General features: G+C 40.8%; 3 protein-coding genes and 1 long non-coding RNA gene across 8 annotated transcripts in view; 2 read left to right on the top strand and 2 right to left on the bottom strand.

The window, feature by feature from the left end:
- ZMIZ1 (zinc finger MIZ-type containing 1) overlaps nt 1–29965 on the top strand; it is a 322545-nt gene extending 292580 nt beyond the window's left edge. For 2 of the 5 annotated variants that reach the window (XM_042862784.1, XM_042862783.1), the window contains 13 exons: nt 945–1235; nt 3448–3630; nt 5920–6094; nt 7350–7536; nt 10828–11038; nt 12238–12343; nt 12891–13051; nt 13377–13444; nt 15306–15374; nt 15908–16155; nt 18984–19147; nt 24016–24264; nt 27946–29965. In XM_042862784.1, the coding sequence (XP_042718718.1) occupies nt 945–1235; nt 3448–3630; nt 5920–6094; nt 7350–7536; nt 10828–11038; nt 12238–12343; nt 12891–13051; nt 13377–13444; nt 15306–15374; nt 15908–16155; nt 18984–19147; nt 24016–24264; nt 27946–28053 (2220 nt within the window). In that variant the 3' untranslated portion in view covers nt 28054–29965. The remainder of the gene's footprint in view (nt 1–944; nt 1236–3447; nt 3631–5919; nt 6095–7349; nt 7537–10827; nt 11039–12237; nt 12344–12890; nt 13052–13376; nt 13445–15305; nt 15375–15907; nt 16156–18983; nt 19148–24015; nt 24265–27945) is intronic. The other 3 variants (XM_042862787.1, XM_042862785.1, XM_042862786.1) reach the window with 3 other exon arrangements.
- A 10086-nt stretch (nt 29966–40051) lies between these two features.
- On the top strand, nt 40052–47631 carry PPIF (peptidylprolyl isomerase F). Its single transcript, XM_042863379.1, has 6 exons — nt 40052–40237; nt 41447–41477; nt 42417–42505; nt 45253–45349; nt 45787–45862; nt 46290–47631. The coding sequence occupies exons 1-6, from the start codon at nt 40052–40054 to the stop codon at nt 46423–46425; spliced, it is 615 nt and encodes a 204-aa protein (XP_042719313.1). The 3' UTR covers nt 46426–47631.
- Nucleotides 47632–69736: 22105 nt separating this feature from the next.
- ZCCHC24 (zinc finger CCHC-type containing 24) lies at nt 69737–171650 on the bottom strand. Its single transcript, XM_042863347.1, has 4 exons — nt 171360–171650; nt 154040–154240; nt 81159–81323; nt 69737–71203 (listed from the first exon to the last, which is right to left on the bottom strand). The coding sequence occupies exons 1-4, from the start codon at nt 171597–171599 to the stop codon at nt 71090–71092; spliced, it is 720 nt and encodes a 239-aa protein (XP_042719281.1). The 5' UTR covers nt 171600–171650; the 3' UTR covers nt 69737–71089.
- Nucleotides 147727–150431, bottom strand: LOC122175586. The gene is made up of 2 exons (XR_006177443.1): nt 150316–150431; nt 147727–148299 (listed from the first exon to the last, which is right to left on the bottom strand). It is a non-coding gene; the product is annotated as an uncharacterized LOC122175586 (long non-coding RNA).
- Nucleotides 171651–215144: the final 43494 nt, after the last annotated feature.

Below are 215144 nucleotides of genomic sequence, written 5' to 3'. Positions count from 1 at the left end.
CTGGGGGTCCTGATGGACGAGAGACTGAATATGAGCCAGCAGTGCGCTCTGGCAGCTCGAAAGGCAAATGGGATCCTGGGCTCCATGAGGAGAGGGGTGGTCAGCAGGGACAGGGAGGTGATTGTCCCTCTCTACTCGGCTCTTGTGAGGCCCCATCTGGAGTACTGTGTCCAGGTGTGGAGCCCTCAGTACAAGAAAGACATGGAGATTTTGGAAAGGGTCCAGAGGAGGGCGACTAAGATGATCAGGGGGCTGGAGCACCTCCCCTATGAGGACAGGCTGAGGGAGTTGGGGCTTGTTCAGCCTGGAGAAGAGAAGGCTGTGGGGTGACCTCATTGCAGCCTATCAATACCTGAAGGGAACCTACACCCAGGAGAGAAGTAAACTCTTCAAAAGGGCTGACAACAGCAGGACTAGGGGAAATGGTTTTAAGTTGAAGGAGGGAAGATTTAGGTTGGATGTTAGGGGGAAGTTCTTTACTAGGAGAGTGGTTAGGCCCTGGAACGGGCTGCCCAGGGAGGTTGTGGATGCCCCGTCCTTGGACGTGTTTAAGGCCAGGTTGGACGGGGTCCTGGGCAACCTGATCTGAATGTGTATGTTTGGTGGCCCTGCTAGGCAGGGGGGTTGGAACTACATGATCCTTGAGGTCCCTTCCAACCCGGGTGATTCTGTGATTCTAACCATTATAGACTAGCATTTTGAAACTGTTGCTCATTGTAGACGTGCCTGTCTGTCTCTCTTATGTCTTTTATGATTCTAAGTGAGCTTTTATTATAAATAACATCACCACCTATCAAAAACTGGAGAACGTTAAAGGAAAATGCGACATAACACATCCCTTTCTTTTCCCCCTCTCCCCCCAAAAGCATGTTCAGCCCCCTCTTCCCATTTTAAATGCATGTCGCATTTTATTCTTTTTTTTTTTTCTTCTTCTTCCGTTGAAGGTTTGTTCCTCTTTCCAGATGGGTCCAACTCAGGCTTACAACAACCAGTTTATGAACCAGCCTGGTCCTCGTGGCCCTGCTTCAATGCCAGGCAACATGAACCCAGCAAGCATGGGAGCAGGAATGACACCTTCCAGCATGAGTGGGCCACCCATGTCCATGAACCAACCTAGGCCTCCTGGAATGAGTCCCTTCAGCACCCATGGGCAGAGGATGCCTCAGCAAGCCTACCCAGGCCCACGGCCTCAGTCTTTGCCTATACAGGGCATAAAGAGACCGTACCCCGGAGAGGTAGGAAGTTCTCTAGTTTATTTTATTTAGTATAAAGCATTATTTTGGCTGAAGGTTGCTATATGCTAAATAATGTATGATACACATCACTCTACAATAACTATATCTTTGTTCCAAACTTGACAGGAAAACTGCTTGTAAAATATGAGTGACAGCAGCTATTGATTTTTAGCTTCTGAAGTACTCAGATTGGTCCTTGATATGTTAGTCAAAATTATAGTCATTAAAATCAAGAAAGGCCCCAAACCATCTGAGTCTTCAAAATGTCACTTTGAGGTTCTCATGCTAGGTGGTAGAGTCATAGACCTTAAGCAGACTTCCTTCACAAGTGTGGATTTATTTCGCTTGACAGCTTCAAAGACATGCTGAAGGGTGACATACTTCATTTGAGCCCAGAACGTATGTGGTCTGCATTTTCTTGAATGGTTTTATTGTTCTAAGGAAGTACAGGGCAGACATTGTATAAACACCAATAGTAGTAACATTTATTTTGAAGACCAAATGCTTTCCAAACTTCTTTAGGTTTGATTTTCATGAGTGCTTAGATGAATATAAATCATGCTGAGCTCGTGTCCCTCTGTGTCAGCACTTACCTAATATAAGTTTATTTGGAGTGTAGTATTTCTAAGTTCTCATGCTGTTATGTGAGACCTGAGTGGCTTCATATGCAAAATTATTTTGCCATTGTGATTTGTATTGTAACTTCAGGCAGTATAATTAGGGTCAAAATGATACAGAGATTAAGACAACTAAAGGTGCAGGCAGATGTGCTTTTGGATTTTAAAATGCACAATGGCATTTTACTATTAAAATTGGTGAGAATTAGGCAGTAGGTGCTTTTGAGAATTCTATCCATTACCTGTCCGCATCTGTATGTGCCTAAATGTCTTTATAAATCTAGCCACCAGTTACTGGCTTCAGATATAATTTCCTGGTGAAATTATGTATAAAACAGAGACTATAGTAATAGCTATAACTCAGCTGTAAGGCTTTCAATATTATTATTTTTCCCCAAGTGTAATAACAATAGTAAGAGTTTATAGAAAACATACAGCAAAGAGTACTATGGCATGCACATATTATAGCAAGCATTATTTCTAGAGCTGCATTTATGTATTCAAGACTAGTTTTTTCCTAATGCATAAACTGCTTTTTAAAAAATCTGGAATAAAAAAAATAATAATAAAAGAAAGAAAAGGAGGAATTGTTTCTCTGGAAAGGTCTTTCACTCTGTAGAGTGAATGCTACCATTTACTCTAAAACTATAAAAGTAAAAAATACTTCAGACTTCATGTTATAGGGAAGGCTGTGGCTTCTGTTTTTCTGTTTCAGAAGCAACTTTGTAGTCATAACTGAATATGATCACGTTCCCAATAAGTTAATACTGATCAGAGCCTAACTGTTGCATGCTTGCTAGTCTGAGAGTGTGCAAATTCTGTCGCTGCTATTTGTATTTTGGTTTTTGAGAGCTTAGTTTATGGAGACTTCTTATTAATCAATCATCAAATTGGCATTTTATTACCTTTGAAGTTACAGTTTTCATTATTTTGATTCCAGAGATGGGCACAGTACTCACAAGAGTTAGCAAGGTGTTTGTGACAAATACCAACTCATATTTAGCTCGGGTACAGCTCAGCACTGTCACTCAGGGCCAGGGTGGCAGCTGTGTTGAGCAGTAAGAATGTGTTATTCTGTGCACATTCCAGAGTTACTATATTATTAAGGTACTTTTTCTTTCTGTGCTTCCATTCTCCATCTGGAAAAGGAAACACAAGGATGGTGCTGGTAGTGCCTGTAAAAACAGAGATATTGTGAACATTTCACATTTTTACAATTCTAGGTTTCTTTTTGAAACCAGAATTTCCTTTTGAACCATAAGGGTAGCATAAACAGAGGATTGCGGGGACTTAACAACACCATAAGGGTTGAGTGTGTGTGTGTGTGTGTGTGTGTGTTGAGATGCAGGGGAAAATGTACGTATTTGATCTTATCAGTGCATGGGACTTTCACTCTTCTGAGTGAATATTCACTTCCAAGCATCAGGGCCCTCGTTTAGGCATGAGTGACGCTAAATGAAGGAATATTCACTTGGAGATTTGATTTTGTTCTGTTTTGAATCTACCACGTAATATATACTAACAATCAATTCAGGACAGTTGCTTGCCAGAAATAGATCTTTGTTTTGTTTTCTTTCATCTCTATTGTGAAATAGCCAAATTATGGAAACCAGCAGTACGGACCAAATAGCCAGTTTCCAAACCAGCCTGGTCAGTATCCCACTCCCAATCCTCCAAGACCCCTTACATCTCCCAACTATCCTGGACAGAGGATGCCAAGCCAGCAGAATACAGGACAGTACCCTCCTCCAACAGTCAACATGGGGCAGTATTACAAGGTAAGCATTTTTAGGTTATCAGTTCTCGTTCCGGTAGACATTTGTGGATGAAGTCATATTTATGGCTTCTTAGCTACTGCTTTTACATCATTGAAGGAAAGACAGAAAAAAATACAGTGCTTATACTCATGTTCTAGATATCACAGGAACAAGTTTATCAGCCAAGTTGGATTATAGTTTCAAACCGGTTCATAAAGAAAACTGAATGTTACTGCGACTCATTAGGAGCTCTTGGTTTCACTTTAAATATAGCTTGTAAAAATAAGTACATAATGGATACAGCTGTAAAATTTTCACCTGTTTATTGACAAACTACAAGAATACAGCTTTGGAAATTTGTAATAAACAAATTCCACATTGCAGCATCCCAATTTCGGACCTGCAGTGGTCATTGTGAGGTTAAACCAGACCAAAATTAAAAGCCGTTCCAGCTGTAGAATTCATGTTCAGTACTGAAGTTCGCATGACTTTTGCCCACTTCTCCCTGTTTTCTCTGTTGTTGGGTTGTTTTTCTTGTTAGTTCTGGGGTTTTTTGTTGTTGTTGTTGTTTTCCTGTGCTGTTTGTTTGGGGCAAGAAGTAGAATTGTTTGCGTGTTGTATATTTTTTTATGGAATTATCCCAATTGCTTCTGATTATCCATGTTGAGTTTTACTGAAGACCTTCTGAAGTTTGACGTCTCTTGCACACGGATACTTCAGTGAATATAAAAATAGAGAGGACTGTGGATGGTCTGATCTGCTCTTAAAACATTAGCTCTAGGTTACTTTCTCATTTTGGAGATTGGAAGGTGCAAATTTGCCTTGGATTGGAATTTCTTGTGTGAATCACACAGAAAACACACCGCTGAAAAAGGAGCCAAAAAAAAAAACCCAAACCCTTTTCTATAGAGTATCTGCTCTACGTGCAGCCAAGCTGTCCACTGCAGCATGACCCATGAAATCCTGTTGCATCATAGCAGCTTTTGCAGAAGAACACAACAAGGTGACAGATCCACAACCACTGCAGTTCCAGTGCGGTCAATTATGCCAAAATAACAGCAGAAGATTCCTTTGAAGTTTTGAAGTGACAGATTTAAAATATATATTTTACATTTGTTTATTTTGGCTGGGTTTGAAGTTTTTTTTTTTTTATGGAATAGTTCTGATGGGGGATTTGTGCTCTTTCCAATGCATTTTGTATTCAAATATGGACCGTTCATGGAAACAGTTAGAAAATAACTTGTCAAGAAGGGAGATTATCTCTGGCTAGGGAAAAAATAAAAATTCCATAGATGCAGCCTAAACCTTTGGACTGTAATGGCTGTGGAGACAGGAACTGTATGTTTTAATGAAAAGAAAAAAAAAGAACGCACGCACACAGAAATGTAGGATGGAAAAGTAAAGACTTAGAATATAACTCTCTTCTTGGGTACATCAGAGTACCTTACTTAGCAGCATGGCATTTAGATGTGGAATCAGATTTGAAGTGCTCATATTTTGGCTGCTTGTAAGGATGTTCATCTTGTGATGCTCTGTTATGTGTGTACTTAAGGTACACTAACTATTAAAGGAGGGTGCCAGGCAGTTGCAGTTTTGTTTAGTATCATCATCTTGCACATTATTCTTACTGGTTTATTCTGTTACCTCTACCCTTCCCCTTAATTGCAAGAAACAAAACCAATGGTGTTTTAATACTAGAACTACTATATATAATTAACCATCTGTTTTCTTTTAGCTAGTCTCATTTAGCAGCAGACAGAGAACAGAGTCAAACTGTAGATGCATAGAATAAAATAGATCCCCTGAGCCTCAGAGCTTTTGTTCTGAGTAGGTGAATTGGACAGGAATGAAAAAAAAGGGTAGATGGAAGGGAAAGGGTCACAGACATTCTAATTCTGTGTCCTTGGATTTTGTTTTTCGTGTAGGCTTTTGAGCACTGGGGCCTTTTTGGAAGGAAACTAAAGAGGTGCAAAGGGCTGGATGGGCTGGAGTGGTGTGGAGAAACTGAAATGGTTGTGGAAAGAGAGCGTTCGGTGGAACGCAGTAAGCGTGTTAGCAGCCTTGGTTTTTGTCTGGTCATTGCCTGAATGAAACTGGCTGGTCTGCTGGATCCAGATCCTGCTTACTTCTTCTGGTCTGCCTCTTCCCTGAAGGCCTCATGGAACATCCTGTGGTTTCTCTCCCTTCTGGAGACAGAAGAGGCTTCCCTCTTTGTTTGTAGTCGCTGATGTTTAATAACAGTACAATTCACAGAGCTTATTATTGTTACTTTCAGACTGCAATAACAATGTGATGTTATTTATTTTCTAGCCATCAAGGCCTGTACCTGTGGCAAATTACCCTCATTCACCTGTTCCAGGAAATCCCACGCCACCTATGACTCCAGGGAGCAATATTCCTCCATACCTGTCACCTAACCAGGATGTCAAACCACCATTCCCACCTGACATTAAGCCAAATATCAGTGCTTTACCACCACCTCCAAGTGAGTAGTAGCAACCAGAATACTCCTCCTGTCATTTATTGTCCCTTCATTCTTTGCCACATACATTTCAGTCTGGAAACCAGGTTTGATTGCTGCTCTGGGAGAGGCTCAGATTGCTAAGTTATAATAGGTGGCATGGCCCTGCTGCGCAGCACAGACTCTACAGAGTGAGGAAAAAGGAAAAGAAAAGATTACTGTCCCCTCCTAAAATAGAGCATCCCAAGAAGTTCTTCAGTGCTAAAGTATTCTTTACACATTTCTTCAAAGTATTCCTTTGATACGCTTCCTGATGATAAAACATTTAATTTCGAGTTGTGTTATGTGTGCTTGGTAGGCTTGTTGATTGTATGAACTTTTATTGTGGTATATTTTGTTCAAGGGCAAAGCCATTCATTGAACATAACAGCAGAATGGCATATGATGTGAATATTTATAGTGTTGTCTCTATTGTGATCCATACAGGCTTAAGAATATTCAGTAGTGTGCCAAAAATTGATATATGTTCCTTTCAAAGTCACTCAACCTCACAGCTACATTTGGCTGGGAATAGGGAAGGAATAACAAGATCTCTCTGGCTCTATAATAGCACAAGATGTTTGATGTTTTGCTGTGACTGATGAACAGTAGGAGATATTACTTACTAGGGAATTGGGAGAATCTTTGTTTCCTAAAAAGGACTTCTGCTGCATTAGCACTTTGCAGCTAGTCTTTGGAATTCAGGATAGCTGAAAAATGAAGTAGAAGAAAGTGATTGCAGTATTGTTTGGGCAAAAACATAGTATTTAAAGGCATTTGGCCTGCACTGTTTAGCTGTAAATTACCACAAAATCTTGTGTTACTAGATCAAGTAGCAATTGTGTGCTAGTATATTTGATCTTGGGAAAGGTTCAGCTGAAATTAATTGGGTAATGTTTTTCCCTGTTCAAAGCAGAAGAAATAGCTAAACATCATTGCTGTTGGCCATAATCAAGAGTTGTCAGTCTTTTTGCTGAGAGAGTAAGGCTGGACACCAAACCGAGGCAGTGATAAAAACACAAGTTCTTGCCACATTGTTGCCCAGAATAAAAGGAGAATAAAAGAGTCGGGTTTTCCATTGTTATCAGCTTGAGCCTTTTCACTTGCATTGACTAGATCCTGTAGCTACTTGTGTCTTTCTTTTGTGCGTGTATGAACATGCAAAGTTAAACCCAGTAGCAGATCGCTGTGCCATTTGTTACTATTCTGTATAAATATACACATTATTATTGCACTGCAGATGCTAAAGGGAAAGTTCATGCTTTCTCTCCCTCTTCGATCCCAGCCAACCACAATGATGAGCTGCGTCTGACATTTCCCGTGAGGGATGGTGTTGTGTTGGAGCCCTTCCGGCTGGAACACAACCTGGCAGTCAGTAACCATGTCTTTCACTTACGGCCAACTGTTCATCAAACGCTGATGTGGAGGTAAGCTGAGTCTTGTTGTGAAGAAGTCTTGCACTAGCGATGGAGAATTGGCAGGCCGTGTGAACTTCATTTAGGTTTGCCATTTCACTTCAAAAATTGTGGCCTAACTAGGAAAAGTCCCCTTTATGCTCAAAGATGGTATCACCTGCTGATTTCCAAAGGCAGCGTGTTCTAAAATACTTCCTGATGGATGTTGCATTTCCTTGCTGGTAGCACACTCTGAAAAGTCGTTGTAACCATTTCATCATTTCTGCTCTGGGTAGAATGAGTGCGGGATGTGCGTGACCAACATTGGTTCAAACTTTGATGTAGCAGACTCTGAAGCACTAGGTGCTCTGTGACCTGTGAAATATTTGTTGCAGGTATAGCTAAAATTAAATGGCTGAATATCTGATAATTAAAAATAACATGCTAAAGAAGAACCCAGTTTAGATGTCTGATAGCATCAGTTGGAGAGAAAACTGCTTAAATCCTCCAAAGTTTTGAAATTGATTTCATACATCCCCTCTTTTCTGTGAATCCCCAAATAAGGATGGATCAGAAATACAGAACATAGCTTCCCATACATAAAGTCTTCTGTTTTTCAATTACAGCAAATGCTACTTTCCTGTACAGAAAAATAGTTTTCCTAGGTGATAGGAATTTAATTTGGATTTGCATGAGTGATTCCAGCTTATGTGCTGCTTTCAACATTTAGATCAGCTTACAATCAGAGCCAGATTTCTTTTTCTATGTTTTCAAATCCTGCCAAATAACTCTGTCTCCTGTTTTTCTCGGACAGTATTTCAGTGTTATCCTGTTTTCTGATTGCATTGTGTGAAGCTCTGTGCACTGTGGAGCTTGGATAGCCGCTCACTGTCTTGTACAGAGATTGTTTTACAGGTGTAGCAGCTGAGGTGGTAAAACACTGCATCTTCAGCACATTTTCGGTTATGCCTTCCTTACTTTCAGCTTCTTCAGAGCCTGGATCAAATATACCCTGGCCTAAATGGGACTAATAACTTGTAGTTTCAGCTTTTTCCACCTGGGGACCTTCTTCCCATTTACTGAAATTTGTTTGAGACTTCTGTTTTTACGGCATGGACAAAGCACAAGGTGTTCCGGGGTAGCAGAGAGATGTGCTGGGTTCTCTGCCGCCAGGATGGACTCTGGCTCTAAAGCTGGGACTGGTCATAGGATATAAGAGTGGTTTGCTGCCACAGTGCCCAAACTTGAGGTAGCCTGGGGGTTAGAAGTGAGAGAGATTTCAGACAGACCACATCCAATAATTAACACCTAACTTTGAGGTCAGTTATTGCTTACTTGAATTTCATTATCGTGGAGTACTGGAAGCAGAGGGAGTTTTGGCAGTTATTTGCTGGTTCTTATTAATAAGTAATCACTACTGGGGATTGTGCTGGCTCATTCAGTAGATTTATAGTGCTGCACTGAGGCATGAGGCTGTTTCTTAATATCTGTTCTTTCTTTCTGTTCGTTCTTTCTTCATTAGCTCACCAAACACACAGCCTTTATTTAAACTCATTTTAATGAAGACTCGTAGGTAAACTGTGCTCAGGTCTACTGTTTTGAAAAGCTTGTCAGTGGTGGGGAGAACGGATGGTCCTGTAACAAAGTCATTGCAAATGTACCTCAGGGCTGGATGGATTCCAAAAAAATGAATTAGCCACATGTGTGGAAAGATTTTGTTTTTATAGAGATGATGGCATTGAGCCAGTTCTGAATATTTTTCTGCCAGTTAAAATACTCAGCAGAACCTCTCACATGTACACCCATAACGAACTGTTTTTGTCCCCATTGGGAACTTTTCATGGTTATGAGAAACAGAAGATTAAAAGCAAGAAATTGAAGCTGGCTTGAAGCTGGCTCAATCTTAGCACTACTTAGTTATTAGCAGAGACCTGCTGGGGGGCTGTGTGCTAAGAACACGAAGGTCTCCTAATCTCTGTTCTCACCCTGAGACTTTCAGCAGACCTGGCCAGAGTTCTCAGGAATGCACATAATCCATTCGGGTTTTATATTAGAGGCACTGAAGCTTGCTTCCCTCTGGATTTCAGTGGTTGCTGTATGTTCTCATGAGATGAGAATTTCCGGTAGATCTTGAAGAGATCTTTCAAAACTTATGAGTAAAATACTAGAAAAAAAACATCTAGGAACACTTGATATAGAAGGATTATGCTGAATGGTCACTTAATTTGTATTCTGTGCTTTTCTTCACTAAAAACAAAACAAAAAAACTTTTTTATCCAATACTAAATCTAGATGTTTTGAAATCTGGAGAAGACAGTATTAAGTCACAATTCAAATCTCTATTTCTGATAAGGAAAATGACAGTTAAGATGATGATCTGAATGAGCTGTTCCTTGTGGATCTTACAAAGATGTATTCTTCCACACAAGATGAAGAAATGAGCACCTGAGTTTTCAAGCATAAAAAATAAACATTGGGCAGAATGTTTTAGTTATCACAAACAGCAGAATTCCAGCATTTTGGTTCAGTTCCTTATGTTCTTTTATATTTCTTCTTCATATTGCTCTTTTCTAGCACATTGACATTTGTGTGCAACACTTGGAAGTCATAATCTCTACCAATTTAATTTTTATTAATTTAGTTTTAGCTACTCCCTTTTTTTGTAGGTGTTATAAACCTAATTTTGAGGTGCAGAATAGCATGTGATATTTATTAATAGAGGGAGGAAGGGAATCCTACTCTGAAAGAAATTGTAACTTGGGTAAGTTTAATCCACAGCTGTGATAATTTGGAATCAAAGACATACAGGCAGTGAGAAACAGAGGTCATTTTCTGTTAGTCGATTTACCTGTTCTAAGGCTGGAATAGCTGTATCTGTACTACGTCTGACAAGCACTTGTTCAAAACCTTGTTCAAATGCCCTGAAATAGTGAAAGATCTGGAATCTTCTAACACAGTCTGCTGCAGTGTATAACTTTCTTGTTCTTTACTTTTCACCCAGACATGAAAAACCTATTGTCTTAACATTTCTTTTTTTTGGGGGGGATCATTTCACAGTCTGTTTTTGCAAAGTGGTTTGAGATGTTTCCTTGGAAAGTCCTTTATAAGTGTAAAATATTAACAACTCTGTGGCATGCTTGCATCATTAATTCATCATGACTTTCTTCTGTTAAGGGTTTTTGTGATGAAAGTATGCTGTATCTTTTATTGGGAATAATTCTAGAAGAATAGTCTGGTCAAGAAAAAATGTTCCTAGCAACAAAAAAGACCTCCCTCTGCAATGTGCAAGAAAAGTTAAAGGAAGATTTATTGGTTGTTGTACAGGTCTGACTTGGAATTACAGTTCAAGTGCTATCACCATGAAGACAGACAAATGAACACAAACTGGCCAGCTTCAGTCCAGGTCAGCGTTAATGCAACCCCACTTACCATCGAACGTGGTGACAACAAGACATCTCATAAACCTCTGCACCTAAAGCATGTCTGCCAGCCAGGAAGAAACACGATTCAAATTACAGTCACAGCATGTTGTTGTGTAAGTACATCGAGCTTGTGGCTGCAGCTGCTGATGCTGACTTTGCTATTTAGTACAGTTTGCAAATGTCGCCTTGGCTGAAAAAGCCTTCCTCTCTTTTTTTTTTCCCTCGAATTTTTTTGGTAGGACGCTTGTTTAATGGTGTTGACACAGGCAGAGTACTAATGCTGATTTTTTTTTTTGCGCTGCAGAATTATTGCAGACTGTAGCAGTGTCCCTTCAGTGAGTTTGAAAGGACTTGGGGGCCTAGGGGAGGAACAGTTTGCTCTCCAAGCTCTTTAGTGTGTGCCTGAGTTACAAAGTGGCTGAAGGATTTTAAGGGAGTAGATTGTTGTGGTGTGGACTGTTATCCAGTACTAATTTCATTTACGTAGAGGATTAAACTGCAATTGATTTGTCGTGATAACTTCAGCACTGTCATTGTTGGTAGTGATTTTCAGATGAAAAATTCATATCCCGTGAAACCGTCCCCCTTTCTCCTTTTGCATGGTTTAGTTGCTTTCAGATACAAGTATTATATTTTTAATGCAGACTGTTCCGCACATTACAGTCTGAGCTTTTAATTGCTCTGTTGTTACTGACAAGAAAGCAAACTGCTACCTCTCCCAAGGTCACAGTGTGAGGCGTTTTAATGGGGAGCCATTGACACATTTTGCTTTACCTCACATTGAAGTATCTGTGCCTAATACCATTTATCTGTTGGCTAAAAGCCGGGGCAGCATCCTGCAAATCCACAGCAGGCTCTTACGACTCTGTGTGGGAAGGAGGATTCAGTGAGTTGCAGACAGATCAATGGCAAATTGTGCAACTTATAACATAGTGTGATGGCAGGCAGATAGTCTAGATTATGTCAAAGAATCCAGGGTCGTAGGAATAAACCCAAGTGTCAGAGATGAATATATCAGCCCTCCATATTCTGAATATTAAAGAGAAAGAAAATGCAGAACATCTTTTCTTCTTTTTCTTTATTTTCTAAAGCTATTGTATGCTGTGCTCCTGGGGAACTGAACAAGATACTGTACAGCATTCAATATATCCCTATGGGAGTGCGTGCACTCAGCAGAGCAGCACCAGCTTTCATATTTATGCATTAGATGCCTTCTGAAGCTATGCATCCAAGGGAAGAATGCAGCTCTGTTCAGCAGCGTATGTGCCATGTGTGCTTGGTTCTCGTGGTAACAAAGCGTGTTCTCTTTCAGTCACACTTGTTCGTGTTGCAGTTAGTACACCGGCCGTCAGTTCGCTCTGTACTTCAAGGTCTACTAAAGAAACGCCTCCTCCCAGCAGAACATTGTATCACCAAGAGTGAGTTTTGTTTTTTGTGGGTGATGACTTTCTTTAAATGCCTATGTTAAATTGTGATTAACTATTTCTACACCAGATTTGCTTGCCTACTGAAAACTTTAAATTACACTTAAGAATTTCCAGAATATTCTGTGCATAGATTAAAACCTTGGGATACTCAAATTTTGAAGTCTGTTTCGGTGGGGTAACAAAATACCAAGAACACAAACTTAGTCCCTAATGGTGGCTCTTCTGTCCTGGGATAGTCTGCATTTCCCCCGTATTTGTTTTTCTCCTATTCCAAAGAGTTGCATTAAAAGATTCTTCTCCTTTTTTCATTTAGGGCTGCTTTAAGTGCATGTGTAGCACTTGCTATAGTTGAGACAGAGGCTGATATCCATGTGTGTGATAGTTTGTCTGTACAGCACAAGATTATGCAGCATACACTCATGTGGATAAATTGTCTGTTAGAGTAGCCTGTAAAGGATGAATTGTTGGTCCTTCAAATTTCTACATTAGGATTTAAAGAGTACATGTATTTTCTCATGCATGCCTTCTTCCTAAACAGTAAAGAGGAACTTCAGTAGTGTAGCAGCTTCCTCTGGCAATGCAACACTAAATGGGGAAGATGGAGTAGAGCAAACAGCCATTAAAGTGTCTCTGAAGTGTCCGATCACATTCCGGCGGATTCAGCTCCCAGCAAGGGGTCATGATTGCAAGCACGTACAAGTGAGTAAATGCCAATGACATTACAGTGTTCCTTCCACCATGTGTAGTAACACATTATTGTAAGAGAGAGCTTAACAGATTTCCTTTTTGTCTATCAATATAAGAAGTTAAATACATATATGTATTTCTGTTGAATGTAGAGACAAGTACACTACTTGGTTTAGAAGTTAGTTCTAGTAGGGTTTTATTCATGGCAGTTTTACTTTTGTCTGACTCAGTTAATACAGTATTTTCCTTTGATTTTTCTCTTTTGTTGTTGTTTTCTTTTTTCTTTCTTTCTTTCTTTCTTTCTTTCTTTCTTCCTTTCTTTCTTTCTGATACATAGTGCTTTGATCTGGAATCTTACTTACAACTGAACTGTGAAAGAGGAACTTGGAGGTGTCCAGTATGCAAGTAAGTGCAACTATGCTATGTGAAATGCTGCTATAGGTGATTTAACCAAATTTCAGTAATATTGAAGGTAATGAAGAAAAGATAATTTATTTGGAAGGGAGAGAAAGGAAGTGCTAGAAAATGAGATATATAAATACATAACATTTACCTAAAGTCCAGTGAGAGTTCTTCAGTATTGCATGAATTGGGGGAACACCCTGGATTTTTTAGAAATTCAAAAACAGTTAACAGGACATTTTCTCACAAAGTGTATCGTCTGCTAGCTCTCATCAGGATATCATTGTATTGTGTAGAGTTCAAAAGAAGCTCAAATATTTGTAGTGATAAGACAGATATCTACATGAAACTGGTGAACTGGGAGTTGATTTTCCTCTAGACTATGAAGTATAAACAAGGAGCTGATAGCAACATACCATGATAAAAGAATAGATAGTCTATTCTGGAGTTACTTTTGTAATTTTCATGTTGTAATGCTCAAATTAGTAAACTTCAAATATTTAAATATTAAAATTCTCAATATCCAGTTGAGTTTGGTGGTTTAAGGATGCCAAATAACTGTCTTGGGCATTGTGCTTTGAGTCACGTAGGAATGCAGTTAACGCCAGTGTTCAAGGAGAATGGGAATTTTGGAGGCTGCAGCATTTGCCAGTAGGATCCTCCAGGGTCAATGTCAAGTGCAAATGAAGGCAAAAGCAGAAAGTAGAAAGGATTCCAGTTCAGAATAAGGCTGATTTTAAAAAGCTGAAATGTTTCCAAGAAGCTGCTACTACGAAAGTTGGGAGAAATTGCTTACAGAAAAAGGAAAATACCTCAGTATATTTTCAACCTTATGTCTTGACCAGAGCACTTGCATACTGCAGAAGAAACAGAAGATAACGCTTTAAAGTGGTCACATTTAACTGAGCAAAAAAAGACTCACAGAATGTCTGCAAGCCCATTCAATGTCTGTAACCTGCTGTGCTTAGTGCACATGGTTATGACTTGGTTACAGCCTCAGCTGAGAGCCAGTGCTCTTAAGCTTGGGCATCTGTAGCTGTAGCAATTTGCAAGCACCTCTGCCCATCTGTGTCAGCCAATGTTATCTATTGAATAGATGTGGCCATTGTCCATTTTATCTGCTTCTGTGAACGTCACAGACTTGAGATAAGCTTGACCATCTGTGATTCATAGCTATCCTAAAGCTCAGATGATTTCTCTGAATTACCTCAAGCTTTTTAATCTTTTGAGTTTGGCTAAAAATAAGAATTGGATGTCTTAAAAGATAGCAGTTACTTCATAGTTTATGTATTGATATATTCAGGCTAAAATTTGTATCCTCTTTCTCTAAGTATGAGCACCTACATTCTGATCTTAGAGCCGATGTAACTCAGTCATTACTGTTACTGTTTTGTTCTGTCCCCATGTGTGCTCTGTAAAACAGTTATAATATGCAGTTATTTTGAAGGCATATTACTGCGTAGCTCAAGAAAACAGCACAGATGCAGTTTTTAAAAATTAGTAGTTATAGATGATGGCCACAGGAGAGATCTGTGCTTGAAGAGACTTTATATCTGAAATACAGTTCAATAAAATCAACAATCAACAAAGATGTGAACAGTTAGTGGGCATACACAGATCTACATATGTATGTACGCAAGTATCCTTATTTTACCTATTTGATTTTAAAAACTATTATCTTGGTAAAGCAGATGTAGAGCTGAAGCTGTTTCTCCCAAGTCATTATAAGTTACTTGTAAGAGATAGTTGGTAGATCTTAGACTGCTGATTCCATCACTAACCTATCCTTCTTTTAAATATATGAAGATATATTCTAATATGAAGGAGTTGGATTTTTGTTTGTTTTTTTTTTTTCCTTTTCTAGTAAAACTGCTCTGCTGGAGGGCTTGGAGGTTGACCAGTACATGTGGGGTATTCTCAACGCTATACAGAAGTAAGTGAATTGATATTTCTGATATCCAAGATTAAGTAACTGGGACATCTTTCATTGAGTGCTGAGACAGTCATGCCAAATAAGGTGTTAATGATTGAACTTGAGTATTCTGTTTCATGGCTTCTTGGTAAAGCTAGTAATGTCAGTGAGCATAGCTAATAATAGTGTGTCTCTTTCTGCCTGCTTAATAGATCTTGTTTGGGTCATCTCCTGATGACAACCTCATCAATGAAGCAGAAGGAAGAATGAGAATGGAGGATGAAATGTTTTCTCGTGTTTAGAAGGAGACCTTCTGATTCATATGTAGATACATTTGGATTTCACTGTGAGGATATAAACAGAAATGTGCTCTCACAGTTGCCATTTCTAAAATTCGCTTTCAGCACACACTTGAGGAGTGAAAGATTTTGAGGTTGTATATACTAGAACACTTAAAAACATTTGTTACCATCAGTTTCTTAGGGAAATATCAGCAGAATTGACAGGAAACCGAAGAGCAATTGATGTGCTAAAATTCTCGTGTTATTTTACAGCTCAGAGTTTGAAGAAGTTACCATTGATCCAACATGCAGTTGGAGGCCAGTCCCTATAAAGTCAGATATTCACATCAAAGATGACCCAGATGGCATTCCCTCCAAAAGATTTAAGACCATGAGTCCAAGCCAGATGATCATGCCAAATGTGATGGAGATGATTGCAGCTTTGGGTCCTGGACCATCACCTTACCCATCCCTCCCACCTCCTCCAGGAGGCAACAACTCCACCGAATATGGAAACCAAGGTAGCTTTTACATCTTTGTTTGTGCAAATTGTTACTTTCAATGTCAGTGAGTCAGTCGGATTCCTTTGTTACGCAGGTTTGTCACTGCGCCTTCTCATGGACATTCAAAAGGAAATCAAAATACGTGTGGCTTCAGTTCTGAAATTCTGCACGAGACTTTTCATATAAGATTCATCTGGTTAGAGGAAATATCTTTTAGTAAGGCAATTGGTGACTGCCACATTTATTGCCATGCAGCTCTCTCTAAATCATTGAGCACTGTGTGTTCCCTTATGCATTCATGGCCTGCCACAATGTACATCTTTCCTCATTTTTTCTGTCTGTTTTCCTTCTGTTCCCTCTCATTCTAATAAAAGCTCGTCCTGCTACATTACTTACTACGTAGCAAACCTGAGTCATTAATCCTGCCACTTGAGCAGGCGGCTGACATTTCATGGATCAATCAAACTTTTAGCTGCTTTGCAAACACCTTTGCATTGGATTATGACTTCTGAGATCCTCTGTCCATGCATTGCCAGTTTGAGAAAGATAGAACTAAATCCAAGCAGTGGAAATACCTTTTCAAATGACTGGGATACTCTGAATAACTAAATTATACTGACAATTCTAAAAATATGAAACCAGAGACTGTTCTTTTTGCAAGAAATAAGATATGACTCAGTTCAGCTCAGAGAAAAGACCAACTGTTCACACCATCAGAATCCTCAAATTGATTACAAGGTGATATATGTGCTTTTTGCAGGCATTTGAAGAAAAATGTATCTTGCATGCAAAATATGGTTCATTTGCTCCAATGACTGCAAAACTGATGACAGATGATAAAACTTTCCAGGTTTTCAAACAGATGAATGATTACTATAACAAAGCCAAGAGCACTGAATCACAAATTTTTCAGTTGCTAAGTAGGAGTGAAACGCAGTCAGAACATGAGAACAGAGCCATCTTTTCTTTATCATCTTTCTAGCTCCTTTACTCAGGAATGGACACAGTAGTCATGTAAGCTGGGTTTTAGTGTTTCTTTAGTGATTGTTGCCTGGACTGTTATTTCCCTCCCTTCCGCTGAGATCCTGTAGCAGAGTTAGGCATTGCTGCTCAGAGCTTCTGCTCATCATGTGAAATCCATTTTGTTATACCTCTGCTGCAACACACGTATCAGTGCAAGGAACCAGATTATCCTAAATGACTTTACAGGTGTATCCCTCAGTGGGTGGCTTAACTCTTGCCCCAGAGAAGGGTGTATTTCTGCATGGCTGTAAATGCCTGGGCATCATGTTTTTATTCTCTATCAGTGTGTGCAATGAAACTTAGCCTTTATTATTAAGTGATGTCCTCTGATTGACAACATTCTAGAAAAAAAGTAGTAGTGTTATTACTGTGGTTTTTATTTGCAATTATACTGAAGTATAGTTTGTAAATGCAGCAAGTACTTGATAATACAAGAGCTTATTAAATTTTTCCTGAGAAGTGAGGCAAGAGCAGTTACATTCTGGGAGAATTATCCAGTTTGCAGATTAGCAAAATGGGAATTAGTAAGGCTCTGTGGTATTTACATGGTAGATCAAAGACCTGACTTCTCTGAGAAATACTCTTACATGGCTAATGACTTCTATTCCTCTGAGATTAAGCTTCTGCTTATGAAACTGTGCTGAAGAGCAAATGTTGCAGCTACTTTGGTTTGTTGAACTCCCTTCTTGACTTCTTCCATTTAAAGCTGCTGTATTCCAAGTTCTCTGTTCAAGTTCCAAAACTATTCTATTGTTTCTGAGTTCAGTATCATGCAGTTAGGTCACATATAAAAAAATAGCTCAATGGCTTCAGTCCAGTCTTAATTCTTCAGAGCAGATAAACCAACAGAGTTGGTATCTCAAATGAAAGTGCTAACAGAGGGATCAGAACGGAAAAGAATTGTGAAAATAAGTCCCCTGTACTATGATGCATGCATACTGCAGAATTATAGTAACGTTCACAGGGCTGAGGTGAAAGGGATCAAAACACACTTGTCCTGAAATTCAGCAGAGGGCCCCAGGTTTGCTGCTAAATAGTAGATGTGTGAGGGTTAAAACCTGATACTGAATTGTTATGGAATTTTGATGCTCTGGAGAACATCCTTTCCATCCAAAGTTACATTTCATAGATTTGCTGATTTTTCATTTGTGAATGCGTGTTTCCACATCTGAAACACAGGATGCGAGCAGGCAACTTGTAGCTCTGAAAATGAGGGTAGGTGTTTCCAGAAAGGGAAAATTGGAGTCGAATGCATGTTATTAGGTTTCATGGGAACAAGGAGAATTACATCATAAGCCTCAATTAGACATGGAGGCCTCTTCTGCATTATCTCAACAGAAGTTGCCTATTTATACTGAGAAAGAAGAGGTCAATTAACTTTGTCAGAAACTAATGCAAAGCTACAGTCCTCCTTAGTGCGTGGAAATGTAGATAAAAATAACACAGGTGTCCTATATATAATTTGTGCTTGGGCAGTTTCACTCTGATTCTTCTGACTTTTTGTCTTGCTTAAGTTTAATTAGTGACTTAACAGCAGCTTTTCTAGGTGTCAGGAGGTTGCAGTTATTTTCAGAATGTACACGAATTACTACAGTCAATTCTAATATTCCCACCAGTAGCCAATACAAGAAAACCAAATGCCATTTTTCCTCCCTATTCATTCAGCTGCCTCTGCAATGGGGAGCGCAACATTGCTATGTTCCCCATCCTATGCAAGGGAGATATATAGCCCTGCACAGCTTTAGCAAGACTCTAAAAGATCAGTGTCAGGAAAAATAAATAAATAAATAAATTATTTTGTATTGTATCTGCTTGTCTTTCAGGTAACAGTTACCAAGGTCATGGCAATTTTGATTTTCCACACGGGAATCCTGGTGGAACATCTATGAATGATTTCATGCATGGGCCACAGCTGTCACATCCCCCAGACATGCCGAGCAGCATGGCAGCTCTCGACAAACCTCTCAGTCACCCTATGCAGGAATCTGTAAGTAATGATGCTGCAGATGTAGATCTTTCTTTGCAGGACTAAGATGCTCCAGTCAGGCGAATGGACTTTCCTTGTGATTTGATTTTCCTTGTTTTGGATTCCTAACTTTGGCAGCATCTGAAATAGAGCAGCCCTGAGAAATGTTGTCAGAAATGTCAGTTTTAGTTTCTGGCCTTTTCAAGTTTGTGGAGAAATGTTTTAAGGTTTTTTTTTTTAAAAAATTGTCGTTTAAGCTTGTTTATCTGAAAGAAACAACCTGGCTCAGTGTACCTGTGTTAATCATTGTGCTTTCCTCTGACACCTGGGAAAAACTAGCCAGCAGTATCCGTGAATGTCCATCTTCAGCAGACAGCTTGTTATAGCAAGACATTGACTGATTCAGAGCAGGGACAGTGTCTTCCCTGACTTTGTTTCTGAGGTCAAAGTTTGCACCAAAGCATTTTGTGAGGGATGCTATCCAAGTAGAATAAAACGTACCTTTAAGCTGTTGGGAATAGGATAAGCCTGTAGATTTCAAGGAGAGATACTGCAGCTGGTCTGAGGCTGCACCAATGTAATAGATTTAAAAAACAGGTTCCTCAGATCTCAGGTGGAAAGGCAGAACTGCTCATTAGAAAAGCAGCTTGCTCGGTGAACCAAGTTTTATATGCAGAACTTTACATCCAGATGATGCAGTACTGCAGCAACAAGATGATAGAAAAGTTACCAGCAGTGTTTAGCTCTTAGGCATGGCTAGTCATCTGTTTTAACTCTGTGTGGTATATGTGTGTGTATATATCCTTTTATATTCAATTAAGTTACAGGGCAGGGACTTTATGATGTGCTGTTACTGCACAGGAAGGACGTTTAACTTGACAAGTCATCTGTGCTGTGACTTCATTGAGCACTAGAAAGTACTATTTCAGAATGTAATGAGGATATGTGGTAGCAGATGCTTAGGAAAAGCCTACTCAGACAGTGTCTCCTCTAGCTGGCAGTGGATTTTCCGAGGAGGATGGTGAGAAATAGGAAGGGAGCGGAGAGAGCGTTCTTAGTATAGCTTGGACAGATCCCAAGTGAAAAAAATGTCTGCAAAGAAAGAGTCCAGGAACTGTAATGACTTTATCACTTCACAGGCTAATAAAGGATAGAACAAGCACGCTGTAAATTTAATTTTACTTTGGCAAATTTTACATATCAGTTTAATGAGCAACCTGAGTATCTGAATCTGAACCAACTGTACAGCATAAGAATGTAGTGGTGAGGGGAAGTTCTACCATCCTGAAGCACTCACACACAGCTACTGTCCTTTGAACCAAAGCCGCGGGGAATTCTTCTGCACCTCCCCTTCTGTGACACCTACATTTCCACTCCATCGGTTAACCGCTTTACCTTTACTGCAAAGGTTGCCCTAGTAAAATCTCTGAAGTGTCAGGGTATGAAGCGGTTGAATATGAAAGTGAAGAATCTGTGGTTTTCTGAAAATTGGAGTCCTTACAGATAAGAGCAGTTAAAAGTTGCTCGAGGCTGTGCATACTGCAGAACTGTAAGAGAGTATTTGGGCAACCGTTAATAGACTTTTGATTCTCTGGGTCAGTTTGTAGCAGATCTAATGCTTGCTTATGATAGCTAGCAATTAAAGTAAACCTTTGCCTTGCTTCTCCCAATTCTATTATGATATGCAAGCTGTGCTATTTTGAGAAAAGAAAGTGGCACTAAAGCAGACTCCACCTGGCTTATGTCAGTGGGTGATTTGCCTTAATAAGGATCAGTTTTCACATCTCTTTGCACAATAGAATTAGATTGACCTCGCCAATTTGGCCATACAGTTTTTAGGCCACTTCTGTGAACTGATAGTACTCTAGCAGAACTTTGTCAATATCATGATATCTATGCTTCCCTCCTCTGTTTTTCCTATCTTCATTCTTCTCTCTCAGAAAGGAACTGGTTTTTGGTAACAGACACACAGGAAAGACAGCTTTAAAACTGCTGCTTTTAGAGAAATGCATGCTATTAGGATATGGTATTGATATAATTGAAAACAAATATGGGGGAGGTTTTGATTTGTGACAGTCCACCTGTTGAGTTTGCAAGGATGCATGTGATGGCAAAGGAAAAAAGGATGGGAAATGTGGCAGAGAACGGCCAGGCAGGATGGCATCTTTCCATGGTTCTGCCACTTAGCACAGCTCCAAGAGTTGGTGAGTCTGTAACCTCTGTAGTGGAGAGATATATAAACAATTGACTTAACCTAATGATCTTTTTTTTCACTATCAATTTTCTCCTGAGATCAAAGGAATATCATTCTGCAGTTGGCAAGCTCTGTTGCTGTTCATCTCAGCACTCCTAGAGGTCACTCTTAGACTGACTCATAAAGAATTGTGGTTTTATGCTATTAAACAGAAGATGTAGTTGTGTCAGCTATAAACTTTACTTTTACAGATTGTAAATGTTTTAAGAGTGCCACAGTTTACACTCCTAAAAACAACTCTGAATTACCTTGCTATGTAAGCAGTGGCAACTTTGTTGACTAAGTATTCCTAATGTAACTTAGTGCTTTTGAAATAAAACCAGTGCAAGTTGCAGATGTGAGTTGGAGACCCATGTGTCGTATCGTTTAGAGTGTTTTTACACCAGTGGTAATTAATTCATCATTACTCAGCTGAATAAAGACAGAAAAATAGTCCTGAGCATTTACTCTGTCCCAGGTAGGCCTTGATGAATGCCATCAGGTGGATTTTGAAGCTGTGTTGGCTATTTAAGATAATGATAACCCTCATCTTATAATGAGCAATGGGTCCCTGTCCAACAGTTATCTCTGCTCAAGATACTGCCTTATCAACAAAACATTTATATAATGTTAGTATATGGAAACATAATGTATAAAATTTCTAACCTGCTTATCTGTTCTGAAATATATCTGAAAACATATGAATGCCTCTTTTTTTAAAATAATTACTTCTATAAGCACACCAGTGTGACCCTTGCCATGTGCATTTGGGGGATAAATCTGAGAGAATTTTCAAGATGATCCGATTTTGTTTTATTTTCTGGAAACAACTTTCCCGCTTCAGCAACACTGTCTTTAATTGCTCTTTACTTTTTGTTATTATTAAGCTTTCTTACTTTGCACAGTTTCTGTTGCACGTGTTCTCAGTGAACGAAGACGGAAACGATACTATTTGGACAGGCATCTACTTTCACTTGGACTGTTGCAAAGTCTTAGGCTGCAGATTCATTTACATTAAACTGTGGTCTACGGGCTGATTTTGTACAAGTTTACCTCTAAGGTAACAACAATAATGTTACATAATACCTTCCAGGTAGTCAAATTATGACGCTAATGGAAAGAAGAGTGTGCAACAGTACTTTGTAATAGTTATTTTAAAGTCTCATATAGGAAGGAGACACAGAAACACTTTACACATAGAATCCTTCTGATTTCCACCAACATTCCTACTGCCAAACTATTGAAAAGGACTTCCATGTAGCTGAGTTTGAGTGTCCCATTGTATCACTGTTCAGATGTCAGTTTTCATGCGAGTGGAAAAATGTTTCTCTATAAAATGCTTGTTTCTGTGATATTTTTTTCCTTAATATCTTGGAATATTTTAATTAATTTTGTAATAACCTCCCTTTTGCTTTCCAAAAGTGAAGATTAAGGTTAAAATAGCCTTGTAGTTTACTGTGTTATGAAAGGGTCAATGCTGACATGTGACATAGCATTTTGCCAGTTTCTGTTGGCTTGGCTGGATGAATTTCATGCTGTTGTTGTACATATCTGTTCTTTTGTTTCAGCTCCACTGTGTGGCAATGTAGCATTTCTCAAAAAATGTTTACATTTTTTGCTTCTCCATATACCCAATTAACATGAAACAATCTTAAGGCATTCACACTCATTTTTCTCACGGCACCATGGTCAAGTCCCAAAGAGTCCACTAGCATTAAAGATGACATGTAGCATGGGTTTGTGCATTTTTGTTGCTTCTCTGTAATGTGAGAGAGATTTTTACCTCCATTCTTCCATAATAGGGTTTAGAAGATGCATGTGGTTTGGTAGGTTATTCCCCATTGAAATCCTAGAAAATACAAAGTTTTTGGTAGAGAACTTGCCCATGTGAAAATAAAAATGCATTCTGTTGCATGATCTTTGCTTAATTTAAAATAATGTGTTGTACTTCACAGGGTGTCTCCAGGTATGCGGCCACGTCCGGCAGCTCTATGGGTGGCTGAGGAGCTTGGTTTTTTCAACCATCAGCTAAGAAAATCCCTTAAAAGGGATGCTGTATTCTGAAAAGATGGATGAAAATAGAATAGAGGAAGGCGTAGGAAGGGCTGGCATTTGCCAGATGTTTGTAACAAGCTGAAACAAGAATAGGTAGCAATGTCAGGGAAGCTGCCCAATAAGGAATCTGAGTAGAACTTAAGTATTTTCTCAGTTAATCATTTTGCTGGCACAGGGATTATTATTCAACAAATTCTCCATTCATTCTTGAAATTTTTCAAGGGCAGTGCATCTGCCTGGCTCATGCTGAGCAGCACCATCAGCCCCCCTCAACTCCATAGGCTGCTTGATTTGCACCTTCAGCCACAGCTTCCCACATTACAGCAAAGCAAATGCAGCAGCACAAACCCAGTGTGTTTATTTCCCTTTGCAAGTGACCTCCAAAAAGCCAAACATTTCCTCCAGCATTGGGATATGGAGCTTTCTTTTCCAATTACGCTTTTTTTTCTCTTTTTTTTTTCTTTTTTTTTTTTTTTTTTTTTTTTGGTCTTTTTAATTCATTTTTGTTGTTTCCTTTTAACATGCGGTTACAGAGTCAGGCACCGCGAGCACTGTACCTTGTGGCCTCACTTTCTTTTCCTGCTTTTTTCCTCCTCCGCAGATCCCTCATCCCGGCAGCACTGATCAGTCCCATACTTCCATGCAGCAAGGTTTGCACGTCCCTCACCCCAGCAGCCAGTCAGGGCAGCCATTACATCACAGCGGGCCTCCCAGCCAGCAGTCCCGGCAGCCGCCCCCGGCCGCTTCTGGCAACCATCCACACAGTGACCTGACCTTTAATCCCTCCTCAGCCTTAGAGGGTCAGGCTGGTGGACAGGGAGCACCTGACATGCCGGAGCCCTCGCTGGATGTAAGTCTGTGTCATACTATCATCTGCCTGCCATAGCGTGTGCTTGACATGGCGGCGGGAGGGCGGGGTGGGTTCGGGGACGGGGAGCCGCTTCCACAGCACATGCCATCGTCTCATGCTTGGGTACATGGGCGTAGTCACTGCAGCTGAGGTGACAGGGCGCTCCTGGCTTGCTGTGGAAACTCTTCTGTTTTAAGCCATATGACGTGCCAGCCGTGTCCTCCTCATAGCAGGCAGGCAGGTTTCTCTTGAGACAACAGGTCAAGTGTCTGCACAGAAGAGAGATCTCCCATCCCCTCGCTGCCTGATGAAGGCACTCGTGTGCACGAGCCCAGGCCCTGGAGCCGCTGCAGCCTCCAGATTAGAAGGAGGCGGCTGCACATGGGCCGGGCTTGGGCCACATGGTGCCCGTTGAGCTGTGTGCTGGCTCAGCTTCGGCATTGCAGTGCCTGGCAGTGGCGTCCATCCCTGGCTCTGGGCCCTGCCACCGCACTCAGTAGCACATGTCCTGCTCCATACCATGCAAGTGCTTCAAATGAACAGCAAGGACATCTTCTGCCTCCTTAGCCAGGGTTGAGAGCAGCATGTGACTAAACGAAGATGAGCCTAGTGTTAAAGACAGAAGTAATGTCTGCAGCCACCCACTGCTAGTGCTGGGAGTGAGCTACCTGAGGCATCCCTCTGGTCAACCACTCACCTTCCAAAGGTCATGTTTCTTAGCACTAGAGTTGAATTTTTGTTTAAGTCATGCATTCCTGTACTTGTATCTTCTGTCTGGTCCAAAGTCTGCCGCACAATGTATTTTTCTGAGAGAAGTGTTCACTCTGTGCCTCAGGTTTATACCTGTCCGTGCTGTTGTTGTGTGCGTGCCTGTTCCCTGTCTCATGACAGCACTGTGCCATCAGGCAGCCTCGCAGGGGAAGGCAGGCTCCAGGCACTGGGAGAAGCCCTCAGTAAGCAGTGCCTGTGCTGGAGCCAGGCTGTGTCTGTCACACAGCAAGGCCATGGCACATCTCTCAGGAGCTGCAGGTCATGTGGCAACTGGAGGTCTGAGCCCTTAAGGATGCCATATGAGTAATATCAGTAGGTGAAATAAAAATATCGTTTTTTCTTCAAGTATTTAAGTAACCCTGTACACTGTAATGGGTCAGGCAATTGTTCCTTAGTGAAAAGAAAATAGATGTTATAGTACTGTGAGTATCGCTGGTGGAGGCATTTGGTGCAACGCTGAAACTGAAATTGCTGTAGCTTAGTGAAGCAAGCGCTGCACAGTGTGGAGAGCATAGAGCTTAGAAATATCTGTGAGCTCAGTCATGCTCAGATGAATGATGTCAGCAGGTTTAGTTACTGGTGACTTGTGGAACCAGGCAGAGCAAGGCACCATGCAGCACTGTCTGTGAGCTGGAACCAAGCTGGGGAATGCACTGTGGGCAGCTGGGCCCACTGCCTGCTGGCATAGACGGGGTCATTCATTAGTGCCAGTGCAGTGCTTAACCAGGCAGAAGGGTACACCTCCTATAGAAGGAGATGACCCACACTCACACCACACACAGCAGAGGCACGGGGCGCAGATGCCTGGTGAGAGCACTACAGGATCACTTCAGGAGCACTGGGTGTACTCTTAAAGTTCTGACAAGTCCAACACACCCTCACAGTGCCTGCCCATCTCAGCCCTCCATCCTTCCCTCCTGGCTCAGCACTGCACCCAGCTGAGTCCTTGGATTTGCCTCTTGCTGCAAGGGGCTGCCATGAGGATTCCCACATACCAGCGGCCAAGCTACAGTGCCAGCTCCTGGCTTGTGGGCCATGTGTTGCACAGGCCTGCATGCAGGGAGACACCCCAGCATTCAGAAATGCTCTTCTTGTTTTCAGAATTTCCTCCCCTTTACCCTTTTTCTCCTTGAGACTGTGTCAAAATATACCTTAACTAGCAAAAACTGGACGATTCTCTTTTGAGGAGTCTTAGAAATATCCTAGTCTTGAATTTTCACTTCATCATGTGAAATACACCTTCAAAATTCAGAAGGCAGAATTGTTAAAGAGCGTATTATTTTAAACTTTCACCTTTCTAAAAAAAAAAAAAAAAAAGAAAAACAAAAACAGCAATCCTCTGTATAAAAGAGTGAGTCTCAGACACATTACGTTAATTTTTTAAGAATTGAGTTGGACTATCTGTGGGATACATTCAACCATTTGTTACTTTCTAAACATATGGTGAGGCCGCAGTTTTCTTTTAGTCCCATACTAGATACTCGGAAAACTATGCTAGCAGGTGAAATGCATTTAAAAGCTGTATATCTTTAGTCTAGCAGTATGACAACAGCAGTTAAAACAGCAGTGTATAAAAGGAGGAGGTGTTTTATGAAAAACATTCCCTCAGGGATGTTTTGTTTATGCAAACTTTTCTTTCTTTTTTTTTCTTTTTTTTTTTTTTTAATAATGCTTAGGAAGTAATAAACTTCCTTCTTCATTTCATGTATAGCTTATTTAAAAATATCTTTGTCCATTTGAGCATAAGAAGCATATAAATATAGTACTTGTATGCTAAACGTGATGCAGTCAAGATTTTACTTTCGTAGTATTTGAAAACACAAAACAATTTAAAATGCATTTCTTGTACTTATGTTTTTTCTAATTATTCCATGTTTTTCTGTCTTGGCCTCAATGCTGAATATAAAGGGAGCTTATTACAAACTCTTCCCTGTCAGTTGATAAATACTTTTACTTTTTACCAAGACTTGGTAAGTTGCAGAATAAGCCAGAAAACATTGCCTCTTACAAAACCCTCAGTAGCTGAGGTGTGCTTGTGACTTGTCAGATCAAAAAGAATCTGAGTGATGCCTGGGAAAAAAAATAGTTCTATTTGAAGTACAGTGTTAGTGAAAACATAAGTTAAAAAACTTTTTATCTTGATACATTTAAAACCTTGTGAAGATCAGTGCATTTTCTGTTGGTTGGAGTGTTATGCCCCTGACCCTTTAAAATACCTTGAAATGCACATAAGGTGAAGTTGAATAAGCACTTCCAATTACCATCAGCTGTCACTGCCACAGAGAGAAAAGGAGGTCAGCTGCCTGCCTTGTCACTCCCCACCCCCTACTCCTCCTTAGGACTTTCAGTGCGTTTTTTAATTTTGATTTGGGGGCTTTTTTTGGTCTGGGTTAGTTTCAAAATCTGGTGAGTTCCAATCCAGCTCACTGCCCAGCCTGTGTGTCCATGCATGAGGAAGGGGTGGACACAGCAGCCTCGCTCCATAGGGATGCAGGCCTAAAGCAGTCACCACGCTGCTGCCTGCCAGTCACATACACCAGGCTTTGTTGATCCACTTTAAGGATCAAATAAGTCTTACATGACTGCATGGTTCAAGTTTACATTCGGTGTTCTACATGAAACTAACCTACGTAACTGGCATTTATCAAGAAGGTCTTATCAGCATCACTAGGCAGGAATTAAACTTTGTTTATTGATAAGCTTTGTGATGGGGAAGTTGAGTAATAGAGGCTTTCACAAACAAGTGGCTACTGCATCACCTTAGGGTGTTAGGCAGCATTACTGCTGTCAGATTCATTTCAATATATGTATATGAAAGCCAGTTTCCTGGAATGTATGGTGTTTTAATCCCTTTTCTCACAATTGTATTTCTGTTATCTGTAATTTTCCTTTTATCTTTGTATCTTATAGCTGCTTCCAGAACTCACAAATCCAGATGAGCTGCTTTCGTACCTGGATCCTCCTGATTTGCCAAGCAATAGCAATGATGACCTTCTGTCTCTCTTTGAGAACAATTGAACCCACATGTATTCCCCCACCCCTTTCACTTGTTCACACGTGTGGCTGCACAGCGAGGAATCTTAACACTCCTTTTCCACAAAAGAAGAAAAAAACACCTCACGAGTTGATCCAGTGGTGCACTCCCTGCTTTCTTCATCTCAGAACTGCTTTTGTCAGCTTCAAAAACTGTGAAAGTGCCGGGAGAAAAAATACACAAAAAACTGCAGTAATCTCAGAGTCCGCCATGCTATGCGTCACAACAAAACACAGACAGTTGTGCAGCTATTGGAAACCCCGTTTGTTGTTCATCCTATAGAGAGAGAGTTCTGTGATAAACATAGTGTGAAGTATCTTGGCAAAAACAAATCTTGGCAAGGGAAGAAAAGGCAACAAAATGGAACTGTCTTTAATTGACCTGTCTCAGAGTGTCCTTCCAACGCATGTTCTTCCATTTTTTTGAAACCATCTCCCTCCACCCTGCTTCTCCTCTGTCCCTCTCCTAGCACAAGTTTGTGTTGGAGTAATTTTTCTGGCCACACACAAAACAAAAAACAAAAACACAAAGCTCCAGAAAGCACAAGTTGTACAGTAAAATGGCAAAGGTAGGGAAGAAATACGAGCCCATCAAGAGGGTGACAGCAGTTTAGTAAACACGTTTGTCAGTAATGGAGTCCTGAGCATCTCCAGGCCGCAGCCACATGTGTTTGGACTTAGAAAAGTTCAGGAATCTTAAACACTTCTTTGCAAAGGATTCCTCTGTTCAAACACACACATTGGAAGCACATGGAAAAAATAAAAAATACTTTCAATGTTTAGGGTTTTTCTGTGGTTTGGTTTCAAATCATTACCGTTTGTGGCTGCGTTGACACCCAACTGTCAAGATTGTTGTAAGTGGTCTTTTTGCCATTTAATTCATACAGAATGGAAAAGAGAGGGAGGGGGGAATGCAAACCAAAACTCTCAATTATTAACCTACAGCCTTTGCTTCCTGAGCGTTTGCATCACTGTGTGTGTTGCACAACACATAATAAGACAAGCTAGGTCAAAGGCAGATAGGAAATTGTTGCAGGATGAGGGAGAGTAACATCACGATCTGCATAATTATTTTTCATAATCAGCTTGAAGAGGGGCATTGAAATTGGATAGACATAGCTTCTTTTTTATTTTGCTTTGCGTTCTGTTTTCATGACTGTTACAAATAATTCAAGCTTTCTTTTCTCCTCCTTCGGTTTCTTTTTTTAAACCTTAGGTACCAGGAAGAAATTGTTCTCATGAAGGAAAGGGCATGGGGAGGAAAAATGACTTGGTAGATTGCTGCTGCCCTCAAGAGACCCTAATGCCACAATCACTGTCTTGCCCCTGTGATCCGTGCTTCTCGTGTGGTTGCTTCTCCTGCATGAGCTTCCTATTGCTTCTGTGCCCATTTCTGTGCTCTTTGTCTCTCTCTCTCTCTTTTATAAATTATGTACAGTAGCTGTGTAAGAAGTGCATGTGTGCCAACTTTGCCCTCGTGGTGCAACATTTCAGCTTTTGCCCACTGTGGAGTTATTGGTTAATTTCTTTTTATTACTAAAGCAAATTTGACCTACTCCTTTCCTCATCCCAAACCCAATCCAGTAACTTTTATTTGCTCGCCACAACACATTTTAAACTTAAGTGCCAGACAAATTTTGTTTGTTCCCATCTGTTTGACTAGAGTTTCCTAGCCCTCTGTGTTCAGTTTGCAAGCTGTAAATGGCATGCTATGTGCTTACAACTCTGGATTTGCTTTCCTCACCAAAGTCATGTTTGTAAATTCTTTGCAGTTCTTGTTTTATTTTGCTCTTTGTTAACATTTCCCACTACTGCTGTACATGCGTCGTGATATATATATGCTAGTCAGCAGCACCTTGCTGTAGATATTAAAGGAAATGGCGGTTTAGTTCTTTTATTTTCCAGTAGAAGTATTGAATCTGTCAAACATATTATGTAGAGATGGTCCCACACTTATATTTTTCCTGTTTCAAGTTTTTTTAAGAAAGGCGCTGTTCATTATGCAAAATCAATTATTTTAAGAATTGCTATTGTAAATATCTTTGTGAATATTTTAGTATCGTCTTTGATAATATTCAACATTTTCATGATCTGATTATACTTTTGCTGGTGTTTTTAAATACCTTGTCTGAAAAAAAATATATGGGTCCTTTTTTAACAAAAAAAAAAAAAAAAAACAACAACAAAAAATTGAGGGTTCTTTAACAGAATAAGGGAGGTTTTTTTTTTTCCCTCTTCCCGCCCCTCTCCCTCCCCCCCCCCCCCAACCTGTTTTCTTTTGAAAATTTAGCCCAAACTTCATATCCATTTACCTGATGAATGAAATGATATGTCAGACAGTACCTGGACAATCAGGGCCCAGCTCTGTCATGGAAACACAGTAAGAAGTGATTGCCTAGGGCAAAAATCCCATCACCCAACCAACCGATGTTCCCTGCCCATGTGGTGCCTGTGGGCTGGTGACAGCAGAAGTTTTGTCCCTTTGCCCCAGTGAGCAGGACACCTAGGAGCAGCTGTCTGAACGGGTGAAGAAGCACTAAGGCAAGCAGCGAGTACGTAAGGTACCGTATTTATATCACTGTGCTGGTGTTCCAGCCTGCAGAGCTGGGCACACTAACACGAAGGGATGCTGGTGGGTGGGGAGGGAAACAGTATAGTACATTTTATTCTGCTTAGAAATGTCTTTTTTCTTATGTAGGCTTGACAACCTGTAGAGGATCTCTGCAGAATATTAAAGATACCTTGGTATAATACACGGTAACACGGTTGTGGTGTGGTGCTGCTGCCATGCCAACACTAGGAAAGACCATTCTTCAGTTACAGATGTGTTTTGTAGCCATTTTACTGTAGTAGTTTTCCCCTGTATTTTTGCTGCATTGTTCATATATGTATTGAAGTCATTTTCAGGGGTGATGAATGATAAACTGACGTTATGCCCTTAGGGTTTTGTTTTGTTTCATTTCGGGGGAAGTTTCTTAAGCCATAGGTTTTGGAATAAAGAACATTTCTCAGTACTAGATGGAATGGCTTGCTCAGATTTTTTAATTGATTCTATTTAATCCACTCCTCATTGTTTCCTGAGCAGCTAAGTTAGTCACCTGAAATTGCTTTTCTCTTAAACACAGCGTTAGTATTTTAAACCAGGTATGTTAAGAATTGACTTTTTGCTAACTGGTAGTATTTAAAATGTATCATCTGAAAGTACCTGCTGGAAAGAATAAAGGGAAAAAAAAAAACAAACCCACATAGATATTAGCAATATGTTTGGAGCAGTGTTTGCACCTGCTTTGTACAGTAATAGAGCATTAAAGTGGATGGTTGACATGTCGGAGCTTAGAGAAGCGTTTGGTTTCTAAGCAGAACTTATGAGAGAAAACATGATTTTTACCCATCTCCCAAATGTTGGACATACGAGACAGTTTTAAAACTATGTCAGCTAAAATCAGGTACTGTATAGTAGATTCAGTATGGAAATGCTTCTACATGAAAATTTAGTTATTTTTTTATCTGTTCACTGCCGTATTAAATTTTAGAGAAAAAGCCTAGCAAATAGGGTAATCACAGTCATTTCTTTTAAAGCTTAATTATTGTATGAAATTCCAGTAGTATTTTTATTCTTCTTTTTTTGTTTGTTTACTTTTTAATTGTTTCCCTATGGAAGTTCATCTGGGAAAGAACCCACAGAAATCTACAGTTCTGCTGGCAAGACATTATTATAGGACTGACAGATACACGCCAATGTCTGCAGCGGAGACTCAAGGGACATCTGTACATATGTAAATGACAAATAGAGACATGTTAACAGAAATGCATTCATTTTCCTTGGAATGTGCATTGTTTTTATTTCGCAGGAAAAAAAAAAAAAGCTTGAAGCTCCATCTTATGTGGAAAATGAATCCTGTTTGTTAGCGTTTGTGGAGTCTCGGCATTCGTTTCACTTTCACTTCTGTAATATACTCTGATCCTTCGTTTTGTTTTGTTTTATCTACTTGTAATATTTAGCTTACGTGTACTAGTCTATCACCTGTGTATTTTTAGGGTGCTACAGAAATAATGAAGAAAAATAAGGGGATTACAAAAAAAGTAAATTGTAACCAAATTCATACTTTGTACAATTTTTGATATCGCGATCAGAGGGGAATTAAAAAAAAAAAAAATACAATCTGACGTAACACGCAAAAATGGCCATTGTCTTTGTTTGTACATTGTATGTACAGTACAATGCAATCATTTCATACTTTAAACTGGTCAGAAAAAATAATTGTGATTTTTAGTCTTGCAAAACTGTATGTAGTTAGATGATGTGACAACCTAATATTTATCTAATAAATATGTATTCAGATGAAACCTGTATATTAGGTGTTCATGTGGTTATTTTGTATTTAAAGATCAAATTATTTGACTATTGCTAGACATTTATATACTCTGTTGTAACACTGAGGTATTCTCATTTGCTCATGTTAATTCCTTTTCCTAAATAAATTTGCAAAATTAAGGTCTGGCTAATTGGCAGCTGCTTTGTAAATTGTCAGTTTCTTTTTGGAACACCCTACTTGCCCTTCTCTCTGGGCTCATGTGTTCATCTGAAGGCTATGTGTGCAGGATGGCACTTCCTGGGAACCTTTCTGGTTTGCTCCAGGAAGGGAAAAAGGTGCAAACCAGAATGGAAGAGACCCAGGCTAGGAGATAGGGAGCACAGATTCACTGATAGGCACAGGATCATGTTGAAGAAAAGACCCTGACATGAAATTGTATTGATGACTTGCAGTTCAGCACAGATAGTCCCGCATACCACCAAAAAACAGAACAATTTCTTTGAAATGAAATGTTTCCATGACATGAATAAGACAAAAAGAGGCTTATCTCTTGTGCTGACCTGTGTTCTGAAATGCAAGGCGACTGTAATCCTTGCAGGGAGATGTTAGTGGAGGGACTGACCATCCAACAGCACGGGAGACTGTTAGCTTTCTTTTTGTTTTAAATTCTCACAAGTCTCATTATTTTTCTTTTAATTGCAGTCTGTCATTTAGGGGAAATCAGTAATGGGAGATAACTAAAATGATTTTTTTTTTTTAATGTATTCCCACTTAAAGCTGAAGGTTGGTTTCAGAATGCAGTTCTGAGGCCTGCTTAATCTCTCAGCACCCTGAGCTGCTGGCAGACCGAGCCATGACTCCGTGAGCATGCACAGGGCACTGGCAGCAGCAGTGGCACACACAGCTCCATTCCTGGCAGAGTCCCACACCTGTCACTAGCCACAGTCACACACAGGGCACTTTGTTGAAGGCTAAGGATTTGTTTCTGTAGAGAATTCCTGAGTACCTTCTGGATATTGCATTTGCAGAAGTGTTCAGCTTAAACCCACCTTTCAAATATATTCTATAGATAGGAACAACCTAACCATTTCACACTGTGAGTATCTACACGTTGTAAGTCAGATACAGCAATTACCTCTTAAGGACAGAAGCCCCTGCTGTTGACTGAAATACACATAAGTAATTATGGATAAATATAAAAATTCATTTTCTCAAAATTGGAAAAAAAAAGTTTCTGCCTCAGTTCTGCCTTCTTTGCTAGCATTATCAGTTAAAATGGTAATTCGGGATAAAGTAATAAAACTGACTTACAATGCAATCAATGCATTTACCTATCCTAACCAATAATTAATCAACATTTTGGTGTTTTGTTTTCTTGGAAGCTCCTCAGAAGGGCCAGTCAGCCAGTGTACAGACCTGCCTCAGCACTCAGGATGGAGGTATTTCTGCATGAAGCATGTGAGTGATGTCCTTCAGTGCTGGTTGTTCTTCATGCTCACTTGGAAGTCAGAAGGCTATGGCAGTTCTCCAGATGGAGCTTCTCCCAGATGTTGACACCAGGATATGTATGATGCATGCATCCAGTACATGCTGGAGTCTTCTGTTCTGTGTCAGTGTGGCCCTGCAATGTTTGCTCTCCTGTGGTTGCAGGCAGCCACATATGGGAGTATCTCTTATGCCTCCTGTGCTTGTCATGCTGCCTCATTGTTGAACAACTTCAGAACACTCTCAGGTCCCTACATTTTTTCTCTACTCTTCCTAGTCAGTATGGAATTCTGAATACATATTATTTGTGTTTGTTGCATTATGTTCCCAGACACCTGATTGTGCCTTTTATAGGAGCAAGAGACAAACTACAGAAATGGAGGTGGCACCATCTGCTTGTTTGCTGACTGGACAGTGGGAGTGGGACTCCTGCACATAAGTGCTGTGTCAATAGAGCTGCTTTCTTTTCTTTAAAGAAGGAAGCTAGATAACATAGAAAAAGTGGTACAACTCTTACTTAATATAAATATTCTCATATGTTACTGCTCTTTGTTTATTACTTCCTAAAACTCTTCTAACATATTTGATGTTTGTGTACCTAGTTTTTTATTTGTTTTTATTTATTTTTACCTAGAACCCACTTCCCTCTTATCTGCTTCAATTCCAAGTCTGCCCAAATCCTTTTGCACTGTGAATTTCCAATTGTGAATGACTACCTTTCCTTTTCATAGTTTGAGTTAAAACTAGTGTGTCACCTTCTGACAGTTTTCCTTTGTCTGTATCACTGAAGTCCTACCAGTTCCATGTGGGATGTTACTCCTGATGTCAGTCATTGTGCCAATGCCCAGCTCACACTTCTCTCTAAAAGGAACGAAGGTCAGAGCTCTGCACCTTCTGCAGAGGTGTCTTGTGTCTGTCAGTGTACAGCATTTTCCAGGGGAATGTAAGAACAGCCTACAAGGAACCTAACCAATTAAACATTTCTATTTAAAAAGCAAGCAGACAGCGATTACAGCATGACTCCTACAGGGCGTTAGCAAACAGCCTGGCAGGGAGGGACTTACTGGTTTGCCTGCTCTATGGCTTATCTGCATTTTCAGGAGCTCCTTACCTAAATTGGTTTCTGTTCTTTAATTCCATCTTTGTGTTTAAAATATTCTATTGTCAATGTATGTGGGCTAGACAAGATAAAGCTGTTTCCCTTCATTTATAGAATATGTCTACTAGTTTTGTCCAGTATGTTTCCAGTCAGTGATCTCACTGTATTCTTGATAGATACAGTAATGCACACGAACTGAGATTCTCTAGAAATGCTAGTATATACCCATTTTTAAATACTCTCTCTATGCATTTTCGTTTTTTGTTCTACTGAATGCCCTAAGAGTTTCAGGATTACCAATTTTATTTTTTTTCTGTAAGTCCAAATTTTTGAATTGATTGAATATTACAATCTAGACATTGCTGTTTGCCCAGAGTTGTGTTATAGTGCTGTTCTGGGGATCCTGTTAAACTATTCTGGAAAATTTGGTTTCAGTTGTCACTGTGCTCCCATATCAACATATTGATTACTGTGAACTGATCGAAAGATACTTTTTTGTGTTTGTTTTTTTTTCATATTGAGCTGGTCAAATGCTAGAAAAAGCCAAATATTTTCAAAGTGCTCCAATTGTTAGGATTGTCATCTTTTTTTTTTTTTTTTTCTCTTTCATTTGGTTTCTAAAAACTATTGAAGTACCCCATGCTTAAGTAATGAAATTCTGGAGCTGAGGTTTTAAAGCATAAGTAAATTGAAAGCAATTTTCACCATCTATTCGTATATTTCAAATTTATAATAGATGCTTATTTTTCCTTGATTGTTGTTTCTGTATTTCTCAGAATGCACCTTCTGTATGTTCTTAAACATGCAAAATCAACAGATTTTGGACTTTCCATGTGCATCTCTCACCAGCTGTCCAACTTACACTGCTTCACAATAAATCATACTTTGCTTACAGATTTCCTTTCTAAATTATGAATGATGTTCCTCTGTGAGGAAGCATTACTTTCATATTGCCCCTACCAAACTGATGGCAAAATTTAGAGGAGCGACACTGGGATAGGATCAAAAGTGTAGGAAAGCTGGACTCCTGTCTCCATTGGCTGCTAATAAAAATTCTTACCTTGAGATTTTTAGTATTTCACCAAACATTTCATTATCCAAAAATGACTTCTTCAGTTGTAAATGCGACAGACGTTAATTTTCACTTGACAACAGACTAGCTGAGTTTGGTGGGACACCGCATATTCAGGTGATTGTCATATGTAATTATGTCATCTAAGTCATCAATTTCCACACTAGGTAATGCACTAATGCTTATGGTAAGCAATCCTTTCTGTAGAGAAACTGCAAAAAAAAAGTAGAAAGGAATCAGAACAACAGCACTGGGAAGATGGTCCCTGAATTGTTAACTGGAAAACTTGGGGGAATCTTTAACCATTACATGAGTGGAGCTACATTTCTGGATGTTCTTTGTTAAAAACGATGCCTAACACCATATTTTTAGCGTTCAACTTCTGTTGTGAAGTTATACAACCAAAACCCAGGTGTCTCAAAATTACGATTATTGTTAGAATCAGTTTAGTGCTGGCAGAATAGTTGGTACAGAGGAAGCTCTTAGCTCAAAGAGCCATCATTCAGATTGACACGCATGACAAATTTAAGGAACATTCAAGGCTCTTCCAGACAGATGATTAAAGCGGGGCACTTATGGAACAGAGTAGAGGAGAAGAAGGGCCATGAAGATATGACACAATAAGGAAAATAATTAGGCAGAAAGCTGCTAAATACTCTGAAGAGGAAAAGAACAGAAAGGAGGTCAATTTGAACCAAAGAACTGTGAGCAAATTATTCCAGAAATTCAAGTACTGCAGTGGGGAAGGAGCATTAAAACCCTTAGGTGGGGGACTGTTGTGCTGCCGGTGAGGAGCTGCCTGGGACTGTGGGTATGGCACCTTGCTGCCTGTACCTCTGTAAAAACTCCAACCATGTCCCACTTGAGTGACAGCTAAAATTCACTTCTAAAACACACCTCAGCCTAGAATGTCACATTACCACCCCAATAGTCTTAAAATGTTAAGCGTGATGTTCTTTCCCTTTGTTTCATCTGGTTACACCTTTCTAGTGTTCTTGGCAGAGATTGTAGGATGTATCAGTACTCCTCTGGTTTTGGTTTTACACCATGTAACTGAGATGGGATACAGGCAGCGGAGTCATACAGTGAGAGGAAAGGTTCTGCAGGAGCTGGTCGAGGTGGGTGAGCCAACAGTTGGTTTCCAGCTGCACCAGTGCTGTGACGGCCTCCCAGACCAGCCTGGGAGATATGATGGTGCTGACCTCCACTCCCTGCAAAAAAGCCACTGCAGGATGTATTTCCTGAGCAATTCCATTTTCAGTAGTAGCAGCCCAGGCCCCCGCCTCATCCTACTTGTTCAAAATAAAGTAGCATAACAAACCAGTTCTGAAAGTAGTTCAGACACTTACCTTATTACCTGCTCCTCAAACCAGAGAGGTTTGACCTCTCTGTAGGTTGCAGCTCCTGTGTTACAGCTGAAATGTCTGTGTTTTGGAACACAGGCGGACTCCCATAATATTTGCCATCCCTTAGTAGCTTCATCCACAGCTATGCAAAGCACCTGCACACCCATCTACAGAGTGGCTGTCCTGGACCTTCTGATGCCTTCCCGCTTGGAAAGAGCTGCATTTCTTTTGCATTCACTTGTAATGTTCCTCATGCCTTGCCAGCCTGCTGTGAACTCTCCATAAATGTTCCTTAAGCACTCAGGTGGTACATGAGCAGTCAGGCACCTGAGCACCACATGACCCCATGTGTGAGCACTGTGCTTCCATACATTATGCAGGGTGGCTGAGTAATGAATTCCAGGTAAGCAAGGTCACTCCTAATGTCTGAAAGGAAAATGCTAATCATAGCTGTAAGGAGTGTGAGAGGACTAAGGTTTTTCTTGTATGACAATTTGTCGGTAATTAATATGAAGTCATGTGGAGAAACTCCCCTCTCATGTACATGGTGTGCTGCAGAGAAGTTCATGTTTCCTAAGATGAAACCTTCATCAGAGGAAACATTTCTCATCTATACATGTAACTGAGTGGCTACTCTTTGCCCTTCATGCATTTGTATGATCTAATTTCTCATTGCAATCACTCAGTATAATGGAAGGGTCTTTCACCATCTCTCTGGCTCTAGTATCCATTTACAAATAAATGCACATAGCAGATAACAGCATGAAATTCCTTCCCTCCTCTCAGCTTATCTTCCAGCTTAGCCAAAACCTTGAAGAAAGAAACTGATTGTGATGGGACTCTCACTCATCATCAGCACCGGGCTGCTTCTGGCTGTGCCAAAGCCTCTCCTACCCGCTGGCCTTTTCCCACAAGGCTCAGGGCCCTGAGCAGATCTTCACACAGGTCTGTTCATTACTCTTCTAAAACCATTTCACATCACACAGCTAGCTCTCAGCCTCGTGTTCTCGTGATCCAGGGTGGTCTTTTGGCAGATTTTTTACAGCGCTTTTTTTCTGCCTTTCTTGGAAAATGATTCCCCTGTAACTCCTGAGTTCTTAACATCCCATCTGTACAAGTTTCAATTCACTGATTGTGAAGAGGTAGAACATGACAGGTGGTTTAGTGGCTTTGTTCCATGATCCTCGAGATAATAATTTAGCCTGTCTTCCCAAGTAGAACACTACTGAGAAAGAAAGCAAGTTGTTCTGCTTCTCACAAAGCGCTAAGTGTGCGGGAGTGCATTGCTTGGCCTATCAAGACTCCCAAGAACTCTGAGCAAAACAGCTCAGAGTGTGAAATAAGGACCATGCTTTTCATTGCTCATCTTTTGTCTTGCTAATTAAATAACAAGCCTGAACTGTCTCTTATTACGGGTATGCACAAAACCTAACACCCAAGTGCTCATTCTGGTTTGTGCTTCTAGTGGCTCCTGCAATTAAAACAACATTAGACAGAGCGTTGGATTTTTTTACGGTCACCAGAGATTGATGGCTAGGTGAACTGAACTATTTTCCAAAATGGACTTGTGGCTGAGAGCATAAAAGGCAATTAGAAATGCATGTTGATTGGGCTACTGTTAAACAAATCCACAATAAATCACCTTATGGCAACTGGTACTCATCGTACAAAAACCAGATGATGTGCAGTAGTTCTTCCCTGTGTGCCAGGAACGCGTGCTTCCTTGAGCAGGACTGCAGGAAACCATTCCCTGCTCAGCTGCTCCTCCTGTCACTGCCCTGGTGCTGCAGAGAAGCTCTCCTGCCTCACCAGCAGCGTTCGGCCTGGCACAGGCGCTTGCCAATCTTGGAGACAGGTATATCCTTCTTGTCTGTTATAGATACAGCTCATGGATACAGTTTCTAAAGCTCATATTGTATCTATCATTTTCCTCCGTAATCTCCCTTAAAGCCCACGGCACTGAACACAGTGACGCTGGGCACATTTCAGCCTTGAGAAAAGAAGACTGAGAGGGGACCTGATCCAGGTCTATAAATATCTAAGGTGTGGGGGGGCAGAATGGTGAGGCCAGACTCTTTTCAGTGGTGAGTGGAGACAGGACAAGGGGAAATGGCCGGAAACTGCAGCATAGGAAGTTCCGCACAAATGTGCGCAAGAACTTCTTTACAGTGAGGTGACGGAGCACTGGAACAGGCTGCCCAGGGAGGCGGTGGAGTCTCCTTCTCTGGAGATGTTCAAGACCTGCCTGGATGCCTACCTGTGCGACCTGCTGTAGGGAACCTGGTTTGGCAGGGGGGTTGGACACAATGATCTCTGGAGGTCCCTTCCAACCCCTACAATTCTGTGATTCTGTGATTCTGTGATCTGAGAGTCATGCACATCGCTGTTCACACCCCTTGCTCTATCTATTGCTTAGAATAGGTTGCTCCTTCGTTACATTTGCATTCACTGTAAGTATCAGCTAGCATTTCTCATAACCAAGGCAGACGTGGTCTAAACACGCAACCCCCCAACCAGCCCCGGATCACAGCCCGCTGCCGGACGACGGCACGGCGGCTGCGCGCGGACAGCCAATAGCCGCGGAGGCGCCAGCGGCGCTGCCGAACCGATAAAAGGCGGGGCGGGAACACCGGCTTCCTACGGCTGTGCTGCCGCTCGCGTGCCGATGTTGGCGTTGAGCGCCGCCCGCCGCCTGGTGCGCCCGCCCAGGGAGCTGCTGGGGCCGGGGCTTGCCTGCATGCGAGCGGCCGGAGCCCGCGGCTGCAGCTCGGACGGAGCGGGCCCCCGCAACCCGCTGGTGTACCTGGACGTGGGCGCTGACAACCAGCCGCTGGGGCGCGTGGTGCTGGAGGTAGGCGGGGCAGGGAGCGCGGTGGCGGCCGGCATGGCGGGCCGCAAGGTCACGGGAGGGCGGGAAGGCGGCGGGAGCTCGGATCCGAGCGCGGGGAGGGGGCGAGGGGCGGTTTGCAGTCAGGGTGGGCGGCTGCTCCGGGCTCCGCTTCCACACCGCGAATCGCGGTGCCCGTCCCGTGCCCCTGCTGTCGCTTCTCGTGCGCCTTTTGCGCTGGGTTCTCAGCGTCAGGCTCCGTGTGCTTCCGCCCCGTCTCAGTTCTCCCTGTTAAGCAAACCGGTGGGTTTGTGCGGCTCGGACCAGGCTGGAAGCGAGCTCGACAGCCAGCCCGCATCGCCGTCAGAGCGCGGGGCTCAGCGGCGCACATCAGGCCCGTGCGTGCCGCTGCGGGCTGTGCTGCGTGGCGGAGAAGCGGCGGCGAGCCCGAGGACGTGCTAAGGGCACAGCTGGGCTTGGCCTTGCGGTGAGCGTGGGGTGGCTTTGCCCCCCGTGTCCCTACGTGCTTACAGATTACAGATTAGTGTGGTTCGTAAGGATGTCTCCGAAACGATTTGGTGTTTGGTTGGAGCCCAGCTCCTTGTTCATCCAGGAAAACGTCGATGTATGTGTTAATTGCACACATATGTTTGAGATGGTCTGAGGTAGAAGTACTGCTATGCAAGTTCCTTCTTCATCAGTAAGGTTTAGTAAATGTCTAGATGATATTACATGCCCTGTATGCCATCTTGATCTGATGCTGCTTTTTCTAGGTGGCATATAGTGCTTGTATTTAGGATTAGTAAAAAGAGGTGTAGCAATCACTGAAGTTCCTGACTGTCATAAGTCAGATTTGTTAAGCAATTTCTGTTCTTCTTTTTCCTTTCTGTAAGGTTTCACAGATGGCACTGTGCTAGGGAGAGCTTACTGCTCTGGTTATACCAATGGGGCTTTTGTCCCTGGGGTCTGTCATAGGTTCCCCCCTGATGTTTGTTTTCAGATATTGTTTAAGTCAGTCATCATTAACTTGCCCAAATTTGCATAGCGAAGGATGGCATTCATTACTGGCCATTGCTTGCCCACACTGAGTAAGCATTAGATTTTTTGGGTGGCTTGTGTTTTCCAATACCTTGTGTTTGGGCAAAAGAGCTTAGCTGAGCCAGCTTGTCACACAGAGGTTTTTCTGTGTGTATGTAGACAAGTCACCTAATTTCTATTTTTTTTTTCTTACAGCTGAAAGCAGATGTTGTTCCAAAGACAGCAGGTAAGGCAGCATCTTGTGATTTTCATGCTTGAAATGATAGGAAGAAGAATGTTCTGTTGCTTCGTGGAAACCATTTCCATCATCCTTCTCCATTTGTTAAATAGGAAAACGTGCACTGAACTTCATCAGACAGTGCTATGAGTGGGGATATAATCTGCTGCTATTTCAAATAGTTGTAGTGCAATAGTGCAATGACTATTTTATAGTTATAAAATAAAACAGTACACTCCATGTTAGGCTGTCGGTGAATAAATGTTTCAAGACAAATTGCTTCCTATTAAAATCAAACCACAAAAAGGAAAGGGTAGATGTGAGGGATGGTGTCCCTTGCATTTTGATTCTCAGCCATTATACAGGGGTTTGTCTTCCTTGCCACTAGTTGACTGTAGAATCACAGAATGGCTCGGGTTGAAAGCAACCTCAAAGATCATCAAATTCCAGCGCCACTGCCACAGGCAGGGTTGTCAACTGCTAGGTCACTTATCCATGTGCACTAAATCAGCATGTCTAGGTTACAAAGTTCATGTGTTTTCCCAGGTGCTTCCAACCTCATCTGCTTATTTCATGGTTCTGAAAACTTTTTTCAGTTTCCAGTGGATTAATCATTCAAAAAAAAAAAAAAAAGTGCCATCTACACAATTAATGTAGAGGGCAAAGGCATAAGATGCAAGAAATGAAACGTTTGATTCCAGAGTGATGGGGCTTAGGACTATACTTAAGGTACAGCAGTGTGGGGGGAGGACTATGTTTGTACCCTGCGCTGAGGCAGACTTCAGCTTTGTATCTGTAGCTATACAGCAGAGGATTTTTGAGGATGAAAATGATCATTTCAATGATGCTGCCTTTCTGGTTCATGAACTTTGGAACTAGTTAACTGTGTTTGATTCTATGTTATATCATATATGGGAAACATAATGTTTTATGCTTTGGTTTTTCTAGAGAACTTTAGAGCACTTTGTACTGGTGAAAAAGGATTTGGTTATAAAGGATCCACCTTTCACAGAGTTATTCCTTCATTTATGTGCCAGGTAATGTTTACCAATGGTTTTACTTTTGCTTCTAATATTATCTGTATGCTATTGATGTATTTTTAGAACCAGTGATACCAGTAGTAACATTTTAAGTGTCCCTGCTCTCACTTTTGCTTATTGCATTTCTGATCTTGCTGTGGCAGCTGCTTGGCATATGTTTTGTACAAGTAGATGCAAATTCACTTGTGTAGATTCACTTTAAAGGAGAAAAAGCAACTTGGCTTAAGGCTTCATGCTTTTATAGCAGTGTACTTAAGGCGGGGCACACTTGGTGACTGGCACTTGTTTGGGAGAACTGTTTATGGGTAGAATGACAAGCAGTCTTACCTGAAGCCAGTTCAGAGAATAGGTGGCCAATCTTAATGGCTTAATTTGTTTACAGTAAACATTGTGCTTCAGGGTTAAAAATAGGGAGGGAAGGATGGAGCAAGAAAGCGTTGGGGTAAATTTGGGGTGGCAGCATCTAAAGTAGGTTGTGTTTTGATTTAAAAGACACCTTTCAAAATTCTGAAATAAAGCCTATATTAACTTTTTTTTTAAAAAAAAAAAAGCCTTTTTGGAAGCCCTTTTCTTGCTGTGTTCTGCTGCTATAGTGCAGTGGATTGTATAAATCCTGGTAAAAGCTCCATTTCAACACTATTGTGTTGTAGAATGGCTTTGAAAACAACTGGAAATCAAATGGGCTTTCTGTATTAATTGATGGCTGTGGTAGTCCCTCATTCTTGTTTGGGGTGGTCTTTTTTTTGTTTGTTTGTTTTTGTTTTTTTGTAACAAGCAGTTCTTTGAACAAGAAGTCCTCATCTTATGACCCATTTATACCTAAGAAGCTGGACAGATCTGCTGTAAAAAATGTAATATCTTGCCTTTAAAATGTGAATTCAGCTTTTGAAGTGCCGATAAACTGACAAGATTTAGCAGTCTTGCTGGGGTCATAAATAAAACAGAAATCCTACCCTCAGTTGTACCACTGATTTGTGAAGTCAGTATAATCTGGTCTTACTTGTCTACTTTGTTTGTCTGCACAAATGGACCTGAAATGAGGACATAGCTGGCTGATAATACTGTGAGATGGTGACTTAACATCTGGGAAGTACTTGGTAGTCACTACAGAAGTGAAATATTGTCAAGGGTTGCAATTATTTTCAAGAGGAACCAATCCGTAGGCCTTCGCACTTACTGAGATGGGGTGGTGATGTGAGTCAGGCAGTCACTATGCCTAATTAGAGTCAGTCACGTCCAGGTGATGGCTATGACTTGTAATTAAGATGCCTCCTTACTGCACATGATATGCAAAGCATACTTCTGGGATTGCATACAAGGTTGCTGTTGGAAGAGATTGCTCAAGGTGAGAGCACGGAGATGAGTATCACGTGCAATGTTTGTTGCATGACTGCTGTGTGCCAGTACAGTGGTTTCTGGGAGCGGAGCCAGTGAGTTGTGCACAGTGCTCAGGAGCTGCCTTTCGAGCTGGGATTGTTCAGTCTGGAGAAGAGGAGGCTCAGGGGAGACTTCATTGCACTCTACAACCTCCTGAAGGGAGGTTGTGGTGAAGAGGGATTTGGCCTCTTCTCCCAGGCTACGAGCAGTACACGGGGTAATGGCCGCAAGTTGTATCAGAGGAGGTTTAGGTTGGACATGAGGAAAAACTTTTTCTCTCAGAGAGTGGCCAGGCACTGGAATGGCTGCCCAGAGAGGTTGTGGAGTCGCTGTCCCTGGCAGTGTTCAAGAGGCATCTGAACAACATGCTGTGTGATGTGGTTTAGTGCTAGTGGTGGCAATGGTGATGAGGAGACGGTTGGACTGGATGATCTTGTAGGTCGTTTCCAACCTTGTGATTCTATGATTCTGTGATTTGGGAGTTGCTGTGGTAAGGTTCTGGTTTAGGCTTTTAGTTTTCACGTGTAATCTAAGGGAGGTGGCCACATCCATGCCAGCAAGCACATGCAGCTGAGGAAGCATGGAGTACCTTGGATGTAGCATAGGATAATGATGTAGGTGAGAACCTACAGTGATGGTTTCTGCTATCCTGAAGGAAAACATATGGTATAGAGGTCTGATTTGTAGCTTGTTTTTGTGAGGAATGGCCTGTTCTATTGTATCTTCACAAAAATAAATACGAAAGTTCTGGATTATGACTTCCAGGGATTCTGAATGTTTTTCAGTTATCTGTCAGTTTGCACGTAGCCATCCAGTTCTGTGATACAAAGTCAGCACTGACAGGTGCATGTGTCTGCCTGCTGAGGGGGAGCCCAGGTGGCTGCATGCTGCTGCTTTGCCAGCTCTCAGCCCTTATGTGAGAAAAGCAGTTAATGGTGAACAGTGATGACAGATCTTAGGAGTAAGAATTTTTTTTTTAAAGGGGAATGGGGACAAAATTCTCCTTGTGTGCTTGTGGCTATGCATTTTGGTGTAATGTATTTGCCTGAGGGCCTTTTAATTCTTAGAAGTACTACTGATTTTCTTTCAGTATGTTTGGGAATAAGAATGGTAATGCAGGAAGATTGTTTTAGGAGTTAGGGATGCCAGTCGGAAATTATTAATGATATCTAGAGCAGAAATTTGCTTTTAGTTTATTTCTTCTTCATCAAGTTACATGATTTTAAATCTGCACATGAACATACTTAGGAAAATTTGATGTTTTTATTACTTCTACATTAGAGCAGGTGAGTATATTTTGACAGCAGTACTTCTGGTGTAATATAGCACTTGTGTACTAGTAATGTTAAAACCTATTTCTTTTTCAGGGTGGTGACTTTACAAACCATAATGGAACTGGAGGAAAATCAATTTATGGCAGTAGATTTCCAGATGAAAACTTTCTACTGAAGCATGTAGGACCTGGTAAATAAACATTTTTTAAAATAAACATCAATCTGGGACTTCTGTCTACTATAATACAAGCACATCCTTTTAAACTTAAATAAAATCCAGAAAAAAAGGGAAACCTAGATATCTGACTTAAATGTTAAGTATCTTCTTTGGATGGTTACCTCCTTAGTACAAGGAACTACTGCTACAGTTGAACCATAGTAGAAGTTAGCTGATATTAATTACACTTAAGGCTTGCTCAAATATTACTACAGTTCTTGCTGTGGAAGGAAGAGAGGTTGGGCTGGTGGGAATAGCTAAAGACAAGAGGCTGACGTTAGAAATCATTTAGAAATCATTTGGAGACCATCACGTATGTCTTCTGTCCATTATTAGTCTAAACTTGTAGAGGGGAATGTTTTTTCTATGACAGGCTTCTTATACTGATCTAAAACCTGCTTCTGTTCCAGGTGTTCTCTCAATGGCCAATGCAGGACCCAATACAAATGGATCTCAATTCTTCATCTGCACTGCAAAAACAGACTGGTATGTTTTTAGCCTAGCATATTAACCTAATGAATCGATGCCTGAATCCATAGGTGTTGTAGTTATTTTGGCTGTGGTTTAGTTTATCCATTATGGAAAATAAACAGCTTTGTGTAACTTGAGTGCTCAGTCTGGCCTACCTCACTGTTATCCTTCACATATTGTAGTTGGAAATACAGCAGCCGTTCTTTCTTCTGTGCTGTGGAGTAGACTGAAAGCTTTAAGTAAGAATCTCAGCAAGATAAGGCCTTGGTCTCTTGTAACATGTCTAAAGCCCTTAGCTTGAATGGTTTTCTTGTTACTAGAGGTGCAGTTGTTTCTTTCCTGTAATCAGAGTAGATCAGTAGGTGACAGCTATGAAGATCTGCTTACATCCTTTCACTGAGCTGTATGTTGCAGAGTAAACACGCCTTTATTTCTCTTCCAGGCTGGATGGAAAACACGTTGTTTTTGGGCACGTAAAGGAAGGAATGGATGTTGTGAAAAAAATTGAGAGCTTTGGTTCCAAGAATGGGAAGACCTCCAAAAAGATTGTTATTACTGACTGTGGCCAACTGTCATAGCCTTTTGCTCTGCTGTTAAGGACAACTTCAATGCTGTGAAGAATGAATCATAAACATTTCTGATCCCATGAGTAGCAATATGAAGCCATATTTTCTATTTAACTTGGTCCCACTTTTATACTTGTATCAAATAATATGGATTAAAAGTGTAAAATGTGTGTGAATTGAGCTATTGTGGTAGTCACTGCCGTGCTGACTTGGCAGAGTCCTACTGTGTTCTGAAAGAAGTGGCACAGTAACTGAGAGTCTGCCTGTCCTGCTGTTAACATTATTAGTATGTGAGTGCTTCAGGTACTAGAGTTGGTGGTGGGGCTGACAATTCAGTACTCTGTAACTGAGGGGTAAATAAAAGCTAAATTGTGAAATACCATGTTTCCTTCAGTTCCAGTAACCCTTTTCTGTTGTCTCACCATCATTCAGAAAAATGGTACTAACAGTTATCAGGGATAACTGCAGCAGTTATGTCAAGTATTTTCTTTGTGTCTTAAGTTGATCCAGTAGAGCTATTAATGTATGGTTGTTGGTTTTTTAATTAATGTTAGATCTATTTTTGTAGTCTGATCACTGTTTAAAAATGCTTGCTTCAGTGGAGCAGTGTGTATTTTGGGTTGAGTAGCAGCCTGCTTCCAGAGCTTTACCTCTACAATAAGACCACAAATGAGCCAGAATATCATGGGACAGTGAACTTGCTTGAAGAACAGCTCTTTTCTGAGGCCCAATCATGTAATGAATGCAGCACAGCCCTCAAGAGACGGGCTATTTTTGCACTTGGAGAGCATAAACAAGAGTGCAGTGAGCTTATTAGAATGAGCAGTGGGCTCTACTGCTATTTTTCTGTTATTCTGGTCCTGCGAGGTCAGCCTGCCCCGATATCTCTTTTTGTTGTGGCTTCTTCTCATCCATCAGCAGAGTCAGAATTGGTCACCATGGAATTGCATGGCCAGTGGGTACAGCAAAATTGTTGTGGTTGATGCGTGAGAAGGAAAGAATTTAGCTGATCAGATTCAGTTTCATTTGTAGAAACTGGTGTGTTTTTATGTGGAATCCTTGAGCAGTAACAAATGTTGGAACCTCGCAGTACTGCTTCTAGAATTGCTAAAGTTGTAAGCTTTCCATGCTTGGGGGGAAAAAGCACTTGGCTGGTTTTATGTGATCATCTTCTGCTGAAGAAAAAAATAAAATGTGATAGCTCTGTTCAACTATGAATTTACTTCCACTGCATTCTGCTACCCTTGTGGGTTTTAAAGTAATTTGCACTGCAGTTTTTTCCTATTTGGAGCTGCATTCTTATGTATACATGGGAGGAGTGCAATCTTACAGAAAAGTGTGACTTATGAGCTTCCCTTCATTAGAGCTGTTTCATCTTTGTATCGTTTTTGATTTGTACTGTTTTGGTTTCCTATATAATAACAATTGTGTTCTCAATTTGTATATAAAAAATTTAAATATAGTTCTCCTATAAAAAGGAAAAATACTAAGTTTCTTTCTTAAATAAGATTGTGTACTCTTACTAGAAGTAGAAAAATGTGATGCTGAATTTTGGTATGTGTATGTGGGCTTGGTTTAGAAAAGAATCATAGAATCTTTCTGTTTAGAAGGGACCTTTAGAACTGCCTCCTAGTCCAAATCCTCTGCAGTGAACTCTGCACTCTGCAGTGTGGCGTCCTGCCTACAGCTGGATCAGGTGCTTAGAACTCCATCCAGCCTTACCTCGGATGTTTCTAAGCACAGGGCCTCCTACCTCCCCTCTGGGCAATTTGTTGCTGTGCCTCACCACTCCTATAAAGAACTATTCAGTCTAAATCTCCCCTCTTTTAGTTTGAAGCCATTTTGCCCTCAATCTAGCAGGCGCTAGAGCTTTCCGGGCTGCTTTTTCGTGGGAGCCCTCAGATGCCGCCGGTAGCCTGGGAAGTAGTGGTTTCTCCCTTTGCTGCCCCATCTCTGGATTGGTGTGCAGGTGGCAACTGGAGTAGGCTCTGGAGGCCGCTTTTTTACAACAAAGGCCTCTGCCTCGCAGCGTTGTTAGGGACAGAGAAAAGCTTTAAAGATGTGTTTCAACTGTGAGAGGATACGATGCCCGAAGTGACTTTTGGAATCGACTGATGTTAAATCCCCACCGACTGCGTATTTCCCTTGTGTTCTAATGCGGGAGAAGGCGGGAGGCGAAGCGCGATGTGACCGCGGGGTGGCGCTGCTGCCCGCCGGCGGGGTCGGGCGGTTCGGAGGCGGGCGCGGGGTGGAGGGGGCGCGGGGAGCAGTGCCCGGAGCCAGGGAGTGCCAACAGACGTGCGCCAAAAGCGAGTTTGTGTTGCGGAGTTTTTTCAAGTAACTCACAAATGTTTTTGTTTAGTCTCGTGTTTTAATTATGTCCCGGACTCAGCTTACATAGGTGGCTTTCATTGGTGCTGGGCTGGGGCTGTGTGCCTGCGTTTGTAACGTTCAACTACTGGGAAGAAGTGGCATCGGAGGTAACAAATACCGTTCCCTGCTGCAATGCATGCACCGCCTGTGACAATGTATCCGCAGTTAGAGCATGGAGGATGTGAATTATTGAAATGTACACAGATCACTCAATGTAGCCTTTTCAGTGACAACGGATGCTATGCTGCAGGCTGAAGGCTTGTGGCTGCACAGACCTTTCCTCCTGGCTCTGAAGCAGTCAGGTCTGGGGGAGTGTGGTGTTGTCCATTGATAGCTTCTGTCTGCAGTGTCGGCAGTGATGATGGAAATGAAATGCTGCTGATGGTTTTGACCTGAGTTCAGTGCAAGTGTATCAGAGGTCAGTGCTGGCTGAGTTGCTTGTTTTTTGTTAAGAGGTTCAGCAAACAAAAACTTAGAATTAGGTCATCATTGGGACTGATGAAGTTAGAGAATGGAGGAAAGCCCAGCAGCGCAGTGACCCCTCCCTCCAGAAGGCAGCAGCACGCTCAGGTCACCAGTGCTCTGTAGGAGAGCAGTGTAAACGGGCAGGGAACTGGGCTTCAAGCCAGCAGCCATATCCCCAGCTGTGCATCCCCACTGGGTGGACAGCTAGCTCCCCACCTGGTTTGGTAACATGCCCTTTGCTTTACTGGGCATGAGCCCACTGCTGTTGAGCGGCACTTTGAAGCCCAGTTCTGCTGCGGAGCACTGGGACCACGCATTGGGCTCCTGCTGTGCTGCCTGGCACTGGGCACTGTGTCTCTTCTGGCATTCCTTGGCTCCAGCTGAGGGAGGGCAGTGCTGGGTGGATCCAGAGGCTGCAGTGTGGCTCTGGTGATCATTGACTGTAACCACCCAAAAGACAGCTTGGATGAACTATCACTTATTTTTTTACTAGCCAGAACAACAAAGGAAAAAGAGCATGTACCAGAAGGAAAAAAATGACTGTGTCTTTAAAACAGGGTCAGGGAGAAGTTAAAAATGTGCAGATACAGGGCTTTGTGGGGGGGAAGACTCTGTCACCATTCTCATTTTCACTCACCTCCTACTTACATCTGGGAAGGTGGGCAGAGCAGCTGCTGAAATTACCAGGTGGAAATCACTTTTAGCAGTCGCAAGTACCGGTGCTTTTCCTGCTCACTCTGGTCTCACCCCCAGCACATTCTCATGATGTGGGGCCAAATGCCACCCATCTGTCTGTCCATCCATCCATCTATCTGTCTGTCCATCCTTTCTTCTGCCCCATCCGTCTGAGCCATGCCCGGCAACCAGGAGCTGCTCCCCTGGGATCTGAGGCATGAGGAGGCAGCAGCTGCACGGTTCAGCTCTGCTGCAGCCATAAATTTTGCATTAGCACTAAACAGTGCTCGTTCCAAGTGATGCAGTGCCTTGGATTCTTTTTCTGCCTGCCAAAAGTCAGTGTTTGGTTGGGATTTTATTTTTTTGGAAGAAGCTTTGCTATTAACTTGATGGTTGCCAAGGCCAAACAAAGTGCAAAGTGTCCTTGGAGAAAGCTACGTGATTCTGTGCATTAAAATCCGGGGGATGCCAACACACGAGCTCAGCCTTGCAATGTCACGTGGCTTGCTTGTGCTGCCAGCACCCTATAAAAGCTTTGCTGAATTTTTAAAGAATATTCCCATGCTTAAACTGTAGAGGTTGAAGCTCTGCCTTCTTTGTTCCGCTTGCCGCATGGGACTGCCCAGCCATGGCTGGCCCAGCAGGGCCAAGGGGCAGCACCCAGCTGGGAGCTGTGGCCTGTACTGCACACTCTTGCCATTGCTCCATGCTGACCCTAACCCTTGGTGCATCGAGCTGCTGCATGCAAACCTCAGTGGGCACTGGGGGGGCAGTATCTCCTGACTCCAAGCAGGAAAAAAGCCCAAGCAGCTCTCTGCTGAATGCTTCCATTTGCTTGCAGAGTGATCAGGATTGCACAGAGCTTGAGAGCTCAACACAGCAGGGGGAGAAGAGGAGATGGCTGCAGGACCAGCCTTTCAGTGGTGGCTGCTGCTCTAACACAGTGCCCAAGGGGTCAGGGCAAAACTGCTCGCTTTTCCAGCAACTGTCATCTGGTTTCCCTCACAGCTGCTCTGAGTTGTGCTGCCCTGGATTTGAAAAACAGGGTTTGTGCAACAGACACAGGAACATACAGTGAAGGTAAATAAAATGCTCCTTTTAGATGCAAGGATGATTTCATTTCCGGGGTGAGCTGGAGGATTACTTGTGGTTAGAAACAGAAAGCATAGAAATTATTTTGGAACAGTAGTGGAGGTAATTACATCTTCCTCTTCTCCACCTTTCCAGCACTGCTCCCTTCATGATGAAATGAAAGGAAATGTTTTTTTCTTTTCCTCTTCACAATACTGTGAAAAAATTTTCCAGAGCCCGTCCTGATCCAACAGCTTCCAGCAGACTATGGCCCTGCTTGGGGTCCTGCTGCTTGCAGACCCCATGCTGCCCCACACTTTACAGCCAGAATGTCACAAGCATGATGTTCAATGTGTGCAGCCAGCTCTTCTCCATCAGTTGCAGTCCCATTCCTGTAGCACTTCCTGCAGCACTGTCCAGCTGCAGTTGATGGCTTCACTCCCGCTTATTTGCTGCCCCAGCTCCCACAGGTGATCCTGAAGGTACTGAGGAGCGGCAGAGTAAGGGAGGGATGTCGTCCCAGCTGTCGCAGCAGCATCCTGCAGCTGGCAGCAGGTTTACCTATTCTTTGCACTTTCTGTTTTCTTTGCTTTCTAAACTGAAAAAGCTCTCAGTGGGACTTTGCAGCTGCAGATGTTATTATCCCAGCCAGGAGAACTCAGTTCCTTTTCTTCTTCTTTTCAGGCATTTGGAGCACCAGCCCGTGCCAGCTTCCTCTGCCCAGAAGCTGTCTCAGTTTCTCAGGAATGAAGCTGAATGGAGTTTTTCAATGGCTTCAGTAGCAGCTTGCAGATAACAGAAGTTTGTTCCATGCTGTTCTTTGTGAGCAGAACCCCTGACAGAGTAGCCTTAACTCTATCAAGGAGTCAAAGAGTTAAAATAATATTGCCCCAGTGTGTCATTGCTGACTAAGGTCCTGGGTTTAACAAGACCCTAAATTGTTCATGTTCTAATGATGTAATTTGTTATCCCAAATTTCCCCTTATTTTGTCATCAGAGTGCCCGTCTCTAAGGTTGTAACTTTAACACAAATTCTCCACTCAAAATCAGCAACAAATGTGTGTCTGGGTGATAAACTGGTAGCAGCTCTGGTCTCACCTGCTTGATGCAGTCCTGTGGTCACTGCCTTTCCACTGAGCTGGATGCAGAGGCCTGCCCTGCTCTGCACTGGGGTCACTGGTGGGCCACCAAATTCAGCCAGGTATGTGGGATATGTTGGAAGAAGGCAGTGGTCCCCAAGGGAAAAAGCAGGAAAAACTTCAGTGATCTTCAGGTTGATACAGATGTTATCTAATGAGTGATATTTTTCTTATATTCCAATCCAGTGTGATTCATTAGGGCAAGAGTATTTCCTGCTGGGAATACACTTAATTTATGACCAGTTATTTCTTTTCTTGCTTTTTTTTTCTTTTTTCTTTTTTCTTTTTTTTTTTTTTTTTGTGTGTGTGTGTGTGTGTGTGTGTGGTCTTGTAGCCAGGTTTCTCAGAGCTGGAGGACCAACACCAAGGTGGCTTGGCTTCATTGCCTCCAGAAGACCATCAGCAAAAGTGAGCACAGCTGACATGGAAAAATGGAAAATGGAGGGAAAAGGCTATAGAGCAAAGTGAATAAAAGCAAGAATATAAGCTAAGTCCTTTGCTTTTGGATACTTTCCAACAACCTCTAATACGCATTAGTGAGATACTAGCATTCTGCCTTGCAGGATGAACTATATGATATTACATCTTAGCCCTGCACATTTTCAAGCTCCTTGCCCTTTATTACAGACACTGGTTTATTAAAACTAGACATGGACCTAGATCAAACTCTGGCAGAAACTGAATGAATGTCTGCCTCCAAAGCCTGCAGCTAGCTACAACTGCTCTCTAATGTGCTTAAAATAATGCTTAACCCAATGAAACACCCAAGAGCTTCTCATCCCTTCTCTCTTTGCTCTCCCTGAACAACGCTCCATATGCCCGGATGTGTGGGAGCTGACAGCATGCAAAACTCCCTGCCCGCTAATGCTCCTGGTGTGGTGGGCAGTGTCTGAGGAGCCACATTCCATCCTATGAAGCATGATCAATGATGTATCTGAAAGGGTACTGCATCTGACTTGTTTTGAAGTCTGTTCATGTGACCCGTTCTGCTTCCAGGACTAGCTGGCAGTTAATTTCCTCTTGCTTTTTTCCAAAACGTCCTTCCCATGTCCTTTTGTTTTATGGTCTTCACTAAGGAATGTTGTCCTCTGGATCATTTTTATTGGCTTTACTTTTTAATAATCAGCATTTGTGTTTTAATGCAGTGGGATTTTTTTTGGTAACAAAATTCATAGTTTAGAAAGAAATCAAAGCAGTCTTTCATTTCCTCAGATAGATCTGAAATGTGATTACTTTTGTAAGTTGTAAATAAAGAGCTGGTAACTGACACTTAATGGGATGCACTCCCAGCATGTTTTCAGCATCCACTGATAGGAAAACTGCTGAGTTGGTGCATCAGGCCACTTCGTCCTGCTCTTTTCACTCCCAGGTCCATCTAAGCTGCTTCCCTGATGATTTCTGCCAGAGGGTTTTTTTATCCCCATAATCTGCTCTGGCAGTTCAGCACAGGGAGATTCATGGGGGCATTAACTCCTATTGGACAACAAAAAGCTGTAAGAGCCATCTTCCTGCTGACAGTGAGTGAGGGCCCAGCAGAAGGAGTGAGTTTGGAGACAATTTTGGTAACGGAAAAAGAATTCTAGTATTTAAAATCAACCTGACTGACAGTCAGGTTGGAAGCAAGTCTAAGTCCCTGAGGCTATACACTCCTCACCCCAGTGGGGCCCTCCCCTGGGCTGCCTGTCCTGCTCCTGGGCTGGGCTGTGTTGGAGGGATCCTTGGAATGGCCAGGCTGTGAGGCAGCAAGACCTCGAGGAACTCAGCTGTGCGTGGCCGCTCCCTGTGAGCTCACACTGTCGGGCTGCCAGCAGTGCTGGGGCTGGCTTCCCTCACACCATCACAGCAGGGAGGGTCCAGGGAGGCTCCCAGCCCAAGTCTGCAAGGGCCCAGAGGTACTGAGGCATGCACAGGCTGACGTGGTCCTTGCACGCATGGCTCACTCAGTGCTCCCAGAAAGCGTACAGAGCAAAGCAGCAGCAGCAGCAGCAGCAGCAGAGCATCCAAACTTGTGACTCCAAATCCTGTACTTAGCTCCAGCCCAGCCACTGGAGGAAAGCAGCCCTCCTGAAGTAGTTATCACATGGGCAATGAGGGGTGGGAGATCAGTGGTGTGTCACAGGGACTAGGACTAAAGAAGGGCTGAAAGTGAAGGGACTGAGTGACTGAATTACGCTGTGTGAGTGGAATGTGGGAGAAAATGCCAGGTACACAACTAACTCACCGTATGAAAGCACTAAAAGAAACAACACCTGTAAATTGAGGCGTGCAAATTCATTTAGGAAATGAGAACCAATGCCTGAGCAGTGAGGGTGATGAGTATTGGACCAAGCTACCAATTTATGTGAGTCTTCCAGTCCAGATGAAAGCATGCCAGAGGAGTTACAAGCCTGAGAGCAACTGGCTGAAACTCAGTGCCTTGTAGCATGCAGGCTGTCAGGCTGGATGCTTTAATGTTCCTTTTTGGCCTCAGACTATATTAAAAATGAAGAAACCAAAAGCCCCTTTCCTGATCTGAATCTTGCCTTGCCAGCACTCCTTATCATTTCTTTCTACTCTTGTTCTCAATCGGATCTTGGAGGAGTTACTTTCTCTGTCCTATTAGAAGTCTCTTTTTCTCACTCTGCTTTTAGTAGATAAAAACTGGGGATTTTGAAGGTCCTGAAGGAAGTCAAACTCCCAGCTTCAACTGAATTCAAAGGGAACTGAGTGCCAAATTCAGAGCTCTTGTGAAAGTTCCAACCCAGAGCCCTGAAATTCAGAGTAGCTTTTGAAAACCTATAAAAAGCAAGCTTGCTGATAGTGGGCTGTCTCAAGTTTTATTCCTTACTCTTATGCATTTTTTGATGAGGGTGCTCTATAAATATGCACAATGATGATGCGAAATAGAGTAAATGTCTGGCTGTTGTGTATGAATTTTCTGCAGTGAAAATCACCAAAGTTATTTTACTGGCTGGTTATCTCAAAGCAGCAAGTATCCAGACGGTTGTCTCCAACTGTTGTTATTAAATTCAGCAGGAAATCCATCCTGTCCAAAAGAATTATGAGTTTCCATTGCTCCTGGAGATGTCCAGAGATGTTAGTGTGTGTGTGCTCGTGTTGCACAAGCAGCCAGCAGTGTGTGGGGCTGGGTTTTGATCTCATCCTGGGCTGGGGGAGCTGGGTTGGAGCTGTAAAACTGATGTCAGTGTCTAGCCTGGGGGTTTATTTAAGAAAGCAAGCCTTCCAAAACACCCTGATCACTCCAGCTATAAATATGTTTCACATCACAGGGCAGCATTTGAAATTAGTGGTTCAGCATCCCGTAACGGGGCCCAGACGCCGTCAGTGGCAGCCTTTGCCATTAAGGACTTGGTGTTTGTCAGCTATTTCTGCTCAGAGGTGTGTGAGATACCACAGTTTCCCCTTTTTCTTAAAAGAGGAAATAACTGTGGTGGCAATCTGGTCTTTGTCACTGCTGTAGATGCTAAACCACAGAGTCCCGGTCCCTTATGTATCCCATAAGGCCCATAGGGGGTGGGACTCATCTACCAACAGGTCAGGAAGCAGAACCCTGAATGGGGGACCTGCCCTGGCCAGGGGCCTGGAGCAGGTCCTCTCATAAGCAGCCATCTGGATGGCTGGAGAGGTGCTGCTGCTGCTGCAGTGGCAGCCCCCAATTGACACAGCTCCTAAATCCCCCCCTGCTCTCTGTGGCACAAGACAGTCTGAAGATATCTGTGGCTGTCCCCTCACACATTGTTCCTTGCCCAGTTGACAGAGCACAGGATGGTGGAAGTGACATGCTCAGCCCTAGAACAACCTCGCAGCATAGCTTTATTTTTCAGGTCATTTTGATTGCACAAAATGGAAGCTGCTGTCCTGGATAAACTAGGAAGCCTGTTGGTGTAACCACACTGCTCAACTATCAGCCTCTGTTTGTTTCACAGACTGAGACTAGATCTAACATGATTAGAAAAGTTCAAATTTGTCTTTAAAACTTTGATTCATCTCAAAAATCATTGTGTTCTTGGCAAAATACATAAGTAAGCATCTTTAGAATATCTGCACCAGTCCTACATTTAACTCACTGTAATACCACAGCCACGTAGAGCCACCTGGCAAAAGTCTCCTAGAGAAACACGGCAGCACAGAAACATGATGCTGTAGCCTTGAGAAAACAGCAAGAGGGCACTGACACTGTTCAGATGTTTGATTTTATAGAAGATACCTCTGGACATGAACAAAATCAGTCTTGGTGAGCATGTATACACATAACAGGGTGCATTGCCAGCAACGCGACATGTCATATACTGCAGTGAATAAATGCTGTTGTTGGAAGCATGGAGTGTAGGCCCTTTAGAACTTCCAAGGGCCACTCTGGATCCACACCAGCCTGTTCCACCTCAGCCAGAAGGCAGCCTTCAGAGTGGCAGGTGGCATTTCTCCAGTTCCACTGTGGGAGCACAGCAGTGTGCTCAGGACACAGCCAGCCTGTCAGGCTGTCATGCGCCTATGCCAGCAACAGCACACTGGCAACCACTGTTATGGCAATGCCTTGCACAGTGCTTTCTTCCCCTCGTGTCAAGTGTGTATAGTTAGGAGTCTCTGCATGGGAACTGTTGAGTCACGGTCTGAACCAGTGATTGAGCACCTGGGGAAAGGTCAGCCCTGGGAGCACAGGTGAAGGTAATTCAGCTGAGTGACTGTAAGGGGGTGGAGCCTGGCTGCACCTCTCCTAGCCCTCATTTAAGGGCTGACTGGCACTAGGAGTTTTCTGACTGCCCCTAAGGAGTTTTCCCTGTGAGCCTTGATCTTCAGAGAAGGGTGAGCACTTTTCCTTTGTAACGCCTTTTCATTGTGCTGGTCCCCTTTGTCATTACATCTCCTGTATCACCATTCTACTGTGTTGATTTTTCCGTTACAGTCACCAAGCTTTTAAGTCACTTTCTCTACTTTCCCCAGTTAGTGTAGCCTTAATTCAGAAAGTTTTCCAAGGCTTTATATGTACAGAACAAAGCTTTTTCATCAGCTTTAGTACATTTACAACTTTTCATGGAAAAAGTAAAAAGCAGGAATGTGTTGTCCAGCTTTTTCTGGGGCATAGTGCCCTTACTGCCTTCTCTCACTCTGGAAACTGCACGCTGTGTGCACTTCCCATTTCAGCCCTTCCTAGTGGAGCAGGGCTTTGGCAACTAGTAATGATACTGACACACTGCTGTTCAAAAGAGCAGCACTGAAACCTCATACATGCTAAAAACTCTTCCAGTGATGAGTTCAAGATGGAGAAAGTTCCTTACACGTTGCAGAGTGCCATACAGGAAGAATTTGAAGAGCTGACCCTTTATATTTCCTATCTTTCCAGTGCTGTGTTTTACTATCTAATGGCTTACTGCTGACAACTCTTGGTTAAGCAAGGATTGGGATAGCCAAGGCAAACTAAAAACAAAGATAATATGAAGCATATGGCAATTAAATGCTAAGAAAATTAAGTCAGAGCACTGTGAGAGACCACAGTCCCTGACAGCACTGACCTGGGTAGGGGTGGGCACTGAGGACCGCATGGTGGAAAAGAAAAAGAGCAGCGGTTCATCCAAGGCCTTTTGCAACTCACTTTGGACTCCTTGTGCTCTGAGTATGATTAATCCACAGCCTGGGTAATCTGTGCAAGAACTGGTGATGGCTGCTTGGTTTTTCTAACAAAGCTGCATTGCTTTAGTAAAACATTGTGCACCGTATGTGTTACCAGTGGTGCTTCTATGTCAGAGCAGCACAGGAGGATGGTGAGTATTTTGCACTGTTGACTACCTCTTCTTTCCACACTGCAGACATGCCTTGAATTTGCTCAGTTTGTGATGTTTCCCACCCTGCTCAGCCCATGATGGGAAGTGCAGACTGCCTTTCCATACCAAACTGCCTGCAAGGGGAGCTCAGTGCAGGTGTATGTGGGAAGTGAGCGGGAATTGGGCCCAGATGTTGCAAGATGCCTCCAGCTCCCAGCCAAGCTGCTGGGGGCTGTCAGCACAGCTTGCTGATCACTGGGGAAGTTTATGGGGGAGCCAAACTCCAGAGCAGGCAGCCACACATGGCAGCTTGGCCCAGCTCAGCTCCCACCAGGCTTCATCATGCTGCTCAGCCACGAGTGTGTGCAACTTTCTGACAGCTCCTCTTGAGCGGCTTTTCTCCAAAATAACCATCCTTGCTCTCTCTCATTGGCAGCATGACCCTGGAACAAGTGTATCACAGTTTTGGCATGTTTAGGACATGCTACCATAGTACAGCACTATTATGTGGCAAGAACAACATATGTTTTGGAAGGGAGTTCAGTTTATCTTAGCTGCTCCAAATTTACTTGACCTGTTTAATCCGGCTTTCACACTACATCATCTCAGTTGCTGGGATTGCTTTTAGGTCATGTCCCTTGCAACATGTGCAGCCAGTTGGCCTTTCATCTGTATGTTTAATTGTCCAAAATGGTTTCCATGTGATTAACACAACACCCCCCCTCTCCCCCACTGGTGGTGGGCCATGGATAGGCCAGATTGTGCTGTCCTCCCTTCAGTTGTCAAGTGGGGGGGGGGGGCGCTATGAGGAAGGAATTGTGCTCAGTTGGTGAGCTGGAGAACTTCCTTCCTCAGGGACATCATCAGATTGCTCCCTGTCTGGAGAGTACAGACTTCATCACTGGGGGGAGAAGGAGGAAGGAGGTATTTGCTGTCACCATTACTTCTCCAAGGGAGAGCAGCTCCACTCTGCTCTTGCCTCATCTCCTGCCAACAGCAACAGCCATCGCCCTGCCCATCAGCCATTCCATCCATCCAGCTGAATCACACTGGAGGCATGAAGCAGTGTTGGGTGCTGAAACCTTACAAGGCTTGCAGTTGCAGAATACACCCATGTGCCCAGCCTGGAAACTGGCTCCCACCCTGCAGAGAGAGACAGGCCCCCTCAGTTGGGCATTCGTAGTGGACCAGCTGGGGCCGTGGCTGGGGGCTGCAAAAGTATCCACGTTTACCAGCTCCAGTCTTGCAGACCTGTCTGCTAACTCCCTCCAGGACTTTTCTCTCACAAGGCAACCAAATGTGTTAAGAAAAGAAATTGAGAAGATCATTTTCACACCTGGCTTACTGACTGCAGTACATTTTTCTTCCTTCACTGCAAAACCACTGCACTGGCCACTTGTCTTCCCTAACCTTTCAATATTAATGTGGCAAAGTGCTTTCTGTCCTGGAATGTTTTCAGTCTGTCAGAATGTTTTCAGCTAGAGCTGGCCGAAGAAATGGACTGCTTCAAAAAGGATTTGAAAAACTAAGTCCATCTCTGATAGAAAGGTCTCCTGGAGCAGGAGAGTGCCCTGATGTGTACCTCAAGTTAACATGGAGATATCCATAGAACTCATGGAAGAAATCAAAGCCAGCGCCTTAGGCTGTAACCCAGTTGCAGGTGGCGGTGCTTAGAGACTAACAGGGCAATCAGGCCCTCAGGCCCCATGTTCTGAAAATCTTCCCTTTTGGTTCTCTGCTGAACTAAAGATAGGGGCTTTGTGAGGAACAGATGAGCAGTTGTAAGCGTGACTTGACTGTAGAGGTCCTGTGTTCCTTCCTGTGAGCGCAGTGAAATGGTTGTGGTCAGACACCTGCTTCCTTTCCATCTGGAAACGACTGCATTTAAGCACTGGTTAAACCCTGCCTAGTTGGACAACCTGTTTCTTTGTAATCTTCCAGCAAACTTCAGGCCCTTCCTAATGCTTAGAAATGAACAAACAAAATCCTAGCAAATTACTCAACAACAGACCAAATCATTTTATTTAGGCAGGGTAGCATCAGGGAACTTGTTATGCTACTGATGGTGTGGGGTCAGGGCTGCAATGGAGTTACTTAAGAGCTATGCTGAGGACATTGAGAGGGGTCAGCACTTTGTTGGAATGCAAACTGATTCTTTTGAGAAACCAGGAGTGGCACATAGCAAGTCAGAGGACTTCAGGAATAAAAAACTCAAAGAAGACCAATGACTGTGAAGTACTAGCAACAGGGGGAGCTGAGAGCAGTAGGAGAAAAAAGGGAGGTAGGAGGCAACTAGATACTTAAAGATAGCAGTTCCAATGATTTCATGTGCAGTCATTTGCAAACTAAGATGAAGGACTTTGCTGAGGCTGGTCAATTTTGTATTCTAAACATGTGTCTTAATTTAGTGACCAAGAAGATTTTAAACAGCTGGGTTTTTCAGAAGATCAGTTTAGTTATAGGGATTTATTTTATTTTATTTTTGACTTGGAGAACAGGAAACAGCTTTGGAGTGAACTAATAGCAGATTTTTGTTTGTTTGTTTTTGTTTTTCTTTGTGTATCCCTGAAAGGGATTAGCAGCATGCTAGAGACCAAGCAGTACCTCAGTTTAAAAAAAAAAAAAAAGCACTTTTTAACTCTTAAGAAAACAATAATATCTGCCAGGAGCAAAAATGAAGTTTATGTGCCCATTACTGTAAAGTTAAATGCTACCAGCTGTATTGTCTACCTTTTCAAAAGGAACGTAGGTGACAAATTTCCCCTACTTTTCATATTTAAAAATCTGTTTTGAAATCTGCCAGGTTTTCTGGTAAGGTGTTGAAGAAAAGATCAGGTTTATGAAGTGTATTAAATTCTCATTTAAAAAAAAAAAAAAAAAAAAAAAATCTAAGCTATATTTCAAATGTAGAGTCCTCGAGGGAGAAAATCACACATACCTTAGACTGAACTTCACCTTTCCTGGGACTGTAGAGCCTTTTGAGCCCTTCTTTCTTCTTGTACTAAATTCCTGTGAGGAGGCACACAGGGCTCAACATAGGAAGGAAATTGGGGGAGAAAAAGTTCACTTTCTTCTTTTGGCTTCACTCATCTCACAAAAGCCTCCAGATGTAACTCCTTTTGTCTGAATATTTCTGTCTGCTTCAGACTGACATTTCCTCTCCTAGCAGAGAGATGGGCAGACATATTTATGGCAGAAAAGATAAATTGTGAGGCATTTCTCCATCCAGGTCTGCATTTGCTTGCACATCTTGTGCTTTCCCTGCAGCCAAACGTGCTTTCATGCATACAGGAGTACTTCAGGATGCCAAGCAGCATGAGGGGCTGCCTGGACATGGAGATGTACCCCTGGGTTCAAGGATATTGTTTAAGACTTGTGGAGGTGAAATATGGCCATAAGCTAGCCAGCATGCATGGGATCTCCCCAATTGGGCAGAATGATATTGCCCAGTGTGGATGAAAGCCACCACTTGGTTACCTCCCATCAAGCTGTGGCATAGCACACGGCACAGCCATGGCCAGGAGGAACACCCAAGCCCCCTTTCTTTGCAGGGCTGGTGAGTACCTCGTGCTCATGGCTTCAAGCCAGGCCTTTCCCAGTTCTTGGCACTGCTGAATAGCAGCTGCAGGGGTCCAGAGGCCAGCGCTAGATATTTCCACTCATTTGTTTTTTAAGCCTACGACCTCATCCTTACAAGCTCCATTTACTACACCTTTAGGATCCTATGAGGTGGGCAAACACCTCTTAGAAATTTTACTTGGCTCAGTAAATTCCTCCGGGTCCCTAGTGAGCCATACGGTGAGTTGACCCTGCCCCACTACTGGGAGACCCAGAGCAAGTGGCACATCTAGCATGGGGGAATGCAGTGTGTGGACAGGCTTAAAATACCCCAATTAGCTGTGTTTAAGGTTTAGCTTTTCCAACAAAAGTATCTGCAATTAATTAAAAAAAAAAAAAAAAAAAAAAAAAAAAAACCACAACAACCCCCACCCACCAAATGAGTTACATTTGTGCATTATTTGGTTGTATACTACGAATTATGGTGGGATTGTGATTAGTGCCCTGTCTGTTAATCCAATTGAGCCTGATTGTGAGTGACTTACAGGGTTTTCTTCCAGAACTTGAATGCTGGAGAACCAGAGGGCATTTTGTTAGGAACTGAACAGCTAGACTTAGTATTGTGCCACACAGGCAGACTTGCCTATACAGGAACTAACTGCATGCATATTCTTTCATGATGAAGCAGAACAGATCCTTTCAGGCCAGATCAGTGATCAGATGTGCACTGGCTCTAGTGTCTTTTTTCCTACAATAGCTATTAAAACCAGGCAATTAAATGTCTGTTGGCACAGTCTTTGCTCCTGTGCTTTGGGACTTCCTGAGCCAGGGCCGCAGCTCTGTAGTTAATAACCCTTTAAGGATTTTAATTTTTTTAATGTGATTTTTCTAATCATTTTTGAGCTCATTTCTTCTTTTGAATTAGAACATCCCATGGCTGTGAATTTCTATCTCCTGTGTGAAAATTATGTTTTAATGTTATCTCAGATAATTTTAGCCAAAATTCCCTGTTTCTGGTAGGGAAGCACTCTAGAAGCAATGAGTACTTCCTCTCTTCTTCATGTCATTTATTGTTACAGGCCATGACATCACATTTGTGATCTCTTTTTCCAGGAAGAGAAGGCCCAGTGCACACAGCCTCTTTCCTTTCACTGGTCCTAATTTTTTCAGTTCTGCTTCACCTTTTCAGTGTTTGTGAATGCAAAATTAATCAGTAATGGAGTGATAAAGGCCATGTGATGATGTTTTCTCTTTGGTTTGTTGTCCTGAATTCCAAATCTTACACTTGCCTCTACTTGCCTCTTTTTTTTTTTTTTTTTTTTTAATGAGTATGGTTACTCAGTAAATTATGCAAAACAACTTATTCCTAACAAATACTAGCAAACTAAAACCTACTATTGAATATGCACAATGTGGGGAGTCTTTGCAGTTGTGCATAATTTGTGTTTACCACTGCTGAATTACAGGAACCAACATTTCAGCCCATCACGAAGCACCAAGTTGCTGGCTGGCTCTGTGCAGCCTGGGTTGCAGCTCCAACACCTCCCAGCAGGATGGGCCTGCTCAGTCCCAACCCTGGAGAGCGTCCCAGTAAACGCTGACTGAGGTAGGTGTTTCCTGATACGTTCTGTTATTAAAGCTTTTCCTAAAGTTTGTTGAAGCATTGTGAGAGGCTTTGTTCGAATGAAATTTTGCAGTTGTGGTGGGTTGTATCAAAGCCTGTGTGCCTGTTTTTTGCCTGAAGAGGTGAGGATGAGGAGGATATAGAGGATGAGTGATGTCACTGGTTCCAGTAAGAGCAAATTGCTGTGTGAGCAGGTGTGTCTTACAGCTGATGCTGCTGAGGGGAGAGTTTGCAAATAGTATCTCCTAGTTCAGGGGGTGAATGATAGAGAAAAGCAAGACTGAGTGTGGTGTTCCCTTTGTTCAGGACCCCAAATAAACCACATGCTACACGCTTCTCAGGAATGAGGATTCTGTATGTCCTTCTAGGTAGGTGTTCCACTTCTGAGTGGGAAGACCTGAATGTCAGCTGTCAGTGACTGGTGTTCTGGTCTCAGGCTCCTCTTTTGTCAGTGCCTCCTGTGTGCATCTTCTTGAGAGGGATGAAGACAAAAGAGGGCCTACCTTGTGTAGCTGTTGATGCACTGGAAAGCCAAGATGCGACTGGGTATGTGATGTGTTTTGGCTGACTTAATACTTGTAATCTTTGTGCACTGTTTGTTTTTCAATAAAGAACAATGAAACATTTTTACTTCAAAGTATGGATGTTATGTGAAATCTCTGTGATGCATTCTCTATTATTTTTCCTAAAGCGGGAACTTCTTAGTTCCTCTGTTATGAGCATTGTCTTTTGACTTCGTTCATATATAACAGGAAGGCAAATCACCTGGGAATTAAGAGTAAAGGAAAAGTAGTTTGATAATTTATGTTGCTACTATATTGTTTGTGTTAATCTATTTTTGTTTTCAATATGAAAAAGTTACTTCTGAGGGATAACGTGGAGGATGTGGTAACAGAGATTTGGCATTTTGCTGTTTGTCTGCTGAGCGTTTTCTCTGGTATCAGTGGAGCACTGAACTTGGCATGCTGGCATTAGGAGAGCCCCTGGTTCTAGTGGAGGGAGGTATTGCAGTTAGCTTGGCTTTGTGGCTATAGTTGCATATGGGAACAGAGATCTTGGCAATTTTTATACTGAAGAACAGTGTGTTTTGTGCTTAAAACAATAATTTACTACTAATTTACTGTCTTCTATGGGGTTCAACTAGGAGCATGTCTTTCATCATCAGATGGAAATTGCTTTTTTCAGGGCTTCAAATCTGTGTGGTTCCTTGTCCAGTCTCTCCCTTGCACACACATGCATGCACATGTATATGTTTTGACTCTCATGCAAACCGAATGAGGAGAGCTCTCAAATCTTCCTAGCAATCAGGTTTGCTATGCAATGTATGTCATGTCACTATGTTACAGTGCTCCAAATGTCTGAGATGCACCATATTTGTATGAGCCTAGAACAATGTGCTCATCAGTCTACTAAAAATACTTTCTGTCTAAATGAACAGGATCCCTCGTGTTAGAGGCCATATACCTAAACTACTAAGAGTAACAACCTCATTTTAATGTACTGCAAGAAAACCACACCACTCTTGCTGTGTTTTTTGTTTTTTTTTTTGTTTTTTTTTTTTTTTTTGCATTATTTTAATACAGCATTAAAATGCTAGAATACTAGAGAAAAGCTGTATACTATCCAGCAAATAAGGCACATGTCGGAATGCCATTTTATGGACAATCCACAACAGAGGTTTTACAGTCTCTTTAGCAATGTAGTCGCTCAGTGAGCTAGCTGTCATCTTGATTGCTGAAGCAGAACTGGTACCTCCGAGGCTGTTGTCCATAGGTTCTGTTTTTGTTTTAGCTGTACAAGTTTCTTAACAGTTACAGAAAATGAAATTGTACAAATAGCCAACTGAATCTGACAAGGTCAGTGGGCACAGCTAAACAAATGTAATAGTAATTAGGTTAATTTTTTTTAAAGCTGAAGAAATTCATAAGATACAGTGTTAGTTTTAGCACTAGTACACAATGCAGTGAGTGCTGTACTAAACAATCTTTTAAAGGAAACAAGAATCCAGTACAGGTTTGGGCAGACCTCCCATTTTAGCATGGTAAAATATCAAACTAAAAACCCAATCCTTCATAATATAATCAAACTACATGAAATGTAAAGTGTAAAAATGCTTCAAATACGTGCACATGCATATTCTATATTGCTATGAGTTCTAATTAAAATAAACATAAATCCTTACAATCATCTACTTCAATGCATTTCTCTTCCATCCTTTGATTAATATTATTGCTGTAGCCAGTACTGCATAGCTGAGCTCACAGTCTGCAAAGATTTGTGAAAGTTGAGTTGTCAGACAGCGTCCCAATCAACTCTTTTCCCCTCTCACCATGAAAAAGGACAAGAACTACCATTTGAAACTCGACGCTTGTGCTTCAGAGTCTCTGAAAGCTGAGTCTCTGTGGTGCTTTCAGCATCTTCTGTCTTTCACAAGGTCATAAAGTGACACTATACTGTTATTTGCTCTCACTTGCTATACATCTAGTGATAGCTTTTTCTAGCAATCCTTCCCCAAATACACATAAATAAAATGTATAAGCATTTTCATATAAGTCAAAGCACTTGAATAATATATTGGTTACTTAATACTGATATTTTCATCCAAGGATAACAAAAACAATATGGCTTAAAGAATTGCAAGTTTTTTTTGTCAGAATTATGTACCAACTTTCATATAATATTTTATGTAGACAATATTTCCTTCTTAATGTAGTTCTGTTGCATACTTTATACAGACAAAAGCATTGTAAAAAAAAAAAAAAAAAAAAAAAAGTAAATTACTTCCATAAATATTTTCTTGAGGATACATCCCTAGTTCTGCAAAATACTTAAGAAGACTTTTACCTCTGTTAGTATCCTAGTTGAGAGGAAGGCCCTTCTGAAAGCTTCCAAGTTGTAAAAACTTTTTCCCAAAGAACAAACAATACTTTTACTAAAAAGGCCCTCAAATATATACAAAAAAGTTACTGCAAAGAGTTTCCAGATAAGATAACGATTCAGTATTACAAGAAATATTTGTAACCATTCAAAAATTTTAACATCTAGAAAGGTTTCCAAAATACACACATAGTATTAAAAAAAAAATTGAAAGAAACTCTATGTCAAGTATAACTCAAGATAAATACACATCTGCAAGTAAAACTGTAAAATACTTCATACAGGGTAAACATTTATATCAATCATCTATAGCTAGTAACTGCACACGATTGTCCCTTTGAAATTCATCCTAGAAACACAAACCATCATCCCTATGTCTAAGATCTTGACCAGCCCTCTGAGCACTTCAGCAAAATAGCAACATTAATGGACAGCAGTGGTTTTGCGGATAGGAAGGAGATGTGATGAAGCCTGATCTGGAGCAGAGTGATATCTTAGGGGATGATTTTGTGTGGGGATAGTTCCATCACATTTTGAAACGTTGGCAAAGGCAAATGGAAAATGTACGTCAGTTCACTTAAATCATAAACATGTGTTTTTGAAATCATTGCAATCTATTCAGTGGATAACTCTTAGCATCCACACTAGAGAAAAAAATGGTATTCCATTTGACTGCAGGACATAGAGAACTAACCTGTGAATGCTGACATTTCCAAAAGCTTCTTACTATTTTAAAAGTAGTTTTATTTGGGAAATAATGGCTAGATCTTGTCAGGTATGCAACCCATGTTTAATCTAAATGTCACGTTATACAAAAGGTAAAATATAGAGAGCACTTCTTAACAAAAGGCTTCTTTCAGACAGCTGTAAATTCACATTTTTAGTTTACAAATTGTGTCCCATATAATGGGGAATTTAAAATACACTTATTTTCAGAAATAATATATACTCTTGTGTATTTATTTGAAATTAAGAGGCAACAGGAAGGCCTCAATTTTTTCTTGTGTGGCATCATTTTATGCCAGCCATAGCAGCAATAGAAACTGGCTAAAAGGGGGCCATCCTTTAAGCTACAGGGATTTCTTCCATTGTCATGAAAGGAAATATTTGTAACAACTTCAGAGGAGCTGCATCAAGTTAAAACAGCTAAAGCCTGTACTACTTATTTTGGATTCCCAATAATTTTCTCCAGTGCAGGGCCAATGCCAAAGAAAAACTTCATGTGAAATGTTCAGACCAACTAAAGAAATAATATGAGATATATTTTTCAAGAAACAAATGAACCAAAAAAAGTCTGAAGGAGGAGGAAAATGTAAGAAAATCATCCCCAAAAAAACTGCTGCATGCTGGATGGACCTATGGATCTGTAGGTAGGCAGATAATAGCAAGCATTTGATGAGGTTTAAAACTGGGCTTGACAGATAAAGACAGAGAGAGAAATTTATTTCAGGTACGTCCCTGAGAATACTCTATTTAGGGAGACCTGCACTGATTTAAATTTCTTTACTGGAACAGCTTTGTTTCTGATAGCTGCTTAAAAATCCCTTTGAGGAATACTAGCTAATGGACTAAATGTAGAGCTATTTAAAGAGAACATCAAAAAGTATTCCTAAAAATACAAGTGGTAAATAAACTCATCCTCTTCCCACTCAAAGTATGACTTCTAGGGTTGTATTTTTTCAGTTTGGAAGGAGTTTAGCCTATGGGTAAATTACCTTTTTTTTTTTTTTTTTAATTAAAAAAAAGATAAAATTATAGGCAATTTGTTTTCTATTTTTTTGATGTGAAATTGATATTAAGAAGTTTTCTTTCTGTGCCAATGACCACAAGATATTGTCTGGTTCTTAGAGCTGCGTGTTCTTCCAGCAAGACACCAAGCATACAGAAAAGCATGGAGCAGATGCTCCTATGAGCAAACATTGGCAGAAGGGATGGAGGAACCTCATTCATGCTTCCTCAGCCACCAGCTTGCTAGAGAGAGGCCCTGAGCAGGACAAGAAAAACAGGGTTGCCCTGCATTCTAGGGGAAGTTTGAGTTGAGCCCCGCAGACACAAGGACAAGGACACCTGTCTGGGTTCCCAGTGCTCTCCTGTCCCACCCCTTGCCTCTCAACTCCAGCAGAGACAGTGAGATCAGCACGCTGCTTCCAGCCCCACGGGGCTGCAGTCCAAGTTCGGCAGGACAAAGTAGGGCAGTGTCTGGCTTCTAGCTTCTCCCCACATTTTTTTAATCTGTTCTTCCCCAGCATAAGTGCAGGGAAAAATAGATTTTCCTCCTAGATATTTTAGATATGCTTAATATTTCTTACATACTTTGTCTTCTACCTGGAAAAATGTGACATAAATATGGAACTCTTTTAACTCTACTTTTAGGAACTGTTACTCTACATGGAGAGTTGTTAAGTATGTTGAAGTTGATCACGTATATTTTTAGGAAGTTTATTTTAAAATAAAACCTAAAAGCACCACCATGAAACACTGAATCTGGATAAACAGTTTTTAAGAGAACACTGTCATGAGAATAGCAATGATTGCATATAATGGCATTGGCAGTTGGCCTTTGTTCAGTATCTGCTGGTATGCTCTATGTTGATGTAGCTATACCATGGGATGTGCTATTCTACTGATTTAGTGGTTATCAAAAAGCAGGAATTATTTAAAAACAAAATGCTTGGTAGCAACACTAGGGAGAAAAATAATTCTCTTATTTTTCACCTGATGGTGTTCATCTACTTGTCCTTTAGTTGGATATGAAACACCAAGGATATTTCTGTTCATGTTCTGTTAAGCGCTCAAAAAGGAAAAAAAAAAAAAAAAATTGGATTTAATGTGTTATTCTTTCAGTAAAAGCATGCATGCTGGAAACTAATCATCAAGATTAACAAGCTTTAAAATCCACCCTCAAAATCACCTGTGTATTTTATTCTCTTATAGGCAATTTAGTATCTTTGTTTTTCTCTAAGGTATTTTTTTCTGAATGTGTGCAAAAGAATGCATTTCTATTTGAAAAAGCTGAAACTGTATATCTTGACTGACGTAACTGAGATCTCTTATTAGTGTTAACATTCAATAATATTATTCTTCAGCTACTCTAGTTTATAGAATTACCACCTTGGCAAAACTAGTTTCAAAGTGATTAATTTTCTTTAAGATTTTAGAATTACATAGCATTTTTCATCCAGTGATGTCAAAACGCTAATAGATACTGAGTATGCCTCACAACACTGCTGTGAGGTAGGTGCACTGAAGTACGATTACCCCCCTTTTGCAGCTGGGGGAACTGAAGTCCAAGAAGGATCTCGTGACTTGCCCACAGCCAGGGAGCTAATGCAGGAGTCATGGTCAGAATCAACAAATCCCAAGGCTTTTTCATCAGACTGACCAGTGGGCTGTGTCACTTGGGCTACACATAAATAATGCAGTTTGTGAGATATGTATATTACCCTACCACCAGAATAAGCAGAAACTATTCTGCCCTGTTTAGAACAAAGCAGAGAAATGGTCGAAGTTTCACCTTAGAACAAATTCTAAAGACCTTCACATTTCCTACAGGAATGCTCACTGAGTTTTCAGTTCGCTTTACAAGAGCTTGACTGTACTTATTGGTTATGTTTTGGTATTACTTGGCACAAAACCCTCTCTGTATTAGTACTGTGGAATTAATCCTCAAAACAGATTTAATTCACATCAAGTTATTTAGGATTTTAAATATTTCCACTAAGTATTCACACAAATCAATCTCTAAAGGAAACCTCACAAAAATAGAAATGTTTTTTTTAAAAAAAAAAAAAAACAAACCCAAACCTAAAACCACACAAACCATTATCCCTGTAAGTTTTCTCAGTGAATTGCTTGTTTTGTCCTTATGCCCGTGTATTCTTATACAGACATATAAATAGGATACTGTCTCGAGGTACTTTCAGCTCATCCCTGATGAGATACTACTTTGCAACAGGATCACCCTGCCCAAAGTTCCACCTGAAATGGGACAACCAAATATAACTCCTACATTTCTCCTAAGGTAAATAGGTGTTTCAGGAAGACAGGAAAGTGGGAATATTATAAAGAGTGTTCTTCATACCTCATAACACCTTATGGCTAAAAAGTTTTACATTGTAACAAATTTGTACAGTAGAAAACAGGACATAAAAAATATTTCCAGAAAGTGGCTTTAAAACTATTATAAATAGTAAGTTTGGCTAATCGTTCAATTATGGATTTGGAGGACAATTTTAAGCATTCTTATCCCCCTTTATTCACAGTAAATTTAGTGTGCTTGCAGCCTAATGAATAGCGCATACACATGCAAAACCTCTTGTAGCAGAATTATATGACAAGAGAAAGATCTGTTAGTCACACAACCAAGCCAATTTTATCTCCTCCAAAAACCTCTTGGAATCCTTCCCGATGCTATGGGTCCCATTATGGCATTCCCTTTCTGTACAACCACACCCTCAAACAATTATTCACTTTTTTTTGCCTCAAAATTGCAAAAAATGATTTTGCCTAAGCCCTGCCTGAGTGACACTAACAAATAGAAAAGTCCAAGAAAGCAGCAACACAAAACTCTCAGACTTTCTAAAACTGGGAAAACAATTATTTTCCTTCTTTTATGCTGTGGCTTGTTTAATCTCCTTTTGTCTTGTCATATAATAGGAATAATATTCCTGTCGTGGGTGAGTGCTTTTAATTAGTGGCCCCACAGTTATTTCACCTCTGCAAAACCCATTTATCACATATAGTCCTTGTGAATATTATATCTTGCCTAAAGAATAGTACTTCATTTCACCTGACCATGATATAGGGTCTGTGTAAACAATCAGCAGAACCTGCAACTGTGGTTCTGTTGTGAACACTATCAGTAATGCTTATACGTGTGTACATATATATATGTAAGCTTACATATATATGTATGTATACAAATTCATCATAGTCCTGTAAATACCTGTTGCATGTGTGTGCATACACAGGAGAAATGTTACATTCCGTTAAAGGTAAGGCATACTGTTAGGTTATAGATAGGCAATATTGGCAATTATTTTAGCTTTTATCTTGATGTGTTGTGTTGCTCTTGATCGTGTGCTGTCAGAGGATCCTTAAGGATGAGGGGGACGGGAAGAGGCCACTTGGAAGGTTTATTGCACACGGCGGCAGTAGTAGCCCAAAACTTTGCACTTCTCACACAGGTGCTGGGGATGTTCTTTGCTCTGGTCTGAAACGTCCAGGCCATCCGGCTTTTCCAGGGGTCTCTGCAGAGAAGGGTGGGAACAAGAGTTGATTCAAGGCTTTGTCACTGCTGTTAATCTCTACTACATGTGCTGAGCATACTTCTATGCTTAACCAGCTTTCTCCTCACAGTTACAAAAATCCTGCTGTCTGAGCAGACAAAATGTTTTCAACTCTTTGCTTTATAGTGGCATAAAGTTGCCTCGCAATCTTGAATGTTGTTCTTCATAAAGGTTCTGTTTACCTTGCTGTAGGTAAACTAATGAAAGCCCGAATGGGGAGTATGTTTATGTGATTACACAGCAATTTATTCCCTTGGCTCTAGTAACTGAGACATCCCAAAAGCATTAGCACTTCAAGCATGGGAATCCCACTGCCCAGAATGCCAGAAGGGTTAACAACACTGCGATTAGCTGCTGCTACAGGAAAACTGTTTTACCTATGCACAGATATCACATAAGTTACTGAGGTCTCAATCCCATATTTATGAGGCTGATGTTTGTTTGTTTGTTTGTTTTTTAAGTAGAAGAGCTGCAAAGCTATTAGTAAAAACAAAAACAAAAACAACAACAAAGAACCAGAAAAACAATCTCTGCTGTGAACCTGACTGATAATTTGGATATATTGCTAAAGAACACTTGTGGAATCACAGGGCTGGCAGTATATTTAACTAAAAAAGGGAACAAAGCTGCTTTGAGTTTAATAATCCATGTGCTTTAATTTTCTATGACACGTAAGAAATTTTGCAGTCACTTGGAAAATATTAAGTATTTTAGTAGGGATATTGCTGTTTGGAAAATCTGATCAGAAGAAGTGATAGAGCTGTGAGGTAGAACATAACACTGATGTGCACAGTTTGTTTTATACTAACAAAATGCTGTAACATAATTTCTCAGCTTTCTTGGAATGTACCTGAAAAATGATTTAAATACTCAATGCCTTACTAAGAAGAAGACTGCGGACGTTCTGTGGAACTGTGGTAGAGACAGTGATGTGAATGATGTGATGTGAAATCTCAAAATAAGCCATAAGCATCTCACTGTTCTACAGGGATAGCAGACTACTGCTTATCTTTCTTGTAACAAAGAAAGGATGAAAAAAAAAAATTATGGCCATTTATCTTTTGTACCTTCCCTAAATACTACAGGCCTGTCATCATCTTTAAAACCTGGTACACCTGGTCTTCTAAGTTTCCTGGTTATTTATTTCTAAATTCTGCATGTCAAAGCCACCCATCTGAGTGTGAGTGAATAAGAAGTATTGAGCTTTCTGAAACCTATTTTTTTTTTCTCTTAGTGTTACTCTGTAAGAGCTGCTCACACCCTATAGAATGGAAGACTTTCCCAGTGTTCAGTGGTTACAGTCAGGCAAAATGTACTCTTTTACTAAAAAAATAGTCTGCAACTTCTTGCTATAATCAGTTGTATTGGATTATAAGTACAACACTTGTTCATTATGTTGCACAGCTAGTAGAAAGAATGTATGGGAGCAACTCAATAGTGATTGCCAATGTCTTGTCACCAGTTCAGGATTCCTACCCACAGCACGCTGCCAAAATTTTTCTCTGTCCCGGGTTAGAGGCTATGTGACCTTCTGAGCTTAAATTTGTTTATAATTTAATTTCAGGCTGTTTTCCCTTTCTTGGAGAGGGGGTGCTTGAACCTGTATTGGTTGTGTATGAGGAAGGAAGATTTTGGATCTATCGGCAACCTCGATTGAGACTGCAACTCAAATGCTGGTGCATTCTGGGCTTCTGCCACAGCAGAGACAAGTTGAATAAACTTATTGGGTCAGAAAAACTGCCTTTATGCCTGTTCCACAGCCTATTCCACCAACATCTGCCCATAAATTTTCTTCAACAGTTTGCATTACATAAATCTTCCTCAAAGATGATGTCCAGGTTTAGGAGCTCCAAGATTTAATTTATTCTCCACAATGGAGAATTTTAGAGCTTTGAAATGTTGCACTTAAAACAGTCTATTTGACTCAGCTCTGATTGCTTCTACATGTTAGCTGTGTTCTGATTAAAGAGAAAAAAATACAGCAGTTATCATGTTTATTGATATAAGCCAGATTTTTTTAATACACATGGCCTTGGGAATCATTTTTCCTGGAAATAGTGCAAAGGACACTGGGAGTGTCTTGAAGTGCCAAGACTTTTTTGGACTGTTTTCAGAAACAATAGCTCTCCGTGGTTTGCTTTCCCCCTGCGTTGATTGAGCTCAGCTTTTTGGCCCACAAAACACTTCGATTTCAGAGATGTTATTGTTACCTCTGTGTTACGACACAGAGGCTGGGGAGAGACGGGTTACAAGGCAGGAAGCTGGGTTTCCAAGGGCTGGCTGAAAGGAGCTGAGCTGAGCCCAAACACTGCTTTTGCTGAGGGCTGAAGCCTCAAAATGGTGGTGGGCTTGCACAGTTTGTGCCTAAAATGAAGCCCCAGTTTATCTCTGTGGGTTTCCTGCAAGCCAAAAATCCCTGCAAGAGCCCTGAGAAGCAGCTGTTTTCCTCCCGTTCTTACTGCTGATGTTCTAATCGTGTGGAGGCCTTTGAGGCAGTAATCTTGCAGACTTGCAACTTTAATGCTATGCTAAAAAGGATATTAGATAGCTAAAGGTTTGCAGGTGATGAAGTGAGATTTCGTTTGTACAGGCAGCTGAGGCTGACTCAGGAGCACCCTCACCAGCTTTGGAGGGTGAAAGCAGAAGGTGGAGAGTGCTGAACAGTTGTGCGGCTGCACACTATGGGTAATTTGGGGAGTTGTCTGAATGCTGCAGAAGATTCACTCAGCTGAGGAGGCTCTCTAATCCTCCAGCCCTGTGCTGCCAGGAGCCCAACAGCAGGAAGGCTCAGTACACTCAGAGCAGGCCTGGGAAAGAGGACTGGCTGCTTGGCTGAAGGAACAGTGCCTTTCCTTAGAAAGAGGAGAAATGCAGCCTGTAAAAGAGCAGAAAGTCCTGCTGTATTTCTCTGGGAAAGGTATTCTTTCTTCTGTAAAAGGGAGAGCTTAATGTTTTGGTTTTCTTTTTTTTTTTTTGTAATGCAAGTAAACAGGATTTGATGGTCTACTTTCTGTAAATACTATGGGGAAGGGCATTTCTCAACGTCTTGAGTTTTTGCATCTTTTTCTTTAGCATTCTTTGGTAGTTGATGGCTGGAAATGACCTTATGCAGCTCCACCAGGAAGGCATTTGACAGCAGTGACTAAAGCCATTGCCCAAGGTGAATAAAACTGAACTAAATTTAAATTAGCAATTCCTGTCCTGCAAACTAACTTAAGACTGTGAAGTATTGCTTCCCCAGTCTACATGTACTGATTAAACTCTGTATTCCATAAATCCTTTTTTCAAAATAAAGAACAAAACATACTCAAAGTGACTCATATATATGTAATGTCTTAGATGTTAGTGGAAATGTCACAAGGACACCCTTTAGAGAAATTATTCTTAGTGGAAGCAAAATGGGTGCTTATATTTGTATTTAGAAGTTTGAATTTATTTTTTTTTTTCCCCTTTAGAGTGGAACAATTTGATTCTACCTCTGGTAGATAAACCATATCAAAATTTAAATGCAAGAAAACAAGTATAAGTATATTTCTGGACTCATTACATCAGGCCTTAATGGAGCAAATGAGATGAATAGATAACATTAGATCTGTGCGTAAAAATTGATTCTACAGCTAGAGGTGGCAGGATACTGATAAAGGGCAACAATCTTCAGGTGCATTAGCTTCTATGCTTCTCTCAAGGCACAGACACTCTCAAGAATTTGTACACTGTTAGTACAATAAAAGATTATGGATTATGGATATGAAAGGATTAAATGTAATGTGTTCTTGAGTGGCAGAGCTTTGCTCTCCTGCCTGTATGGCATGAATAAGGACTTCAGTTGTGGCTGTGAAACAAAAAGACTGCAATGAGAAGGCTGCAGATCCATGGCATGAAGATGTGAGAGCAGGCAGCCTCTGTTAGCGGCATGCCTCTGGAACAGGCCAGCTAGGAATGAAAGAGAGCCACCTGAAATGAAGAGCAGAAATCTCTCTCGGGTTCAGAGAAGCAGCAGTCTGGGATGACCTGTTTTCCAACTGCTAAGGCACACAGAGGTGGAAATGCAATGATTCCCCTCCAGCTGCTGGGGAGGAATTAAATCCAAATAGGAGAGAGAATACTTGCAGGCCTCAATCTGCTCACTAGTGTGTTGGGCTTTAGAGTGATCAGAGCCAATCCTCCCCAAGCTGAGGGAAGAGAAACTGCACCTGGACAGGGGAATTATGATGGAATCACTGCACTGCCTGTGGAAGTAATAGCTTGGATAACATGAAGAATGTATTTACATACCAAATTATTTTCAGTCTAGCGATAAATTCCTGACAGCTGGAAGTAAGTCATGTCCAAGAGGACAAGTCAGTCACCAGATGGCTGGTTCTACACCAGTGCAACAGCTGTCATCACAAACAGCCCTGGAGTCAGCCACGAAGTCAGAGGAGAAGCCTTGATAAGAGGCCAGCCAGGAAGCAGGCACAGATGCTGCTGCTAGAGCAGTCAGGGGAAGAAAATGAAAATTCAGAGCTTGGCGTCTGGGCTGTTACAATGCCAAGAACACTGGTGAAAGGCTAAAATGACTGGCTCCACACTGGAGCAGTATAAGGAAGAGTACGGACAACTATATGGAATCCAAATTTCAGGAAATAATAAGAGGTAGAATTAAGTTCCATCTGAGGCTTTTTTTTTTTTTTTTTTTGTTATTGTTTTGTTTTGTTTAGGGTAGATAATGTGACTAGGCAGGAAACCTCTTTTGAAAGAGCAATCCAGTAACTTGTTCTGGGCAGTTCTTTGCTCTCCTGTTTCTCAGCAACGCTTGAACTCAACAGGCCTCAAGGTCTTGGGAATTCCTGTAAGTATTTCCACCAGGAACTTAGTCATGAAGACAAAAATGCATGCAGTTTTTTTGGAACAGCTGTAGCAGTTTTACAGCTCAGGTGTGAAAGACACCTGATTTTTCCACTCTGAATTAGTTGGTATCAAGGCAGCAGACACTTGTGTTACTACTTGTCATGCATGCTGTGCCATCCCTCTCAAACACAAAGATTTAGAACCGTGTTTGTAGAGCACTCTGAAGTATATACACAACTGTAAAATTGCTGAGAAGACTTTTCCTGCTGCAGGGAGATTAAAAGCTCATTCTCACAGATAGGGTATGTGGAATAAAAGAACAGAGCTGAAGAGACTTTTCTTGTGGGGAATTGGCACAGAATCTTTTCACTCCAGGAAAAAGCCTCCAGGAACCAAGAGCAGGTGAACTTAGAGGAACTGGAGGAATACTGGAGGATGAGGAAGTATCCTTGAAGATATGTCTTATAATAAGATAAGACATATAATAAGATAAGACTGTGTCTTATCCTAAATCCATACCTTCCTGTGGGCACTCTCTACTGCCTAGGATGGTGTGTGAAATGGAGGATGTTGATCTGACCTGATACAAGTTCTTATGACAGAATCATTGTGACAAATCTTTCATGCAGTATACACGTATGGAAATGGAGATGCTGTAATATGCCCTCACCAGGGAAATGTGATAACTGTATTTTTAGAAATGGTCTGGACTGTTTGCAGTTAGGTAATTTTTGTAATTCTGAAGGCTCTTGTAACTCAGCATAAGGTTAGTTAATGTTGAGGAAATCACAATGATTAGCATCTGTCAACAAAATGACCCTCTTCTAATAATGTAAAGATAGTATTGTGACCTAATTGTTTACCAAATGGTAGGGTAAGGAGTAAGAAAAGGATGCTGAGTTAAAATATATTGCAGAGGGCTTGTATTGACCAAATTGTTTTGGACAAGAAATAATTTAATCTGCTAGAAGTAATACTGTTTGAAGTAGAATTGAGGTTGAATTTCTGACTGGCCAGTTCATCTGGGTTTTGTTAATTTAAATTAAATATATATATATACTAATATCATGTAGCATGATAACTGCAAAGAAAGAAAAAACATTACAAAACAGCAGTATCAATTTATTTCTTGAATGGAGTTTTATCTGTACAGGTACTGAGTGTAAAAACAGCTTCTAGAGAGAGACAGTGTCTTTATTATATTGGGCTGAAAAAGATGTTCATTGGAAGATCCAGACGAGTGGAAGTACTGTCTAAACCCTTATAATGAAGTCATTAGGAGCACAGAATTAACTAAGAACTTCCACTGATGCACTGAGAGGGGAAAAAAATGTTTGCTTAGAAATGCATAGGAACTCCGTTCATGAAAGAGAACTCTCCTTTGGTATATGTCAACAGAATAATGAAAATGAAGGAAAAGCAAGAAATGTATACAGAAAATGATAAAGGAGTGTAGGTAGTTCTAATAGTTTATTATAATACAACTAAATCTTACATCCACAGTATGTGTCAATGTTTTAACCTTCAAACTCAAAACACTGGACTTTTTAATTAGAACAATCAATCACTATGCTTTTATAAAATACATGGCATTACCATAAAAGTATTGCTGACTGAGTACAGCGCATTTCTAAAAAGCTGCAGAACAGCAACCCGTAGACATGTATTAAGATATGTTTAAAGTCTGGTGTGGGGCTGGATGCTTAGGGCTGGATCCTTTGCTGCTAGCTCCGTGCATGAACTGGTGTTTTCTTTACTGTCTGGCTATAACTGGTATGTTTAATTAGAAATACAAGGCACTGGAAGAATGAAAAAGAATAGAAAGAACAGCAATAGTGAAACTGAGATATAGAATCAGACAGAGGTAAGGCAAGATCAGAAACAACAGAATGAGAAATCTTTCAACTTGAGGTTGTAAGTTTGCATTTTGGGGGAAAAAGCAGTATTGACTGGCTGCAGGTTCTTTGCGTCTGGAAGCTTAGCTGAAATGCATAGTCCAGACTTGAAGGTCTCACCTAGCACCAACTACTACTGAGACATGGATACATGGATTGGTAAGAAGAGTAAAGCCTTTTCACATCCCAGATTATGGTCTAAGGGGATGATGTGGAAACACAGTGATGGAGTTCAGCTGTGTAAACCTGCATTGCACATGCTGTGATTGTTCATATACATGATTCTAAGGAAGAAGCACTGTGTACTCCAGCCCTTCCACACAGTCTTTGATGTCTGTGCTATGCAGTTCACAGACTCCTCTAGCCCTGCCAAGAGGGGCAGCTCTCCTCCTTTACTACACAACATTTTTATTCCCCAGTATATAATGTATTTTGTGGATGGGATACTTCCAGAGCAAGTTCTTGTGACTCTTTGAACACTGACAAAAATAATGGAGGTCATTTAGAAGAACAAACAAAGTACATATTTATAACTTTGTGTTGTAAATCAGTGTTCTTGTAATTCCTTTCACCATCAAGACTCTCCTTCTTTATGTGTAATAAATGCTCAGCCTGGATTTTGGTGCAGTTGTCTAAGCAAGCTGTCTAAGCAGGAACAAGGAATCAGAGACTTCTGAAGCTTTGAACTAGTGTCTCATCAGTTAATTTAGGTTTCTAAAGATAACCTCTTGTTTTCAGATTTGGAATCAGAGTGGTGCTAACCTAGAGATGGAGGGGGATTAGGGTTAGGTTACATCATCTGAACTGTCCAGCAGAAACAGTGACATTCACTGACTTGGCCATTAGTTCATTCTGCAGTAGAAGTAGTTCAGTGTTATTTAAATGAACAAATAACCCCACAAAAAACTATCATCTCGAGTGAATTAAGTGGATCAAGTCTAAAGCAAGCCCTCTGCCATAAACATGTCAGATTTCAAAAACTCTAATTTACATTTCTTCAAGGTACTACGTAGTATAAATCGATATTTTAGCTGAATATGGGAACGCAGAATAACCTTAGCCAAAACTTGCCCTTAGAATTAGATGAATATACATGTGTATAAAAGGAAGAAATAGAGTTGATTACGTTTTCCTGGTTGGTATAATGCTAATAAGCTTGTTTCTATCTCCATTGCTGCTTGTTGCAATGAATTTCAGTACTTCTATCTTTTCATCAAAATAAAATCACAATATTACTTAGGATTCTTTTTTATTAACATGCTTCCTCTCCCCAAAATCACATGAAATGGTATGAAGTGTTCCTTTTCACCTATTGCAAATAGTCCCAAATAATCCATCTGTGATTTGAGCACGGGTTATGAGTGGGCAGCAGACAACCTGACCCGTGCAGAGCTCTATTTATTGCTGAGATTCAGGTAGGATAAACTGCATCTGAAGCAAATTACACCACCCAAACTCTTAAAATAATTCCTACTTATTCATCCATAACAATTTACAGCAATATTGCAAAATCACACTTAAATTTTTCTGTAATGCTTCTTTCATTTGCTCAGTATAAGCCATCTTGAAGAAAAGTGCTGTGTGGCTTAAGACAGATGCACTCACAGATGTCTCCCTTTTGACTGTGCTGAAATTGGCAGCATTAGATCCTAGGTGTTGCTCCAATAGCAGTTGAAGTTGTAAAATCATTCCCTAGAAGCGAGCCTGCAATTGTATCTTTCTGGTTACGCTAAGCAAGCTTTCACAGAATTACAGAATTGTAGGGATTGGAAGGGACCTCCAAAGATCATCTAGTCCAACTCCCCTGCAAAGCAGGCCTCCTAGTGCAGGTTGCGAAGGGAGGCGTCCAGGAAGGTCTTGAATATCTCCAGAGAAGTAGAATCCACAACCCTCCTGAGCAGCCTTGTTCCAGTGCTTACTCTGAAGAAGTTCCTTCACATGTGGGTGCAGACCTTCCTATGCTCCAGTTTATGGTCATTTCCCCTTGTCCTGTCCCCACAGACCGTTGGAAAGAAGTTGGCCATGTCTGTTTGACTCTCACACTTATAAACATTTATAAACATTAATAAGATCACCTCTCAGTCTTCTTTTCTCAAAGACCCGGTTTGCTCAGCCTTTCCTCGTAGGGGAGGAGCTCTATATACTTTCTAGTATATATTGGCTAATTTATTTATTTATTTATTTATTTGGTGGAGCTGCTAAAAATTACTTTCTGCATGAAAATCCAACTTCAACAAAATCAGTCTGTAGCCTGGTTTGTCAGCAAAATGAGGAGTATGAGCTTAGTTGTTCTGAGCAATTGATCTGTCTCTCATTAACTACCGTTGTACTAGATGATGGTTTGCAACCACTTTTGACAGGATACAAACAAGAACTAACTCAGTCTTCCCATTGTAAATTGCAAATACAGGGGCTGGAAGTGCAGGAGATGCAACTGCACTCCACAGGGGGCAGGAATGAAGGCTGTGGCTAGCAGCATTGCAGATATGGATTTCTTATTAGAGCTACTATTTACACCTCACTGTGTCAGCTTATTGAGAGACTTTCTCTTGAAGTTCCTAGCCTGGGCACCACCAAGTACTATGGAAAAAAAGAAACGCCTCTTTACACAGGCTGTCTTGCTTTACTGTTTAAGTTATTTAGTAAGTAGGGGTCCTCTTAATATTCCTTCTATTTTATTGCTAGTACTACGTATGTACAAATATGTATCTCCTTACCCAAGTCCAGTCTTATTTAAATGGATGAACAAAAAAATTATACTTTGGAAATAACTTCACTGACACTTGTGCAATAAAGCAGTTAATTGGTGTAAATATGAAGAGAGTCAGAAGTATCAAGACGCCCATTGCTACTGCTGAACTTGTTTTCTCTATTATCTAATGGCTCCATCTCAGATTATATGGTCCCAAAGTCGGTTTTTATAATAAAGATAAGTAAAGGCTTTGTTTTGGAGGTATTTTTACTGAAAGGGTATTCAAATTTTGTGAAATTTTAAGTAGTTCACTTCCCCAGGACTCTGAGAACAGCAGCTCATTTGTGAAAGGTTGTGTTTTCTTTTTTATTATTATTTTAATTTTATTCTGTGGCATGCTGTAGTCCATGCCAAGTCCTGTTTAGGTCACAGCCAAGCTTCACAAATTCAAGAAAATTCCAAGTTCCAAGACTGTATGCCACCATGTTGGTTCTCCTACCTGTTTGTGAGGATAAACGTTAATGTGGCACTTGATGCACTCTTGACCCATGTTAGCCCAGGAGTTTCCGCTCATCCATTTTCTCTTGCATTTGGGGCACTTATATTCACCGAAGCAGCGTTTCTTGCCCTGGTATGGGGTCAGGCCTTCTCCCTTGGGACGAGCCTAAAGAAAGCAAAAAAATGAGTAGCAATGAGTGATCAATGCATTTTAATAAAAGAGCAGTAAAACAATGTCTTTGTACAGGAAACTATGAGAACAAGATACTGGAGACAGGCAGCATGAAAGTCATATCTTAATGAATAGTTTGTATGTTGAAGCTCAAGTTTAACTTCAAAGAGGTACTTCTGAGAAGTGTAGAAAAATTCAAGAATGCTTGCAATGCTTCTGGCACTGAACTCAGCATTTAGAATTTTTTGTGCACGTTTGCAATTAATATTTTTATTACGAATTTCATTATAACCAAATAATATATTGAATAAGTATTGTTATGATTATACATAGCATCTGGAGAAGTAGCTCAGTAGGCTTTTGTGGCTAGGTCCTTATCTTCTCCAAGGGATGCTTTCAGTAAGGAAGCTTTGCAAGTAAGAATTACATAGCCTTAAATATTGAAATGCAGGTGATACACTAGTATGGGGGTACACATTGCTATATGTGACAGTCAAACTGAGGTTAAGTATGAAGGAAAGATAAGATTTTGATCAAAGGAAATCATTAATTTCATGAACTTCATTAGGATTTCTGCTCACTGTAAACAATGTTTCACTGATCTTCTGTTTTGAAGGAAACAGTAAAGGATTCCCAAATGTAATGAACTGCCGTGATGTAGAAATATTAAATATTGCCTAAAGAAAGCCTGCTTACCCAGGGAAGCTATTAGAGTTGGCAATGACCTTATGTAAATAGCTTTTCTTTAGCAGCAGAAATATGGCGATATACATAATAACGCTAATACTGCAAGGTGACAATGAGTATTGCATGCAGCTGTCCTGGGAAGAGCTGTATGCATGAAGCTCCTTTCCCAGAGACTCTAGCAGATGTTGAAATGCTGCCCGCATATTCACTCTATTTTGTTTATTGTTGTCTAGAGGGAGAGACTTCCCCTGTGCTATGGCAGGATGGTACGATCACCTATCAAAGGATGCTTTGTTATTTGTTCATATGTCATGCTGCTGAGGCTTTTTTTTTTTAAGTTCCCAGATTAAGTTTACAAAAGTTAAATGGCCCATCGTGCTGAGAAAGGGGTTGTTTTGTTTTGGGAGCTTGTACGATTTCTCAGTGTGTAGGTCCAAATTGCTTTCTATGTGAAAACACTGGTTGGAAAAGCAGGTGGTTGGCAGAAGACCTGAGCTTGGCAGGCACGCTGGGACTCCAGCTCCCATGGCTGCTGGTGTTCACTGCACTACCTCCGGTGTTGCGCGTGGGAACAGAGCATCAAGCACTGAATCCTGCACCCCGGCCGATGGGAGACAAGCAGGGGGCACCCAAAACCTTCTCTGGCATGCTGGCCCTATTTTTATTTTTCAGTGTCAGTGAACAACATTTTCTGTTTTTTTTTTTTTTTGGTGCTTTTTCCTCAGCATAATTACTCTTCAAAAAATCGGATGTGGTAGCACAAACAGCAAACGCTTCTAATAGTTTTTCATGACCTGATGTGCCACTGTAAGTGTTCTGGCTCATGGTGAAGATGAAGCTGATGCTAAGACATACATTTACACTGCACAAAAAAGTGCTCAGTATAATGGGAAACATTTGTACTTTCATGCCTAAATGAGTGCTGGCAGACACCCAGGGTTTAATCCTCCAATCCATGGTGTTCCTTGATAAAGATGGAGATTGCAATTGAATGTAGGGCAGGAAAATGTCAATTTATGGAGCCGTCCTTATTCAGGACACTTAATTTGGCACTGCCTCTGAGGAATTTGCTGCACAGCTCAAGTCAGTGTAAGAAGGAGCCACATGCTCTCTTCATTTACAAATTCTCATGGAACTGAATAGGAGCCCTGTGTACAAAGAGCTCCCATGATTGTGAGATGTTTCCCCTCCTCCTGAGGTGTCATGGATTGCTTTGTTTGTAGTTTTGACTGAGGCTATGCTACTGAAGAGTGGAAGAGAGTTATTTCCAATTCTCAGTTTCAGCGACACAGTACTTAAACTCTTCCTCTGGTCATAGCTGGAAAGGCAGCTTCATTACCCCTACTAAGCAGCAGTCCTTTCAGAAAAAGTACAGGTCACTGAGCATGTTATTTCCAAAAGCAATAGCGTAGACTTTGGAGACAGAGCATGTCTGAGAAGTCCTACACATGTTTATAAACAGTATTAGAACATAAAACTCCCACTTTTGTATGCTGTGCCAACCATAAACAGTGTTAAAACATCAGATTCCCCAGGCAATATGTTAGCTAGCCACTCCCTGCAGGCAGGGCATCTCTGAGATGGCTGCCTGGAGCAGGATGGGGAGCACAGGTTTCTGCAGCTGAAGCAGCTGGCTGCAGAGACAGAACAGAGTTGCTGTGCCCTCCCAAACTCATTGCAGGGCACTGGAGGTGCTTGTCTGTGATGTCCTCTATGTGTATAGCTAGGCTCCAGCACTGGAGGCTTGCCAGATTAGAAGTCATTTCTCTGATTTGCTCAGTCAGTGGGAAGCAGAACCAGGAAAAGAAGGCAGGAGAGGGAACTCCAGAGGTAATTTCCTGTTATAATTGCTTAACTAAACTTCTGATTTATTTTTACTTTAACTTTTCAGCTGTCACACCTTCCTTCTTATTCAGAGACTTTAATTAGTTTGCTGGCAAACTACAACTTTCTCTGTAGGTGTTTTGCTACTCAGTTTTATGGATGTTTATACTTCACCCTAACAGATTTTATTTTCTTTCTCATATCCTCAGTTTCCCAGACTATGCCTGACAGGGAAGTTGTTTTCTCAAACAAACAAGCTCATTATCAAGAAATGCCATTTGGAATCACTGAAAGCAGTGAAAGTAACTCTCCAACTCGCTTCACCCTTCGGGTTCAAACAAAACAGACGTGACAGTTTCTGGTGAAAGGCACAATAGATCTTGCAAAAGCCCTTCCGAGGCCCTCTCTCCACAGCAGTCAGAAAAATGGAAGGGTCTTGTCCTTAGTCTCATTAGATAGAGATGCATTACCTCAATCTTCCAGACAAAAGGCTACAACAAATGATAGCATCTTTGCAGCTTTATCTAAGCACGTACCTGAAAGTCGGTGCGTGAGCTTGCCTCAATGAGATTTAACCTATGTATAAACCCAGCAATTTTTTCTTTGTGGCACAGCAGTGAAAATTACTTCAATGTTCCATCTTTTACTGACACCCAACTACCTCTACTTTTCATCTTCCTCCATTCTTCAGCCAAAACCACAAATTGGCTATAATAAGATTTTAAAACTTTTAAAGTTGAGCTTTTCTGTTAGTAACTGGCCAGCTGAGCTCTCACACATAACCTATTGGACTGTGCATCTCATGGAAGAATCTGCCAAATCACTTGGCGGTGTTGGCCATAATAAAGGATTCTGCTTTCCCCAGACAGTTCTCTCCAAGTATCAGTTTGCAGAGTCAGCAACAAAACAAAACAAAATCTCCACATGTCCAGCTTAGAACTAGACTGATTATAAACAACAGCTTGCAGAGATTTCCTTCGAAGTGGAATGGAGAAGTTCAGTTTGTTTAATACTCTTCTTCCCTACATCATCCCCTGGGTTTGTGTTGCACAGCTGAAAGATGTACAATGCAGGAGGATGATGAAGTCAGCGTGACACTGGTAGGTGGGTCTCCTTCCTAGAAGAACATTGTAAGTATCTGCTTATAAGGATGATTCAACAGAGCACAAAAGCAAGAACAGAAAACAATAGCTTGATGCACTGCCTTCTCCCAAGTGATATGCAGGAGTGAGAGGGCTGGAGTTGTATTTTGAAATATGAGCTTTCTGACACTCGATTTTAAGTCAGTAAAACTAGGAGGCAGCATTACTCAAGTACTTCTAGCGCGCATATTTTACATTGTTCTGCCAACAATGCTGGGAAACATAAAATGATTATGGTAAAGGATACCCCAAATGCTCAGTCGTAAAATGAAAGCATTATGACTGATTTGACATATGGAGTGTCCTGGCCCTCTGCTTCTGTAGAGCATTGGAAAAGTTACTTCAGTACTTTGGCTTTATTCATATTTGTGTAGGCTGTGTAGGGAATGAAGATACACTTGATTATCTATGGAAGTCTTCAGCAGAAGTAATGCCAAAATGGCACAAAATGAACCTATCTAATGAATGATAAGCATTATTTCTTTGTCTTTCCTGACCTTTGCAATAATTCAAATTTGAAATTCAGCATGAAACCTGGACTGATGCAGAGGCTGTGTGTTTAGGAAATGAGTTCTAATATAGCTGCTCTTATTTTGCTTGCTGCCCGTAAGCCATTTTGCTGGTGTATGATATTGCTGATGTGAGGCACTTCTGAGGTATCTCAACTTCTGAGACTTCTGAGGTATTCAAGTGCTGTAGCTACATCTTTAATTAGTATGCACAATATAGGAACAGGATCTGGGGATACAGAAACAAAATTAATTCTTTCAACCTTCTTGTCCCTGGTATAATTTGGGTATTATTGATATGATGAGAACTGGCAGGTTAAAGGGGGACTCTTCATTACAGCATTATTACTAAAAGCTTTTATTCAGCTTTTATGGAGCTGCTAGATATAACAGATATCCAAACTAAGGATTTATGACACACAAAATTGTAGCTGAGCAAGACATGAATGAAAAATAAACTTGCAAACATAACAGAGGAGGTTAGTGTGTATTTTGCCTAGGATTTTCCTGGGGGCTTGACATGTCACAAGGCCTGGGGTTACATCATGTTCTGCCTGGGAGGCTGTTATACGGCTGCTGCCATCACTGGAAGAATCAGTTATTTATACCACTGCATTCATAGAAACAAGCTCATTCTTTGCTGCAGTCAGGGTTCACCTGTTATCACTAATCTGAAATTTCCTCTTGCATGCACATCAGTTCTGCTCTTAAAATACAATCAAGGCAGGATGTGGCTTTGTACTGAGGTTCTTTATAATAAAACAATTACAAAAGTCAGTCATCTGATAAAATTAGTAGGATTTTTTGTCACTCCTTCTCTAGGGCAGTATGCTTACTGTCTCCTTCCTGCTCACTGCCAGTGTGCTGAGATGGGAAAAAGGGGATGATGAGCTGCTGATGCCTGACCTCCTAAAGAAACACAAAATTAGAAAGACCAGACTGCTTAGGCTATCTGTCTGCCTCCAAGGGTCTCCAGATACTGTGCTCTTGCTAGTAGTCTATTCTGTCATTTTCCTAGAAAATATTTTCACAGCTTACTGCGTATATTCAATATTTCTCCTTTCTTTATTTCATCTGCATACCTGTATCTCTATTAAGCATAATCACAGTCCTCTGCTTTTTAGGTTCTGGTACATTTTAGAATCATTTAGACTCCTCACATACCTAACACCTTCTCCTCTCCAGACTGTGCCTCCGCCAGCTGAGAGAGACATATTTAGCTATTTTGATCATCTTTTCTGGCAATATTTCCTCTTTGTTAATGATGTTTTTCTAGGATTTGGTTCCATGCAGTCAGTGTCTTTCTGTCAGGGTGGTGTTCAGAATGAAGTGCAGTTCTCCAGGAATGGAGCATTAAAAGACACAAGTTTGTATAGTGCACAGACAAAAATAATGTTCATTTTTGTTTGACTTGAACAAGTATCCAACTACAAACATTTTCATTCTCTAAGCCTTACCTTTTTGGGGAAACAAATATTTAAGAGTATATTGATTAAGCTGTGTTGATGAACTTTTTACATGTATATTTTGAAATGGCAGGAGATCGATTTTATGTTTGTCATTTTAGTATATGAGTATGTGTCTTCTGGTAGCTTTGGAAAATCAGTGTTGTCAATATATCACCAACTTTGATCTCATTCCCACAATGATAATCCAAGGGTAATATTTGGCATAATGTGTTACTAATAACACACACACTGATGATTATAGCAATAGGTGTGATTGTCATGGATATGCCAATCAACATTTAAAAATCCAAGAAGCCAGCTTGGCAAACATTTAAATCAAAATGTGGTTATACAGATTTTTTAGAATATTAGCCATGCTTTTGGACAAATCCTTTCTTCTGTTACAAAATGCCTAGTTGAGCTGATTATTGGAACCATCCTTGGGCTGAAGATGCATAATACTCTTTTCTTTACATCAGTTTGAGGCACGGTGCCTACAGAACTGCCAAAAAATAGTTACTTATCTGATCTGTCAATTACAAAACATCTGAGGACATGATAATGTGGATTTCAGTCATGGAATCACAATGTGCCTCCACTTCCTTTGTGGGGGGGAGAAGACATCTTACAGTTCCCCAGCTCTCTGCACTTTTTGCGATGTCATATAATCACTTTGTGTGTAGGCTTCTCCGGAAGTAATGCCTCCTATTTATTTCCGTGGAAGCTACAACAGATACAAAGAACACAATAACACTTTTTCATAGAACAAAGTCTCAGCTGCAAAACACTATTTTTCAGCATAGTCACCATCATTAGCTATGCATTTTATGCAAGAGATGAACAAGAGTCTCCATGTCATGGTCAGAAAAATATGTACCAGCAGAGGTGACCCACTCTCACTGTTGCCACTGCTGAAGTGCACCACCCACCCCCTTGCTGTGCTCACATCCACATTCAGCAAGCACAGTGAATGTCAATAGGTGCCATTTTTTTCTGCATGGAGGAATTCGATAACACAGCTTTGCTTCATATGCACTTCCATGTCAGAAGCCATTCTATCACACAGCCCCTCTGCTGTCACATGGCAACAGAATGTAATGGAATATTGGTGGGGAGGTTCAGCCTCTACTACCATATCACCAAGATTTGTCTCTGACACTGTGGGCCAACATCATAAAATAGGAGGCCTTATCTTTGGAGCAGCCCTTGTAGTACATATGGTACTGAAGCATATCTAGGTGCTTCTATAACATACTATGCAAACAGTACAATACTTTTGCTCAATATTTTTAATAGAAGAACTTCAGGGTTCATAGTTATTGTGCATAAATGTTACGTGTTAATGAATCCTCTTTGTGGAGTCTTAAAAAATAAATCTCCCATTGCATTCATAATTCTAACTTACTACAGAATTTTCTTGCTAAATATTCACATGAATTTTATATGCTTTAGAATTTGAAACTCAGCTATATAATGTATTATATACAGAGCAACAGGCAATTATGATGTGTTCAATGTATTTAGTAAAGTTTAAGAGCTGTAGATCTCAACTAACTCTATTCCAGTCTTCTGCTGAGGAAGGCTGCAAATAATTATCACTGTTAACTTCCAGGACTTATTTTACCTGTGGATGCTACTCTTCGCTTGTTAAATGACTGTGAAAGATCTCCAAAACTATCTGTACTTGCAGCCAATCACAGGTTTAATACATTTGTTCCCTTAGGACCTAGAAAACAATGGAATTACTTGAGCATATGAATAGCTGCTTACTGAATTTACTATTGAAAGTATTGCATAACTCACTCAGATCCTAGAATTTCAAGAATAGGGAAAGAATAGATCTCTGGAATCTTATGTGTGTGAAGATAACAGTCAAAATGTGAACTAAGTATTAACATAAACAAGGGGGCAAACATACTGGAAAGAATTCTCATAGGAAACAGTGTCAACTTTTGTGAAAACTAGTTTGTTTTTTTTTTTCAATGTATCAGTATTTAAGTATTTAAGTATTTTTAGTATTAAGTATTAATATTAATACTTTTAAAGTATTAAGTATTAATAATTAAGTATTCATTAATTAATAATTAAGTATCAATATTAAGTATTAATAATTAAGTATTAATAATTAAGTATTTTTTAGTATTTAAGTCTTGTATGTTATATAGAAAATTGAATTTGCATACCAAATCAGGCATGCGAAGAGTTAAAATTGCACTCGCATGCTGGGATGCAATGAGGCACTTCTTTTCAGTGTTACAAGATCATATTCCTCCAAACAGCTTGAGATAAAAGGAAGTGGTTGAAATCTCTCTTTCCCCTTCTCTGATACAAAATTGGCCATGTTGAATTAATTATGAAGAAACTAGGAATGTATTCATTTTAATAGCTTCCTGATGTGTGGACTCTTTTGTCTCTCTTCCTCTGTTGCTTGAAAACATACAACAGCAATACCCTCCTGCTCCTCACTTCCTCCCTCCCCTTTTCCTCTGCTAACATACTATGTTAAATATGCTAACTTTTTTTTCAGTAGTTGAAATCAGTTTTGGAGCAGTAAGAGTCACACCCTTGCTATAATCAAGATTTACTTTTTCTAAGCTAAGGCCAAGACTTGTTCTTGTAGAAGCTGCTTAATGGGTCTACCTTGGATAGCTTCATGTGGGTTTTGGATTTCTCCCAAGGCTAATGTGGCACAGCTGAGGCACTACTCTAGTGATGAGCTGACATGTCTAGAGATGACTACCTCCTGTCCTTTAAAAAGCAAGGAAGGAGCCATAGTCGCCCCTTTGCTTCTCCTCATAGGTTGTGGGATCCTTCCAAAAGCAAGACAGAGATGAAGGCTAATGTCACTGGAGGTAATTTTATTTTTATTTAAGTTAGGTGCTTTTGAAGCCCTGCTCAAAATGAGGAAGCTTTATGCTTTGTAAGCGTTCTGAAGTGTGCTTGTGCAAGGCCTTTGCCTGAAGAGAATATTTGGACTGAATTATGCAGTTGCTATGCAGCTGTAGCTCTCCTTTAGATCTTGTGGTGATATTAACTGTCCAGCTAAAGAAAATGGGTGAGCAGACTCTGTGAAGGCTAGATTAGTGTGCTACTACTTGGTAGAAGAAAATTTTCAACACAGGATCTGAACAGGGCATTTTCCCGATTATGTGGTGACCGTATTCAGCTACTTCCTGTTTCGTACTTCAGCTGAGAATGAGACTTTTTTACATAAAACTGCTTGCAGAATGACTGTTACCTTTACTCTCTGTACTGTTTGTGAAAGCTGTGCAGGACTCTTAATTGCATTCTTGGCAACTCCCCTGTTTAGTTCCTTGGCAAACATATTTAGTCCTTATTCTTTATGAAGTACTGTAGCCTAATCTTATAGTAGAGTGGCTTAATGTAGCTTCGGTGTGAATTCACACAGAGAGTAGAGATGGAGCGATTTTAGTAGTTAAGAAAACTGTAGGCATTGATGAGAGGTAGAATTCTCTGCTGTTACAACTGCTGTGTAACTATCCACATCTTTGGGTGCCTTTCTTTTGCATATCTGGTAGCGTTGTGGCTTTCCTCTGTTTGTCTGCAGAGTATTTGGGAGGGGCTTTACTACCACAGGGATTTTAAGAAGTAACCTCACCTTAGAAAACTGCAACCTTTTGCTGGTTCATTAGCAACAAAGTTAGCTGATCTCTAGGGATGTTAGGAGAGATGACTGCTTTTTTCCTCTGAGGGAGAATGATTTGTAGAACTCAGATGGTATTAATTACAGTACATTATGGAATTAGAATAAATAATGAATTTATTTCAACTGGAAGATTTGCCATCATTCATAAATCTAAAAATAACGTGAACTTTTTCCAGTTTCCAAACAAAACTGTATAATCCCAAAACATTACCTGTTTTACTTCTAACAAATTTGTATCCCGCAATAAAGGTGAATCTGATATGACAGATAATGAAACATCCTTTAGAGAAATTTTAAATAAGCACACCGAGTTCCCATTCAATTTCCCAAATAATCTCTGTACTGGGCAGTGGCAGAAGGACGAGCACTCTGCTCCCTGCAGGGTGGGCTGGAGTTGCAGGGGAAGGTATTACGCTGGGAGAATACATGGGACAGAGATGAGAAGGAGAACAGAGAATATTTTAATTCAGTACTCTTGAACAATGCGCTATAAAATGAGACTAGTGGTTTTACCACTCAGGAAGCTGCTTACTTTGCTGTGGTTTGTCTTTACACTACTTGTTGTACCCTCTGAACTGATAACACTCTTGTCTTTTCTTGTTCCTTACATATGTGCATGAATCGTAACAATGATGGATTTTTTTATTAGTCTGAATTAGAAATGCTTTTGCTCCTGTAAAGTTTTTATCTCTTCAAAACAGCTCTTGGAAAGCAGAGGAAATATTGTTAAGATGATAAGGACAAGTTTCAGTGGAAAGGATGTTTCTAGAAGAACTCTGCCTTCTTCCTTCCTACTGCTCTGAAAGGGACAGACTCTTTTTAACTACCCACCAAATCCTGAAGGATTTGGGACCTGGCTCATGGCATACTCTGTACCTACATAGGAATGGGTGTAGATGAAGTAAGAAAAATCCAGCAGGAGAGCTGGAGTCATGAAGAAAAGATTGTGACCTTGTGGTTAAGGCGCAAGTCTGGGTCTCTGTAAGCCTGGGTTTAATTTCTGGCTTGACTACAGGCTCTTTGCAAGTTTGCAGACAAGTTACTTGATCTTCTTCAATTCTTTCTCTAGAGTACGGACAATACTATAGCATAGTTCATGTTGTATGAGGATATTTAATGTTTGTTGCTACAGCAATGAACAGAAATCTGAGTTACGCTAGTCTCGGTTTGGGTTTAGAGCAAGGATTGACATAGGCCTATTACCACTGAACCTGACCTCACACCCTGGGCCAATTTTTTTTAAAAGTTCTGCTCAACAGATGTTTTCTCTTTCATTTGTCTTGTTTTCCCTACAACCAGCTTGGTTAACATAGTCAGAAATGACATTTTTTTTAACTGCAGGTAAATTTCCTCTGATGCAACAGTATTTAAAAGGTAAACAATAACTACATGGCAGAAGGTAAGGCAAGTTACTACAAGGATTTCTAGCTAGGCAATTCTTCATGCAAAAGATAAAATATGTAACATTTTTAGAAATCTTCCCGTTGCCATAAAAACAATGGTCTGCACCACATCTAACCTCCCCACCCTAAAGCAGTGCGGTGGAGGCTCCCAGGACGCTAACATGCTGAGCCGGCTGTGGCCTGCCCTTCTCCAAGATGAAATACCATAGCAAGAGTGTCATTGCTTGTAGCTGGAATGGGCCTTCTGCTTGAAATATTAAGAAACAGGGAAAGGAAATAAAGACCATATGAGCAACCACCCTCCCTTTCTCCACCTCAGCCCCCATCCCTCCCCACCATTCTGTCATCCCTAAGATGACATGCAGAAACATCAGTTGAATCTGTTGGCCTGCTTTAAATTACAGCATACTTCTTGAGACTGGAAAAAGACTATGAGTGCCCAAATGTGAAACAAGATTTCAGCTGCTTATGTCTAAACTGCATGAACGTTTACTATGCTTAATAAATAATGTGAAATAGACTTTTCTCTCTTGTTGCCATGTCTTTACACTAGAAATATTCTGCCCAATTACATGAGCGTGTTGCACATAATGAAGTCTTAGCAACCCATCTCTTCATGCCCAGAGTCCATGTGGAAATCTGTACACCTCAAGATCCCACAAATCCCAGCTACCTGACCTACTTTGTGTGCATGACATCACTTGGGTGCCTCATTTGCTTTCTCGTTTGCTTTGAACTCTGCACACATGCAGTTGCATGGGAAGAAGTCCTTGCCTGTGTTTTCTTCTATTGTAGGCTCAGTCTCTCCGTTATGACAGAGCAGGATTTTACTTCAACTTAAAGGAATTGGATAAATCTCAGTTTCAATCATAATGGTTTGCAGAGAAAACTTACAGGCATAAACATCTACACTTTAGATGACCCAATATACCATATTCTTTGGTGCGAAGATTGTAATTATTCCATAAAAATATGCATCTCTTTATTTCTTCTACCCTTCCCAGTCCATCCTGTTTCTGCGGTTGTATTTGTATTTTCCACTGTACTCCTTCATTGATTTTTTCACTTTGTGCAAAACTAGCTTGAATCATCCAAAACAGAAATAGTATGTGCTGTGCTACCAAACTGCACTAACTGCTGATAAACACTGTTAACCATTCTGTGATGGTCATAGCTGATGTTAGTAGATCTACAAGAACTGTGAGCATTTTAGTGAAAGTATTATGGGTGGGAGCTGGAGCAAATCATTTCCCTCTGCGATATCTGACTTGGTCACATGCAGAAATATGAGAAACCTTGAAAGTGAGGAAGAATGGCACACAATCAATATGTATACTGTTAGAATTCTGAATGTAGCTCCAACTGTGTTTCAAGAACTTTGAGATTACGATAACTGTTGCTGTTAAATACTTCATCTGGAAAAGTTGTTCTAACCAGAATGTAGTCAAAATAGTGAAACAAAACAGTAACTGATGGGGTTTTCATCCCTATTTCCTTTCACAAAAGTAGATGAAATTTCCATTATGCTCTTTTGCATTCACTAGCTCTTTGCTTATACCTATAATATTCTATCTTTTACAGGCTTGTATTTCTACACCGTACGATTTTTCGTATATTTAAATATTTTAATGTCAGACAGTCATGAGGAGCATTTCCTTATCACGAGAACCTGAAATCTCACTTCCTGAAAGTCATTGCCTTCCCATCTGAGTACAGAGAAGTAGTTGTCACCATAGGAATCTAATGCTGAATCACTCTAATATTGGCAGTGATGTTGGTTATACCCCATATGTTTTGCTAGCACTGACCTCAAGCAGCATCACGAGGATGGGCTGGGAGGTGAGCAGGCCTTCCAAAATAATTATACTTTCTCTTAGCATTGTGATGTCATTCTCTAAGCAGGTGCTGTTTTTGTTCTCCAAGTAACGTATATCAGAGGTAAAGCTGGTAAGGAGTAGCACAAGTTATTTCACTATGCATGCACAGAATGTTCCTCCCCCCGTTGCTGTCCATTAGATGAGAATAAATTAGTTATTTTTGTTGCTATTTGGAACATTGGTGACCAGCAGCAGAATGTATCTATTTGAAACTCTCATGTCCTCAGAATACGATATCTAAAGTAAGAGCTAATCTTTGTTTCCATTTCCATGTTAGAACTTCAGAATGGAGAAAAAAAAAGTTTGTTATTTTGGTGAACAAAAAAGAACAAGATCCTTGACTACAGTATCTTTTTACTCTTCACCCTTATTTAAAGCAGATAGCAGCGGTAAGAGTGAGAATTCACTACAAGTCTAATTTAAAAACTCTACTTCCTTGTGCATAGTCCCAAGCCCAGTACGTACTCCACTATATTTTATTTCGACTGATTCAGGTGTGAGGAAGTAAACATAATTGGTGCTGATTTTGCTGTGGCTGGCTTGTTGCTAACTGTGCAAAGTAATGTCTTTGGAAGTATGTGGATTTGGTGTGTCTCTATTCCTGATCTATTTCCTCCCTCCCTTTAGACTCACTTCTGTAGTTCAGCAGTGCCTTTAGATAACAGATTAGCAGAAGAGAAAAGGAAAGATAGCACTGTTCAAAGCAAATGCTTTCACCATAGCGCAATTTGTGTCATCCTGAAGTTAAACAATGTTCTGAGGCCATCCCAATTCCTAAAGGAGTAATTGTGGGCTAGACTTTCTGCACCTTCCAGATTTTGACTATAACTTTCATGGACTTCTCATCCTTTCAGATCCAGAAGCAAATCTCACCCTAGCTCCCAGAAAGTAAATACAATTTATTCAAGGAAAAAAAAAAAGTATGCATCACAGCACCGGGTGTATCTTTTGGTAGTGAACTCAATGTGCCAGAAACCACATGTGGAGAACAGTTGCAGTGTTCTTCTTCCCTTCATGCTCTAGGAGTATTTTTTTTTCCTAAAGTTCTAGTTCTATTTTAAAGATTATCCACATTGCCCTGTTCAGAATATCTGATTCCACTTTTGTCAGAGCAGACAGTTTTAATACCCACAGGCATGTAAAGGGAAAAGCTTGTTATCAAACAATAAAAAGGATTAATACATGCTTTAATAAAAACCTTATGAAAGGAGAGGGTCCACCAAAGGACTGTAGGGCACAGAAAGCATGAAAAGGCTTTGTCCTGTGATCGGTGCTTTCATGAGAACACGTCTGTTACCAAGGCTATCTTCAAATTCTCTAAAGTGTAATGCAGTCTTCCCAACACAGACAGTAAACAGGCCACTGCAAAACATCTGTACTTGGTACTGTCTCTCTCTATTGTTTGCTCAAGTCTAAGAAACTATTCATTTTTGAAAGGGTATTGTGCAAGAGGAATCTGGTATAAGATGTTTGCCATAGCATTTGTCCTGGAAGGCTACTGGAGAGGTGGGATGAAGATGTGTGGAGGGGAGACAGACAGTTCTTTCTCCTTTTTCTTACTTTTTGCCCTTTATTTCACCCTGATGCTGTTTCCATAGAGAAATGCCAGTCTTAAAATAGAGGGGAAGATCTTGGAGGGGAAGAAAAAATTCCTAAGCATTGAAAAACATTACTAGTATTTGTTTTATTTTTCATATTAAGGTATTCCTTTCTGTTACATAAAATTATTTCAGCAGTTAATGATAGAAAGGAAAAAAAAAAAAACATTATGGAATGACAAAAATAGAAGATGAATAGTAACAAGTGCATCCCACCTGTCTTACTATAAGGTCTCTGAATCTAAGGGTGTTTTCTTCCCCAGCCAAGGAGTGTCATGAAAGCTGTGCTGTTTTGGTAAGTCACAGATTCAGATGTTTGCACAGAGATTGGCACAGCCACAAATGTTTTCTAGTCCCTTGATTTATTTATTTTTCCCAGTCTTTCCAAGGACCAGTTAATTTTATCCTCTCTGTGCGTTGCAGTGGGACGTTCAGTTCAGTTTGTGTCTAGCAAAGAGAGGCTCATTATCTTTTGCAGACTCAAAACAAACCCTTGATTTTAAAATGTGACAAAAACAGAGGCAAGTGCCCCTTTCCGGTGCCTCGGGCTGAGCCAGCACATGGGCTCCTTGCTCCGTGATCCCCAGTGCAGCTGTCCCTTTGTGCACTGGGACACAAGGAGATGGGCTCAGGAAGAAGCAGTCAGGCTGACAGGTGTGCCATGGTACAAGGACTTGGCGGGGTAGGCCTCACGTCTCCACACACATGGGTCTTGTATTTGCTTTCCTCTGTGGCCTCATCATGCAGCCTCCCTTTCTGCACTGTCTCATGGCCAGCTCTGGCCAGAATAATCTCCTTTCTCATTATTCTCTAACACTGGTATTTGTCAAGTTGATGGGAACAATGAGAGCATTCATTTAGTCGGGAGGCAGGCAAAAGGGGGTCAGGAAAAAGCCCTTCAAGGGGAAAGAAATAGTTCTGTCAAACTTTGAGCTCCACTGGAGCTCCGTTTGTCTTGAGGTTTGACTGGGTGGGAGACAGACTGCCTTGCACTGGCTATGTCTTCATCTGGGGTCACAGGGCAAACTCAGGTTTTATTGTTTAGGTTTTATTTTATAGGTTTTGTTTTTTAGCTGCATCTTTAATCATAGAGCCCTCCTGTTCAGCTGTGTTCCTTCATGCTTTGCATAATTAAAATTCTAAGAAAGGGGTTTTACCTACATGCTTGTTTATACACATATGCAGTTATTCTAATATCAGAGACTTCAATCTCCTCCCCAACACCCAGTAATACGCGGCCCTTGCTGGTAGTGAAGGACAGCTTGAGTTCTAATAACAGTACCAATGAGAGGTCTCAAGATAAAGTAAGGAAAGTGTGTTCTTCCTGAACATCCTAGTAATTGCTGTGGGATGGGGAGGATCAGTAGAAATTTGCCTGGAAACAAATATGTTAACTTAATGCCTAAAGAAGGCCTCTAGCCCTGTTTTACAGTTTGCTCTCAAACAGTTAGCAGACTTCTCACAAATAGCACTGGCTCTTTGGCACTTGTTGAATGTAAATAGATAGCTAAAGATATCAGTGTGTTTTTAAGAGTATTTCACACTATTGAAAATAGATCCAATGACTTTATAAATGTTGTGTTACCTACAAGCTGAGAATGAGCATTGAGCTCACTTAAAAATCACTCCAAGCAGCACCGCATGCAGAGACAGTTAACCATGGGGCATTCATGTCACAAATACCGCTGCAGTGGAGACCTGGAAAGGTTTAATAGTTTCAGATAATCCTATCTTTTGTCTTTGCACTCTAATGAGGCTGTGTTAAAGTGCTGTCATATCTTGCTGCAGAAGTATTGTGTTTTAGAGGGAAGTTAAATGAATTTTGTGGGCCATTAATAACGGCCTGTGCGGTTTGCTGCTTGCTCCAATTCCAAAGCATTCAATACAGAGTAAATCTATTGGTATGAAAACGCAGCTACCTCTGGGATTGAGAGCAGTGCTAATTTGTGCTTTGCATTTTGTCAGCTTTTCATAATAAGAAATCATTTATCTAAAAAAAACCACCACTGACGTATACTCAGTATCTATGATCTTCAGGAAGATAAGCTGTTTCTAATACCTATTGTGTTAATCACAATAAGATTTGAATCAGTTTTGAGAAGCTGAGACAGCGTTATCATAATTCATAGTTATTATAAATATAAAAGATTAGCAGTAATAAGAAAAGGATATAGAAAGATAAGGATGTTTTCATCACGCATTTAGCTTCCATGCACAAACAGCAAGAGGAAGAGTATACTGTTTACACTTAACACAATGTGTACAGTTCATTCTGCAAGCACAGGGAATTTTTCTTACCATGGTGAATGGTGCAGTTCAATCTGATACAACACTGTTTCTGGGTAGATCCTGAGAGAAACTTTACTTAGATAGCTTCATATAACTTTTAGAGAGCACACAAAAACTGACAGAGAAGACTCAGAGATGGTGGGATTGTGGCTCAGATGACCACTTCTGGGTTGACATAGCTGATGTTGGAGGAGAAACTGTATTCTAAGCAATACCAGTTATCATGCAAGAATAGTTGCAAGTCTATGTATGTTGTATTAATTCCTTGCTTTTTCTGTGTTTCAGTTATTGTGTAATGGGTGAAATCGTTGTGGGAATAGCAAGCCTAAATGCATTAAAACTTCGGAGAAATTTAAATGTTTAAGAGCAGCCTACAGAGTTTACTTCATTTACTGTCATTGATAATAAAGCCGTAACGTTTTCCTTACTGTAGATATGTGAAAACATCCCAGGGCGACTAAGCACAGTGAATCCTTGTTATTCTCTTTAAGTTTATGATCCAATAGCTTATGCAGCATCCAAGGGTCAATGTGTGTTAACTGAGAATAGGTGGAACTTATTATGCCTGTCTTATTGTTTCTCACAGGATTTATCCAGGTTATTTAACACACTGTTCTATTACATAAACATGTAAAGCTTAAAACGTGTATTTTCTGTAAATAGGAGTGGGTAGGGAAGTCCAAAAGAACTAACCCAAACATGTCTGTAAATGAGTGTCTAAGCCAGGATTGTCCCCCAGTTAATTTGTATCTGTTCCACCCTGCCGTTATTGCCAGATTAGTTATCGTTAGCGACTAAACTTGTCAAGCCAGAAGTGGCTTAAGAAAAAAAATAACAAATCAAAACACCAAAAACAAACAAACAAAAACAACTTTGATGCAAGAAAGCTGTAACCACACAAGGACTATCTTTCAGTTCTCTTATGAAACAGATGTTTCATTGCTCCATATAGAGGAAATTGAGATCAGCTGATTACCTCACAGATTGGCCTGAAAAAGTGAGCATGTAACTTGCAGCCAGTAACTGTGAGAAGAGTTTTAGAAGTGTGCTGTTTTACTTGGGAAAGGGGCAGTGGTGAATAACCAGCTTGGAGTGGTACTTGGCAAGAAGGTTCTGATGACAATATGTTTTTGAAGGCACCGTGAAACAAATACATGTTCTGAAAAAGGAGATATGCGCAACAAATTCCAGGGCAGGAGAACAGCTGCAGAAATGTTTTATGTCTTTGTTTGATCTCCAAATTTAAACTGAGCTGCTTTGTTTCATGGTGCCTGCAAACAACAGAGTTTCTTCTAATGCAACAATTCATGCGTGTCTGTGGAAAAGCTGCAACTATTTGCAGCCATCTGAGTGTGTAGGTGGATGAGTATTTAACAGGTCTTTAATCGAAGAGAAGAAGGTATTTAAAATAATTAGTTGGGATTTTAAAGTGGTAGGTGCAGAAAGGCTCAGCGTGCTGGACACTGTCATGCGTGGTGTGTAAAGCAGCAGAAGATGGAGGGCTAGGAGAGCTGATGTCTGATACCCACATCCAACTGTCACTAGGACAACTTGCAAATATGTCTGTCTAGGGTTCAGGTCCTGTTGCATCATCAGGTATGCATGCATGATGCAGGAGTGGGTGCTGTTGCCCTGGTGCTGCTGGTTTGCAGGCTGTAGGAGGCATGCTGCTTAGAGTGCAGGTGTGTATAGGTTCTGCTCAGGTGGTTGAGAGCCATTGTAGGCCTTGAGGACTGTTTAAAAAAACTGTGTGGTTTTCTGAGCAACGTGTGCATAACTTGCATAATTTTGCAGCTCTCTGCATAGGATGCTTCTCTGGAAAATGCTATCATTGGTCATATTCACTGGAATCTCTTGGGGGACTTTGAAGGATGCATTCAACATTGTGTAAGAGGAACAGTTCTGAAAATGTGAGGCAGTGCTATTAAGCAAAGCCAGTTTTGTAAACTGGAAGAAGACATTGCTTTCAACCAGAACTGCTGAGTGGGGTGGTTTAGGATTTGCAGCCCCCACCCTTTTTCTCTCAAGTAATTAGCTCAGCTAAAGCGGGTTATAGTACGGGTGTTTAAATAAAAGCAAAAAGTAGTGCCCTCTGCTATGGATTAACAAAGAACAGAACTAAAATGGCACACGGAGCTCCTGCCAGGCAGCAAGAGGTTTTTAGAGGGCAGTTCCAAATGTCCCCTGGAAGCAGTGCTAGAGATGCCTGGGCTGCAGCCAGCAGCGCCCAAGTCGTGCACGGAACAGCTGGCAGGAGCAGGGCTGGGAGGGTGGGGAGCGCGGTGCTCCCGCAGCTGGGGAAAGGTCATTGCTGTGTGCTCTGGTGGAGAGGAAGGACAAAAGGGAAGAGCTGAACCTTCCCAGAAAAAGGGCATGTAAATAAAGGGTGGGGAATTACTTTTTTTCTGTCCAGGAAATAGAGAGTAACTCCTCACAAACATGTTTAACCAAATAAATAAAAATCTTTGGAGCACAGAGTTTTGCATGATTTGAGTACGGTAATTATTTTCTTGCCATTTGGGTAGAGATTAATATCCCCATAAGCAAAGGATATATTCACTCTCTTAAATGATGACAGCTGAACAGACCTGTCTACTGAAAGCAAGGTAGTTTGCAGAAGCATTGAGCACCCCACGTGCACTGACTTTCTGTGGTGTCCCTGAGATTCCTGGACAGTGCAGTACCATGGCACAGCACATAATAGGAGGAAAGGGCCTGTTACCCTTTTTTGGCCAGTATGAAGATCAACTTCCCCAAGCACATTTGCTTTCTGCACTCCAAAGTACTGGACATGTAAACATGTTACAGAAAACAAAGCAGCTGGCTGAACCCAGGTTAAGGAAAGGTCGTTCAGGTGGCACCAGCTAAATCAAGGCCCTTAATCCCTACCAATCCTGGTCCTTGACTACAGAAGCAGTGATCTGAACACTATTTTCTTCCATATTACATATAATTTCTCCAGCTACTTTGTTTCTGTGGTTCTTCCTGCACACACTGCAATTTCTGCTAACAATCAGATTTCGGAAGGAATATTCTGAAAGTCTGCATTGCAGACCATATGTCTGATGAAAAAATACTGTAGACAGTGGAAATTTAGTCAAATGAATGAAAATATAAAAGATCATATGTTTTATACTGAGGAAGAGAAGGTCCAAATTGCTGATGGGCATTAAAGACAGGTATGGACTGGGAGCCCTATCTCCTCTTAGTGGAACAATGAGAGCAATAAAATCAGTGCTTTCAACCTTGCCTATATGCGCATCTTTCTTGATCAGCTCTCTTTCAAGAAACAGGAGAGTGAATAAGTTGAGATGGCCATCAGATAGTTTACGCTTATTAGTAATTTATTAACAGAATTCTCTACTCTTTCTTTTTTTCCCTGCTATGGCACTCATGCTCTTCCTTACTCTTTTTTCTTCTTTCTTCTGAGCTCCCCAGATCAAAAAAGACAGGGTCTGCAGCATCTCCCCTATGAGGAAAGGCTGAGTAACATGGATCTATTCAGTCCAGGGAAAAAGAGACTGAGGGGAGATCTGATGGGTGTTTGTAAATATCTAAAGGGAGGTGGGAGGCAAATGGATGAGGCCAGGCTCTTCTTGGTGGTGCGTAGCAAGGAGTAATGGCCTAAAACTTGAACGTAGAAAGTTCCATACAAACATGAAGAACTTCTTTGTTGTGAGAGTGACAGAGCATTGCAAGACGTTGCCCAGAGAGGTTGCGGAGTCTCCTGTGGAGATACTGAAGACCTGTCTGAATGCGACCTATTGTAGGGTACCTGCTCTATCAGAGATGTGGACTCAATGATCTCTTGTTGTTCCTTCCAACCCTGGCAATTCTGTGTTTCTCCAGGATCTTAATGTTTGAAGATTTCAAAAGAAAAGAATGTACAAGTGTAAAATGTTAGTCACTGCTCTCCACAGAAAAACAACAGTGTTTTGTGTGTTATCACTACACAACGCTTTTTTTCTGCAGTTATTCCTCTCCACCCTGACTGCTAGCTCCTTTTAGTTACATTATGATAAACAGACTTCTCTCTGTGGGGCTCAGTGGTTAGTAATAACTCAACCCCATGAGGCAGAATTATAACTTTATAGTCCATGTGATCTGTCATAAGTGGTGATATGTAGGACTGCTCTTTAAGTAGTTGCAGGAAATGCAGCTTACAGACCTATTTTTTTAAACCTATTGTAGAAACAGACACACAAACTGTAACAATTAATGAAAAACTCTTAGAAATTTGACTGTGTAGACTTGCAAATGATTCTTGAACTCAAAATTGCACCAGTAAACTGTTTTCAATTAATGATTTATTAGTTCCATTTAACATTGAACAGAAGATCCCAGCTGAGTGTAGAAATTCTAGTAGATGGGAAAATATTGCACATGGGTTTTGGATTCTTCTGAATTTCAAACCTAAAATGAGTGTAGATTTTAGCTTTGTTCATAATAATAACCTGCAGGGAACTTGAAATTTTGCCTTTTTATCTCTCTCACAACATCAATAGCAATCATTTTCCCAGACTTGACCAAAAAAAAGCACTGCAGTATTCATGACTGATTGAAAAAGAAGTTGCCCCATATGGGGATCAAAGGCTGACATTAACCCTTATTAATCATATCACTAATACATATTAAAAGACCACAGGAGCTGAAGTGTTCTCCAGTAAGTCCTGATTAAAAGAGAGCAAGAAGTTATACATCCAACAGATACACAAAAACTGGAAGAAAGTATCCTATCAAATCTGTTATCTCAGCACTGGGCCCAAAGCACTTTCACACAGTATGTTATGACCTATCATCATTTAACAATTTCTTCCATGCTTCTTCAGTGGAAATTTTGTTTTAGACAGGATTTTTCATTTTTAAATAAATTGTAAATATATATGCTTCACTATGCATTTACTTGCAACCAAGCACAGAATGTACATGCCTTGTGCACATGGATGTTTGTGGTCATCCTTAATTCCTGAGCACCTTTAATTCTAAAGTTAGGATCCCCCCCACCTCCCTGCCTCCTGCTCCTGCCTCTTAAAAGCGGTTTCTGCCCTCAAGGACAAGTGCTACTGAGATAGTTTGTGAACTGCACAGTGTAACTGTAGGCAGTATTAGGTAATACAGAGGTGAAAAAGCTTGAAGGTGAGAACCTGATGGACCAAATACTCAAAAGATGCTTAGAATGCTCCAAGAACTCAATGCAAGTATCTTTAGGATCTTGTCTGTGATCCACCCCGTACCTTCTAATTTGTGGATGGATGTAGAAGACAACGTTACTCTTGAATTTCTAGGGACACTAATTGTGCTATATTCTTGAAATAGCACAATCTTCCTGAAAGATGGAGTCATTCTACTCAGGTAGACAGTATTGCACTCTATGTCTGATATTGATGAGTAAAGAGGTGAGGAGGATATAAGCAAAGGCTTTATGATCTTCTGCAAAAAGGAGCTGAACCAGAGTATTTGGAGAGAGGAAATAAAATACTGCTTGATAATTATGACACGTTTGTCTCTGGGAGGAATGCTGTAATAGTCATATAAGCAACTAAATTTGAGCATTGTTGAGATTGCACTAGTACTAAAACTTTTTCCAAAACTCTGCTTTGGTTGCCAGCATCAGCTTCTGCTCTAGTTCAACTTCAAGCAGCTGTTTTTCATCCATGAATTCAATTCACTGCGTTGAGCTTGGGCTCACTGTATTGTAGTGATGCAGTTGCAGGCAGTAAAAACTAGCTAGTGCTGTGTGTCACATACACATATTGCTAACATTTAAATGCAACTGTCCAACCTAGTAAATGTGACCATACAGACACTAATTCTTGTGGGATGACATAGAAATGATTCAGGGAAGGGAAATACTATTTCTGTTCAAAAAGCTATTCTAACAAGTCACTCTGTTTGCCTGCTACCTTTTTTTTTTGGTGCAACAGCTGTATCTCATGGCCAGTAGTGTCAAATACTAAAGAGGTGCAGGATGAAGGGAATGGATGTGTTCTCTCTTCATTGCCAGAAGGAGGTCATCCGTCAGTGCCATTACAGTGGTTTCATTTGTGTTCTGGCTTGCATCCAGGCTGTGCTGGGACTGCTTCAGTTAGCTAAGTAGACTCCCTTAGCTCTTCTAAGATGTATATTCCTTGCCACAGGCAAAGCATTCCTGCAAAGAACTGTATTTTTATCTATGTTTTTGTGAATATCTGTCAGCCAGACAAGAAGCTGTCGAAGATGTTCACGCAGGGAAACTAGACTGATTTGAACACAGGCTGTACAATTAACCGATCTTTTAATAACTGTTAGAAGATTTAGGTATGTTCCACACTGTTTAAGTTGCTCGTGCATTGTCTTAACCCTCCCCTACATCTGCTTCCGCCTTCTCAGTGTCAGCCTAATCAATTCTACAGACATTTGGGATCAACAACATCTGGCAAAAAAGGCAATAAAGCTTCCCTAGTATTACTGTGAAGCTAGAGGCCAGATCTGGGATTTTTTAAAACATGTTTTTACTACTGGCCACAAAATGGCTTAATGCCTAGATCTTGCAGTAGGAGTTCCTCCAGTAAACCCATTTAATGATTCATCCTCATCTCTCTTAAAAGAAACGTAAGTATACAATGCAATTGTATGCAATACACTCCCTGCATTTCACTCAAAGTGGAGGAACAAGATCCCACCAATTGCAGTTATCCATCTCATTAGTCTTAGGCTTAACAGCATACTTTTCACCAGCTTGCAGGTAACATTGTAAAGTATTCTATTTATTGAGCCTGTCTAAGCATGCTCCTTGCTTATTTGTCTTCTATGCTTGACATTGTCATCTTTCATGATTATTGTTGATGTCTGCAGCTCAGAGCAGATACACATGTATTTTACTATAATTTTCTAACATTTCTCTTGTATTAGTTGGATTGTCTTTGAATCTATGGTCACAGCTATGAACGGAGAAGTTTTCTGCATAGGTCCAAAGAGGAGAAAAAAAGAAAAATTCTCTACTGCTCTTTGAAGAAGGAAATAAATTGGCAGGGTCCTAAGTAGAAATTTCTACTAATTTCTCACTAACCTTAGTAAGAGCTTCCTGTGCTGTTGGTGAGACTTTGACAATCAGCCTCTGGGGACAAGTTGTGCCAGTCCGCACGGCAGCTTCTTCACACTGGGGTGCAGACTGGGACAAAGCAGTCTGCACCAGGGGCCTCTTTATCCTCTTGACCATGCTAGTGCTAGCCTTTTCAAACTGATAGAACTGGGCAGGTTTTGCTCAGCAGATAAACCATTGCTTGTTTGGAGTCAAAACTGAAAAGCGGAGTGCCAAACTCATGCAGTGCCACTTGTCTGACTGCATGGATAGCTAGAGGGGCTGAACTTTATGGCACCTCCCTGTTTTATTCCCATCTTCTAGCTGTAGCATTGCATTCACATGTACCTATTTTTTCCTGGAAATGAAACTGGAGGTCTAAGAATATGTATTATTATTTATACGTGAAATGCATCACTTGTTTTACTTCACTTTGGAGCATTTCCCTCATATCGTCAGTATGCACTAAGGATATTCAGCAAAAGTAACAGTGATGTAAAGATGAAGCCCTAAATTTCACTTTCAACAATTTTGGTTAGTATCACCACTCATTGGAAGATGTTAATGAAAGTGAAATGGAGTAAGAGAATATATTTAAATGCAGTGTAGAAATCTTGGCTTGTGTGTAGTCTGTAACACTGGACAAATGCACACAGCTCAAAAATTGTCCGTTGAAATTAAGTCTACGAAGAACAAGAACCTGACAGCCCTGGGAGCAGTGTCTTCAGTGCTGGAACTGGCACGGTTAATCTGGAGTAAAGTTTATTTCACATTGCTGGAAGGAGCAGGCCCCTCAACATCCTTCAGTTTTGAGATGACTTGAGTTCCTTGCAATTGCCAACGCAGCACCTGCACTAGACACAAGTTTCTAAAAACTAGGTCATAATCACACGTGCAACTGTTGATTGCACAAAACAGGCAGGCTATAAAGCTGTCCTGTTTTATCTGCTTTAAGTGCTGGCATGCAATGTCAGGAAACCCAGCAAATACAGGACCACCTGTGGAGTCCTTGTTACAGCATGATCCTGTTAAGTTAATACTCTCAAGCCTCTCTGCTGACTAATACAGGCAAACATTACAGCTAGCCAGGGGTTTAATAAGAGAGATGCTTTTACCTAGGGTACATGCCAACCCTAAGATTACTATGGAAAGCAAGCCTAAAAGCAAGCAAGAGGTTAAAAAAGAAAACGTCTGGCTTTTTCAACAGCTGGCTTCCATTGTGAAAGGGTCATGTAGTGCCAAGGAAAACAGAAAATAGGAAGGCACACAGATTTGTTAGTTTGAAGTAATTGACCACATGGTGTCCAATGGTTTGTGTTCTCATGTTCTCTAGAGCGAAGTCCCATGGGAGCTGAGGCAAGGGTTCCAGTTCCTAGCACTCTATTGTTTACCCTGATGGTTTCCAGATGCTGGAGACAAGGACAGTGAAATCTCTGGGATGCTGCCAAAGAATGAAAAAGACTAAAGAAAACACTGGGAATATTTTTTCATTTTATTTTTAAAGAGACAGCTCTTCTTTTCACTAAGATTATCTTAATTTATGATTTCCCTGCTCTCAAATACGCATGTACGTGCTTTTTCTTTCCCGTTCTTCCCTCTCTGTTTCTCTTTTTGTATGTAAACAGCTCTGCAACACAATTAATGAAGGGATAGCAATATTGACATATATTTTCCCTTGTCATCCTTAGCTCATTTAGCTGCAACACTGAGGATGTACAAAAATGATTAGAAAACCCCAGCAAAAACTCCATAGCAGGCACATCACCAAGAGAGTGTTAGCAGTGATGGGAAAGCCTCAGAAGGCTGTGAGTTCAAGTTTGCTTTGGCATGGCTGTAAGAAATTTGCAGAATTCTACAAAGCCTTTCCAAACATCAGAACCACTGAAATTAGGGAAGGGGAGTGGGGAGCAAGGCCAGGAGAGCAGCAGGCACTTTCATCAGCAAGGCCAGAGCACAGAAAAGACCAGGGGAATGTTAAATTCTGAGGAGAGTCCTCCTGGTAATTAATTTTCATCTCTCAGTAAGATGAGGTCCAAGAACAGGACTTTCCTTGTGCCGGAAAGTGTTTGGAGACTGGTCTTCCAGTCAAGCCTGGCTGCCAATGCTCTGAGTTGCAGCGAGCTTCTGCATTGCACTTATGTGTGCGTATGCACTTGTGGTTGGACAGAAGCTGTGGATATCAAGGAAATGTTGTCTGGGTTCCATGTTAGCAATATCAGGTCATACCTCTTATTTTGCAGTAAAGAAGAACCTCAGGATATATGCTGCAGCTGTGTATTTGCTGCATTGTTTGTATCCCCTGAAAGGGATGGTAAGTGTAAAGGAAGGAGTGTCTGCAGGAAAACAACTCCTTTAAAGTAGACTTTGTGTAGATGTTATCTTGCTAATGCAAGACCTTAGGAAAACCAGTCCTTCACAGAGAAGGTCCTGAAACAGTGTAAAAGCTTGATTCTGAATTCAGTGGTAAGTTAACATTCCACCCAAAACATTGTTCAATACACCTTGCTGTTCAAAACAGAAGGCAAAATCTACTGGCCAGCTTTCAGTCTCTTTGATACTGCCATTCTCTGCTTATTCAGACTCTTCCAAAGAACCTTTTATGAGAACTAAGGATACTGAGATCTGATGTTCTGGGCTGAAGCTTTGAAACTGCACACTGTGTTTCTTTTTTCTCCATCCTGTTTTCTGAACATACTGAAATGGACCTTCCATCTCTTTCCATTCTGATTTGTTATTATCTGGATGTAAGGCTAATACAAATACTTTGTTCAGAGACGAGTATTTGCTTGTTTCTCGTGCATTTCGTAGATTTTAATGCTAGAAGAAGTGGAGAATCTCTATAACAGAAACTACTGTGTTTCTGTAATACCTACAGTAGAAAGAATTTCTCTTTCCTTTCTCTTACTGCATGTGTTAACAACAGCACAGTGGAGCTGAATCCTGATGACAATAAAATAAGAAGTGGTTTAAGAATACTATTTCTCAGCAGATATTATAAGCAGGACTTCCAACATGAGAGATACTTTGGCAAATGACACGGGGGACATGTCTATGTGTTGGCATGTAGGCACCCAGTCATTTTGCGAGTCAAACAGGCTGTGCTGATGGAAACCTCATTACTCACGCTTTGTAAATCTACTGACAAATAGGCTAAGGCACTTGATGAGTAAGTTTATACCTCTATCTGTCTGTTGAGTGATAAAATCATTAACTGTCCTATTTTGTCGCAGAGCTGTGGTCCTTCCCAGCTCTGCAGTTAGATCAGAGCAGGCCATGTGCTTGAGCAGTACACCTTCCTTTTGGATTCTACTGTGGTGAGGTATGGCACCAAGCTTCTCCTTTTCCATTTTCCCTCCATTTTTTAAAATAATGAAATCTAAGCTGCATTTGAAAACAAAAGAATCCCTGTGATCCTCTAACTGATTCCTTTCCTTATATCCAAATGAAATGCAATAAATGAACTGCAAGTCTATTTCTCTCTCCATAACTGTGAAGAAGTGTTAGGATTGAGATTACCTAGTATCTCTATTGTGTCCTGATGGAACCTATTAACAGAACCACTCAGGGCATTCTCAATCAAGATGTTGTTTTGCAGGTCCAACAGTGGCTGCCAGAGATGGTACCAAAGCAAGCCATGGGGCAACCAGTACTGCCACCCCAGAGACTTGCTGCCCTGGGGCGCTGAGGGCCAGAGCATCCTTTGGCACCTCTTTCTGCCCTTGCTTCTCTGAAGTGTAGTCTGGGGGGACTATTGAGACAGAGCCCAGCTGACAAACAGTGGTGTTATGATGTACTAACCAAGTGGCAGCACTAGCTTGTAATTCATTTATGTTGGAAACATCACAAGTGACTGAACTATGCGTGCTTCTTGTTTTGGGTGGAGCTGGTGAATAATGTGCCTGTCAGATGCTGAGCTAAAATCTTTACATTTCCACGCCTTGCTTTCTAATTTGAAAGACACAGACAAAATCAAATGACTTACTGTCAAATGAGAACTTGAATATTGAATGGCTTGCAACCCTGCAGAGAGACTCCATCAGTTTCAGTGTACCTTGCCTCTCTATTTTCTGTCTTAGTGAACGACTGCATAGCTGGAACTTGTTCTTAGTCTGCTTTCAGAGACAAAAACGTGCTGGAGGACAAAGCTTAAAAGGATATTTAATGTGTGATGATTTTTCTTATTTCTTTATGTGACACTGGATTTGGTGAAGGTGTTTGAGGGCTAATCCTTAGCTTGTCAAAACAGATGTAACTGAATAAATGCATCCTGGTGAATTCATAGTGATTGTGAATCTAGCTCCTGTGAGTTTAGTTTCCCTCTTAAACTCAATAGAATAAATTAACTGTATGGAAAGATGTTTGCTGCGGTCTTCTATACAGAAGTATTGCAGTTTTGATTGGCTTTTAGGTACTACGTGAGGAGTATGTTACCAAGTTTTTTGTACCTTCTGCTTTTCCAGGCAACCTGAATTAGAATTTGGAAAGCTTGTCAGAAATTAGTATACTTGGGGCTTCTGGTCTTTGCCAAGCTAGTATGAATATCTAACATGCTGTGTTAAAGCTTAGTGGCAATATGGAAACCTTTCAATTCCATTGCACTTTCAACAGCTGCCAAGCTGGCACTACAGTGTACGAGTTTTGAATCAACCTGGTGTGTTTTTTTCCAGGCAGACTTTTTTCCTTACTGTAAAAACGGATTGCTCTTTTACTCCTATTTTAGAATAACATTTCACTTACGGTTTGTAAAATGCGGCTGGAAGGAGATCTAGGACAAGTGCAGTGCCTTGAAAAAGATGAAATAATTTCTCACTAAGCATGTTTTTCTTATTTATCTATATAAACATTTTTGTTATTGGAAAGATAAGGCATATATTTGCCTTGTCTTTATGTATACTACTGAAACAAGTGAAGTTTTTGAATAATAAATATAAAAGAGGGTATCCAGATCTTTATAAGCAGGTAATGCTTTGGAGTGTATCTGGATTTTGATGTTAAGTTTCAGATACCATGGAGAAGTTTTGTTTTCACAAAGTATACCTCATCAGTGCATTTTTTTAGGTGCTAAGCATTCTAAATTAGTATTTTATTTTTTGATCTGCACTCCTACAATTTTTCAAGTGATTAAGAGTAACACAGTGAGAACCAAATTCAGTAAGTAGTGAAAGTGAAAAAAAAAGTGAAGCTAATGTTTTGTTTTGTATTTTTGCCACAGTATTGTAGCTTACACTGTAAACTTGTGAGGGTTTGAACTCTATCCTGTGCTCTGAATCAGAACTGGAAATAGAGCTCTGATCAAGTCAAGAAATTTTAAATGGAACATACGTATTTGTTAGGGGACAGAAGTAGAGATAGATGCCTTCAACATTGGTCTGCAACTTCAGCATGCTAAAAATGTGCTTGCTGCAAGCAGCTGATACTCTTCAAATATGTCTGATCTAGCAGATGTCTTAGTTAGGGAGCTATGACCTCGAACACTGGCTTATGTAGAGAGGTTGGCTTCCAGAGAGGAGCTCCCAAAGAGACAGTCAGAGAGAGAAAATAAGGAAGGAAAATGATTTTATTTGTTGCATCCGGTTAACCGGTAACAAAACAAACAGAAAAACAAACTCAATTATATCCTGGATTTCAAGAGCTTCAATTCTAAACTTGGTTTGACCCGGTTACTTTGGGCTGTCTTTAGAAAATGAAATGCTGCCTTTCTTCCTAGGTTTAAAAACTGTTTCCGGCCGGGGATTTATGGCTAGTGGTGGGCCTCAAAGGACCGCATAATGTTCAGTGACTAAAGCAGATATAGCTGCAAACACAACCCAAAAAAGAAGATTATCAATAGATTTCTACAGTGTTTCTTTCTATCTCATGTAGAGGACCCCAAGGAGTTTTCTCCCCTCTTTTTTTTCCTTGTTTCAGCTTAGTGAATTGTGTTTGGGGACTGCATGTTGTGGTCAAAATGTCAACAGTTAAAATGCATACATTTCTAAGCTGCTTGCATGGCTCTGAAATATTCTACACTGAGATATTATCTTGTTCTCATCCAAAATGTAGAAGTTGGCTATTTCTGCTGGAACTATTTAATGCTTTTTGAGGCTCATGCCTAAAATAAGCGCTGTTGGATTCTGGCAGTGGTTTATATTGTATGCCTTCTGAGCTGTGCGTTTCCTTGTCAGAATGTGTGAATAGATTACGGTACTGGCAAATCATGCTGCTAGTAATCCACAGGCAAATCAGATAAGGGAACACTGAATGGCCCTTGTGGTTTCCAGGCAGGCTTTGCTGGCGGCAGAAAGAGTTTTGCTGCAGAATTCAGTGGGAGTAAGATGCAGCTTCCATAGGGAGGGGCAATGATGTTTTTTCACTCGCAGTCAGTATCTGGTTTGAGGAGTACTGAATATAAGGCATTACAAGATAAGAAACATTAACTTATTTTCTAGTTGGACCATTATAGCTGATGGAAAACTTAGAAATTCTATCAACATTTCATATTTACAGTTATTGTATTTTCCTTGAAGCACTGTTCACATATAACTTTGAATTCCTAACTCTTCTATGTCCTCGCACATTGGAATAAATCCGGGAGAAGAGTTCAAGCCTTGCAGCTCTTCCACAGATCTATGCCTGTAATCTTGTTAGCACTTTACTTGTATCTTTCTTTCATTCTCTTTTTGAATGCATTCTTTATCATTTCCAGCAAGCCCATGTCCAAAAAAACCCACTTACTCAGAAGACAGTTTTCATCTTCTTATGGTAGGTTCTTTTCTACCTACATTTTTTTTTTTTTTTTTTTAATGTAAAGATCAAAATATGGCTGAAGGAAAACTTGCTTTAAGGAAACAAAACTTGACAGGGCTAAAACAGGACTTGAAGGGAAGATGATTTAATTCCACTATGACACTTGGGATGAGTCGTTGCCTCCTTATTTCTCTCTCTTTCTTGTGGACCACTGATCGATTTAATAGGAATATGGTAAGGCAAACTAAGTTCATTATTTTAAACTTAGTATAGGAATGTGAGTCAAATAGAATAAAAGAAAAGTGTAAAGAGATAATTAAAAGGAATAATGGATTAATTTCCATTACTGTACAAGAAAAACTTTCTTGGAACTGATTAAGGAGAACTGCAGGATATGGCAAAGAATTTTTAAAAAGCTGCATCTGGTACTTGATACCTAAAGCTGTAAGCACACGATCATGACAACATGATACAGGTGTTTGTGTGCATTTTCTGTCACAGGTCTAATCACCTAACACAAAATCTTATCCAAACAAGTTCTGAGACCCATATTTTAGTTAGAAAGTACATGAAAAAAAAGCACAAACACAACAGCGTCATGATATTAACTAAATTTTAGTGGATCGCGGTCATAGGTCTCTGACAGCAAACGTGATTTGATAGAATCTGAACTGCTTTTTTCTTAGAGAAAAGAAAAATATTCTTATCTCAACCCTGTTTCATTTCTCTCTGTGAGCTATGTATGTGGGGAAAAGTTCAGACCTTGTTACTTTTCCTAACACTCAGACTATTTTAGATCAGACAAAAGAGAAAAGAGTCACTGCTGAATGAGACTCTGTTTCCATTACTTAAGATGGTTCTCATTTTGCTGTAGAAATACGTGTGAAAGAAAAAGAAGCAGCTGCGCCAAAGAGCCCAGTAACCCAGAAGTTTCCTGTCCTATTCTTTCCTATGGAGAATGCTGGGATTTGGAAGCTCTCAAGACAAACATGCATCTATATTCCCATATAAGACTACAGCACAGCTGCCAAGATTGCAAGATACCACAGAATCTGTAGTTGCCTCTGAGACCAACTGTGCTAGGAATGGATAATCCTGCCTTTTATTTATAAATAAAAATATATTTTTAAAAAATTCCCTGTTATCCATTACAGTCAAATGTGTGCTAGGATAAACAGAAGTGAAAATGGTTAATTCCTAGGGCCTAGGACTATTTCATCTGGATGGGATTTTGTGACAGTTTTTCCTATAGCGCCTTATAATTCTTGTTCACATGCACCAGAAACACCGTGAGAAACAAGCACTGACTGGTTATGGGTAGACGTGTTTTTCTTTCTGGGATGCGCACTATAGAGTTGCATAAAACTGGAAATAAACAGCTGTCTATCACTCGGAACAAAGATGCTGAGTTCACTTCAGATGCAATTAAAATCAGGGCTGAAATACTGCTTGTGGTCAACGGTTCTAGGAAAGCTATAATGTTACTGATGTAACGTGGACTTTCCCAGCTGCTGTGGAAGTTAGAGACTATATACATATAGCTTTGCTCTCATCCAGTTTGAGAACTGACAAATATCCCATTTTTGCCTGCACAGTACCCTGATGCTGACTGTGGGTAGCCTTCTGTTGCAGCCACTGCTTCTCCTTGGGAGCATTGCTCTCCAGAAACAAGGTTGTACATGAGCCAACCAATTTACTTTCCCCCGTTATCTTAGCTCTAAAGCTATGGAAAGATAACGGTGACTACAGGAAGACTGTTTTAAAGTGATACGTTCCATTTTGCCACGGAGGCTGGGATGCTGCTCTCTGGATATGACAAGGAAGAAAACCTTATATGCATGGTTGACCAGAAGAATTCCTTGAATGTGGCTGAATGTGACTTGCCAAGGAAATAGGTTATTATTTTCTCCTCTCTGCTTCCTCTGATGGCACTTTTTTTCACTATGTGGGAATGGTGAAAATAAAAGATAGTAGAAGAAAGGAATGAAAGTGAAAGATCAAAGCTTTTGATTCAGTCAGACTTAGTGATCACTTTATTAACATTGTATTTACAATTCAAGGTTTAAAAAAAAAGTCAAAGTGCAGATTTGTAAGCGTGCTTGCTGGATACATTGATGTAAACTGAGTTATTCTATTGTGACCTGCTGCTGATATTTCTACATGAGAACAACCCATTGTCACCAGTAGGGTCCAGTTCGACAACCACCTCTTGGGGAGAAGTGGGATTAAATATCACCCTATTAATATCTGATGCTTGTCTTTATAGGTTTTTGTTGGCAATAGAAGTGTAGCGTTTGGGTTTCTAGAGTATACGTAGCTTGATAGAAGATTGCTCAGATTCTGCAACACAACAGCACTCCTTCAGAAGTCAGCTAGGTTTTTTACAGGGGGAAAAATAACTTTATGGTCCAATCTCACAGTTGGTTTTAAGCAACTTGACCTGTAGTCAAATTGAAATTTCCCTCCAAGTTTAAGGAAAATCTTCAGAGGCACAAGGATGTTGCTTTGAATTCATGTCTTTAAAAATGTTTTTATGTTTTGTCACTTACTGTAAGCTCAGAGCTGTAACCATGTCTTGGTATTTGACTCTATTATAAAATTCAGTCATTTTCCCTTAATGGAATATCTAATAGTTTTTAATGGAATGTCTAACAGTTGTTTATTGGTAAGCAAGCATCAGCCTTCACTCATTATTGTGGCAAACATATGCGGGCAGAAGGGCTTACTCTTCCAGTATGAGGCAAAGAATAAAGAACTTTATATTGGCTTGAGAGCATTTGTACTAGTTCAAGTATAACAACAGAAAATCCCTTCTACGACGTCTCCAAGAACCAGGCATGAATCTGATAGAGACATCTGTGCCTGGAAAATGTGCTATGTGCTGGCCAACTTGTCTATGCAGGGTGAAATATGGGGTAAGTGAAAGTACTTCCCTGGTAAAGCGAGTAGTAGTAAAGCTACACAGAAACGAGAAAGAGGCTTCTCCTCTGCTCAGTGATACCTCCTGCCAAGGCACGCCAGGGTAAGAAAAGAGATGAGCAGAAACATTCTAAGATGAAAGGAAAATAAGAAGGAAAGAGAAGAAAATCGAGTGGTAAGAGAGAGACCACAGAAAGCACCATGGAAAAAAAGATCAAAAAAGATCTATTCTTCAGCAATCAGGTGCTCTTACATTTCTTAGAATATGTTGCTAGCTCACCATGGCAAGTCTGCAAGCCAGTTAGCACCCTGTCTTGAAATAAATTAGGTGAAATAAAGGGGGAGATCAAGGCATTTTAGTAAGGGCAAAACTGATCTAATTAAGTAAAGGTCTGCAGAGATTTTTCCTTTCATTTTTAAATGACTTTGGTCATAAGGCCAAAAATGGGAAAACAAAGGCTGCTCAGCCTTGCTCTTGTCCCTGAAAAAATCATGGGGTGAGTTCTCCTGGAAACCATTTCTGGGCACATGAAGAAAGTAATGGGGAACAATCAGCGTGGTTTTACTGAAGGTAAATTATGCCTGATTGCCTCCTATGATAGAATAACTGGATTTATGGATGCAGAGAGAGCAAGGGCAATTTGCTTTGACTTAGAAAAGCTGTTGATAGCATCTTTCACAGCACTCTTGTATTGGAATTAGGATGATATTGTCTGGATAATGCGGTTAGAAAAAACCAGGTCAGATGACTGAGCCCAAGGGAAGTGGTTTGCGGGTCATACTCTACATGGATGGCATTAATGAGTGGGATGACACGTATCTGTCCTTGAGCTTCTTTACCAGTGATGTGGCTGAGATGATGGAGAGCTTGCTTATAAGTCTGCAGGTGATGCCCAGCTTGTGGGAGCAGTCAGTCTGCTCAAGGGCAGGGCTGCTGTTCAGAGATTGGATGGAGGAATGCGCTGATGGGACTGAATGAAACTCAGCAGGGACAAAGATGAAGTCCTGACCCGCGGCAGAAGAGGCCCTGCCAAAGAGAAGGTCTGGGCATTGACCAGCCATGGAGCAGCTCTGTGGGAAGGAAGCCATTTGCCATTCCATGCTCCCTGTCCCCATCCCCCACTCTACTTTTTCCCAGCTTGATTTCCACGCTATCTCAAAAATGTTACAGGAGATTAAAGCAATCTAGAGATAGGTAGCAATAAAAAGTAGAGATGCAGAAGACTGTTATGAAGGCCAAATAAATTTCAGAACTCTTTAGACACATTAAGTGAATACACAGCAGAAGTGTAGAGTGGGTAAGCTGGAAGTTCTCCTAGCTCTCTTTCACAGAAGATGATGTTAAATCAGAAAAAGATTTTAAAGAAATACATCTTATGCAACTATCCAATCTTTAGCACTCACTGAAACCAAGAACGAAACAGCATTCAAAACCCAAATTAGGAGTTTATTAACAAGAGTGAGAATGGTGAGTTAGGCATGGTAAAAACTCTCCTGCAATTAATAAAGACCATTATTCCTGAGGACATGTGACAAATACAACTCATAAAATGTATCTTTGTCACACTGTTTTAAGATTTCACATCCATTAATAGCGTCTTTGAATACTTGCTGAATTATCTGGACTGTCACTGCCCTTTACTAGGAGTGATCTATTTTTTTTAGGCTGCTCCTTTCGGAGCTTAAGTAGTCTGAGTAAAGGTGCTGGATATGGACAGGCTTCTGGCAGCGCTGGCAGAACTTGCACTGCAGTTGTGAAATAGGCTGAGGAAGGTGATGACTATGGAAAGGGATGGAGGAATGTATCAAGTAACACAGTGCAAGAGTGTAGTTGTTCACAAAAATGGGGTTGTGGAGAACGTAGTGAAAACCAAGATGCTGGTAGGAAGAGGACACTGACAAAGATGCTACTGTTGGAGGAAGGGCAGAAGGGGGTGTAATCACAATAATGGAGAGAGAGCTGAAGTTAACTAAGGTGGCACTGAGCTTCAGGCATGCTGCTATTTTAGTCCATCTTCTGGAACTGCAGGGTTACTTACTGGAAATCTAGTCTGAAAAGGCATTCTTTGTGTAATACTCTAAGTAGGAAGCCACCCCAAGGGATGTGAATTACCAAATACTGTGACGCAGTAGTGTAGAACATAAACCCAAACAAATCAGGGTTCTCAAAGGCCTATAGCTAAATATTTATTTCAAAGTCAATTTAAAAACAGAATTTTCATCCAGCAAGAGCATACAGTAATCCAGCAGGTCTCACGTGGCTCTGTTATTTCTTCATGCCACATTTCCAGCCCTAACAGATTTTAATGTTAAAAGACTTGGTGTTTACAGTGGGATGGGTCCTGTCTGCTTTAGGTAACAAAAAGGGCACTTTTCACTGTATTTAACAGTGCAGCAGCAGTACTTACCTATTCAACACAAGTTACAAAAATTAATAGCAACTCTAACTTGAGCCTACTAGAAAAGAGACATGAAGCAGGCAGGATTTATGATTTACACTAAATTTACATTTATCATTTAATTCTTCAACAAGCCTCAAGTTAAGGTTCCATGGAATTCATTCAGTAAGAATGTGGCAAACTTACATTTTCTGAATTTGAAAGACAGTCTTACCACAAATTAATTTGTTGCTGATAAACAAGTTTTGAAACATTTGAGTTTCTTAAGAGAAGTCTGGGAACACTCATTCCTCTTACTGAATCCTTTTCCATTCATTAATAACCACAAGGATACAGACGCAACCATTTTTTTGAGCTTGTGGTCCTCCTTCATGATAGAAGTCTCAGTATTTATCTACATCTATGGTCACCTATAAAACTTTGGTCTATCCATTATTTCTTCAATCCTCACAGAAACAGTTAAATGTAGTGCTGTCACAACCCAACAGATGAATTAAAAGTATTCAGGTACCAGAGTAAGGAACAGTAACATATGCTTCTATTTGTGTGGTTTGCTATTTTTACACTTGCAGCTTTTTTGCTCTAAAGGGCTGGTTTTGGGGGGGATAGAAGTTCAAGCATGAGCAGATTTCATGACTTTAACTGTGAAAGTCTGTTATCTATTTTCTACATCACAAAAGGTATAGAGAGCATCTCAGTGAGATCCAAGAATGGCTATGAGGTTTGGTCACATGAGTAATGTGTTTAACTGGATGCCGAGCAAAGTCAGCTCTAGGTGCCACAGTTGGTAGGTTTCAGAAATTTTACTTCTAAATAAAGATTCTAAAAGGTATATCTGGTTGGATAGCAGATGGAAAAGTTACACAGAGGCTACTTTAGAGAGGTTAGCAACATGATACCTGTTTTACACAGGTGAAGTTGAAGTATGGATGGATGAACATGGATGAGCATGCCTTATGTCTCACAGCCAGGCAGGTCAGGGTGGAGAACTCAGGTCTCCTGGCTCCGGGATCATTCTCGATTTCAGGCACTGCATGTATCCTGTTAAAAGACAGACATGCAAGTGCCTTTCCTGACAAACTGGTTCCTATGGATATGTTGTAATTATTGATGCAGTCCCAAGACAGGGGCAATTTAGTGCAGAATGATGTTTCTCTAAGCCTTTTAGACTTGGGGCCTGTTTTATTTCTGATGAAGCAATCACTTTTCTCTTCCTGTTAGGACCACTTCCATGCAGTCCCTCAAACTGCTAAATCATCCCCTCACACGCGTACACACTGGTAATATTTATTAAATGAAACACTTATGTCAACAATCAATGCTTGGCAGCCAAGGAGACATGACAGGAAATATCTTTAGTATCAAAAGGGTTGTTACACAGCAGGATGCATGCACTGCTTGAAAGTGGAATCTTATGGCTGGTTAGCTGGGTCTTTACTGATATGTATCTAGAGAAAAGACTTAGATTACAGATAAGGGGCCAATTGGTGTGTTAACATCGCAATCTATCCTACTTGTTAAAGCTGTGCAGGTTGTTATAATATTCTTTGAAACTACAAGGTTCAGATATAAAATCAGCAGCAACTGCAAAAGCACACATACTGTTTTGCTCCCTAATAAATGTTAAGTCAGTGTGAGAAATGGGAGTTGTATTGCTTGAACACAAAGAATAAGACACAGATGTGGCCTGCCTATAAACCAGAAGGACTGCAAGCTTGAAAGCAAGACAACTGTTGTGAGAAACTGTGGGACTCAAGTGTCCTCAAGTTCCCTAGTGTTCCTTTGGAAATTTTAGTGAAGTACAGGAAGTTTATTCCATGTAGCATCATTCTGAGCATTAGCCTTCCTAGAGGCTCGGGAAGGGGCACTGGGGGTGGGGAGTGAGGAGTGCTCATTTGCCTATGAACTAAAAAGCTACAGGGTTTGGATTAAGGTCTGTTTTTCAGTCTTTTTCTCAAGAGAAAAAGAAAAGGTGACAAACCACCTCATTACCACGCTTACAAATGGCTGTAGTTAAATGTCCCTTTGGAAACAGCCTTGTGCGGTTAACTAACAGAATTTCCTGTTCAGAAATTCATGTTTCCAGGAAGCCACAAAGCAGAGACCAACAGAAAAGAGAAGGCTGTTTTACATGTATCATGGCTTGGGTTTCCACTAGGAAAGTGAACTTTCCCCAGTTAAATGATTAGCTTGAACTAAAAAGCAAAACAGAAAAACCCAATTTATTTGGAATTTTACCCTTGGATGTGAAACTGTTATGTCTCCAGTTCTGTTGAGCACTTCACTCAAGCCTGAGTTTCTGTTCTGCATTCCCTGTGTGATCACAGTGCAAGCTTTTCCACACATCATCTTCTGCTTGGTTTGCCTCCTCCTTGTTCCACTGGGATCAAGAATTACTATTTTGCTCAAAGGGAAGAACGTCAATGATTATGCACAAGATGAATTCAGAACCTGCTTACTGGAGGTGCACACCTTAAAGAAAAACATCCTGTAATTGTAAATCCCAGGACTGGCTTTTTTCTTGAGGTTGATTTGGAAGTTGCAGAAGAAATCTCTGGTATTCTGCTCCAAACTCACTAGACTGGGCTTTGCTTATCAGGGAATACAAATATTTAATAGCATCCTGACTTTATAATCAAAGGCATGTGAGGAAAACTCCTGGCACAAAAGATTCAGAGATGTGTAAATAATTAGAAGAGGGCTCAGGATAAATATATCTCTCTTTATATATACATTGAATTCAGAAATACTGAATGCTATAATCTTATGAGCATCCAGGTCCATGGTTTGGATTCTGTCTCCTTTACAGCTGCAAGTCCAGATATGGGCTGGGCTTAGAAAGAAAAGTTTCCTCATGCGGGTTCAAAGATTCTCTGGTCTGGAGTTGGAGATCCAAGTTAATTCCAAGAATAACTTGCATTTACATTTTTCCTCTTGTCTTCCAAGGGCCTAACTATATTGCTCTTGGCTTATGGAAGGAGTATGGACATCAAAGGTGATCTTCTACAGTAATACATTTTATAACAGTTTATACCAGACCTTACGCAAAAACAGAGAAGAAAAATGTCCTTTGCATAGTTTGAAATGACGTTCTGGAGTTTAGAGAGAATTCTCTGAAGTGGGCTGTACTTCAGCATGGCAGTCTGATGCTGTTTTCTGCTCCAGGCTACAATGAGTATTGAATGAAAATTAGGTTATGTTATCCCTATTCTTATTTACTGTATTTGATGGGTTTCAAACACTATTTTCTAAAGCTAGAACTATAGCATAAAAGTTAGGACAAAATCCAGAAACAACAGCGATGTTACCAGCCGCTGCTTTCTCTCAACATATCTATTTTGATTTGTTTCTTTCTTCTAACTTTTAGCTCAGCCAGGCTGAGGTGATAGTGGTGAAGTGTAGTGAGACTGCAGATTTATTTTTCTTAGCTGCTAAGATATGGTGGATATATAGTAGGCAGAATATCCATTCTTCCGTGCATGTCTCAAAGGGCCTGCTCATAGAAATGTTTATGTAGAAACCACAACTCTCTGAGGAAAACAAAGTTAGGGAGAAAAATTTCTGTCCACTTGCAAGAATTTGGTATTACCTCTGGCATCAGACTGTTGCAGAAAGAGCTGTGGTTTTTTTTTGTTTTTTAATGTTAGAAGCTGGGGAAAACCACACATTGAAAGTACATAGCCCTATATTAAACAGGATTTTAGTTTGGCCACAGAATCAGAGTGACATTCTGTTGAAATATATCCAAAATATCTATATGCAATTGGAATACATAGGTCGCTCTGAAAGTAATGCTTCTTATTTATTTCCATTGAAACTATAACAAAGAGCACAGTAGTACTATTTGAGAGATAAATTCTCAACTACAAAACACTGTTTTTCAACAGTCACCGCCATTTGCTGTGCATTTTCACCATTAATGAAGTAGATCCTGCATCCCATGCTTGTAAGTATCTGCATCAATAGAGGTGACCCACTGTCACTGTTGCCACTGCTAAAGTGCACCACCCACTCTTCACTGTGCTCACATCACTGTTTGGTCTCAGTCAACATTCAGCAAACATAAGTGAATGTCAATGGATGCCTTTTTTTTTTTCTCCACATGGAGGAATTCAGTGACACACTTTTGCATTATGTGCACTTCCATGTCAGATGACAATCTGTCTGACTGCCCTTCTTCTAACGTCTGTCACACAGTAAGAACATGTAATGGGATACTGGTGTGAGGGTTCAACCTCTACTGCCATACCCCAAAGTTTTATCATGGTAGAAGAACACTGGCATAATGGCTTTACTGCAGATACAGAAGGGTTGCACACGTTATAACAGCTGGCATTTTGGAACGCAGCCTACAGAACAGACTGGAATGGTGAGTCACCTCAAATTTTATTCAGTCATTCTACATGCCTGTGCATCCATGGCAGGTTGTTTGCTGTTTCTCATTTCCTCTGCTACAGAAAAAGCTCCCTGTTCACTTTGGTAGTAAATTTACATAATTTCACTTCCAAAGCAATAGAAGAAGGCTATAATAAGTATTATTGCTTTGATGGAAATAAGTAAGAGGCATTATTTTCAGAGCAACCTACATATATTCTCAGTGTAAACTCAATTACAGCCCTCTTCTACATTCTCTTGAATTCTCCCCTTTGAGAATTCTACTTCTCAGAGTCTGGCAGCACACAGACACATATTTCCACACACAAGACAAAGAAAAGGCCCAATAATAAAGGCCAAATTCGGACTAGAAGTTCAATTTCAAGCAAGTCAGTGGTTTATTCTATAAAGCTCTTGTTCTTCCTCTGTGAGAACTTGTGTAAATAACTTGAGTGGATGTTCAGTCCTTGCAGATAACTTTAAAAAATTTCAAGACAGTAACATTCCTTCAGGTCATGGCACAAAACATAAACAAGTCTAACCAAAATATTGGTAGAAGACCTAGCGAGAAGGATAGACTTCCTATCAGCATGTAGGGCTGAGTCTTGATCCTTTTTCTGGCTTCTAGAATCATTATAATGAGAAAGAGAACCCGAATCTTCTCTTATAAGGAAAAAACATTGCAGAGCACTTTTCTCTGGAGCTGGTTCTAACCCAGAATCACTTGTGTGGGTGAGACGTGAAGAATTCCTTCAAACTTTATTTGGATTGCAAGGCATCTGCAGAGAATTACTGTTCATATCCCTAGACCACCAGTTCAGTGTATGGATAGCTTCAAATGTTGGCTTTTTTAGGGCTTTCTGCCCCTGATTTAATGCTGTACCATCATCTCTTCACCAAGGAAATGGTTTCCCCATTTGTGATATGGTAGCTTTTGCCAGTTTTGGAAATTCCAGCTTGAAAAAGGCACATCAGTGTCTATAACATGCTGTTACAATTATGTCTAACCAAAACTCATTTGCATTATCTAGTCACAGGGAAGTCACTATGATGTGCAATTGAGCTTTGTGACTTGCCTGGTTTTTTGCATGGCTTTTTGCTTTTTCACAATGAAAGCTTCAAGGGCAGAATCAAAACTGTTTGATAGCTTCTTGTGCTATATGACATGGGATAGATGTTTATGTAGCCAAGTACATGTAAACATGCATTTCTTGCATAAGCAAGGTATTGAGCTGCCTTACAATGTCATGTTCAGCTGCATCTTTGAAAGCATGCTTCCTTTTCTGGTGAGGACACAAGCTGTGGAAAGAATTCTCTCCCTGGCAGCAGAGAAATCCCCAGTAGAGCCACTCTCCTTTGTGCAGCTTGCTCCGTGCAAGATAAATTGAACATCCACTCAGGTTATTTATACAAGTTCTCCCAGAGGAGGAACAAGAGCTTTACAGGCTAAACTGCTGCGCAGCACTGTGCCGTGTTACAATCGAGTTCACTGTGGGACTGCTGGTGTTTACTTTTGGTGTGATGGAGGTATTCACAGGAGGAGGGAGCAACACAGCCATGTGCTGCCAACTGCTTGACGCCCTGCTGCTGGCCTGCCCCGATGATTTGTGCAGCTGCTGGATGGGTCTGGTTTCAGGGGCCATGAGCTGCAGTAGCAGGTGGGACTCCCAGCAGTGGGACCAGACATGGGACAAAGCAGAAAGATCTGTCTCTTTGCAGGGTGGCAAAGGGACTGACAAGGGAGCACTTTGTGAGCTTTGCTTTCCCAGAAAGGCAAATCCCTAGGATCCCTGCAAAACCACCTGCCACTTCCAGGGTAACAGGATCCTTTGTAAAAACACTGGACAACAAGTACAAAGTTGGAAGAACAACTGTGTTGCACTGCTCAACCTCTAAGGTAATTACTGCAGTAATTTTTCTGTGTATTAGAAGGTCTTTGTTCAGGTCTGTGTACATAACATATCCTTTCCACTCATCAACTCTGACAATGCAGTTCTTGCCATGGTAGGGCTTAGTATCGCCTCCCACATTATTGTGGCATAAAAACAGGTAGGATGCTCTTTGTATTTATTGCTATTCTGGGGATCCTTCTTGAGGGTTTGCTATCAGTGCTTGTACAATTTTAAGTAATTTGTAACTTAAAGTCACAATACCCACACCGACAATAATAACTACAGTTCTGCTATTGAGCTCTGTGGAAGTTCACTCTGTATTACCCTTCTCCCCTGCCAGCATTTGATACGTTTTGCCAGTAGGAAGATATCAGATGTAATTTGCAAAGAACAGAGATTTCTGTGATATTCATTTTAAATAATGCTTTTATACTAAAGTGTGTTCATGGGGCAGAATGTCCTAGGGCTAAACCTTTGTGACTGGGGAATGGGACTGGAGGGGCTGCCTGCCTGGGACTGCGGGACCTGGCTTCTCACTTATGCCTTACTGTTCTACATGTCACCAAACATCTGTAAGATGGGGTAGTGTCTGTGGCTCTCAGACGAAAAGCCATGTGCCTCAGTTCTGCTGGAATCAATGGGACCCTGGCACGCATTTCAGGGTTTGTCACCCCAGGCTTATACTTAAACATATGTTGGTACCAAGTTACCAAGTTTTTTGTTTGTTTGTTTGTTTGTTTGTTTGTTTTTAACTATATCTCATCATTCATTTCATGGTTGGGCTGTAGACCTTCAAGTATGGTATATTCCTTCCAACCTGCAGATTCTGACTGTTTCTTTTGGAAGAGGAAATGTTACTGGAAGGAAGTCTGTGCTCAGAAGGAGAAAGTTGGAAACAATTTTTTTAGACCATGTTCTCAAAGTGACCATACTAGATCCCCTATCCCCCAAGCCATGGTAGCAGTAAACCATTGGACACTACTAAATGCCAGGTCTTCCTGGCCTCTTGTGTGCCATATCTAATTTTCCCAGAGCCTCGGCTCTGATATGCTTGATCTCTGATATCAGAAAGCTTGTCCATCTGCACATTTTCTCTAGAGACTAAACCATGATAAATAGATGTGTTTCAGGATTTTCTCAAAGAAAATAAAATACCCATCCTATAAGTATTTTAATTTTGCAACTATACCTGTTCCCAACATCACTTGCTTAGACCAAGATGAACAGCACAGTGATTTGTCTGTGTTGTGTGATCTGAACATTAATAACATGAAAAAATAGCATGTAAAAATTCTATCTATTCAGTATTCCTGATCCCTCAAAGCTCATTTCAAATTTTGTAGAAACCCAATGGACTTTTCAGTGCCTTCAGGCAGGCTTATGAGGCTGCCTTTGCATGAGTCTTGTATTTCAGTCGTGAGATGATGCATTTGGGATACCAAGATCTGGATCACATTCTTTCTGGCTAATCATGACACTATCCTGATTTCTATCTTTCTTTGGAGTAAGTCCTTGTCTCTAGGAGTCCACAGACAGGTCTTAAATGTTTCTAGTATAGTCCTTGCAGGAGAATGTACAGCTAAGGTAGAGACGAATAGAAACGAAGGAGCTCTGGAGAACCAGACCACTGTCTAGTCACCAAAAACTGAACCTTTAAGTTCCTCTCAGATTCTGGTTTTCATTTGGGGTTTGTTCTGAATATGAACTGAAAGAAGAGATGGTGAACTTGTACTGGAGAGAGATGCTGTGGATTAATGACAGCCAGCCAGCCAGCTCCTTAAACTGACTGTTGTACGAGTCATCATTACTCCCAAATGCTGTTAATCTCATGGCTACTACTGCATTGCTGGCTTTTGAGAGACCATATGGGATGGTAGACTTGGTTCTCTGCTTTCATGACTTACAGAACTCTTTGCCCAGTCATGCTTGGGGAGAAGTTCTCTCTTGCTCTTCAATTTTCTAGTGTCACAAGTCACATCACTGTATTTAGGAGACAGGGTGTTGAGCACTGCAGGAAAGGACTAAGAGGAAAGAATGTTTTGGGGAGCAAAATGGTTTTGTGAAACAGCCCAGCCAGTCTGATGACAATACTGCCATCAGCAGAAAAAAAAACAGCTCCCGGACCTCTGGCAAATTGGAAAGCCAGACTTAACCATGCTGCTTCTTACAAGTGACAGAGCCACAGGAGTGGATTTCTGTTGAGAACAAATCCCACCATAAAAGAACAACGATGAAAGGCCATAAGGGGGGAAAATAAATTCCAGAGTGGGTCGATGTGCTTACGCAAGACAATTTACACAATCACAGCATTGTACCAAGAAACAAAGATATGGCCTTAGGGAAGCTGCAGCCATTTTGTAAGTAATAGTTTTAAAAATGTTTGTGCTGATTGTACCAAGAAATGTCTGTAGGGGCAGGGGCCCCAGTGGGGAGCTGCAGGCAGCCCCGTGGGGAGCAGCCTGACCTGGCTCCCTGCAAAGACTGGCCCCTCGAGAACACAACTGGCTTTGAGCCGAGCTGCAGGCCCCAGCTGTGCTCTGCAGCCTAGCACTGGCCTTTGCCGGAACGCTTTTGGGCTGAATGTGTTCTTAAAGACGCATGGGGACAGGAGGTTTCACAGCAAGAGCTTTCATCCTTGCTTTTTGTTATTGTCTATGTCTCCGGTGTGTTTGGAGCTCAGCGTGCTCAGCTGTGTTTTTAGAGCAAGTTCCTCCAGCATGGCTTCTTTGTTCCTGTTCTGCTTCAATCTGTTTGTATTTAGGCCTCCCCATCAGGGTGAGAAAACTCCAGAAGTGTCAGTAAAGCGTTGGGCTTGGTTTGTGTTTCAAGCTAAGAATCCAGTAAATGATTTTTAAAAAATAATAATTAAAAAAAAGTATTGGTAATCAAGTGTCATGGGAAAAGCTGTTTTTGCAGCTAAGAGCATAAATTATTAATGATTAATTCAGGAATTTGGTAGCTGACTTTCTTTTTTTTTTTTCTTTTTCTTTTTTTTTTTTCTTTTTCTTTTTTTTTTTTCTTTTTTTTTTTCTGAGAGCAATAGCTCGGCAGGGTCATCAAAGAAGTGTGCCTTACTGGATGAGCAGGTCTGAGAGAGATGCATTGAGTTTCCAAAACGCAGGTGAACAGGATTTCAGGGCAAGGAAAACCCACTTAGATGAGGTGACTGACTGCAAGATCTGCTGTTGCTCAGAGTTGCTTTTCTGCCTATGTTAATATAGATTAAGATGCAAGAAAATGGAGTTCTATACAGTAACAAATCAAACCTGGGAAAATGATCCCAAATGAGATCTAGGTGAGATTTAGGTTTATGTGGCAACCTGAAATTAATTGTTACTTCAGTGCTGCCAGCTGTAGCAATTGCCTTTGGGTGCCTGCGCAGTTCTTTGACAGCTTTGCTCAGGAAATAGCTATAAGGCACCAATTAGCCTCTGCACCATCTAGAATGCAGAGCTCAGTGCACAGCTCAGGAGGGAGAGCTCTGCACCCGTGGTGCTCCTGTCCCTGTCTGCTTCAGTTTGTTCTGCATTACCGGAGTAATGGTCTGAGGAAACATTTTTTCTCCAATGTGTTTTTTAAATAATGTGGTAGACAGGTATCCTTACGTGTGCCTCTGTGAGGTTATTCTGATCTGTTACTACCTTACAGAATACTCTTGGCTGTTATTGTAACCAGCAATTACACACAGTTGTTTCCTTTCATTTTTTGTTTTTCACTTGAATGTGAATTTTGCAGGATCAAAGGCTTCATACTCAGATTTCTCTGTATGAAGGAAATGTTTCCATCTCATTCTGGCAGTTGCTGTGCCTTATGGCTACAAAAGCAGTTCTCTTTCAATTCTGAAAAACAATTATAAGAAAAGCAAACCACTGATTAGGCTATGGAATTGACTTCAGTATTGAATATGGATGCTTCATTACCAAGTCATTTAAAACAGGACAGCAAGTGAGGGGAAATTCTACATTAGTGACAGCAGGCACTAACCTAGGTGATCTAGCAGGCATTCTCTGACACGGTTTCCAGAAGTCTACTGCACAGCAGATTAGCAATAAACCCTGGAAGCTTTTTTACCAGCTAAGCCATTCATGTGGAACACAGTATGTTGAAACAGATTATGCAGGTTGTTTGAAAGTTATGCTTCTAATAGTTTACATTTGTAATTCTGTAATAGGAATTCCTTCAAGTTTGTGTATAAATAATGGAAAAAGTGAATTAAGAAACACTAACAAGTGTTTAACTTGCTTTTGAGAAATCTTTTCCAAAACTTGATGTTTACACGACAGTTAGCACTGTCCTAATGCCAGAAGATATTGAAAGGAACAGAGACAAACAGTGCTGTCATTTACACTCCATGAAAAGTCATTTGATAGCTCAGAAAGATTTCTCGGTTTCTCTGGCGACTTGTTTCTAGTGTAAGCTTGCCATCTCTATATGCTGCTCACATACTTAGTCAAGCACAAAGCAGCATTGGAGAAAAAAAAAAAAAAGATGAACTGCAGGGCCAAATCCATTATGATGAAGCTTCATTGCACTTGGTGGAGTTAAGCAGAGAATTTTTTGTGGAGTCTTAGGAACAATAAAAATGATGAAATATTAAAATGAAGCCTTAATAGAGAATTAGAGCTGAGAGGAGTAACAGTTGTTTATCTGGAAGTCATTTTCACTCCAAATATAAGGAAAATGGTAAATGGAAAGTCCTTTCCAAAGCCTTGGAAGTTGTGAATGCACAGTCTCTCATCTTCTCTGACTAGGAAGCTTATCTTTCACATAGGCTTCCAGAAAGTTATCTCCCTATAAAGATATGCTGTTATCTCCTGGTTTTGATCAGATCACTTATGCAGATACATGTAATGGCTCAGTTTAAAAAGTGAGTCCTTGCCAAAACTGTCTGTGTTGTCAAAGTAAAATGAAACTTAACATCACACGTGTTTAAAAAAAAAAATTATCACTGATGAAGACAATGACATGAATAACCTACTAGAACAGATGCACACAACATCACATAATAATAAAGGTGTCCTTATTCCATGTGGAGTGATATCACAGATGTGTCTGAACACTCTTGATGATTTAGCGCCTTTTTCTGTGAGATAAAGCTGTGCCAGATCAAGGCAGAAAGCGATCCAGGCAGCTGAACTATTAAATGCTTTCACAAATGCTATAAGTAAATTATTTCATACAAAGTTGTCAACAGTTTGCGGTCTGGTTCGGCCCAGTTCCATGACTAGCGGGGCGGAGGGATTTCACAAAATCTGTGCCTCTGAAAAAGGGAAACAGGGGACCCCAAAATAATTTAAAACAGTGGCAACAATCTGAGGAGAAACAAACTAATTTACTAAATATATTATCAGAATGCAGGATAACGCGCTATAATACAGTATAATTAGAATTGAAACTAATAAATCAAATATAATGAGAGAGTGTCCAAAAGGTGGAAAGGCCTCACCATAACACTGAGGTGAGATGCGCAGTCTGGTTGAGCAGCAGGGAGGAGAGCCTGATGAAGAAGAGCATATCAGGTGACCTTGCCAGGGGTTGTATCTCCTCTCTGACCGCAAAGGCCCCTGGGGTAAGTAGCTCTACTTCTCTTCCAGACAGGTGCCCAGAACTGGAGTATTAACACCTTAGCTCCCAGTGCACTACATGAGTTATGATGTGGAATACCGATAACCAAAAATCATAAAACCATGACAAAAGTGTTCTGTTCTTTACGATATTTCTTCTTCATTCCAAAGGGCAACAGGTGCTTCATGATCAAAGATCTCTAGTTAAAAAGATGCTTAGGATCTACAACAAACACTGGCAGTTTTTCTATTGTTTTTGTTTCCTCCAGTTTCATTGTGTATTTTATCAAGATTATCTCTGCATGTAGTATAACTTCTTTCCATGTAGTCTGAATGATTTGATTTTTTAAAGTAACAATTAAAGAATGTTTTGTTTCAGCCATCCAGGGCCAGTAATTAACTTGATAGTCTCCACTTTAACCTGGGCTACATTATTTGCCTTTACTAACCCTACCTGATGAAGGGCAGAATGTGTGGCAGTTCAGAGGCTAGGTTCAGGTAAGCGTTCTTTACCAAAAACTTTCTAAGCCAGCTGAAGTGAATTGGATATACCCGTGTAAAAGATTCCTTCAGCCTTTTAGTATCACCTGTACAGTGATTGTATGGAATAACCTGACAGTAACTTTTCCTGTACTACTCAGCACCTCTGATTCCTGTCCCTCTACAATTCATCTTAGCAAAGGTCTACAAATATGCAGCAAGATGAGACAAAGCCAAGACTTTTGTCTGAGCTCAGTAAAAGGTTAGCTGCAATCTGATTCAAATAGAAACTTTTGCAAACATAATATTTTATCTGATTCCGTGAAAACAACTGTGTCTTGATGGCTAATCTCATTGCTGTAATTGAAAAGAGTAAACTGTGCTACTTCCACAGTTGAAATCTAATGACCCATGACAACAGTACAAACTGTTGATTAGGTCTCTGGTCAAGATTGAGGCATATAACTTAAGATGACATAATCTACTCTAGCTGGCTTCGTATTCCTCCCTAAATTCTGATTGCTGGTGACATCATGCACCACTCTGGTCACCTCTACAAGAGGTAATAACAACTGCACTTGTCTATAAGGCCTATACCAGTTAGGGATAGTTGAAAAAGAAATTACAGTATTATCACTGAAACTACAAGTCATCTGAAATCTCAGTTTTTACATCTTCCTTCAAATATATTTCTGCTGGAAATAGCAGTAAGTAAATCGTATAAGGATGACATCTGTAGAAAACTTGGCAGTACTGGAATTGAGATGTATCACAATGGCACTAAGGGACACGTTTAGTGATAGGACATGGTGAGTCAGATTAACGGTTGGACTTGATGACCTTGAATGTCTTTTCCAACCTACATTCCATGCAGACTGTTTTCTCTGCCCGCCCCGATGGTAAACAGTCTATGCATTCCTCATCATGGGTTCATCCTCCTCTGCCTAGGTGGTTTACTTGTCTTGCTTCAGATTAAAATTTGCTGATACCACACTATGCAACTTCTCCCTCTCATATTCCTTTATATTCCTTTCCAGTTCAGCCCATCACAGGCCTGGCCATTTGGAATATAACAGTATACTGAAAATAACTGCTTTGGTGAGTCCATCTGAAGCCTGACACAGCAATCCGTGTTCTATGGTAACTGCCTCCCTAGACATACAATCATACAGAAACTACACAGTGCTATTTTAAGCATTAAGTCAGAGGGACAAGGAAGGATAAAATGTAGTCCTCCCCTTGATCTACTGAGTTTGTCATGGTGTGCACCTTTCTTCTATTAACAAGTATTTAATAGTCTGAGACTCTAAGACAAGCGTGGCTTTCTGCTCACTGCAATTTGCAAATTTTATTGTAAGCTATTAAAAAAAAAAAAAAAAAAAAAAGACTTGCAGGCTTGGGTGGTGTCTTTTTCTTCTTCCCTCAATTTCCCCAAAATGGTACTAAAAATAAGACTTTGTTTCACCCTTCCCTTACTCAGGATTGTTGGATCTGAACAGGATCTAGCTGTGCATCTTTATTTGATCAATACAGGAAGAGATAGTACCAGCACAGGAGCCTATATTTATCATCTGAGAAACAGCTGTAGTTAAAGCAAGAATTAATTGTGAACTACAGGAAATTTCAGTGGTCTGGAGTATGGTTATCACCTGTCTCCAGAATGTAATCTGAGACCATATATGTTAGGTCCTAATATCCATGCATATGTGTTTGGGTGAGAATGATTAGGTGAGGACAATGATCTGTGCTACCCTGAAGAAAGACAGAAAGGCTGATTCCCTTCTAATCCCAACTCCAGAAAAAAAAAACCCTCAAAACTAAATACTAAATCTCCCAAACTTAAAATTTTGTGGGGGGGTTTTATGTGTTTTGTTGTTGTTGTTGTTGTTGTTATGATTTGTTTTTTATGATTGCTCTCAAGAATTGTTAGGAAAGATGAGAGAGAAATCAGGCAGGCATGCTGGTACAAACACCACTGCATTCAGAGTAACGCTGCAAATAGCCACAAGCAGGTTAGTTAAGAAGTCTGTCAACAGCGTCATTAAAAACCTGGGGAGAGGAAGTGTGGTCATAATGTTTTGGGGTGGTTTTTTTTGCTTGCTGACCATATTGAAGATCTTCTCCTTTGTCAAATGAAGTGAGACTTCCTGTTCATCTGTGTAGAAGCAAAGATTCTTGGCAAGAGAGTCAGAGACCCTTCCCTATTAATCTTTGTGGAAAGTAAAAGTTCCTAAGGAGAAAGGTCTGATATTAATATTTTTGTTCATTATTTGCAAGAAACTGACTATCATACTAGATTTTGCAGAATTGTTTGGAAAGACAGAGTCCCTACTCAAATTCATTTACTCTGTAAATGTTAACATGGAGGATGGGAAAACTGTGCAGAATTACTTTTGTTTTGCAGATCCATGGAGTACATGGTATCACCTCTTACAGTCTCCTGAGAAAAAGAAGATGGTATTATGCTTTTTTCAGTATTGACTTCATGGACAGCACATTTTTCTCCCTAATTACAGTTTATCTCTTACAAGATTGAAATTTCATTGTGCACTTTCCATTTCTTCCTGTGAGTTTGATGAAGAAAGTTTAAACTAAATGTGTGGCTGTGCATTTACAGCAGTAAAGGAAGGAGGCATGAGTTAAAAAAACATGAGGACCTGCAAATAACATCTGAACATAGATATAGTATGAGAAAGAACATGAATCTTCCAGGCTCTAGCTGAAGATCAAATGAATCGAGAGAAGTTGCATTTTCCATTAGTATTTTCATACAGCTCTGCCTCCAGGCTTCAGGCAGGACCAGAAAGAAACAAAAGTGCCAAAATATCATGAGAAAGGCTGCTCTTGCAAAATTTCTGGCCTGACCAGTATAGGAAAATCTCATGAAAGACTGTTCTCGTCTGCTTTCCAGCCCTGCTTGGCATGCCCACTTGGAAGTTTTGAACCATATTTGAATTATCTGGTTTCCCATGTGAATAGTGTTCTGTAAAACTGTGGTATGACAGTCATACAGACTTGACACACCAGACCTTTGCAGACCAGCAGTGATTTAAGCACTTTTCAGTCCATCTCTGGCAATTAGCATCTATTAGCAAGCAGAGTTCTAGAGCCTGTTGAAGAAGCAGCTGTACAAACTAATAGGAAAACACAACAGCCAACAGAGTTTAGACCCCAATAGTTAAGACAGGATTTTGTAACAGGTCCTCATCTGTAGGATAGATAGTATCACTAACACAAAAGCATACAACTAATCAGTGTTCAACCTAGATTTTTTAAACGTGAGTCCAGAGCGTAAATCACAAGACAATCTTCTCACATTCAACAGAATGTGTTGTACAGTGCAAGATGTCTTAATGCAAACCAAAATATCTGAAAAGAATATTCTGTAGAAAACTGTCTGGGATTCAGTCTGTCACCTTAGTCAGTTCACATTTAGCCTAATTCACTCCAAGCACAACAGCCTACATGTTCTGCTGTGCCTGCAGCAGACAGTAAGCAGAACCAATTTCAAAATCATTATGAACAGTGACTTTGCTTATTAAAAGAGAAAAATCTAGCTCCTGGGTTCTGCAACTTGTAGAGTTAATGATAACCTAAAGAAGAAAAATACATGTTTTTGAGAATTCATGACTGTAAAGTTGAACCCTAGGACTGCCACATGAAAGGAGAATGTTAGAAGAGTTTGCTGGCTCAGCCAGCCTCCATGGAAGACAGATTCTCCAGGAATTTCTCCATGACTTCAGTATCAGTCACTGAAAGCCGTGTTTTTTTTTTCCTCACTGTAGAGCCCATTATTTTAGGTTCTGTAATCTAACTGGAGTAGTAATATGATTCCCATTGAACAAATCGCTTCCTCAACACAACAAGAAAGATATTTGCCTTTGAAGAATCACAGACATAGTCCAGTCACTCTTTATATGGTAGATACAACACAAAACCCATAGGTTTTATCCAACATATATTTTACAGTTGGGACATGTTGCCAGTAGTAATGTACTAGAATGCAGTTCCAAGGACACACATATTTACCAAGGAAGACTTAGCTATGATTTTGAAAGGCATGAATTCCCTGGGGACAATGTGTGGGGTACTGCAGTGTCTTAGGGCAAACTGGGAGAGCCAAGGAATATACTTCTGTTTGTGCTGATGAGATGCTCCATGCAAAGTCCATTAGTCAGAACAAATACGGCTCTGTTTTGCATGATGCGAATGGATTGTAAGGGCACATTACTGCCTCCTTGTAAAAAAGGATGTTCTTTGTGACCAAAATTCCTCAGCATGCTGCACACTGCAGCTAAACTGGGGAGGTCCACACACAATATCTCTGTTGTATTTCTGTGGCAAATATGTGGCAGTGTAAAAGACAATAACAGATGAAACAATCTGAATTGCTGAATAGTAAATGGGATTATCTTTTTTTTTTTTAACTCATAATTTTTTCTTAATTGACTGAACAGAATTGAACTGCCTATGCTCCAATACGTAAGGCAGTTTCCAAGACCAGCTTCTGGAGTAGAAGCATTTAAAAGTTATCCACAGCAGCCTGAAATTGCTGTGACAGAGTCTGCAAAGCACTGCCAGTAAATCTTGAATGCGGGGTATATGAGACCAGAGTCTGCTATAGGAAACTTGAGCTGTTTAGAGAGGTTTTGAACTTTTATTTGCCTTATTACTTTTGTATAAAATAGCTGTCTCCTACTGTTGACATTTCCAGGCCCTGTGGGATGAGTGACCCTTGTTACTGTGTAGCAGAACGGGGCCTAGCAGAGAGAATCCAGGACAAGTGGCAGTGGTATAAATCACTAATAGTCTTGTTCTTGCTCCACTCCCAGATTAAAGAGGACATTGGCTGCAACTTGTTAAAAAAACGATGTGTGATCTTGTGGTCTTAGCTTTTGTTACCTGACCGGTGTGCTCCTCAGGGCACCACTACGTTCTCCCTTTCATCTGGTTCCCATGAATTGTAATTTTCCTCCCAAGAAAAAGAGACAAGTAAGGTCTATCTTCGATGGCAAAACAGCAAATGGTTGTCTTCCAGAATCTCTGCTTGCTGTTTGTTAACCAGTCCCAAGTGCTTTTAGTACATATTCTCTGAACTAGCAGGATTTTGGTTGAAGAATATTTTCCACAGACCCGTCACACTATTATCCACCCACTGCATTGGTTTTCTTTCCAGAAATACACTGCCAACTGAAACTGCATGATCAGTACCAGAACAAATTGCTATTTGAATACTCACTGCCACCCAAAGGGCACAATTCTTTAACAGGCAGGACTGCCACTTGTTCTGATGTTGCTGCATTTCAAGCCCGGGTGGGGAGCTCCAGGCCAACCTCTTAGCAGGATGGGGCAGCATGCAGCTCCAATTTGAACTTATATTATGCCATGTCACAGCCAGTCATACTATGAAAGAGAGACGGGCATCTGTAGAAATAATATACATCACCGAGTTTGGTTGGCTGAGATCAATTGCACCACAAGAATTCCTCAGGCAAACTTTGGGTACATAGGGAGATACTGTGTCTTACAGATATCTTTTGAAATACACAGCTTTTTAGTTTCAAAGCACTCCCTAGAAGATATACAGTTTGTTACAGGCAAGGCTTTCTTCATCTTCCTGCACCAGTACAAGGAAACGCAACCAGTCTGAAAGCAACACCTTGTTTGCGCTAGTTGTTGTGAGAGACTGTACCACTGGGCAGACCCTACCCCATTTTGTGCATAGGACATCTTTAAAAGTATTGGTGGGGACAATTTAGATTTCATTCTTGGGTGTTGGCAACTATCTTCATTGAATTTTTAACCTCTTTTGTCTGACAAAGAAATATAAGAAAACCTGAGGTGTAAGGCCCAGGAAGGATGGTTGGAGGTTGAAATCTGACATCATACAGCCACTGAAGATTTTGACTACTTCAACCCTTATAGATCTCGATCCTATCAGTTAAAATTGTGTAAGATTTATGGAAATGTATCCTAAAGATGCAGTTCTATTTTCCTGGGGCACTTACTTCAAAGGAAGAGAATGCTTTTGTTTTTCTCCCAGTAACAAGAGCATGTTATATGTAATTCAAGGCAGGTAATCACAGTATGATCTTTTTATTTTATTTTCTTATGATAACATAAACATAGTATTAACTAAACAGAAATTATGGTTGGATTTGATCTTCATATTTGCTAAATGCCCAGAACTGCTACCTAAAGCACAAAACAAAACAAAAAAGTAAAAGTAGAATAGTATTTCTAATGCATATCTAATGCTTTTGGTGGTACCAATATTAACATTCATGTCTACAGATCTCCAGTTCCTTGTTTTGCATAGCGGAGTTATGGGGACATGTGAGGACAAATCTGAGACTAGGGCATGCAGGGAGAGCATTTCAGCCCCTTCCTCATTTGTGTTCTTATAGGAACATAAAGTGAGGTGAGAGGAAGACGATTATTGTAACCAACTATTTGCATGATGTATCTGGCAAATGCTATCGTAGTATGGTAAAATCCAAGAGGCCCAGCTTTTGATGAGAATTTTAAACAAATGAGAATACTGCTGCTTTGTAACAAATGTCCTATTTGTTCATTTGACTTCAACAAGCATCCTCTGCATGGCACTGCTACATCTGTTGTGCAACAACTAAGATGCAGTGCAGAAAAACAGTGTATCATGTGCTTTGTCAAATGTTAACATACCCCACGCACTTTCCAAAAAGATGAAAGGAACTGTACAGCTCCTGTTGAGCCACAGCCTGAACCAGTGATTGAGCACCTGGGGAAAGGATCAGGCCAGCACTGGGAGCACAGGTGAAGGTAATTCAGCTGTGTGACTGTAAGAGGTGGAGCCTGGCTGCACCTCTCCTAGCCCTCATTTAAGGGCTGACTGCCAGTGGGGAAGGGTCTCCAGTTGGTGATCACTCCTTTGTGGAGTTTTTCCTGCTTGCCTATAGATCTTCAGAGAAGGGTAATTATTTTTCTTTTTTCTTTGTAATGCCTTTCCGTGGTGCTAGCCCCTTTGTCATTATGTTTCCTGTATCACCCTTCCACCATGTTGATTTTTTTTTGATTGTTACAGGAACTCACAAGATTCATGGGCAGAGGCACATTGATGCCTCTTTTTTGATGAAATAGGTGGAAAGGATGTGTTCTTGTAATAAGCCTAAAAGGTGGGTGGGAGAATGTACCTTAGCGCTGACTAGCTCCTCTAGACAGTGGTTATTCATTAGTGAGCTTCAATCCTGAGACTGGTATCTTTAGTGACACCCTAAAGAAAAATAACCCATAGCCACGGAGTGTTTTCTGTTGAAAATATTCCCTTGCTGTTGATGACTGTGGTACTGAAAAATGTCCTCTAAAAAGGAAAAATGATGAGAAATGATCTTGTGGTAAAACACATGTAAACTCCTGGACAACGTTTTCCCTTGGACTAAAGCAAAGCTGTGAGGCTGACTTGATCAAGAGATTCCAAAAGCAGTGAAAGCCAGTTAGATAACCTTTCTTCAAAATACGTTGATTTTTTTTTTTTTTTTGTAATGTTCCAAAAGCAATGTGAGTTTATTTTTCATTGTTTTCACTCATTTGATAACACTAAAGTTCTACTCTGAGTCTTTTTGCTTTTTTCTTATTTCTGCTGTTCTTATCAGTGCTTAACAATCTCATTATTTTCTGCCAAGTAGAGATTTGAAGTGCTTTCTTTCACCTAGAACTTCTTTATGCTGAGGTTGCTAATGTTTTTCTCTTTTTTTGGTCTATATAGTAAAACCTTTATGACATAAAGTTAATTGTTTGTGATTGTATATTACTGTGCAACAAGGAAATTTATTAGAATTTTGACTGTGCTGATACAGTTTGTTGCTTTATTTTACAAGTATGGGACTAAGTTATGCATTTAGAAATTAGGATTGGTTTTATCTTATGAAAAATGCTAGGACTGCATTGAGAATTACTCATAATGATGACTAGTAACAGGAAATTTTTAGAACCTAATATTTGTCAGCTTGAATCATCCTGTCTCCCAAATTCACTATTCCCTGAATCAATCCCATATTTGAACTAGCTATAAAGAGATGTTTTCCATGCCATCAGAAACAGTTCTGGTATGAGCTGAATCTGTGTGTAAAAATCTACTGTTTACAAAATGTGGATGGTGAAACAACAGCACTCTTGTCTCAGTTTGATAGCACTGTGTGAAGCAGTAGCTAAAACTAAAACAATGACTAAAGAAAGATGAATATGTGTGCAGGGGTGGGGTTTTCAACATATATGATAATAACGAAGAGGTCAGGTAACTGATGTCATCACCTGAACCATGGGATCTGTTGCACACAGCTATATTCTACCATGGCTGAGTGTGAAATTAGATGCAAAACATTCTTTAGTTTAGATCTTGGAACAACTCTGTTAGCTTTGGAGAAACAAGCAAGTTATCTGCTTCCAAGGACCTAAGTGATCAGTGAAATGCTGGAAGTAGACAGCACAGCAATCACAGGACAGCTCTGTAGCACTGCTTGTGCATCCAAGCTGCAATGCTTAGTGCTCACTTCTGGTGCTAAGTGGCTGAGATGCAGGTAGTCCAAATGGTATCTTTGGTCATGCTTCAGAAAGAAGCTGACAGCTTTCTAGTGAGGAAGAATCTCTTAGAATGAGAAGTACTTGATGTACATGGAAACGTGAAGAGAAGTGCAATGCATGGTCTTCAGAATTGTGCCATTTCTGACTCAAGGTTAGCGTATCCATTGTACAGTTTGAGTTCTTTCCATCACATGAACATGACAGCTAACTAAAGTTGGAATGCCGTGCTAGACAGAATTCATAGATAGTAATATTGCCCAGCTTCTATTGTTTGTTAGGCAAACAGATCATCCCATCATACAAACAGATGCATCCCCACAAACTTGAACAGAAACAAGCTCATTTGTCTGAGAGTGCTGATGCTGTTAAGCATGCCTGTCTTCAGCTTTAAGGCCCAACACAGAAAATAGTGCTGAAAGTTTAGGAGTGGTTGTAAGGCAAAAAGCAACAGGGGCAGAGGAGAGGGTGTAAAGTTTTTTCCAAATCCTAGTCCTGTCACTGTTTGAGATGGAGAAATAATTGCAAAGTGTCACCAATGAAAAAAACTGCAGGGCAAAGCACAGTTTATCTGAAGAAACTGACAAAAAGACTTATGTCGGTGCAGGTGTTATGACTTACAATGGAATTTCGGTTTTAGTTTTTCATATTTTCTCTTCCATTTGAATAAGATATAGAGAGAGGAATTTGAAGTCACAACTGTACTTGTGTGATTACTTCACTCTACATCACTATTTCTTTCTTTTAACCCAGTGTATTCAGATCTTCATTGTCCCCAGCACATGAAATGCAGTGATGGTCTTATGAGAAATTTCTGTTTCAATTACTCAGCAAAATTCTGTCAATTTATTTGTTTCATCTGAGGGTTCTTTTTGCAGAGAGTACTTAGTATTTGGGAGAATAAACAGTTTTCTACCTGATCACACGTATCGTTTTAATGTTTCGTTTTTTTCTCTTACAGGACATGTATTTGTATTAAAGTAGCTCTAAAGGAGCTACTTCCAGAACTAGGAATTGCACACTGCTAGGCATGCTATCCTGATTCTCTTTGAAAAGGTTCAGCTATGTGTGAAGGAACACTGGTTCTGTAGTCTGTGGGATGTTTATCTGACTAGTCCACATAGTTTGCCCCAACAGGAAAGTCAGGGAGGGATTAAAAGGAAAATCAGCTCCAAGGAGCTTTGTCTTCCTAAGATATACAGTATGTTTGTACTTAGTGTCCAAATTTGGTCATTTATCTTAGCTAGAAATGTCATTAGAAGGAATTGGGTTTCTGAAAAGCAGTATGGAGTACATCAGTTTTATAAAGAGACAGTAAAAATCTACTGCTGGATATTCAGCTGCTGGCTGACAGTATGGAGTCAGACTGAAAAGCAATGTAGGCTTTTTCAAGATCTTCAAATTGTTTTTCTGGATCTACAAAGTTAACTCTTGTGGCTCAATGTACTTTGGTCACGTTCCTCACTGCAATGTAGCAAAAGACCAAAGTGTGCTAAAAATGTCCAGAGATGAAACAACTATGTCTTGGTTTGCAAAAAGTGATAGGCAGGTAAACATTTTTAATAGGGAGTGGCTTGCAGTGAATGAAATGACAGCCATTGGAGATTAAAAGGGAAAAATATAGGAAAATATTTTTAACTTAGAAAACTAGATAAGGCTTGTGTCTCGGATAACTGCATACAAGAAGTACCAAAGGTGTGTTTTCTACTTGTGTTGTCAGCTTCAATGTACTAAATATCTGTTCTTCAGACTTAATTTTCCTGTATAAATGAAAGGTGTCTTGGAAAGGAGACTGGGTCAAAATCTTGATACTCCAGAAAAGGAGCAAAGACTTTAACTGTAGGAGCTGAATAGGGAGAGGAATTGATTGTGAAAGAATCTCAAGAATGGATGTGAGATAAAGAGAAGGTAAGACATGATGCAGAGTGTGTGGTCAGCCAGGTCAGACCCTAAGTACATCCACCAACAACTCTGGAAGCTGGAGGAAGACAACAGCCTGTTTCTGAAGGTTTACCATCCAAAGTCGCTTGTCTGTCTCCAGCTCCTACTGAAATGAGTAGGGCTTCTTCATAGCTATAGATGGGAGTCAGAATGAGGCCCTATCTAACAAAACTTAGGATGGTGCTGTATACTGACCACTGCTTTCAAACAGCAGGCAGTCTTCAGCCAGCAGCTGTCTTTTCACACATCCCTGGCTCTTATCTCTACTAGTTTCTGCTTTTGGCCCTTATCAGCCATCCTACATACGAGGGGCCTGTAGGAGGGAAGACTATGAGGTAGAAAGAAAAGGCACAATAGGAAGTGTTTATGAAAAGTGATGCTTTCATAAGATAGTGCTCTTCCCCCTCAGAAAGGTGGGCAAGGCCCAAGGATTTATAGCAAGGTGTTTGCATCTTTCATGGAAGGGTCGTACAGCCTATTCCTAGCAAGAGCAGTGACAATTCCAACTCTACTACCCATCCCTGCTCTGTTTCCTATGCACAACAGTCATGTTGAATCTCTGCATACAGCCACCAGATGAACTGACAAAACAACACAGGCTTTAAGGCAAGCTCTGCAGGCTGCACCCAGCTCTAACCATCCATCATCACAAAAAATCACCAGTGTGAACCAGTGTCCAGATAAGGCCTGCTCATGAAGAACTAACAGCTTGATAACCTGGGCTGACAGCGTAACAGTGATCTGGTACTAAAGTGCTGTAGCTGCAGAGCAGCTCCCTTTGTGGGAGGCAAAAACATCCAATAGCTCTGCTCATTCTGGCAGGTATCTCCTGGAGCCTGTGCTAATGCTGAACTTCTGCTTCTGATGAATATGTCCAGCAGTAATTCTGTCTCCTGATGGGCAGATTTATCTCCATCATAACTGGTATAATCATGAGCTTTGCCATTGTCCTCCATGGAAAACATTCAGAAATGTGAAGCTGTCACGATGGAAAACCACAAGTCTACAGAACGCTCTATTAGGTCATCTCACCTCGCATGGTTACAGAACTTGTGGATCAGAACTAGGTTAGACTGGTGGCCTGGAGCAGAGGGAGATGTCTATGCTTGCAGGCAGTGCAGTCAGGTCCTGGGAGAAGTGCAGCTGTGGGAGAGGGCCACTTCTGTTGGACACTCTGCTTTCTGGCACAGTGGGAACAGAGCAGCACTCACTAGTAGGTGGGAAAAAAAGCTTTCCTGAGGCATTGTTTCTCATGCTCCCTGGAGTTAAGCTTACCAGAATGCTTCCATTCTGAGTGCAAGGTATATTGTATATCTGATCTCATGTTAGAGAAGGCAGTTACTAAATAGGGATGCTACATGTTATGAACAAGACTCGCCCTGGAAAGAGACTAATAGCACAAACCACAGGCATATACCTTGAGAAGCTCAGATGCAAAATTAAAGGAAACTGGTGTAGAAGTGACTAAAGAGACTGAGAGGAAGATTTCCTTCATGGAGAGTCTGTAAATCTTTCACCTATAGGTCTGGGAAGTACCTGTGAAGGAGTGAACTCTGCTGCAGCAGTAGATCTACCTACAGAAGCTTATCTTGACCTTGCTAACCAATAAATAGCATAGTTGTTGAAACACAAAGGCAAAAGTAACAAGAAAGCAACTTGTGGTTTGTTTTAAATTAAATGCAGTTGAAGTAAGGAAAGCCACACAACCTGTGCCTATGAAAACACCCCTCCAAGTCAAAGCACACTACAAAGCACCCTTATGTTACTAGAAATACAGCAGTCTCTGCTTTCATTTCAATTATTCACTCGTCAGAAAATAACTGGGAACATTCCTTTGGATTAGTCACATAAAAATCTCAGGTAATATTGATTTTTAAGCTGTTCCCTTAAAAATGAAAAAAAAAAGTTTTCCATTTGGCCGCTTAGCCCAATGCTCTTTGTGCACAAAATGTCTGTCCTTTCTCAAGCCGAAGGTGTAACAAATTTCAATGGTTCCAGAAATGTAAAACAGTAAAGAAAAAAAAAAAATGCAGGGCTACAGTTGTAGAGGAGTAACACGATCTTCCAAAGTACCAAAAACTAATGCTAGAAATTCACCTTATGGCATACTGAATTTCTGTAAGTGGAACTTGGACACTGTGCTTCTGCCTGGGACTGGGATTACTGCTGAAAGAAGGTGGCCCAGAGCTATGGCATTGGGAAGGGAGCTGGCAAAGGGAACTGGAGGCTGCAAAAAGAAATACCATGAGGAATTCTTAGTCTAGGGAAGGACTGGACTGCTTGGTCCAAAGGGGTTAGGGATAAGGAGAAAGCCTAAAGCTACTGTTGGATTTGTGCTGGATGGAGCTGCCAAAGAGACTGAGGGCTGTGGAAAGAATTGTCCCCTGCGGAATTCTTGATCTTGGAAAGGTCTTGGGCATCATGTGTTCAGCTGAGCCCAGGACTAGGATTAGGCTGAGAGGAAGCTCAGAGTTACAGCTGTGAGATGTGGCAGATAGCCTTCCAAAATAAATAAGGGGTCAATGTTATGATTCTCCTTCCAGCTTTATCAAGTCTCTTGATGGAATGGGACCCTGAAACAGTACAGTGAAAGAATAGAACAATATAATAATTTGCTTCCCATTGCTTTCTCATTTCTGACTCAAGAGCTGCACTTTGTCATACTCACTGTAATTTTTCAGTAGCAGAACTGAATTTGGGGCATACTAGACCTCCTTACTGCTCTGAGTAACTAGTAACCACTCAGTTTCTCAATTTCTTCTTACTTTTCCAACAAAAATCTTGATTTGCTGTCAATTTTACCTCCAAACTATTCCCTTCCCCCTGCTGCCCTCTGGTCTCTGCAAACATGCTGAAATCTAAAGTTTCAGCGATTCTAGGAATCTCTCCTGATTCTTTTTTTCCCCAATCCCTGAGAAACCTGATCTGCCAGATGGGTGGGAGAGCTTATTGTTTTTTTTGTCTGACATCTGGATTTCATTAGCAGACTCATGCGTGCTGAATCAGGAATGGGAGCTCAGAAGAAAGCAGATGAGAGTTAGAATTGTATTAATGCTTTAAAAAAAAAAAAAAAAAAAAGCCCAGTTCCTTCCTTAAGTTTGCAAACAAACAAAAAATGTGAGTGACATGAGCTCAGTGTAAGCAATACAACCCTTATTAGCTGTACCTGTTTACGTTAATGCTGGATGTAAAAAGAATCCCTTTCAACAGTTGTGTGTTAGCAACACTACTTTTCAGGTTTATGAGTTTATGACAGTCTCCTGTGTTCTGTTTAAATAGACTCACTGTAGTACACAAGAAAAATAGTTTGCCACAAACAAACCAGGTAAGATTTGCTGCAACAGGGACTGCTGAAAATGACAGCAGCAGGAGGGAGGATTTATTTATTTAAATTTTAACAGGCAGCAGCGAAGTGTTAGAAGTGTCCCAAAGGTCAGGGTGTTATTAATTACTATAGCTCTCATTACTGAATAACAGAAGTAATAATATACACAGACACTGTCTGTGAGTCCGGTATGCGGTGCTGTGCTAACAGTGCTGAATGGTTGTTAGATCTATTTTGCTAAGGTTGATGGTTTGAAAGTATGTAGTATCTCTTCAGTGCATCTTTTCTCTCCTTCTTCAAGGCACAGGGAACCCCAATTCTCAGGTTGAGCACCCTGCCTATGGGCACAAAATGGAGATGAGGGGATTCAGGTAGTATTTGTGATTGCATTGCAGAGGGAAAGAGGGAGAGAAATTTTCATCATGTTGTAGAAGTTCAAAGAAGCCTAGTGTAAGGAATAAAACAAAATTATAACATGAGGGCAAGCTTAAAAGGCAGAATTACTCCTTTGTATGTTGTTAACACAGGTGTCTGCTCCCCTTTAGGACCTCAACTGGTTCAGCTGCTCCCTTCAGGTAGAACTGCCTACATGACATCACACAGGATACAGCTGCGTAATGTTCTCATATTAGTAGAAAGCAGATAGAAGCATTTGGTCACTAACACCAAAAAGACCAGCATGTACTGAAATCAGAGCACAGTTACTCTCATTTCAACACGCTCCAGCCTCCTTCAGAAGATACAGCTATCTCCTGTTCTGAGAAGGTGATCTGCCTGTGACAGGTGACATGCAGGTGGATGCATGCTTGTCTGTCACAGTCATGTAACAATATCAGGCTGGGAGTAAGGCTGTAGTTTTATGTGATGAGCCACCGTTTTCAAGGAAGCCTGAAAAATGATGGTCATGATTCTCCATTTTCCCTTGCTTCCTGTAAACATTTTTGACTTTCTGGAAAATAACATTTTTTCCCCACCATTTCTTTGAAATGAGTCTTTTACCTCCACTTTGTTTTTCCTTCTCTAATTTTCTCAGCTGTGTAACCTGGAGTTTAGGAGTAAGAATAACATTCTCTCTGCTCTCATGAGCTCATGTAAGACCCACTGGGGCTGTGTGGGGACCGTGTGCTTGGGCTTCCTGGTAGCTGCAGGTGGTGTGGGCATGCTCACCCAGGTGGAGGTATTGATTTCCCTGGGCTGTTGCAGAGATTTATCTACAGCTGTGCACCTGAAACATGGGTTCAAGTTAGAATGGATTTGAAACAAGTATTTTGTACGTGAAAGCCTTGAGCCTGGGAAATTATTCTAAATTCACGGCCAGAATTGCAGCCTGAGACCACATCGAAGTCTGGATGGAAACGTGCTCCTTCTATGCAGAATGAAAAAAGAATGTTTTTATGACTCAGTAACACATATCTCTAGAGGCTCTGTTCTAACCCCATGCAAATTTCCCTGCAGCCAGAGAATGAGGTAGAGATAGAAACAGAGTAGTGAGTATCCTATGGAAAATCAGTCTCAGACCTGAGGATGAACTAGAAATCAAGATTATGTCACTTCCAGTATGTCTGCTGTTGCTTTTAAAATACCCAAATGTTTCAACTTAAGTGTCTGTCCGTGGGCTTTATTGCCTTATTAATAATTTGGCACCGACTGGGCCCTGACATGAAAGGCTTATTCTAATTACAAAGAACTTTCTAGCCTTTCAGCCCTGCAAGGGAAATTTCTAAGAAAAAGGTTCCTTTTTTTTTTTTTAAGGAAAAAAAACAGGCTTTTGCAGACTTTAGAAATGTCTCCTTAAAGAACAGCTCTCTCTTAGTAATGACTAAGTAATGACTTTGGACAGGTACACTCTAGGCTGGGTAAGGATCTGACTGGTGGGCCGGGCCCAAAGAGTGGTGGTGAATGGAGCTAAATCCAGCTGGTGACCAGTCACAAGTGGTGTTTCCCAGGGGTCGGTGCTGGGGCCTGTCCTCTTCAGTATCTTTATTGATGACCTGGATGAGGGCATTGAGTGCTCCCTCAGTAAGATTGCAGATGACACCAAATTGGCTGGAAGTGTGGATCTGCCTGGGGGTAGCGAGGCCCTACAGAGGGATCTGGACAGGCTGGAGAGCTGGGCTGAAGCCGGCGGGATGAGTTTCAACATGGCCAAATGCTGGGTCCTGCACTTCGGCCACAACAACCCCAGGTAATGCTACAGGCCTGGGGCAGAGTGGCTGGAAGACTGTGTAGAGGAAATGGACCTGGGGGTATTGATTGATGCTGGGCTGAACATGAGCCAGCAGTGTGTCCACGTGGACAAGAAGGCCAATGGCATCCTGGCTTGCATCAGAAAGTGTTGTCAGCAGGAATAGGGCAGTGATTGTCCTCCTGTACTCAGCTCTGGTGAGGCCACACCTTGAGTACCATGTCCACTTTTGGGCCCCTCACTGCAAGAAAGACATTGAGGCCCTGGAGTGGGTTCAAAGAAGGGCAAAAAACTGGTGAGGGGTCTGGAGCACAGGCTTATGAGGAGCAGCTGAAGGAGCTGAGATTGTTCAGTCTGGAAAGGAGGAGGCTCAGGGGAGACTTTATTGCTCTCTATAACTGCCTGAAGGGAGGTTGTAGTGAGCTGTGGGTCAGCCTCTTCTCTTGTGTAACTGGTGATAGGACCAGAGGGAATGGCTTCAAGCTGTGCCAGGGGAGATTCAGGCTGGACGTTAGGAAATACTGCTTCTCTGAAGGAGTGGTCAGGCACTGGAATGGGCTGCCCAGGGAGGTGGTAGAGTCACCAACCTGGAGGTTTTCAAGGAATGTTTGGACATTGTGATGAGGGATGTGGTTTAGTGAGAACTATTGGTGATACATGGATGATTGGACTGTGTGATCCTGTGGGTCTTTTTGTACCTTGACGATTCTAAGATTCTAACACTAGCGATTTTGGGTATGAAATATAAGACTCTCAGGAACCAAGTTTACAGTAATTTATCATTAAATTTGTCTATTACTTTATTACAAGGTGTATTTTCCTAATAAAAAATAAATGTGAATATTTAAGATATTTAGTATTTGTTCTGGTGAGCCGTAAAGTGGTGCAGGGAAGTAGACTAGGAGTTACAGCAGGACTTGTGCCCAAGGTCTGCTCTCAGTTCTGTCAGTTTGGCATTTGGGAAAGATATTAGGTTTCTGAGACTCACCTTGCACATCTGTACAACATAAATACATTGAATTTCTGACGGTAAACTCAAGTCAGAGCTAACAGTTCCAGAGTATAAACAGAAAACATTCTTATGCAAGTAACAGCTTAATGGTACTAATTTTAGGGAACCAACAAGTTTTTTTTATACTACTAAAGCACTAGGAATGGCCCTTATGGGTGAAAAAGTAAATTTATTTTTAATTTACTTTTCTGTATACAGAATTCTGAATACAGTTTCTGCTCTCATTTGAATTTGCAAGCAAATCAGCATGATAGACTGACAGGTCTCCAAAGTCCTCAGGTTTGGAGTTTCAGCAAATGTACAAACACTGACTGTCCTTTCACAGGTTTGCACAGAGTAACATTGCTTTAAAAATGAACCTACAATCATTTTTAATGCTATCTGCTCCAAATGCCATTAATATATGGCTAAAACTTGTGACTTACTGTGCAAGCAACAAATGGTACCTGTATCAAAATGTGCTCTTCTGCGAGGGCACAGAAACTGGAGAGCTACTCCAGTGTAGACATAGCTTCTTTACAAACTAAATGCAAAGCAAGCCCTTGTACCCTAGAGTCACTGACAAGATGAAATGCTTTGATCTCCAGCACATGCAGTGATTTCTCAAGTCTTCCTCTGTACCCCTAGGATTGCTGACTGTAAGTAAACTCAGACCATCACCCAGGCAGACTGTTTGATCAGATGCATCCTGAGCTTGCTGTAGGTGAAGCTGGCATCCATGAACCAGTATGGCACAATGATTTATGTTCCTGATGCATGCAGTGCTGGATCCATGCACCTGGGAAAATTTGTTTTCATCCTGAAGTAGACCTCTTTATAGCTGTAAAATAGGCCAGCCATACTTAAACATGTAAGGTTCCTTTTACCTTTGTTGACATAAGCCAGATAGAGAACAACAGCACCGACATCTGTGGTTAGACATCATTAGGGAAATGGAAGAGGGATTTATTTCTATTTAGTATCTTAATTTCTTCTGTGAATTAAGGGGGTGGAGACAAGCCATTTTACTCTCTGGTCAATCTTTCTCCACCTCTACACCCAGAAAGTCTCATTTTCCTGACATCACCCCAGCTTCTCCTCCACTTGAAGCCATTACTTGGGTATGAGGATTAACAGAAAATGTGTTTCCCTTTTTGAAAAACTGTGAGATTCTGTTAAAACTGAGAAGGAGATCTGAAATGTTGATACATTTGGTGGATGCAAAAAAAAAAAAAAAAAAAAAAAAAAAAAAAATTTGTTTCAAACTGGCAGTGTCAAGAATGTTCATTTGAGTAAATGGTAACTGTAACACATTACAGGACAAAGAATGTTTCCTCTATATTACCACAAACTGTTATGCTTTTTCAGCTGAGCCCTTCTTTGAAACAGACATTTTCCTTGAAAAAAAATCTTTTTTAAAAAGAAAAATGAAGCTGTAGTTCTCGGAAAATGTTTGTGTGTGAGCATTTTGCTGCTGTTTCCAAGGGGTGCAGTCTTTTGTTTTTTATGTGTTGTTGCAATAAATGCACATTTGCTTCAGCTTTTATTTTTTAGCAGTATTGTATTTTGCACAGAAGTATTTGATTTAAAAGCACAGAGAGGAAGAATTGTGGTAAATGGGTGATATAGATATCTGGAAGGACGATCAGTGATCTCTTATTGCACAACCTGAAAATGTGTTTAATTATCGTAAAGCAGAATCACAGAATCATTGAGGAAAGGACCTTAGGAGATCATCAAATTCAACCTCCTCCTCCAAGCAGGACCAGCACTGAGTTCAGATCTGGTTTTCTAGGGCTTTCTCTCTAGGCAGGTTTTGAAAACTTCCAAACCTGGATGGAAATTCTGCAAGCTGTACTTCACACTGAAGAAAAATACTCTCATGAAATGAGAAAAAATTATTCGCTCAGTCTTCCATTACTACTTCATTATCAGTGCAAAATAGGAGTTTATAGAATACTGTGGTTTTAACCTAGTAGTCTTCTCCGTGCCTTATCTACCACAAATCAGTTTGTGGAGGGCTGGATACCAGACGTTATGTTCTCTCTCAAGAGGAATGCTCATAGTATTTGTTTCCAAGCTAAGCACTTAATTATGTTTCAACAGGAGTTTTGCTGCAAGTGAAGCAAGTAACAAATCATTAGTAAACAGAATTCAGATTTAGACCAATGCAATAGCTATATGCAGTCTACTTCAAAGAAGCTGGTAAATCTCCCAGTGGCTTGCACAGTATTTGAGTCACAGAATCATAGAATTATTAAGATTAGAAGAGACTGCTAGGATCATCTAGTTTAACCATCAACCCATCACCACATGCTGTGCACCTAAACCATGTCACTTGGAGTCTGGACTGTTGTGTGCAGGTTTTAAATGTAAATTGTGCATGTTCAAGATAATGAGTTGTATTATTAATATGCAGATCTATAATAACAGAAGAATAAGGTTGGGAGATACTTTGGGAGATTGTCTCACAGAATCACAGAGGTTGGAAGAGGACTCGAGATCACTGAGTCCAACCCCCTGCTAAAGCAGGTACCCTATAATAGGTCACCCAGGTAAGCATCCAGATGGGTCTTAAATATCTCCATAGAAGATGACTCCATTGCCCCCCTGGGCAGCCTGTCCCAGTGCTCTGTCAACCTTACCACAAAGAAGTTCCTCTTCATTTCTGTACAGAACTTTCTGTGTTCAAATTTTAGGCTGTTACACCTTGCCCAATTGCTACACACCACCGAGAAGAGCTTGGCTTCATCCATTTGCCTCCCATGTCCCTTTAGATATTTATAAACATTCCTCAGATCCCATCTCAGCTTACTTTTCCCCAGATTGAACAGGTCCATGTTACTCGGACTTTCCTGATAGGGGAGATGATCCAGGTCCTTTATCATCCCCCCCCCGCCCCCCTACACACACACAAAACAAAAAAGCTTAAACTTAGTAATAAAGACTGGGCCACAGCAATAATGGCTTAAGAATGGTACATAAGGAAGGTTTGGTTTTGGGTGGTTTCCCAGAGTTTGGGAAATGCAATATCAAGCAGTCTGATAGACAGGAAAGGGGCTGACCCCAGTTCTCTTGATATTTCTGCTCTCTTTTTCACCAACTGCTCTTATTTTGGTATTTTAGGGCTCGGTATTTCCTATTGAAGCAACGGCTTTATCAAACAACAGCCACAGTCTCATACCCAGCACTTGGGAGTGTTCTCTCCAGGTAGGCAGGACTGTGGGGATCCCCCTACTCATGTGCAGCTGGCTGAGTCTTCACCTTCCCGATAAACAGTTTGAAGGCATGGCATGCACTGAGTTTTCAGGATTTCCAAAGCAGAGAGTAATGTGCTTCTTTTGATGTTTCAGACTATTAAGCACTGTAAACTTCCAGCGATAGAGTGAATGTTACTAAATTACAGTTCACCAGACTTTCATTACAAATTTCTGCAAGTCTTCATAGTAAAAGTAGAAAAGATCTGAGAAATTGTGTCCAGCTAATCTCACAGGCAGAGAAACTCGGCAGGGCTAAGTCCAAGCATATGAGACAAAGAATAAGCATATGAGAATTTATTGCAACTAGCAATAAATTTTGTAATGTATTTGACTCCTTTAACTTTTGGGGCTTTTTGAAATACAGTCTTCCACTGTAAAAATAGATTTCAAGAGGCTTGTGGGTTTTTGTTTGGTCGGTCAGTTGGTTTTCAATTGAGACTTCTAAGCTAAAAACCAGAAAGGTGAAATCTTTATCTTTGCAAAGATGGTAGCCTATTCCCCACTGCCATCTCAGCCAGACCTCGGTACCTGGGGAAAGGACAGCTGTGGGCTCCTTGAACTTTGAGGACGTTTGGTTGCCTTTTCCAACTGTAAGGCGCAAGACAAAGGAGATTTGTGCTTAGGGTACAAGAGCTGTTGTAAACGTGCAGCCCAGAGCTGCCTGTTGGGCAGCAGTGCTGAGCCAGCTGTACTGCCAGGAGCTGCTCTGCCTGAGCACAAGAGGAGCAGCTTTTGGGGCAGGGCGATCCAGCACAACAGGCTGTAGGCTGGGGAAAAAGGATTGCACTCAACTTGATGCTGATTTGTTCCACATCCTGCATGAAATCACAAAGGTAAATCTGTGCAAACTCTGGCAGTCACAGCAGTTACCTGCTACTCCCATTGACTTGAATATGTCTTCTCAAGGTACTTCTGTTCTGCAGGATCTGCTTTGCAGATCAGTGTTGCCAAAGGAACGGCTCTCATTGGATTCATTAATTTGAATCATGCCATACCTTTTATTCAGAGCTAAAAACACAGCACAAAATGAGACTAATATTGTTTCTCATTACATATAGTAATATGTCTGTACTCTTATGAGTTTGCACATGCATTTTCCTCTATAGGTATAGTGCAAAATTTGGAAATACACTACATAATGGTTCTGTATCTCAGAGAGGTATGGGTAAGATGATATCATTTAAGACATGGAAACGCAAAATTAGTTTAGAGAAAATGCAAGTATCCTTGCATGCTACTAAAGATTGAAAGTGCTGCATTTTTTGTGTACATTCTAATTACAGCAGGTTTTGCAAATGTAGACAAATTCATGGTGATGAATTGCAGTCAACATTGCTCCCACTTCATGTCATTTCTAAAACGAAGTCCACGATTTCTACCACTAAACATCACAGAAACTGTTCAAAGAATAGTTAATTCTTACCTACTGAAGAACTAAAAGTTTTCTCCATTTCAGTTTCCAAGCAGATCGTTTTGGACAGGATATCAGACAAACTGCAGATAGCTGACTACAGCTGACCTTTTCGGTGAGAACTGTCCAGCCTCCTAGAGCACCACCATCACTTAGAATAGAAATCTGAAGCAATGTACATGTTTCCACTGGTATGGTGTGCTGTTAACTTTTACAGCAACCAAAAAAGAACGCTCATCTTTATGGTGTTTGTAACAAGCAGAATTAAGGGAGGATGTAAAATCTCAAAGTTGTTACACAATTTCTTTGTTATGCAGGAAAAACTCCATAAAACACTCCATTCCAAAATCTGCTTCGTATTAGGCAATTACACGAAAAGAAAATAAAAATACCACAATTTATTGATTTGCATTTTGTCCAAATCAGATTACTTTATCTCTTTTCTGTTTCCAAATCTAAGTACAAAAATGCAAAACGGCATCCCTTTTCTTGTAGGATTTGCAAAGCAACTTCCATTTTTGACAGCATTAGAAAAGCTAGGCATCAAAATCTAAGTCATTAAGTGTGTGTAATGTTTAAATTAAGAAATCAATTACCATCTAAAGCTGCGGTGGCAAATGATGCCTCTCTATTAAAGGTTTGGTTCCACTGTTGCTAGTCCCTTCTTGAGAACAATTTTTTCAAAGTTTTGAATGTAGCTCATGCATACCAGTTCACCCCTGTAGATCTATTCTCAAATTTAGAGAAAATAAGGGAAATGCTTACATTTCTGTGTTCAGAAACCACTAGACCACAAAACATTGCATGTGCTAGATACCGGCAACAAAGAGCTGATTTCATATCACCTGCCCCTTAAGTAGGATTTGAAAACTAACTTTGGTCTGTAGAAGCAGCCAGGTGCATGCACAGCATACGCACTGATGAGATGCGATCTGGGTGCTGTGTGTGCACGTTGGCCGTACGTGTTGGAAACGGAATAGAACAAGAGCTCAGAGATGGGAGCTGCGGGGCCGGGTGCCTCTGTGAGGGGCTGAGGAGGCTTGGCTCAGCTGGCCCCACAGGACGCATGCTGAGAGAGGATACGGTTGCAGTCTATTAATACATCCTGAGATAAACACCAGGGAGGGAGATGAGTTATTTCAGCGGAGGACAATGTTGGCATGAGAACAAATGACTGTGAAGAGGCCACAAGTTACATTTACCCTGGAAGCTGGAAGATTTTGAGTTGTGAGAGGACTTAAATTCTGGAGCAGCTTCCCTCAAGAGCAGCAAAATGTTGAATCTCTTCCCAACTAAAACTCCACTGGTTTACGCAAGGCAGTGCGTGATATGGCTGCTTGTAACTGGAGGAGGATGGGTGCAGCAGATGCCTGGCAGTCCTGCAGCCCTTTTCTCAATACTGGCTTGTCAGCCAGCCATGGAGTATGCTCTGTAGGAAGTCATTTCATTTCCCAGTTCACGTAGAAATTGAAGACATTGCTAGTGAAATCTTAATATATGGAAAAATAATTGTGCACCCAGGATGTGCAATTTAAGTAAATCAATATTTCTACAATATTTCTACAATCTTAATTAGTTTTCATTTCCTAGAATTTTTGTGGGTGCATCTTCAACTTTTATTATGTTTTCTTGAATCTCCAATGCACAAACTGTAAGAATACCTGTGAAATACACGGTGCATTTCTGCTCCAACACTGACACGTCTGATTGTGACCGTCGGTGTGAGCTGCAGCTTGGACATGCTGATCACTGAGGGACATTTACATCCATCTGACTGCCTGTGCAGCAGGGCAGCCATCTCCCACAGCTCAACACTACGTCATTGTGAAGCACACTTAGGAGTTGGAGTTCTAAACCCTTGTTAAGCAACACACGCTATTACACAATCCTATCTCTATATAAGTGCTGCAGCACACTAAACTAAGCACATTAAACAAAGAAGTATACAAACCAAAGTATTTTTGACCTTATAGTAAGGGAAATTTCATGTTTTCCTCAAGAGAATTGCCTTACTGAACATATATTGAAATAATGTAAAGTAAAAATATTTTCAGGTGCCACACCTAGGTCTACAAATGCAGTTTGAAGCTCCACAGCTGTCATTAGAATTAATGAAAGATATACAGCTGAATTCCATGAAGAAAACAATTTAGCCCACGCATAGCAGCAGTTGGAATACACTCAGTTAAAGCTCATTTGACATTAGACTTGATTTCACACTGACCTTGCTCAGCTGGCAAATGCTTTTCTGACTGTGTTTTGGCTTATGTGTGTTTGATATCTCCAACTGCCACAAGCTGTAGTTAATTCTATGCAGATTAATTCTGCTGAAAGTCACACATTAAGGGGGTAGGAGGTTAAAACCATAGTAAAGCAGATGACAGTAATGTCCTCATCTCTATTTCTAGAATATTGGCAGCACTTGAATTTCCTTGGGACACTACATAGATACAGTTGGGGTTGTGGAAGTTTAAGCCAGAAACACAAGTACATCCAGCTGAAACTGGAGAAGCCTTGCACATTGTGGCTTGAATCCTCAGGAAACAAAAAAACCTGCAGATCAGTAAGAGCTTTTAGTGCACACAGGTTTATATCTCTTTTCTATGGAAATAAGTATTGCCAGCTTTGCCACTACAAAAAAAAGTTCTTGGAATCTAAGACCGTCACATCTTGCCAAGTATAGCAAACCACTTTTATGAGACAAGAGGCGTTTTGCACCAGGTTCACTTGGAGCTTGCATTACTGCAGCACCAATTCGAAGTTCCCTTCCAGTGTAACAATTTCTTCTCCTTTAGCATATGTAACTTGTTATATTTTTTTATTAAGTGCCATTGCCAAAATGGCTATATGGTGTGCTGCTTGAAAATTTAATTTACACAGTCTCTGTGATGGAAAATAACGTAGTAGCCATTTTTAAAGTTTCCAAATTCTACTTTTTCATGTGCCTGTATGAGTATCCTTTATAATGCTTAATAGACAAATTAAATAGGTTTTTTTTTTTTTTTTTCCATCGGCATTGTGATAAAGAAAAGATTAAAAGAACACATGGCTAGCTGGGCACTTTGTCAAGACATTTGTTCAGTGTTACTCTAAAGAACAGTTTCAGCCAAATTTTGTGTCAGTAAATGAAGGAATGTTCAAAGTTAAAACAAAAATTTCTCCAGAATACTGTATATTCCTTACCTGTGGGCAGTCTTTGATGTAGTGTCCCTTGTTAAAGCAGAGGTGGCACAGGTAGTTGGGAGGTGGCCTCTTGCTGGGTTTTCTGGCTTCTGAAGAAAGGGATAGGTCAGAAAAATGCTCAGTAAGGGAGCTTAACCCATCCACTATGTTGTTAAGAGAGCCATAAGGAGATGCACTCTTATAGAGACTGCTGCTCAGAGCCTGCAAAAGAAAAGAAAATTTTACATGAAATGTAACACTGTTCCTAGACTGATCTGGGGAGGGGAAGGATAAAATTAACATTAAAAAAATGTGGGATTTTTTCATTAAGAATGTGGATTCTGTGCATTTGAGGGGAGCAATACAGTGGTTATCAGTAAAGAGGTTTCTTGAGGGCAGCGTGATAGAGATGATCATTCCACTGCTGGGAGCATATTGAGCCACGGTTCTTTCATCCACGGCCTTGCCTCTAAGCAGTGATTGCTTTCTTGTGTTTGATTGTGCCACAGTCATGTTCTAGTCAGAATATGTTGGCAAAAAGAGAAAGAACAAAGCAGAGAATGGACCATTTCTGTGAACAGAACTATTTATAAGAACAATACTGAAGTTGGAGAAAGGAAAAAAACACGAGAAAAATGCAAAGTAATTTTTAATTTCCAGTCAAGTTAACGTGACAGTCAACACAGAGTCCTGCTTTCAACCAATAGCAAGGAACATTCAGACCTACATCTACAGACCTACATCTGTCTTGGATTTTCTAAGGGTTATTTAAACACTTCTTAATGAATGGTAAAGACCTAGTTTTTGTACTAGGTCTTTAGGTCAATACTAGGTCAATATGACCTTCGCTCCCTCTATCTATGGATGACAATCGTTTCCACTCTGAATTGGAAAGGATCTTTCTCAGGACTGATAGACCTCACACCAGTGCCGTAACCATGTAGTTCTACTGGCATCAGAGTTCTTGCTACTTTATGGGAAAGTAAGGTAAGAAGACATCCAATCTGTGCCTCTACAGAGGCCTTGTTTTTCATTACTATTAAATCAAAATATTTCAATGGACTCTTTACATGTGTTATATAGATATATTGAAGACATACAGAAATTACTTGTGATAACTTGCAAATAAATTTGAAATGGGATTATATTTATCTCAGAGGTCTCAAAAATTTGGGATATCTGTACACTGAGTGTGCTTTCTTTGTAACAGTCACTTACTGAAAGAATCTTTCAGAAGCCCTAGGCACCACTCACTGGTCAGACGTGGCTTATTGAGTCTCACCAGCCCCCTTACAAAGGCAAAGCTGGTGCATAGGAGTAAGATCAACCCAAGGGGCCACAGAGTGAGAGTCCAAAGCCCCAGACTTTGCCCTGGCCTTCCCACTGACCTTCTCTCTGCCCCAGGGGAAGTAATTACAACTTTCCCTCCCTTTTAGTCTGGGACATGCATAGCAGGTTTTCTGTTTACAAAACTGTGAGTGATCTCATGGAGGACTTAAACTAGCAGAGTGCTGATGTAGTTTTGTGCTATCTGTTCTAGTTCTATCTGCCTAGAGGAGAGTCAGCCACTTTGTTTCGGGGGTTAAACCTGTATATTTCAAAAGGAAAAGCTATTGGAAGAACTAATGAAAAGGTTTTAGCTGCTTTAGTCATCAAGTAAGCAAAGATACCTCCAAATACCTCCAACAGTCACTGGAATTTTTTTCTGAGATTTATTGGACACTGGTGGAATGGGAAATTCTTGGCATCAAGCTGCTAAAAGGAAGAGGAAGTACTATGGATGCCAAAATACTATTAATTAGGGTCTTCAAAAAGTTCTTGTCTCCCTAGGAGCCACTTTCTATAACATACGCTTGGAAAATACAAAATCTCTCTTTTTAAGAGTCTCTCTTGCCAAGAGATTCTTAAGCTACTTCACATGCATTAAACCAATTAGTACCTTTGCAAATCCCCTATTACCTGATTTTTACAGAAATGTGTGTATACCCACAGAATATGTAAAATTCCAAATTCTTTACCTTTAACAGAAATGTGTAACGGAATGTACAACTTCTGACCCTAAGTAGGCTGCTGGTTCTGACCCCAGGGCTAACCCAGTGCCAAAACATGCCTACCTGCTGCCTAAATTGGGTTTTGAATGGGACATATGACTCACAGAGGTGACTATTTTCCTTTCTACATATCTTTCACGCTGAGCTATTACAACCACTGTAAGGGAGATATTCAGCACTGTGAAAAATGTGTTAGTTAATTCTATCCAACACCAGTGCTTCTTGGTATCTTTCAGGTCAATGGGGGAACGGACAGGTTGTAAAGACCATGGTTCTGTCTCCTCTATCAGCAAATCTTCTTTGCAAATCATGGTATCCACAAGCCTTGTGAAAGGCCAGGACTCCCTCAGACCAATGGCTTTACTAATATAAAATCATAATCTTAGCAGACAGCCGTGGCTTTATGGCCTATGTGTGACAGCAGGCTGAGAAAGTGACCATATGGCTCTGCTGGCAGGGCACTGGTGTAATATTTGCTAAAGGTGGACATGCCAAAATGTCACCATGAAACACTCTTCTGTAGTCACCATGAAGCCCAGCGTTAAGACAAGGAAAAGCCACAAATATAACAACCAGCAGGCTACAACAGAAGAGAAGATGGATACTCTCAACATCACTGAGGCTTCAAAGAATAACTTTTTTGTTAAGGAAAATTCCTAGAAAATCCCAAAATTCTCTGTCTCTTCTAGTACAGAATCAGGCAAATTAACTCAACAGTTCCTGCCAATCTGACCTGGAAAATGGTCTGACATCAGTTTAACTCTGAGTCAATATGAAAAACACATCAATCTAGCACTTGAAAGATATTATAAAGAGCAATCAGTGCAAACGGTGCTACGTTTCCCTCACTGTGGAAATCTCCAGTTCTTCAAGAGAAAAAGCCATGCCAAAAAGCCCAGTTATATAATAAGGGTGATGGGAGAAAATTCATCCTGGGCCCTGGAATGAAATAGCAAAAGCCCAGGAACATATAATAAGGATGATGGAACCAAATGGTCCTGTAGTCAGTTTTGTCTTTGCCTTTGACAGTGAATGTTGCAAAGGTACATAAACCAGCATGGTTTTTTTTGTCTGGGACATTTAATGTAGCAAATTAGCAATTCAATCCTTACTGAGTTTTTGCTCTGTTGCAAAATAGAATTTCAAGAAAGGTTTTGAACAAAAGCTTTGAGTTAGTTTCACACTCAAAATGTCCAGGGGAAGATCAGGGTGACAAGCAGAATGTCAATGGTCTTAAAAAGATGACAATATAAAGAGAAACAGAGGGGAAGAGGGAATTGCATTCTGACTCATTTTGACCTCGAGCATACTGGTACACATCTGCAAGGTGCCAGGGAGACTGCTCCTCTGTTGGGTTCCACCAAGAGCAGTGATTACTTTGTGTTCACAGTATGCCCTAGCAAAGTCAACCTGCCTTAAGCTGGAAGACTCCCAGACTCGAAGGAGAAGTCCTTGAGAGTAGCCCTGCAGAGAAGGACCTGGTGGTCCTAATGGATGAAAAACTTAACGTGAGCCAGCATGTGCCCTTGCAGCTCAGAAAGCAAATGGTATCCTGCACTCTATCAGAAGACGGGTGGCCAGCAGGGACAAGGAGGTGATTGTCCTCCTCTACTCTGCTCTTGTGAGGCCCCATCTGGAATACTGTGTCCAGGTCTGGAGCTCTCATTACGAGACAGACAGAGAGCTGTTGGAGCAGGTCCAGAGGAGAGCCACAAAGATGATCAGGGGACTGGAGCACCTTCCCTGTGAAGACAGGCTGAGGGAGCTGGGCTTGTTCAGCCTGGAGAAAAGAAGGCTGCGGGGTGACCTCATTGCAACCTTTCAGTACCTAAAGGGAGCCTACAAACAGGAGGGGAGTCAACTCCCTGAAAGGGTTGATAACAGCAGGGCAAGGGGAAATGGTTTTAAGTTAAGGGAGAGAAAATTTAGGTTGAAAGTTCTTTACAGAGAGAGTGGTGAGGTACTGGAACAGTCTGCCCAGAGAAGTTGTGGATGCCCCATCCCTAGAGGCGTTCAAGGCCAGGTTGGATGAGGCCCTGGGCAACCTGGTTTAGTATTAAATGGGGAGCTTGGTGGCCCTGCATGTGGCAGGGAGGCTAGAGTCATGATCCTTGAGGTCCCTTCCAACCCTGGCCATTCTGTGATTCTGTGAAGAACTCAAACCACAAATAATAATTCCCACTGGGAGTCTCATTTTGAGCTACAATAGGGTTTGAGCTTGACAGTGAAAGGGTTAGTGCTCTTAAAGATCCCAAAGACTACACTGCATGTCCTAATTACAAGGCTCATCAGGTCAGCTGCAATGAATTCAGAATTTCCTTATCTTGATATGCTGGGAGGGCAGAGAAATTATGTAAAACTTGCTTAGTGGGAAGTTCTGGCTGATAATGTAAGTTTGATTGGTTTTGTTGTTTGTTTGTTTGTTTGTTTGTTCTTTTTCTTACTGTGACTCTTGTTGACTTAGCTGAATGGGAACCAAACTGAAAATCTGGTGGTCTGTTTTTGAAAGATAACCTTTCTGCTTGGTAGGTCTTCAAGTTCTGTTGGTGGTGCTGTGAAGTAAGGCTTCCTTTGTTATTTCTTTGCTAAGTGTTTCCAGTTGAAGAATATGCAATCAGTAAGGTTGTGGTGTGGTCCTGACTGATAGAGGCAGCTATTGTCTTGTATGGTTTCTTTGCTCTTGTTGCCAGTTGGGTAACATATGTGAGTTCTGCTATCCAGCTCATGTCTAAGAAATTCCTGATTCTGTGAAGGATCTGGCAAATGCTCTTGATTCCCTCACCTAGTCCCTTCCTTTCGAAGACAGCTTTGGGGATTAATGTGCCAAAGGGCAAGTAATGAGACACTGGAACAGAATTTCTCTCTTCAACTTCTTTTTTAGTGATGTCATGTTAGAAGTAAAATTGTACTCTTTGGAATGTAATGTTGCGTGGCACACTGTAACAAATGGATGATAAGCTTTCTTTTCTTTTCCAAGTTCTCCCTGGTACATCAATTGCTTTACTTGTAAAAGTATTTTTTAACTGAGGTTGGAGAACATAGAAACTATACTAGCATCTCAATTAGGATAATATTTAATTTTGCCCTGAGGCAATCTGGACAAAATTAGAGGGATTACCTATTTTTCAGAACCCTAACTTACAGTTAATATTAATAAGTGATAACAACCTGTTTATGTGGGAACAGTACCTTCTTATTAGGATTTACAGAAGTTGAGAGGCAAAGGTTTTAGACGTGGAACTGAGTATGTAGAGGCATGTCTGGGAAACTGAGTTTCTGCCTGGAGTTCAGTCTGTGGCGGCTGGGCCCTGAAAGCAGTGGCCGAGCATATCTAGTCATTAGTTACCCGCAGTCGAAATGACCTGTGCTGGTGGAAGTGTTCAAAAGGTTGTATTTGGCAGCACATTTGTTTGGTGCCCTTGGAGTTATTTGGATTTGTTTTTGTTTCAGAATTGCTTCAAAGGTATGATTTGTGATAGCGGTTCTCTCCACATTTTTATTAATTGCATATAATGATGGGAGAGCCTGTAAGACTCTAATATTCCTATAATGGCATCAGTTCTTCTATAGCATGAAACGGTCTGTAATTGAAAAGCAATGATCAGGAATTTTTGATGGCTTATTTTTCTTTGGTATTTTGCCAGCATACTAAACAAAATTGAAAATAAATCAGCCTTAACTTCCAGATTTAGGTTTAAGTCAGTAAGTCCCGTGGCTGCTTGACATTGGTTGGAAAAAGTTTTGTTGCCCTATCATCAGTGTGAAAAAGTAAGGATTTTCATATACTGTAAACTATAAACATTCTCTAGTCTGTGAAGTGTCTGTGATGGTAACCAGATGAGCTATGCTAATTATTAGCCCTGCACTGAAATGTCAAAAGGTGCTGAAGTTGTTTATCAGCTTGGATTTTCATGAAGATAAGAACTGAGTGCATCCCTGTGTTGTGTCATGCATGAAACAGTAGGACAGACAAGTCATTACCCTCACTAGGTTGCTATTTTTATGTGAAAGGAGGAAGATTGAAGCTATCAAAACAGTAATTCAGTGGCCTGTATGTGCCAATAAACACAACTTCATCTGCCCTTCATCTGTTTTCCCTGATAGTCATGGAAGGCTTGTTCCTGATGTGAGACTTATCTGTGAAGGTAGGACAGAGGTACCTGAAAACAGGCACATCTGGAGAACAGCACCTAAAATATGTGACCTTTTTGTGCTCCAGTTCTTTGATTTTTATTTTTGTACCACTGCAGAAAGCATTGAACACAAAATCCACGCTTACGGCCAATCCAAAAGCCTTCTGAAAACAGGATTAAATGACAAAGCTGTAGTAAACTTAGCTGAACCAGAATTAGCCAGAGAAATTAATTAAGAAAATTAATTACCAAGGCTGAACTGGAAAACCTCAGAAACTGCTTCTGAATGGCTTATACCTGCTGTAGTTCTACCAATTGTAGACGCTTTTACAGAGAATAGCTTATGTGGTGCCCTTCACCTTTTATGTGGTGAAATTTTATCATTGGGCAAGAGCAAGAAAAGCTCATCTCTCATTGAAGAAAACATTTGTCTGGAGGAAGGGAAAAGACCACAGCTTCTGTGGTCTTTAGGCTGACTTTAAGAAAATGTGAATTACTCAGGTTCCTCACTTAACATAGGTAAACATGGATTAGCCAAGGCTATCTTAATTCATCCTTCTTCCATAGGGGGATTTAGATAAACACTTTCTTGTATTAAACTGCTAACACTAATGCCTGCTTGTAAATATTCTCAAATAGAGAGCACTAGGATTCTCTTTTCACAGAAATGTTATCTTAGAGAGATAGCAGTGAATGTGGCATGACTTGATAGTAGTGAAGCAAGGTGGTAGGACAACAAATCTTCAATCTAATGCCTTGATCTACCTAACCTAGTTCTTCTAGAGCTGTTGGCTTGGTTGGCTGCAGCTTCTCAGATTGTAACTGATACCACCTCTGAAATTGCATAACAGCATATGGGTGCAACATGCTTTTCTGAATGGCTTATATACCTTTGTTTCGTGGAGTGATTGAAGAACAGCATGTGGCACCATCTCCCCTTATTTAAAATCTGCCAACCTCTAGAGCCTTGAGCTAAGGCTTACAAAGTCTCCCCTTTCAAGACATCCACAGATCCATAGCTCTTAAAAAGTGCAGCTCCTTGTCTGTTGGGGGGCGTGGAGGTAATAAAACTGACAGTTACTCTGCTCAATCACTGACTTCAGGTAGGGCTCTTGGCTCTCTGTTAGGAGTGTGATCCCTCCCGCTTCAGCTCAGGCAAAGGCTTGGTGTAGATATCAGTAGAAGCACTTGTATGGGGACCTCACAAATATACTTTAATGGAAAGATGGGAAAGGAGAGGCTTGATTTCTTCTGGACAGAGGTGCCCAGACTAGGAGGAATGCTCTAAATCTCGTACCAAGCTCTGCAGGAATCCTTTTCATCAGCTGAAGGTGAAACAACTGCCCGCTTATGTTAAGGAGAAGCTCTAACACACAAGCAGTATATTAGGGACAAGGGAGACCATTCACACTGCAAATTGCTTTAACACATTTCCCCAGGAGCTCTCACTTCCCAGTCTGTCCCTGGGCTGCCTGCAGCTGGGTCCCCAGGTTGCAGAGCACTAAATTCTGACCTCCCCAGAACCAGTGGCTCTGGGGGCAGGGAACACCCCACCAGGCACCCTGATCCCAGCCCCTTATCACGTTGTTGAAAAACAAGCACGTTTTGGGGGTGTCAGCATGGAGTCCTTGGGCTTTGTGGACGTTATAAAGCGTAAAGTGAGGGGAGAAGCGGATGGACGGATTTTGACCCCTGCGCTTTAATACCCATAGCCACATTCTGTTAACATCTCTGTTTCCTGCAGGAAATCTTGTCTCAATCTGACCTACAGTTTGAAAAACAAGAGTCAGGTTTCCTTTCATTTGATGGGTCTTTTGACACTCCAAACATAAGAAAAATAACACCCGGAAATAGATATGTGCCTGTTTAAGACACACTTAGGAAAGCGTTTACCTCCTGCAAAGCTCTTACGTGATGAAAGGTTTTGTGAAGAAATGTTCAATTTGGGTTACATAGAACGTTAAGCCTGAGACTCTTTTGTTTATATCATTTACATTCAGTAATGCCTTCTTGGCACAGAAACCTCTGCAATAGCTGCCAAAGTTAAAAAGAAGCAAAGCTAAGGTCTCTGTCAGAGGTAGAAACAATACATCATCTGCCCAGAATGGGCCCCTCACAATGTGCTTGGGGACTCAGTTCCTGCATTCATGAGGAGACAGAAACTTTTATTAAATTGAGTATAGTGAAGTAAATAAATCGTTTCCATCTATCAAATGACAGGCTGGAATTTCATCTCATGACTCCAGCTTTTGGATAGTTTTATCTTCATCTACAGCAACACTGAATCAGTCGTGATACAGCACAACTTCAAGTGCGACCTGAGCAAGTCCACTTAAAACTCCACAGTCTACTTCAGATAAGTTATAACAATTGAGTAACCTGGTTTCAAAGTGGACTGAAGGACTTTTTTTTTCCAGTTTGGGTCTGTCAGTGGAATGAATGTATTGTTCTATTTAATTCAGTTGCAATGCATGTTGGAGAAAGGTGGCTGTAAGAACACCTCCGTATTTCAAGGACCACTGATGCTCAAACACTGTTCTCCTCCAAATCCTTACAAATCCCCTTTTTTCAAGATACAACTCTTGTACAGTAGGTTATTTGCTCCCCATTCAACCGCAGGTATTCTCAGCCCTTATGAATACACGCATGTAGGTGTCTGGCAGGCTGGCTTAGTGCAAAGAAATGCAGGCTCTTCCTCCCAAACTTTTCCTACTCCCCTGCTACTACTTCAAACAAGTTTAGAAATCTGGGGCTCCAAGGTTGGCAAGAGAAGCCTATGGGAGCAAGATGATCCCTCAAAAATGTTTGCTTGGTTGGCAGTTAGCTGGATGAGCTGTAAATATAGATGGCCAGATTCCAGAGATCCTTCTAGAGCATTGCACTTGTGTTCATTCAAAAGAGACACCGAATCCTGCCCTGTGTTAGGAGTAGGTGTGGGTGGTCTTACATAACAGGAACATAAACATCTGCTTTGGATATGAGAGCAAGAGCCATGGACCACATAGAATTTCTGTGGACCATGTGGGTATTTGCTTATCATCAAACTAAATCTTGAGAGACAGAAAGTATATTTGTTAAGATGCAGGTTTGGGAATACCATGCAGCAGTTCTCAGTGGATACGAAAGTATCAAGAAAGAGGCCTAGAGGATGTTCCTTAAGCACCTCCCACTTCAAGAGCTGGACTTGCATGCTCACAGCAAAACCCATGACAGAAAGTAATGGGCTAGGTTTGTGATATGTTGGAGCTTGGTAACTTAAAATCCACCAAAACTCAAACAACTGTGCTGGCCAGGCCAGTCAGCAAAGGGCACAGATAAAAGCCAGTCCTCTTAACTTTTCTGAAGGGAATCTCTCTGTAATTTTAGGTTCTGGTTTTTGTAGATCACAGATTGTTTGCAACATTTCCTACAGGTCATTTTTTATTCCCAGGAAAAAAACTGATCCGTGTTGTGACACTTATGAAATACTGTCTGTCTGAGTTATGTCAGAATTGTTGAGAGACTTGAATAGCTTTGTAAAACTTAATCAGTTCCTTTGCTCCATTATAACTTCTCTGGAACCCAGACAGAAACCAAAGTAAACCACAGTGAAGTGAAGACTGAGATTCTTTCCATTAAATTTAATCATTTCATCGTGGCTTTCTAAAAGAGGAAAAAGGGCAGCGCAAGAGAGCCACAAAATGGGCACTGGGCAGCTGGCAAATTCCATGGGAAAAGGAAATTGGGGAGAGGTGCAAGCACCAGCAGTTACATTTCACCAAACCACTTGGAACCTTTCAGATGATACCTGCTATTGCTTTTTAGGAGCATTTATAGCTATATATATATGTAGTTTTGTTTAAGGAAAAAAAAATCTGCTTTGTTTTCTATGTAAATACATCTTATCAATTATGAATGATCAGCTTTGCAATATCTGTGCCTGGAGCTTTGTGCATCTGTATTGAGTAAGAATTTAAGTGGCCCGCTTAGACTTGGAATTAGAAAACTTCTCTTTGCCTCTGTCCTCCCCTGTGGCTGTCAATTATATGAACTCTTCTGAACTTTTTAACTTGAAAACCAACACCATTGCTAAAGGTTACATGCTATCCTGCAGTTCCATGAAATACCATAAAAAAAATATTGGAAGTCATGTTACCTTGGCTTTTGACTAAAATCATAGTTTTGTACACTCTTTCTATTCATTCAATAAATTTCTTAAGTAAACTCATTGGTTCAAGTCAGATTTGACTGTCTGATGGTTTGTATGGTTCACAGAGGAGGGTTTTCCTTTTCCGAGTAACCGAGTCTATGCCTACAGAGTAAAAGAGGAAGGGATGAGAAACATTACCCTAAAGGGTTAGTCACCCCTTTGTTTCGGTACTTTGGCATAGAAGACACTGTAAAATAACTGAAAACTTCACTGACAAAATAGAATTTTAGTACGATTTTTGTATGCTTTTGCCTCTGACTTTTTTGGTGGGTTTCTTGTTTGTTTGTTTGCTTGTTTTTTCCCCTCTGTGTATTTCCTGGCAAGTTTTTCAAGACATGGGTGTATTTCTGAGACAAAAAGTGAGTGCCTATGCTGTTTTCAGTTAAGAGTTTGCACATATACGACATCCCAGGGGATTTCTAGGGTTTGGCTATGATTTTCTACTAACTGGGAAGAATTGCCTTATTTTCAATATCTAGCTTAAAAAAAAAAAAAAAAACTGTTAGTAAACAAGGAGGCCCATATCTCTGCTTGACGTGATATATGTTTAGCAACTGAAATTTTAGCTCTTGCCAGCTTTTCAAACAGAGTTCAGCCTTTGATATAGTGCTGTGTGGCTAAGTAGTTCTGGTTTCAAGAAGTTAAAGCCCAACTGTAAGTCACATCTGAACTAATTAACACTTAAAGGCAGAGCAGATGTGCTACAGAGCTTTAGCTGCATTGATTTCAGGTGTGGGGATGGTAAGGGGGTAATAAAAGAGGCTCTGGCTGCTGGACTGACTATAGCACATCACTAGCAGGTTGCTTCTGTGAGGCTTCTGCTGTCCTTCCATTGTTTTTTCCTCAGGTTTCCTTACCTGAGCAACTCTGCTTCAATTATTTGCAGTTTAATATAAAGAAAAACAACAAAAATTCTAAATCTTGTTAAAGGCCACAACTAGAGTGTACAAATGGAAGAGGTTGATAGATAAAATTGCTTGGCTTTCTCATAATCTCTTAGACAGAGTGTAGATTTTAATTTCAGATTCCATTCATATAAAACCTTCATGGATCTTGATAATATATTTTGTGCTGGTTTTAGTTCTCCTTCCTGTCCTAAGCAAAAGAGTGTTTTCCAAAGATAGCAGCAGCAAAGCAGGAGGCTGTGGCTGCAGTAGGAATGGCGGGGTGGGGGGGCAGGGAACACACGATTCTGGACTTCAGATCCCTCTTGGTACTCACCTGAACTTTGAATTTTACAGCATACACCAAACTGGAGTTGAAAATACAGTAGTTGCATTCTGGGCTCAAAGCCTCAGATCTAACAGCTGAGGGTGTGAAATCTGCACTTTCTGTGCTGAGGCAGTGCTTTCTAAATGGTTTTGGAGCCAGCTGCAGGGGAGGACAGAGGCTGATGTACTAAAGACTCCAAAAGTCTGCTGGCTCAGAAGTCCAGGTCTTGCTGCAATCCCTTGCAAGAATTCATGCAAAGAAGAAATGCCTAAAACAGTGTTGTGGGGCATGTATATAGAAGTATAAAAAAGTTCTAAAAGCTTGAATCATATGCGTACACTGACAGCAAAAGTTTGCAGGGAGCTTCTCAAGTTTAAATGTTACTGGTTTGGATTTTTGCTTTAACCTAAAATTATTCTCACTAGCAAGAGCAGCCAGGTATCTTAGGAGTGATGGATTGAAAAACAACAATTATTTTGGCTTGACTGCTTCAATTATCTGAGAGCATTATGCTGGTTTTTCTTACTTCTTTGCAGTTAGATGTATGACTAGGAAGGAGAAGGAAAAGATTATTGGTTTTGTCTTCATTTTATTTTCTTTCTTTTTAAATACCTCTTGCAAAACCGCAGAAAAGCCTTTCTACCTGAGGAGAAGACAGCAGGGACAACACATCTGAACTGCCAATTAACTTCTTGAAAGTCTGAACAGAGCTGACTGTGACTTTGTGTAGTTGTAGGATATCTGTGAGGTTCAGCCAGCCTGAGTTAGAGAGCAGAAGTTCCCTCAACACAAGAATTGCTGAGCTATTTCATTCCCAATAAAATTGGTAGAAGGATAAAGCCACTGAGGTGTTAGCACTTGCACAGAATGATAAAACCACAGAGTATCCTGAGTTGGAATGGATCCATAAATATCAGGTCCAACTCCTATGGTTTCACTGGAGGTGATAAAAAATACTGAGAAAAATAAAGATAAGGAGACCAATGAAATCATAATCACTAGTATTACAGGATTTTTTTCAAGAGGACTTTACAACAGGCAGTCGTGGTGGGGTGTTTAATTATTCTGTAATACAGTCTACTTTTTTCTCTTTCAAATATGTGAAATTCACTGTACTTGAATTGCTTATGTCAGGCTGCTAACGTTTTTAGGATAATGCATTGAAGATTCTAGATCTTATTTGCAGACTTAGCTTCCTGTATGTATGCTTTAAGTATTTAAATAATTCTTTCTCTGTTTACATTTAAAAATAAAGAGCCAAATATCCAAGTTTGCGTGATAGTATCATCTATGACTCCAGATGAGAGGGCTGGTTGAGGCCAGCAGTCAGCCTGCCTTATTGCCTTTCTCCAGGTAAGAGAACCTTGCTGCAGGAACGGTCCTGTGCGGTGTACTTGATGCTTTGTGGTGCTGCCCACTGTCTGACTGTGCTGAGGTCTAATCCTACTTTCACTGGAAGAATAATAAATACGGGAACCAAACTGCTTTTAAGGAATTTATTTTTAACATGCCTTCATGATCTGTACTGCTCCACACTTAAGAAGGCTTAAATAAGAGGAGATAGCTGTTGTTGTTTAGTCTGCAGCAGAGAAACAAGAGATCCTGGCTGAGCACACTAAGGGCTGTGTGTGACCACAGATATGCTCTGTGGTATGGTGACCAAGGATAGACCAGAAAACAGGAGCAATCACAAGTGGTGCAGAGCTTTCAGTGATTTCTGCTAATCCTTATCTCTGCTATATTTGCCCTAAGATCTCTGTGGCTACAGGCAGCTTCTCACAAGGTGTTTTGTCTCTGGTTTTTTATTCGTAACTGCTCTCAGAGATCTGACAGTTCATTTAATGGGACAGAAGTCTGATATTGTAGGGTGATCTCCCATCCTCTCAGTAGCGGACTGAGACTACAGAGAACTTTTTTTTAATCTTACTGTTACCCTTCAAATTAACCCACCAAGGCTAAAGAACAAATTTTACTTTGAGAAGTATCAAAGCAGCGTGCTGTGCCCAGAAGTCTATGGAAAACAGTGAACAGGATGGTCTGATATAAACTGTTCTTTTTTGTTTTTTTGGTTTTTTTTTTTCAGTAGAAATGCAGAAATGCCAGCTTCTTTCCATAAATGTTGCTGTTCTTGCAAGTGTTTTTTTTTTTTTCTGTGGGGGGGGGGAGTGAGAGGGAGGGGGTAGAGTGGTCTTTAATGTGTGTGTGTGTGACAATGACATATATAACCTTTCTCTTTTCTTCTCTGGGAGGCTGCCTGATAAGCAGCACTGATCCCAGTGCTTCTGTTCCACTCAGGTTTGAGTGTTTTTTGCCATACTAAACATTCCTTTTTTTTTTTTTTTTTTTTTTTTTTTCCCCTTCCAAATTTTCCTTCCTTCCTTTGTGATCTGCACTTTAATGTAACCAAGTGAACTAGCTCATGTTTTCTCATTCCCAATTAGTTCCCCTCTTGACAGTAAGGAATGGGTCTGGAAGTCCCTGAGTCAAAAGCATGAACTACTTCTCAAAAACAGTGATTATTTTCTAATTCAAAACATGCAGTTATTTTTGCTCAAGTACAAAATGCTTAAGGTCTGGAAAGCGGCTGCTGTAGAGGTTTCTGGAAGGAATTCCCCTCTTGGAAAGACATTCAAAATATTGTACGTGGGCAAAGAATTCATTAGGACTCATGCTCCTTCTCATGTAAATATTGGCCAGTGCTAGAATTAGCACTCTGTGTCGGAAGGAACACGTTTCATTATACTATGGTAACTTTGAGTTACTTGTGGCTGGCTCCTCTCGATTGAAGTCAGCACTGATTTAGTAGGAAACCCACTGTGAGAGTAGGAAAATGCCATAGGACCCTATTGTACCATTATTTTGGGTTTCTCAATTATACCACTCAGTGACACAAAGCCACAGTTACCTGGCTGTGTCTCAAATGCCCTAAGTCCCATGCACCCAGCCCCACCACAAAACCTCAGATACGTGGCTCTGACGGATGGTGTTAGAATGAGGGTGGAGTTCAGTTCAGTAACCAATTAAATGCATCTTAATGTTCTAACATGCTTTCTCTTCATATCTGGGACAACAAATGCTGCAGTAAAGTTTTATTTAAAGCAGGTCTGTTTTTCAAAATGGGTCTTACATATGGAATAAAACATTCATTGTCACTTTACTGTTTAAACCTTTATTATTGCTTTTTTTCTGGGTACAATGGGCTTTTATGTACCAAACAGCTGTGTTCATCATGTTTATTTAGAAGGCATCCATTGTAGTGGAAAAAGTCTGGAGGACAAAAATCTTGGTGAAGTGCAAGACTACTCTGTGGGTGCTGGCTTATTTATTTATTTGTTTCTGTCCAGCTCTTTGGTCAGCATGCAGGTCACATACACAGGCACTGCCATGCAGACTTGCAAACCCAATATAACAGCAGCCTCTTACAAGTGCTGTTTCTCATCCTAAGCAATCTCCTCCAGAAATTTTCAATCGCAAGGCAGCATACAAGACGCCTAACTATTTTATATCCTATGATCCTACCATTTCTCAATCTGTTGCTATTTTGGCCACTCATTAGGTCACTTTCCAAATATTGTGTACAGCTATGTGTCAATCATTGTCACAGCCCAGCTCCTGGCTAAGCCAATCCAGGACAAAACTGGGAGGAAAAAAATGCCAGCCAAAGCAAGCACTGTGCAGAAAACAGTCAACGATTTAACTGTGGAAGGCTACGTGTCTTCCAAAGATAGCATAAGCCCACTTGATGCACAAGTAGCACACAGCACTGTTGCTCCCCAAAATAGTTCTACACACTCAAAATACTCAGTTTATGCCGACTGGCACCTGCAAATAAACAGATGTTAGAATTTCAAGAACTGAGAGATGACACTGTAGGAAACTCTTGGGTGGCTCCTGCCTAAAAGCAGCCTAACTTGGTTTCTGGAAAGAGCAAAACATCTAGCATATGGACAGAACTTTTCCTATTGAGTAAGATCATCCGTAACACTTTCTAAACCTGTCAATGGAAGCAGCTGTATAAGCAGGCAGCATTAGCTGGGGGAGCTGAAAGCATTCCCACTTCCTTCAGAGCACGCTCGGTGGGTGCTGCTGTGCCCTAGGAGGTGGCCATGCCCCTTCCCTCATCCCCAAGCATGAGCTGCATTAATACACAGCTCAGGTTAAGCCTGGAACCAAAGACATGACCTGTGCAAGATCCCTTCCCTCAGAGGGTAATGAGTTGTGGCACAGTGTGGCCCAGGTGGCAGCTCCCTACAGCAGGGCCAGTGGGTGGCACAGGTTTGGCTGCTGCCTGCAGGGTGACCTGGGTAAATCCTGAGGAGCCAGGGAGACAGTGCTCCAAAGGGGAGTGGTAAAGGGGTGTGAGGGGAAAAATGGAGAGAGATGTGAGCCAAGAGGAAAGGGAGAGAGTGTGACAAAAGGATTAACTCCTATTTGTGAAAAGTGCAAGTAGAAACAGGAGAATGAAGTCAGGAGAAACTTCAGGAAAAATTCTGGAAGCTGTTTTGGGGACTTTGTGCACGTGCCCTTCATCTGCTTTTGAGGGTGATTCTTTGTTTCGGGGTTGTTTTTTTCTGCCTTCTTTCTCCCCAGAAGAAGGAGCCAGAATAAGCACAACATACCCTGAGTGCACCAGCCCCAGGACTGGGCAGTGGACATATAGCTGAACCTGGCTCTTGTGACTACCTGGGGAGCACAAAGCTCTTGGTTCACATGGAGTAGCAAAACCTATCTGGTAACAGGGGGCTGTGGTATGCTGCCTATTCCAGCAAAATCTATGTGCTGCAAAGGATGTGTTTTCCTACATCAAGTATTCTGTGTTATATGCTTGCTAAGGGTGCATCAGGCTGACTGGATTGTGAATTATATGCTCTCAAAAATAGTTTGTTTCAGTTGTCTCAATAGTTGTCTCAGACTGGATGTGTTTGCAAGATTCTTAAGCAAGAAATGATTTCTAATTAAGGATAAAAGAATGTGTATACAGCTTGAGTGCCTCACTCCTAACAGCTGTAATATGGTGACTGGTGGGGAATTTGAGTGGTTTTCATTGAACAGCCCCATCACTGATGGATTAGAAATAGGTATTTTGTCTGAGAACACTTCTGAAGCCTGTACTGGGAAGACTCAGAAACACCCCTCTCTGGGCAGTGCTCCGGAGGTTGGGCACAGCACTGCAAACCCTCACCCAGTGCAGCCACCACAGAACGCCCGAGGCAAGAGCCCTCCCCAAGGCACAGCTCTGCTGTTTGGAGGGTTTTAGCTGCCATGCACCAGTGGAGACCCCCATTGCAGAAGTGCTTGACCCCAACAACTTCCTGTGGCAAGGCGCTCCACAGCGGATTGTCTCTGCCTGCCCCAGAGTTATTTAATTTCCTTCCCTTGGGTCCCAATAGCCCAGTCTCGCCCGACAAAACGCACGCTCAACTTTTTTGCTTTTGTCACGTCCCTTCTTACACTTTCTTAGCCTATAAAGATAGATACAAAAGTGATTGACTATTGCCAGAGAGAAGAAAGTGATTTAAATATCACTTTTAAATAGAGGGGGCACGTCTCGCTGTTAGTAAGGACGAGGTGTTTTCCGTGCGCCCGTCCCTCCACCTCCTCCGCACTTCTGGCAGCGGGGCGGTCGGATCCCGGTAACCATTTACCACACTGTCAACACGGGTTAGCGGGACAGCGGCGTGGGGCAGCGTCCCCGCGGTCCCCCGTGGGGCGGAAGGCGGCCGAGGGCTCGGCATCATGGCGGTTGGGGCACTCACCTCGCTGCGCTGGAGCTGGAAGAAGCTGTTGAGATAGCTGGAGCTGAGCGAGGAGCCCAGCTCCGGGGGGCTCTTGGTGTAGCCGAGGTCGGGGTGCTGCGAGGAGGAGGGCTCGGGGCGGAAGGCATCGAAGGCGCTGGCCTGGTGCGTGTCTTGCAGCGAGAGATAGACCCAGTTGAGGAGCTGGGCGGGCTGGTACACGGACGCGGCGCTGGTGTCGATGGCTGACAACAAGCTCATCTTTCCCCCGAGCGGCGGCCGCCTCCGAGCTGCCGCTCCCGCTCCGGCCGCGTCCCCGTCCTCGCGCGGGCCGCCTCCTCCCGCCGCCCAGAGGACGGGCCGGGGGCTCGCCGCTCCCCGCTCGCTGCCCTACGGCCCGCGGAGCCCGCCCAGCCCCAGCGCTCCGCGCCGCACAGGCATCGCTGCCGCCGCCCGCGGGCCGCGCAGGAAACTTTCCGCGCTCTGCTCCGGGCCCCGCTATCTGTCTTTATTCCCACTCCCGCAGGCACGGCCGGGGAGGAGCCGCCGGCGCTCCCATACGCCTCCCGCCCGCCGCGGGGTGCGGGGCCGGGCGGGGCTCTGATCCGGCCGCCTCCGCGCCCGCCCCGGCCCGGTGTCCCCGCACGGGGCGCGCCGGCGGGCGGGCTCGCTCGGCCCGGGGCTTCCTTTTCCTCTTTCCTGCGATAGCTGCCTCGCACGCGGCCGGCCCGGGGCTGCTCGCTCGGGGCCGTTGCGGAGCGGGCGAGCCCCGCTCGGTGCCCCGGCGTCCCGCCCCCGCTCTTCGCTGGGATCCGCGGCGCGAGGTGCCCGCTCGTTCACCCCCTGCCAGAGGCGCAGTTTACAGAAGCTCCCTGGCTGCGAGCGGTGCCAGGCCCTGCTGATGGCCAGGGTTTCCCAAATAAGGCGGCGAGCGTGCCGTGTTCCGCTGGAACCCCGCTAGGCTGCTCTGGCCCCGGGCCGCGCCGAGGTAACGCCGCGGCCTTTTAAGGAGTCGGCAGCACGAGGGGGTGATGGACGATCGTGCTCTTTGGAAGGAGCCTCAGCGGTCTTGTTCCCAGCAGAACAAGAGGAAAACGAAGAAGAAAAAAAAATCCAACACTTTCGTATCTTAGATAAAACAAAAATCTGACCTTTGAAACTTCAAAGTTGGCATCCAGGTTTGCCATAATGAGTCACACGTCTCTGCTACACTGGAAGAAAAACCGCTGTACTGAATGCAGTAGGAATTGCAGGCTGGTGTGTGCACAGCAGGTAACTCATCAGCTGCAAACCTGACAGGTAGATGCACCTTTCTGCTGAAAGCAGAAGTGCAGTCAGCTGCACAGCTGCCCACTTTTTGGAGTGTGAGAGAAGGTGAGGTTTGCAAAGCTGCAAAGCCAGGTCAGGTTTGAAATAACTAGATGCAACTTAGGAGATGCATTAAAGGAGATGCAACTCCTTTAATGGTGCTAATATGTATATTTATTTTAAAAGAGAAAGTTCTTGCAGTGTGGATCCAATCTACTCATTTATGAGCTCTTGGTTCACAGGCACCTCTGGGAGTTTCTGAATGTGTTTGTGTCAGTCCAAGAAGGAACAGGCTGTGCTGGGCAGTGCAGAGGGTCTCAGTTGTCTGTGGCACACATGGTGGGGTCACAGAGCCTGAATCAAACTGCACTCAAATTCGAACAATTGCTTAGGGTATTATTCAAACAAAAAAAGTTTGAACTAGGTTTAAGGACTTAATAAATTATGGATGAGGATTGTAATGTGTTTGCTGGTAAACGGAAAAAGAACAAGAAATAAAGCTTGTGTTTGTGGAGCCCGCGTTTCTGGTAGGAGGTGATGGTCATGTCAGGGCAAGGCTCTGGGTTTGCAGTTGTGAACTTCTGTGGGCGTACTAATTCCTTCCTTAATGACACTCTGCATTTTTATCACTTCCTTCTTTTACCTGATAAATTAGTTCCACTGCTCACTCCCATAGTGTGTGGACAGTGATACAGTGAAGCTCAAGGTTGCTCTGAGCAAGCAGGAAACAGAATGTAGCAGGGTTCCTGTAGTGATGTGGAGTGGCGGAGGTGCTACAAAGTTTCACGAGTGCTTTGGGCATATTTGCAATTCCCCCCGGACAGCAGGCCAGCTGGATTCTGGCTATGTGGGGGGTTGAGCGTATTGAGTAAGTGCTTTGTTCATCCAAGCGTCAAGAAAGGGAATGACTGCAAATGCCTCTGCTGTGAGTGGTTCAATCCTGCAGTGCTCGAACTGAGGGATGTGGCTGCCATCCTGGCCTGCTGCTGTAGCCTCTTCTGGAACATAATTTCTATGGAATTCTTTCCCTCTGAATTAGAGATTGCTCGTAGCTCAGCAAAATGCCGCTGCCACATTTGCAGATGTCCAGTGATCATCAAGATGATGACTTTTTTTTCCTTGTAAGTCTCCTCCTTGTTCACCTTTAGAAGTCATAGATTGAAGAGAAGGGGATGAGCACAGTGGTCACTGCAGCAGACGTGTTGCAGTTGAGAAAAAAATGCTGTGAAGTTCAGTTTTGTCAGTTTTTCTCTGAAAGGTGTGAGGGGAAACTAACCCATGAGACAGCCCAATGGCTGCAAGATGCTTTCAGCTCAGTTCCTACTGATCATGGCAGGCTGGAATGTAAGCAACATCACCTGCATGGACTGTGCATCAGCTGCATGGTGCTAAAGCAGTAGCTTGTTTATCCTCCTGGTCTTACTTGTGTGTGGTGTTAATGAAGTCAGAAAACAACCAGAACTGTAACATGAAACTTTAAATGGCTTGCATGGCTTATGTGACTTGGTAATAGTCTTGAAAGAGGTCAAAATCAAATGTACAGAGAGAATCCAGCCTGTTTATCCCAGTTCTGTTCCCCAAGCAGCAGGTCACTGTGCAGTTTATTAGTGTCATGTAGCTGCTCACCTCAGCAAGCTGGGCTTCTTGCAGCTGCTCTCTGCCTGAGGAATTTTTGCAAGAGGAGGAACAGAATTGTCAACTTCTGGCCAGGAATCACATCATTAATCCAAGCAGTCATGTTCCTGCTTTCAGTGTTCATACCTTTAGAAGGTGACAGCCATTAACTTACACTGTGCTTCATAAGTGTGTTTATGTTAGGATTTATTTGTTTGTTTAATGATATTCTGCTTTGTTGCTTTGTTTTGTTTTGTTTTGTTTTTCCAAAAAATGCATGCACCCTACTAGAAAATTTCCTAGGTTCTCATCCTTTTAAAAACATCTTGGCCTGATTTGCTGTCATCTTAGTTTAGCTCCTAACTAGGTGGGGTTCCAAGGAAAAGATGGAAGTAATGTCTAAATGTGGCAGTGAGAGTGGAGAGCTTTGAGCCTATCACTGAACCCAGGAACACACAGTGCAATGGGCCCCTCAGCTGTAGCACAGCAGGAATATTCTAAGTGAAGTTTTTTCTCTACCGCAGAGATTCTTATGAAATAAATTAGCCATGCTATGGAAATAGTACGTAAGCACCCTTCGGATTATGAGAAGGCATTTCAGTTTTACAGTTGTAATAACAGTACATCTTCATGTGATGTTGCTCAGATCTGGATGTCAGACACTTGTGCTTGCTATGTAGGTAGGGCGGTTCTGCTGCCAGAAATGAAGCACAGCATAAACCGAGCATTGTAAAAGTTAGTCTAGAAAATGTAACCTAGCGTTATGTACAGAAGTCAAAATGCATGTTTTCTTCCCCTAAGCAGACACGATGTAAAAGTGCTCTTCCTTCTAGAGCTTTGACATAGAAAGTTCTGGAAATGAATGAATATGAATTTAAAGCTTATCATCTGTAGCCTTTTAGTAAATACGTACCATATGCAATACTGACTTGCGGTGGGTAGTGTGCCAAGCACAGCTCCTAAGGCTGCCTAAAACCACAAAGTGGGTAATTGCTGTAACAGACCCTCACTGAGCACGTGGTTCTGCACCTGGCCAGCTTATGGTTTCAAGTCTTGGGGCCTCCCCACTTGCTCTAGGTTAGCATATCTGTGCATTGCTGAATAATTGCATGAAAACTGTAGTTAATATGAGTAGTTGTATGAGGAATACTGCTTTCAGTGGTTTGGGGTTTTTTGAAGAAGGAGGTGTTTTTGTTTTGGTTTGGTTTTGCATTGTTCTACAAAGGTCTCTGCTGACTCTTCAGCTGCTGGACAGACTTCTGAAGTGTTCTGTTTATTTCACATCAAGAGACAGGAGGCCTTGTGTCTACTGCTGGTCTAAGAGTTTGGCATCCCTAACCAAAGCAGTAGCTGAGGCGTGGTATCCCCGTACTTAGCCCATCCTATCCCCTTGCTCTCACTTGCTCCGGGAATCCTATGGAGCCGGGAAAGGCAGCAGAGTAGAGGGGAGGGAGGGGACACAGGCGCAGCAGTATGCCCTGTGCCCTGCCTGAGGGACCTCAGTGGGTACTGGCATCCCCAGCCAGGGAGCAACACATTATTCTGCCAGTGCATATAAATGGTTCTGAGTTTGCCCACTGTGGAAGAACAAGGCTAAAGAAAAGAGAGCAATGGCAGGAAGGAGAAGAAAACAGCTGAGATAAAGACGAATGAAATCAGCACTAAATAATAAGAGAAGAGGGAGCAAGTGGGGCCTATGAACAGAGTGCTGTGATGGGATTGGAGCTGCAATTTGGTTTTTGGTAGCGGACTGCCTGTTGTGGAGTAGTGTCTGCTTTAGGTCAGCTCGGCTCTGGGAGCAGTGTTTTGTCCATGGCCTATGAGCCTGGTGGCACCACAGTTGTCTCTCAAACTGTCCCTGCCTCCTGCTTTAATGCTGCACACTCACTGGTTTCTTCTCAGTGCCTTCTTTACATACTCAGCCCTATTGGAAATTTAGCTTTTTCTGTGTTATCCCAGATTTCCACCAGGTTGGGTAACAGAACAAGGGTTCAGTTTTTTCACTGGAGTGTGTGCATATCTGCAACTTCTGTGGCTGAGGTGATTCTAGACTGGGCATTTCTGGTGTTTAGCCCTACCCCTGTTCCAGGAAAGTTTGTTTCCTGGTTACTTTGAGTTGACACAGTATTTATATCAGAATCGGAAAGTCTCCAAGGAGATCTCAGGCACTTCTTTACGTAAAACAAATGAACTGCAGATGTTTGAACACAAGAGATTTTGTTTTCATGTTCCAGAATGTGGTTCTTTGTTTCAAGTAAGGTTTCTCTCTCTTTGCCTTAGTCAGCATACTTCACATACCTGTCAAATTTTCTGAGATGTTCTAGAAAATGTCTTACCTACATCGCCTGGCTCTCCGTTGTCTGGTGCTGGCAATACCTGTGTACAGCTCTGAGTAGGCAGAAGCTGCTACTCAACACCATCTCATCAAGGGCCCAAAGTCATCAGCTTTTACATCTGATGGCATATTGGGTCTTGAATTTGTTCTGCTATAGGGTTTCATGAGGACAATTATGTTGCTGCAGGCATAAATATGACTAAGCTGCTCTGGTGTAGAACTTTATGTTCATTTATCAGTTATATGTAAAAATAATTGTATTCTTCATTTCCTCTATGCCATCCTAGGTGAGAAAGATGAAGATATAGTGGAGATTACAGTAAAGAAGTATAGGTAATTAAGTTGTAAGGAGAAACATACCCCACTCTATTGATGTAAAGTTGGAATATTTTGAGCAAAACTGTTCTGGAAAGTTTTGGATTTGAATTCTGTTTCTGGTTTGTTATTATCATTGTTTCCTTGTGTATTTTTGTTTGTTTGTTTATTTTATTTTGCCTACTAACTTGAAATTTATTTTTTAATCCCTGAGTGGATTTAAACACCTCTGCAAAGCTTTACAATGCACCTGCTGAGATGAAGCTGGCACCAAGCCACACATACTGACCTGACCCTTTCCCATCCACATTTAGTCAGGTGAGTAACTTTCCCCACATAAAGGGTTGAACAAGCCTCCTAGTGTCTGTCTTACACTCAGCTGTTAATTTGAAGGTGTTAACATGCACCATCTGGTCCTGCAAGGATGGGATTAGTCAAGCATATCATTACCACTAATAACTTGTTGAATGAAAAGTAAAAATGAAAGCTGAGGAAATCTGCTAGGGTGTAACTGCTCCTAAATTAACTTTCCAGCATTTCTGTCTTATGGAATGTCCTATTTGCCAGGAAATGTGAAGAACCAATGAACAGATGACACACAAAAAAGTGTGGGTTTTTTTTTCCTGCTGTCACTCTGGACTGCTCCTTGTTCCCTGTCCCTTGTCTCTGCCAGCCCACAGGACAGAGCTGGCTGTGCAGCTGCAGAAGTCCTTTTCCAGCCAACATGCCCACATTGTGACCTTTGCCACAGAACCAAAGTCTCTGTGGAGAGAACAATCATCCTTGTTCATGCTTTTGGAGATGCTTCTATCAAAACCGAATTGCTCAGGTAAGTAAGGATATTGAGAAATTGGGGGAATATTTTGTTATAATCCTAATACTCACCTTAAAGACCGTGACAAAAGGTCTTGTATGTTTTTACACTGAGAAAATAGAAATGAGAGATTCCTGATTTTCAATCTTTTTGTGATGGCTTTCCTCTATACTAATTGTCTACTCTGTCCCGAGGGAAAACATCTTTCAGGAAGGTGGCTTTAACTCATGTGCACCGATTATCAGCACCGACGTACTGATAATGTTAAAGTGCTACAGGTTCCTGCCATTGCCAAATTCCAGCTTTCTTAATGGCACAGTTATATATTGCATGGGCAAAAAACGTTTTCCATCCTTCAGCCAAGATTTTAATAAAGAAATGCTTTTGACATCTATAGTCTGCTTTCAGGCAATCGCTGTTGTGTTTTGAATGAAGGAGAAGATGGTGAGTGAGATGTCAGTGGCTGTTAAATGGCCTGTGTTCATTCCTTCCCTTAAAAATAATGTTAGAAATTGGTTTTTATATAGTGTTGAGAAGGAGGGAACTGTCGAGCACAGATTACTTCAAGTATGAAATGCCCATTCTGTTTTATGTAGTCGGGAAGTAGAGGTACGAGCTGTTGTCCCTCATTAACAAGAGCCAGAGGGGCTGCGGAGAAACTTAATGCTCTAGCTAATTTCTGGAGTAATATTCTACATGCTACTCATTTTCCATCCAGCATGAACATGTGCATTCTGACTCTATTTACACGAAAGCACAGCAAAGTGTGGATGACACACCTCCACACTGAGGCCCGGCGCAGGAAGGGCTCTTGCTTTTCAGCCAGATTCTTTCTAGGTCACCAGTGCTTTGAATGAAGATGTCAGGATCCTGCATCTGTTCTCGTATCTTGCCAGATGTCTCAAGGTGAGATAAGAGGCTTCATGCAGCGAAGGAAAAAAATTTATCTGTATTGTGGTTTTTCTGTGAGTCAGCTAAAAAAAAAAAATAAATAAATCAGGCCTCCCTTGGCAAACTGAATGAAATGAAGAGGTTTCACTTGGCTGGAATTTACCTATATTTAGTAAAGAATTCAACAATATACTAGAAAGAATATCCTCTGTTTAACTTCTTTTAAACCTTTTCTTTTGCTGATCTGAAAATATGAGTGTGCTGCAAATATTGCCAAAATTATGATTGTCTTCAAAATCTTCTGAGAAGAACTGACAGTGGCAGCTAATATCTCCAGTAGAATGTTGTGGTTTGGCTTTGATTTGTGGTTAGCTGTGGCTAGAGTGGCAGCTGGAGGTACAATTTGCAGAAGTACTTCCAAAATCATGATTCATTTCCAGTTGTAGTTGGACAGATTGAACTGGGTTCAGGCTTGGTTTGATTCCCTCTTCTAAAATACCTGTATCTTGTACTGTTTCTGCATTTCAAAGGTTCTCTTGTTCTCTCCGCTGTCATAGTTATGCTATTGTAATTCTTTCATAAAGAATGGCTCTAGAAGGCCAATAAATAAATAATTCATGGTATACCCCCTAAATGTCTGCTTTCTGGATAGCTTGAAGGCTGTATGTTAGCAGGAGGCTTGGGTTACTCTGGGACATTTTTTAACTGACAGTCACACTTTTAAAATGAATAATTGTGTTTGATCATAATAGCAGCCAGTCTGCAAGGACTCATAAATTCCACTGAGTTACCAGAGATATAGTTTAGTCTCCTTGGAATCCATAATGCATTTTTAATCGGACTATTATGGTCTATGGTACCTGCATATTCCATTGAAAGTTTGAAAAACTTTCTATTATAATTCAATAGAAACCTAAAGAGTCATATATCCTTCTTGGGTTTCTTGAGCTTATTTTCTTGGCTTGTGGTAACTCCCAGAGAATGGAGAAAGGGCTTTACTTTTTTGACCTGCTTCTTCAGTCATTTGTTTTCCCTCACTGAACTTTCCTTTAACAGTAATAAACTCTTTGTTCCCTCTCTTGCTCTGTAACAATTTGAATGCTTGTTGTTTTGAAAGCCTTTTGGGGGGAGTAACACTCCAACCAACACTCCAACCAACACTCCAACTGGGTGGGTTAACGCATAAGGTTATGTCTGCTCAAGAAAGTACTGTGAATATTTCTAAAGGAAGGTCAATAGGTCTGATATCCACACTACTCATTTCAGGGATTTCTTTTCAACAGGATGAATCTAGTTTAGCTGGTTGGACTGAACGCCCTGTAGTAGTCAGAACACATTTGAGCCCAGGCTCGTGATTAGGGCATGTTGTGTGTGCTCTGACATGTGAACAAAAACCAGGGAGAATAATCACAAGATTTACAACGGAAATGTTAAAAAATTGTGTAAAAAATGCTACAATCCAGCTGTTGTGTAGGTGCACCTACCTGGGAGCATTGCATGCCCTAAACTGTTCCTGTGGCTAGCTGTGTAGAGAAGATACAGTATATCTGTATTTCCTCTGAGATGGTCTTAGGACTGACAGCAAATTCCTTTCATTCCCCTCCCACCTATTCAGGATGGATTTCAGCAGTGTTCTCTTGCAGCTTTTTTTTTTTTTTTTTTTTTTAATACATTTTTGCCTGTGGAATTTGAAAGAAAGCTAAAAACTCAGCATTACTGTTAATAAGAGTTTCAAAATCACAAGCTGTCCCTCCTGTGCTTTTGCAGGACATGGAATATTGCATGAATCCTTGCTGCACTGGCATTCCAGCAGCTTTTCTGTGTACAGCTTGTCTTTGCTCATACTTCTCTGCTTCCTCCATTTTGTAATTTATTTATCCCTTCTGCAAGGCCCAAAAGGATCTATACTATGAATAATGGCCCAACTTGGTCCTGATAATCACTTATTTTCTTGGAATGGAATTAAAACTATTCATTATTTGACACAGGACACTGAACAGCCATCAGGTCAGGATGTTGTCAGTGATGTGGTGTAAGTTACACCTAACAAGGGCAGAAGAAAATGATCCTATATTATTCTCTTCAGGTTCTAAAAATAATGTTTTTCTTTAGCGACACTCAGCTGAACTCCAGAATTACTATTTTATCAATATATAAGGGTGAGTGCAGCCACCAGAAAAGTGTTATAAAACCAGCTGTGTAGATACATAAGCTGAACAACTTGACCGTGGGTAACAGTGGCCCCATGGCAGGCAGAGCCAGCTAAGGCAGTGACCTAGAATTTTGTACTCGAGCTACTAAACCACATAGAAACAATTTGATGAGTGTCCTTTCACAATGGAGATGCTGGAAATACATTCTCTCCCTTGAAAAAATGTTCTACATTTGGGATGCACAGTTCTACACTGCCTTTTCCACTGAAACAAGAACAGTATATATTTAAAAAAAAAAAAAAAATCTGAGAGAGCTGGCCAGTTCTGATTTTTATGTTTTTGTTCCATTGAGTTTTGACTAAAATCTGGACACATGAAGAATATTTCTCCTTCAGGTCACCGAACTGCTTATCTCCGAGCTGGTTCCTTCCCCTTTTTCTGGGCTGCTGAAGATGGTGGTGCTCCCTGGGCTGTAAGGATGACATCTTCTGAACCATTCCCTTTATCCTGTTTTGCAACACAAGTTTAAGGGGAACAGTTTCCTCTGTTTATTGCGATTGAAGAGTGGCTGTGTTTAGAATGAAGGGCAGTGCTGGGGATGTGTGAAAGCCTTTATTTGCGTTCTTCTTTTCTTTTTACACTCTTCAGGCAGTGTTGCCAAGTTGCACCTCTCTTAAGTGTGAGAAAGAACAGCACTGCAAAGCAGTGACTTTAAAGAGCCTGGCAGCATTTTGGCACCTGGTCACTGGAGATGGAATGTGTTTAAAACCTTAAGCTCCCTCCAGCTGTCTGTGGTATACTTGTGGAAAACAACAATAATGCTTTTCCTGTTCTTCCTAGAGCCAAATATGTCTGTTACAGTCAAGTAACAGAGCAGTGTAATCTAGTACTGATATCCCTTCAAGCTAAACAGGGCACCATGGGAAGGGAAAGGAAACCAAAATGTTGGGCTGTGGCTCAGCTTTGCTTGGCCACGCATGTGCTTGTGGCTTCCCAGCGCCTGCCCAGGCCCTGCTGCTCCAAGGATAAGACAGTGATTTATGACAAGCTTTGTACTTTAAACAGTTTTTCATTTAAAGTTCTGCTCTTACTATCCAACTTATCCTCTTACAGCGATGAAGGTACAGGCTACACATGAGGGGAGTATTGTTATTTCTGCGGGATATTATTTAAAATAAATTTTTTTAAAAAGTAAAAAAAGAAAATCACCCCAGCTTGTGGTGAGAGCTCTGTTTGCAAACCATTTTCCTACATTTTACGTGGAATACCTCCAGCTCCCTCTTTTGCACTGGTTGTCTGTGACACGTTCCCAGAACTAATAAGCCCCTCTTTTTTCCAACAAGATGAAGGCTCCGGGCCTGCTATAATTGCTCCCAACATCCTGACTCTACCTGGAATGCTTCCATCTCCTGGAACAAGCCCAGTGTCTGCTCTGCAAACCACAGTGTCCATAGTTTTGGTTGTTAAAAATACTAAAGATTTACTTTCTTAAATGTACCTGTATGAGAGTTCAAGTGTTGACAGTTCCTACTAGCATATGAAGCACATTTATTTGATTTTGAATTTACGCTTGATGCCCGTTAACATTTTAATTTAAAGATTTTATTTTACAAAGTTGATAAATCTTTTATTTAATGACCTTAATCCTTGTGTCCTTTGCATAACAACATTTTAGGTATTTATACTGCATTTCAGTACAAGACACCACAGAATGTAATTTTCATCTTAATTCCTCCTTGTTTCTCTACTTCTCTTTGGATGAATGTTGCTTTGTGTATTTGTTTGCCCTGACAGATTTTGTATTTCCAGGTTTGTATTTTCAAGTGATTTTTTACTATTTTTTTCCTTTCTTTTTTCCCTTTTTTTTTTTTTTTAATTATTATTTTTTTCAGGACAATGGCAACTTTGAAATCCCAGGCAAAAAATGCTGTGTGGCTGAGAGACTCGTATTAACTTTGTAGGAGAGCAGAACTCCCAGCTCTTTCAACAAGCAGAAGTGTGAGAAAAGTGGACGTGTATGTGACAGCAGGTATGAGATCTGCTGCCCACAGGACACTGAGGGGGGCTGAGGCAGGCTTGGTGTGGTCTTGTGATGCTGAGGGCAGCTGCTGGTTTCAGTGAATAAGGATGGCTCTGGGCACTTTGTCTGTTGATTTCTTTCTCGTGAAAGTAGCAGGTAGCTCTGAGAGCATGGTGTCTGGTTCCCACTACTTGCAGTCTGGATGTGAACCAGTGACCCGGCTCACAAGTTCAGAGCTGTTAACCCCATGCAACTTCTTTTACATTTTAAAATGGTACAGACCAAAAGCAAACGAAGAACACAAAGCTGAGTAAGTCATCGCTTATATACTGTGCCCCTAGAGCATTGCATTTGTTTACTTTTCGTATTTGCTCTTTTGCATTTAGCTGCTGCTGTGTTGCCATCAGCTTCTTGATCAGTGCAGGGACCTCCTGGCCTGCCCAGCACAGCCACTGGGGCAGGGGGGTCTCAGACATGGTGTGAAGCTCTCTGCCAGGCTGACCTTGCAGGGTGCGTGGTATTTTCCTGTCAGCTAGATGTAATTGTTTGCATGGAGACTTTGCTGAGAAGCCTTGGGAGGGGGAGAACAGAACTGAAATGCACTTTTCATCAACTCTGCACATTCATATACATCTGTGTACTCAGAAAAATACCCAAAGGTTTATGCCGCCAACAAAAACAGCTGTATATAATGAACAGCCAGTCCTTCCTGTATACTACTCCAATATATTGCTCCCATATGACCTACAGCATAAAAAATATTTGTAGAAAGGACTTGGCAAATAATTTTCAGAAGTTAATGCATCTGAAAAAAGGTATGGCAAAATTTAACAAAACAAAAATTGAAATTAATTATTGGATTTTACTTGAGGAATTCTCTCCTTCAGAAGTTTAATTTCAGTACTGTTCTATTTTCCAATCTTATATAAACGTATCAATAGTATAATTCATAAATGGAGATTTGATTATTCTGGTATTCATTTTTATCATCTGTGGAAGAGTGGATTTCATTTTTATGTTATTTCTACTGTAGAAGGAATGTATATGTATGTCTCTGGCTACATGCGTATGCTCACAGCTAGTTATTTTCCTTATTTACATTTATGAGAGAACTCTTCACAATGCCTTTTGAAAAGCACTCAAATTCTATTGTTGCCTATTTTGTTAACTTATTTATGTATTGAAATAGTCAAAGGAGGGAGCAGATTTTCTTTAGAGAAACCATACTTCTTTGAACAGTTGGCACTTTCTATCTCAGTGTTGCACTGTGCTGCCCTTAATAACTTCTTAATAGTTTCCCACTAAAATGCTTATGATTATTATAAATGAATGATTTATTATAGACTGCAATTATTTGCTATCATCAAGTATTGCATGCAGTGCATCTTGTATTTGACTGAAGCTATGTACTCTGACACAAGCTTTCTCCAAGTACACATATCTGTCTGACTTTTTTACAACACAAGTAAGGATTGCATTAGAAAGGAGATTCAGAGGTGGAGTGGGGGGGAGAGGGGAAGGAAGAAATGGTAAAAGGTGGTCTGGACTATTTTTAAAAAATTGATTTATTAAAAACTAACAAACAAATATAATTTGCCAGAGTGATGCTTCAAGGAGTAATTTACAAGTACAAAATTCAAAGTAATTGTTAAACTTTAATATTCATTGTCTGTCCAGATTTTTTAAATTATTAATTCTTTTCTCTACAAACTTGCAAAATAGTTTTGTCTGATTTGAAGCAGCATATTTAGGAATAACTGTATTTTACCTTCTGTTTCAGTTACCTTCTGCTCCTGACTTAAGGATGAAGTGGGAATCACTCAACTTTTCCCACTATTACTGAGTTATTGTAATTAGTCATTGGCAGTTTCTTTGTCCTCATCCATTGGGATGGTGCCTCCCACTCCCTTGCTTTGGCCAATGGTTACTTAAGGCTCAGTGACTGTTTCTTGCTCTACGTGTGCAGTCAGTTAATATCCTGAAACGATCTTGATGATCTGTCAGCAGTTTGTGCAGCTATTCCTTCTGAGCTTTCACTCAACATAAAGCATGATCTCAGTATAATGGCCTGTGGTGAGATTTTCGTTAAATTTTATTTCCAGTAATTTAGGATAAGGTTAGATTCTGTGAAAGATGATGTACAAATTAGACCAAAAAATCAGTTTCTAATTTTTGACAGAAAAAGACTACTTTACCACTGACAATTTTGTTTCATATTATTTTCACTTGACTGTATCATCCAACATCTGACACATCATGTTAGACCTTGAGATTTAGCTCATATTAGCTCCACTTTGAGAATTTGTCCAAAGCTCCCTGTATTTATTCTTAATCTCTAGGGTTGCACTAGGAAATTCATCATTCAGATGGCTCTGTTCCTGACCTATTATTATTGTTATCTGTGTATCTTGTTTTACCATTTTGAAAACAGTCTTTGGCTAAATCTCCTAGTCACATCCTTCAGTGCTAAGATAGCCTGAGATTTTAGCTACAGATTTCAAGCATTGCTATGCGATTGCATAGCTGTTGAGATGAAGGGGGATTAGTATAGTTTAGCCTTGATTGTATAGATCATTGAAAATCATGTATTGGTAGAGCAACAAGCTATAAGAATTCATCCTTTGGTTAAGTCACAATGCAGCTTATGTAGACAACAACTCAGCAGTATTTTTTCCCATTAGTAAACCACTGACCTTAGGCTCCCTCTATGGTACCACTCCCCAAGTGTGGTAATGTAGTTCTGTTTGGTACACAGCACCTATGCATCCTGTGACTTTATCAAATGAACGCATAAGCATCTTTGACTTGGAATTCTTGGCCACTCAGTTTTCTAAAAGTATCAGTAGCTTTATCTGCAATGGCAAATAGACGGTGAATATCTGTACTTAAATAGTTGGACCAAAAAAACTGCATCTATTTCTATAAATCCCTAAAGTGAGCTGTGAAATAGTTGCTACTATTGTGTAATCCTCTTGTAATCACCTGTAGTGCTTGCTGAAGAAATGCAAATTTTCCAAACTTTATAAGCAAAATCAAAACCAGGCTGAGTACAGTTCAATAGTTGTGATGTAGAGACCTGAATTCTGGAGTCAATGCCGTGTACTGATGCATGATTTCTCCCAAACTGCTGCATGAAATATATCTGATTGCATCTCTGCAGGATGTTTTAACTACTGTATGTCAGTAAAACTTGTTGTTTGGAATGTATCAATAGCAACTGTAATTTTGTTCATTTGTCAGCAATAGTCAGGATTTAGGAACATTATCTCCTTTAGACTTGGATAACAAATCCATAGTGAGAGGGCATTTTTACCTATCTCAGAAGCTTGTTATATCTAGATTTATTACTGTCTGCAAAGAAATGTGAGATCTTGCAGGAGCACCCTCTAGAAATCTGAACTTTTTGAAAACATTTTGGCTATTTTTCCACTTTTGAATCAGTGCCCAAACTTTTCCCCCTCTTTTGAGATCCTGTTTTCATTGCTGCACCTGCCAATCTCTTTGTTTTCCCTCAAAATAATGTGATAAACTAAGAAATCTTAAAGCTTTCAGTTGCTGAAGTATCTTCTTAGACATGAAACTTTGCAATGCCTGTTACTGCTTGGGTTAAGAAGGGGGGCATTGTTGCTTAGAGAGCTCCCATAAATACTGTGTTGAAGCATCTCATAAAGAAAAAATGCATACTGGGAAATAATCAACAGTGATTCATTGATTTCTCACTACACTCTGAACTGCCTGTTTTCAGCTTCTAAATGAATCAATATACAGTAAAGTCTCAATCATGAAGAATGGCTACTGATATGCAGCAGCACATCTTGTGGTGAAGACAAAGGATGGAAGTTGCACTGAGCTGTGTTCCGGTTACTCATTGAGCCATAGACTCACTCCATGGTCTTAGGAAGGCCACCTTGCTTCTTTGGCTCATCAATTCCTTTGTCCACCTTTTCTAGCTAAGATTTCTGACCGTGTTGTCAGGGACTGTCTTTAGTCTTGTGACCTTTTGTCCTGTCAGGCCCAACCAAATAGTCCACTGTAGATCCCTCTTATTGTTTTCATTGTTGCTGTCCTCTACAGGAGTTTCCAAGATCAGAATTAATACATCACATAGTTTAGTGTTGATGGGATGTATGTGGTCACCAGTCTCCTTCTTACTATTTACCTTTTTTAGCTATTTAAGTCTCTTGCATTCCGCTTTCGAGGAAAAGGAAGTTGATCAAGTATCTTTATAATCTAAATTTTCCTCCTGCATTGAGGCTAAATACAGCCTCAAACTAATTAGTTCAGATGTTTGGGTAGCTTATGCCTAACTCTTCCATTGAGAACATCCCATTAAGAAATCAATTTCATATGCATGAAAGTCATATGCAAAATGCTGTTGTGCATCACTAGGTATATGTTGGTAGCAGTCCAATTGGACAGGACTGGGGTGAAATGGATCAGCATTGTGGCACTGCTTCAGGTTAGAGTTGTGGTTGAGCTCTAGCTATGCCATGTGGCTTTTGTAGTATCTGCTGTAAATAAACAAGAAGAGTAGATTTGTAGGTGGTATTAGACATCAGTTTTCCTGTAACTGGAATCCTGGAAATGTTTACAACAGTGATGCAAACACTTATGTTGAAGAATAGCCAGCTTAGCTGGAGAGTCTTCTCATCTGCAGTACATGCAGCAGATATTTCCCAGCTGGATCATGGTTAGGAAAAAATTGTGACATGAAAATAGGGTAGTGTGTTCACTTTCACTGTTATGTTGGTTGCAATATAGAGGAGCAGGAAGGAAAAGCAAATTGCTTGCTGGAGTTATCAGGCAGATTAATTCATTGGCTTGACAAATTTAGCTAAAGTATTTTCGCTGGGTTTGAAAAGCTACAGTGTGTGGAGAACAAGTGAAAGGTCCTTGCAAAGAAGTAAACAAACAAAAAGCCACAGCTGATCAGTTCTTGGTCACATTTCAAACAATCAAAAACACAGAATATAGGTTTGTATCAGACCTGGGCGGTGCCTGGGTTTGCCTGGTGATATCTCTGAAACAAACAGAAGAATCAAGGCCAACAGTGATCAACAGGAAAACTACAGCTTTTAAAGAAATAAAGTACCCTGTGCACTGTGTGCAGAGAGCACCGTTTGCCTTTTGGAAGACAAATGCATTGAGGGATTACTTTCACCCATATACCACTTCACTGCCACTAATTTCGCTATTAAGTTGCTTGGAGAAGAACTTTTAAGTGTGTGGATAGACTTCATGATGGAATCCTAGATATTTCCAAGCTCAGATACAAAATTATTTACCAAGGTTGGCAGTAGTATGTAGGTTTGTGTAGACACAGAAGAGCTGGTGATCAAAACCTAGATGCTGTGGTTTCTTGTGAGCATTTTCCAAGGTGTTTTATTTATGTGCGCACTTTTCAATGTACTCAGTATTTTTCTTGGGAAGGAACAGGAAAGAAAATTCCTGTTATGACTGTCAGTTGTCTACAAAAAGACATAACTAATTAGTTGACCACTCAGCCCTGGAACGTGATGCAGTTCCCTTGAGCTTGCAGTTCAGTATTGTGCTCAAGCGTTTCATTCTGCGCACTCACATTTCTTCCCGTCTGTTGTAGCAAAGGTGCAACCTTATTAAAAATACACTTGATGCTGCTGGATACCTCAGTGGGATTTTGTGTAGACGCGTGAGTCAAAGCTTTCACTTCAAGTGCTGGGAGGCAGGTCTACCTCTTCATAAGATTTAAAGCTGGCAGAGACTGTGAAAATGTTTATCCCAGCCAAAACTAGTACATAAGGCACAGATTTTGTGACCTTTCTAATATCTTTGGCTAAGAAGTTCTTGATCTCAAAAAAAAACTCCAGCAGACGTAGGGTATCAACCTTTTCCTTTGTAGTTGGTTCCAGCTGTTAGTCATCCTTTTCATTCAAAGTGGCCTCCGCCACTATTTACCCATGTGTTCAGTTACCATTTATTTTGCTTTTCCACAAGTAAGGAGGGTAAGTATTTTTGTTTTGTTTTGTTTTGCTGGTTTTTTTTGTTTGTTTGATTGCTTTTAATTACACAGTTGTTGCTTTTTCTGTGGAAAGAATAATAGAATTGATTTATATTTATGCAATTTTTAAACTGGTTTTCTCCCTCCAGAAATTCCATTTTGTCAGCTGAAAAAGCAGAATGATATTTTTGAACAATTAACAAGCTATAAAATGTTGGCTTGTGTTGCACTATTGAAATTTAGACTCTTCTCACTGTCCTTCCCTGATTTTGGTAAAAGAGATGTTTTAGTCAGAATAGCAAACTATGCTCTAAAGCTTCTTTTAGGAAGATGTTCTCAAGTTGCACTTAAACTTTTCCAATCATTTTTATGCTTAATGATATAATCTTTAGTTCTGCACAATATTTTATGTATGTGAAGAAAGAAATGTAGCAAAGCCTGCCTGGAAACATTCCAACAGAGAACTGCTATAAGATGTCTGTCCTGAGGCTGTAGTACGAATTACTGCTGCACATCCTAGAAGCCCTAATGGCAAGATGATTGTTAAGGAAGGCCCTAGTGGGACACTCATCCAGATTTCCTAAACTGTCTGCTAAACCAGGATTTTGGCCAGCCCTTCTAACTATTGGCTCTTAACAAATTACTTGAGGTAGTTTGTTGATTTGGTTATTTAACTGGTTGGGGCAGGAATACTGGAAAATGTAATGCAAGGGGAAAAATGACAGCACAGCTGTGCAAACAACACTAAGATGTTCCTCATGCCCCGTCCTCATTGATTAGTATCCCCTCCTCTACATGCTTAGGGAATGTAGTAAGTTGTGTTTAAGTGTATAAATATTCTGTATGATGTGCAGAAATGTATATAGTTCTGATATGGCTTATTAAGAGCATAATTTATTAATGATAATTGAAGAGCACAATGAAACTTGCTCTGTTACAGCCTTCAGGGCATCATCAGTAGTTTGAGGGTCCAAGAAGATTCTAAACTATGATCAGCATGACACATGCCAGTAGGTGTATCTTAAACAGAAGAACTGCCATAGGGCTATTTTTAGTGTGGCTATCAGATGTCTTAGGATGGAAAATTGCAGAGCTCTATTTCAAAAGATCCTATGAAGCCAGAGAGGATGATCTCAAAATATAAGCAGTATTAAGATTGTAACAAGCATGAATACATTGTCAGAAAGATGAAGGGCAATTCTTCACAGTCACACAGGAGAGGGAAAGGGGAAAGGGAAGATGCTTTCCCCAAACTATGGTAACTCATACATTCTTTAGTTTTGTTTCAGGGTTTGTTCATTTCTTTTCCTTAGGGTTCTTGGGGCTCAGTCCTACTACCTTCCTATTTACACCTGCATCATGTAATTCCCTCCACATTTAAAGCCTTTTCTGTACTGACTGAGTTGATACATTAGTGTAGCATAGAGTTCAAAGACAGCAGCAGTATATTTTTATAATCATTTATACAGTTAATCAAGATCAATCAAGAGATCCTCGTGCAGGATTGTCTTCACTAATTGTGCAAATAAATGGATGCCATTTTATTCTTATTGTCTTAAATGCATATTTTGATCAGTAAAACAGGTTACTACTACTAATGTGTGGCTAAGGAAAAAAAAAAAGTCAGTAGAAGGTGCATGAAATAATTGAGACACTTAGTTGAAAAATAGTGTTCATATACAATATACAAATGCACAGACACGTTGTGTAACTACACTGCATTACATGCTACTGAAGAAGTGTATGCTGAAGATTGTAATGGGAGAACTAACTATGCTTCAGAGCATGACATGTGGCTCCATGTTCTTAATTTTAGTAGTATCTAATCTCTCTGTGGCAGTAATGTCCCAGCTCGGTTTCCACAGTCAGGTGTAACTTCTTGTTAATGTGTGGCCTGACCACGTGAGAGTAGGAAAAAAACTAAAGAGGTTTATTTAAAATTCTTCCCCAAACTCACATAAAAGCATGTGTGAGGATTTTTGCTTAGAATTAAGAAAAATGTCAGGCTATTTGGGGATAGAATTTAAGTACTACTGTGTAATTGGCTGTGTTTTCTAGAATATGTTGGAATTGGTTTTCTGAAGTTTTTCTTCCAGTCTTGGATATGGAGAAAAAATATTGTTCTTTCTTATTTGAAGACACGGTCTTAATAACTGAGAGACTGCTTCACTGCAGTTCTGCATAGAAGTTAAATTGCTCAGCTGCAATTCCTACAGTTTGCAGGCGGCAGTGCGTAAGGTCGCAGGCAGGTTAGGCTGTGGAGCATCTGAACTCCAGTTCATTATGTTATTATTATATTAGTCATAGTTAAGAGAGGTGACAGGAATGTAACTCTTTTCTCCTAGCTGAGTTCTCTCTGAAAATTGTACATTTTGAAAGACGGTAACGTGACCTCCATTTCCTGTCCAAAATCTTTTACTGTGCTTCCTTGCTGATATCTCTGGCTCTTTCCTGTTTCTCAGTACTGTGCACAGCAACTGTATTTGTAAGTTTGCTGTTCCCTACCCTGAAGACTTTCTTGATTAAATGTTAGCACTTTTTTGTTGCCTAATTTTCTTCCCTCTCCTTTGGCAGCTTTCCTCAGCTCTTGGCAGTTTCAGTTCTTTGTCTAGGCTGTGCAGTAAGAGATATTCTCATTCTGGGTACATTTCTCAGAAAGGACAACTTTTGTTGCCTCTCACAGAAGCCTCATAGAAATGTGCACAATGTTTCCTTTTCAACCAGCAGCCTATGTAAATCTGTAGGATTCAAAGGAGTCTTCCTGCTATCGAACTGTAGCAGAGGTGAAATATCTCTTTCAGCTCAACCCTCCATTACATACCATATTCAACAATTAATTACTGATTTATTGCTTTACACTGAGGACTGCTGAGATGGTTGGTTTTTTTTGGGTTTTTTTTTTTTTTTGGTTTTTTTTTTTCCCAGATGTGCTGTGCTGCAGTCTTTAAATGCAGACATTAGATGACCTGATTAATGGAATTATGACAAACCTAAAGTGCCTTTTGTACCTAACTAGTGGTGGGATCAGTACCGGCATCAATTTAAATGATAGCTTATTAAGGATAGGATTAGTAAGAGCTCATTTCATTCTAGGAGTGAGGTTTGAATATTGCTCAAAATCTCACCCAGATCTCCTGTGAGTTTTCTTCAGCTTGTCTTTGTGTTGTTGCACTCCATTGGCCATTCAGTAATGGTTAAGATTACATGCTTGGAATTAGGTTCTGAATTAGAGGTGATTTTTTCAAAAAATAAATGTTACAAGTGCTTACTATTGCCTCACAGCTTTTAAGCTGCCTTAAAGACAGAAATGCATTGCATCTATAATAGCAGCTGCTGTTTTCTCTTGTTCTAAGCATGCATTCTCTACTGATATATTCCTCTCACTGTGTGTATCCAGTTTCCAAGCGAGCTGCTGAAGGGTTATCTCAAGGGGAGATCTGTCCTGCTTTCCTGGGCCTTTCCTGACTAGAAATCCAGGTGGACTTTGAATACAAACATCAGGAATTCTTTTGCAGAATATCCTGAAGCAAGTTTTCTAACCCCTCTGTCGTGGTTGAAGTTTAGTTTGAAATTTGTGATTTGGCCATGTTAATCTATTAGACACTAGCACCTAATATGAATATTAGGTGGCTCTAAAAAATAAATAGCATCTTCTTCCTTATGGACAAGATCAGTAAGGGTGAGTCATTCTGATAAATAACTTCTATCCAGTAACCTGACTGCACTTCCAATGTCTTTTTTTTCCTTTCCTTCCTCCTCGCAGATCAGTGAGACTCATTTGATACAGATGATAATTAAATGGCTCTTAAACTTTCACTACTAGGACTGTAGAGCTTCAATTCATAAACTTTAAATAAATTTTAAAAGCCCAGGATATAATAAATTTGGAGCTGAACTCAGGATTAGAAGTGATAGATTCCAAATGCAAGGTATAATACTGAATGAGGAAATGGTTTTTTGCTGTTGTTGTTTGTTGTTTTTTCTATTTTAAAATTAGGGAGAGGTGAATCTGTTTTGGCAAACAGTGGCTAAATTGCAGAATTCAAGACAAATGATTGCCAATAGTTGAGGTGCACAAACAGTGATGAGTGAATAGGGGTAAACAAACAGTGATACGATGGAGATTGACAGGTTGCAAAGAAAAGTTGCGCTGTTATGCTCTGCTGATGATGAACTGCACTGGGCTGCAAATTTGGAGGTGGTAAAAGTGCTTCTTCAGATGCATTATTAGCTTGGCCAGAGCACAGGAAAATGTACAGTAGGGATCAGTCTTGTTTTGGCCTGGAATGTAACTAGCTGAATCCATGATTATTTTTTTCCCTTGTTTCTAGCATCTATGATGTCACTCTTGTGAGAACATTTTATGATAGAAAAAGTAGATAAAATTCTTCCTCTGATATTTCTGTAAGGTTCTGCAGGGATGGAAACTCACTGTACTGAGCTGTCAGAGTCCTGGAGAGTAAAACCTCCTTCTGCTATGCATCATAGGCAAGGGCAGGCCATGTGTGGGCTGAGATGGTAATTAGGTTTTATAGCATGTCTATCTGTGGGTCTTTTTACAATCTATTGCCAGAATATACTATTTTAAGGGGTGAGCATGTGCCTGTTGAGGATTGATGTGAGATCACCAGCTAGGGTCTTGCACACCACCAAACAGCTGTCAGGAGAGAACACTGGGCTCCAGTCCCACACTGAATTCCATGCAGGCAGCCCCTGCACCCCTGTTCATGGATCCGCCCCTGCAGAGCTCGACAAGAGATTCAAGCAGGCATCAGGTTGTTCCCAGCAGCTGTTTTTCATTGTGTGTGAAGGGAGAGGGTCTCTGAAGCAGGATATGAGCTGGTGACCTAATGGTGAAATGTACTTTTTCCAGCATCTGTGGAAATGCCAGAAAGAGACAATGGTGTTTCTGTATATTTGCTTAAATTCACACTTTGAGTTAAACTACTGATTGTCAAGCTTGGAGAGTACTGTCCTGAAGAACAATGCACTGCTTGCTGCTCTGCTTTGCCTACGTCTTTTTCTCCCCATCATAGGAGCTGGGTACCTCCAGCACAGAGTATTCTCTGTGGTAAGAGTAACACAGAATAGCCAAAAGAGGACACAGCAGTCTTCACCCAAGCACTACACAGCTGGGGTTCCTTGCCTGCTGCTACCCACTGGGCTGCAGCTCCTGTGAAATATGGCTGCCTTCATCCTCTCCTGCTGTTCTGCTTCATGTACTGCACAGAATTCCTCCTGAGAGGCTTCCATGCAATGGGATTCTGTAAGTCAGTCAAAAGCCCTGTTTGGCAACTCAGTTTCATGTGCAGAGAGCAGATGTATTTCAAGATTGTGTCCTACGCTAGGACAGTTTCTTTGCCACCTTTAGAGTGCTCTGAAGTTACTGCCTGATCAGACAGCAACAGAAATGTGTGTGAGGGACTGAGAATCCCAGTTTGAGTGGTGATTTCAGGAGGTTTGGAGGAAGTGAGACTATGCCAAGTCTTCAGTGTCAAGTGTAATTTCAATGTCTCTAAGGTGATAAAAGCCAGGTTGAAAATCTAGCCTATTCTCTACTGATTTCATAGATTGCCACCCAGCCCCTCAGATGAGTGTCTAAATTGCATCTCCTCTTGAGCAGATAATGAAAGCATGGAACTACGCATCTGTAATTAGACCTGTGTGGATGAGCAAGGAGCTCGTGCACAAACTCAAAGGAAAGAAGAAGGCCCATGAAATGTGGAAAAAGGGTCTGACTACTTGGGAAGAATACAGGAATGTTGTCAGGGTCTGCAGGGATGCGACGAGGCTAAAGCCCACCTGGAATTAAATCTGGCAAAGGGGATAAAGGATAATAAAAAAGTTTTTTTCAAGTACGTTATCAGTAAAAGGAAGACTAGGGAGAGTGTGGATCCCCTGCTAAGTGATGGGGGTGTTCTGGTAACGGGGGATGCTGAGAAGGCGGAGATACTGAATGCCTTCTTTGCTTCTGTCTTCAGTGAAAAAGCTCCCCCTTGGGAATCTGAGACCCTGGAGGTTAGTGAGAGGATCTGGGGAATGGAAGACCTCCCTTCAGTCAGGGAAGAGAAGTCCTGGAGTGCCTAGGCAACATCAATGTTCAGAAATCCATGGGACCCGATGGGATTCATCCACGGGTGCTGAGGGAGCTGGAGGAGGTGATTGCTGAACCGCTTTCTGTCATCTTTGAGAAGTCTTGGAAGACGGGGAAGGTGCCTGAAGACTGGAAGATAGCCAACGTCACCCCGGTCTTCAAAAAAGGCAAGAAGGAAGACCCAGGCAATTATAGGCCAGTCAGCCTCACCTCTGTCCCTGGAAAGGTGATGGAACAGCTTGTACTGGATGTCATCTCCAGACAACTGGAAGAAAAGGAGGCTATCAGGAGTAGTCAGCACGGGTTCACCAGGGGGAGGTCGTGCTTGTCCAACCTGGTAGCCTTCTATGATGTTGTCTCTGGCTGGGTGGATGGGGGGAGAGCAGTGGATGTAGTCTACCTTGATTTCAGCAAGGCGTTTGATACTGTCCCCCACGACATCCTTATAACAAAGCTGAGGAAGTGTGGGATAGATGAGTGGACAGTGAGGTGGGTTGAGAACTGGCTGACTGGCAGAGCGCAGAGGGTCGTTGTTGGTGGTGCAGAGTCCGGTTGGAGGCCTGTAACTAGCGGTGTTCCTCAGGGGTCTGTGCTGGGTCCGGTCTTGTTCAACATCTTCATCAATGACCTTGATGAGGGGATAATGGCCACCCTCAGCAAGTTTGCCGATGATACGAAGTTGGGAGGATTGGCTGACACGCCTGAAGGCTGTGCTGCCATTCAGCAAGACCTGGATAGGCTGGAGAGCTGGGCAGAAAAGAAACGGATGAGGTTTAACAACAGCAAGTGTAGAGTCTTGCATCTGGGGAGGAATAATTGCATGCACCAGTACAGGTTGGGGGATGACCTGCTGGAGGGGAGCTCTGCGGAAAGGGACCTGGGTGTCCTGGTGGATGACAGGTTGGCCATGAGCCAGCAGTGTGCCCTTATGGCCAAGAGGGCCAATGGCATCCTGGGGTGCATTAAAAAGAGCGTGGCCAGCAGGTTGAGGGAGGTGATCCTCCCCTCTACTCTGCCCTGGTGAGGCCTCATCTGGAGTACTGCGTCCAGTTCTGGGCTCCCCAGTACAAAACAGACAGGGATCTCTTGGAAAGAGTCCAGCGGAGGGCCACGAAGATGGTGAAGGGCCTGGAGCATCTCTCCTATGAGGAAAGGCTGAGTGAACTGGGTCTGTTCAGCCTTGAGAAAAGAAGACTGAGAGGGGACCTGATCCAGGTCTATAAATATCTAAGGTGTGGGGGGCAGAATGGCGAGGCCGGACTCTTTTCAGTGGTGAGTGGAGACAGGACAAGGGGAAATGGCCGGAAACTGCAGCATAGGAAGTTCTGCACAAATGTGCGCAAGAACTTCTTTACAGTGAGGTGACGGAGCACTGGAACAGGCTGCCCAGGGAGGTGGTGGAGTCTCCTTCTCTGGAGATGTTCAAGACCTGCCTGGATGCCTACCTGTGCGACCTGGTGTAGGGAACCTGCTTTGGCAGGGGGGTTGGACTCGATGATCTCTGGAGGTCCCTTCCAACCCCTACAATTCTGTGATTCTGTGATCTCCTAAGCTTTGTCCTTTACGCTTGTCTTTGTAGTTTTCATGCTTTTAGTATTATCCTCTCTTCAAGAAGATCCTCTCAAAACAAAGTATATTAAGAGAAGACTTCTGAAGATGTTAATTCTTTTGAAAACACTACTTCATCTGCAATATAGCAGAGAAACAGATTTACAGTAAATTACTGGATGTGCTCAACTTTAAATAACTCAGAACTTCCAGAAAATTTCTCTGTTGGATTTTCTTGAACAAATGAAAACACGTTGCTAACTAGGGAAATTAAGTAATTTCCTCCTTACTGTGATTCCACTTTATTAATTGCTCTGTATAAAATCCGGCTAGGCATAAAGCTAAATAGGCTATCAGAATAATTTCAAATGAGACAATGGAAAATCAAATATTTTCCTGTGAGCTAAATTCATTTTTGTTTTGACTCGGCTTTGTTTTCCCCTAAATAAACAGGGTGCGAACTCCAGCCAGTTTTCCTTTCAATTTTAACTGCTACTCTGGAATCTTTTCCTAGGAGCTAACCAGTCAAAGGATACCACCTGCTATAAAATACAGTTTGATGTTCTTGTTCCGTGAGCACGTAGGGTTTTTCATTTCCAGCCTTGTGATAACTAACAGTGCTCACATTATTTGTGAGAATGATTGTTTTAGGACAGGCATCAGTGTCTGGAGTGTTGTTCATGTATTGGTATTGGTGTCCTCATGAATTGGGGATGCTGTGTCCTGCACACAGCTGACCTACAGCAGGACAAGTTACCTGCTGAAGGAATGTATGCTACAAAAACGTAAGGGATGGATGATTTTTCTGAGTGATCAGGGCTTTGTGTAGGGTGAGGAGCAGCATGCCACTCTGAGTGCAGGTGGAGCAGTGGAAAAGGAGTAGTGGATGCCAGGCTTTAACAGTTGGCTAAGAAACTACTGCCTGAGTACCTCTGGGCATGTTAGCAATTGTGTATCTCTGTTGAGTCTCTGGTGACTTGTTGCTACGAACTTATTAAGTATTAGTGAAACTACTGTGACACTGAGAAAATCACCACAGCTGACCAGTGGCAAAAGACAAAACGGTGGTAGCAGTCACTGTGTGCTGAGGAGAGTGTGAATCTAGTGAGGTATCAAGAGCATATGAGGGGGTTTCTGGGCCCTGCCATGCTGTGGGCAAGGAGGCACCAGTCAGCAGGTGAATGGAAGAAGAGACATTTGTGGAAGTTCTCCCTCCTAGGTCAGATCAACCATGGCCTCATAGGATGTGCAGCATCAAGCTGAACTCTGTTGAGAAATAGCATTGAGTTGTAGTCATAGATGACATCTACAGAGTTGAAAATCCAGTCTAACTCCTGAGGTGTCACTCTTTGAGTTCATTACTTGAAGATGGCAAAATCTTCAATCAAAACTGCTTCCATCCAGTTTTATTCTGTTTAAATGCTGCTAAAGTACAGTAGAAAGCAGCTCAGAAGTTTTATGCATACAGCTTGTGTCTTTGAAAAAGCTTACTGTGTTGTCATGTGCAAAACAGGAAACGTGTAATGGTTCAAACCCGGGAGAAGCTGATCCAGGGCAAACTCTCCTGACCTCATGAAAAACACATCCATCTGAACCTCACAGTGAAATGCAAACATACAGGCTAACCACAGAAGTTAAGAAATATCCTTTCCTGCATTGTATTGCTTTAATATGGAAAATTTTAACAAGAGTAGCAGAGCAACAAGTAACGTTGCCTACAAGCTGATGCCACCATGAAACTGTCCTCATGGTGATGGTGGTGCTCTTCTCAGAAGAATATCCTACCTTAAGTAGCTTTCATTTTGGAGGTAAAGTTATACTAGTAGATACTATTACTAGCCACAGAGAGTAAGAAAAATGTAAGGGGAATGGAGAGAGAGAGAGATGGGGAGATCCTTGGTTGTAACTGAGTAAATATTTGATCCAGAACAGAAACCTTTTTCCAGAAATGACATCACCTGGACAATGCCAGATCTCCTCTGAAAGCAACCTATGTAAGCTTGCATGTGTCAGAATGAATATCAGGCATTCTTAAAGACAAGAAAGACTTCAAACTTATCCTGCACAGATGTAACAGTTTAGAGTCCAAATGCTGGTCCTAGTGGTATCTGAGGTCACATGCCTTATGATAAAAGGCCTAGCTTATATTTCTCATTAAATTAAAATTAAGAGTGGAATATACCACCTGAAACTCAGACAGCTATATTCTATTTTTCACATAACCTACCTGTTATAATTATTTCTTCTGAAAAGATGGGGAAATACAATCAGAGTCAGAAACCACTTAAACTCTGTGAGTCCATAAACTACAAAGCCTACTGTGCAGAGATGTGCTAAATGCTGTCAGACCAGTACTAATCTCTGTTTAAAGTTCTGGTTGTTGCAGTAGTATGCGTTTTCACCTACTGATAGAAACAATATTACTTTAGGAGCCTTTCCGTTAGATACAATGCTGAAGTTATTCAGTGCAACATAAACATTTAGCTCTGCAGTTTAGTCTGTAAACGTTTAAAAGGTTGGAATGTTTATCCAAAATGGCCAGACTTCCAAAACTTGCAAAACTGTTTGCAGTGCTAACAAGGAGTAGAAAATGATAAGGCTTACACATTTGAAAGACAAGAAGACAGAATCTTATTTTTAGCCCCCATAAACTGTTATCTTCAGGTTTTATTTCACTTTTGAGCTTCCTTGAAAATGGTTTGCCTGCTTTGAGTTGATTTCAGAAAGAATTAGTGGGAATTGGGATTGCTCCCAGAATCTTACTGTAAACCCAGTGAGATGAGAAGGGACTGATTCTGTTAATAATGCTTTTTCCATAATGCTTTCTATAAATGCACGCTGATAAATTAAGCTGGTGGGGGGAAAAAAAAAAAAAAAAAAAAAAAAAAGGCAGCAGAGGTTGAAGAGTTCCTTCATGAGCAATTAAGCTTAACTGCCATGCAAATGGCATTTTCCTAACACTCAGATATGGCTGTAACATCTTATTTTGTTCTTCTATATTATGATACTGCTAGTAAGTCACCACCCCTAGATGCAAATAAACATGATTGTTTCTCAGTTCTTGGTTTGGTTACTTAATGTTTCCACAGGACTTTGCTAGCCCTGGCGTATATTATAGTTGTAAAGGGTTTTTTTTGGTGTAGTAATTAGAACTGTTACTTCTGCCTGTTTTTGTATTCCTTTGATGCTATGATGCTGAGTTCAACCCGATCTGTAACATGATTTGTGTTGTTGTCTGCTCTGCTGTTGAAATCCTCTGCTAAGTCAGAAGGAAGCTGACAAGTTCATATAGCGGTTCAGCAACCGGGATGTTTTCATAAGTCAAAAGACAGTTTTGTTCATGTTGTGGTGAAAGGGCAGTTGAAGGCAGAAGGATCTTGTCTCATGCAAGCTCATTCTATCGTGACTAAAGTTACACAAGATTTTAATAAAATGACCACATAGAAGGAAGCCAATTAATTTCAAGCCTTAGAAGGGACTAACTGCAAAACTGCTGTGTGACGAGCTACAGCATCAGGGAAGAAGTCACACCAGTTCTGCAGTTAAAGGTAATCCCTCAATAGAGGTGAACTGTATAGTTCTCCTATAGTATCTGACATTGTTATTCTGAATGTATGTGAAAGTAATTATTCTCACAGATTGTTTTCGCAGTGGTGCCTGTAGGTATATTTGCTATAATGGCACAAGAAGCCATTTTAATCCTCCAGCTCAATTATACATGGCTGATATTACTCCATCTTTTCATCTGCTAAATACTCTGTGGTGACTTTATATTTCCACCCTTTTTCATTCTTGCTATTAGTGCAGCATTAGTTGTGCAGGAGGCATGGTCACTACTGGAAGCCTCTGAATGTTCACTGACACTGACTGGTAGACAGTAGAAGGACTCCCTCTATTGGCAAATTGATGTGTAACTGTAAAGTAAAAATTAAGCAACTGGATACTTGAATTTTGAGAAGTCTCAGAAATTTGATTGACACAATTGAGAATTAAATAAAACAGCCACAATGAGGAACTGAACTGTAAATTTTGGCACTACCTATAATACTGGTCTGTGTACATCTCAGTGTCACACACAGTCTTTTCTCTCCAACCTTGTTCTTCATTCCTTAATGTAGGTTAATAATAAATTGAGGAATGATGGAATGCCAGTTGCTCATATTTTTTGGGTGTTAAATACTTAGAGAGGTGATATTGTACAGCTATTTAAAGGGAAAACAAAAGTTTTTCCCTTTTACCAGAAGAGGGCTCCGACTCACCGTGTCATGTCTTTTAACAGGCTGTGGGTCAGAATCTTAACCATTGGCATTGCTTTCTCATTTCTTTGCTCTCTGAGCCCTGTTATCGTTTGAGATAACAGCTTGACTTTTTTCTTATTTTTGTTCTGTGCCCAAAACTGAACACAGTAGCTGAGGTGAGGCCTCACCAGTGCTGAGTACAGGGACATAAGGTGGGATTAGGCAACACTGTCACAATGCAGCTATAACATACCTGCTTTGTAGGTAGGAAATATACCAACATATACTTTATTAAAAAAAAAAGTAAGATAAGATAAAACCATGGTCTCTTACCCTATCCATGACAGTGGTCAATGGGTACTGGTGAGTACTAAGTGAAGATGGCATGTGCGTAAGTATAAAAACAATTTTTACTTTACTTGATGAATTTGAGATGGCAAGGAATTTCTGATCATATTGTGAGTAGAAGGTGTACTGTTTCATAGGAGTTAAATTGATTTTGAAAGGAGTAAGTCCTTCATTGTTTTTTCTACCATTTGAACTACAGTTCCTGCGTATTTTGTGCAATTCAGACACCGGATTCCACCTGAATCAAGTCAACCTCTACAGTCACTGTAACTTGGAGTCACAGCTAATCTGGCAGCCTCTTTTAACAGCTGTGAAAAGAGTAGTATATATAAAAGCTCAGTGGTGGTATACACAAACATTGTTTATGAAATAGTGTGTAGTAACAGTAAAATGAGTAAAGTGGTGAGTGGAATTTTTAAGCGAGAGAAGACAATCAGCTAAGAAGTATTTAAGTATTAAACTGAAGCCTTGAAGAGACTGCTGTAAGGAAAGTAAAAGACTCCTATATGAGTACAAACATGAGCACAAGGATAGTTATTCGTCACTGCTTAAGAACCATTTGCCATACCATTGCATATACACAAGAGCTTTCTCTAAGATAATTTAGTCAGTCAAGCTGATGCTTTTACCCTGAGTTGAAGGAGCTAGACTTGCTCTCAACAAATTAAGTTATGAAAATAAGATAAATACATTGGGCCTGTCATTTAGGGGAAGCAGATTCATGGTAATTGCTAGAGGCATACTCAGTTGATGATGGTTTGGCTAGAGACTTATGCCACTCTCCTCACTGATTTGTACTGAGACCATGGATATGGGAGGACTAGCCATGGCATTAGTGCATCTGTTGCTCTGAGGTAGAGACATAGTTTGGGATAGATTAGTCCATCTCAGGAAGAGTTTATCAAAACTCTTGTGTGTGTGCTTTAATGTGTTGCTATCCCATTCACGCTATGCTATTTTACCAAGATCAAAAAAATATGTGAGTATACATCTCTGTAATACTAAAAGGGAACTATGGTACTGTTTCTATTGAGGTTTGCATGTTGTACTGAATATTGCAAATTTCTGATGTAATTCACATTTGGCTTCAACTGAGACTTCTTCTGGAGGTGAACTGGAGACAGCTCCCCATCTGTGTGAGGAATGTGGTCATTTCAGCATTCAAACTATTGGCAAGGCATGCAAAAATACGATTAGAAAAAGAGAAGAGTAAAATCAGAATGAAACAGCAATTTAAAAAGAACTTATCAAATCTCAGAACTCCACTAAACTCATAGATTTAGTACAAGACCTCCTCTGGCAATGCCAGCAGTGTCTGTTAAACTTTGTACTGATTACTGAGCTAAGATGCGTGATTCAAGGTTCTTGTGAAAGATGAAGTGCCAGAGAAAATACAAGTGACAGCGCTGAAAGCAGTATAGCTACATCAGCTTTGTAGCCAGGATGATGATGTCTTCTTTCCAATGTCTTCTTTCCAATCTTACTGCTGAAGAATTTGATAAACAAAAAAATATATAGTTTTTAGTCTGTGAGTTTGCAAAAATGAAGGATAGACAGAAAGGAGGAAGAAAAATAATAAATGTAATGGTTATATCAGAAAAACCTCTTGCTGATTTTGTCTTTGGATAGTTGCCTTACAACTTTATAACCACTTATCACATCAAATTGTACAAATTAACCTGCAGTACTAGTGGATATGGTTTATTTTAATTTGGAAATGTGATTTCTGTTAGTATTCCATTATTATACCACCCCATTTATGATTTTGTGGTAACAAGTACGGGGCAAAATTTTCATTAATATTATCACGTTCAAAGTCACTCATTGTGCTCCATGTTGTTTTGTAGAAGCTGTTAAGTATTCCTACTTAGGACTTTTTGTGAGAGTTTATTTCTGGAAAAAAATATGAACGTGTAAAAATGATGAATTGGTGGTAGCTAGATGCTATAGTGATAGATTTATAAAGTTTAGTATAATTATAATGATGAGCTCTTGTGTATGAGATAATATTATTTCCCTCCAAATGGTGTGAAAAATTAACTATTTGCCTTGAATGAACTGACTGCTAGTTTTTGAGCACTCACTCCTCAGTAGGATCTTATTTGACAACTTTTCTCTTGCATAGCTTAATCACTAGTCCATGCCATTTTCTCCAGCCAGGAAATGCCTACACAGGTGAATGCAATACCATGCATCTATACTGGTGAGTATTTATATAAAAGAATAAGAAACAAAATGACTTATTTTCTGTCCAAGTGAGACAGGATGATATGATTACTATCCTCTTTCCAGATGCTGAGCTATCTAGCACTGTGTATCATTGTGCTATGTATACTAATTATGATTTCTGAGAGGGAAGAGTGAAAAAGAGTGGGATCTAATATCTTTTGTTTTAGACCAGCTGACTGTGGTCATGAAGCACAATCAAGAGTTGTAGCTGTCACAATGTCAGCAATCGCTCTGTGCATTTATCAAAGTCCTGAATTTTCTAGTGGCTGAGTCCAGCATTTTCTGTATTTTACCCAATTTATGTTAATATTACTCACTCTTTTGCACAGAGGCTTCCTAACCCTGACTTTTGTTGTGGAACTGTGTATTTGTATTCCAGGGGAACATAATATTAACTATAACAGCTTAAAAAAATTAGACAGATAAAGACCACTTGTGAGTGCTTATTGTAAAGAGATATTATGGCTTTTCAAAAAAAAAAAAAAGTGTATAAAGAGTCAGAAATCTCTTGTTAACTGAGGACAGCACATGATAGCCATTTTAAGAACGAAATTTGGGATAGTATTTGCTGGCACTGGAGGAATGGCAGTCATGTTTACAGCAGACAATTAATGTGTGACTCTGGAATCCTCTCTGGGTTTATACGACAAAATGTTATGAGGCTGATTGCATTGCTTTTCATCCGTAAAATGTAGCTTCTCTTTGATTCTGAGAAAATTTCTAACTCCCTGTTTGATTATAAGGTCCTACACAAATCCTCAAGAGTGGTAAGCAGAGGTCCCTGTATGGTAGGTCTGTCATAATTTTCTTGGAACTGCTCTATTATGGATAATTCTCTCAAAATCAGCTGTAAAGATCAGCAGGTTCCTTCCTGATGTCCTTCATATTTTGATAATGAATTGAGATGTATGAACAAAAGAAACTTTATAATGTTCAGCAGTGGGAGTCTTGCAGCTGATCAACTTTACCTTCATCAGCACTTGTCGTTTTAACACTCTAAAGATAATGTTTCAGGATGAATATAATCTTCAAGCAGGAGAAGATTTAAAACATACAGGAAAATTAAGGCCTCAATAAATGTATTATGTAGACTGTAAGTCTCCATGATGTGTAGTGCTCATGTACACTGCACTGCTATCTAAGAGGGATTTAGTCAACCTTTATCTGTGTAAAATAGGCTTTGCTTCACTGAAAGGAAAGGACAAATAATGAATCCTCATGGGAACCAATCCTCGACATCCAGAGAATAGGATGCATAAAACCTTCGTGCTGATCACAGCAGTCTTTTCCAGACAGAACTTCATTTGTTTAGAAATGGTGAAGTGAAATATGCTCTGGCTTCTTATACTTTTGATCAGTTCATCTGATAGTTAAAAATGACTCAAGGTCTAATCATTTCAGTGGAGCTTAGAGGAGCAGTGTGGTCAGGGACTTCTGAAACAGTGATGGCCTTGTGCAGGACCACCCAAAAATCAGACCCTGTGTCTGAGGCAGTTGTCCAGATGCTTCTTGAACTCTGGTACGAGTGACCACTTCTCTGGGAAGCTTGTTCCAGCGCCTGACCACCATCTGGGTGAAGAATATTTTTCTGATATCAAACCTGACCCTCCTGTGACTCAGCTCCACGTTGTTCCCCCAAGCCCTGTCATTGTCACCAGAGAACTGAAATCAGCACTGCCATTATGCTTCCCTCATAAGGACCTGTATTCCTTTCCTTACAAGGTCTCACTCCTCTCATTCCCACTCACTAAGTAGTCTCCTTTATTTTCAGTCTGACAGATGTTTTGGACTCAGATCAGTTTCCAATAGAATGCTTTATAACTATTTTTTTTAATTTCTTTATTGTTTCTCCCTGAAAACCAGCAAAGCTTGGAAGACCTTTTGGGAATAACTTCCTCTTTATTAAACAAACAAACAAACAAACAATTAACGCATTTCTACGAAAGGAAAAGATACTATGTTGTTTTATGTACTTTTTCAGCATTTTTCTCCACAGGTCATTCCAAAAGTAATGCCTCCTATTTACTTCCATGGAAACTACAATAGATACTGAAAGCACAATAACATTACTGAATAGAGCAAATTCAACAAAACACTGTTTTTCATCATGGTCACCACCATTAACTACTTTGGATGGGTGACGGAGATATTCTTCATTGCATGAATCCAGATGCATGGCCATCTGGAATGTGGCTTATCTTTCACATTACTGTCACCATTGTTGACTACTCACTGTGCTCACATCCACTCTTTTTATCCAGAAATGTTCAGCAAGTGCCAAAGTCAATAGATGCAATTTTTTTTCTGCTTGGAGGAATTCAGTGGCACATCTTCGCTTCATATATCAGAAGCCATTGAGAGGTTGCCTCTCTACTGCCAACTGTCTCATGGCAACAACATACAATGGAATATTGGCAAGAAGGTTCAATCTCTACTTCCATACCACCAACTTCCACCTATGACTTTGTGGGCCAATATAATAAAACAGGAAGCATTACTTTTGGAGCAGCCTTCCTACTATAAAGGCAGTATTTATTGTTTCATATAATGTGACACAAAGAAGCTCCCCTTAGGCAAAAAAGCAAAACTGTTCTAAATGAGTTTGGTGAATTCAAAACCTCAAAGAGTTAAAAGGGCAAACAGTTTTACTTGAGAGGCTACTGAATTTAGCAAATAAGGAATATTGCTGTGATGGTCAAATAAAATCCAGTGATCACAGGGAAATTTGTCCTCATCATTTTTTACTGAATTTTGTTCATGAAAATTGGATTCTTAAGCATCCCCTATGCCTCCGATTGTTTTTGTCTGTGCTCTACTAGTACAAAAAATATTATTGTTAGAAAGCTGTAACACTGCTTGACATCTATTTATTACCCAACAGACGTGAAGGGCTGTTAGAAATTCAGAGGGGTTTGTAAACCATGATGCATTATTTAATGTCCTGAGAAGTAGTTGCAGTAGATGATTATTGTGAGATGTTGTTATGATGGCTAAACTTAACTAGGATAAGAAATGTGATTTAAAATGCAGCAAAAAGCAATATATGCACAGTGATTAGAAACACCATATTTCTTGAAGCAATTTAACTTAATTGTAACAAACTAGAAAGCAAATCTTGAAATATTTATTCATTATTCTTAAGTTTCTGGATGCATGAAGACCTAAAGGACATAAATATAATCTGACAGACTACTGTAAGTCAAAAAAAAAAAAAAAAAAAAAAGGCTAATTTTCTCAATGCCAAGATCTCTTGTTATAGCCCAGTTTTCTGCAGATAAGTATATATGTAGATGCATTGTTTCCCATACTATTCATACTGGTGAGGTTAAGATGCACTGTTCTCAGGTCAGGGTAATGTTTATGTTTTTAAGAGAACTGTTCAGCATTTATTTATTTACTTATTTACTTTTCTCCCTTCTATAACAGCAAGTGCAGTAAATAGTGTGTTATATGAGAATGACTGATAGCAAAGAGATTGTTTGTTATGAGCCATTCCTCTTAGTGCACTGTAGGCTGCTTTCTATTAGGTAAGTAGAATGCTTTTCAAGTTAAAAAGGTTGCAGTTTCTTTAAGTCTTTGCTCTGAGATGTAAACCTGTTATTTAACAATAGTCAGTGTGTAGCCTTGTTAGCACAGCCTCCCAAGACAGTATTTATTTCTCCTAACAAAGTGAAAGAACACGTAGTATAACAACTCACTCTGCAACTAGGTTAACTTCATTTTTTTATTAAGACGGGGGCCATTAAGCTATAGTTGCAGTTAGATACAGAAAAAAGTGTTAACCATATGAAGATTTTCTCTGACACCTTTCCCATATTGCTTTACATATGTTTTAGTAATGCTTAGAAAATATTTCTCTCAGTTGTCAGTGTGATCACTTTCTTATAGCTGCTTTGTGCTAGAGTTACTCCTATATGACTCTACGAATGAAAAAATTAATGTACTGAGCAGCTTCAATCACCTACTACAGCTCAGATAAGCCAACATAAAACACATTTATGCATGAACAACTAATAACTAATAACTGAAAGAAATTACATGCAACCCTAGAAACTATTTCTTAATTATAACTCATTAAAATAAATTATGGTATATTATACCAATTAAAATGCTGCAAATAGAATTTAGAAGAAGTTGTTTTGTCACTTTATCCTTCATCTTAGCTTTTCATGGCAGGTTGTTTTGAAAAGGGAAAAAAAGAGAAAGAAGAATTGATAGAAATTCAAGAGAGAGGTACACTAAGAAGCTGAGGCAAACAGAAGCGTTATGGGTGTGTTAGTGTGGATGTGAATTATTAACACAACCCCTTTCCTTCTCTCAAAAATATCCTCAAACTTTCTGCTAAATGAATGCATCCAACCATTGAAATATTAGAAATTAGAAATAATAATGAATGTTGCTTTTCAGATGCATCATCCCTGGTGTCTGAGCTTTATTATACGTTCTTTAATTACACGTCATTTTGCTAATTTTTGTTACAAATTTTGATAAGATCAGCATCTCATTTAATGTATTGAATGGAATAATGATCACAAGATTATTACTATTCTATAGTTTTATTCAGGATGATGAAGTGACTAAATTGTATTTTTCTGTGTTTTCATGATTTCCATTACTGTAAATGACCGGTATCTATTTGTTTTTCAGTTGACATTTTATTCTTAAATGAAGATTTGAGGCTCAGAGTAATTGATTCTTCAACTACAAGGTTCCCACTACTTTTAGATATTTGGCCTGAGGCATGAAGAATCTGAATTTTTGGGAGTACCAGGTCCTGTTAATGACCTTTCAGACAAATCTGGCTTTCTGGACAATCAAGTCTCCTGTCTTTTTTGTAGAAGAGACAAAGAATAGTTGTTTGAGTGCAAAATAGTGACCTCTCAGTACCTGAAGTGAGACTACAGGAAAGCTGAGGAGGGACTTTTTATAAGGGTGTGTAGCAACGGGATGAGGGGAAATGGTTTTAAACTAGAAGAGGGTAAATTTAGATTAGGTATCAAGAAGAAATCCTTTACTGTGAGGGCGCTGAGACAATGAAACATGTTCCCCTGAGGGGGTTGTGAATGCATTCAACCTGGAGGTGTTCAAGGCCAGGCTGGACAGGGCTTTGAGCAACCGGATCTAGTGGGAGGTGTCCCTGCTATAACAGGGAGGTTTTAACTAGATGATCTTAAACTTTGCTTCCAACCCACACCATTCTACAATTCTATGCAAATGTAATATTTTGAACAACCAGTACAACACAAATAGCCAGTATTAATTCCACATTAGATCATAGTCCAGTGAGTAGGGAGAAAACAAGTGCTGAGTGCATAAACCTTTCCCAGCTATAAATGTTGGCCTCCACTTCAGCGTATGTGGCACACATGCATCGAGGATGGCCTCAACTCCATAGTCTCTCTGGCTGGTTTTATCACTTGCCCAACCAGTCAGGTGCAAATTACTGTAAATAAGACTTTTGCCAAAAGGGAATCCTGTCTTTTTTGTTTTTATTTTTCTCTCTCTCTCTCTCTGTATTTGCCTGCTTTTCAAAGAGAAATGGCTATTAGATCCACAGATCTGAAATAACTGGCTGCTGAGCATAGTTTATGCCATTTTAGCAAAGTCAGTATTTTAGGTTCTGACTCATATGTTTAGAACACACTCTTGACTTACAGCTACTGATCATCAGTCCTTTAGAAAGCCAGACCACAAATCTCTCAAGTTCAAAGTGGTCCCTAGAGGAAAATTGTGATTTAAATTGATTCTCTGAACCTCAGAATTACAGTATGATAAAGAGAGGGCATTTTAGACACACATACAATGATCAATTTTTTTCAATATGCTGCTTAGCTGATGCTTAACCTGATGTTAATCCTTCCATTTTATTATCAGCTATGCCCAGTGTGCCAATTCAATACTGAAATCCTTTAGATCATCTGACTCATATGTGCTGTTACTTCACGTGTTCCACTCAGGTCAGAGACCGAATGCAAAGAACTGTTTTTCATTTCATTTGCAATTTGTTATTCAGTGCCAGGGGAGATGGAAGTGTGATGATGAGAGTTATTTACGTTTTTAGTATTGCTATGCTAATGTATAGTTGCCATTTTCAAGTACAGATACAAGCAGGATTTCAGATCAAGAGACAGAATAAAATGTATTTCAAAACTACTCAGTACTCAATCCCCAGTAAAACTACCACAGAAACGTGATTGGACAGATATCTCTAAACTTACCTTCAACCCTATTTCTTTATATAGCCTGTAAAGCATGAAACCAACCTTTCAAAATATTTGTTTTAAAGCTATAATTGGCTCTGTAACTATTAAGCTGCAAGTAGCATATTCTACAGCAGTTAAGTGTGAGCCTTGATAGACAGTGGTTCATGTGTTTGCAGCCCTTGTGATTTTATTGCTGATAGAGGAATGTCCCATTTACATTAGATAATTCCATTGGTTTTGGACTGAAAACCAGAGGAAGTAAGATAGGTTGTTAATATTACACCAGTTCCACTCTTTCGTCTCCTTTTACCACTGGAGCTGGCAGAGATTGTGATTTTATACTCGTGCCATCATGAGACCGTTCCCTTTCAATAGAGGTGACATTCAAGTTGTTCAAAATACACTGCCTTCGTGCTATTGGTATCTCTGTAGGTAAGTTCTGCAGTTTCCTGCAGAACAAGGCTGTAGCTTACCTTAGGCTTTTGCTGAACATTCTTTTAATACAGAAGCTTTACTGGACAAAAATCTTTGTTTCTGTTTAGCAGAGACTACTTCTGAAAGAATTTCCCTTTTTTTTTTTCCTGCTAAGTGATGTTTTAAGTAAGAGATAAGCATATAAAAATAAGTCAAACTACTTTCTAGTTTTTCTGCAATAGACTTTTAATGGCTTTTATCACTTTTGTACTGGAAAACAGATATTCATATTAGAGTAATCTGAAATTTAATTTCACAACCCTGTTCTGAGGGACAAATGTATAATTATTTCTATTTACCAGTGCTAGCTTGCAGCACATATAGATTATATTGGCTGACCCAAGGTCATATAGAAATGCTGTAGCAGAAGTTTAATTATAGGCAAGACCTTCTTAGTGCTACTGTAATACTTATTAGCTATCCTTTCTATGTTGTTAATAGTAATGGAAGGCATTTATACTTATGTAGAACACTGGCCTGATTATTTTTTTTTCTTCAAGCACGACAGAATAGGATCTTGTGCATTCTGTGAGGATTCCTTTTAGGCTTAGCATACTTGGGTTTAACCTTGGTAGTATAAAAGTCAAAGAGGTTGCAAAGTTAAATTCTGCTCTCTGTGCCTGGGCAATTAGCACTATGCGGTTCCAGGCATCTGTCACGTCAGTGTTCTGAATTTGTTCTGCTTAAAAGCAGAATGTTACCGACTGTCAACTGGACTTGAAAGCCCATTTTAGACACAAAGTGTCAGTCTGGTTACCTGTGGTCTACGCATCTAAAATTAAAGACTGAGATACAGTTAACAAAACCAATGCATACATTTCCAGTGCTTATGCTTTTGACATTTGATTTCTCCATGAAAATCAATATTTAATATGCTGAAGATATAGAGAGATGTGGCAAGGATGTCACTAAAGAAAACAGAACTCCAATTAGAATTTTATGTAATTTTATTTATTTAAATAACAACAAAATCGATCTTAGGCAAAATACTCCATGTAGCTTTACTAGCTTACTTTAAAAAAAAATAATCTGTGAAGTCTCTGTACATCACAGCATCTCTTTGTATTGCAATATCTTGCCACATACATGGAAATGAGATCTTCTGTTCCAGTATAGTGAGTGATGCAGTTCCACTCGCTGAAACAATGGATGAAAACATCTCTAGAAGTTCTCGGTGAGATGCAAGGCAGCATAAGGGTGGTGTTGTTTTGTTCTTGTATTTTTTTTTCCTCTGTTGTGCCACTGGCACAGCACTTCTGTTAATTCTATCACTGTGCTAAAATGTCTCACTCCAGAGAATTTAATAATGGTAGCAGAGAGAGGACCAAGCTCTACGTATAAGCCATATGTTATACACTAAACAAGGAGTGTTATAATTTAGTTGCCACAATAAATCTGATGAACTTACTGAATCCAGAGAGAATGAGATAGTTCTTTTACATAGTAATGTCACCCAATAGGTGGCAGTATAATCTTTACAGTAAAATAGAGTTGTAGCCAGTACAGAGACATTTGGAATGAATTTCAGCTTCTGTCCGTGCCATGGTTTTATTACTTTTATCTTTTGTTATCAGTATTCCACATCATAACAACATGTAGTGCACTGGGAGTTAAAGAGTTAATGCTCCAGTTATATGGACTGCCAAAATTTCCAGGTGCCTAGTTCTCAGAAAAGGAACTGCATCTCCCAGAAGACTTCACTGTCACATTTTCCATTTAGGGGAAAAGATAAAACTGATGAGATTGCCCCTTTTCTTTTACTGCTCGTCTCTGCACTGTGTGCTCCCCAGCCATCTCACCTTCAGCGTTAGAGCAAGGCCATCGATTTTTTCAGTTTTGGACACTTCCTCTCTCATTTATTTGTTTTTTTTAGCTTCAGTCCTGATTAACTTGTATTTCTGCTACCCATATTAGTACTTCCCTGTAGGATTGGTGCAGGAGCATATTTTTGAAGAAAATCTCTAATTTTTCCTAGTTATTATGCTTTGGTCAGTATGTCTGGAATTGGATTTCTTTAGGATGCAATTAAACTAGAATGAGTATGAATCAGTGAGAATCATGAGAACTAATATCCACAGCTGTGAGGCTACTTTCAGCTGTGTGCGGAAGGTCTTGTCAACTTCTTCATCCTGGTCTGTAGCAAACACCCCCAGTGATGTCACCTACATTTACCTGAATCTTGAGCCTCACATGCAAGCGCTCCACTAGTTCTTCATTCATCCCTAGGCAGAGCTCAATACATTCTCATTCTCCCACTGAAAACCAACTCCACCACCTTGCTCGTCTGACTTTCCTAAAAGAACAGAGCAATCCACAACAGAATTCCAGTCGTGCAAGCTGTCTCATCATATCTCCATGACAGTATCCTTCTGCAAGAAGTCTCACTGCAGGCCAAAATGAAACAAAACAACAAACAGGAAATATTATATAGAATCCCCTCCCAAAAAACAGCCCCTTCAGTTGCTTTTCAGCCTCAGCAACACTACAGCTGGGCTAATAAACAAAGCCCTTTCCTAATGGTAGAGGCAGAAAACCCCAGGAACTCCATCACAGCTGCCAGCATCCTTCAGTAGACCTTAAGAGGCTTTGGAGCAGACCCTGCCCTGAACTCCTGATAATGCACAGCTCTGCCTGGGCAGCCACAGCCCCACGGCAGCGGGACATCACTGTTTTATTAGCACAGCCAGGCCTGGTTAGGGCCCTGGGGCCATGACAGTTAAGCATGTGGGCTCTAGATCTGAATTAGGGACTTAAATTACACATTAAATTAAAGTTTGAAGGGAGGCATCCCAATTCCCACTGGGACATGACTTACGGGAGCTGTACAGAATTCATCTAATTTCCCTTTCCTTTCATATTCCATTCCATGTTTAATGTATGTTACAAGAGAGATACTGCACTATGCTTCATTACTTTAATCACTGTCCTATCCTATTGTAGTTCAACGTGTACAAGTGTACTGTTCATGTTAGAGGCACGGTCTGGAGAAAATGGCTGGGGAGTTGAACTGCATTTCTACATCAGCTGCTGAAGCATCCAGAAACTTTGGGTGTCACCTTAACCTTCAGATGGAGCACTTGCAGGCATTCTCATGGGGAATCAGTAAATAGCAGGTTTTGAGTTTGGAGTTCTGGGAAGTATTTGTGGGTTTGATCAATTTACACTTTTGATAAGTAAATGCATTCCATGAATAATGATAGATTATTGCTAAGAAAAGATGAATGGAAGAATGGATGTTTTATTTTACTATGTATCCTGGGAAAAGTTGTTCTTTTTTTTTCCGATTATAACACTGCTTTTCTTAGTACAACCTATTTACAGGACCAGACTTCTTTCTTTATTTTTGTATTTATGTATTATAAGAAAAGCCAAAGTAGATGATACTTTTTCAGTGTTCTGTATTTACTGAGTGCCTTCCAAAAAGTGCTTGTAAGGACTACTGTTTCGAACTAAAACAAAAAATAAATAAAAAAAAAAAAAAAAAAAAAGAGAAGGAAATCTGTTCTGTCAGTTTGAATTCAGTTGATGTCAGGAATTCCAAGTGCTTTTCATCCATCTAGTTATCATTGCAATTTTTGAATCTGGAAGTCCCTGAAGAATCAGTCATATCCATGAAACAGTAGAGGGCCTCCTAAACTATCTGAATTTTTCCCCTTCAGAGTGTAGCACAAAATAGAGATTTAAGGATGTGAACAATTCTCCAGCCATTCCTCTCTACCTTCACTCATAGTTTTGTAAACTGATTTGTGATGGATCATAATCACAGGCAATAGAAAGAGTGAAGGAACTGAAGGAGTATAATTACTAATATTATATACTGTGACAAAATTACTATCTTATAGTATGATGAGGAGAATCTTTGTGATGATGTCATCTTAGCCTGAAAAATCCCTTTAGTGCATCATTAGCACTGTTATTCTGGTGTTCTGTAGCCAGTTCTATTAGGGCATGCAGGAACTATATTTAATTGAAAATCAATTAACATACTATTAATGTCCTTTTAATCTTAACTGTTTGACACTATATTTATCCAGGTACTTCAAACAACCTAAAAACAAAAGTAAACTTCAAACTAGGAAATGAACGCCCTGAATGATGTCTTCCAAGACATAAACATTATTTTTCCCCATCTTTCCAACAACAGCTTCAGCACAGCCTAAACCTACTTACCTGTCATGGCTCAAGATAAACATGCATTTCATAAATAAAGAGTTTGAACAAAGCACAGAAAAATGTTTGTTCTGATCTCCATGTTGGACACATGTGCTAAGCACTATTTGCACCACAGCCGCTTCCCTCAGGTCCTGGGTGCCTTTCTCCAGGCAGTCCCTCTGCCTGGCAGACATGCCTGGCAAAGGATTCCCTGAAGGGAATCTTTTCCTCACAGCTGATGCTGAGCACCACATGTTCTCTGTCCATCATTGCATCACCTCCACTTTCTACCACAGCCCCATTTTATACCACTGTTACAATGAGAAAGAATGTAGGCAAGGATGGAATGAAATGCATTTAGCAAACCCAAACTGCAAGGCATAGGCATTACGTGAGCATTTCTAACCATGGTGTGTAAATGAGTTATAAAATTCAAGCAGGTCTACAAAACAACAACATGCTGAGTTGATAAATAAATTTTATCCTTCCTAAGTCAGGTATCAGCTTTTTTCACCCTTTTCCCTCAGTAATGGTATCTTGGAGATCAGAAGGGATTTTTGCTGTAGGGGCAGAGATGGGAGGTGTCACTGGGAAAAATTCCTTAAAAATATATATGTTTCTAATTTTTAATAATGTTTGTGAGCATCTACTACTCAGAAAGGAACACCTGATGTGCACGTAACTGTTAAAAGAAACATTGAAACTGAAGAACTGAGATCCCACAAGCACTCCAGCAGGTGCCCGTTTGTGAGGTGAGATCACCTGTGAGGCGGCTCTGCCCTGAGGTGACGGGCGGCAACGCCGCGAGAGGGGCAATGACCTACAGGTGACCCCGACCGTGACCTTCAGGTGACCCCGGCTCGGCCGGCCTTGAAAAAGAAAGGGCGGGAACGCTCAGGTGAGAAGAGAAAGCCGCGGGAAACGAAAGAGGCGGGAAGCGACAGCCGTGTTCTGGGCTCCTATTGGCTGGCGGGCAGGCTGGACACATATATAAGGTGTGGGGGCGGATAAGTGAAACGCGCGATCTCCTCAGTCTGTGAGAAGACGACGACGACGACGACGACGACGACGACGACGACGACGACGACGACGA

Source organism: Lagopus leucura, unplaced genomic scaffold (genome assembly GCF_019238085.1).
Source record: "Lagopus leucura isolate 7727_CA_CO unplaced genomic scaffold, USGS_WTPT01 Super-Scaffold_739, whole genome shotgun sequence".
Classification (NCBI taxonomy): domain Eukaryota; kingdom Metazoa; phylum Chordata; class Aves; order Galliformes; family Phasianidae; genus Lagopus; species Lagopus leucura.
The sequence above is the reverse complement of the archived record's forward strand: the minus strand, read 5'-3'. Positions and strand labels throughout refer to the sequence as shown.

What these genes read in the sequence shown, in the direction of transcription:
- PPIF (XM_042863379.1), top strand. Translation starts at nt 40,052, where the DNA reads ATGTTGGCGTTGAGCGCCGCCCGCCGCCTGGTGCGCCCGCCCAGGGAG. An exon ending in TTCCTTCATTTATGTGCCAG is followed by an intron (nt 42,506 to 45,252) that starts GTAATGTTTACC and finishes TTTCTTTTTCAG; the next exon opens with GGTGGTGACTTTACAAACCA. An exon ending in TGCACTGCAAAAACAGACTG is followed by an intron (nt 45,863 to 46,289) that starts GTATGTTTTTAG and finishes TTTCTCTTCCAG; the next exon opens with GCTGGATGGAAAACACGTTG.
- ZCCHC24 (XM_042863347.1), bottom strand. Translation starts at nt 171,599, where the DNA reads ATGAGCTTGTTGTCAGCCATCGACACCAGCGCCGCGTCCGTGTACCAG. An exon ending in ACATCAAAGACTGCCCACAG is followed by an intron (nt 81,324 to 154,039) that starts GTAAGGAATATA and finishes TGCTTTCTTTAG; the next exon opens with GCTCGTCCCAAGGGAGAAGG. An exon ending in ACGTTTATCCTCACAAACAG is followed by an intron (nt 71,204 to 81,158) that starts GTAGGAGAACCA and finishes CCTTCTCTGCAG; the next exon opens with AGACCCCTGGAAAAGCCGGA.